Raw genomic sequence first — 288358 nt, forward strand, 5'->3', positions numbered from 1 at the left:
TTGGGCAACTGATTAGGATGCCTCCTGGGTGAGGTGTTCCGGGCATGTCCTACCGGGAGGAGCCCCCGAGGCAGACCCAGGACACACTGGAGAGATTATATCTCTCGGCTGGCCTGGGAACACCTTGGGGAAAGACCCCAAGGTGGATGAGCTGGTGGAGGTGGCTGGGGAGAGGGAAGCCTGGGCTTCTCTGCTTGGGCTGCTGCCCCCACGACCTGGCCCCGGATAAGTGGAAGAGAATGGATGGATGGATGGATGGATGTAATTTGTAGATTTGTTTATTTTGTTTATTGCAAACAGTGATAGATAGCTAGCTAGAATACTTTATTCATCCCCAAAGGGGAAATTTCTGTATTGCAGCAGCAGTACTACACATCATAAAAAACACAGATAAAAATACAATAGAAAATATGTACATATATGCAAATTCAATTCAATTCGGTTTTATTTATATAGCGCCAAATCACAACAAACAGTCGCCTCAAGGTGCTTTGTATTGTGTACAATACAAATATACACACAATCATGTCAGTAGAAGTTATACAATGTGCAGTGGGCCCATTTTGTAATAGGTGTGTGAACCTCTTTATCGGGACAAGGATGAGTCATGACATAAAGTTACTGCAGTGGTCAGGAATGATTTCCTGTAACGGTCCTTATTACAACGCAGCTGCAAAAACCTCTTACTGACCAGTAGATTGTGCAGGGGTGCGTTGTATAGTCCCTTATTTTGTTCACTTTGTGTAGCATCCTTCTCCCAACAGTCATCTCCAGGGGTTCCAGAGTAATTCCAAGCCTTCCTCAAGAGTTTGTTTTACCTCTTTAGGTCACTGGATCTGATACCACTTCCCCAACAGATCACTGCAAAGAAAACTGCACTTTCAACAACAGACTTGTCCTTTGGTGTGTGCAACAAGATGTTGCACACACCAAAGGACCTAAGCTTCCTCAAAAAGTAGAGTCTACTCTGTCCCTTCCTGTATACAGCTTCAGTGTGCCATCTCCAGTCCAGTCTGTTGTCCAGGTGAACTCCTAAGTAACTGTCCAACACCTCGACCTCTTCTCCCAGGATGGATACAGTCTTTGGTGCAGTAGTAGTCTTCCTGAAATCCACTACCATCTCCTTTGTCTTATTTACATTCAGAAGGAGATGGTTGTAATCACACCACTCTACAAAGAGGATGATGGCACTGATAACCTTTGTGTTTAACTTGTGCTGCTGACTCACAATAAAATTGCATTGCTGATGCAGGCTGAGCTCGCTCTTAAACGTTGGCAGATAAATTTCATTTCACCGACTGAATCAATGCGTTTTTTCATTTGTTGGTCTTTTATCTGCACTGCACGGCCCCGAATAGATTTGACCTTTCTTTAATGTTGTCTTCTTCAAAGTTTCTCCCAACTTTGAAGAAAAAAAAAAATCATGCCAATGGATTTCTTGCAGTTTTAATGAAAAAGTCTGCACCAGAGCGTGTCCCAAGAAGACCATCTGTGATCAGCTTCTTTAGCTCCTCATTAGTCCTCAGTTCAGTTGGAGCCATAAGAAGCATCGGGGCACGGTGCCATGATGCTTTAACCCAAAACAGCCTCTCAGTCATTGATTTAGCCAAAACTCTCTATTCAGTTAATAAAAATTCAGTGGCACAAAATGCATGCACTCTATTTGTCAGCAAAGATATTTATCAGTGATTCTGTCACCCTGTCTGTCCATAAGAGCTTTCTCGCCACTTTCCACCATCCATGCTGTCTCTCAGTGGCATTAAATTTTTATCTCAGCCCATTACTTTGAGCTTCCAGACTCAAACTGGTATTACTTCCCTGGATTTTTAGGTTAAGTTGAAGAGTATTTGCAGAAAGTTTGTGAATGTGGCCCCAGGTGGATCCTGAGATAGCTTTTCAGTAAAAGGACATCTCAGGTTTTGCAGCCCCATTTGATCTTTTTGACATCACTCTGTGGTCTCTGCTTCTTGCATGTAATAATTCTGTTAGAGGTCATGTCAAAAAGTAAACGGTGTGAAGTTTGACCTTTCACCTGCAGAGGGGAGATCGGTAGCCGTGTTTGGGCTCCGCGTATGGGGGAAATATGTCCTGTGTAAACTGAAGGCTCTGTTGGTGCCGCTCCCATGTGTAGGTATCTATTTCAAACACAGCTTTGAACTTCCCGTAGCCTGAAAGCAGCGTTTATCACAGGATAAACTCCCGGGGAGGTCTGGCAGATGTCGATGTTTTCCTGGCTGTTGGGAGGTCGGCTGTTTTGATCCAGGAGTTTTGGGGAACTCAGCTTCATATTAGTGAAGTTAAATTGAACAGACACAGAATTTGTTTTCTCTCTTTTTAAACTTCAGATAAAGTCTGAATCTTTGCTTCATTCCTGATATTGACCAGAACAATGCTGCAAGATCAATATCTGGAAAAATAGGGAGCTTCTTAATCTGCACAGCTCAGCCGCCTGGGACAGTCTTCAAAGTAGGAGCAGAAAGCTCACGCTGATGTTTTCATGCAAACGTGGAAATAAAGTTTGAGATTTACAAATCCTCAAACTTTGTCATATGAAGCCAGATGACGCACATCAATTAGTTAAACTGCAGGAATGTCTTAAAGACATTAAGGCCTGGATGACCTCTAATTTCCTGCTTCTAAATTCAGATCAAACTGAAGTTCTTGGCCCCACGAATCTTAGAAACATGGTGTCAAACCAGATACTTACTCTGGATGGCATTACTTTGGCCTCCAGTAACACTGTGAGAAATCTTGGAGTCATTTTTGACCAGGATATGTCTTTCAATGCACATATTAAACAAATATGCAGGACCGCTTTTTTGCATTTGCGCAATATTTCTAAAATTATAAAAGTAGAATGGGAGGCAGCACCTTCTTCTGTTTGGATTCGGGAGACGGACTCTCTCCACCTCAACGCAAGTCGTTTGGGAGAAATGTTCAATGACTGTATCGCAGATTGCACGACAGAAAAACCCTCAGAACAAAATTAAATATAGCAGTTTGTCAGACTGGAGAAAGATATGAAATGGAAGTAAACATGAAATAAATTCCATACCCCCCTCTGCAGCAGCCCAATTTTCATTACCTCAGAGAAACAAACAGTTTAAGTCCATTTAATTAACATTTGCTCGTCTGGGCACAATGCCAGCCTGCAAATAAAGGAAGGAAGAAGAAATCTTTCATCTCCTTCTTGCTGTTTCTTTATCTTTTCCCTCCATGCCTTCATAAATACACACTCCTTTCTGTGTGTGACTTACTCAGATTACAAACATATATTATCAAATATGTCTCATTATCATTTCAAAAACAGGAAAAAAGGAAATTGAGAAGTAAAATGATATTAAACGAGTTTTTTACAACCCTGTCCCAGGAAATGATGGACACTGAGAAAGGTCATGGAAACACTGCAGCAGCTGTTTATTCAGCAGTACAGAAAGCACAGCATTTCTTTACACAAACTCATCAGTTCTCCGGCTCCTGATAAACTAAGAGAGAACATTTTGTCGCCTTCTGTAAATCCAGCTCACTACATGCCCCTCACACACCAAAATGCCAGCTCCACCTTCTCCCCTGAGATAACAGTTTTAGTCACTTTCCCTTGAAAGTTGTGGAAAGAAGTTTCATAAATCACTCCAAAGGTGGGAATGCTCCTCAGGAATCCTTTATCCTCAGAAAGTGTGTGGCTCCAGCCTGAGGTGGAGCTTTTTAGTAAAGGTCATTTCAGGAGATACAACGAGAACACACAGAACCTCCTCGGGACGCCGCTCTGCCGTCTCGCTCTTTATACTGTCATTTTCTCCAGAGCTTATTTGCATTTAACAATTGTGCCTCACAGGAATTAAACATAATTCATGGTGTGGATGAAAATTAAAAACTCCTTCCTTCGTTTCTGCCTCTCTCTGCAGGGCTGCCGTCCGAAGGCCTCTGAGCTTTCTGGTGAAATTACCAGAGTAGGTGAGAGGGTTGATCTTTAACCCACAGGAAACCTGGGCACTGCTGTTTTTTCCCCGTACTCTCCTGTAAAGACACTACTTCAAACAAAACTCTGAAATATTAACTGCACGTTACTTAAAAGCAACGATTATAAAGCAGATAGACTCCTGAGGGGTTTCTGTCCAAGGTTATTAGAGTTAACTGAAACTACAAACTGAAGCTAGATGGGAAAAAACCCTCAAAACATTTCACACTGCACACGTATGGAGAGAACCCAAACACAGGACACACACTCGAGTTTAAGATAAAAGAAAGAAAAACTTCAACAGAATACCAAAAAATAAATAGAAAATGCAGCAAAAACAAAAGATCTCTCTGTACTCTACATCAGCATCATGGATAATAAACAGATCCATAAAGTTGTAAGCTGTTTGATCTTTCTGGATCCTTTGTGTCCAGTGCAGATTAAATAAAGGACACGATAACATCAGAGTTTGGAGGATATGGATCTTGAACATTTCTGAGCCCTTTAGAAGCCCAAACTTTAAATGCAGCATCTGCTCTTCACAGCCTGAAAAACGGATTTTTCCACACTGAGACAAAAATAATTCTCTATAAATACATGGAGACATTTTCCTGCAGAATCATCGCTTTCACTTCAGATACTTCTGAATATTTCGCCATAGATGAGAAAAAGACGGATACCTGAGGTGCTTATGATCACACACCTATCCAAAGAAAAATCTATCAATATCAACTTTATTTCAGTGCTATATTGATACCTATTCTTTGATTATTAACATAACCATTTAACTGAAAACTAAATAATGTTAAATAACCAAATGCACTTTCAGTCATTTGTCTCATGCACGTGAGGCACAACTTCTGCTTTAATCCGTTGGGCTGAAGAGCCTCCATGCTTTTATGCTTCAGGCCTTTTCATACTGTGATGGTTAGTTAAGCTAAGAGCCCTGAAAGATTGAGATTTACATGAAGAGACAGAAGACAGAGACACGATGTCCAAGATGCTTGGAGCAAGCATCAGAATGTTTTATGCAAAGATTGTTTCAAGGCAAGAAGCAAACATTCACAGTTCGAGGCAAATGACACTTAATGAGAAGAAAATCCAGCTGCTAATTAAGCTTAAGTGAAGTCTGTTTTTTCCAAAGTGAGGACTGAGCTCTGAATGTGAAGTCATGCTTATTTTTAGCAGAACTTTGTCAACACATTAGTTTTACATCCTGTGAGTGACAGTGAGATCTAAAAGGAGAAAGGAAGAGCTGCAGATGACTCTCAGTATAATTATGGATGCTCCGAAAACAAACAAATACAATGAATGATGAGCCTACACATGACAGGCCCCAACGATCCGGCTCGAGCACGCTTCTGTTTGTTTCAGCATCCGCTCCTCCATCGTGTTCGCTGTCTGCGGCGTCCTCGCTGTGGAGATGCTGACACGCTGTCAGCGCTTCCACGCTGATTTATTTGCTTAACATGGCGATTATGACAGAAGGAGCCGTCACCGAGGAAGTTCTGCGCCAGGCAGGATGTGCAGAAATCACATGAAGTCAAATCTGGGGGTCAAACGGCCTCGAGCACGGTACTGATCACTGCAGGTGGGCACAGCCTCACTCTCAGTAAAATATCTACAGGATCATAACTGGGACATGAAACTGTCGAGCATGTGGATGACTCTTTTATCAATGTTAAATACAGTTATTGGATCAAGTATGGAAGGTTTGATGTGCCTCATGAATTCATCAGTTTATTTACAGCGCTGTGAAAAAGTATTTCCCCTCTTCTTGATTTCTTTCTTTTTTATAGTTTTGACATGTACATGTTTCAGATAATCAAACAATTTTTAATATTAGACAAAGATACAAAATACAAAATACACTTCATAAATGATGATTTCATTTATTAAGGGAACAAAGCTCCACAAACCTACCTGCTCTTTGTGGAAAAGTAACTGCTCCCCCCTCGTTAAATCATGAACTCTGACTAAACACATTGTTTGGAAAGCTGAGTTCAGCCTCGCTGCCGCACTCAGACCTGATCACTGCAGACCTGCTGAAAGAAGAAATCCCTTAAGTAGAAGCTGTCTGACAAAGTGAAGCTGAAAGATCTCAGAAAGCAGCACATCATCCACAATCTGAAGAAGCGGCAGAGGAACAAAGTCAGTGACATCTATCAGTCTGAAAGGGTCACAGAGATATTTCTGAGGCTTTGGGACTCCAGAGAACCACCGTGAGAGCCGTTATCCACACATGGAGAAAACTTGGAGCAGTGGAACCTTCCCAGGAGCGGCCGGCTACCAAAATTAGTCCAAGAGCATCGAGGACTCATCCAGGAGGTCACAGAAGAACCCAGAACAAACTCTTAAAAACTGCCTTGGACTATGTTTTTTTTGAGACAGTGGACTGATGTCTTAGTCCCTTGTCTCATGTCTTGTGTTCAGTGTGACATCCCAGTGTTTCTCTGTGCGTTGTTCTGTTTAGGTTTCTGTTTTGGTCATGTTTAGGTTCCCTCTGTGTCACGTCTGTGTGTACCTGGTTTGGTTACTTCCTGTTTTATTTTGATAGTCCTTTGTCCTGTGTGCTTATGTTTAGTTTTGCTTCCCCTTGCCTCTCAGTGTAATTATGTTCAGCTGTGCTCCTCACCTGTTTCCACTCCCCTCATTATCCCTTTGTGTATTTATTGTCTGCAGTTTGCCTTGGTCAGTGTTGCGTCATGGTTTGTCTTCCTGCTGTGTGCTTCATGCCACATTCATAGTTATGCTCCAAGTTTATGTTATGTTGCCAAGTTTTGCTATTAAAGCTTTGAGTTATAATTGAGCTCCTCGCCTTATGAGTCCTGCATTGGGCTCCTCTGCTTCACTTGCCACAGCTGCAAACCTGACAGCACTGCACTGATCCATTTATCTGTGCACTGATCCATTTATCTGTGTACCGACATTTCACAGTGGAACTAATAAAAGTACGATTTACAACAATGAACACAGGCTTAACTGATGTCAATAAGATGAAACTGCATGTATTTGGATATGGATATTTGGTTTTATATTCCACCCTTGTTCTAATGAGAACAAGCAAAAATGAGAAGATGAAGATCATCTCAACAGCAGACCAGCAGTGACTGAACAGAAAGGGAGCCTCACTTCGACACGGCTACATAGAGCACAGCAGGTGGGTGATCTGGTCTATGGGTGGGTGTGGTGCTCCAGAGATGAACATACCTGTGGTGGTGATCGATGTGCTTGGAGAGCAGCTTCATCACTTGTTTGAAAAGCCAGATCTGAATGAGGCCCAAGCAACATCTCCTGATGATCTCCAGAAGATCCTTGGACCAGGACTGTAAAATTAAAGACTGGGAGTGAACTGGAACATACTGCAAAAAGAAGGACCCGGAGGCTCAAATACAAAAACGGCATGCTTTTTTTTTCAAGCTCTTAATCATGCCAAAGTAAAAAAAATCTTGATCTTGATTTTAATTAAAGAAAAGTCCAAACTTAGAGAAGCAGAACTGAACACACTGAATGTGTAGAAAAAAAAGTACCAATGCCACGAAGAGTTGAAGTGGTGCTTGAAAGTGAGCTTTTCTCCTGCATAAATATGACCTGTGACATTTTCACACACACAGCAGAAATGGAGAATGCAATTTAAAAAATGAGACATAAATATTATACTTGATCGTGATGTGCTACAGGTACGGTACCTGTAGCAGTACCTTGTTTCTATGATAATTGATATTATAGAAACAATCAATTATCATTATCATTTTTTTTCTGCCTATTTACAACTTTTAATTTGATAGTGTGCAGTAGAGAGAGACAGGCAGGTGGGAGGAGGGAGATGGGTGAAGACACGCAGTAAAGGACGACAGGTCGGGATGCAAACGTCCGCACCGCAGCGTGACGTTCAGCGGCATGCATGGACGCCTGCTCTTCCACTGAGCCACCCCGGCCCCCAATATTCTATCTTAAAGAAATTATCAAAGGACCTACTTGAGTCCCCAAAAATAAAAGAATCCTAATTTAAATGGTATTTACCAATAAAATAGAAACTCACAGAAAAAGTGTTGCTGGACAAAAGAGCTGAAGAGCCTAAAATGTTGTCATTTTGGGAAATGCTGCCTGTCAGAGGAAAAGAATTGCGACTGAACGGTTGAATGTGGATTGTATTGTGACATATTTTGTTCTCCAGGCCACATTGCAAGCGTTCAGTTGGAACTTTGAATTTTGATAATTGGACACTTGGCTAACTCTGCACCTTCTTAAAAAGGATTCACAATGAGCTGCAAACTGCTGGAAATGAGAAAAGCAGAAAGCTTCAGTTCACAGGAGCATTAAAGAAAAAAAAACTGCCTCTATCAAAATGATGGATGGAGGAAAGTGTGGAGGAAATGCTCATCTGTCAGATACGGTGGTGCATCTGTTGAAGTGTGGGTATGTTTGGCTGTGTGCTTATGGAGTAGCTGGCATTTATTAATGATTTCAGGACTGAAAGAAGCATCAGGGTAATGCAGAGGCATCCTCTGTGCTCAAATTCAGCTAAATCCAAAAACTCACTAAAACCACATTTTAGGCATTTTGTTTTGTTAATTCAGTTCAATTTTACTTATATAGCACTGGTTCATAAGAACAATTGTCTCAAGGTGCTTTATATCATAAGGTGGAGATCCTGGATTATTTAAGTGAAAACTCTAATGTTCTCAGAATGTTCTAGGACAATTTGGTGAGGTTAGAGTGGAATTTTGAGAAGGAAGAGACCTCCAACGACACCAGGGTCAGGGAGAGCGCTGTCTGTTGGTGAAGGGTCCTGAGAAGCATCAAGTCCGAATGCTTCTACCACAACATGTTTGTGTTTTATTGTTGATAAAAATCACACATTATTTACTTTATATATTTTATTGCCTCCTCCCTGAATTGCCACCTTATTGTGGTGGAGGGGTTTGTGTGTCCCAGTGATCCCAGGACCTCTGTTGTCCAGGTGTTTATCCCCCTGGTAGGGTCTCCCATGGCAAATTGGGTCCAGACAAAGAGCGGTTCAGAAGACCCCTTATGCAAATACAAACAAGGGATCCGTTTACCCTGCCCGGGATAGGATTACCAGGGCCCCACGCTGGACCCAGGCCTGGGGAGGGAGCTCGAGGGAGAGCGTCTGGTGGCCGGGCATTAGCCCGTGGTGCCTGGCTGGGCACAGCCCGAAGAGATAATATGGGCGTGCCCTCCTGTAGGCTCACAGGAGGCATCATAGGGGTCGGGTGCAGTGTGTGTGGCCAGGGGCAGACGCCCTGGCAGACCGATACCCGGCTATCGAGACTGGCTATTGGGACATGCAATGTCACCTCTCTGGTGGGGAAGGAGCCTGAGCTAGTGCGTGAGGTTGAGAGATACCAGCTAGATATAGTTGGGCTCACCTCAATGCATGGCCTGGGCTCCAGAACCAGTCTCCTGGAGAGGGGCTGGACTCTGTTCCAGTCTGGAGTTGCCCTTGATGAGAGGCGGCCCAGCTGGGGTGGGTATTCTCCTATCCCCCTGCTTGCTGCCTGCACGTCGGAGTTTTCACTGGTGGATGAGAGGGTTGCTTACCTGCGCCTTCTGGCTGGGGAACGGGTCCTGACTGTTGTTTGTGCTTATGCGCCGAATGACAGTTCAGAGTACCCACCCTTTTTGGAGTCACTGGGCAGGATGCTTGAGAGTGCTCCATCCGGTGACCCCATCGTCTTGTTGGGAGACTTCAACACTCACCTTGGCAATGACAGTGAGACCTGGAGGGGCGTGATTGGGAGGAATGGCCTGCCCGATCTGAACCCGAATGGTGTTTTGTTATTGGACTTCTGTGCAAACCACAGTTTGTCCATAATGAACAACATGTTCAAACATAAGGATGTCCATAATTGCACATGGCACCAGGACACCCTAGATCGCAGGTCGATGATCGATTTTGCAATTGTATCACCAGATCTGTGGCCGCATGTTCTGGACACTCGGGTGAAGAGGGGAGCTGAGCTGTCAACTGATCACCACCTGGTGGTGAGTTGGATCAGGTGGTGGGGGAAGATAATGGACAGAGCTGGTACACCTAAACGTATTGTGAGGGTGCGTTTGGAATGCCTGGAAGAAGCCCCAGTCCACAAGATCTTCAACTCCCACCTCCGGCAGAACTTCAACAGCATTCTGAAGAAGGCTGAGGACATTGAGTCTGAATGGACCATGTTCCACACCTCTATTGTCGAGGCTGCTGCTCAGAGCTGTGTCTGCAAGGTGGTTGGGGCTTGTCGTGGCGGTAACCCCTGAACCAGATGGTGGTCACCGGAGTTGAAGGGAGCCATCGTGCTGAAGAAGGAGTCCTATCAGGCTTGGTTAGCCTGTGGGACTCCGGAGGCAGCTGACAGGTATCGGCAGGCCAAGCGGAATGCAGCTCGGGCAGTGGCTGAAGCAAAAACTGGGGTGTGGGAGGAGTTCGGTGAGGCTATGGAAAAAGACTTTCAGGTGGCATCGAAGACATTCTGGCAAACCGTCAGGCAACTTAGGAGGGGAAAGCGGTGCTCCACTCACACTGTCTAAAGTGCAGATGGGGTGCTGCTGACTTCAACTGAGGCTACAGTCGGATGGTGGATGAGATTCGCCCTGAGTTCCTGAAGGCTCTGGATATTGTAGGGCTGTCTTGGTTGACACGCCTCTGCAACATCGCGTGGAGATCTGGGGCAGTGCCATTGGATTGGCAGACCGGGGTGGTGATTCCCATCTTTAAGAAGGGAGACCGGAGGGTGTGCTCCAACTTTCAGGGGATCACAGTCCTCAGCCTCCCCAGAAAGGTCTATGCCAGGGTGCTGGAAAGGAGGGTCCGTCCATTAGTTGAACCTCGGATCGAGGAGGAACAATGCGGTTTTCGTCCTGGTCGTGGAACGCTGGACCAGCTCTTTATCCTCTCAAGGATATTCGAGTGTGCGTGGGAGTTTGCCCAACCAGTTTACATGTGCTTTGTGGACTTGGAGAAGGCATTCGACAGTGTCCCTCGGGGTATCCTGTAGGAGGTCCTGCGGGAGTATGGGGTGTCTGGACCATTGTTAAGGGCCATTCAGTCTCTGTACAACCACAGTGAGAGCTTGGTCCGTATAGCCGTAATAAGTTGGACTCGTTTCCTGTGGGTGTTGGACTCCGCCAGGGCTGCCCTTTGTCACCCATTCTGTTCATAATTTTTATGGACAGAATTTCTAGGCATAGCCAGGTGGCAGAAGGCTTCTTCCTTGGTGGCCTCAGAGTCTCATCTCTGCTCTTTGCAGATGATGCGTTCCTGTTGGCTTCATCCAGCACTGCGAGCATCCAGCTCGCAGTGGAACGGTTCGCAACCGAGTGTGAAGCGGCTGGCAAGAGAATCAGCACCTCTAAGTCTGAGGCCATGGTCGGAAAAGGGTGGAGTGCCCTCTCCAGCTCAGGGATGAGTTCCTGCCCCAGGTGGAGGAGTTCAAGTATCTCGGGGTCCTGTTCACCAGTGACAGGAGAAGGGAACCGGAGATTGACAGACAGATCGGGGCTGCTTCTGCAGTGATGTGAACGATGCACCAGTCTGTCGTTGTGAAGAGGGAGCTGAGTGTAAAAGCAAAGCTGTAGATTTACCGGTCAATCTACGTTCCTACTCTCACCTATGGTCACGAGCTTTGGGTAGTGACTGAAAGAATAAGATCGCGAATACAAGCGGCAGAAATTAGTTTCCTTTGGAGGGTGGCTGGCCTCTCCCTTAGAGATAAGGTGAGGAGTGCAGCCATTCGGGAGGGGCTCAAAGTAGAGCCGCTGCTCCTCCACATCGAAAAGAACCAGTTGAGGTGGCTCAGGCATCTGATTAGGATGCCTCCTGGGTGCCTCTTGGGTGAGGTGTTCTGGGCATGTCCCACTGTGAGGAGGACTGGAGAGATTATATCTCTCGGCTGGCCTGGGAACGCCTTGGGGTCCCCCCAGATGAGCTGTGGAGGTGGCTGGGGAGAGAGAAGCCTGGGCTTCTCTGCTTGGGCTGCAGCCCCAGCGACCCAGTTCTTCGGAAGAGGATGGATGGATGGATATATTATTGCCTTTAGCATTTCAAAATTTGTTTCCATTTCACCTTTCTTTACCCTTACTTGTGTACTTGTGACACTGCGTCTCAGTGAAGAGCTTGATTCGGTGTGTTCTCTGTTGCAGCCAGTGTTAGAACAATGAGGCGTTTTATGTAGTTCTGCTTTTGTACACCACCACAGTGGATTTGAAATCAAGCCACCAAGATGACTTTCAGCTTTAATTCAAAGGGTTTAACAAAAGTACAGAGCTTTTGGAAATGAGGGATTTTGTATAAAAATGGCAGTGATTCCAAAACTAACCAAATTTTAAATACAGGGACAATTTTCAGAACTTGAAAGAAAATCCTTTGCAGTCAATGACTGCCTGAAGTGTAGAGCCATCAACAGCAGCAAATGCTGTGTCTCCTCTCTTACTGTAAGTTTCACAGTTCAAAGTTTCCAAGTTTATTGTCATACACAGAGCAAATAAACACGTTTCCCTATACAATGGAAAAAATACATTTAAAATAGGTAAAGTGAATAAACAATATATAAACACACACACATGCACACATTCGCGCACGCAAAATAATTATAAAAACAACAGATGAAAAATACAATCTGAATAATGAATCTGAACTGCAATAGGCCATGTACATATTTATGCAATTTAGTATGCTATGTCAGTTGTGTGTGCAGTAATCAGCAGTGTGTGTGCAGATTGTGAAATGCAGACACTGAAGTTGCAAACAGAGGTTATAAACTCCGGTCAGGTGTTTAGGGCAGTGTGGAAGAAAGGGTTCTTCCGTCTGCTAGTCCTGGATTTCACACGTCTGCACGTCAGGCCTGAGGGTAGAAGGGTGAACAGACGGTGCTGGGGTGGGTAGAGTCTGGATGGAGGCAGCTGTTCTGTGGACTCTTTCTGCAGCGAGGGCAGTGGAGTCCTACTGATCTTTTCAGCCGTCTTCACCACTGTCTGCATAACCGCTGCTCTGCCCGGTGTTTACTGCAGCCTTCTAGTTTATGAGAGATTTTCTTTCACGTTTTTGGCTGCTAAAATTAACAGAAGTGTTTCTTTTGTCTTCTTTGTCTTACTGCAGAAATAAACAGACAAAAAAACAAATCAACTGTTGGAGATAAAGAGAGACCCACAAACATGTTGCTGCTTGTTTCTCTGGCTTCAGTTTCATTTTTAATAACTGCTTTTTATATTTAATAACTTCAAAGCTGTTCTGTTGAGCTGAGATCAAGCGACCGACTTAGTTGAAGAAAATCCCGTTACTTTGCTTTGTTAAAGTCCAATTAGTTTTGCAGCTTTTGTCTGAATCTGAGTAGAGAGCACAGCCATGAACACTTCATTATGCTTCACAGCATCAATAAACACAGTGACCCCGAGCACTGGATGAATCGGATTTTTTGTTTGGCAGGTAATATGTAAACCACTACACTGTGGAGCCACTATTCAACCTAACAGAATTAATTATGCTAAAATGAAGAAAGCACTGAGGTTTCCTCCTGAAGCTCCACCCCCTGGAAAAGTGTTTTTGCGGGAAAACGACTGCACTGTCCTCCATTTTGTCTCTTGCTTTGGAAACTTTGCGGCACACCTGGAGTTCTTCACTCTGAAGGTAAAGAAGAACTTAAAACTGAAATGAGGAGCAGTGTGGACCCTCTAGACCCTTTATAGGTGTGAACTTTTACTGAGGGAGTGTTTTTGGTGTGTAGGCTGCTTATTAAGGAACACGAAAGGCAGAAATTCACACACTCTCTCTCTCTCACGCACTCACAATCATTCATTTATCTTTTTTTTGCTTTTTCAGGTGCTGTTCAGCTTTTATTTTTAGGGTTTTCGTGGAGGTGCAGCAGTTGATGGACTTTTCCCTTCTTTCCTGTCAGCTCTGCTGTTGCTATGTTACACATGTATGCATGTGAGTAATAATGAAAATGAATGAATAAATAAAAGAGGAACCAATAGAGAGCTGATAGAGTTCATCTTAGAACAGCAAATGTGTTTGGCACAACGGTGCACTCAGATCATAATTCTGACTGCAAACGCTGTCGGCAGGACGGGATCTTTAAAAGATTTCTTTGAACTGTTCTTTTTCCAGGGTGGAATGACTGCACAGCATACATCTTTAATGACCTTCAAAAGCAAGAATTGAGTGCACAAGTTTAAATTTATTTTGGATTTTCTCTAATCCACACAGGGTCAAATCTATACATACACCACCATTAATATTTGGTTAAATGTCCCTAAATGTTGCATTTCAGTCACATGATTTTGGTGGCCATCAAAAAGCTTCTGGCATAATCTTGGCTGGATGTTTGACTGCTCTTCTTGGCAGAATTAATAGAGTTCATTATATTTGGTTGGTTTCCTGGCACAGATCTGGCTTTTAAGTGTAGTCCACAAATTTTCAACGGGGTTGAAGTCACAGCTTTGGGAAAGCCATTCCAGAAGCTTAATGTCATCCTGCTTTATCCGTTCCTAAACCAGTCCTGATGTGAGTTTGGGATCTTTGTCCTGCTGGAACACCCAACTGTGTCCAAGCTTCAACCATCTAGCTGCTGATCTGAGGTGAAAAATTTGGAGGTGGTCCTCCTCCTTCATTCTTCCATCCACTTTGTACAATGTACCAGTACCACTGGCAGCAGAACAGCTCCAGAGTCTGATGCTGCCACCATGGCTGACAGCTGGTACAGGGTTCTTGGGTTTGAAAGCCTCACCTTTGCTCCTCCAAAGATCCCTGTTGTCATTGATGCCAAACATCTGAATCTTTGTCTCGTCTGAGCATCAAATTTTTGGCTCGTCCATGTGAGTAGCTGCAAATGTGAGTCGAGCTTGAAGGTGTCGATTTTGGAGCAGGGGCTTCATTCTTGGTCGGCACCCTATCAGTCCATGGAGAGCTAAATCTGGCCTCACTGTGGACGGTGATGCTGGTGTTCCAGCTGTTTCCAGGAGCTTTTCTGGTTCCTGGGTTGTTCCTGAACATCCTAACCATGCTCCTCTCATCTGAGGGCAACAGTTTGGATCTTCTTCCAGATCTTTGCAAAATTCATCTAAATTGGCTGTTTCTCTGGTACAGGTCTGACTTTTAAGCATAGTCCATGGGACGGGCTGTAGGAGTCCAGTGGAATGTGGACTGAGCAGAGGTTGAAGACGGATGTCTTGGGGGTCTAATCCTTAGTTGCTGAACAACTGGTACAATTTTAAGAAAAAGCATGGTGGTATAGTTAAACGAATTTTTATTCAGAAACAACACAGCAGGCTGGACAAGATGGATTTCAGTTGGGAGACATGGAAGGTGTTGTGGATTCTCATATTCCTGGGCAGTTTAAGGCGTACAGTGATGGGTTGATCAGAAAATCATTTTCAAACGGCCCAATAAAGTTTCAGTCTTTAAAGTCTTTAAAGGAACGTGTTTGATTTCTGACCTGGAGTATAGTCTGGACTCGCTTGGCTGACTGGAGGTAAGCCAGATTCTTGTGGTTGGCCCAAACCACCAGTGATTATTCTGAGCTCTTCCCAAGCCACCTCCATTGCTAACAGCTCCTGGTCACCTACATCATAACTTTGTTCACCAGAGAAGAAAGGACAAGAGAAGAAAGCACACGAGCACATTTTGCCTTCAAACCGCTCCTACCTCAGTGTCGGAAGCTCTCCCCTGCTTATTAGTGTCCGGTTGGATAAGGATTGGAGCTGAGGCAAACAGCTGTTTCAAGGTCCCAAAGGCACATTGGGACCTTGGGTGAACTGAAATTAGTTGGAGGCTATCTGCTGAAGAATTGTTTCCTGATGGTCATACAGATGAGAGCCATGTCACGTTTTCCCTGAAGCGCACTTTGACTGGTGAGAGTCGTCTTTACTGGGTCTATGTCTGCTGCATCCATCTTTGACCAGATTGTTCTGTTAAGCTCCGTCGTTAAACTGGACACAAGTGCAGAGCACGGTGACGAGATTAAATGAATTTTTTGACACTGTGAGGACACAGCTTTCTAGTTTTGGCTCTCACCCTGTTCATAAAGCTGCACATATTCAGTGCTTTAAGCTGCTCCTTCATGAAGATTGTTTTTCTTACTAAATGCACACATTAAACAAATATGTAGGACTGCATTTTTGCACAATATTTCTAAAATTAGAAACATCCTGTCTGACTGATGCTGAAATGCTAATTCATGCATTTATTACTTCTAGGCTGGACTATTGTAATTCATTATTATCAGGCTGTCCTAAAAGCTCCCTGAAAAGCCTTCAGCTGATCCAAAATGCTGCAGCTAGAGTACTGACAGGGACTAGAAAGAGAGAGCAGATTTCTCCCATATTGGCTTCTCTTCATTGGCTCCCTGTTAAATCTAGAATAGAATTTAAAATCCTTCTCCTCACATACAAGGTCTTGAATAATCAGGCACCATCTTATCTCAAAGACCTCATAGTACCATATCACCCCATTTTTTTCATTCACCTCTTTTTACTGTTTATACTCCACTCTGCCTTAAATCACTAGTTATTATTAATCTCTGGCTCTCTTCCACAGTGTGTCTTTTGCTTATCTGTCTTCCCTCAGCCCCAATAAGTCGCGGTAAATGACACGCCTGTGTGTGACCCCTCTGTTGTGTCTGAGAGATCTGCACCCAAACCTGTCCCACAGGTGGGGGTGGCAAAGGTCCATCCAAGACCTCAGCCTCTGGGAGTAGCAGTGGGCCTTACGAAGCAGCTCCTGTCAGACTTCTGAGTCACCCGAACAGCGAGCACCTTCAGTCAGCTGCATCTTCAGAACCACCTGCAGCAGCAGCAGAGCCTTCATGGTCACCTCAGCCATCAGTGTCTGCTGCACCGACTCTTTGGCTGCCAGAGTCTTCCAAGCAACCCGCTGGAACCTTCTGAGGAATCCCCAAAACAGCCCCAGTCGGAGGAGGAGTGCAGGGAGTGCAGTGCAGGGTGCACCCTGCACTGCAACCCCAGCCTACGGAGCTGGAGCTATCTGTGCCACTCAGCTCCAGCTAAAGACAACTGTTTCACCTGCGCCTGCTAACGCCAGGTCTCTGAAACCTCTAGAAAACTATATTACTTTAACATTAGACACTAGAATGGTGTTACAGTAAATGATAAAAATCATGTTCAAACATAAGTATTTCATTCACATCAGATTGTATAAAAATTTAGTATTACTAGCAAAAATTAAGTGAGGGGAAAAAGAGAAAATGTAATTTAGCTGACTACAATCTGATAGTGTGGTACACATTAAAATCAAATAAATTCAGACGTTTTTTCCAGAGGCAAAAATGTTTCACTCTCCAAAAACCATAGAGACCCAACAGTATTTGTGGGCTTTGGGGAGACTCTCCCTCAATAAACCTGTCACGTATTTGCATCAGTGTCTGTTTTCCTGATCTTTTCACTAAGATGCAGCAGAGATGAGTCTGCTTTCTGAGCACATGGAAACATCAGCAGTTAGTAACCTTCACTAGTGCTGTTTCTGTGCTCCAAAAAACTCTAAATCCCTTCAAATAAACCATCTCTTTGCAAATGCTCTCATTCAGATGATGCAGTGGGGTCAGTTTGGGGTTTGGTATCTTTGAGATGCCGACCGGAGGGGTCGGGGATCAGAACTCTGACCTTTAGGTTTGTAGCCAACTGCCTCGTTTTTAAGTCTACTTTTGTTTTAGTACCAGTCTCAGGGAAAATGTTTGTTCAATCTTGACAAAGGAGTGAAATGATGACTGACTGGTGTTTATGTAACACTTGGCTTCCAAAGAAATTTCCTGTTCTTTATTACCTCAGTCACTTTTCCACATGTATCAGAATTCAGTGAAGTCTTCAGTGTTGTGCTGATAAACTTGACTGTCAGTGGATCACAGCACTGACGGGTATCAAACTGTGCAGCTGCTGCAGCGATCAAACACACAACCCTCCAGGAGGGCCGACCTCTCCCTGAGTGTATCCTCCGCAAAAATCCTTCTTTCAAAAATCCACTGCATTGTTTGCGCTGTGAATATTTCAATACACCTTCTGAAGATGTGAAGTTATTTTCTTGATATGAACTGCAGCAGAGCTACAGTCACGTCTGTGTACACTTCACTTGGTTTGCAGAGTGTACACCCTTTATAGCAACACAAAAGTTCTGAAGTTTGTTGTGTCCTTGTAATTGTGTTATCACAGACCAAAAAAAAAAAAAAAAAACTGGCTGCTGTCCTGCAGCAGCTGATTTATTGTTGTAATCTACTTTTCCTGATGAACCCATTTATCCTCAGTCTTTGTCCACATCTTCCCTTAATTGCGTTCATGTTTCCCTCACTTTAGTCAGACCCTGACTGACTATAAGCTAAAGGTTCAAATGAGAAGAATCACAAAGGGAAACATCTCTAATGGCTTTTATGGGCGGATCATGATGTTTGGCACTGAAGAATTTTTTAAATGATGTTTAGTGAGAGTAGGTGCAATAATAAAGGGAAATGGTGGTGTTTATCAACCAGACAAACAGTGGAAGTGATGGATGACAATGAGCAAGACAGAGACAAGAAGCCCAGACTAAACATAACAGAGGAACACTGAGGGACCTGCAACGAAAAGAGAAAAATATTAAACTCAAAACAAGAACTTTAGTTATAATAAAATCAATGAAACCAACATTTAAAGACTATAATAGTCCAACAAACCAAACAGGCACTAAAAACTGAAACTGATGAAACTCAAATCCAAAACTTGAAGCATCAGAACAACAATAAAAACCAAATAGAAACCAGCAATCAAAAACAAGGATTCAACACCACGACACATGGAGACTTTTTTACAACTTACACAACAATGTAAATAAATGGATTAGTACTTAAAATCAAAAGAATTCTTTTTCATGTTATTAAATGTAACAGAACGTAAATGTAACTAATTTAAAAAAGCAGTTTGTACTGTTGTCTGACTTTGAGATGCTCTGTCCTTAAGCAGGCCGTCTGTGCTGGAAAACCCTCCAATGTGGCTGAATTCAATTCTGCAAAGCAGAGCGGGCCACAGTTCCCCCACAGCGATGTGAGACACTCACTGCCAGTTATCACAAACACTTGATTGCAGTTTTTGCTGCAGAGGGTGGCAGGTATGGACAGCTTTGTTCCCTTAATGAATGAAAATCATTTAAAAACTGCATTTTGTATTTACTCGGGTTATCTTTGTGTAATATAAAATGTGTTTGATGACTTGAAACATGCACGTGTGACAAAAAATGAGAAATCAAAAGGGGGCAAACGTGTCTGTGTAGGTTCTCAGTCATCCAGCTCCTGCGCGTCTGTGGAGCTTGAAAAAAGTCGGCTGGACTTCTTTAAAGTTTCTTGAAGACGCTTCACCCACTTTCACCTTAAAGGCTTTTTCAGTTGTGGGTGCTGAGGGGTCTCAGTGGGTGAACAGGTGGTGCAGGTGGCCTGGGTTTGCATCCAACCCTTCGCCCTCCCCCTCCACACTCTCATGTCTCTCTTCACTGTACACCATCTGATAAAAGGCAGAAAAAAATAAATGATGAATAAATAACCTAAATAATAAGGGGACAAATACTTTGTCACTGCTGTGTAAGAGAACATTTTACACACAGTGTATTCTGACACACAGCTAACTTGTCTCCATGACTATTCCAGGCTTAAATCCTGCTGTTAAAAACTAACTAACATGCAAACTGCTGTCATGCTGGTTGATGGCACCTTGATTTAATTCAGATTCCTACAACTGTGCATTGGCACCAACCAAACTTTGGTTGCAAGAATCTGTGAGATTTATTTATAGTGTTTAAAGCAGTGTAATGTGGGTGCCATTCAGTTCAGTTATATTCAAGAGAAGCTTGACATCTCCACAGCTGATATCGCTGAAAGTGTGCAACCCATGCTGAAGCAGTGTGTGGGAGGTAGATGAAGAAGAAAGCACCACAAGAATGCATGTGTTTCCTGTAGTCTAAAGTGCTTTGAGTGTCACTAAGACTAGAAAAGCACGATATAAGGCAACATGACACCCCGGCCTTTTTTTCTTTTATATTTTTAAGGATAGCATTATGTAATCTAAAGGGTAAATCAGGTGCATTTTCTGCAAGTTTTTCAAGTAACTTTTTGGTGCTCTGAGCATCATTTAGTTACTCTGTACTGTAGACAAGCTTGACATCTCTACAGTGATACCTCCAAAACTGCACAGCTCACAAACAGTCCAGCCAGAGAAGCAGCACAACAGGCCAGAGGAAAAATGTGCACATTTGTTTTCCTTGTTCAGTGCACAGCAGGTTTTCTTTGGCTTTCTATTGCAAGGCCACGGGACACTTACCTCCTATGTTTGTCGATTGTTTGTCTCTGTCTTTGGATGGGTGTCTGAAAGGCTGTTATATGATTTGACATGTAACAACAATAATTTTGTTCTTAATTGATTTTTGATTCTAAATTGATGTACAGCACTTTGATCAACTGTTGTTGTTTTAAATGAGTGATATAAATAAACTTGACTTGGAATAATATTTCATATTATGAGCACTGATTTTAATAACTGGTGCTGTGCTCTGAATTTACTGCCACTGTAGGTACACACACACACACACACACACACACACACACACACACACACACACACACACACACACACACACACACACACACACACACACACCTCCCTTGGGCGTACAGCAGGAGGGGACAAACACTTCTGTTTCTTCACAGGAACATCCCTGCTGACCTGCTGCTTCTACAGCTGTCATCACATACAAAAAAAGCTTTATTTATACTGAATATTACATTCAAATTCAATTTCTATAGCGTCAAGTCACAGTCATCTCAAGGCACTTTATATTGTAAAGTAAAAACCATACAATAGATGTTTTGTAGAAAACTGACAAACAAGAATAGTGTTATGAAAACTGTAAATATTGACGTGAACATGAGAACAGGTCACATCCAGTGTGTCAGTGTTAAAGAGATTTCTGAAATTTGAGCAAAAAGAAAAGTGACTGAGTCTTAATAATAAGTTGAGGCAAAATATACTCTGTTTCCATGGGAATTAAAAGGGTAATTAGCAGCCAGGTGCTGCTAATCACATGCGCTACATCAGTTAATCAGCCAGTGTGAACGCCTTTATAAAAGCAGGAATGTTTGCTGTGCCTGGAGCATTCTGGTGTGTGCCAATGTAATGATCAGACTGTGCAACGCTCACAGAAACCTCAGCGCTTCATCTCAGACTCTACAGGCCTCAGTTAGCATGTTACAGGTTAAAGTTCATGGCAGTACAATTAGAAACAGACAACATGTTCTCTTCTCTCTGAAAGAACATGGCAGCACAGCTCAGGTCTGCAAAGCTGCATCTGAACAAACACAAAGACTTCTGGAACAAACAGACCAAAGTGCAGATGTTTGTCCAGAATGCACAGCAGCACGTTTGGAGGAAACATCAGCACCAACACCTCAGAGCAGCTGTCAGCACGGTGGAGGAGGATCTGGGCTCCCTGCAGTCACTGAGTGGACCGTGAACTCCTCTGTAGACCAAAGTATTCTAGAGGCTCACGTGAGGCCGTCTGTTCCACAGCTGAAGCTGGGACCAAACTGGGTCACCAACAGGACGATGATCCAAGAATAAAGGTGCTGCAACGGCCCAGTCAGAGTAACAGGACCCCAATGAAGGTCTCAGAAGAGAGGACTGAACTTAAATGCAGATTTATTGCTGGATAAAATATATTAAACATTCACAGGGATGGACAGGAGCCAGAGATACACCAGCTAGGAGGAAACTTAGAGACAACACGGAGAAACCACAAAACAAGGGAAGAACATAGCATGAGGGAAAGGGAGCCAAAGATGAGAACATGACAGACACACATGAGATAATCAGGGAGAGTTGAGATAGTTGGGAAAACAGGCGAACAAAGTCTAACTAACGAGACAAGGGAAGCAAAACTGAAAACGAATAACTCAGTACAAGGCACTGGTAAAGTAAAACAAGAAGTAGACATGGAAACAGAAAAGCAGACTTGACACTGCACAATGAGACAAGCATATCAACTGAAGCAGGCAAAGAACAAAAGGCAGAAAGAACAGGAGGCATATCTGAAAGGGGAGACAAGACAACTAAAATGGGGAAACCAGACAGCCCTGAAGACAGGACACAGAGATGGAGACAGAAACACAAGGGAGGAAGGAACACACTCAGGAAATATGATACAACAGCACCCATGAAAAGAACGAAACCAAAAACTAGGAATATAAATATAAAGAAACAAACCAGGAACTACAATAAAGATGTTTCCAAACCCCTGAGTCCCAGACCCAGGGACCCTGACATGTCTATGTGTTTTGGTTTAACGGCAGCAGGAATTTGCTTTGTTATCAGCGTTGGATAAACAGTTTAAAAATTTTTAAAATAAGCTGTTAGATTACAAGGTAAATGCCATATTAATTGCCAGATAATCACATTAAAAATGCTCCAAAAAGCTCCAATAGTATAAACACGTTCCAGAGGTCCAGTAAAGATCCACTTTAAGGTATTTAAGGTGCATCAATTAGCATGCACAGCTTTAACACAATTAAAAGATGACTGATTAAATATTTTAAGGTTATTTTCTATTGGATATTAGTGTTGATTTTGATCTCATAGATCATGAGCTATTATTACTGAAACTGACTGCATATGAATTCAAAGTACCAGCCATTAACTGGGTAAAGAGTTACCTATCCCACAGACAGCAGTGTGCTTGATTATGGCTCACCATTGAACTTTAAATCATTACAGTGTGGGATTCCTCAGGGTAGCTGTTTGGGACCTCTGCTGTACTCCATATTTACAAATGACCTAACACACAAATGTGTGTGTTAAAAAATGAATGTGTTGCTATGTATGCAGATGATAGTACAGTCTATGCATCTGTTAACATTTGAAGAGAACTTACAGAAAATACAGAAAGATGAGCTGATATTCATCTCGATGGGTTTCTGAAAACAGGTTAAAGCTGAATGTCTCAAAAACCTAGAGTCTGGTGCTCAGCTCCAGGCAGGCTCTCAGGACAGATACACAACTGCATTGTTCTTTGTAAGGGGAAGCTACTGATGAGGTGAAAGAGGCCAAGTTGTTAGGTGTTACAGTAGACTGTCACACTCAACTCATATTGTCAGTATAGCAGCTAAAATGAGTAGAAAATGTGAATTTTTCTTTTCAGAGACAACAGTTAAACAAGTATTAGAATCTCTGGTTTTGTCCCACATTGATTAGTGCTCGGTTATTTGGTCTGATGCTATAAAACATCTTAGTAGGATCGAGCTTGTTAAAAATAGAGCGGCCTGTCTTGCTCCTCACTGCTCATTGAGGGACAGTGTGAACGGATGTCATGGAGGAGGGTGGAGGATAGGCTGGCATGTAAGCTGGTGTCTTACATAAGAAACATTGATGTCGTCTTAAATCTTGTCTTACTGTCACAGACAGCATTTACTTATTAAAGGCATTTGTAATATTTTTTAGGTGTTTTATGATCTGTGTGACTGTTTAATGTATAAGTTGAAGGAACTAGTTGTTTTTTAATTTGATGTTTCTTTCTTCAGCTTATTGGTTTTTGTGTGTAAGCTTTTTTTTATCTATGGACCCCAGGATTAATAGTTGTTGTTACAGTAACAGATAATGGGGATCTGACTCAAGAATACAGAATACAACTTAAACAGGGAGTCTGTGGGTGCTGCCTATTGGAGCCTCGAGTAGACATTAGAGGAACTGGAGGTTTTGGGACCTCAGTCCCTGAACTGGACCTCTGGACCACGTTTGTGCTGTTGGAGCAGTTTACGATTTTTTATCTCCAAACCACCAACACGGGCCTGCAAAATGTCCAAAACTGAATTGCGGCATCTTTTCTACATCCATCTACAGTACAATAAAAAAGCGTTTGCCCCCTTCCTGTTTTCTCAGTTTTTTGCATATTTGTCACATGATTAAGATCATCAAAAAAATCTAATATTAGACAAAGATAACCTGAGTAAACACCAAATGCAGTTTTTAAATGATGATTTCATTCACTGAAAGAAAAAAATGCTATCCAAACCTACCTGCCCTGTGTGAGAAAGTCACTGCCCCCTAAACCTAATAACTGACCGTGCCACCCTTGGCAGCAAGAACGGCAATCAAGCATTTGTGATAACTGACAGTGAGTCTTGCTCATCGCTGTAAAGGGACTTTGGCCCACTCTTCTTTGCAGGATTGTTTGAATTCAGCCACATTGGAGGGTTCAACATGAACGGCCTGTTTAGGGTCAAAGCATCTCAGTCTGATTTGAGTCCAAACTTTGACTGTTCTGCTCCAAAACCTTCATTGAGTTTGAGCCATGGTGGACCTGCTGCTGTGTTTTGGATCATCATCCTGCTTTAGGCCATGGACTCATGGCCGGACGTTTTTGTGGTGGAGAGCAGAATTCATGGTTCCATCAACTATAAAGCACCAAATCACAAAAAAGTAACCTCAAGGTTCTTCATATTGTAGAACAGGGGTGTCCAGACTTTTTTCAAGAAGGGCCAGATCTGACAATGTGAAAGTGCCCAAGGGCCAACAGTCCCCAATGACACTGCTTTAAAGCAGGGAGCCTCACATCCAGGCCTCAAGAGCCGGTGTCCTGCAGGTTTTAGATGTGTCCCTGCTTCAACACACCTGAGTCAAATATAGAAGTCATTAGCAGGACTCTGGAGAACTTGACTGCATACTGAGGAGGTAATTCAGCCATTTGATTCAGATGTGTTGGATCAGGGACACATCTAAAAGCTGCAGGACAGGGGCTCTTGAGGCCTGGATGTGAGGCTCCCTGCTTTAAAGAATAAAGATGCATATAAATGTTTTTATTTAATAATTTCATTTCCACACAGCAAACAAACATGAAGTAACCAAATGTAGAGGATAAAGCGCTGAATATCCAACTGAAATTTATAACGTACAGAAACTGTAAAATACTGCTTTGTAATTCTGATAACGGAGCAACAGGTGAGCTACTGACACTAATGTGAAGGGCACACAGGTACACAGTGCAGGTCTGGCTGCAGAGCAGCATAAAATGTCACATAGGTGGGAGTTAGTCTGGATCTCAAGTGGTTCTTGTTTAAGTTCAGAACAAAGAAAATCTACACATACAAACATGTGGAGCCAAACAAGCTGAACATTTTCTTTGCATCTCTGGAAACTTCTTCTCTCCAGCTGTCGGCGTTGTTACAAAAAGTGATTTCAAATGTTTTTATGTTTTTGATGTATAATGTCTGTGCTTTTATTGGTAATTAGACTGTCGTCAACAGGATTTATGAAGGCTTCAGCCCTTGGTGCCAGGGTGAAGTGATGAAGGGAGCGCTGTGTGCACACAGAACAGGGCGTCAGTGGAGGATTTCAGTTTTCCGGGCTGCCTCAAAAAGTCTCCAAAAGTCCCCGATGTCACCGGAAAAAGTTGCTAAATTTTTCACTAGTCACTTTTTGGAGAAAAAAGTCAGCAAGTTGGCAACTCTGTGTGTCACCTATGACATCTATTACACGACACTGCCTCCATAAGTTAGAAGGAGGAATTGTATCCTGAGTTGTATTCATTGCTTGGGCTGGCAGGCCAAAAATCAATCAATCAATCAATCAATCAATCAATCAATCAATCAATCAATCAATCAATCAATCAATCAATCAATCAATCAATCATTGTTTTGAACATGAACGTTAATACACATAAAAAAAAATCAAGTCCACATGCAATCAGTGACTTTTTTTTTTTTTGTTCGAAAAGGAGTAGGAGGAAGCAAATGCTTATTAATTCCTACCCCCTAACTTGCTCTACCCACACACACACACACACACACATATAATATATATACACATATATATACATACACAGATACATACATATATATATACATATACACACACACACATATAATATATATATATATATATATATATATATATATATATATATATATATATATATATATATATATATATATATATATATATATACACGGATACATACACACACACACATGCATATACACATACATATAATACACACATATACACATAAAATATATATACACACACACACACATATATATATATATATACACATATACATGTGTACATACATACATACACCTAGTTTTGTTTTGTTTTTTAGAATGTACAGTACATCCATAAAAATATTTAACCTCGTCCATATAATGTTGTATGTTATTTTATATAATTTTTTAAACTAATTTATATTGGTACATGTTTTCAATTTCTCTTCTAAATTATTCCACAAATGTACTCCACAGACTGCTTTGCACATACTTCTCATTGTTGTCCTTACTTTATGCTTTCCTCAGTTCATAACCCCCTTCTCTGAACATTTTTTAATGCTTTCTGGTAACTTATTGTTTCTTGCTTTATATAGTATTTGACCCATTTTAAATTTTACCAGATCCATAAATTTCAACATGTTTGACCTTAAGAATAAAGCGTTTGTATGCTCCAGATATACGACATTGTTAACTATCCTTATTGCTCTTTTCTGTAATGTGCATAGTGGCTGTAGAGTATATTTGTATGTGTTACCCCATATTTCCACACAATAGTTCAAATAAGATAACAGCAATGAGAACATGAGAACATGCTTTGTTTTTCCTAACAAGGGGATGCTCTTTGCTATTTTGGCTTTTACATGCTTAACATGAGGCTTCCAGCAGATTTTGTGATCCAATATTACACCCACAAATTTGTGCTCATACACCCTTTCTATACATACATTATCTACTATTACTTGCCCTTGATCAGTTAGGTGTTGTTTTCCAAACCACATAATTTTTGTTTTACTCAAATTTAATGACAATTTGTTAATATCAAACCATTGTTTCAATTTATTCATTTCTGTTGAAATTGTTTCTGAAAGCTGATGTAAACTGTCACCTGAACAAAAGATATTAGTATCATTTGCAAATAGTACAAATTTCACTATGTTGGAAACTTTACATATGTCATTTATATATAATATGAATACTTTTGGACCCCTGAGGAACTCCACAGTTCATATTCATGCAGGCCGATTTGTATTCACGTATTTCTACAAATTGCTGCCTGTTTCTTAAGTAGCTCTTTACCCAATTTAGTCCCACTCCTCTGATACCACACCTTTCCAATATGTTGTATAGAATGTTGTGGGCAATTGTGTCAAAAGCTTTTATTAAATCTATAAATATTCCTGCTGCATACTTTCTATTGTCTACAGAATTAGAGATTTCTTCAATTAATTCTATTAATGCCAACGATGTTGATCTGTCTTTTCTGAATCCATATTGGCTGTCACTGAGCAGTTTGTGTTTTTCAATTAAGTCGTCTAATCTGTCTGTAAAGATTTTTTCCAGTATCTTGGAGAATTGAGAGAGCAGAGAAACAGGCCTGTAATTTGGAAAAATGGTGTCTGTCACCTGATTTATATAAAGGTGTTACTTTCGCTATTTTCATTTGGGTTGGAAATGTACCAAAAAAGTTACAGATGTGTGTTAGTGGTTTTTCAATTTTTTCAACAGTTCTTTTTACTATTGTCATATCAATATCATTCCAGTCAGTTGATTTTTTTACTCTTGCATGTTTTTTTTTACAGTTTCTATGATTTCTTTTCCTTCTGCTGCTCTAAGAAAGACAGAATGAGGATTTATTTCCCCCAGACTTCCTCCAACACCTTCTGATTCCCAGGTACTTATTTTATTGGCCAACTCTGTTCCCACATTTACAAAAAATGTATTAAAACCACTAACTATATCTTTTATGTCTTTTATGATTCTCTCATTTTCAACAAAATATTCAGGATAAGCTGCATTACTTGATGTATTTCTAATAATACTGTTCAACACATTCCAAATACCTTTAATGTTACTTTTATTCTTCTCTAATAATTCATTATAATATTGTTTTTACAAATCCTCATTATATTAGTTTATTTTTATATATTTTATATTTTCTCTCTTTCTCTACTGTTCTATTTTTTATAAATTACCTTTAAAGAGTATTTTTCTTTTTACAGGCATGTTTTAGACCTTTAGTGATCCATGGACTATCTGTTTGTTTTTGACCAGCACTGCAGTGCCTTATAGGACAATTCTTATCGTATAATGTCTTGAATATCATAAGAAATGTATCATATGCTTTCTTAATATCCCCCTCTTCACAAACCTCAACCCAGTTCTGTTTTAGTAATTCTTTTTTAAATGCATTTATTTTTTCTTCTGTTCTTACTCTTTTAAATTTTAAATAATTAGTTTCTCTCTGTTTCCTATAATTACAGTAGTAGACAATAAAAACATGTAGGTGATCACTTAGAATTCATCACAGTACAGAAACAGCATTAGTGAAGTTTACCAATGATCTTCTTACAGCCTCTGACAGTGGACTCATCTCTGTTCTTGTCCTGTTGGACCTCAGTGCAGCTTTTGATACTGTTGACCAGAACATTTTATTACAGAGATTAGAGCTTGCTATAGGTATTAAAGGTACTGCACTGCAGTGGTTTGAATCATATTTATCTCATAGACTCAAATTTGTTCATGTAAATGGGGAGTCTTCTTCACACACTAAGGTTAATTATGGAGTTCCACAGGGTTCTGTGCTAGGACCAATTCTATTTACATTATACATGCTTCCCTTAGGCAGTATTATTAGAAAGCACTGCATAAATTTTCATTGTTATGCAGATGATACCCATCTTTACCTATCAAGGAAGCTAGATGACACACATCAATTAATTAAACTGCAGGAATGTCTTAAAGACATTAAGGCCTGGATGACCTCTAATTTCCTGCTTCTAAATTCAGATCAAACTGAAGTTCTTGTTCTCGGCCCCACAAATCTTAGAAACGTGGTGTCTAACCAGATACTTACTCTGGATGGCATTACTTTGGCCTCCAGTAACACTGTGAGAAATCTTGGAGTCATTTTTGACCAGGATATGTCCTTCAATGCACATATTAAACAAATATGTAGGACCGCTTTTTTGCATTTGTGCAATATTTCTAAAATTAGAAACATCCTTTCTCAGAGTGATGCTGAAAAGCTAATTGATGCATTTATTACTTCTAGGCTGGACTATTGTAATTCATTATTATCAGGCTGTCCTAAAAGCTCCCTGAAATGCCTTCAGCTGATCCAAAATGCTGCAGCTAGAGTACTGACAGGGACTAGAAAGAGAGAGCAGATTTCTCCCATATTGGCTTCTCTTCATTGGCTCCCTGTTAAATCTAGAAGAGAATTTAAAATCCTTCTCCTCACATACAAGGTCTTGAATAATCAGGCCCCATCTTATCTCAAAGACCTCATAGTACCATATCACCCCAACAGAGCACTTCGCTCTCAGACTGCTGGCTTACTTGTGGTTCCTAGGATACTTAAGAGTAGAATGGGAGGCAGAGCCTTCAGCTTTCAGGCCCCTCTTCTCTGGAACCAGCTTCCAGCTTGGATTCAGGAGACAGATACCCTCTCTATTTTTAAGATTAGGCTTAAAACTTTCCTTTATGATCAAGCATATAGTTAGGGCTGGATCAGGTGACTCTGAACCCTCCCTTAGTTATGCTGCTATAGGCCTAGGCTGCTGGGGGGTTCCCACGATGCACTGTTTCTTTTCATTCACCTTATTTACTTTGTTTATACTCCACTCTGCATTTAATCATTAATTGTTATTAAACTCTGTCTCTCTCCCCTCAGCCCCCCCTCAGCAGATGACCCCCCCCCCCCTCCCTGAGCCTGGTTCTGCTGGAGGTTTCTTCCTGTTAAAAGGGAGTTTTTCCTTCCCACTGTCACCAAGTGCTGCTCATAGGGGGTCATTTTAAATGTTGGGTTTTCTCTGTATTATTGTAGGGTCTTTACCCACAATACAAAGCGCCTTGAGGCGACTGTTTGTTGTGATTTGGTGCTATATAAATAAAATTGAATTGAATTGAATTGAATTATGTCATTATACAATAGCCCACTCACTGTATTATCTTCCATAATGTTTGCAAATATATTATCTATTAATGTAGCACAATGTGAAGTAATTCGACTGAGTCTGGTGATTTTTGGATATAAGCCCATACTGTACATACTGTTAATAAACTCTTCTGTCATTCTATGTTTTTTTGGATTTAGCTGGTCAATGTTGTAGTCCCCACAGATGAACATCGTCTTACTCAAAAATTTTGTAGACATTTTTTCCATCCACTCTTTGAATAAATCAATACTCGATCCCGGAGCCTTATACACACAACTCACAATAATATTTTTTATCTTTTCTGTACAGATCTCTATGGTGATACATTCTAGCAGATCATCGATAGCTTCTGTCATACTCTCCACTATCTTAATATGTTAATTTTTTATCCACATATATTGCCACACCTCCTCCACTCCTGCTCATTCTATTTGTGTAATTTAATTCATATCCATCAATTTCAAAATCCACACCTTTTTCAGGGTTGATCCAAGTTTCTGATATTGCTATTATATTGAATGGTTTACTGAATAGTTTTATATATTCTTTAATGTTATGGAAGTTGGCATAAAGGCTTCTGCTGTTAAAGTGGATAATGGATATGCTTTGCTTTGATGAAAAACTTCCACTGAACTCTTCGTCTGTGTAATAATTGCAGTTATTGTTGATGTTGATATAAAAGTTATTTTCTGGATCTCTGTCACGTTCCATATCTTGTGTCTTATAGTCTGTATATTCAAAGGTTTCCAGTTCAGTTAGAGATGTAAGCATACTATCTGTAAATATTATGGTGAGAGTTGTTTTCTTGGTATATGAGACTGCTGTTACCTTGTTGTAGTTGCCTTAACGATATTTTTCCAGCTCTTCCATGTTCTTGATGACCAGTACCTTGGCCTCGTCTGGTGTCCCAATTAGCTTGATGAAGATTTTGCACTTTGCTGTCCATGTAGTCTGTATTTTTTTCCTGCTTTTTCAAGAGACGAGCTTCTCTGGCAATGTCTGCATTTTTCTTTGTCAGATGTTCCTTCACATAAACATCAGTTCCTTTCAGCAGCTTCACTTGTTTCAGTAGATCTGATTTATGTTTTCTGTTTGCAAAGCGCAGTATTATGGCCGGTCTGTCTGTCTGTTTTCTCCGTGGAAGTGGGTAACAGGCCTCAATGTTGTTTTTGTCCACCACAATCCCCTTAGCCTTAAGAAAGGATATTGCTTGGTGTTCCACAGATTAGAATCTTGTTCATTTGGTTCTTCTCTGGCCATCATCGTTACTGCCCGGGCGTATGTACGTGGTTTTGTCTTTAGACCTGTGACTATGATGTTGTTCATCCGAGAGTATTGTTCCAGCTCCGATTCTTCAGCGACACAATCCTCCTATCCTCCTCTGTGTTTAGAAGCCTCAGGGCTTTAACTTCTTCCACCAAGCTCAGTATTGTTTTCTGCTGTTCTCTGACAGCAGAAACCTCCACTGTCAACATGTCGAGGGATCTTTTAATATCCTCAATCTCTTCTGGAGCTGGAGTAATCTTTTTCGGTGGGATTTTGATTCCTGTACGCACCAACCAGAGACGTGTCAATGCAGCTCCACCGCATCAGGCGCGGGCGCAGAGGCAGGTTCAGGCCGAAGTCCGGCGTCTCCAGAAGGTGGCGCAGAGATACGTTCAGGCCGAGGTCTGGCATCACGAGACGGGCAAAATGGCAAGAAAAGTTATTTTAAAAAATTTTTTCTTGTTAAAAATAACACATGTATGGGTAAGACGCGGGGGCCAACAGTCAAAATGACCCCCTATCAGCACTCAGTGTCAGTGGGAAGGAAAAACTCCCTTTTAACAGGATGAAACCTCCAGCAGAACCAGGCTCAGGGAGGGGCAGTCATCTGCTGTTGTGTTAGTTTCTGCAGGTCAACTTCTGTCTCCTCAGTCCACAGAATATTTTCCCTGAAGTCTAGGGGGTTAATCCAGATGTTTATTGGTAGACGTGAGGTGAGCTTTTGTGTTCTTGTTGGTCAGCAGTGGTTTTCTCCATGGAGGCCATTTTTGCCCAGCCCTTTTCTCTTGTTGAATCATGAACTCTGACCATAGCTGAGCCAAGTGAGGAATTTTGGCAGTTCCAGTCCCTGTTCCTGGGAATGTTCTCCATGTGTGGATAACGGCTCTCACGGTGGTTCTCTGGAGTTCCATGGCCTTAGAAATGGCTCTGTAACCCTTTCAGACTGATAGATGTCAATGACTTTGTTCATCAGCTGCTTCTTTATAGATCGTAGCATGATGTGCTGCTTTCTGAGATATTCTAGCCTGCTTCACTTCGTCAGACAGGCTGTTGATTTAGCAAGCCTGGCAGTAATCAGGGCTGGGTGTGGCAGTGAAACTAAACTTTTTCCCACAGGGCCAGGGAGGTTTGGATAGCTTTTTTTCCTTAATAAATGACATAAATTTAAAAACTGCATTTTGTATTTACTCAGGTTATCTTTGTCTAATATTTAAATTTGTTTAATGATCTGAATCATTTAAGCGTGACAAATAATCAACAAACTAAATGGTAAATGGACTAATTCTTATATAGCACTTTTCTGCTCTAGCTGAGCGCTTATACAGTACAACACCTTTGCATTTACCCATTCATACAAGCACTGCTACAGATAAGTGCTTACTATCCAACATTCACACTTAAACGGTTGCATCAGAGAACAAATTGGGGTTCAGTATCTTGCCCAAGGATACTTTGGCATGCAGATAGGAGCAGCAGGAATCAAACCACCAAACGTCTAATTAGTAGATGACCTGCTCTACCTCCTGAGCCACAGCCACTCCAAAGCTAAGAAAACAGGAAGGGCACACATACGTTTTCATTATACTGTATGTGACAGACCTCAACACACCATCTGAAATGACCCCGACACCAATGACCTCAGCAGGCTTTACCACTGTGAAGCTGGTGTGGTGCATCGTTGTGAAAACATATTCTCTGTTTGTCTCTACGCTTCAGTTGACAAACTTCCTTATTGTTGGTGCAGGAGGACATTTTCTTCCCATGGCAGGTCTGTGTTAATTGATGGGGTCTCATTATTGTTTTGTTTGCATCACGTCTGGCTGAGGTCATGTCCTCTTCAGATGGCTGCACCCTTTCGTCAGATAATTTGTGTGTTAGGTGTGGGTCACTGCTCCATTTCTCTGATGACCTCCAGAGGACAGTAGAGTTAATTTAAAATGAGAATATACAGCCAGAAATATTGTTGCCCTCTATTTTTACATGACACAAATGAAAACAAGGCAAGTAACTCTTGAAAACAAAGCCTGCTGTAAATGAACAGCTCTTTGAGTTCAGTACATGAAAAACAAGATGACTGAACAGCCATCTTGTTTTTCATGTTCTGTTTTCAATGTTTGCTCAAGTTTAGAAGAAGAGACTCCTAAAATTTAATTATTTGATATATTATTCATCTGCATCACCAGTGTCTGAGTTCAGCCTAGAGTGCTGGTGTCTCGAGGTCGCTGAGTTTTCTCGGGCTGAACTTGAGGCCACGTTTTAAACTGTCACAGCTGAGGTTACGGCTGACAGTGACAAATGTGGGCCGACTGAGCCTCAGGAGCCAAAACACGAAGGGAGCGAGAAGATTAGTGGTGTCATTTAAATTTCATGTGTGGTCTCAAAGTAGGGCACGTCTATCAACTTTAGTGGAGCTGTGACTTCGGTTAATAATGCACTTTATATTGAGAGATGGTGAAATTATAAAATATGTCTCACAAATGTCACAGTACATTAGTTTATGGTTCAGTTCTATTCAAACTAATGATTTGTCATTGTTTCATACTGTTCTATTCTTAGTCCACTTATTTGAAATGGAAATGTATTTAATTTGAGACAGACCAGAAAAGCTTCACTGCTTTTGAACAGATTCTAATTTTAGGCCTCAGAACCTCTGAATCACTTTCACAGGTTTTCAGGCTTTAACTTTAAATAAGATGGAGTGGAAACAAATGTCCCTAATGAGTCACACTTTTTTAATTTTAAACTTTTTTTAAATTGTTGGTGAAAAGTACAAAACAAATCTAAATCACGAGTATTTGGTGTATTTGCTCAAGTCACTTAAGTCAAAGACATATACACTTTTTTGACTGTTTGTTGATGCAATTATCTAATCAGCCAATCACATGGAAGTAAGTCAGTGCATTTAGGCATGTAGACACAGTCAAGATGACCTGCTGAAGTTCAAAGTGAGAATCAGATTAGAAAATCAATAAATAATAATAATAAAAAAGAATGGATTAGAAAGGTGATTTATATTACTTTAAACGTGGTATGGTTGTTGGTGTCAAATGAGCTGATATGAGTCTAAGGTTGACAGAGAGTGGTCCCAAAAAGAGGGAAAGTGCAGTGGGTCCCACTTCTGTCAGCTAAGAACAGGCAACTGAGGCTACAGTTCACATGGGCCCACCAAAACTGGACAACAGAAGACTGGAAAAATATTGCCTGATCTGATGAGTCTTGATTTCTGCTGTGAAATTCAGATGTAGGCTCAGAATTTGGTGTAAATAGCATTAAAACGGGATCCATCCTTGCCTCCATTCAAGCTGCTGCTGGTGGTGTAATAGTGCGGGGCAAACTTTAAGCCCTTTCAATTCAATTCAATTCAATTCAATTCAATTCAATTCAATTTATATAGCACCAAATCACGACAAACAGTCGCCTCAAGGCGCTTTGTATTGTGGGTAAAATCCCTACAATAATACAGAGAAAACACAACTGTTAACTTGTGGTTTGTGAGGCTGGTATACCAGCCTCACAAACCACAAGTTAACAGCACTCCTGATAAGAGCCCACCTAAATGCTTCACAGAGGTTAAGTAGAACACACACCAACTCTTCAGCTGTGTGAATCTTGACTTTATGGTTGAATTGCTGCAAAGAAGCCTCTTCTAAGGAAGAACAACAACAGAAAGATAATGGCTTGGGCCAAGGAATGGACATTTGACCAGTGGAAATCTGTCCTTTGGTCTGATGAGTCCAAATTTGAGATTTTTAGTTCCAAAACGTGGATGGTTCCTACATGTGTAGTTCCCACCATGAAGTATGGAGTTTCTCCTACATACTTCATCTGCATAATAATGAAAATTTATGCAATGCTTTCTAATAATACTGCCTAAGGGAAGCATGTATAATGTAAATAGAATTGGTCCTAGCACAGAACCCTGTGGAACTCCATAATTAACCTTAGTGTCTGAAGAAGACTCCCCATTTACATGAACAAATTGGAGTCTATGAGATAAATATGATTCAAACCACTGCAGTGCAGTACCTTTAATACCTATAGCAAGCTCTAATCTCTGTAATAAAATGTTATGGTCAACAGTATCAAAGCTGCACTGAGGTCCAACAGGACAAGCACAGAGATGAGTCCACTGTCAGAGGCTGTAAGAAGATCATTTGTAACCTTCACTAATGCTGTTTCTGTACTGTGATGAATTCTGAAACCTGACTGAAACTCTTAAAGTAAACCGTTCCTCTTTTAAATTTTTATTTATTTATTCATTATTTTACTACTTAATTAATTAATTTTTTATTAATATTGACAGGTAACCTGATCATAGCTGGAACAGGAAGGAAACTGAAATACCATTTGTGCAATCATCTGCAGGTTGAGAGACCTGCTGGCTGGTATTCTTTTAATACATCATAAGCCCCCTTTTGTGTGTGTGTGTGTGTGCATGTGCATACATGCCCTTATCCATGCATATATAAGGACATTTATGTGATCTTTCCCAAATCAAAAGTGGTGAACTTGACTCGTTATGAGAGAATTTTTTTCTTTTAAGAAAAAAGGTACCAGCAAAATGCACTTCAGTGAAAACCAGCCTCCAGATCCCTAAGCATGGATAGAGAGACTAGCAGAAATCAAACCAGGCAGTGTGGTGGGTCCAAACATCACAACACAGGATGGTGATAAAAACTCAAGTGACTGCAACCTACATCAAAGGCCAAGAAGTACTGGACACCTTTGTGCTAAGGCAGAAACTTGCAGGAAGGTGTCCACCAGTGCCCGGGGCCCTCGCCAAGACCCAACAGAGGCCCAGGCAGCACAGGCACCCAGAAAGAACAGCCCACAGCACCGCACAAGCTGCAGGACAGCTAAACCGACCCAAAGGACACCAGTCAGCACAAATGCCCCAGTGGCAGAGGAAGACCAGACCCACAGGACGCCCACCCGAGCCCCCCTATGCCACTGCCTCCACCAACCCCCACCTGAGCTCTCAGAGCCATAAATCTTCAGAGCCAGCAGAGCTAGCTGCACACCATGAGTCTTCTGAATATCGAGAGGGAGTGGCTGCAAGCTCTGTGCAACCCCAGCCTGTATTTCTGGAGTCTGCCTCAGTGTCCTGAGCCCGAGCCAGAGGGTTCAGCTCCGTCTGAAGTAGAGAATCCGGAGCCACAGAGTCCTCCTCCTCCTGAGCCAGAGAGTCTAGAGCTGGAGTCAGAGGGTCCCATTCTGCCTGAACCTAAGCCTGAGCCTGAACCTGAGCCCACGGGCCCTGGGCTGCCTGAGCCTGTGTGAGCCTCCAGAGGTGTCCCATCTCCACTGCTGATGCTGGACCCAGCCAAGCCACTTGAGGTGTCTAGTCTGTTCCTGACACTGGCCTCTGGAGGGTCTCCTTCATTGCTGACCCCCAGAGGGTCTTTGTTGCTGTTGTTCATTGCTGAAATCTTTGGTTGTGGACTCATTTGCTCCCTGTTTTGTTTTGGGTTTTTTCCCCATGTCTTCTTGTATTTCATGAGGAACCATCAATAAAGGTGTGTGGATTTTCAGTCCACCTTCAGACTGAATGTACATGTAGGTCCACATCCTGCCTGCTACAATACCTTAACCCTCTGAATGCAAATTCTGTTTGTAAGTTAATGAAGTCCACATGTAAAAAGTCATGTAAAAAGAAGAAGAAGAAGAAACAGCCTTTATTGTCCCACAGAGGGGAAATTTGGGTGTAACAGCAGCCGCAGTTATTATAAATATAAATATAATAATTTACACTATTAAGAATATATATATATATAAAATCAACAAACAAGATTAACCTTAATAATACTAATAATAACACTATATACAATGTACATGATGTGCCTGTGTGTTGAACCTTAACAGGCCGGACTATTTACAGTATATTATATATTATCCTACATTGTGTAGGTTATTGTGGTTTTTGTTGGGAGCAGTGATGGTTATACAGTCTTACAGCTGCTGGGAGGAAGGATCTACGATAACGCTCCTCTGTGCATTTAGGATGCAGCAGTCTGTCACTGAAGGAGCTCTCCAGCTCGGCAACAGCTTCATGCATGGGGTGGGAGACTTTGTCCATCAGTGATGTTAAAACAAACAAAAGAGAGAAAATTATTTCTTCATTGTCAGAGATCTGTTTTCTGAACCAGCATGCAGATTAATGAAGACCACATGAGAAAATGTCATTTCATTTTCCCCTGTGTGAGGAGCAGCAGGAACTTGATGGGGACATTTCAGTGGGCAGGAGCTGTCTGAGAAAGAGCATTTTCCTTTTGTTTTAAAGGCAGCAGCCTCTAAAGTTTATGAAGGAAGGACAAAGGAGCCTAAAAAATGCATCTCGAATGTAATTAGATTTAACAACAGGGAAAACCTGCTCCTGTGGAAGTTTATAACAGATATTGATCCACTTCAGGGTGACCTAATCTGCATTTCCTCATTTCCAGTCATATATCTCCTGTTCCAGTGATGGATGTCCATATTAAATAATTACCAGCAAAATACTATAATTTATCCTTCTCCCCTTTTTCTAATCTGGATTTGAGTTGTGGGGCAACAGTCTAAGCGGATACCCTAACTTTGGGATGAGGGGGGTACACCATTGGCTTCCCAAGCCAGCTGGGAGGTGTAATCTCTCCACTATGTCCTGCATCTGTCCTGAGCCTTCTCTTTGTAGGACATGTCCGAAACACCTCACCTGGGAGCAGGGTTATAATAGTTTTGGATTTTACATTATAGTTTTAGTTAGTTTTTACTTTTTTTCTCAAATTCAGTTAGTTTTAATTAGTTTTCAGAGTGTTTTTTCTCGTTTTTATCAGTTTTTATTTTTGGTTTCATGCTTAGTTTTAGTTAGTTTCAGTATTAGTTTTAGTATTTTCATACCTAATCAGGTGCAAGATTCAAGGCGCAAAAGTGACTATTGTGTAATGAAAACTTGACAAAAGATACCGTTTAAAGAATTATATTCAACAACCAACTGTTCACAAGACATGCTAAATTTGTGTAATATTAAGGACACACATGAACATCAGCAGGGAGAAACAAAGAAAAACATGAACTCCCAAACTCAATAAATTCTACAATAATCTCCAAAATAAAGTTCAGCATCAGTGCAGCAGATTAATAACACCTACATGTGGTGTTTGACAAAAACAAACTCTTTGAAGGAGTCAAAGCTCAAATCCAGCTGCATCCTGATGTTCTCACCACCTGAAGCTGCTTCTGTTTTGGAGCTAGCTTGGTTAGATGCTCGCTAATTAAACTTGCAGGGTCTTTGCGGCCTCTGTACACAACCTACAGAAGTTGCCGACCTCATGTCCACATTTATACTTGTGCAGCTGGATTGTGTGTGTTAATTACCTTATGGTCGTGTGCAGGTGTTTGTACTCAAAGAACCTCCATACGGGACTCTGCCGCTTTCTCTGCAGACCGCAGCCATTACTTTGCGGACCAGCACATACGCACACACATGCGCACTCACACAGTTGTCCTTAAACAACATGATAACATAACATGGAGCAAATTATGAGAACAGAATAAGAAGCAGGAGTAAGAAGAATAGGCCAGTTAGCATTAAAGGGAGAGAGAGGAAAAGTAATGTGTGTGTGTGTGTGTGTGTGTGTGTGTGTGTGTGTGTGTGTGATTGTACATGTGGATATGCTTAGGTGTGTATGAATTAAAGGGGAAAGTGTGTGAATCCGTGAATGTATGATAATGTGATCTAGGGGGATCAGCAGGAGCAACAATCAACTATAATCTGTTTGAGTTTAAACTTGAAAGCAGTCAGAGGTGTTTAACTTCCAAGTCTGAGGGTTTTTTGTTAAGTATTCCTGTCATTTGCTGCTGCAAAGGAGTTGCAGACAAATAGTATTAGAGGTGTTGGGGTTGGTGAGCTTGATGTTACGTGAATAAGAGATGACAGATAAGGTGGTGTCTGGCCCAGAATTATCTTATACAGTGGGTACAGAAAGTATTCAGACCCCTTTAAAAATTTTCACTCTTTGTTTCATTGCAGCCATTTGCTGTTTTCCAGAACTTCTCTGAGTCAGAGCCACAGGTGGTGACATCTCCTCAAAGTGGGAGATTTTGGCATTCCTGATCACCTGTGTTTTTTTCTACATTGCATGAAGGCAAGCCAGTCAACAGGAGATTGAGAGGAATGGTCTTTTTGCCAAAAGGTGTTCTTTTGATGGATAAGTCCTGCCAAGTCATGGGAGAACCAGAGACTTTAACAATTTTTAATCCTAGATATTTTTCATAGGGGCATGTTTATCAATGATCAGACTGAATATATTCTTAAAATAGGATCAGGCATCATCTAAAGAATGGATAGAACTGATTGTGTTCCAAGGCCTGCATATCAAGTTTCTTCAGATTGGTCACAGGAGCTAGGAGTTCCCTGATGAAATACGTTGTAGCTAGATACCAAGATCAGTGTAACTTTTCTTAAGCCAGGATTCAAGATAGCTAAAGACATCAGGGCAAGAAGTATGTACCAATGTTTTTTCAACACCCAGGATTTGGGTGAACATTACCAGAGATAAATGACATCAATATGATTAATAGGCACCTGAGAGCAATATCAAAACAATACAGTTGATTAGCTTTCATGGAAGGCATGACCACAAGCAAAGAGTGAGATCCAAAGAGCTGCTGCAGTTAAAAAAAAAAAGCCAAGGAGGACTTCAGGAGGAGAATAGAGTCCCATCTGTCCCATCGCTGTAGCTCTCCACTCTGTGTTGAGCCAATTGGAGCAGCAGCAGAGCTACGCTCGCATGCTCTTTGTGGATTACAGCTCAGCGTTCAACACAATCATCCCAGATATTCTCACCACCAAACTGAACACCCTGGGCCTCCCCCTGCTCATGTGTTCCTGGATAAAGGACTTCCTAACCAACCAGACTGTGAGACTTGGCCCCCATCTCTCCTCCACCTGCACACTGAGCACTGGCTCCCCACAGGGCTGTATGCTGCTCCCCCTCCTGTACTGCCTCTACACCCATGACTGCAGTCTGGCCCACAATAACAACCTCATCGTCAAATTTGCTGACGACACCACAGTGGTCAGACTCATCTCAAGGGGAGATGAGGCAGCTTACAGAGAGGAGGTCCTGAAGCTGGTGTTCAGAGAACAACCTGCACTGAACACCATGAAAACCAAAGAGATCATCATCGACTTCAGGAAGCACAGGACTGACCCAGCTCCCCTCTACATCAATGGCGAGCGTGTGGAGAGGGTCCACACCTTCAGGTTTCTTGGTGTCCTCATCTCTGCTGATCTTTCTTGGTCAGATAACATCACAGCTGTTATCAAGAAGGCTCAGCAGTGACTTCACTTCCTGAGGGTCCTCAGGAAGAACAACCTGGACTCAAACCTGCTGCTGACCTTCTACGGCTCATCCATTGAGAGCCTGCTGACGTACTGTGTCACAGTATGGTACGGCAGCTGCACTGAGGCAGACAGGGGGAGGCTTCAGAGGGTAGGCAAGACAGCATATCTACACCTCCCGCTGCATCAGCAGAGCCAGGAACATCATCAAGGACAGCTCCCACCCTGGCTTTGACCTGTTTGACCTGCTGCCCTCTGGCAGGCGCTACAGGAGCATCAAAGCCAGAACAAACTGACTCAAGAACAGTTTCTTCACCAGAGCATTTACCACCCTGAACTCACACACTGTAACTGTGGAACACCCACATCATTGTGCAATATTATATTATCCATACTGAACAATATCTCTCACTCCTATAGTGTGTAAGTGCAATACTCACCATCTTCATTATTCTATGTATACACTTACTTTAATTTTTACAATGTATATATTTTTATACATTCTGTTTCATTTTCTGTAATTTTTATACATTTTATTTTCTGTATATTTTTAGATTATATTAGATTATTATATTTTTATTTTAGAAAGTTTGACTTTCTATTGCATGGCACTGAACAGGAGTGGCCCTCCAATCTCATTGTACATCCTGTATAATGAAAATAAAGGCATTCTATTCTATTCTATTCTATTCTATTCTATTCTACATGAGTGAATGCAATTGAGTAAGATGAGATTCCTGAATGGTAGGAAGTCCAGCAATTTTGGTGATTCAGTAGGATAAGACATCTCTGGGGAGTGGTCAAATGTGCTGCTGGTGTTGAATAAAGTAGCAGCTCCAGACTGAAGCTGACCGAGAGACCCGGGAGCACGGGTCTGAGTGTGTAGTCAAATGAATAGAATAGAATAGAATAGAATAGAATAGAATAGAATAGAATGCCTTTATTGTCATTATACAGGATGTGCAATGAGATTGGAGGGCCACTCCTGTCTAGTACCATGCAATGTACAGAAACCCTGTGGAGTCTTTAATGGGGAAATGCATGTCAGGCTAAGTGTGGCAGCAAGTGTAGTAGACAGGCAATGGTAGGTGGAAGGGCAAGCTGAGGTCCAGGCTGCAGCAGGCCCAGTCAAATGTGTAAATCTGACCTGTTTTCTGATAATTCACTGGAAAAGACTTCCAAAAGTCCATTTTGGGTAAACTTTAAAGCTGCTTATCATCACGTGGGATTGGTAGCTGCTCAAAGAAAAATTGAGCATATGAATCCTTTTTTACATACATACAGATCCCAGGCTCATCTTCATTTGGAAATACTAAAGTTATTGTATATAAAAAAATGCCCAATTCAAGGTTGCAGAAAAAATTGGCCAGATGAATAGAAAGTCAGGGGGTCAGATGGGAAGAACTGGGTGATTTTCCATGGATAGACTCTTTTCCCAAACACTCCAAATCTTGGATGTCTTTGAGAGGTTGGTGAAGCTGCTGAGTTGTAGATAAAAGTGAGGTAATAGATGTAAAGTTAATGAACTCCTTGACTGTGAAATCCTGCCCTCCTGCAGGTTTAAAAGTTGTGTCTGAAAAGTTTTGCTTCTTCATATGTCAGTACGACTGCTGTCAGCTTGGATTTACAGTTACACTTATGACCCAGTTATTTTCACAGCATGAAAACATTCACAGAAGCTTCACTCAGTTTAATCCGCTTCTCCACTGTCCATTTGTATGTTCAGGAAGCAGAAACCCATTTTCTTCCATTCTTTGCTTCCATCTTACTCCCTCTTTTCCTTTCCTCTTTTCATCCTTTTCCCCTGCATTACTCATTTTTGTCTTTTATGTTTTTCCTCTCTGGTGCCTCGCTGTCGAAATGCTTCCATTTCTTTTCACCTCACAGCTCTCTCTCCTTCCTGTTTGCTTGTTTCTTGGGTTGCTGATGTTTGATTGATTGAGCACTAAGGCAGTGTTACAAGTTTTCTCACCTTAAGATCACTTGAAAAATGCTGGCTGACGAAATGTCACACAACCCCAGACAAAACATTTGCAAAATCTCTGCTCAGTGCTGTGGAGACGACCTTTGTTATACTTCGTTTTCTTTTTACCTTCTCCTCGGGGAGGATATTTAGGAAAATAGACTCCAACTGTGACTTTTCTAGAAGACCTGGTGTAACAACAAACTCTTACAGGTGACACTTGCAGCTCTCTGTTGTTGTACAAGGAGAAAATCAACTAAAATCTATGTCCACATAAATGATTACAAGAATGAGTTTCTGTTTTATGGATCAGCTTAATAAGTACAATGAAAGTACAAACATCAGCTTTCATGGTCAGGCCTCAGTTACACAGGCCTAGAGACCAGTTGACAACCCCCTGACAACTTTTGCTTGTTAAGGAAAATGTGTATTGCACAACCGATTGGCAATTCGTTTCCAATTTGCAAAGTTTCACTGTGAAAAGTAAAACTGTGGTGAGTATTTTTCACGTGTTTAAGATAAATTGGTGTCTTCCATGCAAACTGCTGCCAATTCTCAGCAACCTGCTAGCAATTGCAAAACAATTGCAGAGGCTTTCCGTGTAGCACTGTATGCCTCTTTGTGACCAATTTTGCATTAGTAATTGGCAGCAACCTCTGCAGCCACTCACCAACTTTCGCAGTTCATTTCACAGGAACTGCCAGCAACCTCTCGCAAAAGATTGTGGACACACTTTTCCCTTTCCCTCTGTGGTGGTTGCCAGTTGGTCACAGACCACTGGCCTGTGTGATTGGGGTCTAAGATGAAGCATTCAAAACATGAAGCCCAAAGTGTTCGAAACCAGGTAGTGAGGAGTTGTTGGCTCAAGTGAAAAGGTCTGTTTGAGAAGGAGAAAAAACTGAACACAGAGACACGTTTAGTGATTGACCTGCATTCCTCACCTATCATCACAAGTTTCTGGTAGTAACTGAAAGAATAAAATTGCAGTTTTAACAACACTCAGAGATGAGATACAAGCATTCCTGCTTTCAGACATTGCTACATGTGACCTTTCAGGAAATCACTGGAAAATTTAGCTAGCAAGTGAAAGAGAGTTCAGAAACTGCTATCAGTTCCCAGAGTGTTTGTCCTAGTATCTGGTGGCTGCCAGTCTCTCCTGCTATTCTTTATTCTTTCTCTCCCTCTCCTCTGCTCTATATTGCCCTCCTGGCTTTCTCTGCTCTCCTGAGTGTGGTTGGTACCCACCTGCCTTCTGTCACAGGAGCACTTTACCAGCTTACTGCAATTCTGATGGAAGCACCTGCTTCTCATTTGGAGCTCTGTGGATTAACACAGTCCACTTGTCACCAGCTTTCACATTGGTAGCTACTTTAGGCCTTGTGTTTTTTACTTTGTGTGTTTTCACTCGTCATCTTGCTCCAAGTCCCCTGAAGTGATAACCAACTGCACACTCACTGCTCAGGATTCATCTTTTTCTAGCTGAGGATTATGGCTGAGGATTTACATGATCTAATTTTCGTCCCAGCCTCTTCATATTCAGCTGGAAACCACACAGTGTGAGCTGCTGTTTGATGAAGCCAGGAGAACCACATCCTCCACCAAAAACAGAGCCACCAAACCAGAAACTCTCTGCCTGTGCCTAAAATCTTTCCATAAAAATTTTGAACAAATTCAGCGACAAAGGGCAGCATTAGAGAGTCCAACACAAGGAGCACCAGGAACAAGTCTAAATTACTGCCAACTATGCAAACCAAGCAAACCAGGGACTGAATGGCCTTTAACAAGGGGCCAGATACCCCCAAACCCCCTGATGGACGTGGTCAAATGCCTTCTCCAGGTTCACAAAACACACATAACACAAAGTCTCACATGCCCTGAAATATTCTCTTGGGGATATTGTGTCCTTCACAGGAAGTCCACAGAGTTGTTAAGCTACATTAAAGTCTGTTCAGATTCTGGCAAAAAAAAAGAGTATTTAATACATGAAGGCAATGTACATGTTTAATCTAATTACTTTTGACATCTGTCTACTTGTGTTTTTCTGTTGCACATGCATCCATTACTGCAGTATGTCTATTGTTAATAGAAGTAACAGCTCTGTGTAATTCCACTCAGTGTTCCCTGTGGATTTTTATTATTTATTTTTTGCATGCCAATCTTTATCTGCATATTTTTATCCTGCTCATCTCATTTTCACACAACTTTTGTGACAAAGTCCCTGGTGGTTTTACAGCTCTGACAGCAAAATAAGATCTGAAAGCTCTCACAGTGTGGTGCATGTGAGGTACATTGTGGGAGCTGGTCCTCAGGGACGAACAATCAGTTGAGAGGAGATAAAAATAGATGTTCATCAGCTCCTCATCTGTAAGAGGATCTTGTCTCTGCTGAGATCTGTTTGTACCCGCTATACTCTCATTCAGAGGGCCTTCTAAGCTGATGCAACTTCAAACTACAGCTTGTTCTGGACTCATGCTGGAGGTTAACAGTAGTTAAACTACATATCAGGGGGAAAAAAAAGCTGCTGGCAAAGCTTTGAGTAATTTGTCTTGTGGTGCAGCACTACAGGCGGTGTGTAGGTACCTGCTGATCAATGACCAAACAGATGAACACAATGATTCCTGCTAAATGAATCCTGCCTGGCTATGTGTGGAGTCCTCTTGCTCTTTGGAAACTGTTGGATTTGTTACCACAGAGAGTTTGCTGTAAATCATCTTGGCAGGTAATTCCAACATAGAGCCAGTGGCCTGACAAGCACAGGGAATTATTAACAATGACAGCAGCTACATGAAGGGAAGGAATGAGTGAATGATAGAAGGCCAGCTGTGCACTGTTCAAATAAGCAGGACAAAACTGCACAATATTTCTCCTCAACAGGATTCAACTGGCATCATGTATTCAGCCAGCTGTGTATGCATTATAAGGTATATTTTACAGCCTGAATATAAGAGCTATTTTTGTGTAAATTAGTTCTGAATAGTGTAGTCATTGCTCTCTCAGTGCTGAGAGGTAATGGTCCATTTGTAGAGCCACAAACTCTGAATTATCTTTGGTCGTTACTTCACAGAGTCATAAGCAACTGGCCTGTAACCCCTAAAATCAAAGTCCTGTTGGGACCCTTGATTTTGGGGGGTTTACTCAGCAGTTAATTTTAAACATGAAAAAAATCATCATCATCATCATCATCATCATCATCACCACTACCACCACATATATATTTCTTAGTTTTTTGCCCATTTGTCACATTTACACAAGCAGAGCAGGAGTAGCATCTCTGAGCCCCTCTCAAATGTCTGCAATCCTCACCCTCTCTCTAAGGGAGCCACCATTTGGAAGAAGACCGTTTCTGACGCTCGTATCCGCGATCTTGTTCTTTTGGTAACTCCACAAAGCTTGTGACAGCTCAGATCCTCTTCTCACTTGAGTGTCTAGAACAAACAGCTGCAGATCTGACGATACAATTACAAAATCCATCATCGACCTCTGACCTAGGGTGTCCTGGTGCCATGTGCACTTATGGACATCCTTATGCCAGTCCTTCCAGTCATGCCCCTCCAGGTCTCACTGCCATTGCCCAGCTGAATGTTACAGTCTCCCAGTAGGATGATGAAGCCACTGGATGGGTCACCCTTGAGCACCCCACCCTGTGAGATCACTGGGACACACAAATGCCTCAACTATTATAGGGTAGTGATTCATGAAGGAGATGATGATTGAATTCATTAAAGGAAAAAAGCTATTCAAACCTTCCTGGCTCTATAACCCTACAATAACAATTGGGGTGGCTGTAACTCAGGAGGTAGAGCAGGTCACCTACTGATCGGAAGGTCAGCGGTTCGATTCCTGGCTACTCCAGGCTGCATGCCACTGTATCCTTGGGCAAGATACTTAACCCCAAGTTGCTCTCCGACGCAAGCGTTGGAGTGTGAATGTGTGTGAATGTTAGATAACATTCACTTAGCTAAGTTAATCATGGAAGTGCGGGGTGTGAATGGGGTAAATATAAACGTGTTGTATAAGCGCTTTGAGTGCTCAGACAGAGTAGAAAAGCACTATATAAGAACTAGTCCATAATACAGAGAAAACCCAACAGTCAATATGACCCCCTATGAGCAGCACTTGGTGACAGTAGGAAGGAAAAACTCCCTTTTAACAGGAAGAAACCTCCAGCAGAACCAGGCTCAGGGAGGGGCAGTCATCTGCCGCGACCAGTTGGGCTGAGGGGAGAGAAAAGACATGCTGTGGAAGAGAGCCAGAGATTAATATCAATTAATGATTAAATGCAGAGTGGAATATAAACAAAGTAAATAAGGTGAATGAAAAGAAACAGTGCATTATGGGAACCCCCCAGCAGCCTAGGCCTATAGCAGCATAACTAAGGGATGGTTCAGGGTCACCTGATCCAGCCCTAACTATAAGCTTGATCATAAAGGAAAGTTTTAAGCCTAATCTTAAAAATAGAGAGGGTGTCTGTCTCCCGAATCCAAGCTGGGAGCTGGTTCCACAGAAGAGGGGCCTGAAAGCTGAAGGCTCTGCCTCCCATTCTACTCTTAAGTATCCTAGGAACCACAAGTAAGCCAGCAGTCTGAGAGCAAAGTGCTCTGTTGGGGTGATATGGGACTATGAGGTCTTTGAGATAAGATGGTGCCTGATTATTCAAGACCTTGTAGGTGAGGAGAAGGATTTTAAATTCTATTCTAGATTTAACAGGGAGCCAATGAAGAGAAGCCAATATGGGAGAAATCTGCTCTCTCTTTCTAGTCCCTGTCAGTACTCTAGCTGCAGCATTTTGGATCAGCTGAAGGCTTTTCAGGGAGCTTTTAGGACAGCCTGATAATAATGAATTACAGTAGTCCAGCCTAGAAGTAATAAATGCATGAATTAGCTTTTCAGCATCACTCTGAGAAAGGATGTTTCTAATTTTAGAAATATTGCACAAATGCAAAAAAGCAGTCCTACATATTTGTTTAATATGTGCATTGAAGGACATATCCTGGTCAAAAATGACTTCATGATTTCTCACAGTGTTACTGGAGGCCAAAGCAATGCCATCCAGAGTAAGTATCTGGTTAGACACCATGTTTCTAAGATTTGTGGGGCCGAGAACAAGAACTTCAGTTTGATCTGAATTTAGAAGCAGGAAATTAGAGGTCATCCAGGCCTTAATATCTTTAAGACATTCCTGCAGTTTAACTAATTGATGTGTGTCATCTGGATTCATTGATAGATAAAGCTGAGTATCATCTGCATAACAGTGAAAATATATGTAATGCTTTCTAATAATACTGCCTAAGGGAAGCATGTATAATGTAAATAGAATTGGTCCTAGCACAGAACCCTGTGGAACTCCATAATTAACCTTAGTGTGTGAAGAAGACTCCCCATTTACATGAACAAATTGGAGTCTATGAGATAAATATGATTCAAACCACTGCAGTGCAGTACCTTTAATACCTATAGCAAGCTCTAATCTCTGTAATAAAATGTTATGGTCAACAGTATCAAAGCTGCACTGAGGTCCAACAGGACAAGTACAGAGATGAGTCCACTGTCAGAGGCTGTAAGAAGATCATTTGTAACCTTCACTAATGCTGTTTCTGTACTGTGATGAATTCTGAAACCTGACTGAAACTCTTCAAATAAACCGTTCCTCTGCAGATGATCAGTTAGCTGTTTTACAACTACTCTTTCAAGAGTCTTTGAGAGAAAAGGAAGGTTGGAGATTAGCCTATAATTAGTTAAGACAGCTGGGTCAAGTGATGGCTTTTTAAGTAGAGGTTTAATTACAGCCACCTTGAAGGTCTGTGGTACATAGCCAACTAATAAAGACTGATTGATCATTTTAAAATTGAAGCATCAATAATTGGAAAGACTTCTTTGAACAGTCTAGTAGGAATGGGATCTAATAAACATGTTGCTGGTTTGGAGGAAGTAACTATTGAAGTTAACTCCGAAAGATCAACTGGAGCCAAAGAGTCTAAACAAATACCAGCAGTGCTGAAAGCAGCCGAACATGAATATGCTAACACAGGGTTTCATGAAAGAGCATCATAGCAACAGTGAGACATGGTGGTCGTAATGTGATGGTCTGGGGCTGCTTTGCTGCTTCAGAACAACTTGCTGTAATTGGTGGCACCGTGAATTCTGCTCTCTACCAAAAAAAATCCTGATTGAGAACATCTAACCATCAGTTCATGCCCTGAAGCTCACTTGGGTCATGCAGCAGGACAAAGATCAGAAACACAGCAGCAGGTCCACCTCTGAATGGCTAAATGAAGGTTGTGGAGTGGCCGAGTCGAAATGTGGACTTAAATCAGACTGGGATGCTTTGGGATGACCTTACAGGCCATTCATGCTGGAAAACCCTGCAACGTGGCCAAATCCAAACAATCCTCCAACCAGTTATTAGTATTAGGGGACAATGACTTTTTAAACACAGGGCATTTAAGTTTTTATAGCTTTGTTTCCATAATAAACAAAATTATCATTTAAAAACTGCATTTTATTTACTCGGGTTATCTTCATACTAAAACTTGTTTAATGATCTGAAGCATGTAAGTCTGACAAATATGCAAACAAGAAAAAAAAAGAAATCAGAAATATTTTTTCACTGCCCTGTACGGCTTTGTGTTCAGGTTCACACTACTGATTACCAGCCTCTCACCAAACAGTAGCAGAATCCACACTTTTTGATTGGCTGCCAGACGGTTGCCGACAGGTTGCCTGTGGTGAAGCCTGTGTAGCCATCCACCAGTCAAAGAGGCCATGCCCCTAATAGTGCAAAATTCAAGCGCTAGTACAATATAATGGGAAAATTAGAGACAAAAACTGTTTTACTAGCAGGCTGTAAACATGTTTATTTCTGTGGTAAATGTGGGCATTTTAATGTGGGAGTCTATGGGGACCGACTTAGTGCTGAAGCCTGCAGCGGGTGTCAGAGGAACTGCCTGTTTCATATTTGCTCTGTTTTTTAGCCCTGCATGTTGCCGCTTGTAGCTTAAATAAAAAATGTACATCTTAAACAGCAGATTAAAACTAGAGAATTACAAAGTCCAGTGGGCAACAATAATAATTTAAAAAAGGGCTCTGAGAAGCATACCTCCAGAGGGGAAGAAATGGAGATGAACAAATAAACTAACACGAGGGAGACGGAGCTATTTACAGCCAGCTGAGACACAGGTGGGAACAACCAGACAGTTTCTTGTGAAACTGTCCAAAGTTCATGTCTAAAAATGGCTAAAAAGGGAATTCACACATAGTAGATGTGATAATTTACTGACACTCGATAAGAAATTAATATTTAATCTGCCTTTGTTCTTGGATATATCATGAACAGTAGAACTATTTTTGTTTGTAGTGTTTGAAAAACATCCATCCATTCATTTTATTATATTAATCCTTTTCAGGGTCATGCGGGATGGGGGTGGGGAGCCTATCCTATCTGCCATAGGGTGAGAGGCAGGGCACACCTGGACAGGTCACCAGTTTGTCTCAGGGTTAACACAGAGAGACAACCATTCGTGCTCACATTTACACCTGTGGACAATTTAGAATCATCAGTGAACCTAACTCCACTATCTGCATGTCTTTGGACTGTGGGAGGAAACTGGAGAACCTGGAGAGAACCCATGCGAACACGGGGTGGGGGGTGCATGCAAACTCCACACAGAAAGGCTCAAGCTAGATAGTGGATTCAAACCCACTGCTGCTGTGAGGCAACAGTGCTAACCGCTGTTCCACTGTGCTCTCTGTTTGAAAAACAAAAAACCAAAAGGACAGAAAAGCAGCTGGAGTGAGCCGGACGCCTCTGTGCAGTGTCAGTGTTATCATGATACTCTGTTTTAATGCGGCTGAACTTGGCTTTTACTCGTCCCTGTTAGCGTACGCTTCTATTGTCAGATAATGGAATGAAAGGGAATATTGCTCAAGGGTCATAAACGCGTTCCTGTTCACAATCACTCCCGACCTGCTGCAATATGTTAAAATCATAATGTTATCAGACAAAATAAACACAAATCTGAGTTAATGATGGCAGCTGTGCAGACAGCTATAATGTCATTAAAAATAAGTGATCATAAACCTTTGTTAGTCCATGGAATATCAAACACTGCACCTTTCTCCGGTCATTAGTGAAATTTCTTTCAGTGGGCCGGTTTGGAAAACAAGCTTGACTCTGAAAACATCATTTTCAGAGTGAAGATTAAATATTCAAGACAGATGAAAAGATTTTTAACAGTGTGAAATTTTAAGCATTACTTCCTTCATTTGCTGTCTGCTCTGGTCAGCATGTGTTACATAATGATCTGCATAATTCTGTTATAAAATGTCCTGGGACATTAGAAAATGTCATCTTATCAGATTGCATCTACATCTCATCACTGTACACAAGGTGATCAGCAAGGAGGCAAATCAGCTGTGGTTTGTGTCCCGTTTGAACTTTTATGGTTGTGCTGCTTAAGAATAAAACTGATTAATTTTGTTAGGAAAAGATCATGATTTGGATTAAATTAGGACCCTTGGTAGACAAATGAGCTGGAAGTGACAGCCCAATGCAACAACCAGAGGACACAAAGGACACACAGTGTTTAACTTGTAACACACCAGGGACTTTGACAAAAACACATTTGACAGTCCAGTAAGAACTGGACTTCTCTTGAAACCTGAAGGTGGTGTTTTGAGTAAGAGAGGGTTCCAACTGAGAAACACTGGGGAGCTGCACCTCTGCTTTATCCTCCTCTTTGACTCCAATGGGTCCATAATTTCCTAAATGAACATCATGTTATATTTAATAAGGCTGGAAACTAGCAACTGAGGCCATAAACCCACGAGGAACGTGTTTACTGGCCTGTAGAAGGAATGCAGATTTAAGGCCTTCCACACTGGCTTCAGCCTTTGGACTCAGAAGCTACAGTTGTGGCTAGAATTTAATTTCCTTCGGGATCAATAAAGTATCTATCGTTCTCTAGAAGTTTCCTTCTACTCAGCATAGGTGAAGTCAAAGAGTTTGGAGGTGTTCCTCCTCCTTCATTCTTCCATCCACTTTGTACAATGTACCAGTACCACTGGCAGCAGAACAGCCCCAGAGCCTGATGCTGCCACCATCATGCCTAACAGCTGGTACACTGTTCTTAGGCCTGAAGGCCTCACCTTTACTCCTACAAACATCCCTCTTTTCATTGAGGCCAAACAGCTCCATCTTTGTCTTGTCTGACCATCAAACTTTTCTCCTGAAGGCATTTGGCTCGTCCATGTGTGCAGCTGCAAATTCCAGTCGAGCTTGAAGGTGTTAATTTTGGAGCAGGAGCTTCATTCTTGGTCAGCACCCTCTCAGTCCATGGAGATGTAAAAGTGGCTTCACTGTGGACGGTGATGCTGGTGTTTCAGCAGTTTCCAGTTCATGGCAGGCTTGAGCCTTGCTGGTTGTTCCTGAACATCCTGACCAGTTTCCTCTCATCTGAGGTGACAGTTTGAGTCATCTTCCAGACCTCGACAAACTGCTGACACATCTGAATAATTTGTAATCACGTACAGTTGTTTGAACTGATAATCTTGGAATCTGCAGTTGTTTAGGAATGGTCCATTAAGCGTCTGGAATATCCTTCCCAAAGCCCTAACCCTACTGAAAATTTGTGGACTACACTTAAAAACCAGGTGTGTGCCAGGAAACCAACCAATTTAGATGAACTCTACAATTTCTGCCTAGAAGAGCGGTCAAATATCCAGCCAGAATTATGGCAGAAGCTTGTTGATGGCTACCAAAAGCCATTGAGGGTGAGGTGCCACTTCTGAAAGGACATTTAACCAAATATTAGTGGGATGTATGTATGTATTTGAGCCTGTATCTATACTTTGGACTCTGTTTGAGTTAGAGAAAATCCAAAATAAATTCAAATTAGTGCAGTTCTTGTTTTTTAAAGTTATTACAGATGTATGCTGTACAGTCATTTCACACTGGAAAAAGAACAGCTCAAAGAAAAACATTAAAAGCCTCAAATTACCATAACATTCATGCCCATGATGAGTGAATGGAACCAATATATCAAAGTTCTCCATGAAATTAGTTTTAAAAATGGAATTCCTTTCAAATTTGTTTCATCGGCTTTACTCTAGAGTGAGCAAGTTTGACAATCTCTAAGAAAAGATGTTTGTAAAGCAGTTTTGGCAGAACATTCTGGTGACACCTGCATCGGGCTAGACACATCCTAGTATGGGTCACATTGGTGAGTGTTCACCAAAGCAAGTTAGTCCAAAAACAAATAGAACCAAAAAAGAAGAAATTTCAAACACAGGGAGCCAACACAGGACACACGATGCTCGAACAGGAGGAAGGAGGGACTTCATCAGGGGGAGGGGCAACCAAGCGCAGGTGAAATCATTTGAGACCGCAACAGGAACAGGAAAAAGAAGAAAAGATGATCGTGTAAGAATCGACATTCAAAATACAAAGAATGAGAAAAACTCATGAATCCATAGATACGTACTTCAGATGGTCCAGCTCGTGTGAAGTGACCGCAGCAGTGGAGACAGCTGCATTAAGATTGTGTGTGATGTTTTAATATGATGACTATGGTTTTACAGATGTTCGTACAGAGAGGGAATTCGTTCATCTACTATGCTGCACAAGCTTTCCAGAGGAATCGTCAGCTTTGATTAAAGACTCAAGTCCAAGGAATTCAATCGCTCCCATGTGAGGCTGCTTTGAATTTCTTCTGACAGGAAATGACCTGTTTGCTGCCATCCAATCACTTTACCGCAGAGCCCATAAATAAGCGATCATTCTCTGTGTAAAATAAAATTGAATTGAACTGTGGAGACTGACCCTTTCTCCCCTGCTGGGCTTCTGAAGATGCCAGTCGGGCTGCTGGGGCTGTGGATGCTCTCATCCTCTAAGGCTTTCTCCACAGATTAAACAGCAGAAAGCCCCAGAGTCCTTTATAACTGTGCCAGCTAGAAACATCCCAGAATATTACTGCAGTGCATTATGTAAATATTATTATACAATATGCACCACAGATGAAAATCCTGTTTTGAAACCCTTCACTGGAAGAATGCAGCAACTCTCTCAACAGCTGCTAATCTCTGCTAATGATTATTCCCTGCTTCATCTTAGTATTCATCCCATTTCCAGAACCAAACCTCCAGAGTGAAATCTGCCGAGAAAAACATTTCCAAACAGGATTCGGAAACATTCCCCACATGGCTGCTTACATACAAATACCTCCATTAGAATTTCACGCTTTACATGAAAAAATTCTGTTTTATTCTCAAAATGACAAAAATACATAATCTGCATGTATAAAGAAACAAACAATCAACTCTAATACAGTCACGGTAAAAGGAAAGTACGCCCAGTTTCAGTTCTAGGTTTTATCCATCAGGACATTATTTTAAAAAATTGTCTGATCCTTTGCTGCTTCTATTTATTTAAATACAAACTCAGATGACCAACAAAAATGTGCCATTATTTATTTTTATCAAAAAATAAGACAAAAAAAAAAACAACCTCCTGTTAAAACTGAGTCCAATCATGATTCAGCATCATGTAGAACCTCCGTCAGCAGCAATAAGCTGCAGTGATGTTTCCTGTGTGGCTTCATCAGTCTGTCTAATCACTGTGGAGGAGTTTGGTCCACTCTCCTTCACAGCGTAGCTTCAGCTCAGTGAGGTTTGCAGCATTCATTCATGCTCAGCTCTCTGAAGGCCCCCCCACAGCATTCAGCAGGCTGAGGTCTGGACTCTGACTGGGCCGTTGCAGCACCTTCATTCTTGGATCATCGTCCTGTTGGTGACCCAGTTTGGTCCCAGCTTCAGCTGTGGGACAGACGGCCTCACGTGAGCCTCTAGAATACTTTGGTCTACAGAGGAGCTCACGGTCCACTCAGTGACTGCAGGGAGCCCAGATCCTCCTCCACCGTGCTGACAGCTGCTCTGAGGTGTTGGTGCTGATGTTTCCTCCAAACGTGCTGCTGTGCATTCTGGACAAACATCTGCACTTTGGTCTGTTTGTTCCAGAAGTCTTTGTGTTTTGTTCAGATGTGCTGCCATGTTCTTCCAGAGAGGAGGCTTTCTCCTGCAGCATTCCAAACAGGCCATACATGTTCAGTCTGTTTCTAATGAACTTTAACCTTTAACCTTTAACATGCTAACTGAGGCCTGTAAAGTCTGAGGTGGAGATCTGAGGTTTATTGCAATTTCTCTGAGTGCTGCACGATCTGACCTTGGGTTAAATTTGCAGGGACTTCCACTCCTGATGTTTCCCACTTTCTCACTGTAGCACGATGAACTCGGAATTGTTTCAAAATGGCTTTGCAACCCTTCCCAGATTGATGAGCATCAACAACTGCTCCTCTGACATCATTGCCGATGTCTTTTCTCCTCATTAACACACACCTGAATACACCAGACCAGCAAACTGCCAAAACTTTTATACAGGCAGTCAAACTTGCTGATGATCAGTTAATAATGTGCATTTGATTAGCAGCACCTGGCTGCTTCTTACCCTTAATACTCTTAATTCCTCTGGAAGCAGACAGACAAACATTCAGACTGTTGGGAATTAGTGTTGTAAAAGGCCAAAAATATGCCACTACTCAAGCTTCATATTAGATTTGCTGTAAATGTGCTGTCACTGCTGAGCACCTTGCCTTGAAGGGAGACTGTGGCATTTTTCAACCTGGTGTTATGCTCATGCTTTTTAAATGTGGAAACTCTGTCAGCAGTCAATTTGGGATAAGGAATATGGAAATGTGATAACAATACCCAATTTCCCCTAACCTTTGATAAATGAAAACTGTGCGAGTCAGACTCGTTTCCTTATCTTTTCAATGACAGCGCTTCACACTGCACTCACTTTCTGCTCTCAAAGGGAACGTAAACGTGTGAAACACTCTCACTCATGCACATTGTCACATCAACACAAAGAATGTGATTTGAGTTGGCAGTTTAATTTAGGCCTTGTTGGCTCACCATGTTTAGAGAGTTCCTGTTTCCTGAGGTCCTCTCTCCACCATACAGACTGAAATAAATGATAAACGAAGCTTTGTTTACATTCAGTGCTGCAGTTTACTGTGCCAGTCAGCGTTTTCACTGTCACGAAGGTGGCTTCCTTTTTACCTGTTAGGATTACCACAACATATTGATACATACTGATGTGTGTGTACATACTGATATAAAATAACCTGAAAATTATTTGAGAATAAAAACAAGTCCATATCTCTTACATTTTTAAAAAATATCTGACATTAAGTTACTGAACTCAAACAAAGTGCTATTTTAACATCAATACTCCAACAAGGCTGTCTTACATGGATTTGTTAGAAGATAAATAAAAAATACATTTTACACATAACTTTAAACAGGAATGATTCATTTCTGTGTTTTTCTTTTGGTTTCCTGCAGAAACTGTGTGTGTGTGTGTGTGGGGGGGGGGGGGGGGGGGGGGGGGGCAGTCGTGCAGGTTTTTTAGCACTTGATGTTTCCAACTACAAAAGTCAGAATGTAGGAAGTGAGACTGTGAACATGCAAACATGCCAAAGATTTAGCAGTGACAGCTTTTGTGTTTCTGACACTTTACCTCTTCAGTTTTATTTTGATTATTTTGGGCATGTTTTTATGATGAGCATTTTGTGAAGAGCAAACTGAAGCATTTCACAGGTTTCAAAGACTCGTTGGCATCTAAATCAAATATCAGAGTCAGTATTTACAGTGTTCACCTTTTTTTTCAGTTATCTGTGACATGTTGAATATCAGCGTCTCGGCCAAATCATGATTGATGGTGACCCATTTCTGCCCTTCAGCACTCCAAGCTGGTCACAGTTTCTGTGTATCCACCTACTTTTTAAGGACTGATCATAGATTCTTGACTGGACTGAGATCTTGGGTTTCCTGGCCAACCTGTGGCTGTGAGGAAATCTTCATACCATTCTTTGCTGATGGTAATGTTTCTGAAACCCACCAAACCACTGGTGGGTTTAGATCCTTTTTGGGGTCTGGAGCAGCACAGTGGTGTGGTAGTTAGCACTGTTTCCTCACAGCTAGTAGGACCAGGTTCGGCTTCACCTTGGCTCCGGTCTTTCTGTGTGGAGTTTGTACGTTCTCCCACGTGGGTTTACTCCGGTTTCCTCCCACAGTTAGTGGGGTTTGGTTAATTGGTGATTCTAAATTGCCCGTGAGTGTGAATGGTTGTCTGTCTGTCTGTCTGTGTTAGCCCTGTGACCCTGAACAGGACAAGTGGATTTGGACATATGCAAATAGGTTTATATAGATTATTATTAAAAAAGATGTTATGAATGATGACAGTATTTGGTTATTGATTGATCATCTGGGCAGCAGAGGTGGGAAGTAATGAAGCACAAATACTTTGTTACTGAACTTTCAGGTAGCAGCTGTGGTGTTCATGGTCACAGTTAGGGTACAGCAAGTGTAGCAGCGTGGAGTTTGAATTTAAGCTGATGATTCATTCACTGAATTCAACCTTTATACCAACTGTATGCTGTCTGGTATAAAGACAGTGTAAGCAGTATACTGTCAGTGTCGCGTCCTGTCTCTCTCCGCTCAGCCCCAGCCGGTCGCAGCAGATGACCCCCCCTCCCTGAGCCTGGTTCTGCTGGAGGTTTCTTCCTGTTAAAAGGGAGTTTTTCCTTTCCACTGTCACTGCTCGTAGGGGGTCATTTTGATTGTTGGGTTTTGTCTGTAATTATTGTAGGGTCTTTACCCACAATATAAAGCACCTTGAGACAACTATTTGCTGTGATTTGATTCTATGTAGCTGATAAAGTAATGTCCAGCCAGCTAATTATATCCAGATAGTTTGCATGAAGAAGGCAGTATTTTTGGTGCATAAAAGAGTTGTTATTTGTCTGCATTTTAGTCAAAATGTGTTAGAGTGATACTGTATGTGAAAATGATGCATAGAGCACATCTGAATACCTCTTCCACCAGTGAGGTAGGCACTGTGAAGCATATTGAGTGACAACCGATAAAGACAAAGTATCAGTTATGGTAAATGGACCAGTTCTTATATAGCATTTTTCTAGTCTGTCCGAGCGCTTATACAACACGTTTACATTTACCCATTCACACAAGCACTTCTAGTAAGCTAAGTGCTCACTGTCTAACATTCATACACATTCATACTCCAACGCTTGCGTCGGAGAGCAACTTGGGGTTCAGAATCTTGCCCAAGGATACTTTGGCATGCAGCCCGGAATCAAACCACTGACCTTTCGATCGGTAGGTGACGTGCTCTACCTTCTGAGCTACAGCCACCCTGAGTTATAATCTCTTCTTGTGCAGCTTTGTTTCTCTCTTCATCTCCCTTCTTGCTTTGTTTCCTTGGTTTTAAACATCACTGTTATGGATCAGTAAAGGATTTCTCCCACCAACTCCACCTCTCAGCACAGCTCTGTGGATCATAGTGAGTACTGGATATCTTGTTCTGCAGATCAATGTGTCTTTTTGAAGTGAGACCTGATTAACCTCCATCAGTATTAAGTTTGGTGTCTCAGGGGAAAGGCAGTGCAGTTTTTACTCTAAATCCTAAGTGGTGCTGAAAGTGTTTGCCCTCAGGTGCATGTTCACTGCACTCAAAAAGTCCTAGCCTGCAGAAAAATGTGCTCCATGGAAGTCGTTCAGCTACAGTATCATTAGCTAAAGAACCGACATACCCCGCCCCGCTTCCTCCTCCTCCTCTTCCTCATTTCACCACAGATTTCAGGTGAATATCTGAATAATGTATCCGTAGTCTGACAACAGTTCATCTCTTAGTTCTGTATCTTATCCCAGTTTGTGTTGCTGTAATTACTATATCTGCCTTTCAGTCTACAACAAACACATCACAACCTTAAAAACCATTAAAATACACATAAAAGTGCTCATAAGATCCATAAAACACATAAAACATCTCCTGTGCCAGCTGTGATAATCTGCCAGTAATTTTACAGATCTTTCTTAGAGTGTAAGCTGACAGGTTACTTTGATATATTGCAGCAGCATTTCTGCCGCTGTTTGTTGGTTTTATAACTGGATGCTTTATTAAATGTGAAGTTTTCAGAATGTATTCAAACTTTTCTTTCAATTTTTTGTCATGTTGGAGATGATTATGAGGTGTTTCTCTTTTAGGTTAAGCAATACTTTCAGATCAAACTGGGCTGTGTGTGGCACGCACGGCTGCCTTTAAGGCCTCTCTTCAACCTGATAGAAAGTTGTATTTTTTTCTGACTCCATGTGGAGAGGAGAGACAAGGTCAGATCAGGAACTCTGAAGCTGAAAATCATACATTTTTCTGGAGTCTTGGGGTTTTATTCTCTTTACACAATGTCAGTGATGTACGTGGACTCCCTCTGGTCTAAATGGCTGACCTTCAAGTTTGTAAAGGAAAGCAATATTTAAGTCTGACATGTCCTCCAGTGTTATGATGTGGTGGACAGAAGCTGTGAGCAGCAAATCTCAATCTAAACAGTTTTTTTGTGGTTTCAAATCTAAAAATTTACTTTTTTCACCCAACCAGACAGGCCTGTTTGACGTCAGCATCTTCCCCTTTATTAAGCACACCTCTGAGGCACGATTTGCTCACAGTCTAAGGTGGATTTAGTTTCCTTTGGATTGACCCATGCTCTCAGTTTTCCTTAGCTTACCTCAAAAGTTTTTTTTCTTTCAAAAGGTGGTACTTACACCAGGGGACCCTTACCCACCGTGCCCTGACCTGCTTGAAGGGGTGGGCGTGGGTACGGTTCAGATGAACTAAAGTCAAGGACGCAGGTTTGGACTCAAAACCCCCTACATCATCTGCCTCCACACAGCTGTGGTAGCTATGCTGATTTATTCAGTCAAATCTGTGACTCTGAAGCAGACCTCTCACCACGGTGTGCAGTTTTTAAAAGTTTATTTTACAAGTCAGCAGTGAATGAGTCTGAATCTAAGAGAATCAGAGATGAGCACCAATTCACTGGACGGGGGTGGCTTTCTGCCAGAGAAGAGAAATCGATAAGTTTCATTGCCAGAGTTTTGTGGAAGAAAATTATTATTGTGCAGTTAATTAGCCTTTTATTCCAGAGCAAGCAGAGGAGAGGGTGGCAGGCAGAGGTTTGCCAGAAGGTAAGGCAACAGTAGAGGGTGGTCAGGAAGGTGAGTAACTGGTGAGTCCAGCTAAGAATGGCTGTTGGAGTTTTCTTCAGCCAATTTTGGGCCACTCAACCAAACAACAACAACAATCTGGCTAGGAGAGTGGGCATGAGCTGGTCCTTAAGTACAAGGAGATACTGAGTTGACAGCACACAGATGTGTCAGCTGAAGAGCAGGAACTTAGCAAGGTCCACCAGCAGGTGAAATCCAAGGTGGGCCTACACAAACTCTACCTGAGAACAGAGGAAATGGGAAGAGTAGAGCGGACAAAGAGAGAAAGTCAGGAGAAAAACCCTAACTACTGTAGCTCTGGACCATGACACCATTCTGGTCATGAGGCATCCCAGATACATCCATGATGAGACAGGATGTGAGTTAGAATAACTGACTGCTGTTCAAATCCTTCTATCAAAAGAGATGCTTGAGTTTTGTTATGGTTTGTGTAAGGGATGAGACCCAAGCACAGACTGGGAAAAGGTTAACAGGTTTATTTACAAGAGGATTTAGACAATGTTGACAGTGAGACAAGGACAGGAGGCTGAGTGGTGGTGAAGCTGATGATGTTCCCATTTTCATTGGGAATGACCAGGTGGACAGGAATAGAAATTAGTCCATCACAGACAGCTCAAGTTGAACGGTTTGGAGACAAAGTTGGAGAGGCAAAGCTGAGATGGTTTGGACATGTGCAGAGGAGGGAAAGTAGATATATTGGTCAAAAGATGTTGAAGATGGAGCTGCCAGGCAGGAAGAAAAGAAAATGACCTCAGAGAAGATTCATGGATGTAGTGAAGGAGGAAATGCAGAGGGCTGGTTCTGACAGACAAGGATGCTGGGAAATAGTGAGATGGAGGAGATGATGTGCTGCAGTGACCCCTAAAAGGAGCAATTGAAAGAAGATACTGAATGTCAGATTAGGCAGAAGTTCTAATGTTGTTCTGATGATGAATGCTCATATTAAATAATGACTAAAGTTTCTAAATTTGAGGTCCCTGTGGATACAAGTAGTCCCTGTGAACCAAAAGCTCAGGCTGCAGACTACCCTAAACAACCAGTTTATCAGTTTTTTCTGCTTGTAACCCACGTTGTTTTTTTGCCATTGTATAGGTCTTTCCGGTGAATGTATCATTACTCACAAAGTTCTGTTTTTCCCATGTTCGATGAATGCACCATTTCGTTGCACACGGTACCTCTTGTCTACAGAGGGAGAAAACTTTTTTTCCACGGTTGGTAGAGTAGAGCGGCTGTGAAACTTAGTGGTTTGAGAAATTTAGTCGTCATTTTGTAAGCACAGAAACCATATAGTTGGTCCAGTGATGTGTAAATGCCACTAAAGGTGGATTAAGTTAAAAAGAATTTTCTGGTAAGTCAGTATATTTATTTGCAATGTGCATTTGTGTTTTTTTTTTCTGTGTGAACATGGTGCAGATTGGAGTTCATTATTAGGAAAAAGAGAAAAAACAGTCAGGATATGCTGTGAAATGTGGAAGCTATGAGCTGTGTTAGCCCTGTGCAATGTACGGTAGCGCAGCCACATGGTTGTAACTTTTTTCAGGTATCACTGTGAGCTATGAGCTCAACAGGTGCTTAGCTTCCATGGTTGATTTGATTGTGCTCTAGGTTTCTGTTGTTACTATTAATACTATTTTTTTGACAAGATTATATTGTTGACTAGCTAGTAACAATATGTGGAAGTAGAAAGGACATTTTCTAAGAGATCATTTACTAAATTATTTTTATTTAAGGAATTAAGAGTTGCTTGCACGTTGTGTGCAGGCTGTTTTTTTTGGGGGGTTTTTTTTATAGAATCTGCTTCTAAGGACTTAGCTGGGAGGCCTGAGGACTGGATGCCGGAGATATTTACCCAGGATATCTCATACCAAGACCACCTGTTCTCAGGAGGGTGGTAGGACCTGAAAGGATTTCCTTTTTTTCCCTTCTTCAGAGGATTTGTTTATTTTCCCTTATTTTACTTGAGATCTGAGATATTTTATTTGCTACTTTTCTTTGGGTCAGGACTGATTCCATAAACAACTGATTCCATAAAATACCTGATGCATCAAAATTGGGAGTAGCTGAACACTTGTGTGTAGAGTATTTAGAGTAGAGAACTTTAAGTGCGTAAATTGGTATGGACAGTGGACATTATAGAATGGTATCGAGCTCAATGAGTGTGGGAAACTGAAAGAACTGAATTATTGTTTTGTTGTTCTGTCAATGCATATCTTATTTAAAGGTCAATTAATCAATGACCCTTCTTAAAGGTATGACATGTTGATGTTAAATTCCTGAAAATACACTGCATTCTTAACTAAGAACATTGAGGGTTTGTTGTGGTTAGAGGGTTTTCCTTTGAAATTTACACAGTTGCCATCGCCAATCTCCTACGAAGCTAAGAGAAGTGACCCTAAGTGTGTATACTTTGGCTATTCCAGTGAATCAGACCAATAGATTCTTGCATTCTGGACTGCTACATTCTCAAAGGGCTACGGCAAGGGGGAGCCAGGACGGCAGGAAAGGGGGGAGATTTCATCATCCCCACACTCGGAGATTGGGTACCAAGTCCCAATAATAACAACAAGTACACTGAATACCAGAGCAGCTGACCTGAAAGATAAGATCATGGCTAAGAAGGCAAACTGGACCCCTCTGGTCGTCTCTAGTCGTCGCTGACTACCAAGACTATGTGAAGTACTCTCTGAAGACCTACTAGAAGATGCAAATGCAGCACTACGGACAATCCCTACCAGCACCATCACTGAAACCAATCAGTTGATGTATAACACGGCAGCAGTGATCCTTGAGATGCTTGGCTATAAGATGAACAGCAATAAAGAGCAGTATCCTCCATGGAAATGACGACTAGAGGCTAAGATCAAGGCAGCACAGAGGGAAGTTAGCCAGCTCTCAGAGTTGCAGAAAGGTGGGATGTAGAAGAAAGGGGTGTCTAAGAAGTACAACAGGCTGTCCATACCTGAGGACTTAGAGACTGCCAAGCAAAGACTCACAGCCTTGGCTAGCCCCCTGAAGAGGTATACCAGAGAAATGGAAACCAGGAAAATAAACTGGATGTTCTCCACCGAACCATCAGTGGCAGGGGAACAATATGAGAACAGCACCCCCACCAAGGCTGGAGATGGAGCAATACTGGAAGAGCATATGGGAGAAGGATGCGTCACACAACACCTCAGCTCGGTGGCTAGTGGATCTAAGAGCAGACCACAGCACCCTCCTTGAACAGGCCCCAGTAACCATCACAGTGGCAGACATCCAAGAAAGAGTCTCACACATGAAGAGCTGGACAGCACCAGGCCCTGATATGATTCACACCTACTGGCTAAAAAAGCTAACTGCACTCCGTGAACGCCTGGCAGCACAAATGAAAAAGCTGCTAGAGGCTAAGACACACCCAGAATGGCTGACTGAGGGTCAGACGGTCCTGATCCCCAAGGACCCCCAGAAGGGACCAGTCCCATCCAACTACCGGCCCATAACCTGCCTCAGTACAACATGGAAACTCCTGTCAGGCATCATAGCAGCTAAGATGAGTAGGCATGTGGCACAATACATGACAGGCAGAGAGACCAGGGGAGCAAAACACCATCTACTAGTAGATCGAGCAGTCATTCGAGACTGTAAGACCCGACTGACCAACCTGTGCACTATGACTTGATGCCACACACATGGATCCTGGAATGCCTAGAACTGTATAAAATCAACAGGACCCTAAGAGCCTTCATAAAGAATTCAATGTGTATGTGGAGAACAACACTAGAGGCCAACTTCAAGCCCATTGCACAAGTCAACATCAAGTGTGGGATTTACCAAGAGATGCTCTGTCCCCACTGCTGTTCTGCATAGGCCTGAATCCCCTCAGCCAGATGGAGCAAGCATCAGCCACCTTCTGTACAAGGATGACATCAAGCTGTATGCTAAGAGTGAACGAGATATCTATTCACTGATCTACACCACCAGGATCTACAGCAATGATATTGGAATGTCATTCGGACTGGAGAAGTGTAGTCGGATGGTAACTAAGAGAGGAAAAGTAGTCAGAACTGAGGGGATTACACTACCAGAAGGCAACATTGCAGACACTGAGGACAGCTACAAGTACCTTGGAATCCCACAGGCAAATGGGAACCATGAAGAGGCTGCTAGGAAAGCTGCAACCTCCAAGTACCTGCAGAGAGTAAGGCAAGTCCTGAAGAGTCAGCTGAATGGGAAGAACAAGATCCGGGCTATCAACACCTACACCCTGCCAGTTGTCAGATACCCTGCTGGGATAATAAGCTGACGAAAGGAGGAGATGGAAGACAAGAAAGCTCCTTCCCATGCATGGAGGGTAAGGAGGGTAAGGTGAAACCCTCCATGCATGGAGGGTTTCTCCCTAAATCAGGCACCCTGACACTTTACGCTAAGCAGAAGGAAGGTGGCCGAGGACTAGTGAGTGTCAGAACCACTGTCCTAGATGAAACAACAGAGATCCATGAATACATCAGGAAGATGGCCACAAAGGATCATGTGCTTAGTGAGTACCTCAGGCAGCAGAAACCCGAGAAAGAAGAGGACGAAGAACAGGAACCATCATGAAAGACAGGCCTCTGCACGGCACGTACCACCAGCAGATAGAAGAAGTGGCTGACATAGAGAAATCCTACCAATGGCTGGACAAGGCTGGACTGATAGACAGCACAGAGGCACTAATCATGGCAGCACAAGAGCAAGCTCTGAGTGCAGGATTATAGAGGCTGGGGTCTACCACACCAGGCAAGACCCCAGGTGCAGGCTGAGCAGAGATGCCCCTGAGACAATCCAACACATAACAGCAGGGTGCAAGATGCTAGCAGGCAGGGCATACATGGAACACCATAACCAAATGGCCGGCATAGTATACAGGAACATCTGTGCCGAGTATGACCTGGAAGTCCCGAAGTCAAAATGAGACACGCCCCCAAGGGTGGCTGAGAACAACAGAGCTAAGATCCCATGGGACTTCCAGATACAGACAGACAAACTTGTGATGGCTAACCAACTGGACATCATAATGGTGGACAAACAAAGGAGAAAAGTCGTGGTGATAGATGTTGCAATACCAAGTGATGGGAACATCAAGAAGAAGGAACACAAGAAGCTTGATAAATACCAAAGGCTCAGAGAGGAGCCTTTGGTATTTTTCATTCCCTCATATCCATTCCGATAGTTTCAGCAGTCTCCCTTCAGGAATTTGCTGACATTTGTAAGTCCTTATGCTTTGATTATTATTCCTATTTATTCTCTGACTGATAAATTCAAACACTGCAGCGAAAAGTAGCTGGAAAAGCACAAGGACTGAACAGGTTAATCACAACGTTGTGGGCTGTGTCGACCCGACCTGTAGTTCGATTTCTCCTGAGGCGCACGTCAGGTTACGTTGTATGATCAGAGCAGTTTCTGTAGCCGTTGTGCGCTTCTCAGGTGGACTTTGATGTTGATGGTTTTCCGCTTGAGAACTGTTCCACACATGTTTTCATCATCCACAACAAGAAACTCACTTCTATCTGTCTGGCTATCATCCTCAAAGAAACCCCTTTATGGGATTATGTCGCTTTCTCCGCAGACCGCTGCCATTACTTTGCGGACCAGCACAGTGAACACGCACACAGCTGCGTGCGTGTTCACTGTGCACAGTGCACAGTTAGTTTTAGTTAGTTTTGTAAACTCACAATACAGTTTCAGTTAGTCATTGTTTTTTGCTTTTAATTATAGTTTAATTACTTCAGTTAATGAAAATGTTTTTTTCAGTTTCAGTTTTTATTATTTAGTTAGTTATTGTTAACTATAATAACCCTGTTTGTTACAAAGTTTACCGGCAGGCAGGAACCAGCTTGGTGGTATCACATGGTATGGCCAATCTTGCATGCAATTGGTCAGTGGGTTTCCTTGGACGCTTCATCACGGTAAACAAGATTTTAAGTGGTTATTTCTGTTTTGGTATTAGGTTCGGGGCCACATGAGACATCATTTTCTTCCAGATACGGATCGAGGTCCGCCTATTGGTGACCTCTGTCATAGAGAGTGGACATACCTAATATGTCATCTCAATCAAAGGAACCCCACCCTGTCCTGAAGAAAGAGTCCTAAAGGAGGGTGAGCTAAAAGAGCTTATTTCAAACAGAGCATGAACTGAGGGTCTGCAACAAGGCCCACTATACAAGAGAGAAGGATTATTCTGAAGTGTTCAAAGCTACTCTAGGAAAGTTGAAGAATAAAAATACTGAGCTGAAAATTTTCACTTGAACTTGTTTAATTCAATTCAATTTTATATATATAGCACCAAATCACAACAAACGCCCCAAATGAGAATCACAACAAACAGGTGCTTTATATTGTAGGTAAAGACCCTACAGAGAAAACCCCAAACAGTCAAACACTTGGTTACAGTGGGAAGGAAAAACTCCCTTTTAACAGGAAGAAACCTCCAGCAGAACCAGACTCAGGGAGGGGCAGTCATCTGCTGTGAGGGGGAGAGAGCCAGAGATTATTAATAACTAATGATTAAATGCAGAGTGGAGAATAACAGAGTGAAAGGCGGTGAATAAAAAGAAACAGTGCATCGTGGGAACCCTCCCAGCAGCCTAGGCCTATAGCAGCATAACTAAGGGAGGGTTCAGGGTCACCTGATCCAGCCCTAACTATAAGCTTGATCAAAAAGGAAAGTTTTAAGCCTAATCTTAAAATAGAGAGGGTGTCTGTCTCCCAAATCCAAGCTGGAAGCTGGTTCCACAGAAGGGGCGCCTGAGAGCGAAGTGTTCTGTTGGAGTGATATGGTACTATGAGGTCTTTGAGATAAGAGGGGGCCTGATTATTCAAGACCTTGTAGGTGAGGAGAAGAATTTAAATTCTACTCTAGATTTAACAGGGAGCCAATGAAGAGAAGCCAATATGGGAGACATCTGCTCTCTCTTTCTAGTCCCTGTCAGTACTCTAGCTGCAGCATTTTGGATCAGCTGAAGGCTTTTCAGGCAGCTTTTAGGACAGCCTGATAATAATGAATTACAATAGTCCAGCCTAGAAGTAATAAATGCATGAATTAGCTTTTCAGCATCACTCTGAGAAAGGATGTTTCTAATTTTAGAAATATAAATTTAGAAATATACTGCACAAATGGAAAAATAATGTGCATTGAGGGACATATCCTGGTCAGAAATGACTCCAAGATTTCTCACAGTGTTACTGGAGGCCAAAGTAATGCCATCCAGAGTAAGTATCTGGTTAGACACCATGTTTCTAAGATTTGTGGGGCCGAGTACAAGAACTTCAGTTCGATCTGAACTTAGAAACAGGAAATTAGAGGTCATCCAGGCCTTAATGTCTTTAAGACATTCCTGCAGTTTAAGTGCTTTAGTTGAAGGTTCTTTTAGGAGCAAAAAGAGAGACGACTGCTACTTGGACAGAAACCAGAGCCAAAGCTGAGCGAGGTTAACTTGGGTTAAACCTTTTTGTCATGCAGCACACAACATATTTATTTACAAGAGGCACAATTTGGAGTTAGCTTGGGGGCCAAAACCCTCTCACTGAGTTAAAAACAAAAAAAAAACAAAAACCCAGCTTGAAGTGAACCATCCAGCTGCACACAAACAAAAGCGGTGATTGTATATCCTCCGGAGATTTAGCTCTGACTGTGCTGGATGTGCTGGACAAACAATGGTGCTGGAGATTCAGGCCAGATTTTAATCATCTTCCACTGAAAACAGGTGTGAGCTTATTACACATACCGACCAATGTGTCCAAGATTCACAGCAGATGTGTGAAGATCAACGACAGCAGCAATAAAGACCAGGGATTTATGTTTTAATCATGGTATGATGATGGTGATGATGATGTCTTTGTGTGTGTGAAGTCTTTCTGAAAGATGTTAGAGAATCAGAAAATCAGGAGTGTTCCTGAAAGTATGGCACAAATAATATGAAGTATATGCGTGAAGATGACCTTGACACTCATCCTGTACTGCTGTATTGCACAGTTACCTCCAGGTTCTTCTTCAGACATCTGTCACCTATGGTTATGTCATGAATCTGCTTCATCATGTCTCCAAGAAAGACAGCTGGGCTCATTATCTCATGTCGCTCGAGTCCTTCTGCAGTTTTAGCTCTAATTCAAGCAGTCATCTCATCGCTGTAGAAGATGGGCTGACACAGTGGATTGAAAATCTTCATTAAGATTCTGAGATAAAAACTACACCAGCTGCTTTCACTGATTAAAATCATTTGGCCTGGTCTGTATTCTGGTCAGGACTGGTGCTGTCTCAATGAAAACCTGCAGTGCAATTTCTGATATTAAAAATGAGAACCTTCTTAAAACGTTTTAATGTTTGTACACTGAAAGTCAAAGAAATAGAGTAAACTTCAGATTAAAAGCACCAAGGGGGACAGTTATGGCCCAGCAAACAGAGCAGGACAGCTACCATTCCGACGGTCAGTGGCTCAATCCCTGGTCTACATGTCAAGGTGTCCTTGGGCACTTAGTTACTGAACCCCGATGCCTTTGAGACATCTATTAGTGTGTGTATGTGTGTGTATGTATGTGTCCCACAATCACATAAACCTGATTTACTTAAGTTTGTGGCATGTAGTTTACTGCTAACTGTGCCAATATTTAATGCCAGAAAAGTCTTATTTTGAGCCTGGTATGTGTGTGCTAGCTGTTGGAAGCAGTTTTAATTTATACCAGAGGGAGGTGTTAACCAAATGAATGTTACTGATATGAGTCCATGACTCAGAGCTGTGAGCAAGGTAGCAAAACTTTAGCCCCGTCATGTACACTTCACTCTGCACGTCTCAGGCCATCAATAATCCTGCTATTTTAATGTAACAGAGCTTAATGTGGAGGACAAAGAGAGGAGGATAATCGCTGACTCTGTGTTTGCAGGCCGTGGATGGAGAGAGGGCCTTAAGTTGTGCACAGGTTGTGTTACACATCTGTGGTGAAAATCACATCTACAGTAGACATCAGTACACCAGATACACTATTGTACGGTCTTTACCTTACAATATAAAGCATCATCATGATTCTGTGCAGTTTTATATAAATAAAACTGAATGGAACTGTTGCTAAAAGTATTTGTGTCATGGCCGGGGAGGAAACAGGCGAGGAATGGCTGACACGAAGGACTCCAGAAGTCAGCGTAACTTAAAAGGGATTTATTTAAGCAGGGGAAAAACAAATACAAAAATCTTGGAAGGGAGACGACGGGCAAACACAGGGAACACACGGGCACACAACATCAATGACGTGACAAGGAACACATGGAAACTGAGGGCTTAAATACACACTGGGTAATCAGGGCAAGAGGAAACAGCAGGGAACAACAGGTGAGGCAAATGAACTAATTACCCAGGGGAAGCAAAGCTGAACACAAGCACAGGAAAACCAGACTGTCAAGATAAACAGGAAGTGACAAACCAAGGAACATACTGACTAAACACGGGGAACAGGCACAGACTCAGGACAGAGATGCAGACATATCACAACACTAGGAAACACAAGACATCAACCTACTGGGAGGACACACTCAGGAAATAAACTAACACAAAACGCTGGGCCAACGGCCCAGGACATGACAGTACCCCCCCCTCAAAGGCCGGCTCCCGACGGCCACAAAACAAGAAACAAAACCAGACCAGGGCGGGAGGCGGGGGACCAGGAAGGAGGGCCCGAAACAAAAACAGACAGGGAGCAAACAAAGTCAGGAACAAACCCAAAAACACAAGGAAGCACTGGAGCAAGGGTAGAGCACAAGGGCAAAAAACAATAAGCAAAAGGAACAGAACAAAGAAAAGCAATGGCACAAGCTGAATAACAGTCCAAAAACCAGAGCAAAACATGGGGATGAGAAACAAAAAACAACCAGACGAAATAAAAGCGACAGCACAAGGCCGGAGAGCTCCAATGTCCAAAACAGGGGGTCAAAACAAGGAACAGTTCAGGAGCTATGACAAAACAAAAACAGCAGGGGAAAAAACAGTCCACAGTTCAGGGGAGTCAGTGGGGAATCCAAAACAAAAAACACACAGTTCAGGAGGCCGCAGGGGCCAAGGGGCCACAAAGCAAAGTCCCAACGAGGGAGGCCGACCGCGCTCCCAGCGGCGGCGGCGACGAGGACGAGGAGGAATCACTGGACGCCGACCGCGCTCCCAGCGGCGGCGGCGACGAGGACGAGGAGGAATCACTGGACGCCGACCGCGCTCCCAGCGGCGGCGGCGACGACGAGGGGGAAGTCACTGGAGGCCGACCGCGCTCCCAGCGGCGGGCGGCGACGACGAGGGGGAGTCACTGGAGGCCCGACCGCGCTCCCAGCGGCGGCGGCGACGACGAGGGGAGTCACTGGAGGCCGACCGCGCTCCCAGCGGCGGCGGCGACGGGAGCAGGCACCGGAGGCCGACCGCGCTCCCAGCGGCGGCGGCGACGGGGAGCAGGCACCGGAGGCCGACCGTGCTCCCAGCGGCGGCGGCGGAGACGAGGAGAAGACACCGGAGGCCGACCGTGCTCCCAGCGGCGGCGGCGGAGACGAGGAGAAGACACTGGAGGCCGACCGTGCTCCCAGCGGCGGCGGCGGAGACGAGGAGAAGACACTGGAGGCCAACCGCGCTCCCAGCGGCGGCGGCGACGACGAAGACAACCAGAGCCGCAACATGCCCGGACTCCCCCTGAGCCCAGGGCGGTCAAGGACACAGGAAACTCGGAAGGTCCGAACCGAGCGGGACCCCCTGGCGGCTCGGACGAGCGGAACACTCGAAGACTCCGGCGGCTCGGACTGAGCGGAACACTCCGAAGACTCCGGCGGCTCGGACTGAGCGGGACCCCCAGGCGGCTCGGACTGAGCGGGACCCCCTGCGGCTCGGACTGAGCGGACCCCCTGGCGGCTCGGACTGAGCGGACTCTCCGGATGCTCGAACCCTGGATGCGCAGGCTGGGGCTGCTTTTGCAAGGCATAGTGCGGGTGAGTCTGATGGTGAGGATGATGGCGACATGGGAGTTAACTGGACTCTGACTCAGAGGCCAGAGACTCAACAGCAGTCGACGGGAGAGACCGGGGCTGAGACAAAGAAGCTGAGTGCGTGGGAGCTGACCCTGGGGAAGCTGAGTGCGTGGGAGCTGACCCTGGGAAGCTGAGTGCGTGGGAGCTGACCTGGGAAGCTGAGTGCGTGGAAGCAGGCCGGGAGACGACTGGCTGCGTGGAAGCAGGCCGGGAGACGACTGGCTGCGTGGAAGCAGGCCGGGAGACGACTGGCTGCGTGGAAGCAGGCCGGGAGACGACTGGCTGCGTGGAAGCAGGCCGGGAGACGACTGGCTGCGTGGAAGCAGGCCGGGAGACAGAAAGAGCAGACTGCGAGCTAGAGAGGGCAGACTGCGTGGGAGTAGGCTGCGAGCTAGAGAGGGCAGGAGCTGAGGGAACTGACTGAGAGGGCACTGAAACTGCTGACACTGGGGACCAAGGAAGAGCGACTGGAGCTAGAGCTGACTGAGGGCGAGGGGGAGCGACTGGAGCTAGAGCTGACTGAGGGCGAGGGGAGCGACTGGAGCTAGAGCTGACTGAGGGCGAGGGAGAGCGACTGGAGCTAGAGCTGACTGAGGGCGAGGGAGAGCGACTGGAGCTAGAGCTGACTGAGGGCGAGGGAGAGCTGCTGGCTGCGTGGGAGCAGACTGAGGGAGAGCCGACTGCGTGGAGGACTGACTGAGAGCTAGAGAGAGCTGACTGCGTGGAAACTGACTGAAAGCTAGGGAGAGCCGACTGCGTGGAAACTGACTGAAAGCTAGGGAGAGCCGACTGCGTGGAAACTGACTGAGAGCTAGGGAGAGCTGAGGGAGCTGATGCGGGGAGAGCTGGCACTGGGGAAGGTGAAGCGGGGAGAGCTACAGAGGCTGACTGAGACTGGGAGGTGGCTGGAGCTACAGCTGACTGAGACTGGGAGGTGGCTGGAGCTACAGCTGACTGGGAGACAGGCTGAAGAGGCACTGTGGACGACACTGAAACTGCTGTGAAGGCTTGGACCTGGCTGCCCCCACCCACGGAACAGGTACGGGTGCAGAGGTCAGCCCGTCCGTGGCTGCCCCCACCCGCGGAACAGGTACGGGTGCAGAGGTCAGCCCGTCCGTGCTGCCCCCACCCGCGGAACAGGTACGGGTGCAGGGGAAGCTGGAGCTAAGGGAGCTGGAGCTAACTGAGGGGTCTGGGACTGCGACTGAGGGGGAGCTGGAGCTACAGCTGACTGGGAACACTGCGACTGAGGGGGAGCTGGAGCTACAGCTGGACTGGAATACTGGGAAGAAGCTAAGGGAACTGACAGGAGTGGCTGAGAGGCTGCAGCAGTGGTCTGTGGTGCTGGCTGTAGGTGAAGGGTGGTGATTACAAAGTCTTTCACTAACCCGTGCAAGGAGTCCAACAGCCAAGGGAAACTGGCAATCAGGTCTTGAAGCCTGGTGGTGATGACTTCCTGTTCCTCCTTACACGGGTCAGATAACAAGTCCAAGCATAATCGGTCACCCTTCGGATCAGAATTTTCCTGCTCTCCTCTGAGAGGGAGGAAGCAGCAGAGTACATGACGGGCTGAAGTTGCTCTTTCTGCTGCTGAGAGCTAAACTTCACGCCACGGAAGCGGGGCTGTAGACTCGGCTGTGCAGACGGCTGGGATAGCCGCGGCGTTTATACCCACGCGGCGCCGGAAAAAACTCCTCCCGCAGCTGCCGGGAATCCCTCCCCCTCCTTGCTGCTCCGTCTGTGAGAGGGAAGAGGGCGAGCGAACGGAGAGAGGCAGGTGAGGGAGCGGCCGGCGCCAAAAACAGTCCACCCACTGCGGCAGACCTGGGTTTTAGGCGGGGGCGGTGAGCGGCGTCGCCGGGAACCGTTCAAAAAAGCTGGTCCCCCCAGCGCCAGGCGAGTGCCGTTTGTAGCGGCCGGAGCTTGCAGGGTCTTTAGTATGGTCGCGTCGTTCTGTCATGGCGGGGAGGAGGAGGAAACAGGCCGAGGATGGCTGACACGAAGGACTCCAGAAGTCAGCGTAACTTAAAAGGGATTTATTTAAGCAGGGGAAAAAACAAATACAAAAATCTTGAAGGGAGACGACGGGGCAAACACAGGGAACACACGGGCACACAACATCAACGACGCGACAAGGAACACATGGAAACTGAGGGCTTAAATACACACTGGGTAATCAGGGCAAGAGGAAACAGCAGGGAACAACAGGTGAGGCAAATGAAACTAATTACACCAGGGGAAGCAAAGCTGAACACAAAGCACAGGAAAACCAGACTGTCAAGATAAACAGGAAGTGACAACCAAGGACATACTGACTAAACACGGGGAACAGGCACAGACTCAGGACAGAGACGCAGACATATCACAACACTAGGAAACACAAGACATCAACCTACTGGGAGGACACACTCAGGAAATAAACTAACACAAACCGCTGGGCCAACGGCCCAGGACATGACAATTTGCTTGTCTGCCTTCACACACATATGAACTTGAGTGACATCCCATTCTTAATCCAAAGAGTTTAATATGATGTGCTTTATGTTGTGCGTGGTGATGTAAGGCTAGGATGAAGCTGCTCAGCCATGGAAACCCATTCATCAAGCTCTATGCACTGTTGAGCTAATCTGAAGGCCACATGAAGTTTGGAGGTCTATTACTTTGTTATAATACCACTAACAGCTGACTGTGGAATTTTTAGTAGTAACTGGACTTGTTGCACAGGTATCCTATCACGGTACCACACTGGAATTCACTGAGCTCCTGAGAGCGACCCATTCTTTCACTAATGTTTGTAGAAGCAGTCTGCATGCCTAGGTGCTGGTTTATACACCTGTGGCCATGGAAGTGATTGGAGTGATTTGTCCTCGATGGCCAAAAGGAGAGCCAGACAGTAAAGGTGGGGCTACTTGTTCTCCTCCAGGTCAAAAGGTTTTAGCTGCTGCCAGCTTTGAATGCCCTGACCTTTTCTGCTGTTCCTCCTGAGTACCACAATCTGGGGGAGGTTTTCCACAAAGATTTGGCAGTCTTATGTCTCCCCCACTGGCCATATGCCTGTGGGGGAGACATCCTTCCTGGTGCTCCATTACCCACCAGTCACCTCTATAACCTCTTCAAACCTGAGAGTGAGGCCGTGGAGAAGTACGTTTGAGATTCGCAGGTTTGAATGAAATCTTAATCAAAAACAAACATCCTTTGGCTCTCTTGTCCTCTGCTTCCAAGTTGCTACAGGGTGCCACCATCTTCACAAAGCTAGATTGAATACCTCATTAGTCCTGTTATGGTCTCAAGCTATCCATAAATATGAGGATTCAAAACTCTTTCCACATCTTCAAGTCAGAGTCCACTTAGTCCAGTCAGCTGTTGAGTGCTGAAGTAACAAGCCCTTTTTTATGGGTCCAAGCATCTCCTGTGTTGAATGAGACTCTAATCTTTTTCATGTGGAGCATCTCTTTGAGTTAAGTTTGAAGAAACTCATGGTGTAATTGCAGCCATGGGCTCACAGTGTCCTGAACACCAAATATGTCAGAAAAGACATTAAACTTAGGATCGAGACTTTTTCACAGTGAGTAACAAACAGACGGCAACATATTAATGACTAACCTCGCGTTGTGGATGGGCATAAAATAATGTGACAAATACTTTTAAAATCATGGTTCACAATATTTCAGAACTTTTCTTCTTTTCTCTGAGTGTCTTGTTGGTGAAGAGCAGCTGATTGTGTTGTGCTTTCTTACAGCTGTTAAACCCTCCAGCTTTGGAAAGGTCATCACTTTATAATAAGGCTGGGACAAGAAAAGCACTGAGCACCAACTTTAGAATGAGATTTAATTGACACTAGATTGTGAAGAGGCTCTCTGTTTTGAACTGGTTTCTTTAAAGGTTAAAGATCTCAAACATCCACAAAGACCTGTGGCACTTTCTGTAATTTCAGCTCAGAGAGAATTTTACTTATGACAATTCAAAAGGCGTCCTTTCATGTGTAAAAAGAAAGTTCTATCAGATGTTGGAGGGTGACTGTCGTCAATCCATTTCTTCCCACCGCGGGGTGCCTGTCAGCAGCTGGTGCTGCTGGCTCGATGTGCTACACATTCAGCTTTCTGGAGAGCTAATAGGAGTGAGGCGGATAATCCCTGACAAGGAGAGGCATTTGATCCGTATTCACCATTACATCAAGCCTGCTGCACAACATGACTCTGATTATTGATGCTTCTGCATCAGAAGGTGCGCGTGATGAAGGTGATGATGCTCTGTGAGACTCTTCATCCAGCTGTTTCCTTGATCTTTGTCAGGCCTGTGAAGGATTCTTTTGTTTCTCCTGCTTAAACGTTTCCAACTAAGCATCATTTTTTTTTTTACATTTCCTTCTTTTTTTCCCTCAGTTTTTGTTACTCTGCCTCATCCTTTTTTTTCATCTTCTCATTTCATCCTTTACTTAATTAAAGCTTCAATTTTAAATGAAATAAATCTATATTATCACTGGGCCACATACCAAATACTTTTAATGTGGCTGTAATTAAACAGCCATCACTGACCCAGCTGTCTTAGCTAATTATAGGCCAATCTCCAACCTTCCTTTTCTCTCAAAGATTCTTGAAAGAGTAGTTGTAAAACAGCTAACTGATCATCTGCAGAGGAACGGTTTATTTGAAGAGTTTCAGTCAGGTTTCAGAATTCATCACAGTACAGAAAACAGCATTAGTGAAGGTTACAAATGATCTTCTTACAGCCTCTGACAGTGGACTCATCTCTGTTCTTGTCCTGTTGGACCTCAGTGCAGCTTTGATACTGTTGACCATAACATTTATTACAGAGATTAGAGCATACTATAGGTATTAAAGGTATATCATGGTCCACCAGGCAATCGGGATGGTGTATTTTTTCTTTCTCCCTCTCTCTCTCTGGGTGTGTGTGTGGTGTGTGTGTGTGTGTGTGTGTGGTTAACCATGCCTTGTGTTTCAGTGGACGGGTCTTCCTGGGTTCCCACTCTCCTGCTCAGCTCACCTGGAGGTGATGAGCACAGCTATGTGCCATCAGCTCATTTTGGCTGCTGCTACTTAAATGGAAGGGTGACCTTTTTTCTTTTTCTTTTATTTTGGAAAGCATAGCCTGCATTGTCCTTTTACATACTCCTGTACAGTAGGTGGCGGTATGCACTAATGAGTTGTCATCCGCCAATAATCAACAACAAGAACAAGTCATTGCTTGATTGTTGTGCTAACCACGTTAGTGACACTGGCTGAATCACTTCTTGGCAAAAATCCTTCTGACCTGTGTGTCTGATCTGTGAACACTTCCCTGGCATTCCCAGAGAGAGGCGTCTGTATTTGAGAGAGAGCGTGACGTTTGTTTGGGACTTACCTGTTCTGTGGATTTGGACCTCGTCATCTGGGAAACTCACCTTGTTTCATTATTGATTATCAGTGGTGTAAATAAACCTGTGAACTTTTTGTTAAGAGTCCTGCCTTTGACTCCACCAGCTAGCTGAGTCATGAACAGGTACTGCGCATCAGTGGTTTGAGTCAGACACCAAGGCCTGGATGACCTCTAATTTCCTGCTTCTAAATTCAGATCAAACTGAAGTTCCTGTACTCAGCCCCACAAATCTTAGAAACATGGTGTCAAACCAGATACTTACTCTGGATGGCATTACTTTGGCCTTCAGTAACACTGTGAGAAATCTTGGAGTCATTTCTGACCAGGATATATCCTTCGATTTAAAGACCCAACAGTCAAAATGACCCCCTATGGGCAGCACTTGGCGACAGTGGGAAGGAAAAACTCCCTTTTAACAGGAAGTTTAACAGGGGGTCACGAGTGTTTCTTCTTACTTCTTTTCACTCTGTTTATACACCACTCTGCATTTAATCATTAGTGAACCAACTACCATGGATCCCACTCCTCAGCCTAAGGTCTATGTCAGGGTGCTCGAAAGATGAGTTCGTCCATTAGTTGAACCTCAGATTCAGGAGCAACAGTTTTTGTTCAGGTCATGGAACATTGGACTAGCTCTTTAGCCTCTCAAGGATATTGAATATGCATGGGAATTTCTTCATCCAGTCTACATGCGTTTGTGTGAACTTGGAGAAAGCATTCGACCCGCAACCCTTCAGGGTATCTTGTGGAAGGTGCTGTGGGAATATAGGGTGTCTGGCCCACTGCCACGGCCCACTGAGTCCCTGTACAACTGCAGTGAGGGCTTGGTATGCTGGCAACAAGCGGACTCATTTCCAGTGGGTGTTGGACTCTGCCAGCACTGCCCTTTGTAACCAGTTCTCTTCATAATTGTTATAGACAGAATTTCTAGGCGGTCTGGTGGCCTCAGAATCTCATCTCTGCTTAATAGATTATCTCTCAGCTGGCCTGGGAGTGCTGTTCACAGGTCTTTCTTTAAACCCATACAGCTAACACTGATGATGTCCAGACTTTGTTGTTTTAGCCAGTCTTTTATTAAGCATATTATCCTAGAACTACTAAGAGAGACATTTTTTTTTTAAAATACAAAAATCACAATAAAAGTAGAAAGCTCTGAGTCTCATAACTAATTTTCAGACAGGAAATTTAAAATATTCAGACTGTCTAGACAAAAATCCTTGTGAGGTCAATTCAAATAATGAATGATGTCCAGAATGAGTCGGAGCTGCCTCTGCTGACATTTGGATGGCATCTTATGAACGGCGAGATAAAAAGCTAGAACGGGCATGACGGCCATCACTTTAATCTCCAAAAAACAGACTCAACAGACTGTCCCATGAAATAAAAAGTAAAATATCTTAAAATTCACACAACAGCTACAAAATAGATCAAGAGGAAGAGAATCTGATTTTCTCAACAGCATGAGTGTGAAGGTGGAAAAATTTCCCTTTTAATGATTAATTAAGCTTCACGAGTTATTCATGCTTATGTCTATTTATCATTTCTAAAATGGGCCTTCTTGGACTGGCCTAACAGTGCTGTCCAGCTCTGTGGCTTGATCCACAGATTGTAGATTTAAGGTGGCAGTAGCTTCTGGGTCTAAAAAACACTGCCTATGGCACTTTATGAAACAGTAAAGGTACATTCATCCGTCACAAACCGAGACTGCAGTTCATATGCCACACGGTGCAGGTCACTTTCTCCCTGTCCCTCACCATTAGTCAGTTTTAGACAATAAAACTTCTTGATTTGGTTTAAGCATAAAAAACTACTCTGTGGGGTTTGGGCAATAAAAAATATTCAGGTGCCCCCCTAAATATTGGACTGCTGTGTCTATGTGTTCACAGAGACGTGGCTGTCTGGCAATTAGCTGACCAGAATAACTTCACAGAGTGGATGGAGTAACATCTACATCAGATAAACTCCTGGGAGGTGCTGTTACCCGAGTTCTGCCAACATGTGAAACATGACAATCAGGAACTAATATCCTGGATCCCTGCATACAGAAACATTAGGAATCTTAACAAAGAGTGAAACGAAAGCCACCGGTGTTGAAGGACATCAGAGGATGGCCTGAGGAAGCCATTCCCTCCCTGCAGGGCTGCTTTGAATGAACACAGTGGGATAGTCTCAATGATGCAGCCAAACGTGAGAACTGTATAAATTCACAGGAATACACAGAGACTGCGTTGGGGCTCATAAAAGGGCATAGATGATGTGACTGGAGAGTTCACTCACTGATAAGAATCTTTGATGCCCTCTTTAAATTTAGAGGCATTGCAGCATAAAGCACTGGGAGGAATAACCTGAAAGGCATCAGGGAGGCTTTAATGGCACCAAAGCCACACGGTGCCCCTGGGAGGAATTCAACACAGTAACGGGCTACAAGCTCAATGTTTCAGACACACCCCAACAGAGCACTTCTCTCTCAGACTGCTGGCTTACTTGTGGTTCCTAGGATACTTAAGAGTAGAATGGGAGGCAGAGCCTTCAGCGTTCAGGCGCCTCTTCTGTGGAACCAGCTCCCAGCTTGGATTCGGGAGACAGACACCCTCTCTATTTTTAAGATTAGGCTTAAAACTTTCCTTTATGATCAAGCTTATAGTTAGGGCTGGATCAGGTGACCCTGAACCCTCCCATTAGTTATGCTGCTATTCACACCTCTTTTCACTCTCTCTGTTTATACCCCACTCTGCATTTGATCATTAGTTAATATAATCTCTGGCTCTCTTCCACAGCATGCCTTTTGTCCTGGCTCCCTCCCCTCAAACCCAGCTGGTCACAGCAGATGACTGCCCCTCCGCGATCCTGATTCTGGTGGAGGTTTCTTCCTGTTTAAAGGGAGTTTCCCTTTAAACAGGTGTGTTTGATTGTTGGAATTTTCTCTGTATTATTGTAGGTCTTTTCTTACAATATAAAGCACATTGAGGCAACTGTTGCTGTATTTGGTGGTATATAAATAAAAATTTAATTGAATTGAACTGAACTGAATTATGACCCCACCCTACCCGATAACCTCAGTAACTTTCACAGTTTGAGGCTACCAACAGCGGAGGGCACAAAACTCCCATCGTCATCCACCATCCAGGCTCTTCAGCTGTCACCCAACAGCATCAACAGGATATTTTTTAACCTCAAAATGTTTTCAGACCAGATGACATCATGTTCCGAAGGAAATTGCAGAACAACTGCAGACATTTTCAACATCACCTTCAGCCAAGTCAAACTTCCCACCTGTCTCAGGAGTGCAATTATAATTCCTGTGTGCAAGAAAGCTAACCCAGTTTGTCTGAAGGGCTATCTTCCTGTAGCCCTCAGTCCAATACCTGTGAAATGATTTGAACAGCATGTCTTGCAGCATATTAAAATCCCAGCTCCCAGCTCACCTGGATCCCCTGCAATCTGCATATAGAGCAAACTGATCTGCAGAGGACTTTATAGCCACCCTACACCACCTTATTCTGACTCATTTGGAAAGCAAAACTCACATGCCACGATTCTGATAATTGACTTCAGCTCTGCATTTAACACAATGTTGCTGCAGCAGCTGGTGGAGAAGTTGCAGTTGCTGAATGTGGACCCTGGAACCTGCTGCTGGATCTTGTACTGTCTTACACAGAGACAGAAGGTGGTCAGAGCAGGAAGAAAAACATCCAAAACCATTACTGAGCACTGAGCTAATTATTCACTGTGCTGACACATGACTGCTCTGCTAGTTTTAATGCCAATCAAGTTTGCTGACGATGCCTGCTGTTGTAGGCCCCATGAGAAATGGAACCTGGTGTTAAACACGCAACCTCACCCTCAACACAGGAAAAAAACAGGACATGATTACAGGCTTCAGGTGTGTTGCTCAAGACCCTCCACAGTCACTTTCAATTGCACTAGTTATTCCACTGATTTCTATGGTATTGGTAGATAAGCTACTCCACCTAAGCAGCTTTTAAAGGATGATTTCAAGGAAAAAATGTACCCAAACCTACCTGGCCCTGTGTGAAAGTAACTGATCAGGGTTATAATTCAATTCAATTCAGTTTTATTTATATAGTGCCAAATGACAACAAACAGTCGCCTCAAGGCGCTTTGTATTGCTGGTAAAGACCCTACAACAATACAGAGAAAACCCAACAGTTAAAACGGCCCCTATGAGCAGCACTTGGTGACAGTGGGAAGGAAAAACCCTTTAACAGGAAGAAACTCCAGCAGAACCAGGCTCAGGGAGGGGGTGGGGGTGGGGTGGGGGGGGGGGGGGTCATATGCTGAGGGGGCAGAGCCAGAGATTATTAATAACTAATGATTAAAGGAGTATAAACAAAGAAATAAGGTGAATAAAAAAAAACAGTGCATCGTGGGCAACCCCCCCCCCCCCCCCCCCCCCCCCCCCCCCCCCCCCCCCCCCCCCCCCCCCCCCCCCCCCCCCCCCCCAGCAGCCTAGGCCTATAGCAGCATAACTAAGGGATGGTTCAGGGTCACCTGATCCAGCCCTAACTATAAGCTTGATCAAAAAGGAAAGTTTTAAGCCTAATCTTAAAAATAGAGAGGGTGTCTCTCTCCTGAATCCAAGCTGGAAGCTGGTTCCACAGAAGAGGGGCCTGAAAGCTGAAGGCTCTGCCTCCCATTCTACTCTTAAGTATCCTAGGAACCACAAGTAAGCCAGCAGTCTGAGAGTGAAGTGCTCTGTTGGGGTGATATGGTACTATGAGGTCTTTGAGATAAGATTGTGCCTGATTATTCAAGACCTTGTAGGTGAGGAGAAGGATTTTAAATTCTATTCTAGATTTAACAGGGAGCCAATGAAGAGAAGCCAATATGGGAGAAATCTGCTCTCTCTTTCTAATCCCTGTCAGTACTCTAGCTGCAGCATTTTGGATCAGCTGAAGGCTTTTCAGGGAGCTTTTAGGACAGCCTGATAATAATGAATTACAATAGTCCAGCCTAGAAGTAATAAATGCATGAATGAGCTTTTCAGCATCACTCTGAGAAAGGATGTTTCTAATTTTAGAAATATTGCACAAATGCAAAAAAGCGGTCCTACATATTTGTTTAATATGTGCATTGAAGGACATATCCTGGTCAAAAATGACTCCAAGATTTCTCACAGTGTTACTGGAGGCCAAAGTAATGCCATCCAGAGTAAGTATCTGGTTTGACACCATGTTTCTAAGATTTGTGGGGCCGAGTACAAGAATTTCAGTTTGATCTGAATTTAGGCCTTAATGTCTTTAAGACATTCCTGCAGTTTAACTAATTGATGTGTGTCATCTGGCTTCATTGATAGGTAAAGCTGAGTATCGTCTGCATAACAATGAAAATTGATGCAATACTTTCTAATAATACTGCCTAAGGGAAGCAGGTATAATGTAAATAAAATTGGTCCTAGCACAGAACCCTGTGGAACTCCATAACTAACATTAGTTTGTGAAGAAGACTCCCCATTTACATGAACAAATTGGAGTCTATGAGATAAATATGATTCAAACCACTGCAGTGCAGTACCTTTAATACCTATAGTATGCTCTAATCTCTGTAATAAAATGTTATGGTCAACGTTATCAAAGCTGCACTGAGGTCCAACAGGACAAGTACAGAGATGAGTCCACTGTCAGAGGCTGTAAGAAGATCATTTGTAACCTTCACTAATGCTGTTTCTGTACTGTGATGAATTCTGAAACCTGACTGAAACTCTTCAAATAAACCGTTCCTCTGCAGATGATCAGTTAGCTGTTTTACAACTACTCTTTCAAGAATCTTTGAGAGAAAAGGAAGGTTGGAGATTGGCCTATAATTAGCTAAGACAGCTGGGTCAAGTGATGGCTTTTTAAGTAGCGGTTTAATTACAGCCACCTTGAAGGTCTGTGGTACACAGCCAACTAATAAAGACAGATTGATCATTTTTAAGATAGAAGCATCAATAATTGGAAAGACTTCTTTGAACAGTCTAGTAGGAATGGGATCTAATAAACATGTTGCTGGTTTGGAGGAAGTAACTATTGAAGTTAACTCTGAAAAATCAACTGGAGCCAAAGAGTCTAAACAAATACCAGCAGTGCTGAAAGCAGCCGAACATGAAGAATAATCTTTGAGATGGTTATGAAATTTTTTCTCTGTCTAAAATTTTATTTGTAAAGAAATCCATGAAGTCACTACTAGTTAATAGTTTTGGATTTTACATTATCGTTTAGTTTTAGTTAGTTTTTTACTTTTTTCTCTAATTCAGTTCATTTTAATTAGTTTTCAGAGTAGTTTTGCTTGTTTTTATCAGTTTTTACTTTAGGTTTAATGCTTAATTTTAGTTTAGTTTCGTTAGTTTCAGTATTAGTTTTAGTTTTTCATACTTTGTCAGGTGCAGGATTCAAGGCACAAGAGTGACTATTGTGTAATAAAAACTCAACAAAAAATACTGTCTAAAGAAATATATTCAACAACTAACGGTTCAGAAGACAGCAGCACTACGTGCTAAATGTGTGTAATATTAAGGACACACATGAACATCAACAGGGAGAAAGAAAGAACATGAACTTGCAAACTCAATAAATTATACAATAAACTCACAATAAAGTTCAGCGTCAGTGCAGCAGATTAACAACACCTACATGTGGTGTTTGACAAAAAAAACTCTTTGGAGTCAAAGCTCAAATCCAGCTGCATCCTGATGTTCTCACCACCTGATGCTGCTTCTGTTTTGGAGCTAGCTTGGTTAGATGCCCCAAGTAGACTAACCCTCTGTACACAACCTACGGAAGTGGCCGACCTCATGTCCACATTTATGCTTGTGTAGCTGGATTGTGTGTGTTAATTACCTTGTGGTCGTGTGCAGGTGTTTTATATGCGGTGCCGGCTGGGACTTTGTTTGGTCCTCGCTCTTGGTGCTCAGTTTTTTGGCTGTAAACATATTTGTCCCTTTTTTCTGACTTTCTTCATTCTCTCATGTCCATCCCGATAGTTCCAGCAGTCTCCCTCCAGGAATTTGCTGACAGTTGTGAGTCCTTATATTGATGCTTTGGTTATTATTCCTGATTGTTATTCTCTCACTGATAAAGTAGCCAGAAACGCACAAGGACTGAACAGGTTAATCACAACGTTGCGGCTGGGAGGACACATTTCTCCAGAGATGAACATCAGATTACGTCGTTCAGAGCGACTCTGCTGCTTTCTCATGCACACGCATGCACACAGCTGCCCGACGGCGCTCCCAGCTTAAACTCAGAGCGGAAAAATGATCAATCCACAAGGCTTTTATTTATTTATTTTTTTTTTAGCCTGTCATGTCTGGCAGTTTTCGCACTCAGAATATGATCCGAATACGCTGGTGTACCAAACATATTTGCTTTTCCAAGAATAGCTCTTTAAGTTTTCCAATAGGCTACTCTTGTTAGCATGTATTTAGTTTGTATTTTAATTTTATTTTATTTATTTATACCAGGAATGACAGGCAGAAAGGAAAGGGTATGAAAAGGAGTGAGAAAGAAAAACAAAAACAAAACAAAGGTGAGAAAAGAATAATCAAAGAATGATATCCACATATCTACACATGCACATACATACGCATACACACATACACACACACAATCCTGCTGTTGCTTGCAAGTAATGTGTGTACAGTATGTGCCTCTGTCATGGAACGTACTCACCAATGGAGGCAAGAAACTGCAATCATGCCCCCTGTGATCCAGAGGCGAACGGGAAAGGACCCAGGGGACGCGGCCTATCCACGGCCCACCAGGACATCAGAAGACGAGAGGCCACACATCCCGATGGCAACTGCGCACACACCCCAGAGGAGGAAGGAGGGAGACCCCAGACGGACCCCCCCACGGCCAAACGGCAAGAGTCCAGACAGCCAGAGGCACCGAGCAGCCACCCCCCGCCGCGGGCCGGCATCCCCCGCACGAGCCGCGAATGCGGCCCCAGGGCCCCAGGCGCCCGAGAACCGCCCGACACCCAGCAGAGCCCCCCCCACGCCAAAGAGGCCCGAGCCACCCCCAGGTCACAACCGCCAAGGGAGCGGGCCAAGAACCACGCCAAGACATCCGGCCGCGAACCCCGGGACCCACGGGCACCCGACACTCCGGGGCAGCAGTGGCAACCAGCAGGAAGCAGCAGGAAGCGATAGGGAGTGATAGGGAGGGGTGACTCCCACCCCCCTCAACCATGTCCCACAGGTGCCAAGGCTCAGCAAACCACAGGCCCAGGCCCTGCTGTCCACACACTCACACACATGTACACACACGCACACACATGTACCACACACATACACACGCACACACATGCACCACACACACACACAAATCATATATTCATACTCACACAAATGACTGTCACACATTCATGCGCACACACACAGAACTTACATGGACACCAAGTGTGGGTGAGAGGGTACCAGCACAGAGCCAGTGGCACCCCGGCGAAGCAGCCACCCGGCCCCAAACCACTGGCCAGTCCCTACCCCAGGCGGGGTGCATGAAACTGGGGTGTGGAGGACCCGCCCTCCCCTCCTCCCACTCAGCGTGTTTGGAGTGATATGTTGGGTGTATGTGAGTGTATGGAGTGGGAAGAATATGTATGTGTGTGTGTGAAAGTTACAGTGCTATTAAAATTGGAGGGACAAATGTGATGAGCACTGTACAACAGCACCCATCCACACCACCCCCCAAGGCCCTCAATGTCTAAGATGTAATTAAAATTGAGGAGCAGGCAGCAGTGAACAGAAGTGGGGCCACCTCAGCAGTTCCACACACTGACCACTGTATGACACACCTGCCCCCCAAAGCCCTATGTGTACTATGACGTGTTGTGAGCTATATAATGTAATTAAAAAGGGAGAGTGGGACATCACGCAACATAGTGAGCAGAGCCAAAGAAGTGGCTCTACTCACCGCAGCGCAAGTCCCCCTCACCCAAGACCCCCTCACCCAAGACCCTACATGTGTGTGATGTAATGTTTGACTGAGTGGGAGGAGGAGAAGGGCCAGGATATGTAAGACCGGGGGTAGAGAACTACCCCCAGAAGAAGAAGGCCAGCAAACTGCTGGCTCAATAAGCACCCCAGTTCCCTACACCCAACCACAGTGCAGGGAAGGCAGGTCCAGGGCCTGAAGTGGCCACACCCCCAGGGCACCACCGTGCCCAAGGCCAGCACCCACATTCCACACCACAGACAAGCACAACACAAAACACCCCCCCACACACATACACATACAAAAGACAACATATCACATACACACCCACCACATACATACAAATATCTCTTTCTCACATACATACACACACACACACAAATGTCTCTCACACAGACACCGACACACACAGACACACACACGCATGCACACAAACACACACACACACACACACAGTTGTCCTGAGCCCGGAAACAACGACCCCCTGTGGGAAACTACTGCTCCCCCGCCTGCGTGCCCCTCCACCCCAAAGGATGCGTGGGCACCCCAGAATCCCGGAATGATGGCCAGACATCCCGACGCAGTCCCACCCACGCCACTCGACGCGCGCCCAAGGGGGCACAGACCCCCCCAACGCAGGGAGGAGCCCAACCGGGAAACGGGCGACCCCGGGCACCAGGGCCCCAGACCCCACACCCCGACCCCCGCGGAGAAAGCCGGCCACCCGGCCCGGAGCCAGCACCCACCACCACGGACACCCCAGTCCCACGCCCCAAGACCATAAGAGCGCCCGTCCAAGCCCCCACCACCAACATCCAGGGCCCGTACACAGAAACCACAAAACGGCAAGAGTTTTAAATAAAATGACAAACAAGAAAAGGAAGGTCATTTTATCTATAATTTTAGTTAGTTTTAGTTAGTTTTTAAACTCACAATACAGGTTTAGTTAGTTATCGTTTCTTCCTTTTAATTTTAGTTTTTATTTATTTCAGTTAACGAAAATGTTCTTTAATTTCAGTTTTGTTATTTCGTTAACTATAATAACCCTGTAACAGATCTATCAGTCTGGAAAGGGTTAAAAGCCATCATTAAGGCTTTGGGACTGCATAGAACCAACAGTCATTATCCACACATGAAGAAAACTTGGAAAAGTGGGAACCTTCCCAGAAGCGGCCGGCTACCAAAATTACTCCAAGAGCATCAAGGACTCATCCAGGAGGTCACAGAAGAACCCAGAACAACATCTAAAGAACTGCAGGCCTCACTTGGCTCAGCTAAGGTCAGAGTTCATGATTCAACAACCAGAAAGAGACTGGGCAAAAATGGCCTCCATGGGAGAGCTCCAAGGAGAAAACCACTGCTGACCAACAAGAACACAAAGGCTCGAGGTCTTGAATAATCAGGCCCCATCTTAGAGACCTCATCTGCCTGTGGCAGCTGGGACAGGCTCCAGTTCTGTCTGGATAAGTGGGAACGGATGGATAGATGGATGGATGGATAGATGGATGGATGGATGGAGGGATGGATGGATGGATGGAGGGATGGATGGATGGATGGATGGATGGATGGAGGGATGGATGGATGGATGGAGGGATGGGAAACTCTTGACATCCAGATCAAAGTCATGAAGCTGAACAGCTGCCGTTGAATACCAAGAAATTTTAGGAAATTCTTGCATTAGGTCAGTGCTTCTCAATTATTTTCTGTTACGCCCCCCCTAGCAAGAAGAAACTATTCGCGCCCCCCACTCCCCACTGTGACTATCCATCTCTGCATAACATTTTATCCTTATTAAAATTAAAGAAAAAAAGAAAGACATATGGTCAAACTTACAAAGAATAACTTTATTAAATCGTGTTTTAAGTCTGCAACAGAAAAGATTTTAAGTGAATCATTGCCTGAAATTAAAAATAAATAAATCCTTGTTTAAACTGTAAACATGTTTGACCAACTAGACACAGCAAACACACCGGTTCCTCTTCTCCAACTGTAGTGACAGTGAAGCCAAGCGCTAAATACGCTTCGTCGTATTTCCTCGTCTTAGCTTTCGGGTGACTTTCTTTTGTCTCATTATCTTTGTCTCTCTCCGCTTTTCTTTTCATCCCTGTTAAAAACTTTTTCATGTTGGGGGTTGTTATGTTGAATAACGGAGGCTATAGGCAGAACGCAGTCGGAGCTTTCTGTTGACTCAACACTGCTAACCAAGGCAAACCTGTTGTCTTGTAAGTCGTAAAATGTTGCACTGTCGCAAACGTGACAGAAGTAACAATGACAGCGCCACTGCCGCCTACTGTAGTGGATGCGCAATTACACTTTATACTAGTACGGCCCCCAAAAAAAGCCTGTTCCCAGGTCACACGCGCCCCCAGCCCCAGGTTCGCCGCCGCCCCCCCAAAGGGGGCGCGCCCCACTATTTGAGAACCACTGCATTAGGTCAACAAAATAAAATAAAATAAAAATTTAAAAAAATCTCTAAAGTAAAGCTTTAAACTAATCTTTTTCAGTTTTACATATTTTTTTGTGTAAATCTGTATATGTAAGATATCTTTTTTTTTTAAGAAGACTAAGAAATTATTTAAACAAATTGGGAAGTTTATCCAATTGGTTATCCACCCGTAGAAAGAGCAGTTCATCCACTAGTCCACCCAGACTGCACAGAACACACTGTGGATGAAAGGAAAACACACCAGTGAAAAAGCTCCACTCCAGCTGCCTGTCGGGAGCCACTGATAGAAGTCAGAATCTCTGCAGTAATTAGTCCGAGTATCTGAGCTCTGAGTTGTCTGATACTCGACTCTTTCTATACAGATTTTCAGGTCATTAGATACAGAGAGCTCGAGGCTCATTGCTGCTGAGATCAACTTTTACTTGTACTTCAGCCAAAAGAAAAAAAAATCAGTCCTATTTGTTCTATTCTCTTGTGTTTTAAAAGTTTAAGGGGATAGCTGGTGGAGATTATGGACAGCCAACAGAAATCCTCATTAATGACGCAATAAAATTTGGCCAATTAATCTGAATTGAGATGTTATACACTGATGGGTAATATTGTAATAATTTATCGTTTGAGAACAAATTAAGGTGGTCTCTGATAAACACACAAACCACAAATATTAAATTTTCTCTCAAAATAAGAAAAGCAAATGGAATTAGCCTGCAGGTTTAAGCCCTCGTGATCCACATGCAGCACCGACAGCAGTGACTCAAGAGCTAAAAAGCAGCGAAGTCTTTGCTCGGTTTCTGCTTTGGGGATGTTTCAGTGTGTACTGTGCAACTTTTCATGCCTGTGATATTTTTTATTTGCAATATCTGAACAGACTGTAATGCAGCTGCCTGTGGAGTGATTTGTATATGAAGGACTCAGGATTTTCACAAAAAGCTAATATGATGAGATGCAACTATTGCATTTCAATAGGGTGTCCATCCATGCAGGTAAAATGAAGCTTTGAAAAGGCTAATAAAGGTATTTCAACACCAACAGCAGATCACTTCTTTCACCTAAACATAACTGAGTAGTTTTTGGTGCCTGCCAACCAACATGTTAATATGCAACTCAAGTGTAAAAGTAATATCAAAGAAAATGTAAAAATGACCTGAGCCTCCACCAACCCTTCTAGCCACCAAATCATAGCCAGTCAAAAAGATGGATGTAACTGCCATGATAGCACCCAGTGCTTTGTCAAGTCCTTTTATGAAGCCTCAATCTGAGTGTTTTCATCAACTTGGTTGATGAAAACACTGGCTGTGACATGTGAGTGATGACTGAGAAACCTCCTGTGTCATCACAAGTCATTGGCTTATGACCATACCATCCTGAACACTCCTGAAGCTAAGCAGGGTCATGCCTGGCTAAGTAGATGGGAGTCCCCCTGGGAACATGAGGTGCTGAAAGCTTTAAACGCCTTGAGGCGACTGTTCGTTAAACACTTAAAGGACCTTTTATGGTCACCACATTAGTTGTTGCAAATGCCATGAGTGACATCATCACAGGCGTGTAAGCATTTATACGGGCGATTGAGGTGCGCCAGACTCGGTGCCATCTTCTACTAAAAGATAGGTGTTGCTATTCAGAAAAAAAACCTGTGTATCAGCTCCCATACAGGAATCTAAGAAGTCAAAAAAGGAAGCAAAGCAATTATGTCTTTTTCTCCTCTCTATAATGTGAGTGTCTTAATAAATCAATTTTGTAGTGTCCGAAGAAGTTCTAGGTTCTGGCAAATGTTTAAAGTAGTTGTTACAAAGTAGTTCTTACAAAGAATGAGTTCAGTATTTAACACAGAGGAAAGATGGGAACTCTCTGAGTGACCAGGAGAGCAAAGAGCTGGGAGACAGTGGAGAGACAGCAGGAGGGTATGTGTGTGTGTGTGTGTGTGTGTGTGTGTGTGCGTGTGTGTGTGTACTGCAAACAACAGAATCCAAGGGAAGATCCAAGAGGCTCAAACGTCAGAAGCAACCAAGAAAAAACTAGGAGAGGAGACAAAAGAGCGAGGAAAGTACAGAAATCAATTTTGCACAAGTAAATCAGTCGTTACCACTGCAGTTGCTATATGATCTTATGGTGGATGAACAGGTCCATAAACTTGATGAGGTAATGGTAAATAGGTTTACAGCAGGAGACTCAACCAGAGACTGACTGAGAAACCTGCCTGTAGGCTGGCCTCAGAGAAGTGGGAGGACTCTGAGAAAAGTAAGAACAGAGACAGAGAGGGAGAGAGCCCAAGCAGGAGTAAAGGAGGAAGGCCGAACACTGGCAGGGCCATGACAGTGGGTCTGTCTGCCTCCTGCACTTATAGGTGAGTGATAAAGAGAATGAATGCATGGACAAAAATTTGTTCGCAGTGGGCAGAAGGCCATTTTCACCCAGACTCGAAGTGTTTTTGCAAGCACAGCCCCTGGTGCCCGTTAAAAAGAATGCAGGATTAAGGCACTTTTGCACTGCTTCACTTTTCAGACTCAGAGCCTGCATTCATCTTTTATACTGTTTGATCTCCAAATGTGGATTTTTCAGCCTTTAAACCTGTAAAAACTTCACAGTTGTGGTGAGTACTTCACAAACTGCTCTAAGACTATGTTGTGAGTTCATCCAGTCAATTATAGGCTGAATATTAAAATAACAGCCATCTCACATGGAGCATTCAGCAGTCTATAGTCAGTCCTTCAGTTCAAACTTACTGCTTCATGCTTACCTCCACAGACAGTTGAACACTGATATTTTCCTGAAATCACTGGTTTTACTTCTTTCACACACCATCATCAGCAGACAGGCTCTGAAGCCACATTGTGTTGAGCAGCTTTAAGTCACCAATAAATCAGAATGACTAACAATTAGGAAGCTAATTCCCCCTGCTCACTGGTGTGTGAACCTCGATTGTACCTGTCAGTGTGCTGCTGGATGAGAGACATCCTGTGGGACTATTCTGAGCTCTAATAAGGTCAGCTCTGTGATTTAAGAGGCACAGAGATGCTGATAAGCTGGAGGCGAGATGACAGTGATGACATCTGACCTCATTCTTAATGTCTTCTGACAGCTGGCAAATTGTTTCAGGATTTCCTCACCTCTTACTGGCTGACAGGCAAGGCTTGATAACCATGTGACAGGAAGATTGCTGGTAACTCCGTGGGTGTCACCTGCTTTGCCACCAGGCCCAAGGCCCACAGGGGGGCCAAAGGCTGACAAACTTGAAACTACAGCAGCAGCAATGTGCAACGTTTGCAGTGACAGTCTAAGAGACTTGTGCTCCCTAAGGGGGCCCCACCTGACTCCACTCACTCCTGTTGCAAGAGGCATTTATGATTCAGTTTCATCAAACCTAATGACTAATACCAGTCAATGAAGATGAAGAGGATTTTTCCATCTTGGACTATAAAAAGAATCAAATGAGCAAGAAAGCAAGATGGTGGTGAGAGGAGCAGATAATAAACCTGCTCTCTGCTTTTTCTAGAGTAACTTTTGTATCACCCAGTAATGGAGGGATTTACAGGCTGAAATCTGCTGTCTCAGACAATGAAAGCTGTGTGTGACAGCGCTAACTGTCAGTGCTCAGTTGTGACATTTTGATGCAATGAAATTTGGACATGCACTCTAAGTTACTCTAAGGTGCATTGGTGGAAATGATTGCATCATATGTGCAGTGTGCATTTATTGAATTTTCCATAACTGCCTGTGTAACATGAGAAACCATCTGTATTTAAAGTACTGGTAATAGTACTTATATAGTGCCTTTCTACTCTGTTTGAACACAAAGTGCTTTCTTACTACAAGCCTCATTCACCTATTCAAACACTTTTTTCTATGCCTAAGTGCAACATTCACACACTCACACTCAAATGGATGCATCAGAGGCAACTCAGGGTTCAGTATCTTGCCCAAGGGTACTTCAGCATGCAGGCTAGAGAAGGCAGGGATCAAACCACCGACCTTCTGATTTGTGGACGCCCTGCTCTATCTCCTGAGCCACAGCTAGACCAATTACATGGTTTCTATCAATGAAAAGGAGAAGTGAAACATTGTATAGTGAATGCTGATAATGAAGGCTGCAGGTTTAGAGTTCAGTTGATTGTACTGTGTGTGCATTGGAGTCTAAAGGGTCCTTGTTACATGATATTCCACATTCTTTTTTTTGTCTTTTCAGTTCAGTCAACTTAATTGAAATTATTTATTCATGATTTATAAGATGAACTCAGGTTGGAGAGGACCTAGGTGAGTGTGCTGCATTTGAGTAATGCTCCAGCTGCACCGTCCTCCTCCAATGGGAATTTTGTTGCTTCTTAGACTTTTTAAACCTCTAGAGCAGCAAGCTTCAACGAGACATGAGATCAAAGGAAGAATCTACAAAGTGCTGCAGCTCAATAAGACTGCCTAGAAGTTGAAGTAATTTAAAGATTAATCACAATTGATTTTGTTATTCTTATGGGTGAATTGGTGGCACTTTATTATTGTATCTCATATAAATGATCATTTGGTGACCCTTAAACCTGACAGATGGTGAGTGGGCCAAGAGGTGCGTGAACATTGCGTGGTCTGGGACGTGCACTCCTGTGCATTTAATGCTCTGTGTGCCAGCAAACAGTGGCACACATCAAAGTTAGGTTACTAATTTTCTTCCCTCAAATTAAACAGGGCAAGCCTGGTCATACTCGAGACCTTATGGGCTTTCCCACTGAAGACTGCTGTTTGGTCCATGGGTAATAACCAGAGGCTCATCTCCAACACGGATTATCAACACGAAAGTCAGACCCTCTCTGACAGCTTTGAGTCCACGGTGAAGTCACAAATGCACAAGAACAGCACATCAAGAGGTGCAGGAGGACACAACCTTGAAGGGAAGATCAGCTAAATTGAAATCAGGTTTGGGTTTCGACCTTCAACGTGACTGCATCGTGTTGTTTAAGAAATCATTAGCAGCTGACCCACTCTGTACTTCAGATATGGAGATGTACAGAAACAACGCTGCCTGCTAAACTTAGAGGATCTAAACTCTCATTTTACAGGTGGCCAACTGAAGTAGAAGCTGGAGCTCAGAAACAGCTGCACATTCACCTACGGCTCACTGTGGTGAAAATAAATACTTCTGTTCTGGTATATGTCAGTGAAAAGTACATTTAAAAAGTACAGCAGCACTCAGCGTGAATACGAGGTGAGCAGACTGACAGCGTGTGTGGAGCAGGTGGAGTTCTGTCTGCTTCCAGCATTTTTCCTGAATACCCGTCAGCTTCACGAGCCTGTTTACACGTAGTTACTGACGTGAAGTCTGTGAAAGGTTGACATGATGTTTATGCTTCATGCCTGTGAGATCAGCTCTGTCAACAGTCTGTGTGAATGAATTCTTCAGCAGTGATCCAAAGAACTCTCTGGACAGGAAGCCTTCGTTTCCTCTGGCAGGCTTAAAGTAATTACCTGGCTCCGAGTGTCGCGTGGACATGATGTGATTTCAGTAATTTAGTTTTTTTTTTTTTTAGCCTTACAATATTTTTATCTCAAGAGGTGGAGCCAAGGGAGGAGATTTGTGCAGGCCTGTCAGTCCTCGGTTTGAATTTTCCCCAGAATGATGTGAAATGGACATAATCTTCTCCAAAAGATGAAACTTTAAATTTTATCCAGTAAGCTGCATCTCCTGAATAAACCACATGTAAGACATAGATACATAACTTGTTGCTAACTCTTAAATATGCTACATGGACTACATGTGTGTGTAACCCCTACTGGGACATCCAGCCTTGAGACCAAATCAAGGATGTTATTGCCAGTGTGAAAGAATATCATACAGCTCAATATCATATATCATCTGAATTATGTCTTCAGAGCAAGAATGATGAGGGTTCGGGGAAAGGTCCAGATCCTCGGGCTCGGGTTTTGCTGTTTGCTCAGAAAGATCTCAGAAAACACAGCGGCTCAGGCTGCTCGCCTTTTCCCAGCTTAAAGAATTTATTCTGATTAAATTATTGTGATTGATCAAACCTTTTTTGCAGCATGATCCAAAGGCCATTGTGCTGGTTTGTGTGATGTGTTGCAGAGCTGGACGATGTCACAGTGATTCTTTCTGATTACTGACCGTGCAGCATGTAAACAGGACACATTATCCCCTCATCTGATTTACAGCTCGTATAAATACTTTCATGGGAATTGTTCAGTGTACAGATTACATTGGAAAGAAGAAAGAACGGGCTGATGTGACTCGTCAGCACCACGTTCGTTCTCCACTCAGGCTCCTTTTCCTCACATCTCTGCTTGGCAGATGGTATTAACACGGTTTTACTGTCCTCAGCTGTCACTTCCATTTCCAGCCTGCATCTGAGCACCTTAAATCCATCCTGCAAACAAATGTCAGCCACCAACACGGGCACGTACTGCCACGACAGTAGCATGTGCCATTACTGTAGCCATCCAAATTTAGACATCACATCACAGCAGGACAGAGGCAGCACAGTTACATAATAAACAAAACCTAATGTGGTTTCCGCCTCCGAAATAGATTCACCGAATGAGCTGTTTACAAGTGGAAGCTGGTGCAGGACGTCCTGTGTCTGTTTTCCACAAACACAAGCATGAGCTAAAAACACACAGAGGACCAGCAGACCACAGACAGTCTGTGGAAATTCAGTGAGCAACTGAAGCAAATACCACAGTGAGTGAAGAATACTGCTGACTGACATGACAGAACCACCACGGCTGTCTCAGTGGTGTTTGCAGGGTCGTGCTGACAGAAAGCTTCAAAGCAGATTAATGGTAGATAATAAGCTGTTCTGCATGGATAATACAGTAACTGTCGAGGGATATGTTCTTTAAATTATGGAAAAACTCAGTGATCACTTTTATGGACAGGAAACTGATGATTGACTTTAATCTCACTGTGCATGCTACTTAAAAACGTCGCATTTCCAAATCTTTTTAATTAAACTTTTGTGTTTTCTAAGCTCAGAGAACCTTGCTTTGTGAGCGTTCCTCATTTTGTCAGTTTAGATCTTTAAAGGTGATCCTTTCCATACTTTCAGCTTTTTTTAAGGTTTCTAACTCACCCTTTAAGCCGGCTTCTGTCACACAGCTCATCCTATAGAAAAGCTTCCACACACAGATGGAGCATTTAGAGCCAAATCTGCTGCAGCTTCAGGACCACAGAAACAAGGAAAATCAAAGTGTGGACACATCAAACAGAAAGATTAGTTCTCCTGTAATGCTGCATGTTCAGTTCTTAGCCCTGCACTTGTCCGCTAAAGGCACATCCGCACAGACTCATATATAGCTGAGGTTATGAAACTGCTGGACAGCTGCTAACAGGGAACGTTTAAGAAAAAGAGATCAATTCGATTTTTCAAAATAAGTTATAGGCTCCATTTTTGATTTCATTTTAGGACAAAGCTTCACACGTCTTTCAAATTCACACCATCTCAGACAGTTTATTATTCACAGCTGGATTTTAAAGCATGCTGTATGGTCATTTGTATGGTCCCCAGATAATGAAGATTAATAATAATCAATGATGATAAATTATTAAAGCTATAGAGATTATGATAGAAACATGGGGGGAGATGTGTGGGGATGATGTGCAGCCACAGACAGTATAAAGATGGACGAAGCCTCGAGCTTTTTCAGCGTTGCCATCTTGGTTTCAAACACCCAGAAGAAGAGACAAGAAGAGGCGGGTCTCACTGCCCCCAAAAACTCATCGCAAACGTCTTTACGAAGATGCAACCACAGCTATCGCCATCTGCTGGTATTCAGATGCAGGTGTAAAGAATCCTACACTGGTTTAATTTTCCCAACCCTGAATCTACGTCCCTGTTTTATACCGTCTCAGCTTGGTGTATGTGGCTCAGTAGTAAAAAAAATCCAGAAGATATTTCTTTACACTTTAATCAAAATGTGACAGCTTGTCAGTGCACCACAGAGGATTTCACTATTAGTATGAATGACTATCAGTTTTCATAGTGAGCTGACTCAATCATGAAGTTGTCACAGAAGCTGTTTGCAGTTGCGTGCTGATGACGGAGGTTGTGCTGTCAGCTCAGCTCTGATTCACAGCGTGTCACTTCCCCATCAAAAACACATTCATATCTACACAAACAAGCTAACTGGCATAAATAACACACCGCTGAGCTCTTTTGCACTGCTTGTTTTGTGCAGACCGTTCATGCTGGAAAACCCTCCAATGTGCCTGAATTCAGATAATTCTGCAGAGAAGAGTGGGCCGAGATTCCTCCACAGCAATGTGAAAGACTCACTGCCAGTTATCACAGATGCTTGACTGCAGTTCGTGCTGCCAATGGTGGCTCAGCCAGGTATCAGGCTTCAGGGCCAATTAGTCTTTCACAGGTTCGCAGGTTTAGGTTGGGTCAGGTAGGTTTGGATATCTTTTTTCACTTAATAAATGAAATCATCATTTATTTACTCAGGTTATCCTCGTCTAATTTTTCTCTTTCTGTTTTGTTTATTTATGTTTGAGTATATGAAACTTGTAGGTGTGACAGCTCTGTATGAGAGACATATGGAAGGCATGGGAAAGCAGATTAGACCCACTTTAAGTCTCCTCTTTGGTTTAGTGATTCCCAGTATCTGGATTTTGTCCCAGGTATTTTTCCTCACTGGATGACAGACTTGTACCATCTCTGGTTAAAAATGCCAGTAAATTCTGTTATTCTGGTTGGTGATGAGTCACCACAGGATGAGGACGCAGCAGCTCCAATCTGCTTCAACAGATTCACCTTTGATCTTTCAGCAGAGCAATGTGAGGAAATTTCTTCTGAAATGTATGATTTTATTTTTTTCATTTACTCTGTGCTGCAGCCATGTAACCCAGCTTTGATCTTTTCTCCATAATCATCACATTCTTCTTATTTTCCAACCTGCCTTTTCTTCTGCAGTTTGTGTGTGGATGACGCACAAAACCCACATTGCCTGAATCCATCTCTCCCCCTAAATAAAGCTCTGTCTCAAAGGAACAAACAGAGGAGCAGGTTTTACAGAGGGAGCGTGCTGCAAACAGGTGTGGCTCACCCCACTGATTACCCTCCGATCAGCACCACTGCACCATCCAGTCCCATGAGCTGAATATAATGAGCCATTGTTATAACAAAAACTACATGACCTCTGACCTTCCCGTCTATAATGCTTGTTTATATAAAGCGCTGAAGCTCACCCAGAGTCTGGCTATGAGCTGTATGATTAAAATGTAAAGTGAAAGGAATACAAACAAGGTGTTTTCTCACTTTGGTTAATTATTCCTTTCCTCCCACAGGCCTCATCAACAGCATTTATTCTTCAGCACAACAGACTCATAATTAACAGGAGACTAAATAAAGAGTCATTAGCCTTCAAAGGTAAGACTTTGCAGCCTCCACATTTCATTAGCACTGCCAAGAGGATAAGCTGAAAAAATAATCTCTTCTTCCTTTCTGCAGCCTGTTCTCAAAGACAAAAGACTACATTCACGTGCTGCATGCAGAAACTCTGTTCTTGGTGCAGTCAGTAATATTTTCATGACCATATCCTCCAGTTTCAGTGATTTCACTTTGATATGCATTCATGAAGCATTCAAAAATGTTCACAGTGGTAAAAGAAAATGAAAGAAAAATCCTTCCAAAAATTCCTGGAGTCATCAGGATACACTTTGATCATATTGTATTGTTTGGTACTGATCACAGACAATATTTAATGTATATAATTCACACAGCACAACCTTTGGTTGTGCTATTACAAACGTGGCTGGTCAGGAAATGTGATCCTCCGCTTCAGGTAAAATCTTCATCCAGATCTGCTCAGAAGAATCCGACTAATCCTGCTAACAGAGACAAACCAAACCAGTCACAACCAAGTCTGTCGAGTCTGTCCTCTCCTCGGATGTTTTACTGTTAACCCGGAAAAGGAAGAGGAAAGTCTTCATAGGTCTTTTAGAGGAAATGCTCCTCTTTGTTTCTGACTGCAGGGCCAACGATCAGTTCTTCAAACCTGTTTTCTGGGATTTTTAGTTCTTAGTTTTGAGTCAGGATGGTGTTTTTTTAACTAAGTAAAATGCGATGCAAGTCCATCCTGACAGCAGATTTTCATCAAAATTCTTCTTGTTTCATCCCAGTTTAACAGTCTAAGCTTTTATTCTTTATTCCTTCATCTGTCAGAAATTATAAGAGAACAAGAAGAATCAAGAACACCTGGTTCGCCAAATAAACCTGCAGAATATCAGAATTTTGTCTCAGTTATTCAAATCTGAGTGTTTTATTCTGGTATCCTCAGACACCAAGCAGGCTAATTTTATTTCTCCTAAAGGGCTGGTTAGACAGAGAAAAGAACAGATCAGAAGTCATTAAACTGTGTGCAGCATCGAGGCTGCTCTGCATTACTGCAGAAACAAACCTCAGGTTTCCCGTCATCAGTCAGCAGAGAGGACGATCCTAATCAGGGCTTTCATGTTGTCATCAATTCACAGATGAGATGAACTTGATTAGGCTCTCTGTGCCACTGGGAAGCAGAGGGATTCTGTTAGTCCACTGAGACATGTGAAAGAAAAATAAGAGGACTGCTTAACAGGAGTATGCAGACAAGTTTGGAGCCAGGGGGCTTCTGGGGTTCCTTGTACTTTTTATTACTTTCTTGCTTATTAATTCTCTGAAATAGAATTAAGAAGAGAAGAGTTTTTACCCACAAGCCATCCGTCTACTCAACTCTGAGCCCTAACTGGACCATTATTGCACAGTGTAAATATCATAATTTAAAAAGTGTGTATAGTGTATAGTATATAGAGTATAGTGTATAGTGTGAATTACTTTTTTTTAATTTTTATTCTTATTATATGTGTGTGTATATAAGGTTGCAGGTACAAAATACATTTCACTGTGCATTGTACTGTGTATAACTGTGCATGTGACAAATAAACACTATCTTATCTTATCTTATCTTATCTTATCTAAATATGTTGCATTTATTGATGTATAGCCACAGGACAGAAATGATCTCAGCAAAGAGAACATTTCATTGATTCAAAAGCGAGCATGCATGATCTATGAATGTGATCACCAGCAATTCTAACCACCCAGGTTTGGCTTTAAATGAAATGACTGATTTAAATCCATGATCATTATACTTTCAAAGACAGTTCAGGGACACCAGGTAGCTGAGTTGAAACTTAGCAGACAGCTAGCAGCTACAGCCTCCTGTGTCACCTGTCACTCAAAGACTGATGTGAGCAGCAGTTACTGAGTGAGAAGAAAATTTTCCTGTGTTGCTTTGAAAAGAATTATAATCAAAATTAATGGTTTGAACATCAGTTTCAAAGCGTCAGATGGCTGCAGTCAGCTGTGGGCAAAAATTAGGTTGTTGGTAAATAATAAACATCTGCTGCAGCTACAGCTTAAATTGGAATATAATTTCTATAAACAACAAGCTGCTCTGTTTACCAAAGACAGGTGTATAAGCTGTGCAGGCTTAATGTTCGAGCTGAATTTACCATGAAAATGTCCTGCAGCGAGGTACCGAGTATAGAGGAAAAAATAGATCCGGCACAAAGGTAATGACATGCAGGGAGAGGAAAAGAGGAAAGTAGAGCAGAGGTGCTTAGTGCATCATGGGGTGAGCACTTCAGGGCTAAAGGTCAAACTTTAGTGTCAGCCCAGCGTCAGGATAGAGAAGAAGCTTAGACTTAATTCAGGTTTTATTTTTATCAGGATCAAGCGCTAAAAAAGGTCATGCTGGGATTTTTGAGGGCAACACGAAGAAAAGTTTATTCAGAGTGGAAGGAACTTTTTCACAGGTTTAAACAGCTTCTGCCTCACTGAAATCTGTGTAATGCTGCCTTTTATAACTCTGATGATTCAGAGATGTAAATTATTATTATTATTTTTAGCCCTCAAGAGTCCAGAACAAAGAGACGGCCTTGGATATTAATGTTTGTTTTGCAGCTGACACATTCATGTTCCTCCTTGATGGACAGTTTTCATCCAAAATGCATATTTTCAGCTAAAGACAGCAGTCAGGTCTCAGTGCAGAGTTTGGACCTGTAAGGAGGCAGACAGCAGCCTAAATCTTCTAAAATGCTTCCAGCAAAATGAGGAATCATAAAAAAACAAAACAAAATGCAAACTATGCTACAACTAAATCTGTAATCCCTAATTTTGGTGCATTTCCCAAATCTAGCCCCTTCAAGATATGATTATTAAGCACAATATTAATGGCTGGAAAAGAGGGCTGTCTTCATGTTTCTCTTAGACAACTTCCTCTTATGCAGGCCGACCATTCAGTAGTGCAAGAGAGTCTAATTTAACGTATTTCTCATCTTCAGTGTGACAGTTGGGTTTCACACCATGAAACAGAATGTGAAAAGGCCCAGGGAGTTCTAGGAAAACCACCAAATTACACAATGATCACAAACATATTTCCAAGCAAAGCTGTCTCATGAATTGTCCCTTTGGTGGCATTTAAAGAGAATTATGTCACAACAGAAAGCTGAAATTTCAAAAGAAAGCTTTTGCAAAACTACCAGAAACTTTTACTAAGAGCAATGATAATGAAAGGATATGACTAATAATTTTCCCGCTCTAAGGAAACATGGACACTTCACTCTGTCTGTTGCTGTCACCCTGCTGGGATGGTTTTGGGGAGTGTGGACCGCGGGGATTAGACTGGGCCTTAAATACAGCGTTGATTGCTACCTGACAAGAATCAGGTGTGCAGGGCTGCCCGGCTCTGCCCTCCGGTCCCTCCTCAGAATGGTGGAGAAACTCTAAGAGAGAAAGAAAATCCACCACAGCAGCAACAACGCCGCATCCTGACATGAATGTTTCTGTTTTTCATTTTTGTAGCAAATTTCCCATTTTTTCTTGTACACTTGCTAGTTTTTATTCATGAATTGTTTGTCAATTTTTCCCTCATGATTTTCTTTTTTCATGAATTTTGCTACCAGAAATTTCCCAGAATTTTTTATAACTTTGCATTTTCTTACTAATATGCCTGCCCAGAGTGTACCCTGTACTTCGCCCTATGAGAGGTGTGATAGGCTCCAGTCCCCTACAGCCTGCACTGGATAAGCGGATGGATGGATGGATGGATGGATGGATGGCCCTAATACACTGTCATAAGAAAAAAAAGAGTACTCCAGTCTCTCCTTTTCCTCTGCTTACAGAAGCATGCGCCCCCTATCAGTCACATGTATAGACCTGGATGTGCCACTCACCTTTATCTAGTTTAATGCATCTGTCTGTGAATGTGTGTCACGTGTGAATGTATGACAGTAATATGATAACAAAGAAGGCAAATATACTCTGTTCAGGGTTAATTCAGAAAGCACGACTCAAAAATGTTACAGGAAAAAGTAGCAAAAAGAAAAAACAAACATTTGTGGGACCAATGACAACATGGCACCTAACAGTCACCGTGGAAACAAGAGAGAAAAAAGGTGTCTGTTCACTGAGGAGTTAAAGGCAGAAACACGTCCTGTGAGGCTGCATTTCTTTAAAGGTCATTTCATGCCCGAGGCAGATAGAACTGCAACGTGAAACCAGTCAAAATGATGATGATGTCGTGATTCTGTCAGCATTGCAATCAACATTTACTTGATGACAGGTTCCAGCAAAATGCTGCTCCATTACCCATTTAAACGCTCGTTCTCCTGTTTCCTCATGTCCTTTGTTTCCTTCTAAATTTCCCCTTGAAAAAAACCAACATGGATACAACTTCTAGCAACACACACACACACACACGCACACACGCAGACACACACACACACGCACGCACACACACACACGCACACACACATACAGACACACACACACACACACGCACGCACGCACACACACACGCACGCACGCACACACGCACACACACACACACACACACACACACACACACGCACGCACGCACACACACACGCACGCACACACACACGCACGCACGCATGCACACACACACACACACACACGCACACGCACACGCACACACACACACACACACACGCACGCACACATGCATGCACGCACACACACACGCACGCACACACGCACACACACACACACACACACACACGCACACGCACACGCACACGCACACACACACACACAGACACACACACACACACACACGCACGCACACGCACACACACCACACACGCACGCACACATGCATGCACGCACAAATGAAAATGCTTGGAGTGTAAACATGTTTTTGAACCTGTGGACTTCTTCCATTTGAGTTCAGTTCTTGTGTTTAGCTGGAGAGCAGACATCAAATTAAAAATCCAATAATGCTCTCTCCCTTTGCTCCTTCCCAGAGCATTAATGTCACCCTCTGGCAACAGTAACAGACCAACTTTCAGCTCCGAATCAGAGTGGCCACCCAAATAATGAAATCAGCCAGTTTCCCATTCTCTTTTATTCAGCACAAATTTTTCCCTGAGTCAAATTAAATAAACTTCATTAAAGTTTTTACTTACGTTGTTTTAACAAACTTGTTTCCACTAATGTTTTAGCACCAGAGATGCTCCATGCTTCTCTCACACACACACACACACACACACACACACACATACATACATATGTATATATAGAACCAAATGCCATTGGCCAAAGTGCTGTACGAGCAAACAAAATACATATATAAAAAAGTAAAACCACAATGAAAACAATAAACAATAAGAACCAACATGTCAGACAGAGTTAAAAGCCAAAGAGAAGAAATGTGTTTTAGGAGAACATTTAAAAGCAGAGAGTGAGTCAGCCTGCCTGAAATGCAAAAGGAGATCATTTCACAGTTTTGGGGCAGTGAATAAGTGGGGACACCACCACCTTCTTAAAGCTGGCAGGCACTGTACCTGTATATCTGTATATCTATCTATCTATCTATCTAGATATATATATATGGATGACAATATTATGATATGGTGCTCCAAGTATCCTGAGTACAAAGATGGCAGTCGATTCAACCCTACAACCTGAGAGCCAATCAGCAGGCAAAACAGGAAATGAGAGTCTGTGGTGGAGGTTCTCAGCTGTTTCAGAAGCTGATGTGAACCTCTGGATGTGGAGGATTTACATGAACTTAAATTTGTCATGATTTTCTCACCTCTTATTTGGACAGGAGCCTCAAAAATATCTGAGTGGATTTGAATCAAGATGGCTGCCAAGCTGTGAGACTTGCTTCTAGAAAGATTTTGGTAACTTCACCCTAAATCCTCCCCTGGTTCATGGTCCTCTCTGGCTCTAATAACACTGTCATTTACAAAATGAACTTCATGTTGTATTCAGTAAGACTTTACTTACATGTTTTCATTTATGACTCAGTGCATCATATTTACCATCCTGAGGCTTTCAGCCCTGCATGGTGCATAGTAGTGGGGAAGTAGAGCAACCTGCACCAGCTTTAATTGGTGTGTGTGTGTGTGTGTGTGTGTGTGTGTGTGCGTGTGTGTGTGTGTGTGCGTGTGTGTGTGGAGCAGTGATGCCTGAAGGAAAAGGAGGTTTATTATTATAAATCTAAAAAATTAGGAAGAAATGAAATGGAAATGAATCTAAATCATTTTGTGGTCACCTCCCATTGGGGTTGTATGAAGCAGCAGCCTAAAGGGCTGAAAAATGAAGCCACCATGATTAAATCCCTAAAACCAAATATTTTCTCATCCCAGGGAAGCACGTAATGCTTTTCATTCAGAGCCTGCCTGTCTAACCCGTCCAGATATGGCTCCTTTTTGTTCTCATTGCCCTGCCTAAGGAAATATTGACTATCAAGAGATAATGGCTCAGTTTTAGAGACCAACAAAGTCCATATTAGAAGGCTGGATGGGTGGCTGTGAAGTCACAGCTTCATCAGGCAGGAGAGTAAAAATTTGTGTCCCATTAGTAAAACTGTGCTGTAGGGCCACCGAAGGTTAAAAAAAATAGGGGCTGGATGAAAAGGAGCAAAACTCAGATTGTTCAAGACTAATCTTGAAAAATCAAAGTTTTGTAACGTCCTAAATTTGGAGAAAAAAAAAATACTTGGAAAGAAGTATTCAGATCCTTCACTTCAGGGGTGGCAAACTCCGGGCCTTAAGAGCCGGTGTCCTGCAGGTTTTAGATGTGTCTCTGCTTCAACACACCTGAGTCAAATATAGAAGTCATTAGCAGGACTCTGGAGAACCTGACTGCATACTGAGGAGGTAATTCAGCCATTTGATTCAGGTGTGTTGGATCGGGGACACATCTAAAACCTGCAGGACACCGGGCCTCGAGGCCTGGAGTTTGCCACCCCTGCTTTACTTAGTACTGAGTTGAAGCATCTTTGGCAGCAATTACAGCTTTGAGTCTTTTCAGGCATGATGTAAAAAGCTTTGCAGTCCTGAATTGGTGGTCTGTCATTTGTATTTACAAATCCTCTCAAGCTCGATGTGGTTGGATGGGGACTAAAGCGGACAGCTATTTTCAGATCTCTCCAGAGATGTTTGATAAGGTTCAAGTCAGCACTCTAGGACATTCACAGAGTCGTTCATCAGCCACTTCTGTGTTGTCATTTCGTGTGCTTAGGCTTGTGGTCATGTTGGAAGGCAAACCTTTGGCTCAGTCTGAGGTTCTGAGCACTGTGGGACAGGTTTTCATTGAGGATATCTCTGTACTCTCTGCCATTCAGCTCTCCATTAATCCTGACCAGTCTCCCAGTCCCTGCTGCTGAAAAACACCCCCACAGCACGAGGCTTCCACCCCCATGCTTCACAGTTAGGATGGTATTGGGTAGGTCAGGGGTCGGCAACCTGCGGCTCATTCAGGCTTAATCTGCGGCTCGTGGAAGTAAATTGTAAGTATCCAATTGAAGTGCATTTTATTTTTGTCAGTTCGGTTTTTGTTGTAGTTTTAAATTGGAACGTTATTGTGATCTTGAAATATTTAAATAAAATCATTTTATTTATCTATTTATTTATTTTCGTTTCTCAATATATGCGTCACTCGCGGTAGCTGCTACCGGCTTCCGCTAGTATTTGCGGCTCTCACTGTTTTGTTTTCTGTGGAAACCGCGTTCAAATGGCTCTTTCCGGATTACAGGTTGCCGACCCCTGGGGTAGGTGAGGAGCAATTTCCTCCAGACAAAATGTTTAGCACTGAGGCCAAACAGTTCATTGTTTCATCAGACCAGAGAATCTTGGAAACTCCAAGTGGGCTTCCTCATGTTTTCCACTGAGCAGAGGCTTTGGTTCTAGCCCCCCTGGCAGAAAGCCCAGATTGGTGGAGGCTGCAGTGATGTTGCCCTTCTGGAACAGTCCAATCACCACACAGGATCTCTGGAGCTCGGTCAGAATGACCATCAGGGTCTCAGTCACCTCCCTCATTAAGGCCTTTCTCCTTTGATGGTTCCATTTGTCCAGGCGACCAGCTCTTGGAACACTGAGCAACAATCAAGATGAATGAAAGGCACCTGAGATAAATTCCAAGTATTTTTTTTGCTAATGGTCTGAATACTATATAAATGTGATAATTCAGTGTTTCTTTTTTTCTTTTGGGGTAAATTTACAAAAATCATAAAAAATAAAATAAAACAAGTAAAGGGGGTTAGAATAGTTTCTGAAACCACTGAAAATAAAATAATTCTTTAAAAACTGCCTTTTATATTTTCTCAGGTTGTCTTTGTCTAATATAAAAGTTTGTTTGATGATCTGAAACATGTAAGTGTGATAAATATGCAACAAAATAAGAACTGAGGACGGGGACAAACACTTTCTCACAGCTTTGTAAAATGGGCCTTTTCACATCAAGAAACAGTTCCTATTAAAAAGTAATGAGCTGGCCAGCCAATGACAGCCACATGTTGCACACATGCTGAGGCTTCAAAATGAGACTGAGACTAGAAGATGTTAGTTTTGTTGCTGCTCTGAAACAGAACCAGCTCCAGTGAAGTGATAACTGAATGCTGAGATTAAAGATGTGACGTTGAACTTCCTGATTCAAGGTTCTGCGTCTCCTCTCCCACTCAGCAGGAGGCTCGCAGTGAAGAATCCGACTGATGTTCAGAAGATCCTGCATGTTTCACTGTCTGATATCAAGAACTTCACTCCTGATAGTTTTAATTCTACAGGGAAAACTTTCTTTGGCTTTTATTTTCTTCTGACTAAATCTGCATAAGCATCTTCCCATAAGCAGAAATCCGATTTTTAATCGTTTAACCAAAGTCAGGCATCGTGATGTTTTCATAAGCTTGAAAGCAAATCAAAATATGATTGATGAAAGTCAGTATTTGGTGTGACCTCCTTTATTCTGAAATCTGAGGCAGCTTCCTGTCATTGCTTTAAGCCAGGGCTCTTCAACTCCAGGCCTCGAGGGCCGGTGTCCTGCAGCTTTTAGATGTGTCCCTGATCCAACACACCTGAATCAAATGGCTGAATTACCTCCTCAGTATGCAGTCAAGTTCTCCAGAGTCCTGCTAATGACTTCTATATTTGACTCAGGTGTGTTGAAGCAGAGACACATCTAAAACCTGCAGGACACCGGCCCTCGAGGCCTGGAGTTGAAGAGCCGTGCTTTAAGCACTGTGCAGGAACAGTTCTCCAGGCTTCTTGAAGGACATTCAAAGTTCTTCTTTGGATATTTCTGCCTTTGGTTCTGTTCTCTATCAGGATGATCCCACACTGCTTCAATAACAGGTCTGGTTTCTGGGAAGGACCTGATAGTGTTCCACTGTGTGCTTTTCTATCCAGGGATGCTTTTACTGTGTTGGCAGCGTGTTTGGGATCATCGTCAAGCTGAAAAATGAAGCTGTTGCCAATCAGATGGTTTCCAGATGGTGCTGCATGGTGGATCAAATTCTGATGGTACTTTTCTGTGTTCATAATTCCATCAGGTTTGACAAGATCTCCATCACCACCCAAACCATGACAGAGCCTCCACCGTGTTTCACAGATGGCTGCAGACACTCAGTCTTGGACATCTGCTGACCTCCTCTGTGCATACTGATGATGATTTCATCCAAATATTTCAAATGTGGATCCATCACTCCATCAGACCTGCTCCACTGATGTTCAGTCCAGTTCTTGTGTAACGTGGCAGACCTCAGCCTTTCCTCCCTGTTTCCCTTCTCGAAGAATGGCTTCCTGACAGCCACCCTTCCACTGAGACCATCTCTGATGAGGCTTCGGTGAACAGGAGATGGATCAGCTGAAGGTCCAGATGCAGCTCTCATGTCTTGTGTCTGGACCTTCAGCTGGATTTGTTCCTGTTTCTTACGGATGTGACTTCAGATTCTGATAGTAGATAGTTTTATGCCTCGCACTTCTTCTTCTGTCCTCCACGTGTCCAGTTTTCTCAAAATTTTAAGGACACTCTGACCACCATGCTGAGATGTGCTGAGCCTGCAGCTAACAGCTCTTTGGGAATCAGATTGTTGGAGCTATTTTATGCTGTCAGACTTTTCTCTCTGGCATTTTTCATAGATTCAACTAAAGAAATGGGAACAACTGATGTGTTTTGTGACAGGCTGCTGGTAACAAAGAACCTAAAGATACAATTTTAAACTGGTTCTTTGCTCAGTTGTCTGTAATGTGTTGACCCAACACTGGTTCAGCTTTTGAATTAGGAATATTTTTATACTTGAATGATTCATACGTCAGCGTTAGATGGCTTAAACAAAGACAAAAACAAACAAACAAAAATGTCATTCCTCTGAAAATGCTCAGATACAAGGACGTGACTGAAAATGAGTGAAAAATCAGCCAAAGAAGACCTTTGAAAACCTTTCAGAAAATTGAGAAAGCTGAAGACCACTTAGAAAATACAAAAAAAAAGATGCAAAATACAAAGAAATAAGAGGTGGTGTAAGACTTTTCACAGTCCTGTAAACCTCCCATCACTTTGGTTTTAGTCTAGCACAGTCATGGTGCAACAAATCCCTGCAGTATGCAAGCTCTTAATTTAGTGTTGCAGAGAGTGTGGCTGATAAGACACATTAATCAGGAGAGGAGTCGCCGCACTACAGCATATTATCAGCCTGCCAGCTCATCATCAGCCAGGCTTGTTAAGATAAAACCTCTGTGAACATTTGTATTTTGATCTGTTCTTCATGTCTTGTTGAGTGAAGGAGGAAGAGGATTTACAGAGGAGATGCAGTGATGCTCTGTGAGCCTTCTGAAGCAGCATTTGAGTTGTCACAGCACACTGAGACGCTCTGTTAAAGCCCTAAGCAGGACAACAAAGAAGGAATTCTGACTTCTTGCACTTTGATCCTGAAATTTTCCATCACTGTGGGAAAACATGCTTGCTCAGTCTGATTTCATTAACCACTTTCAGGTCTAAATGCTCCTTCAGTTCCCAAAATCAAACTCTGAGGCACTGCTGAGATTGAAAATGGTGCAGTTTTTTCAGCTACAATAAAATGTGGCCATTCTCCCAGGAGGTACAATAATGTTTAATATCCAGGTGTTCATAAAAAAGAGGCTCTAAGAGAATTAGCAGAGATAGTCAAAAAAAAAAAAAGAACACCTGGATTTAACTAAGCAAATAGTAAGAGTGTTTCATTGGATAATTACTGCAATGATTGGTTATTTAACCCTGACTGATACAGTGTGTCATGGTCTGTCAGTCAGCCAGGCTGGTTTATTCTTTCTTTCTACTGGTGCCTCCCTCTCTTTCTCCTCTCTGTGTCAGTGTGTGTGTGTGTGTGTGTGTAGATAACCCCTCCTGTGTGTTACAGTGGGTGGGTCTTCCTTGGTTTCCTGCACTCCTGCTCGGCACACCTGGAGGTGATGAGCACACCTGTGTGCCATCATCTCATCTCATTTGGCTGCAGCTACTTAAGCTGAGGTGTTCTTCTGTCTGTGCAGATATCTCTAAGAGAGGAATTACTGTTGTTTCTGGACTTACCTGCTCTGTGGACCCGGGGGGGCTGGAGCCTATTCTAGAGGCAGATATGGAGATGTAATATACAGTGAACATGCTGAAAGAATTAAAAAAATAAAATTTTAAAAGTCTAAATTGTGAGATGTTTCTTTTACTCCAACGTTGTAGGAAATGAAAAAGGATAAAAGCCCCCCCCCCCCCCCCCCCCCCCCCAATGAAAACAGATGGATGTTGATCTTAAATTGATTTTTTTTTTTTTTTTTTATGTCAAAAAGGGAGGGTCCAACTGGTTCCTGTATAAAATGACACACTTTTTTTTTTTTTTTTGCTGATTTTCGATATTAAAAATTAGGCAATAGGAGAAAATATTTCACTGGTGATGGATTTTTCTCTCCTTTCCTTCTTACTTCTTATCATCAGGAGATCCATGTGTGACCTGCTGAATAATCTGGATTAAGAAAAGGTTCATATTTAAGTTCACATGGCAAACTAATTAACTATCCTGCCCAAGACTGATATCAGTTATTGCAAATATAGGAGAAATAAAACCAAGAAAAACTATTATTAAAAAATGAAATTATTATTTTACTGACATTTCTCACCGTGATGCATAATAATTAGAAACAATGTAATGCAAAATGCTAATGGAGAACAGGCTGACAAGTGCAGCCCATTATTAAGACTAATAAAGACACCTTTTCTGATTCATGCCAAGTATTATGCAGACCCAAATGCAAAATACAAGGAGGTGCACAGACAGGGAGCAATGAGAGAGTTTTTAATGGACTCACAGAAAGAATTAACATGCTGCAGGATGCTCTGACTCGACTCAAGATATGCAGGGTATGATAAAAAAAGATATGTCCTATCTCCTTTTCCTAACCACTTTTCCTTGATCCCAAGGAAAAACATGTAGGAAAATTGGTAAGGAATTTGCAGACAAGAGAACTTCTTAATGCTCCCAATTCCATCCAGTTATATTTATCATCTTAAACCATAGTTAGTGTATTTGAAAATAGTTGTTAGAGGGATGCATCGTTATCCCACCGTCATGAATCGGCTAACTCGGAGTTGTTAACTCAGGTGCAGAAGCCGAACAAGGAACCCCAGAGAATAAATTGACCAAAAGACTAAAAAAGTCTTTTATTTACACACTGAAGGATTAACACAGGGACTGAGAGGGTTTGGGGGATCGAGGAGTCAAGTATGTCTGGTTGGGGAGCAGTCTGAGAGGGGAGGGAGTAGTTAGTCCAAGAGAAAACTTTTCAAAATGTTAAGATATTTTCCAGGCTGTTGTGTGAGGAGACTGAATGCTTTCTTGATGTTTTCTGACCTGGAGTCCTGAGAGGGCGTACTTCATGTCCACTGGCCTTCGTCTTTTGCCAAGAAGAAGCCTCATGAGGGTTAGCAAGCAGGTAAGTAGCAGGTGAGAGTTTGCAGTTATTGTCCTGTGAAGCAGTGACCAGCTCTTGTAGAGATGGTGGGTTGTGAGGAAGAGGAGTTCACTTCTATGGCTGACGGAGGAATGCACACTGAGAACACAAGGAAATACAATATCAGCTTATGTGTGAGACGAGATCACAACAAAACCGAGCCTGTTTAATGCTCCGAAGAGGCAGATAATCTGTTCAGCTGGCCCATGAAGACTACAGGTGATGAGGCTTCATGAAACACACGTGCTTGGCTGAGTGAAAGGCTCTGGGGTCCATCCAAGGAGGTTGGGAAACCTGCGGGACTTTTCCTGGACTCTATTCAATTCAATTCCATTTTATTTATACAGCGCCAAATCACAACAACAGTTGCTTCAAAGCACTTTATGTTTTAAGGTAAAGACCCTACAATAATACAGAGAAAACTCCAGCAGTCAAAACGACCCCCTATGAGCAAACACTTGGTGACAGTGGAAGGAAAAACTCCCTTTGAACAAGAAGAAACCTCCAACAGAACCAGGCTCAGGGAGGTCTTACATATTTAATTTGTGCATTGAAGGTCGTTTTGACTGTTGGGTTTGCTCTGTAGGGTCTTTGAATTGAAGGACATATCCTGGTCAAATATGACTCCAAGTTTCCTGTCAATGTTAATGGAGGCCAAGGTAATGCCTCCCAGAGTAAGTATCTGGTTAGACACCATATCTCTAAGGTTTGTGGGGCCGAGTACAAGAACTTCAGTTTTATCCAAATTTAGAAGCAGGTCCCCCTCTGTGTCAAAATGAGGTCCAGGAAGAGCAGCAGTCAGTGATGGTGGAGAGTTTGCTAGTTGCTGCGCTAGTGTACCTGCTAACATTTCTGATGTTCAACATTTGTTCTGAATTACTTTTCTCCGAGGTTGATCGTGCCCCACCTGTCCCCACCAGTTGCACCCCACAGTTTGAGAGCCACTGGCCTAAGGGAAGCATGTATAATGTAAATAGAATTGGTCCTAGCACAGAACCCTGTGGAACTCCATAATTAACCTTAGTGTGTGAAGAAGACTCCCCATTTACATGAACAAATTGGAGTCTATGAGATAAATATGATTCAAACCACTGCAGTGCAGTACCTTTAATACCTATAGTATGCTCTAATCTCTGTAATAAAATGTTATGGTCAACAGTATCAAAGCTGCACTGAGGTCCAACAGGACAAGAACAGAGATGAGTCCACTGTCAGCGGCTCTAAGAAGATCATTGGTAACCTTCACTAATGCTGTTTCTGTACTGTGATGAATTCTGAAACCTGACTGAAACTCTTCAAATAAACCGTTCCTCTGCAGATGATCAGTTAGCTGTTTTACAACTACTCTTTCAAGAATCTTTGAGAGAAAAGGAAGGTTGGAGATTGGCCTATAATTAGCTAAGACAGCTGGGTCACTGATGGCTTTTTAAGTAGAGGTTTAATTATAGCCACCTTAAAAGTATTTAGTATATAGCCCGTTAATAAATATAGATTATAGGTCTAATAGACACGTTCATGGTTTGGACGAAGTAACTATTGAAATTAACTCAAAGATCAATTGGAGAGAGTGTCTAAATATCATCAGTACTTATGTATCAGTACTTATGTATCATTATGTACAGCTGCTTTCAGCTGTACATAATGATACATCTGTGAGATGGTTATGAATATTTTTGCTTTAATAATTAAAATTGTATTTGTGAAGAAATTCATGAAGTCATTAAGGCTGAAGGAATACTCGGCTCAAAAGAGCTCTGACTCTTAGTCAGCCTGGCTACAGCGCTGACACTCAGGTGTTAAACATACAGACCAGTGCCAGACCATGAAACTCACATATCTACAACTACATATCATTCCAAAGTTTCAGCCATGCTTAATTAAAACCATGCTAAGATATCTCCTGCCCCTTCAGTCTGTTAATGTGTAATGTATTACTATAACTGATTACCATTACATCAGATAATAAAGGGCTCAACATTGATTAGTTTGCTGTAAACGGTTTACCGTGAAGACATCATGGAGCTTGCTGTTATATGATTCATCTTACAACAAACCCAAAGAAATATTTACAGGACTGTGGAGGCTCATGGCATCGTGCTCAGAAATGGTAAGAAAATGCTGAGATGGATTTTATTACAGTTTAAAGCATAACTAAAAGTTGTCCTGCATTCCGAATTCTTACTCAGAATTTAGTTACTGTCTCAAGAACATATAAGATTTAAATATCAACGCAAAACAAGAGGAAATAAAAACGTATTTATACTCTATTTAAATTTGGTCTTTTCCAAATATACAGCTGTGGTCAGAAGTTTCCATCCTCTCATGGACATGAACGTCATGGTAATTTGGGCTTTTAATGATGTCTGTGAACTCTTCTTTTTCCAGGGTCGAATGATTATACAGCCGGCATCTGTAATGACTTTAAAACACAAACTGGCTTCACAGGTTTGAATTTATTTGGGAATTTTCTCTTGTCTGTTATTTATGGCCTACACATCACCTCCAAGTTTCCTTTTGTTGATTTCACAGAAGTGGTCCAGTCATGTGTATTCAGGTTCTTCTGCGTTTCCATCATGAAGTTGAGAACTTTCATACAGCATTATATATGCAGCAGAAACTGCATGTGTTGACATCAGCTCTTGAAATAGGGGCTTGAGCAGTGCTCCACTCTGACGGGTGGGCTAGTTTTGGTAGATTTCAGCAATGTCTCACTATTCAACCCACTAAAGACCTTTGGGTCTTTAAACAAGGCTTCTATTACAGATTTCCTCATTTTTTGCATGAGGTCTGCAAATAAGTTGAGAAACTTTTCATTTTGCTCATATAGAGCTGCATCTCACACGTTTTCCTTCTCAACCTGGCTTTTTAGGAAAGCCAACATGCCCCCACCCATCTTTGGTCTTTTAGTAGGCAGCTGGGTGGAGACAGATGGTGTGGGTGGTCCTCACTATCTGAGGTGAACTCCTCATGGGGAGGAGATGAGGCTTCAGCAGCCTCACCATAGTTAGGCCACAGGGGTGGGAGCTGAATGGTTGCCATTTCTCCCAGCACCTCATGCAGGGCATTAAACCTCGGCCAGATGGCTGCTATCAGTTTCTGTTCAAAACAACAGAAACTGAAGAATTTCAAACTTTAAAGAAATAAAATTTAAAATTTTCAAAACTTTACATTTTATATGAACTTTGTGGAGTCTGCAAACACTAACCAGCATGGTTTACATTACCTTGATCTTAGTTTCTAAGTCCAACAGGATTATAAAAAGATTCAAAACTCAATTACACGCAGAGCAGGAAAGCTCAAGAATCAATGCAACGGACACGGAAGGGAAAACAGAAGATCCAGACAGCCTCATCTCCTCAGTCCTCAATCTCAGTGCTCCACGCTGAAGGATGTCGACATTCTTGAAATCCATCCATCAGGAGGAGAGATGAGGCTGCAGGAGAGCTGTAATGGAGGACGTGCAGCAGATATCAGCTGGCTGACTGTGCTGTGTCAAACAGGAACAAGTTGCAAGGCTGAATTGATCTTCCAGAGAGCGAGATGGAAGAGTAATAATCAGTAGACAGATGGCAGCAGGCCTCTCTACCTGTCCCTGTTCAGCATGAGAGAGAAAAATGTACAAATGAACAGCGTAATTGATTCATGACTCATGGCTTTTTGCTCAAAGTAATAAACAAAAGAAAGGTGAATTTAAAAATATAATTTAATACAGGAAGGAGGATTAACTTTTTCACTACATTGTACCTCAGCTACAGATGCACAGGTGTTTTTTTTTTTTAAAGGCGTGGCCACATCTGGAATATACAAACAATGGATGACACTTTTTTTTTTAAATTTGTCACACTGATCCACGTTGTGAGTTTAATTAAAAGTGGAAATAAATCTGGAACATCTCATGAGTGCTGTCACACCTGAGCCCATGAAATACAGCTGTAGCTGTTACAATGCAGCTGTTCAAAACCTCAGGTTTAATTAACATAACTCTAAACTAAGGCTCAAAACTGAGGCTGTCTCATGGTTTTAAACACTTGTACTATTCGTACACAAAGGGCTGATTACAGAATGACAAACAGGAGTGGGATGAGACACGGTCGAAGACCAGAAGCAACACAGGATTGTGTATTTGTACAAAACTAATTAAAGGTAAGCCTGCACAGGTAAAGATATCAGCAGTGTCCACAGAGCTTAAGTCCAAGGGAAGTGATTTCCACAACTTGGGAGCTACAGTCTCAAAAGCACAGTCTCCTTTTTGTCTTTAACATGGACTGAGGTGCAACAAGCATTGACCAGCTGATCTCATTACCTAGAAGTTATATTTGGATGAAGTAGTTCACTAATTCAGGGAGGCATCTGACCATGAAGAGCTCTGAAAGTTACCGAAGTCTTAAACTGGACCCCAAACTTTAAAGGTTAGCGAGTGTAAAGAAGACAGAATCAGTGTCACACGGGACCTTTTAGAGGACCCGCTGAGCAGCATTCAGGGCTGTTTGCAGGCAATACAGGGAGGATTTGCTCACAAAGCAATAATGAATAAGGAATAGGAATAATGAATTACAATAATTGAGGTGTGATGAAATACAAGCACGAATGATCATTTCCATTTCACACTGAGGCACAATATATTTGAGATGGGCACAGACAATAAAAACACATTTGTACAGGAGTGCTTATCAAAACTGAATGCCTGATAAAAGTAACACCCAGATTTCTCACTATGAGGAGAACTTCATTTTTTCATATTAAAAGATAATAAAATATTATCCAATTCTTTATCACACAAATTCAGTCCTGAAGGACAGATAGTTTGACTACATTCTGGGGCTTGAATGACATGCACACATGGATATCACCATGTATAACTGTATGAAATGTCTTCAAAATCATTCAGGCATCCAAGTGGAAGCATGTACAGGTCAAACAGCATAGGCCCCAGGACCGAACCTTGAGGCACACCAGAAGAGAAAGTGGCTGGAGAGGACATGAAATTAGCAGAAGCACCTGAAAAGCTGCTGTTAAAGAGACGGGAAAAACAAAAAGAATCCAGAGCTGACCCAGAGATGCCCACCCACAACTGAAGTCTCAGGAAACCATGAACAACTGTGCCAAAGGCAGCAGAAATATCCAACAGCACACAACTAAATATTCACCTGCATCAAGATATCATTTGAAATGTTAGGAAGAGTCATTTCAGTTAATTGCATCTGATGGAAATGAGATTAAAACTTGTTATAAGCAGTTAAACTTTCTGCAAGCTGGTTGGCCACCACCTTTTTAAAAAAAAAAAAAATGGAAATAAAAGGTAATTTTGAAATTAGTCTAAAATTCTGAGGGAGAGAGACGAGTCGGCATTGGGCTATTTTAAAGAAGGTGAGTAACAGCTTGTTTATTATCCAGAGAACACACGGCTCAATGGTGTGAATGATCTTTTTGAACAGTGAGGTTGGTAAATTGCCAAGACGGCACGAGGAAGGCTTCATTTTATCAGCCAAAGTGATGGGAGCATTCAGAGATATCGTTTCGAAGCTCTCTAAGACTGACAGCCATTGAGGGCACGGGGTCGGAGGGGAAGGAGGAGGGGTAATATTTGCTCTGAAATGATGGCTCGTATTAATAAAAATATAAAGCTTTCACACTCTTTGTTTGAGTGAATAGTTGGAGCAGGAGATACAAGTTTAAGAATGTTTCTGATAGCGTTATGGATTAAGTTTAAGGGAGAAACAGACGGGAACAACTGAGGGAACTAAAACTACTACTGATAGAAACTAAGATGGGAACCAAAATAGAGGCTGTAAAAATGAAAATGCTCACAAGAATAAGCACAAGTTAAAAAGACAGTTAAAGATGTCATAAGAGGACATAAAGCTCACAGTCTGCTACAATAAAGAAACCAAACACTTGGAATAATAATAAAAAGTGAGCAGAAGTTCAGACTCAACAATATTCACTTGGTACTCAAAACCCAAACATAACAAATACCACAGACAATGTGTACAAAGAAAACTGCTCTGTTAAATGTGTGCAACTGGTAACAATAGGTTATTGATAAAAGCCTGAATTTAATACACAATTTCACATTGTTCAGTCCTACTGAGGACTTAAAGAAAATTAATTTTGATTTCTAAAACAGTGCAGGAACCCTGTAATCTCCTTCATATGTAATTTTTTAGCAATTTCAAAACAAACTATCATTTCAGAGTCTGTTTTCTTGGCTGATTATGATGATAACCACCACACTAATTTGTGAGTGGTTGTGGTCAGCGCTGCCAGTATTACACAAACAGCTGAAAAACAAAGTGAAAGTTTTTGCAGGTTTTGTGCTGCTTTAATGAAGTCACGCACACCTCCTCTCCTCCGTATGTTTGCTCCCACCTGTTACAGTCCTGAAGGGAGGCTCCACAAAATCATAATGACTGGAGGAAGTTAAGAAAAACACAACTGCCTCAGCAACTGGAGCAAACCTGACAAGCTTATGAAAAGAGAAGAAACACAAAAATCCTCAAAGCAAAGGGGATGAAAATGAAAAAGTTTAAACACACATTTGCCACGCTGAGAGTCTTCAAACAGGCTGTGTGTGAAACTGAAGATGAACCTCACTGTACTGTAATTAATTTCCTGTGAGGGACGAGGAATGCAGGCAGATACGAGGGGAAAACAATAATGAGGTGCACTCAGATCTTATACGATGTTAGTCCTCGAGATGGCTCAAACAGCATTATGACCAGAACACAAGCAAACAGGCACTACAAGAGTCAACAGATGGTGATAAGCAAAGCAATTTACAGACCTCTTCCTGATAGCTCAGAGTATCCATGCACTCATTCATTTTATTTATTTTTTGTTGTTTTATCTCCGGGCAGCGCTGAGTGTCCCTGACGGGGTTAATTAACCAATGCAGATAAGGAGAACAGCTGGCAAGCCATCACCTGCCACTGCTGCAGTCACCAGGGTGAGTCACAGATAACCTCTGAGCCGAGGAAAGTGGACGACAGATAAGAGGAGTTAAACCAGTCGAGTCTATAAAAAAAAAAACCTTGCAACCAAAACACAATATGGAGCAATAAAGTAATTTCCAATCTAATTACTAACAGCTGGAGGGTGTCACGAGTTTGTGGGATATTTAGGGTTTCTCCAGGTTTGCATCTTTGCTTTGTTATTTGGCATGTTGTGCGTTAGTCCGTGGCTCAGCTTTGTTCATTATTGGTTACTTTGTTCCCTTTGTAGTTCCTTCCTGTTCCCTCGGTCTCTGTCAAATTTACGGTCAGCTGTCACTTCCTGTTTTACTTTGGTGGTCTTTTGTTTCTTGAGTTCTGTATCTTGTTTTACTTCCCTTATCTCATCCACTGTGATTTGTTCCAGCTGTGCTCCCACCTGTTTACCCTCATTACCTCATGTGTTTACATCCTCTCACTGTTTTCTTGTGGGTTGTTGTGTGTTCTGCTGCTCCCTGGTTTCCTGGAGATTCTTGTTTTTTTTTGGAGACTTTGCTCTCGTTCTGTTTCCCAGGGTACTTTGTGAAAGAACTCAGCATTAAAGCTGCTTAAGTATATCTGTCTCCAGAGTCCGGCATTTTGGATCCATCTCCTGCCACACAGCCCTGTGCTGACAGAGTGAAATATTTTATTATTTATTCAATTACTCAGTATGAGTCATCTTCTGTCTCACAGCAGTGCCATTTGCACCTTTTTGAAAACAGATGAATGGGTCCGCGAAACATATTATTTCTCTTATGCAGTTTCATTTGTTCCATTTCCATTTTTGCCTCTGTGCATTCACTTAATATGACAGAATAAAATCAAACCAGAAACTATTAAAATCCAGTTTGGCTGAGCTGGGAGAAAAAGATCTTTGTTTTACTAACAAATTATGCTTGTGAGTTGTCAGGAGATGTGGCACGTAGGGGGACTGTGAGATCAGGTTTAGCAGTGATTATCAGACCTCTGCTGCAACCTGTGTTTTATTTATTATTTTTTTAGTGATCTCCTCAGAACTGAAATTTCTGTTTGTGTATTGAGTTCTCCAACTTCAACATCTTATTTCTAGAGAGAGCTTTGGCTGTCAGTGATAAGAGGACACAAAAGCAGAATAATTTAAAATTCCACAAAGTCAAACATGAATCCAAAATATCACCACAAGAAGCCAGAACAGAACAGAAAGTAAATCCAGGCAATCAGCTGAGAATTAAAAATAGATGACTTAGTAAAGCAGAACACAGGACTGATTACTCAATGAGAAACAGAAGGTATATAATAAAAACAGCAACAAAGTAATGCAAGACAGGAAGAAACCTTAGAATTGATGGCAAAGACGAGAAGGAGGGAAGTTCAACACAGCCAAAACAAACCAAAAACCCCGGTCTGAGGCTCTGAGCACGCTCACAAAAAAGGCATGTTTCATGTCTCATGTGACTCTTCCTCCACATTAAATGATCCCTGTGAGTACCGCCTGCAACAATCAGAGACATCATCATGTGATGATTAAAATAGTGACAAAAAGTTAGCAGTTACATGCAAAACTACTGCAGAAAATGGTGATTTAGGTATGAGGGGACTTTCACAAAAGTTGTGAAAGAAGCTCATGACCAGCACAGCAGCTGATCCAGTGCCAACTTTGGTTGAACAAAGAGTCGGCATCTCATTCCCACTTTCCATCAGTAGATAGTTCAATGGTGGCAGATCTTGGTTACCCTGCAGCTTTAATCTGCTCTACTGGATATGCAATCTACCTCCATCTGCAGGTGTGGACACCTGTATGAGTGAGAGCAGCGAAATTCAACCAAAAAGCCCAGTTTGAGATTCATAAGTTTTAAAGACTAGAAAAAATATTAAATGCAGTGCTGAATATCTAAAAAACAAACAAACAAACAAAAAAGCAACATTTACATAAAACTTCTGGAAAAGTAAGAAATGCCAGTTTTGGTCTGGAGGTGTAATTTTAAGTGTCCCTAATCAAAGCAAATGCTTCATTTTCACCTTTTGGGTATTCAGCATCGGAGCCGGGAACCTCTCCAAAGATTAATTAATCAAAATAATAATTCCCCGTGTGTTGGGACAGGAAGAAGGCAAGGAGTTTTTATAGTAGAGAAATTTTTCTCTTTAACTTTTTTATTTATTGTAAACTTGGCTTTGGTCCCGCATTGATGTTCACATCCTGCTGTGTGTGTTTGTTTCTGACCAGACTTCTCAGAACCAGCGGATCCCTGTGGAGACCCGCTGCCTGAGTTTTAAACAGACTCAATGCGATTTCAGGTTGGAGTCCAGACTTTCGATCAGAATAATGAAAAACCATATGGTATACATATGTATATGGTTTATTTACAGTTGGTTTTAAAGTGAAATTGAGCAGGAAAAACTCATAAATATTTCAAATCTCTTTATCTCCCTGAGCCCCCGTGGGATGGTGCATTTTCTCTGAAACTTCAGTAAAATGCATCAATATTTGAGCAGTGCATTTTCTACTGTGTAGGCTTTGGTATTGAGGTATTCTGATTGACAGTCCAGCCTGCTTTGTAGAAGTCCCACTGAGTCCCATTAAAGAAGAGTGATCACATCCACAGATTGTTTCTCTTTTTGGTTTCTGTTGGCCTATTTTTCCTGAAGGGAAAAGTTTTATTGAGACTGTTCTGGGCAGATAGAAGTCATTAGCATTGACTGGGCTGCCATCCTATCACTTTGTTAGCGGTGCTATTGAAAATAAAAATGATCAATCTGATGACGAACTTGTTCTGATGGCATAGATTTATCACGTCTCCTGTGGTGTGAACAGCTCAAAGCTCAAAGAAGTGAAAAGTGGAAAGTGGAGCACTGAGGCAGCTTAACCTCAAGCTGTATTCACACAGGAGGAGCATTACAGGAGGAACTTACTGTTCTGTGGAAGTCATGTGATTTTTATCCTGTGCAAATCTCCCAATGTCTGCATTATATAAAGTAAAAATTCCTCCACAAATTGTCAAGTGCTGTTTTATTGACATGAAGACCCCAAAGCAGGAATAATTAACACCAACTAAAGGGACTCATTAATTAAAGGAATCCATAGGAGCTTTAGAGTGGGGGGGGGGGGGGGGGGGGGGGGGGGGGGGTCAAGTCTGTTAGGATACGTCTGTTAAAAACCTCTGAGATTTGCTTTTATTTTCATATTTTCTGACTCTTGCTGAGAGAAAACCTGCTGCTTTGTGTATGTTGTGTAACTTTTTCCCCTCATGCATTAGTCAGAAACAGTTGGACACAGCAAAATTATCAAGAGAGCAATCAAACTGCAATAAGACAGTCTGCTATCAGTCTGCAACTGAATGGGTCAAGTTGGCAGTGAAAGGCGATCTGTGATCATCAAAAACTGCAGATCTGTTGTTGTGTACATTCACATTAACTCCATTCAGAGTCCAGCCAGAACCTCAAAGATCTGAAACAGAAATTCATCCACAAATATTGATCGTTTAGGTTTCCTCAGCTGTGATTATACATAGTTGTGTTTGTTTTCGGTATTTTTTGTGTGTGTGTTTTTGTGTGACTCTGTGTGTTAATATTCTGTGCAACCATCCTTGATTATACTGCCATCTGCCTCGGCCAGGACACGCTTGCAAAACACATTTTTTTTTTCTTTATCTCAGGATATTATCCCAAGTAAATAAACCTTAAATACATAAATAAAACATGCAAGACTCATAAATTATAATAATAAATGCACATTTTTGAGCATGTTTATCCCATCAAAAATGGTTTTAATGTGCATAAATAATATATAAGCAAGTGCCTTTGCACATTCCATACTCTAAAACTAATAAAGGATTACATTGCATCCGACATTGCTAACAAGATCAAACATGTGTTTTTCCCTCTCATGAAAATAAGTTTGAATTGAGAAACTCTGTGGCTGAGGGTTCTCAGGAGATTCACAGCACGCCACCTTGAGTTGTCATGATTTGATGAACTGCAAACAGCCCCAAGGGAGAAGATTCATGAAGGTTTCCACAGGTCCAGCTGCCTGGATAAGCTCCAAACTGGCAGCCTGACAGCAAGCACAGGCCATTCATCCTGCACAGCAGTCCCCCCCCCCCCCCCCCACCCCCCCCCAACCCCCAGGCTGGGCTCCAACCTGGCAACTCGACAGCAAGCAGATGGATGGATGGAGGCAGGCTGTAGCAAACTGCCTTCAGTTACAAACCCCCCCCCCCCCCCCCCCCCCCCCCACCCCCCACCCTCACACTGAAACCAGCCACCTGCAGGAGTGATTTCTCATCTCGCTAACTGGAAGCTGAGAGTGGATGAACGCAATGCATGATGATGTTGTTGCACATGTCCGCCTCTGCAACTGTATCAGCACTCTGGGAGACTAGCACAGATTATGCAACACATAATACACAAGCAGTGAGACGTCAAGCCCAAACCAGCTGTTGCTGAATGTGGCAGAGCCACTTTGAAGATAAAGTAAAAAGGCAGGTTTAGAAACTGTGAAACAGCATCTCCAGCCCACATGATATCTGTAGGTGCATAAAGAGGCTTTTATATCATTTAAGACATACAGGTTCTTTTTATTCTGACTTTTTTCACATCAGAGTGTCTGCTGAACCAAGCCCAAAAGCTCGAGCTGTGAAATAAACACATTGCTTTTGATACTGAGGAGTGAAAAACATGTCGATTCATCCCTCTAACACAAACAGGTTTTAGCAATGTAGGAGAGGACATTCACTAAGGAATGCTTTCTCTATGCTGCAGTCACACTAAAGAAAAAGGGGTTGGGGACCAGAGCAGAACCAACACTGCCAACAGTATTGGCCCATCTGCCTTCACACACATATGAGTGACATCCCACTCTTAACCCATAAGGTTTAATGTGATGTGGGCCCACTCTTTGTAGCTATAACAGCTTCAACTCTTCTGGGAAGGCTTTCCACAGGTTTAGGAGTGTTTATGGGAATTTTTCTTCCAGAAGCACATCTGTGAGGTCAGACACTGATGTTGGAGAGAAGGCCTGGCTCACAGTCTCCACTCTAATTCATCCCAAAGGTGTTCTATCAGGCTGAGGTCAGGACTCTGTGTGAGAGGTTAAAGTAACAAACTCCGTGTTTGTGAACACTAAAGTTCTGTGATTGGTTCAAAGCGATCATAAAGTTGAGTCATAGCTTATCAGGTTAAAAATTGTTTCAAAACAGTAAAAACCCATCGTGTTAAAATAGGGTGGGAGGAGGGGGCGGGCGGACCTTCTCACACCCCAGTTCCATGCACCCCGCCTGGGCTGGGGACTGGCTCATTGTTCGGGGCTGGGTTGGCTGCTTCCCTGGGTTGCCGCTGGCTTGGTGCTGGTACCCGCTCTCCCACATTAGGTGTCCATGTATGTCACATGTGCGTATGCATGAGTGTGTGACTGGTGCATGCGAATGTGCGTGCGTGTGTATGTGCGTGTGTGTACATGAGGGAATGACTGGTACGTGTGTGTGTGTGTGTGTGAGTGTGTATGCATGAGTGTGTGACTGGTGCATACGAATGTGCGTGCGTGTGTATGTGCGTGTGTGTACATGAGGGAATGACTGGTACGTGTGTGTGTGTGTGTGTACGTGCGTGCTTGTGAGAGTGTGTGTGTGTGGACAGCTGGGCCTGGGTTGGTGGCTTGCCAAGCCTTGGCACCTGTGGGACACGGAGGGTGGGAGTTACCCCTCCCTACCACTCCACGCTGCTCCCCACTGGTCGTCACTGCCGCCCCTGGGGTGTGGGTGCCCGTGGGTCCCGGGGTGTGTGGCCGGATGTCTCGGCATGGTTTTTGGCCTGCTCCCTTGGCGGCCGTGGCCTGGGGGTGGCTTGGGCCTCTTTGGCGCGTGGGGGGGCTCTGCCGGGTGTCGGGCTGCTCTCGGGCGCTTGGGGCCTCGGGGGCCGCATGCCTGGCTCGTGCTGGGGGTGCCGGCCTGCCGGGGGGGGGGTGGGCTGCCCGTCACCTCTGGCTCTCTGGACTCTAGCCCCTGGATTGTGGGGGTTCCGTCTGTAGCCTCCCTCCTTCCTCTTCTGGGGAGTGTACGCGGTTGCCATCGGGATGTGTGGCCCCAAGTCTTCTGAGCTCCTGTGCTGTGGATGGCCTGGGTCCCCTGGGTCCTTCCTTATCTGCCTCTGGATCGCGGGGGGCATGGTTGCAGTTTCTCGCCCTCATTATCGAATACATTGCATGACAAAGGCGCATACACACACATTACTACAAACAATAAACTTGTGTGTGTGTGTGTGTATATGTAGGTGCATATGGGTGTGTGTATGGATGTGTGTGTGTGTGTGTGTGTGTGAGTATATCAACCCCTTTTTATTTATTTATTTTATTTATTTATTTATTTATTTTTTATCTATCTCCTTTCTTCCTTTTCTCTCCCCCCCCCCCTTTTCTCCCCCCCACCTCTTGGTCTTGCCCCTTCCTTGTTGCCTGTCAGACTTGGCATGAATAACTAAATAAAAAGATAAATAAATAAAAATAAAATTGCAAACATTAACAAGAAGAGCCTATAGGAAACATATAGAGCTGTTCTTGTCAAAGCAAATATGTTTGGTACATCAGTGCATTCGGATCATCATTCCGATTGTGAAAGATGCCAGACATGACAGGCTAAAAAAAAAATAAAAAAAAAAAATAGGGGGGTTGAACTTAAAAAGTTTGTAATTGACATGTTTATTTCATTATTTATTGTTAAGAACTAAGTTTAGAAATCATTATCAGTTATCTACAAAAGTGGTCTGAATCCAGTCATCTAAGATCGATTACTTTTGTCTCCGCCCACTAGCCTAGAGGAACTTATAGTGTTCTCCTCATTCGAGTAAAAGTTCTCAGCGATCTTCAGCTCAGCACTTTATTGATTATTTATCCCCATCAGGTATGCAGCTACTAAGATAAGTTATAAAAACAAGTATTCCCAAATGTCTTGGTCTGCTGAAGCATTAAGAGTTCCTTTCACTGGAACTAAGGGGCCGAGCCCAACTCCTGAAAACACCCCCACACCATAACCCCCCCCTCCACCAAGCTCCAGAGTCCAGTGGCGGCGTGCTTTACACCACTGCATCAACACTTTGCATTGAGCTTGGTGATGGAAGGCTTGGCTGCAGCTGCCATGGAAACCCATTCATGAAGCTCTCACTGTTCTTGAGCTGATCTGAAGGCCACATGAAGTTTGGAGGTCTGTAGTGATTGACTCTGCAGAAAGTTGCTGACCTCTGTGCACTATGACCCTCAGCATCCACTGACCCCACTCTGTGATTTTATGTGGCCTACCACTTCATGGCTGAGTTGATGTCATTCCCAATCACTTCCACTTTGTTATAATCCCACTAACAGCTGACTGTGGAAATTTAATGACTGGACGTGTTGCACAGGTATCTTCCTATCACAATGCCAGACTGGAACTCACTGAGCTCCTGAGAGCGACCCATTCTTTCACTAATGTTTGTAGAAGCAGTCTGCATGCCTAGATGCTGGTTTATACACCTGTGGCTGTGGAAGTGACTGGAACACCTGGATTCAATGATCTGGATGGTGAGTGAAAACTTTTGGCAGTTTAGTGTGAATGTGTGCAATGAGCTTGCAGTCTTGTTGCCTTTGAAATGGTTGCTTTGAAAATGGAGATCAGGTCTGTAACCAATCACAGTCAGGTTCCACCTTCAAAGTAACTTTTTTTTGTATCAAAATGGTGATAAGACAGTTGGCTATCAGTTTGCAATTGAATGGGATTAAATTTACAATATGCAGTCTGTCTCATATGGAACTGTGTGGTGAACAAGGTTAAATGTCATGAAACAGCTGCGGCAAGGAGGCAAAGGACCCGAATACAAGACTCAAGAGACAAAGGCTTAACTTAAACTTCAGCTTTTATTAGCTGGAAATGGAGGACTAAACAGAGCTGGATGGGAGCCAGCAGACAAATTACAAAACTCATTAGAACAGGAGCATACATGAACAGAAGAGTGCACAGCAGGAAGGAATCCAACGATGAGGACGTGACTACAAACAGAGGAAACTCAGGACTTAAATATCAACACAATAATGAGAGGATTGGGAACAGGTGGAAACACAACTGGGAATAATTACACAAGACAAAAGGAAGTAAAGCTGGACATAAAGCACATGAGATGAGGAACAAGTAAAGTAATAGAGTAAGAAAGAACACGCACATCTGGAAAAAAAAAAAGGTCAAAAAGGGTGCAGGAACAAAAGCATGAAACTGAGCAAAAAGAAAGTCCACACACCAGAGGAGCTCCTTTGCATTAAATGATTCCTTCAGGAGCTCTTCTGGTGTGCGGACTGTCCTTTTTGCTCAACAAGCAAAGCAAAACAGGAAACTGGTAGGTACGAAACAGTGACACAGACTTGGCATAAAACAGGAAGGCAAGAAGAAAAAGAATCTAACTAAAGCAACGGAAATAAAAAACAAGGTATACTAAAGAACACATGGAATAAATTAAACATTATATAAAGGAATAAACAGAACTAGGAAAACTAAAACTGTAAACATATGGTTGAGGACCCAGGACCATAACATTAGGACCCAAATGCAGAACATGGGAGATGAGCGTGAACTCAAAAAACTCCGCTTTAATTGCTGCTAACTTGCAGAACAAACCTACATATTAACAGATCCAACTGAAAACACAGAGCAGGGAAACACACAACCATCAGGGAGGACACAACAAAGGACCGGTAACGAGGGGAGAGGAAACAGCTGGGAGCACAGCTGGGACTGAGCAGGAACAACGAGACAGGGGGCAGTAAAACTGACCACAGAACACACGAGACAACGGCTACCAAAATAAAACATGAAATAACAAAAGCAGGGAACATGGCAGACAGAGACTGGAAAACACACGGGGAGATTAAGGGAAGCAGAAACCTGTAACTAAGGTCACCTAAAGACTAAACTAAGAGTACAAACAACAACAGAGACAGAGTAAATACAAAGGAAGAACACAAAGGGGACAACTAAACTGTAAGCAAACTAGGAGTCAAACTAAATATGATACACAGCATTCAGAAGTCCAAAAACAAAGTGCTGGGTCAAAGACCCAGAACCATGACAGTCTGTTTGTGATAATACAGTAATTAGCTGTGATAAATTGCTAAAATTAACAGATTAATTGCCATCTGCATACACAAATACTCACATTTACTTTTTCCATTCAGAGTCCACCCAGAACCCCACAGATCTGTTATAGAAAATCTTCACAAAAAGTGTTGCAGTTGCTGCAGGATGGCAATTTAACTCAAAATGATACAGACACTCAGCAACTTTGCTTTTATATAGGAATATAACCAGAAGACAATCCGGTCCCCTTTGCAGAGATGCACAGCAGACAAATTGCACACATCTGTGGCTACTGGCAAAGTGAAGCCATTCCTCTGTTTCAGAGACTTTGAGAGGACTGTCCTGCTTTCACGTCATTTCGACTTGACTATTGTAATAGCCTTTATTCAGGTGTCAGTCTGTCACTGCTCTGCCGACTGCAGCTGGTCCAAAATGCTGCAGCACTACTAAGAAGAAGAAGAAGAAGAAGAAAGAGCTTTATTTGTCACATACATATACATGCAGTGAGATTCATTCTCTGCATTTAACCCATCACACACATGAGTATGTAGTACACACAGCATGGAGCAGGGGGCAGCCAAAGGGCACCCGGGGAGCAACCTGGGGGGGTGGGCTTGCTCAGGGACCCACAGTGATACCAGCCCGAGGATTTGAACCAGGGTCCTCTCAGTGATGAACCCTCTTCTTCTCCCCCAGGCCACCACTCCAGCTAACAAGTGAGCCCACATATCCCCCATATTAGCTTCCCCACACTGGCTGCCAGTCAGTTTTCAAGTTGACATTAAGGTTTAATTATTTCTTTTTAAGGCATTGCATGGGTCAGCACCTTCTTACCTCTCTGATCTTTTACACTTTCAAATTCCCTCTGAATCACTGAGTTCTGCTGAGCAAATCCTCCTAGCTCTCCAGATTAGAGGAGATCAGGCCTTTGCAGTTGTTACTCCGAAACTCTGGAACAAACTGCTGCTTCACATCAGGACCTCTCCAAATGCAGACACTTTTAAAACCCGTTTGAAAACATATTTTTATTCTCTGGAATTTAAACCAGACTGCGTTCCGGTTCTTGTCTTAGCGCTATCATTTTATCTAATGTTTTATGTTGATTATTTTAGGCGTTCACCACTTTGGTCAACAGTTTTTAAATGTGCCATAAAAATAACCTTGACTTGATCTATCTGCATTTATAGATGGCAATTGCTTGCAAACCTTTACTTATCGGTCTAAGAGCGACTGCAGTCAGTCTGAGTCAGACTTCAATTGTGTGGAGACAGGTTTCCTCCTGCCTCGCAGTCAGAGGTGGTCACCCAGTTGCTCAACCTCTGGGCATCCAGCTGGTCACCAGCCAAACCGATTTAAATGACTGATATAAATCGAGCAGATACTTGAGGTTTACACATATTCTCGCCTGAAAACATCTTAAAAGTTTATTTTGTGTCACAGAAACAGTCATATTTCAAACTTTTTGACCGCTCTCTTCCACCATTGCTGCATTTGAGTTTTGATGCGCAATGAATCATGGGATACGGTAGGCCATGAACGATACACCGGACCCATCCTCCAAATTTGGGAAAATAAAGATGCATTTGTCGACTGCATTTGTTGACTGCAGACTTCGAATTTGAACAGCCTTCGTCACCTCGCTGTGATGTAATTGGCCTACAAATGTGGCCTTCGAAGGATGCAGCCCCTGAATTTGGACACAGCTTACAGCATTTTCTGAGTCTTCCTCAAGGCCTCTTCTCATTAAGACGTGCCTGAAATGAAACACCTCACCTACGACGAGCACAAGAAGCATCCTCCTCAGACACCCCAACTGGCTCCTCTCTCTATCTCTGGGGCTGATCCCACACACCTTTTAGAGGAAGCTCATTTCCACCATTTTTATCCTCAGTCACGACCCACAGCTTGTGATTATAGGTGAGGGCATAAACATAGATTAGCCAGTGAACTGCCAGCTTCATTTTCCTGCTCACACGTCTCTTCATTATGACAGACCAGCGCACCATCCCAGTCAATGCAAATGCTGCACCAGCCTGGTCTCTCCTCACGCTTGAGCAAGATCCTGACACACCTGAACTCCTTCACTTGAGGCAGAGTCCTGGAAACAACCCTGAGCTGCAGATCATCACTTGATAAAGCTTTCCTTTCACCCTAATCCAGAACCTTCACCATAACTGCCTAACTTCAACCCTTTCCTCTGCTGCTTCCCATCTGTATGTATCTTCTTCTACAGAAATCATCACCACAGGTGGGCTCATGTACAGAGATTCACTGACTTTGTAAAGAAAAGAAAAAACACATTTTGATTGTACTTCACATTGTGATGATAGTCACATCCCCACCAGCAGTTTCATTGTTGAGAGACAGAATTACAACATGTTTGGGAGTGAAAAAAGCCCTGTTGGTATTTTTCTGACTCACTATTCATTCTCCTGTTTTGCTGTAAAAATAACAAGTAAATCCAAAATGACAGATGACAAGGAGTTCTCTCTCCAGCTTTGTAATTTTGATACACACCCTGACCTGATCTGACTCCCATATTTACAAACCAAAAAAAACCAAAAAAGAAAGAAGCAGAAACTTTTTACTGGTGTTGCTACAGGACATCTTCACAGCTTTATGAGGCAGACTATTGTATGACTCAGGGCTCGGTGGAGTCAGCAGGGTCATACTGAACAGTCCACGTGGGGATGTTTGTCCTGCAGAGCAACAAAAACCTGACCAGTGTGGTAGTTCTGCTGCAGACAGGATGACCGATGTGTGGAGTGAGGTCATAACCAATCTTGGGAGGCCGTTCTTCCCCCAGCACTGCCTACCCTTTGGCAGGTTTTCACACAGACTGAACAAACCACGAAGGAGTTGACCCAACAGGCTGCAGGCAGGTAGGACAGAGCTCCTCTTCATATTATCGCAGTATACACACAATGCATTCAGTTCAGTTATTAATAAAACACCCCTGTGCACATTTAGAAAGCAGACCCGGAGATGCAGTGACAGAGAAAGAGACGTCGCTTTCAAAAAACACGATGGAAAAAATGGTGGTTATCCCCATCCTCTTTGTCCCCACATACGCTCGTCCCACCGCTGTTAAACTATCCATGTTTTTAAACTTAGATTAATCCTCATCATTGAAGACCTCTATCTCAAAACCTGTGCTGTGGAAGTATGGGGTGTCTGGCCTCTTGTTGCCAGCCTCAGTCCCTGTACAACTGAAGCGAGAGCGTGGTACGCATCGCCGGCTATATGTTGAGCTCTTTTCTGGCGGGTGCTGGAATCCTCCCAGGCTGCCGTTTGTCACAGATTCTGTTCAATATTTTCTTTGTTTTATGCAGAAGCTGCTGGCTTCATCAGGTGGTGGCCTCCAGCTCACACTGGAGTGGTTCGTAGGTGAGTGTGAAGCAGCAGATATGAGAATTAGCCCCTCTAAGTCTGAGGCCGTGGTCCTCAGCCAGAAAAGGGTGGAGTGCCCACTTCGGGTCAGGGAAGAGTTCCTGCCCCAAGTGGAGGAGTTCAAGTATCTCGGGCTCTTGTTCATGAGTGAGGGAAGAGGGGAGCGGGAGATTGACAGACACATAGGGGCTGCAGCTGCAGTGATGCAGACACTACACCGGTCATGAGCTTTTGGTAGTGATTGAAAGAACGTGATCACAGATAGAAGTGGTGGAAATTCTCTGAAGGGTGGCTCGCCTGTCCCTCAGAGATAGGGTGAAGAGTGCAGTCATTCAAGAGGGGCTCAGAGTTTAGCCACTACTCCTTCACATCAAAAGGAACCGGTTGAGGTGGATCAGGCATCTGCATAGGATGCCTCCTGGGCACATTCCTGATGAGGTGTTCCAGGCATGTCCTAGCTGGCCTGGAAATACCTCGGTGTTCCCCTGGATAAACTAGAGGAGGTGGCTGGTGAGCGACAGGGTTTCTCAGGCTGCTGCCCTGCAACCCAGACCGAGATATGCGGAAGAAGATGGATAGATGGATGGATTGCTGGTATTACAGTCTGATCTGAAGGACCACTCTAATCCAAGTGGGGCTACCCCCACCACCTGCAGTTCATTTCAGCGGCATTGAGAGACTTATTTATCTGTTCTTCAATGAATTAGTGCTTCAGTCTCCAGTGCCATAGCTAAAATCTAAATCTGTGAGAAACACTGAAAGAAATCACTTTCATATGTTTTCATACTGGTTGTATTCTATGCTAGACAGTCAGAAATTAGACCGAGAAAACCTGACTTTAGAAGATCATTGATGTTACCTGCATTTTCTGCTCAAAGGAACTTCAACAGCTGTCAAGATCTGTCAGTGTGAGGGTCTAATCCAGAGCACTTGAACAGCATAGCTCAGCCTTCATGGTGATTGTGTGTGCAGAGTTCTGCTTGGCTGCACGACTGCTCTGCCTCAGGGGTTAAAGCACAAAGTCAAAGAGCTGAACTCAACAATTATTTCTGATTGGCTCAGAGGCGATCAAATGGAGGAGCCAATAAACATTTGAAGGGCTTCAAATAAATTAAAAATGAGCAGAAGATGCTTGATTAAACACTCAGTGAAACTATAAGCCAGTAAATGTGATTGTTTTTGCCTGATTTCTAAAAGCTGATTACTAATCACAGAAGGGCACAAAGCAGTCACCTTTTTCTGACTTCGTTCAAAGCGCTGACTGACAATCAGAAAACGACCTTTTTCACAGATCAGTTTATGCCCCAAAGCACTTCAAGGTTTTTCTCTCTATTTCGTTGTATTTGCCTCCAGTTTCCCTGTATTCTTTGGGTTCTTACAGCTGCTGTATCAATACGAAGCTCTTGTGTTGGAGTCGGTGTTGTGCTGGGAGCGTAGCCTTAAAGAACTCGGAGTGTAGGCCTCACATCCTTTGGACTTTAGCTGAAAATGCCTTCTGATGTCTTCATATAGAAACCGGTCCACCTGCAACCTGAGAGTCGAGGAAGTTCTCAGTGTTTAAGTTACATTAAAATATGTTCATACATTAGCAATGAAAAGCATTTCATTTGTATATATATATAAAAAAAGTTGCATAAAACGAGGTATTTTCTGACTGACATTAATTACAAATGTCATATTTATTTCTTATGCTATGTGACATTGTTTACAATATAAACACATATTATGATGTGTGGAAGTTGGACACACAATGATAAAAACTAGAAAGACCCAACGAGATTGAGATTCAAAGGACAAAAGGGGAAAAAATTACACATATTGCATCACAATGATTGGACACCAAGTTTGTCACACTTACATGTTTCAGGTCATCAAATTAATTTTGATATTAGACTAAGATAGTGTGAGTAAAAACAAAATGCAGTTTAAATGATGATTTCATTTATTAAGGGAAAAAAGCTTTTATCCATCCATTCGCTTCTGCTTATCCTGCTCAGGGTCACGGGGGGGGCTGGAGCCCCCAGCTGTCATAGGGCAAGAGGCAGGGTACACTGTGAACAGGTCGCCAGCCAGTCGCAGGGCCAACACAGAGAGACAGACAACCTTTCACTGTCACACCTATGGGTAATTTAGAGTAGCCAACTAACCTAACCCCAGTAAGTGCATGTCTTTGGAATGTGGGAGGAAACCGGAGTACCCGGAGAAAACCCACGCAAGCACGGGGAGAACATGCAAACTCCACACAGAGAGAGGGAGAGGCCTGGGCCAAGGTGGAATCAAACCCAGACCTTTCAGATGTTATGCTAGCTGTGAGGCAGTAGTGTTGTAGTCAAGACCACCTAACCCGAGACCGAGACAAGACCAAGACCAGAGGGTATCGAGACCGAGACAAGACCAAGACTTTTAGGGTCCGAGACCAGTCGAGACCAAGACCGAGGGGGGGCGAGACCGAGACAAGACCAAGACCAGTGCCTGACACTACATGACACAATAAAATGTGAAACATGATCAAAATCACTTCTCAAATTGATCTGAAAGATCCGCATTCCCATAAAATCATCCTGATATTAAACACTCACAGCTCAAATAAATATAACCATCTTTATTTAATACTCCTGGGTGACTTCCATCATTTATCACAGAATGTAAAACAATTATTCATAGTTCATCACAATAGTCTTAACTTTTCTCTGCCTTTCATAAACAATACATAAAGTTGTGTTGTTTTTAAACCAACAACCTTTGTAAAAATGGGTGCTTTTTCAAAACCACATAGCTAAATGTGTAAAACTGAAAAAATGGCAAACACTCATCAACAGTAAGAACTAAAGCCTTTAATCTTATACAGATTAAAGCTGCAGGATGTAACTTTTATAAAAAATCTGGTTTTTACATATTTGTTAAAACTGTCACCATGTCAGACAGTATGAGACCGATAATCTGCGAAAAAAATGGAGCTCCTCCACCTCCTCCCTGAACCGCTCCCAGTCAAAAACAACCAGTCAGAGCCAGGAGGAGGGTCTTAGCACTGTCAATCACTCCTGGTGTATGCTGCTCAATGTAGTTGTGTGCAACACTTCATAATTTGGTATCGATCCTATGCCAAGTAAACACAGGGCCATTATCACCGATACTGATACCAATACTTTTTAATAATTATGAAGAATTTCCATGAAGTTTAACTGGTTTGAGATTTTTTTCCTTTGGATCATTAATTAGTTAAAACCCAGGATATAATTGGGCAAAGTTTATATGTAAGTAGAAAATACTTTATCAAAATAAAAGTTATTGTTCTGAAACAATAGAACAAAACAATTTTCCCCATACATTGATGTCTGGAATTTTTTTTCATAAATTAAGTGTACAAAATCATCACTCAAGAACAAATGCAAACTTTTTTCCAGGTAGATTTTTCAGAAAGTATAATAAAAAAATTTAATAAAAAATGTTCCTTCATTCACTAATTTTCTACAAATTTAAATTTAAATTTGATTTAAATGTTTCATAGCAAAATCCTTTTTTTTCCCAAATAAAATATGTTATGCATCACATGACAGTATAACAAAACACTGTGGGGAGGGGAGGAGCAAAGTGCTCTGTGCTGTGACAGGAGCGACACTTAGACAGTCAGCTCGCATCTTTGATGAAACCTCAGCACTGCATACAGGAGAGAAACTGAAGCCAAAGTATCGATCTCATTAGACTGATATTGATCAATACCAATACAACGTTGGCATCCATATTATCGATATTAGGATCAATCTGCCCACCACTAGCTCAATGTACTGATGGCGGAGAAACAACTTACTTCTCTGCTGTTACCATTGGTGGTGGCCATGGTAACTTCCGGGTTCTAGCAAGAAATATTCCTCACCCCAGCACTAATGCTAATGCTAATTAGTAAGCTAATACTAACCACCAAATGCCGCTCCCACTTGTTAATTGAGTGATGGGGCCTAAGACATAACCAGAAAGCAGTAATCAGTTTTTTTGGACGTGTAGTTACATTTCTCGAGGTGCATGTCAGGTTTGCTTCAGAGAGGATTTTCAGTTATACACAAAGGATCAATGCAGAACTCTAAATCAGGCCTTATTAGATCGATAGAATGATCATTTTTGCATATAATCCAGAAAAGTTACATTTATACATCAAGCATTTAATGTGTCCCAGAGTGCCGTTTCCTTCCACTGTGTTTGCAGAAATCACATAAAAAAATACACAACAAAAACATAATCCAGATTCCTCGGCTGCTAATAGCATTTCCTACATTTGAATATCAGCCACCATATTGTGAGCATAAACTATCACGTTTTTAATGCAACAATAGGAAGTGACATCATCTTGCTGGGAACTGTAGTATTTTATTCTTGAAGGCCTCTCATAGCTCTACTGGTGCTGAAAACTAATGTTTGACTATGGCTTTCTGAATACAAGTAGGGCTGCAACTATCAATTATTTTAGTAATCAAGTATTTAATTGATTACTCCGTCAATTAATCAAGTAATTGGATAAGAAATAATTTTTCATTTTAACAATTCATCAGCATATTTTAACTTCCGTACTGCAGATGTTTCTCTGTGTGAAACAAACAGGGTGGATGGAGCAGCTACAAAGTTCTCTGTTCTTCATGTTGCTGATCAGGTGGTTGATAAAAACATTTTGAAGGAGCCCCTCTGTACTGACGGGGGTGGGGGGGCACCGAACGATTGCTAGTGCTAATGGCAGCCCCCCTTTCCCCAGTACACTGTGGTTATAGATCAGTTCTGGTGGCTACAGCTGATGTAAAGAAAAAAATAACAGCTGACATCCTCTGCACAACACGCGCGCACATTCAAACATGCGCACTCACAGCACAGAGAAGTAGGGGCGTGAAAAAACATCTCAGCGATCCACTCGTGTTAAAGGGTCGTTTTTGTTTTTTTTGGAAATGCTCCGCTTACACGGAGACACCTGAGCTGCAGAGCTGAAACCAAACATCAAAGCAACAAATTTGTGTCGAGGATTTTTAATAATCGAATTGCGTTATTCCAAGAATCGTTGCAGCCCTAAAACTTGCATTAAATTTTTAGTTTGTGTATCAAAATACATGAAGGTTGGTATTTACCTTTCATGCTGGGATTTTTTTGTTGAATCGGAAGCCTGAAATTTTCCTTTGATCTTCATTTTCCCTCTTACTTCTCCTCATGTTCATGCCGTTATTTCGATTTATGCAGCACACACGTGACCATAGTGAGATCAAACGTACACACTGTGAATGAAACTGTCCGTGCTCTGTGGTAGATTGCAAACTGCAGTGAAATGATACAGGCGTAAGCAGCGATAATAGCAGCGACCTAGCCGGGGCGGAGTCTGTGAGGTGCGCTCCTTTGAGAGGCAGAGGAGCGCAATCTTTGTGGGATTTGAATCAGTACGTTTTGCATCCAATAAAAGCAAAGATGTTAACAAATAAATTGGACAGTATTCTGGCAATTTAGTGATATTTCCACAGCTGTGGTCTTGACTGGTCTTGAAATAAAATCCCGAGTCCGCAAGGTCCGAGTCCATGACAAGACCGAGACCAAATGCGGTCGAGTCCATGACAAGCCCGAGACCATCAAAAAGCGGTCTCGAGACCGGTCTCGAGACCAAGACCGATCTCGAGTACTACAACACTATGAGGCAGCAGTGCTAACCACTGTGCCACTGTGCTGCTTTCCAAACCTTTTCTCTTGGGACTCCAGAGAACCACGATGAGAGCTGTTATCCACACATGGAGAAAACTTGGAACAGCGGGAACCTTCTCAGGAGCAGCCAACCTACCAAAATTACTCCAAGATTCAACAATCAGAATAAGACTGGGAAAAAATGGCCTTCATGGGAGAGCGCTAAGGAGAAAACCACTGCTGACCAACAAGAACACAAACGCTCGTCTCACATCTCCCAACAAACATCTGGATGATCAGATACACAGCGGCAGGTCCACTTCTGACCGGCTAAAATAAAGGGAAGGCCTAATCAAAGTCTGGACTTAAACCAGATTGAGATGTTTTGGCCTGACCTTAGACAGGCCGTTCATGAGGAAAACCCTCCAATGTAGTTGAATTCAATCTATTCTGCAAAGAAGAGCGAACCAAAGTTCCTCCACAGCGATGTGAAAGAATCACTACCAGCTATCACAAACACTCGACTGCAGTTCTTGCTGCCAAGAGCTCTCACACAGGGCAGGCAGGTTAGGGTAGATTTGTTCCCTTAATTAATTAAATCATCATTTAAAAACTGTATTTTCTATTTACTTGGGCTATCTTTGTCTAATATTAATTTCTTTTTGGTCTGAAACATGTAAGTGTGACAAATATTGTAGCTCAGTAGGTAGAGCAGGTCACCTACTGATCAGAAGGTCAGCGGTTCGATTCCTGGCTACTCCAGGCTACATGCCAATGTATCCTTGGGCAAGATACTTAACCCCAAGTTGCTCTCCGACCGTCCCGTCGGAGTATGAATGTGTGTGAATGATAGTTAATTAAAAAGCACTTAGCTTAGCAAACATGGAAGTGCTTGTATGAATGGGAGTGGATGGGTGAATGTAAACATGTTGTAATAGCGCTTTGAGTGCTCATACTGAGTAGAAAAGCGCTATATAAGAACTAGTCCATATTCAACAAACTAAGAAATCAGGAAGGGAGAAAATACTTTTTCACAGCGCTCTGTTATCAGTTCAGTTTTATTTATGTGGCACCAAATCCCAGCGACAGTCACCTTTATATTGTAAGGTAAAGGTGCTACAATAATAAATACATTGCAAGTACATGTTTGCAGCATATTTTCTGTGTTAACTTTGCAGGTATGTTCATGTGCCTGTGAGCTCATCGTAATATTCTCTGATGCTCCTGTCTACATGTTCAGCTCATTTGGTACCAGCACAAACATTTAGAAAAGAGACTTCAAACCTCACAACACAGTAACCATTACAACTGCTGTCAACCACGGGCTGAATTTAAAGATAAACACAGTTTGTAAGCTTGTATCAAAAGGTCATCACCATTTCTCCAGGAGAACTTACATCTGGAGAGCTGGCGTCATTTTTCAGGCTCTGAGTTTGGGCTTGTTATTCTGTTTGAAGTTGTACTGTCATAAAAAAAACAAAAAAACAGAGCAATTTGTGTCAACGTCTATGAAAAAAGAGATGGCTTTTCTTGACTTATTTCGTGTTTTGAGACGAGGCCGGCTCGACAGAATGTGTTTTTGTGAAGCTTCAGTAAAAAAGAAAAACCTTGCTCACTGCTGAAATACCAGCTGCTCTCTGTTCCAAATAAAAAAATAAATGGAAGCTCAGCTGCTCTAATTATATCATTTTGTTTCCTCCCTTCAGCTCCTGTTATTATCTTCCTGCTTTGGATTTAGTCAGAAAATTGAACCGTTTTGTGTCTTTTTTGCAACACAAACAAGCACTGCTGTCTGTCTGCATCAGATATCTGAATGCATCGAACAGCTTTGTCATTGTTTCCTGTACTGGATGATAAAGAGAAAAACACATCAAATTACAAAAGCCGTATAAATACAAAGCAAGCGGATGGTTAATTCACTGAACCTAAATTTAAGTCTGATTTTAACGGTGAAAATAAAATAACATAAAATAACTTATCTCTCAGACACACAGGGTGGAGACAGGATGGTGCTGGAACGCATGCAGTGCAGATGCTTGGTGGAGGTGATGTTGATGTGTTTACTTTGTTTTGAACTCACAAGGTCACCAGCCTCCCTGGACACACAAACAACACTGATTTAAGTTAAAAGCACACTTGATGATCTGTGGCAGGGGGGGGAAACAAGATCCAGATTAGGAACAGGGATAAACTCTCAGGAGAAAATTACTGCAATTTCAGTGCCCTCGCTGGTGTCCAGACCAGATTGTTTGGATTCTGCTCAGCACTCTTAGCTTAATTCAGTGTAGGACATCAAGCTGGCAAAACAACAGTAATGATTCAGCATTGCAGGAGGTGATGGAGAGGAAGTTATGACTATGCAGATCATGTGACCTGGGGATTAATAATAATTGAACTGGAGGAGAACTGAGACAGAGGGGAGTTTTCAAAATTTGGCACGGGTGCCGGCGACCCGGAGGGTCCTCTGCCGCACAGACAGCTCACAGTTTGCAAAGTAATTTATTCACACACACACACACACACACACACACACACACACACACACACACACACACACACACACACACACACACACACACACACACACACACAGTTCCTGATCTTCTCATGTAAGTATGTTTCCACTAGAATGCTAAATAAGCTTTATTAAAACAGTGTTTTTTTTCTGCCATGGTCATAAAGTGTCATTAGTTTGCATAGTTGAACTAACCAGGTTGCTTCCAGTCAAACCTGGTCATCTGCCTTCTATTAAAAACAATGTTAAAGTTATGATGGGTAGTTTGCGTGTTCTCCCCGTGTCTGTGTGGGTTCTCGATCTAGTGGAAGGAAATGTATTGATGTTATGATAATGTTGATATTTTTACTTCCAGGTTGCTGGTCATAATAAAGAATATCCTAACGTCTCGTTAGATTATATTTTTATAATCTGCCTAAGCCCGAGCTTCATGCTGTGAGGCAACAGTGCTAACCACTGCTCCTCCGTGCTGCCCAGCCTTATAATAAATAATGAGTATGAGGAAAACAGAGCAGACGGTGCTCCTGTGTGTGCTCAAAGAGTTACGCTCCACCTAGTTCTGCATCTCTCTGTTTATAGCACTGATGAATTGAAGTCAACAGAAGTCAGCAGTTGACTGAGATTTAGCGATAGTCAAAGCAATTTTATGGGTAATGTTCAAAGGTACCCAAAACGTGTTTTACTCAGCTCTCAATCTTTGTTGCTTGCAACATTGTCAGTTAAGAATTTCCAGATGATTGCAACCTCTAACTCTACCAATCAATAATGGAGGGAAGCGTTTGCTTTGTTAGTTGAAGTTAGATATTTTCTAATCAAAAGCCTGAGTCAAATATCTGCATTCATAGTACACATTAAAGTGGGTTAGCACTGGCATTGTGGTATGCAATAAGACTCAGAGCGTAATTCTCTCTTTCTGGGGCTGAGTGAGGTTGTGAATTCATTAACACACTCAGCCCGAGTGCGCAGAGAGCAGAGTCCAAGGATCCCAGCCCGAGGAAAGAGGTTTTATCTGGTGATACAGCAGCAGATCTTTCGTTATCACTGTCCAGCTGGGTGCACAGGCTGTGGCTGTGGCTGGCGTGGGTTTTGTCCTTAGGGCTGATTCTTGGTATCATCATTGTTCTGGACTGATTTTAATCTCCCAGTGCAGATCCTCTGAGTCCTAGTTGGAACTGAGTCCACCTTCCAAGGCAGTCCCAGAGGCTCAGTGCCAGGATTGTGCTGATGAGTGTCCCGATGAGAAGAGCTGATTCTGAATAAAAAATTGTCTTGCCTTTAAAACTTATAATAACCATAGATTTTTGACTTTTAGCTAAAACAACAAGAAAAATGGTTATTAGTGTGCAATTTAAGGCAAACCAAAGAAACAAACTGATTCTTCCAATTATTCTTATTTCCAACTTTATCTTTTAACTGTTGTGGTGTGGCTCTGCAAGATTCACAGTTTAAAATAATACTTATTTATTTTTCTCGATGCAGCCCTCTGTATGAAAAAAGACATTTTCAGCTCTTCCCCCATTTAGGCCACCTGTCAGTGTCTACAGCTCCAAATTAAACTATCCAGATTGCATTTAGTGGTAACAGGAGGAATTATTGATGAGCCTCAATAATCTCTGTTAATATTAGCTGTTTGGTGTAATGACCATTTCAGTCAGCACGAATATGACATGTTGGGCAAAGGCAAACTTCAGCATTCATTAAAGGTATTTTTCTTAAAGAGAAGTCTATCAGTCAGAGCCAGAAAGCTCTTTAGTGCTCAGTTTGTGTCTGAATACTGTTGCTGAAATGTGCTCTTCACAGCTGACCAGCAGCAATTTAGTTTTCATTGACAGAAAGTGTGGTTTATGACTGTAAATGAGTAACTTATTTCACTAGTAAGAATAACAATTTTAGATATGAAAAAAGAACAGTGTTGACTGGTGGCTTATTCTAGATCAGAGAGGTCAAAGTTCAGTTGTTCATAAGCCCCATAAAGTGGGCTAAACCAAAAAGTTTTGACTTTCTTTTATGGTGTGTTCACAGCAAATACTGTCATGGTCCCTGGGTCCAGGAACAAGGGTTTTGAAATATCTTCACATAATTCCTGATCTGTTTCTCAAAATCTCTACTCCTGGGGTTTTGGTTCTTCTTTCTGTTCTTGGGTTGCTGAGTGTTTGGCCTCCATCTCTGTGTCCCCGTGTCCAGCTACTGCTCCTCCGGTGTCGATGTTCCCTTCCCTCTCTGTGTTGTTTCTGCTGTTCTGTGCTGTAATTCCTGAGTGTGCCTGCCTCCCTGTTGTGTCAAGTCTGCGTTTCTGTTTCCATGTCTACTTCCTGTTTACTTTGGCAGTCCCTTGTATCATGTGCTTTGTATCAGTTTTGTTTCCCCCTGTCTCGTTAGCCAGGGAGGACAGGTGAACTGACACTCTGTTTCCACTCTCCTCTCATTACCATCCGTGTATATATTGTCTGTTTTTTGTTTTTTGTTGTTGTCAGTTGTCTCCCGTTTCATGATCCGTTGTGCCATGTTTCCAAGTTATTTCCTAGTTTGTGTATTCCTGGCTCCTGACCAGCCTTGTATATTTTCCCTGAGTTATCCAGCAGCAAATAAAGCTATGTTTTCCTAAGCTCAGGCTTGTTTCTGTCCTGCACTGCGGTCCCATTCCTGCCTGACACACAGTGTTTCATGACAAATCCAAGTTCCATACAAAGTCTATCCAAAGAGGCAAACTGACCTGACAGATGAAACAAATGGAGGCAAATCTGATTCACAAGTTAAAAAAGTATTAAATTTGTTGTTGCTGGGTCCCAACAGAGAAGAGGTCTGACGATTGAGGTGGTGTGTGTGTGTGTGTGTGTGTGTGTGTGTGTGTGTGTGTGTGTGTGTGTGTGTGTGCCTCTGTGTGTGTGTGTTACGTGACATTTTGGAGGGGGAATGATAAGCAGTGCTCAATTTGGACATTTACGGGTGTAGTCTCTTAGGGGTGTACTCACTCTTGTTGCTGCTGGTTTAGACATTAATGGCTGTATATTGAGTTATTTTGAGGGAAGAATAAATTTACACTGTTATATAAGCTGCACACAGACTACTTTTTTTCATTGTGTCAAAGTGTCATTTTGCCAGTGTTGTCCCATAAAAAGATATACTTAAATATCTGCAGAAATGTTAGGAGTGTACTCACTTTTATGATACACTGTATGTCCTCTTTCTTACATCTTTCTCTCTGAGTGAGCTTCTCTCTTATTCTGGGAAATACAGCATCTGGACCTTTAGCTAGCAGACATGCCGCATGACAAACTGCACACAAACAGTTTGTGCGTTTGCTGATATTTCTTGAGCATTTTGAAACATTACATTTGACATTACCTGCAACACGTTACTCCAATATTTTCACTCCACTTCAGTAGCGCTAGGTAGATGCTGATGTGACCACAACCTGCGAACATCTGCACCCTGTAACCCCTGAGTACAGTGCTATAAATGATGCATTAATTACATGGTTTTATCATTTCATATATGCAATAATCCCCAGTGAAGGAGGCTACTCCAGCAGGACTGGCTTTTGTGTGTTATTGTTCCTCTGTTTAGGATCAGATTGTTTGATGTTTGAAGGCGCAGTGACTGGAAATAAAAACTTAAACCTAGAAACCTAGAAAGTACAAATATTTGTGTAAAAATGTCAGGAATTAAAGTAAAAAGTTGTCAGAAAAATAAATACTAAAGTAAAGTACAAATACCTGAATAATCTACTTAAGTGTCATTGCTCCAACCTGACAGACCCGCGACACAGATGAGTGTAATTAGTGATGCTCAGAGTGCTTTTATTTACAGTGAAAATGAGGTAATGGGACAGCTACTGCGTGAGAAGGTGCACTGAGAACAGAAGTGGTGTCTGCGGAGCGAGAGTAGACAGTTACTACGGAGCCAGGTAGAGGTGAAAACGGGTAAGCATCGTGAATATTAGTGACATTAGAGTGCGACCGAGCTGAGCTTAGTCCAGAAGGCAGGTGGTGGGCACTGATGGAGAGTGGGCAGGCAGGAGAAGGCATCGGGGTGGCAAGAGGTTAGGGCCAGTGAGAGAGAGAGATGGTGGTGAATCCTGGGAATGGTGCGGCGAGATCCTCCAATGGACACCTGGGAAAGAAGGAAAACTCAGATCCGACACACTAAGGACGAGAGCAGAGAACAGAACGAGGCCGAGCTTCACCACGGAGGACGAGCAGACTACTCACAGGTGTGACTCTGGCTGCCCCGGAGGAGGAGACCAGTCCTGCCCATCCCATCACCTGAAAGTGCAGCACACGACTAAAAGCCCACGCAAGCCCAACACTGACAAACTTTAGGTAACTTTTAAGTGTCCAACCATCTCCACTACTGTGTAGTAATCGTTTTGAATGATTAATATAAATATAATTGATATAAATATTAATTAAAGATAACCAGTGGACTGGATTGGACTCTGCCATGTGCTTGATAGCACTGGTCAAGAACAGGGGAGAACAAATCGAGCTATGTGTGCACGTGAACTAAAGTGAGTTTGACACTTCCTGTTCTCGATGCTCTAAAGTTTGTTCAGTCGGGGAGCATCATGAAGATGTCTGACAGGCAGGCTGTCTTACAAGCGTGAGAACAAAGTCTGCTGTCAAACTGTCGGCTGTGAGTGCTTTCAGATTTAGAAGACTGCATAAAATCTCTCAGAAATAGAGAGATTTATTGATGAAGATTGCAGACAAAGTAAATACAGCATCTTTCAGGAGTCGTGTTGGCTGAATCGATGGACTAACAGAGAGTTTAAAGGATTAAAGGTGTTAAATAAAATATTTGATTGTGCAGCGCTGACTGTTTTCACATCAGGCTTTGTTCTGCTTCCTGTCAATCACTGTGCACCTCCACGAAGAACTAAAATAATCCATCAACAACATGTTACCCCTCAGGCTTTATTCTGACTGGGAGGTCACGCTAAAGGTAGGAGCAACATTTAAAGAAGTCTTACACTGAACCTGCAGCTCAGTATAAGAGCCCGTCTCAGCATAGTGAATCACTGGCAGTCTGTTTCAGTGAGGACCGTCCAGGTCAATTATTTAATTATGTGGGTGAAAGAATGTAGAGGATAGACTCATCGACCAAATCGTGTGTTACAACGTGCCTGCATGTGCCAATCGCAGCTGTTTCCCGGACAAGTAACGAGTATCCAGTTTCCAATACTGTTCTCCAGTTTGTGGCTCACTGAGCATCTCTGTCCTCCCACCCCCTCTCTACCTCTTTCAAGCATTTAAGCATTTTTCAGGATTATGCAGCAGGTAGATTTAGCCTTGAAGCTGGAAAGGTGAGGTTCACTTTAAATGAGAAACTCTGCACAGCCTCAGTTCTTCTTCTGTTTGTAAGATGTCTGCTTGTATCTTAAATCCACAGCATGTAGAAAAACTTCAGTGTTTTTCCTTCTCAGAGTTGCAGCTGTAGACATCGGCCTCTCTCAGCTGCTCCGGTTCTTTGAAACACAACCTTGTGGCTCTGGGCTGAACTTTACATTTCCTGCACGTCTTGGCTCGTCTTTTTCTCTGTAGTATTTGCTTCATCCTGCTTTGCTTCCTTAGCTTCAAGCTCAGCTGAACACACCTGGCTTTCAGCTAAATGCTCCTTTGAGATCATCTGCATCTCTTCCAGTTTCGGTAAGAGACGGAGATGCAGGAAAGAGCCTCAGCAGTCTCAACAGCTTCGAGCTTCCTTTTGTCACCCCAGGGCTCTCAGGACCTTCCTTCTCCTATGCTGCCTTCCAGATACTGCAGCTTCTGGACCTTTGTTGGGAAGTAACGGTATGATTCATGGGTTTGCAGAGATGTAGTTCTTAAAGGCCAATAAAAAACATTTGGTTCAAATATAGAACCCAAAATAAGTCACCAAGGAGAATCAAGTGCAGCATGGGAAATCAAGGGGGAGTGGAGAAGCTGCACAGGTCTCAGGGAGGCAAACAGAGAGAAGAGACGAGTTAGTCCAGGTGAGCATTTCCAAAGGGGGTCATAGAGAATTTTCACTGAGGAGACAGCAGCTGTTGATCCTAAGTCCTTACTTATTTGTTTCCAGGAGCTGTCCGGAGAGGAGGGGGATGAAAGCCCGCTGTTTTGTCCTTTCCAAGGAAGGAGTTGCTGCTGGAGCGGGATCAGCTGATGATTGGAGGCGGAGAAGGAAGGAGCTGTCAGAGGGTGAGCTGACAGGGAAGCTGAAGAGATAAGGTTCCAGTTTGTCTGAGAGAGGTGATGACCTGCTCTTCTGGAAGTGGGGAGTAGTTGGAGGTTGGGTGTCCACTCCTGAAGCTGACAAGGAGCTCTAGGAGTATAGGAAAGGAGACTATATATAAAAATTAAATAACTTGCATGTATGAGTATTAATTCTGCTGGAAACAGGTCTCTCTTGCAAATGAGACACTGAGTCTCAGTGGGATTACCTTTATAAATAAAGGTTAAATAAAAAAATAAAAATAAAATCTGTCATTTTTGTGCAGCTCATTGATTAAAAATATATTGTACAACTTATTTATTTTTTGGGGGGGGAAATGCAGAGAAAACGGAACAGCAAGCCTGAGAAATGATGAGCGATCATCATCCACACATCTTCAGTCTGGTTTTGTGCCTCGCAGTAACTGCATCATTCTCAGCTGTCAAATCGTTTTCAGCGCCCTGCGGCTCGATGGATCCACTGTGACGCTCGTAGTGATGCTGACGGACGGCTGCGGACTTTCTGCTTTTAATACACCACGAGCTGCATGTTGTCCAGTTTTTCTCTCCTCCTGCCAACATTCACAGATTTCACATGAAAGTGAAGCTGCTGAATTTTATACATACATACAAACACACACACACACAATAAACTGTATATTATATATATATATATATTTTTTGTGCAATTTACAAAAAAATGTATTTACAATTTACAAAAATCCTACAGAACTAACACAAACCTTTAAGACAGATACATGTGCACAACACCACACCTGTAAGATTTGTAAAAAGGGGGAAACTCCCAAGAAGCTGCTTTAGGTTTAGCCTTTTAATAAACTGTATATTTTTTAATAAACTTTATTTTTTTAATAAAATGTATATATTTTTTTAATAAACTGTATATTGCACTTTACAGACTGCTGTGTCACCGGCTGCTGATTTTGATGAAAACTTGGTTGTGAGTCACTGTTTGCTGTCACACGGTTTAAAGGGGGCACAGCTGGTGTTTTTACACTTTTGCTTATCAGTGTATTATTTTCCAACTTTACTTTCCAAAGTCGTCAACTCGCTGTCACGCACATCTGATGACTCATACAGATGGCTCAACTCATTATTTGCAACAGTGGCTTCGAGACTCGGCTGCAAATCTGAGATCTCAGGCTCCCATTGAGCCGGAGAGATCAGCCAAAAACCTCTTTTTACACTTGTGTGTACACTTTGTGATCTTTCTCTTGAAATGTGTTATATAAATAAAGTTTTACTTTATTTATTCTGGTTCATTTTAAAGTTTTGCTCCGTACGGTTCCCTTGCAGAGAGGAGTGTGAAGTGGTGAGGCAGCAGCTGAGGCAGTGAGCTAACTCTGCTGTGCGTTGTGTGTTACCAGGCTCGGTGTCAGGACTGGACATGAAGAGAAAGTGTTTTTCTGTGAAATGTCACAGAGTTCGTGGTAGTGGCCTCATTGTTCCTCTTTGTACATGAGGTGCTGATATCCAACATCATCAATACTGCAGTAAATTTTCAGTGATTAGAGAGAAGAGCGCTGCAGGGACAGAAACAGATGAGCTGCCACTCGCGCTCTTTATCCCATGCCTGTGTAATTAACTGCAATCTGAGCAGAAAATACACCCATCACTGCAGGATGAAGCCGAGCTCTGCATTTTAGCACTTGTGCTAATGGCTGCTGCTTTTTAAAACTGAGTGACAGCCGGTGATTTCCACTAGCTTCATTTCAGGAGCTGATCGTCTGTTGATGGGGGAATCAAAGCAGTGGCAATCGCATTCGCAATCTTGTTGTATAATATCCCATTCTCCTTAGAAGGCCAGGGTCTAAATTTACTGCTGTCACTCTGCTCCTCTCTCTCCAAGCTCCCTGCTGCCTCATGACTTATTTCTCCTCTATTTCAGATTCATCAGGGAAGAAAACCTTTTTTTTTTAAACTCCATTTTTTACCCTCATTAGACGGGCCAGCACAGAGGTGGACAGGAAACAAGGAAGAAGAAAGGAGAGGACAATCCAGTCCAGTCCGGATCCACGGCTGGAATTCAGATGTGGGCTTTGCAGGCATGTGGAGTGCATCTTAAGTATGCAGCCATCAGGAAGCCTCTGGGGTGCTGTTACTTTAAAATATTATTCCACTCAAAAACTGAAAATTGCCACCCATCTTCTGTTGGCTGAAACGGGTTTGGAAGGTTTGAAGTGTTTTTATGAAGGGCAGAAAATCCATAAAAACAAAATCAATGCCACCGTCAAACCAGAGAACATTTAGCTTCAGTCTCATTTTAATTCTGACTGAGCGATTTATATTCAAGTTTATGTTATGAAAATGTGCTCTCATCACATCACTCAACACTCGACACAAATCAAGTGAGTCCTACCGCCGATCAATTAATGTGAGTGAATATTATTGGTGATGAATGTCTAACAGAACATGGATCGAGGAAAAATGATCAATTAGCTGCAATTCAGCAGTGCAAAACAGAGCAGGCAGCAGATTAGGACCAAACACATGACATATTAAACAGTCTGCGGCCTGTGGCTGGGCTTCGCTGTTAAACTGTGACAGTAATCTGCTCCAGACCAGGTTACATGTTCAGCATGTTACTATGGTGATCTAGCCAGGTAAAAAGAGGGCCACCTCCCCCTCGCTGAACACTCTGAGCACAATAAATCTCAATGATCCATTAAGCACACTTCATAGTAAACCCCTCGGGTCTGAAAACTTTAAAGAGTTTTTAAGGAAAGGAACAGCTGTGACTTAAAAAGAAAGCAGGTTTGGAGAAAACTGAGAGTTTAAGCCTGCGATGAGGGAAACTCTGCATTTCTGTTATCTGTCAGACTTTGTGCACTTAACCTGCTCAATGGCAGGTTTTTATTTTCAGTTGCTGTTTTCTTTATTTCGTCGCGGTCAGATCAGAACTGAATCATCTGATTTAATGATCAAATGTAAAATCTGGGAGGATACAAGCTTCATCTGTCACGGTTCATCTTTGATTTTGGTTCCTTGTGTCTTGCAAACGAGGTTGTCTTTGGTTTGGGCTTCTGCAGAGGTGGTAAAAGTACAGACAGTCTTTACTCAAGCAGAAGTACAGATACATGCGTTAAAAATTTTTTTATTCATGTGAAAGTGAAAAAGTACAGGCTCTGAATCTACTCAGTAAGAAAGGAAAAATAGCTCTATGGAGGACATTTCTTTCTATTTTTATGCAAAGCTAATTGAACCTCATGCTATATTAATAAAATAATATTATTGCATGGGAATACAAATGCTATTCCAGTTTCATTTCTAATTCTAATGTAGGAAAGCGAATTTAAAAATAGTTCTTTGTTCTGTCGCCTGCATTGTAGAGGGTGACTCTGCCGCCACTCCTGAACACAAACATGAGAATAATCAAGGGTTAAAGTGCAAGTGGGAGAACATTAAGATCGGTTAAAGTGGCTTTGTGTGGGGGAAAAGAATCACAGTCATTTCTATTGTGAGCTCCAGTTAATTTACTTTGCACACAGGCTGTGATCAGCTGACCTGCTCTGAGGTTTACTGCTCCGTGTGGATGAACTGAATTCAATAAGATGTACGCAGCTATCTCAGCTGATTTCAATGCCCAGCACTGACTGTGTACTGTTTAAACTGTCTTTATACTGACAGCATACAGCTGGTATAAAGGTTGAATTCAGTGAATGACTCTCAGCTTCATCAGCTTAAATTCACGCTCATCTGTGCTGCACTGATGTAACCTGTAACTGTGACCATGAACAGCTTCACTGTAAACTCACCACAGTACAGCAAACTGACCTGTTTATCCTGCATTAAGCATAACACAAATTTAAATAACACAAAGTTAGTGTACCTCTGTTTGGTTTTGCAGGATGTTTCACCTAATATGAAAATACATAACTTCACATCACATACAGATCCATAATCTGCTTTTAAAAAGAGGACATTACACGTAAGCTTTAAATTTCCAGTTGATCAGATGTCACTGAGCAGTCCTCGCCTTTAAATCTAACCTCCATGCTTCCTCTCCTGTCCTCTTTCTCTCTGAGTGAACTTCTCTCTCATTCTGGGAAACAACAGCTGGACCTTTAGCTCGCAGACACACTGTGTGACAAACTGCACACAAACAGTTTGTGTGTTTGCTGATATTTGTTGGGCTGATGGAAATGTTGCATTTGAGATTACCCGTCACAAGCTACTCCCTATATGCTCCTCTTCAGTAGAGCTAGCTAGATGCTGAAGTACTGCGACCACAACTTATGGACATCTGCCCACTGTGACCCCTGAGTACAGCGCTATAAATGATGCATGAATTATTTGGTTTTGCCTGTTTCATATCTTTGTATGCGATAAGCCCCGTTGATGGAGGATACACCAGTAAGACTGCTTTCATGTGTTATTGTTCCTCAGACGTGTTAAACCTAAAGTAACGAGTCTGTTTAAAAATGTAAAGAGTAGAAAGTACAGATATTTGCACTTAAAATGTAGGAAGTAAAAAATAAAAAGTCAGAAAAATTAATACTCAAGGACAGATACCTGAAAATGAAGTAATTAAAGTACAGTAATGATTGTACTTCCCACCTCTGGGGTTCTGTATGAAGTTTGCCTTTCATTCGGTTCCCTCAGTGTTCTCCCATGTTTAGTTCATGCATGTATCTGTGTTCCCCATTTAGTCACAGTTTTCTCTTCCTGTTTTATTTTGATAGTCTTTTGTCTCTGGTGCTTTGTGTTTAGTTTTACTTCCCTTGTCTTGTCATCCCAGACTAGATTCAGCTATGTTCTCCACCCATTACCTCTCCCCTCGTTATTAGGGTTTAATCCCGGGATCGGGATTCCCGGGAAATGCGATCAGAACCATTTCCCGTTTCCCGGGAAACGTTAGACGGGAAACCGGGAAAAAAGTCGCGCGCGTCGATTTGACTTTCAGAAAGAAAAGAAAGCTTCAGATTGTTAAATTTAAGGAAATATTGAGAGAAGGGTTCGTTTAATGCGAAAAGCATTACTCTTCATTTCAGGCACGTTCAGCCTCCGTTTAAGGCTTCAGCCTTCATCTCAAGCGTTTTAATAGAGGTATTACACAGTTGTACTTTTTTCCTCTTTAATTTGTTGAAATCGTAGGCAATGTGTTTACCCTAAGGTATTTTGTATTCTATAATTTTATATTATTATATATTGTTATATTGCATTATATAGCCTATAAAATATGCCTGCCCTGAACAATAAAGAAATATCTGTTTAACTTCGAGTGTTTCTTTTCCTCGTTTGCAGCTGCTTACTAACAATCATGAATTAGGATACGGGCCTAATGGGTGAAGAAATTATCATGAAATAGATTGCTTTAACATATTTCGCTTTTAAAATGGAGTTGAGTAAAATGTATATTTTTTAGGCTATAAGGATTGGCCAGTTTTTCAAAAGGCGATTCACAGCGAACCTACTTTAACCCTCAGACATGGTGTTATAAATTTGCTGTTGCCAGAATGGCAATGACCAAGTCGTAGTGCATTACTCAAGGCCCTGTGTTGTGCCATATTATAGTGTAGTACGGTAGTTAACTTTTCAATGACTATTACAGCGTTCCACTGGTGGAGATATAGCGCAACAGATGTCGCCACGACAGCGTGGCTGAGTCTTTATCAATGCTGTGTGGAGATGAACCGTATTGTTTTGCACCAGCAGTTGTAAAATATCTTGGTATAATTCCATGTACAATGGAGGAATATTCTAATTATATTTGTTAAGGGAGTGTTGAGGAACGATACAACACCGCATAGCTCGAGCACTCGAATGTCCAGATGTAGGTTTTATTGCGTTAATCAAGCCGACGTTACCCCCTACTGGGCATAACAGGACATAGCTGGAAAGCTACCTCTACAATATCACAGTAGGTTAAGGCCGACACAGGCTACAGAAGGCCTAATTAAAATAAAAAAATAAATAAACTTTTTCCCGGGATTCCCGGGAAATGGCTCGTCATTTCCCGGGATTTGATTCATGTCATTTTCGGGAAAAATATTAAACCCTACTCGTTATCTTGTTCATATATTGTCTGACGCCTTTTATTACATTTTGTCCACATTGTTGTGTGTCCCCTCACACTGCATACCCATATCTGGATTTCTGGTCCTGTTCTGTAAATGTTTCTGGATTATCATGACTTTATTTCATTGAACTTACAGCATTAAAAGCTGATTTTTGAGTGATTTCCTGAGTCCAGCATTCCAGTCTGCAGAGCTTTCTCCAAGCTCATTGTACATCCTGTATAATGACAATAAAGGCATTCTATTCTATTCTATTCTATTCTATTCTGTTCTATTCTTTCAGACAGCGGTTCCTGACATTATCCATTAAGGAGAATTCAGGTTGGGTAAATGACGACTGGAAGATGCTGATTAAAATAATTCTCCTGATTTTTCAGTGATCAAGTCAATTTAAACCAGAGAGTGCAGCACAACAAAGAGACCACTCACAAACACAGCCTCGCACAATTCAGCACCACAACATTAAATACACAAATGAATTAAATGAGCATCCTGGTCCACACTGACACATATTCATATTCCTCTGCTCTGTTTGACCTTTGCTCCCACATATTTTTGTATGATCCTACTGAATGTTTCTAAGCATCCTGCTCCTTTGCACTTTATATTCAAGTTTATGTAATAAAAATATTCTTCGGTCAACTGTATTAAAAAGGAGGCTCTGCTCTTTATTTACTCTGTGCCACAGAGAAGCACCACTGAAAATGGCAGCTACAAAATGACAACAGGAAAAATAAAATACAGAATAATTCACCTGAATCAAACCTTAAACAGAGTAGAAAATTAGTGTTGAATGCAGTGATTTATTTACATGAATCTAATACATACTAGATGTGCAGGAGCACAGTTCACCACACGAAATGTTTTCCTTCAGGCCAAAGTCCTCCTTTAAAATATTGCTGCTCAGGACTTTGTGACCAAATACTACAAAGCTGAAAAGGTAATAAATGTTAATCCCAAGAATTAAGGAGTCAAAACAGTGAAATATATGTTTTCCTCTAAATGTTACAGCTTAATTCATCATCATCCCCTCACCTCAGTGGTAATCTATGGATATCTGAGACCTTGTGGATGAGAAGCCAGCGTTATCTCATCCCAAACGGTCATTGTGGAGGACATTTTAAGCACGATGACAAAAGAAAATAATGAGTGCTTTTGGTTTTTTACTCTGTGTTTTAATTTCTTTTATCCAGCATGTTTTAATCGGGCACAGCTCTAGAAAAAGAGCTGAACTCTGCTGAGTAACAGGGTTAATGCTTTGGAGAAGATTATGGAATCAAAGACAACCAGAAAGGAGGTCACATACACTACACTGCCAGAAGTATTCACTTATTTGCATTCGCACACATATGAACCTGAGTGACATCCCATTCTAAATCCACAGGGTTTAATGTGATGTTGGCCCACCCTTTGCAGCTTTGACACTATAACAGAAGGCAAGGGGCCGTGAGCGCAACACGAATAAGAGAACACCATTGGGCCCCAAGGCCCAAGCAGCCACACAACAACCGTCTTGTAAAAAAAAATACCAGCAATGATTTATTTGTTCACACAGACACAAACACACAGAGCGCTTCACATCAGGGTGAGCCAAGGCCAAAACAATAAACAAAACAGGAATTAAAATCTACCATGATCCAGCGTCTGACCTAAAGCAAAAAGAAACAAAAGAAATGACACAGTCTCACCTCCCTACCTATAACCAACACAGGAGAAAGCTGAGTTAACAAACTGCAGCTCACCCCTACTCACTCTGGATCAGAACATATTTACAATTGTGGCTGGTTGGACGATTGGGACACAAATGATGCTCTCTAAATAGGGCGTGACCCTCAACCGCAGCCAATCAGCCGCAGGCGGGAGCACACTGCACCGATCGAAACCAGGCATCTGCACAGACAAATTAGCATATTACAACAGACAGACACACACACTCACTCCCTTACAGATGTAACACTCCCAGTCTCCACTCCTATTCACCCCAAAGGTGTTCTATCAGGCTGAGGTCAGGACTCTGTGCAGGTCAGTCATGTTCTTCCACACCAAACTGGGTCATCCACGTCTTCATGGAGCTGCTTTGTATACTGGTGCGCAGTCATGTTGGAACAGGAAGGGGCCATCCCCAAACTGGTCTAACAAAGTTGGAGCATCAAATTGTCAAATTGTCCCTATATATATATATATATATATATATATATATATATATATATATATATACAGTCCAAGAGCCATCAGACACCCAAATCCCTGGCTCATCCCCAGACTGTGGAATATTTGATAGTGAGGAAATTTCATGACTGGACTTGTTGAGCAGGTATCATCCTATCACAGTACCATGCTGGCTTTCACTGAGGCCCTGTGGCCATCAATGTGATTGGAACGCTTGAATTCAATGATTTGTATGGGTGAGTGAATACTTTTGGAAAGATAGTATATTTAAACACAATAATCCATCCATCCATCCATCCATCCTTCCTTCCTTCCTTCCTTCCTTCCTTCCTTCCTTCCTTCCTTCCTTCCTTCCTTCCTTCCTTCCTTCCTTCCTTCCTTCCTTCCTTCCTTCCTTCCTCCATCTTCTGCTGATCTGGGGTGGGGTTGCGGGAGAAACAGCCTAAGCAGCGAACCCTGACCTCCCTCTCAAGGTGATCCCAGCCCAGCTAAGAAATGCAGTGTGTCCTGGGTCTGCCCCGGGGCCTCTTTCCGGCAGGATATGCCTGGAACTCATCACCCAAGAGTTGCCCAGGAGTCATCCTAGTCAGATAATCGAACCACCTCAACTGGTTCCTTTCGATGTGGATGAGTAGCGGCTCTACTTTGAGCCCCTCTTGAATGATTGTGTTCTTCACCCTTAGAGAGACTAAGGGAGAGGCCAGCAACCCTTTGGAGGAAGCTCATTTCTACCGCTTGATTTCTCAATATCGTTCTTTCAATCACTACCACCTGGAGCCCGGCTGGGTGCAGCCTGATGAGGAGAAATGGGCCCACCCTCCTGAAGGGATCATAGGGGTCTGTCTGCTGGGTGGCGGCCAAGATCAGAGGCCCTGGCAGACAGATTCCTGGATGTTGAGGTAGAGATGCATTAAAAACACACTAAATGTGCTGATGAGTGTTTCAGAATCTTTTCATCTGCTTGTTATTGAACTTCACATTGCACACGGACAATGTGAGAAGAGGAAAAAGCTTTTTAAAGGTTTCATTGTGAGTCCCTGGAAGCTCATGGCTGCAGCTACTTCTTAAATCAACAGCCCAACCCTGAACACAAGCTTCACATACCTGTACCTGTGTTACTCAGAACTGTAAAACATCTGACCTCCCCATATCTGACCATAAGCTCCTGTCATTTAATGTCAATTTAATATTATCTAAATCCTTTTTCATTTATTCACACTGTTTCACATCACAGCACTGATACAACTGCCTTCTCCAGTGGAGTTGACAACCTGTCCTGTAGAGACAATTTATCTTCTCCTGATAAACTGTAATCCTTCTATAATGGACTACACAGTCTTCTGGATACTTTTACTCCTTTTAAAACTTGGACTGACGCTTTTATCCACTCTGCTGCCTGGTTCACCCCATGCACCTGCACAAAGACTCGTCTCGCTGTTCATAAGCATCTGTATCATGAACACACGTGCCACTGTAAGGATGCTCTGTCTACAGCCAGATGTGAATATTATACAACACTAGGTCTGATGAAGGGAATCTTAGAGCTGTTTTTGCTACTGTAAACAACTGGCAATTTTCCACCTCAGCTCAGTGCAGTGAGCGATAGTTTTATGGCCTTTTGTGATATTAAGAGTAGTAATATTCATCAGCACCTGCTTTGGGTAATTCCACATACAGTGCAACATACGCCCCACTCCCTCTTTTCTTTCTTGTTTCAAACTCCCAACTTTTGAGAAAATATCGGATTTATTAAGAAATATAAACCCTCTTCTTCATCTTGACCCACTTCCCACTCAAGTAGCTAAATTCTGTTTCTGTTTATATTCTCTTAAATACCATCATTATTCACTCTTCCATAATCTCTAGCTTTGTTGCTCTATCTCAGCTGTGATAAGTCCAACTCTGGTGCAGACCCTTTTCAACCTAAATAATTACCTTCCCTTTGCTAATTTACTTTTTTCTTTCAATTTTTTTTTTTTTTTTTTTGTGAAATTTGTTGTGCAGATTTACTCTCAGCTTACTAACAATCATATATTTGAACAATTTCACTCTGGTTTTCAGGAAACTGATGGCAGCTGGCTGTTAACCATAATTCTGAGCTCTGCCTTGGATATAATTACTCATGATATCCTTTAAAAGAAACTGTTGGTATAATTGGCACTTCACAAGCTCGGTTTACTCTGTAATCACTATGTACAGTTAAAAACTTCAGATCATAAGCTTGCAGTTTCACTCTCCCTCCTTCTTCCCTCACTGACTGTTTACATGAGATTAAATCACAGTTTTCTGATAATTTTCTTAAATTAAATTGTGACAAATCAGAGATTGTTCTGGTAGGAACTGAAACTGTTTTGGTTAAAGGTGATAAATTCTCTCTGAGTGTTGCACCTTAAATTATAATATCAATAACTCAGTCTGCATATTTCCACTTATATAATATTAGTTGGCCACACCCATCTAATACAGCTAACAGTACTGCTAATCTTGCACATGCCTCTATCACATCTCGGACTGAATATTGTAACTCAAACCTTTCCATAAAAATCAGATGGTTCAAAACTCAGCTGCTTGAGTCATTACGAGAACTTCCTCCACAGAAAACATTACTCCTGTCCTCCCACTGCTTCACTGGCTTCCTGTAAAATATCACATTAATTTTAAGATTCTGCTTCTTACTTTCAGGTCCCTCCATAACCTCCTATTTCCACATCTCTCTGATCTTCAGCACAACACTGCTCCTTCTCATCCTCTGACATCCTCCTCTGTTACTCTGGTTATCCCATCTGCTCACCTGACCTCCGTGGGCTTCGGAGCTTTCAGCCCCTCATCTCTGGAACTCTCTCCCAGCTGCCATATTGGTTCCTTCCCTATCTTTAAAGCCAGCCTTAAAACATATCTTTTTAAGACTGCCCATTCTGTTGACCTTTAAATTCTATGATATACTGACTTTTATTTGGATGTTTTCTAATTGTCATTTGATGCATAATGTGATTTTGATAACTTGCTTGTCCAGCAGACTTTAGGAGCATTAGGAAATGCTTCCATTGCAGAAGCAGGTGATGCTGTGAGGAGGCTGCTGCTGCTGCTGCTTGTTTCCACACCTCCCATCAAAATGGAGGATATCATAAAGCAGCTAGTGGTGCTGTGACCTCCCTAATACTCACAGAAAGGTGTTTTACTGCAATAGCAACCTGCCAAAATCAAAAAAAATGTTTTCCCCACGAAATTTACGCTTTTACGCTAAGCTTCATAGAGCCCCATTCATTCTGGGCAAACTTGAGAGCGCCCCCCATGAAGCAGGCACTCCACTGAGCATTAGACAAAGCCAACACAGGAAAAAAAGCATTTCTTTTTCAAGCAGCCTTGAGAGCTGCAAAATTAAATACCAAAAACTGCAGTTCCTCTGCAGACCAGTAGAGGCTCCAGTAGAGTCAGGCCCCATAGACTCCCCTCTCTGCAGCTAATCCCCCTTCATAACAACTCAAAAGTCACCTGTTTGAATTTGATTATGCTTAGAGTTTGCATTATTAGGGGCGTGGCCTCTTTGACTGGCAGGTAGATGGCGATAGCTGCAGCTCCATGCTGCCTGCGAGGCTTCACCTCATCTAGTTCAGCCGCCCAGTGCGTGGAACAGTGGGTAGGTGCTCGCCTCGCAACCGGAGGGTCGCTGGCTCGAGTTCCTATCTGATCACATGCTGTCATTGTGTCCCTGGGCAACACACTTAACCCACACTGCTTAAATGTGAATGTGTTTGGTGGTGGTCGGAGGGGCTGTAGGTGCGACTTGGCAGCCACACTTCTGTCAGACTGCCCCAGGGCGGCTGTGACTTACCACCACCAAGTATGATTGAGGTGTGAATGAATAGTGCATGAAACTGTAAAGTGTTTTTGAGTGTCTTGAAAAGTGCTATGTAAGTCTAAGGCATTATTATTAACATGGATTTTAAATAATCCTTAATAATTATATTTAACTGTATTTTTTCCCAGCTTCTATCACCCAAGGATGCTGTGACGCGCAGGCTGGTGGGTGACGTTGCTGCTCCTTCTCTGTAGGTTATGGTAGTCTTCACTATATGTTCAGAAAGCACAACCAAATGGTGAACCCACAGTGGCCTTGCTGGAGGGGGTGGTGGTGGTGTTCCCCACATCAATCAGTTCCCTGGAGAGTTCAGCTGAGGTCCAGGAAGTTTTAATGGCTCATTCCAAAACCATGAAGCTGATTTAAATGTGAATATTTATGGAAAATCCAGCATTACATATTGAGTTTATTAAATTTGCTTGACCTGGTTTTGAATCCTAAGCACACGTCTGCCAATTGTTTGCAGTTTGTTGGTGATGTGCCTGAGCTCTTTTACATTTGCATGCTTTATTCTGTTTTTCAAATGAAAGCCACTTTCAAATATATACCGAACTTCAATCAGGCTGCCAAGATCTTAATGTCTGTGGTGTTCTAGCAGTGCCAGCAGGAATGCCACCTCACAGAAACAGTTTTTCTGGCAGAACAGATCAGGTCTGAGTAACACTGAGGTTTTGTTGTTTTTAAGTGACACGACAGAAATAGCTTCCTTTCAACAAGCCTTACTTTTCCTGTAGCCGCTTCACACATCTGCTCTTTTCTATGAGCCACATGCGACTGATGGTGAGTCCACAGATCGCCCTAACATGGCACAGATGTCAGGTGTTTTCTGACTTTTTGGGAAAATCTGGTCCACACAGCATGTGACAGTGTCATAACTAAACACCTCAGATTAGGCCCAAACATGTATGCTATCTCCAGGAGCTCAGAGACCAGACGGTGCAATACTGCTTTGCAGTCACTGAGTGGACCCTGAACTCCTCTGTACACCAAAGTATTCACGAATTATGAAATTTTTTTTCTCCGAGTGTTTTTATTCCTCTTTAGATATAAAAAACAAACAAACAGTGCAGTTGAACTTTTGCTAATGAACCTATTTTTCACGGAGTTAGAAACATGTCCACTCAGCTGGACACCATGTGTTTGACTTCACCCAGTATGTCACCTGCCACACCAGGAATACCAACACACTGGATCTACTGTATGCCAACATCAAGGAGGCATACAGCTCATCACCTCTGCCTCCCCTGGGGGGCTCAGATCACAACCTGGTTCATCTCCAGCCTGTGTACAAACCCTTGGTACACAGAGAACCAGTTGTGACACACACAGTGAAGAAATGGTCTGAGGAGACTGAAGAAGCTCTGAGAGACTGCTTTAGCTCCACTGTGTGGGAAGAGCTTTGTGCCCCTCATGGGGAGGACATCGACAGCATCACGGACTGCATCACTGAGTACATAAATTTCTGCGTGGAAAACACTGTGCCCACCAGGAGGGTACGGTGTTTTTCAAACAACAAACCCTGGATCAACTCCGAAATAAAGGCTCTCCTGAAGGAGAAGAAGAGAGCCTTTAGATCAGGAAATAAGGAGGAGCTGAGAGCCGTGCAGAAGGATCTGAGAAGGAAAATCAGGGATGGAAAAAACATCTACAGGAAGAAGATGGAGGACCAGCTACAGCAGAGCAACATCAGTGGGGTTTGGAGGAGTTTGAACTCAATTTCAGGCCACAAACCAAGCCCTAGGATTGTGGGAGACTTAGAGTGGGTTAACAACCTGAACCAGTTCTTTAACAGGTTTGACCAGCCACCCACCCCTCCCCCAGCCCAGTCCCCCCTGCTGTCAGCCCCACCATCTTTAATGACTGCCAACCTTTCTTCTTCTTGGGACCTCACACCTCTCAGCTCTCAGCCATCACCCACCCCCTTCACTTCTGAGGACTCCATCTCACAACCCCCACCCCCCACCTCCATCTTGTCCCTCTCAACTCATCATGTGAGGAAGGAGCTACGTAAGATCAAGGTGCGAAAGGCTGCTGGTCCAGACGGCATCAGCTCCAGGCTCCTGAGGTGCTGCGCAGATCAGCTGTGTGGCATCATGGGATACATGTTCAACCTGAGCTTGAAGCTGGGGAAAGTACCACAACTGTGGCAGACCTCCTGTGTGGTACCGGTACCAAAGACCAAACATCCAAAGGATCTTAGCAGCTACAGGCCGGTAGCCCTGACATCGCATCTAATGAAGACCCTCGAGAGGCTGGTCCTCAACCATCTACGCCTCATGGTGTCGTCTTCGTTGGACCCGCTGCAGTTCGCCTACCGGCCTGGCATCGGGGTGGATGACGCCATCATCTACCTCCTGCACCGAGCTCTGACCCACCTGGAGAAGCCTGGAAGCACTGTGAGGATCATTTTCTTTGATTTCTCCAGTGCTTTTAACACCATCCAGCCAGGACTTCTGAGAGACAAGCTGGAACTGTCAGGAGTGGACCACCACATCTCCGAGTGGATACTGGACTACCTCACTGACCGCCCACAGTATGTGAGGACACAGGGCTGTGTCTCTGACAGGCTGGTCTGCAGTACGGGGGCCCCACAGGGAACTGTGCTGGCACCGTTCCTCTTCACCCTCTACACTGCAGACTTCTCCATCAACTCCCCACGCTGCCATCTGCAGAAGTTCTCTGACGACTCTGCCATAGTTGGCCTCATCACAGGTGAGGATGACTCAGAGTACAGACAGTGGACTCAGGACTTTGTGGACTGGTGCCAGCGGAACCACCTCCTGATCAACGCCGCTAAAACCAAGGAGCTGGTGGTGGATTTCCGCAGGCGCAGACCCACCACACGGACACCGGTGAACATCCAGGGAGTGGACATTGAGATAGTGGACTCTTATAAGTACCTGGGTGTTCACCTAAACAATAAACTGGACTGGACTCATAACACTGATGCGCTCTACAGGAAGGGTCAGAGCAGACTCTACCTGCTGAGAAGGCTGAGGTCTTTTGGAGTGCAGGGGACACTCCTGAAGACCTTCTATGACTCTGTGGTGGCATCAGCCATCTTCTATGCAGCAGTATGTTGGAGCAGCAGCTTATCTACAGCTGAGAGGAAGAAGATAGACAAGCTCATCAGGAAAGCCAGCTCTGTCCTAGGATGTCCTCTTGACTCAGTGCAGGTGGTGGGAGACAGAAGGACTCTGACCAAAATAACATCACTGATGGACAAGGTCTCCCATCCCATGCATGAAACTGTTGCTGAGCTGGAGAGCTCCTTCAGTGACAGACTGCTGCATCCTAAATGCACAAAGGAGCGTTACCGCAGATCCTTCCTCCCAGCAGCTGTAAGACTTTATAACCATCACTGCTCCCAACAAAAACCACAATAACCTACACAATGTAGGATAATATATAATATACTGTAAATAGTCCGGCCTGTTAAGGTTCAACACACAGGCACATCATGTACATTGTATATAGTGTTATTATTAGTAGTATTAAGGTTAATATTGTTTGTTGATTTTATATATATTTATATTCTTTTCTTAGTGTGAATTATTATATTTTTACTTATATTTATAATAACTGCGGCTGCTGTTACACCCAAATTTCCCCTCTGTGGGACAATAAAGGCTGTTTCTTCTTCTTCTTCTTCTTCTTCTTCTGAACCAAATAAATATGTATTTAACAAACCAATGACAGAAAATGACTGAAAATTATGAAATAACATTTTTAATGTTGCTAATCTGATGTTTTCGCACATTTTAACATGTTCTGATACTTCTCAAAACAATGCAAAAATGCTGGACCGAGCTCCTGACCCATGAACTGTGGAGAAAGCGGCGGTCTTCAGCATTGCTGCCAGTTACAGTAGTTCAGTTCAGTCTGATGTCAAGGAAATTTGGCTAAACATTCAGCACACCAAAAATTATATCAGGTGCCTTAGAAAAAGTTCCCACTGTAGTTTATGGAGCTAAAATAATGAAAATAAATATTGTCTGTGGGTGTACAAATGTTTCTTCTCCCCTCTGATTTGCCCTCACCCCCCTCTCATCTCTACTTCCCATCTATCTTGTATGGAAATTGGCCAAGCATCCAGGGCACACTGCCACAACACGCTGCATACAGACGTACTTTGTTTTTTGTGTGCATGCAGCATCATGGCAGTATGGCAGAGGCCGGTGGTTTCCAGGTTTCCAAACCTGATCTCAGGCGGTGGCCTGGACACTGCTCTGCCTTTCACTGGAACTGGAGTGCCACTCAGTCTTCCTCTGGTGCGTGTCTTGATGGGACCTGCATTTATTAGTGCACAGATGCCTTGAAATGAAGGAGATCCCTCTTTTCCAGCTCAGACATCCTGTAAAGGTGCCAGGCATTCACAGTAATCTGTCCCTGAGCTCAGTCTGGCGGTACATCCTCAGCTCCCTCAGCATCCTCAGATCCACTGTCACCACTGCTAGCACTGAATATCTGCAAATTTTAACAGTTATAACAATCTTAAGATATAACTTGATGCTAGCATATTTTTTAATACCTGGAAGGGTGTCTTACCATAGAAGGAGTTTCAGATGTTTCAGATGGAGAATGGACTTTTGGAGGTGCTGCAGTCAGTCCAGACCTCAGCCTGACTGAAATGCTGTGGTGGGACTGTCAGAGAGATTTGCATGCTGCAAACTTCAATTATGCTACGCTGTGAAGAAGAGTGGACCAAAACAGCGAGGAGACAGGAAACCATCACTGCAACTTATTGCTGTTAAAGGAGGTTCTAGGAGCTGCTGACCCAGGGGGTGGACCCAGTCACACAAAAAAGAGAGTCTGCAAAGGACTCTAAATTCTCTGCTGTCACAAGTTATTTCATCTGTTAATATTATACCTTAATCAGGTTGTTTGAATCAGAAGAACAGATGCTGCAGACAGTACATCTACATGTAGGGCAACCAAATCTGACAGGTTTATTAGGAGTACTGTGAGTTTTAGGAACATCACCGCATCATGAGCACCTTTAGGGAATCCTCCGTTTTGATTTGAGGCATGAAGCGAGCAGCTGCAGAGACTTTGTAGCAGCTGCCTCTTGATGGCATCACCTTCAGCCACCACAGCCAGCTACTTCTGAGTTTTAATTACACTCCTAACATGTGCTGAGCACCATCGAGGGAGGGCATCCTGTTCTTCATCCTTAACTGATGAATCAGCACACATTAGCAGGATGTCTGTTTTATGTTTCATTGTGAGAAAATTTTAAGGACTGAGAGTCATTTTATTTCATTTCGGACGCACTATCAACACTGGATTTGTGAAACTTAAAATATAATGTGGACTTTTTTTTCCAGTAATTTCAGGCATTTAGCTCAGTTTATTAATGAAGATGCTTTCACAAGTGCTGCCTGCTGCAGTCCCAGCTGAACTGCAGCCAATCTCTGTACAGGATTCACAGGAAGTGGACAGACTTCAGTAGATCAGCTCTGACATGACTTCAGATTATTTTCCTGGAAAGGAAACACCTTTTTTTTTTTTGTTTTTTTGATGAAATCTTGCGTATTGTGAAAGACAGCAAGCAGAGAGCAACGTGCAGTCTGTCCTGTGCCAGATCAGTTGATCAGAGAGTCATATATGTCTTGACTTTTCATGACTATTGTGATATCAGTAGTCCCTTCAATTCCTATTTGTCCACATGGGAAGCCTGGATTTCACCAAGGATGGCAGCCTATCCTCTTTCTCCTCAGCTACTGGATAAAAGCCACAATTTAGAAAGCATCAAACTGCTGGACATGGTCTGAATATGTGGCACAAAGTCTAAAAATGCTCACATAAGGCTCCTGTTTATGTGACAGCCAGGTGGATAAAAATCCAGATTTAGCTAAACTACAACACTATAACTGTATGTTTCACTATTTAGAAAGAATGTGACAATAACTCATAACTGCTCTCATTTTATTTCTGTGAGGGAAATGAGAAACCTAGAGTCAATTTAACTGTGACATTGAATCCCTCAGTGGAAATGAGAGCCTGGGGCAAAGCTACCAAACAAACAGTGGCAGGATTTGTGCAGCTTTCTGCTGAGCTGTGTGTGAGCTGAGCATTTCACTCACACTCAGCTCTGCTGCTGCTGCCTCTGCATTTGTACAAAATCTCCAGGTTTGATCTCCACTGCAGTTTGGAGACCTCATTATATGATGTACTGCTGCTATCGCATTCACTCTGGTCTTGAACTAAACATCATTAAAGCCAAAGCTGAGAGCTGAAGGGGGAAAAGTCAGTGAAAAAGCAAAACTCATCATGTTAGCACTCCTCGTGCTTGACGATACACTCTGCATGTGCATATCTTGTTTTGCATAGTTCAGTATTCCCAGTCTGATCCACTATATTTGCAAGCACATCTGTTTTTTTGTCTCAGACAAGGTCAGAGATGTAGGAGCACACTGAATGCATAAACCTGTTTTCTCTAATACAGAGGCATTATTAGGATGTTACCATTTGCAAGGGCATTCATAATACCTGAGTGAGCAGCAACTGAGTAAAAAAATGCTTTTCATAATAAGTTTACCTAAACAAGAAAAAGAGGAACACAACAGCACTGCTGTACCCATAGACTGTATATAAGAGATGGATGCAGCCACTGGCTTGTGAACTCTGCATTTTTGAAGCATCAAAATTACTGGCTAGAAACAATAAACAGCTATACTGGAGCTGGACGAGTGCCAGAACTAAATACAAAACAACAGAGCTGACACACAGCTGACAATGATGCAACAAAGAACAGACACACACCAAGGGCTCAAATACAGACACAGGATAACAAGAGGACTGGGAACAGGTGGAGACACAGCTGGGAATAATTAAACGGGACAAAACCAGGAAGTAAACTAAACACAAGGCAGACGAGAGTAAGACTGTCAAAGTAAAAGAGGAAACAAGCGAGTGAGGGACAGACTTGTAACAACACTGGGAATAAATACTAAATACAAAACACATGAGGCCCGGGACCTGACACTGAGCGACAAAACAGATACTAGAACACAGAGACTAAAGCTTCATGCAAATAAATAAATTGTCAGTGTGGCAGGCAGGATGTGGACACACACATGCAGGACACTGGACACTAAAATTGAATTGAATTCAATTGAATTGAATTCATGTAAACTTGAGGAGAGCTTTGTTGCTAGAACCCAACAGACTGCGACACTGTTCTCCCTGTTCTCTGGGAACCCCAGAGAACAGGGATCTAAGAGGGAGGACATGACAAGGAACTGAGGAAAAATGAGAGTTTAAAACACACAAGATAATTCAGTTCATTTCAATTCAGTTCAATTTTATTTATATATCGCCAAATCACAACAAACAGTCGCCTCAAGGTGCTTTATATTGTAAGGTAAAGACCCTACAATAATACAGAGAAAACCCAACAATCAAAATGACCCCCTATGAGCAGCACTTGGTGACAGTGGGAAGGAAAAACTCCCTTTTAACAGGAAGAAACCTCCAGCAGAACCAGGCTCAGGGAGGGGGGGTCATCTGCTGTGAGGGGGGAGAGAGAGACAGGACAGAAGACATGCTGTGGAAGAGACACAGAGATTAATAATAACTAATGATTAAATGCAGAGTGGGGTGAAAGGGGTGAATGAAGAAGAAACACATCATGGGAACCCCCAGCAGCCTAGGTCTATAGCAGCATAACTAAGGGAGGGTTCAGGGTCACCTGATCCAGCTCTAACTATAAGCTTGATCATAAAGGAAAGTTTTAAGCCTAATCTTAAAAATAGAGAGGGTGTCTGTCTCCTGAATCCAAGCTGGAAGCTGGTTCCACAGAAGAGGCGCCTGAAAGCTGAAGGCTTTAATAAACAGAACAGAACTCAGATAACTAAACTAAGAAAGCCTGAAGATGCAAATAAAGAAACCAGCCCCGATCTTTAAAAAGGTAAAATAAATAAATTAATTTAAAAAATGCAAACCTACAAAGAACTATGAATCACACGAAGATGTTAAATAACAGAATTTGAAAACACCGGGTCACAGACACAGGATCACAACATAACTGTTACCTGTCCTTCTACATCCTTGGTATACGATATGTTGTCATTCCTGTGCATCCAATATTGCAGTTTCATCAAAGCTGCTGACACTTCACAGATACACTCGGGGTGTGCTTTGGCATGTGCAGCCTGACCCGCTGGGTTTCAGCAGTGGTGGGACAGGTCTGTCCATCACAACTTATCACCTACAGGTGCTTGCTGTCACATTTTTCTAATGTGCAGGATCAAGGCCAAAACACAACTAAGTATATTTGGGTGCTTAAACCTAATCAAGTAGTTTTCTTGCCAGTACTGGGTGTAGTAATTGGATGCTGTGGGATAAATGTATCAGCCTTGGAACAGAGCAGTGGTTCTCAAATAGTGGGGCGCGCCCCCTTTGGGGGGCGCGGTGCAATACCTGGGGGGGCGCGTGTGACCCTGGGGAACAGGCTTTTTTTTGGGGGGCCGTACTAGTATAAAGTGTAATTGCGCATCCACTACAGTAGGCGGCAGTGGCGCTGTCATTGTTACTTCTGTCACGTTTGCGACAGTGCAACATTTTACGACTTACAAGACAACAGGTTTGCCTTGGTTAGCAGTGTTGAGTCAACAGAAAGCTCCGACTGCGTTCTGCCTATAGCCTCCGTTATTCAACATAACAACCCCCAACATGAAAAAGTTTTTAACAGGGATGAAAAGAAAAGCGGAGAGAGACAAAGATAATGAGACAAAAGAAAGTCACCCGAAAGCTAAGACGAGGAAATACGACGAAGCGTATTTAGCGCTTGGCTTCACTGTCACTACAGTTGGAGAAGAGGAAAGACCGGTGTGTTTGCTGTGTCTAGTTGGTCAAACATGTTTACAGTTTAAACAAGGATTTATTTATTTTTAATTTCAGGCAATGATGCACTTAAAATCTTTTCTGTTGCAGACTTAAAACACGATTTAATAAAGTTATTCTTTGTAAGTTTGACCATATGTCTTTCTTTTTTTCTTTAATGTTAATAAGGATAAAATGTTATGCAGAGATGGATAGTCACAGTGGGGAGTGGGGGGCGCGAATAGTTTTCTTCTTGCTAGGGGGGGCGTAACAGAAAATAATTGAGAAGCACTGGAACAGAGGAACAGAAAGATTATTATGCATCTCACAGTAGCATCATCGAGGTTAGTAATTGGGCCCCAAATCATTTTTTAGAATCACAATAACAAAAGCATACAGAAGGTGATAAAGAGGAAAGTTCTGCATGTTGCATACTAAAGAATGATTTCAATTAACACTAAAAATTGCTTTTCAGTGTTAATTGAAATCACTGTAATCTACAGCTGTGCTCCCTGTGTTATTAGTAGCACTGACAGTTTAACTGCAGCCATACACTGGACCATAAATTAGAAGGCACTGGCTGACTGTCACCTGTGTTATCCTCTTTAAGCCTTTGATGTGGAGCTTGGCACCTTAAATCTGGCTGTGAAAACCCTAAAGTGACTGTCATTATCAGGTTAAATAGCCAAAAATGATGGTTGTGGCCTGGTGGAAATTTGGCAGGATCCAAAGTTGGTGATTTCAGTCTTACACCTGTTTCGCTTATGTAACAAGGAATGATAAGAGTATACAGAGCTGGTTGGCACAGTTTGGAGGAGCTCAGGCCGAATACCAAATTGAATTCTTTGTTAGATTCGAACAAAGGACGCATCAGTCTGAGGAGAAACAGTCAGGGCTATAATTTCACACCATTGAGTAAAGTCCATTAGTAGCTGCATGATGATTCATGCAGTGGAATAGATTGATTATGAATGTTTCATAATTACTGACACATAATTGGCTTGAAACAAGAAGACACTGTCCTGTAATGCAGGGTCCATTAAAAGTTCATGACCCAACTCTTTGAATCAATAATCTTCTGGTAGTTTATTTTAATGGTAAATGGTAAATGGACTAGCTCTTATATAGCGCTTTTCTACTCAGTCAGAGCACTCAAAGCGCTTATACAACATGTTTACATTTACCCATGCACTCACATTCATACAAGCACTTCCATGTTTATACTAAGCTAAGTGCTTTTAATTAACTATCATTCACACACATTCATACTCCGACAGGATGATCGGAGAGCAACTTGGGGTTAAGTATCTTGCCCAAGGATACATTGGCATGTAGCCTGGAGTAGCCAGGAATCGAACCGCTGACCTTCCGATCAGTAGGTGACCTGCTCTACCTACTGAGCTACAGCCACCCCCTGTTATCTGTTATCCTTTTGAAGAAATCCAAAGATTAAAACATAACAGTCCACATTCAGAGCTGATATTTACCATATTCTTCTGCAAAGACTAACAAACCACATATGGGTAGATGGTTCATGGTCTTTGCTTACTGTGCTGTTTAACTTTTCACCCATTCAGCCACTCACCTGACACCACTCCCTCCCATCGCTCACTCTGACCTCCTCCTCCTTCAGCTGAGCCCCAAACCACGCCCCACTCTGACACATGGCTGTATGGATGGCATGAACATTGGAGGAACAGCAGCTCCAGAGCCTTCCTCTTGTTTTAGACATATTAAATGCTGACCTAAGGACTGAGCTGCATGAAAAGTCAGAGTATCACCACAATTATGATTAAACAAGCAGTATCAGGTGTGGTGATTTGATGCTGTAGGGGGTTATACTTCCTGTGAGGGACTCCAACACAGCTTCTCCTGTGCTGTCTTTTGGTTTGTTTGTTGGTGTCCAGACTTGTATCTTATTTACTCTATGAAAAATTAACATTCCTGGTTAATATTTCTCATGTGGATCTTACTGTGCAGTTTTCATGTCCACAGACTTTATTTGGAACCAGCTGAATCAGTCATCCTCAAACGTCAAAGATTCATCTGTTTACGGGGTCACTTCCTGGCGGACTCTCACATCCTGATGAACAACAGCCACAAGCAGTATTAACAGTACAAAAACAATACAGTCAACAAGTAATGCAGAGGCATACAGCTGTGATCAGAAGTTTCCTTCCTTTCATCATGAGCATGAATGTCAGGGTCATTTTGGGCTTTTAATTATTTCTTTGAGATGTGCAATGATTGGAAAGCAAACATCTTTAATAACTTTAAAAAGCAAGACTTGGGTGTATGAGTTTAAATTTATTTTGGATTTTCTCTGATCCACAAAGGGTCAAAAGTGCACATATACATACACCAGGTAAAAAGTCACAGCTGACACAAATTACAGGAAACAAGACAAGGGAAGTAAACTAAATGCAAAACCCAAGAGCCGAGGGACCAGCAAAGTAAAACAGGAAACAACTGAACATGGAGACAGAAACGTAGATACGACACCCATACAGGAAGGCAGACACACAGAGGGAATCTACACAACACTGACACAAGAAAGAAGATAACATAGGTAACAAGACACAAGAACACAGATGGAAAACTTAAACTGCAGCACAAGGAGCAGAAACCAAGACTACATATACTTAACAGAAGAATATACAAGAAACAATAAAATACCAAGCTGAGATGGAGACTTGACATGGCACAGGGAAAGCCTGAGAACCAAAACAAGGATTTAATACAGCGTAAACAGCACCCAAGAACAGAACTCGGCTAACTAAACTTTGAAGCCTGGAGATAGAAATAAAGAAACCTATCAGGAATTACCAGAAAGGGGCACAAAATTCAGAACTGCAAAAAACACAAACTAAGAACCAAACAGTAACATTAAACAACAGAAAATTGAAAGTCCAAAAACTGAAAATGCAGGGTCATAAACCCAGGATCGTGACAAAAGCAAGCTAACATTAAGAGACCAACCAATTTAATTTAACTCCACCAATTCTGCCAAGAGGAGCGGTCAATTATCCAGCCAGAATGATGCCAGAAGCTCGATGATGGCTACTCAAAGCATCTGGTCGGGGTGCAACTCACTGAGAGATATTTGACCAAATATTAGTGGGGATGTAAGTATACATTTAAGCCTGTATACTTTTGACCTTGACAATCATTCCCATGATGAGTGGATGGAAACTTCTGACCACAGCTGCATATCTCGGCACCGTTTTCAGATGCTGTGTCCTTGTGTTGTGTGGATTATTAAACATTAGGTCTCTCTCTTCCAAGTCCCTATTAGTAAATGATTTAATAATTGATCAACGTATTGATTTATTCTGCCTTACAGAAACCTGGTTACAGCAGGATGAATATGTTTGTTTAAATGAATCAACACCCCCGAGTCACAGTAACTGTCAGAATGCTCGAAGCACAGGTCGAGGAGGAGGAGTAGCTGCAATCTTCAATTCCAGCTTATTAATTAATCAAAGACCCAGACAAAGTTTTCATTCTTTTGAAAGCCTGACTCGTAGGCTTGTCCATCCTAATTGGGAAAATCAAAAACCTGTTTTATTTGTTATTATCTATCGTCCACCTGGTCCTTACTCAGAGTTTCTGTCTGATTTCTCAGACTTTTTATCTGATTTAGTGCTCAGTTCAGATAAAATAATTATAGTTGGTGATTTTAACATCCATGTAGATGTTGAAAATGACAGCCTCAACACTGCATTTAATCTATTGTTAGATTCAATTGGCTTCTCTCAAAATGTAAAGGAGCCCACCCACCACTTTAATCACACTCTTCTGGATCTTGTCCTGACATATAACATAGAAACTGAAGACTTAACAATATTCCCTGAAAGCCCCCTCCTGTCTGATCATTTCTTAGTAACATTTACATTTACTTTAATGGATTACACAGCAGTGGGGAATAAGTTTTATTACAGTAGAAGTCTTTCTGAAAGTGCTGTAACTAAGTTTAAGGATCTAATTCCTTCATTATTATGCTCTTCAGTGCCAACACAGTACAGAGCAGCTACCTAAACTCTGCTCCCAGTGAGGTCGATTATCTCGTCAATAGTTTTACATCCTCACTGCGTATAACTTTGGATACTGTGGCTCCTCTGAAAAGGAAAGCTTCAAATCAGAAGTGCCTGACTCTGTGGTATAATTCACAAACTCACAGCTTAAAGCAGACAACCCGAAAGCCGGAGAGGGAATGGCGTCTCACTAAATTAGAAGATGCTCATTTAGCCTGGAAAAAGAGTTTGTTGCTCTATAAAAAAGCCCTCCGTAAAGCCAGGACATCTTACTACTCATCATTAATTGAAGAACATAAGAACAACCCTAGGTTTGCTTTCAGCACTGTAGCCAGGCTGACAAAGAGTCAGAGCTCTGTAGAGCCGAGTATTCCTTTCACGTTAACTAGTAGTGACTTCATGGATTTCTTTACAAATAAAATTTTAGACATTAGAGAAAAAATTATTCATAACCATCTCAAAGATTATTCTTCATGTTCGGCTGCTTTCAGCACTGCTGGTATTTGTTTAGACTCTTTGGCTCCAGTTGGTCTTTCAGAGTTAACTTCAATAGTTACTTCCTCCAAACCAGCAACATGTTTATTAGATCCCATTCCTACTAGACTGTTCAAAGAAGTCTTTCCAATTATTGATGCTTCAATCTTAAAAATGATCAATCAGTCTTTATTAGTTGGCTATGTACCACAGGCCTTCAAGGTGGCTGTAATTAAACCTCTACTTAAAAAGCCATCAGTGACCCAGCTGTCTTAGCTAATTATAGGCCAATCTCCAACCTTCCTTTTCTCTCAAAGATTCTTGAAAGAGTAGTTGTAAAACAGCTAACTGATCATCTGCAGAGGAACGGTTTATTTGAAGAGTTTCAGTCAGGTTTCAGAATTCATCACAGTACAGAAACAGCATTAGTGAAGGTTACCAATGATCTTCTTACAGCCTCTGACAGTGGACTCATCTCTGTTCTTGTCCTGTTGGACCTCAGTGCAGCTTTTGATACTGTTGACCATAACTTTTTATTACAGAGATTAGAGCTTGCTATAGGTATTAAAGGTACTGCACTGCAGTGGTTTGAATCATATTTATCTCATAGACTCCAATTTGTTCATGTAAATGGGGAGTCTTCTTCACACACTAAGGTTAATTATGGAGTTCCACAGGGTTCTGTGCTAGGAGCAATTCTATTTACATTATACATGCTTCCCTTAGGCAGTATTATTAGAAAGCACTGCATCAATTTTCATTGTTAAGCAGATGATACTCAGCTTTACCTATCAATGAAGCCAGATGACACACATCAATTAGTTAAACTGCAGGAATGTCTTAAAGACATTAAGGCCTGGATGACCTCTAATTTCCTGCTTCTAAATTCAGATCAAACTGAAGTTCTTGTACTCGGACCCACAAATCTTAGAAACATGGTGTCAAACCAGATACTTACTCTGGATGGCATTACTTTGGCCTCCAGTAACACTGTGAGAAATCTTGGAGTCATTTTTGACCAGGATATGTCCTTCAATGCACATATTAAACAAATATGCAGGACTGCTTTTTTGCATTTGTGCAATATTTCTAAAATTAGAAACAAGACTGATGCTGAAAAGCTAATTCATGCATTTATTACTTCTAGGGTGGACTATTGTAATTCATTATTATCAGGCTGTCCTAAAAGCTCCCTGAAAAGCCTTCAGCTGATCCAAAATGCTGCAGCTAGAGTACTGACAGGGACTAGAAAGAGAGAGCAGATTTCTCCCATATTGGCTTCTCTTCATTGGCTCCCTGTTAAATCTAGAATAGAATTTAAAATCCTTCTCCTCACATACAAGGTCTTGAATAATCAGGCACCATCTTATCTCAAAGACCTTTTAGTCCCATATCACGCCAACAGAGCACTTCTCTCTCAGACTGCTGACTTACTTGTGGTTCCTAGGATACTTAAGAGTAGAATGGGAGGCAGAGCCTTCAGCTTTCAGGCCCCTCTTCTGTGGAACCAGCTTCCAGCTTGGATTCAGGAGACAGACACCCTCTCTATTTTTAAGATTAGGCTTAAAACTTTCCTTTATGATCAAGCTTATAGTTAGGGCTGGATCAGGTGACCCTGAACCCTCCCTTAGTTATGCTGCTATAGGCCTAGTCTGCTGGGGGGTTCACATAATGCACTGTTTCTTCTCATTCACCTTATTTACTTTGTTTATACTCCACTCTGCATTTAATAATTAATTGATATTAATCTCTGGCTCTCTTCCACAGCATGTCTTTTCTCTCCCCTCAGCCCAACCGGTCGCGGCAGATGACCCCCCTCCCTGCGCCTGGTTCTGCTGGAGGTTTCTTCCTGTTAAAAGGGAGTTTTTCCTTCCCACTGTCACCAAGTGCTGCTCATAGGGGGTCGTTTTGACTGTTGGGTTTTCTCTGTATTATTGTAGGGTCTTTACCCGCAATGCTGTTTACGCTGTATTAAATCCTTGAGGCGACTGTTTGTTGTGATTTGGCGCTATATAAAGAAAATTGAATTGAAATTGAATTGTGTTATTATTGATTTTTTTTGTTTTGTTTTTTTTTACTCTAATACCATTTGTGGCTGTTATTCACTGTTTCTCATAAGAGCTGTGTCAGAGATAAATTTCTGTTTCTTTGTGACAAAGTTGTTCTGTTCTGTTCTTATTCTGTTGTGAAAATGAATAAATTTTTCAAAGTAATTTGTGCACTGGAACTGTTGACACATAGTCTGCACCAAATTGGTGCATTTGTTAATATTTGTTGTTTTCTTTTTCAGATCTCATTTATTAATTTCATCATTATTTGCATGCCTCTGCTGCACAGAGAAATAATTAGAATGTCAGAAACACAGATTGCACTGCAGTTAATGTATTTAACTTTAGTATGAGACCAATGTACTTTTCCACTTTGTCTGATCTTGAGTAATTTGACTTCATTAAGTTGTTAATTAATGTTAAGTTAATTTTAAAGTTCAAATTGAATGTTTTTTAAGCAGAAAGCACATCTGACTTTGCACAATCATATCTACTCTAGACAGTATGCATTATTGATTGTGTATGATGTGACTCATCCATAAACAATATGAATCTAATGAGCTGGCGAGCTGAACTTTAAGTCATCCCTGTGGGAAAAACAGGTTAACGGCACTGATAAGAGGCCATGGTTAGAAACCTGACAATATTACAAGCTGATTGGAGTGATTAAACTCCCTGCTTCAGTCCAAAATGTCAGCATGTCTAAGGTCATAATGGCAGACCTGCCATTGGAGGGCCACAGTCTTTTAAACCCTATATTCATTAGTTAAAAATGACAACAGACCTGCTGATAAGGTCACAGATTATAGAGTTTGTCTTCTCTTAATTTTATTTTTTCCCATTAGTAAACACTTTCTGCACACATAGTGTCCTCCAACAGAATAATGAAGCCTTAAAAGAAATCATCATCATTACTGTATATCACTTTTTTTCATGAGCTTTCATCTCTTCTTCTTGTTCCCTGCGGTCAGCTGCATCCATTATTCATCCAGTTTCTTAAGTGCTGATCTAAATAAGGTCACAGCAAATGAAATAAAATAAAGAATAAAGTTTCACTCAACACAGAAAGCTACAACTCACCCAACTTTTACAAATACGTCTCAGCTTCCAACACTTTCCTGCTTCGATCGGTATTGGCTTGTCATGCAGCTCCCTGCCTGCCCTGCATTATCTATCCTGGGCTTGATGGGCTTCACTGATTTTTTTTTTCTTTTGTATTCAGGGGAAAACGACAGAAAAAAGTCTGCAAGAGGATAACCGTAGCACTACCACAGCTGAAATGGAGTTTAATAGCAGAGGGCCTGGACAAGTCTAAAGAAGAGCGAACAGCACGGTCACTTCTCCCCAGAATTAAGTGTAAGTTTTGGAACTCTGTCATCGTTCTCAGTGCTCTGACAATTTGTTCTTGATCAGAAATGAAGCTTAGATGTAAGCTCAGTAAGGAAGATCTGAAATCACTCATCCTCATTCTTTCCCAGAGTTTGGTCATTTCTCTATTTGACATCACCTCCACATTCCCACGCTGTCAAACTCAATGCTGACCTCATCTCTTCTAGTCCAATGATCTTTCTGTTTCCTTGATCCAATCAGCCTCCACTCAGCATGCTTTAAATATCACTGCTTATCTGTCATTCTCTCTTCCAGATTAATTTGTGCAATGGTCTTGTTCTTTTCATTTCTGATGCTAATAGTTACCTGCTCAATCATGTCCATCTCCAGAATGCCGCTCCAGGACACAGAGCTCCCGTATTGCATCCTGTCCACTTTGCAAGAGCTCGCTGCAGCAGCTGATACTGTATGTCTCAGTCCAAGAGTCAAGTCTTTCCGTCTCCTCAAGATCCCATTCCTGCTCTTTCTGCTCCTTCCAAAACAAGTACTCGCAGCTGCAAAAGAACCAAGAAGTCTGCAGGTTCAGCTTCCCTCCCTCAAGAAAAGTGCAAAGATGTGTGCAATCCGTGTTCCCCTTGACTGTCTACCAGAAACATGGATGTGGTGCAGTCTCTCGAGGCTGTCATGTCTTCCCCTCATGCCATCGATGCTTGCTTGCAAGCGCTGGACAATGCTAACAGCACACACTCGTCCATGATCTCTCCTGCTCAGGTGATGCCCCCCTGGGCCTCCTGGTTTTGGCCTCCTCATCCTCGCAGCAGTTCCCTCTGGTATCCACTTCTTCCACCTCTTTTCAGGCCACCCCTACATTCCTTAAGCTGGCAATGTCTCTCCTAGCCTGCACTCTAAGGTTCTTCAAGGTAAAGATATTATTTTAATTTGTCTTCTGCTGCCTTCCCCTGAATGTGCTTTCAGAGGTGCATCTAAAGACAGTTTTTTCTCACATTCCATCCAGGCATTCAGAAGTTCAACAAAGCTGGTTCCAAAAACTTTTGAATAATCATCCTTCCACTCCTGTCAATGAGCGCAAGTGTAACCCAGGTTGTTTTTTTGCCATTGTATAGGTCAGGGCTCTTCAACTCCAGGCCTCGAGAGCCCCTGTCCTGCAGGTTTTAGATGTGTCTCTGCTTCAACACACCTGAGTCAAATATAGAAGTCATTAGCAGGACTCTGGAGAACTTGATTGCATACTGAGGAGGTAATTCAGCCATTTGATTCAGGTGTGTTGGATCAGGGACACATCTAAAACCTGCAGGACAGGGGCTCTCGAGGCCTGGAGTTGAAGAGCCCTGGTATAGGTCTTTCCAGTGAATATATCATTGCTCGATAAGTTTTGTTTTCCCATGTTCCATGAATGCACAATTTTCATTGCCAGGGTACCTCTCGTCAACAGAGGGAAAAAAGTATTTTTTTTCTCACAGTAGGGAGAGCAGAACGGCTGTGAAACTTAGTGATTTAAGGAATTTAGTCAGCATTTTGTAAGCACAGATACCATATAGTTGGTCCAGTGACGTGTAAATGCCACCAAGGGTGGATTAAGTTACAAAGAATTTCCTGGTAAGTCAGTACCTTTATTTGCAACGTGCATTTGTGTTTTTTCCTTTGTGAACATGGTGCAGATTGGAGTTCGTCATTAGTTTAAAAGAGAAAAAATAGTCAGGATATGTTTTGTGTGAAATGTGGAAACTATGAGCTACTAATGAGTTGTGAGGTGTGTTAGCCCTGTGGAATGTAAGCTAGCACAGCCACATGGTTGTAACTTTTTTTCCAGGTATCACTGTGAGCTAGATATGAGCTCAACAGGTGCCTAGCTTCCATGGGAATTTGATTGTGCTCTGGATTTCTATTGTTCTTTTTGTTACTGTTATTACTATTTCTTTGACAAAATTATTTTGTTAACTGGCTAGTAACAATATGTGGAAGTAGAAAGGACATTTTCTAAGAGGTGGTTCAATTATTTCATTCAAGAGTTGCTTGCACGTTGTGTGCAGGCTGTTTTTATTTGCTACTTTTCTTTGGGTCAGTACTGATACCATAAACAGTTGATTCCATAACGAACTGATTCCACAAAAAACTGAAAGAATTTAATTATTGTTTTGTTGTTCTAAAAATACACTGTTTTCTTATCTACGAAAGTTGAGTGTGGTTTATTGTGGTTAAAGGGTTTTCCTTTGAAATTTATACAACTGCCATCACCAATCTCCTACGGATCTTAGAGAAGTAACCCCAGATTGTGTATGCTTTGGCTATTCCAACAAATCAGACCAATAGATTCTTGCAGCCTGGACTACTGCATCCTCGAAGGGTTACACAAGCCTTTGCAAATGAACTGGCTCGAGATCCACGAGATCAGGGTGATAGATCGTTTAATAACTGGTATATCTCAAGGCTTTTATATGTGTTTTTTTTTTCTCATTTAAAGTGGTCCTTTAATTGCACTTGGCAATTAAAGAGCCAGCACAGGAAAGTGTGAAAAAATGTTACAACATAGGTCCTTGCACTTCTTCTCCTTTCCAGTTATTCCGTACAAGCACAATTGGTATTGTGACTCCATTGCGGGGATGGAGGAAAGAAAAGTTTAATATTCGCCTTATTCGGGCCGAGTTGCTGGCGTTAACAGCTTGATTCCAATCAAGCCATTTTCACTCCACAGCGCTTCTGTCGACAATGCCGTTAGGCTGATTAAGAGCCTTTGTCCCAGCGCTTATCTCTGACGCATTGAAAATTGCCCCCATTCATCCATCTGAGTGGCATCTTTTTGATATCAATTGGGATTCTAAGTTTTACTTTACGGTTAAATTAATGTTCAGGTGCAAAAGCAGCCCAGTCATTTTCAACTTAAAGCTCTGCCGGGTTCTGTTTAATAATGTTAAGCCTCCAGCCGTCCTTCATCTCTTGGACGGTTTTCTTCTCATCAATCCTCAGTGCAACAGTTCCGGCTCCCCTCTCTCCAAGCTAAAATCCTTGTTTTATCACTTGGGTATCTCCTTATCTGAATAGAAAACTTGAATCGGCACCTTGTTTGGAGTTTTTAGGTATTACTCTCAACAGCTGCAAGATGAAAGCTTCACTCCCCCAGATTTACATTTCTGTTCCTGGATGCTGGATAACTGGATCAGGGTTGTTTTTTCCTCTGACTCTTCAGTTCTTCACTGATGCAGCTCCTTCCACAGGTTTTGGGGGGTATTATGAGGGTAACTGGTTCGCAGTCAGCTGGCCTTCTGAGTTTTCATTTTTGTCTTGTAGTATCTGGTGTTCTGCATTGCCTAATGTTCCATATGACTTTTACAACGCCTGAGAAGGGACATGAGATGTACAGCCCTTCCTGAGGAGAGAGCCTTAAGGTCAGAGGAGGAGGCCTGAAATTCCATAGAAGAAAAAATAGATGTAAGGCCCTTTCCAGGGTCGAAAGGCCCAGGCCCAGAGACCTCCTCTTTCCAAATATATCAGTTTTAGAATGGCAAGAATAAATGTACAAAGGCTATGTCACATTCTGTGAGTGGCTTTAGCCAACCCTAAAAGGTAAAGTCACAATAATAGATGTTGGGGGTAGAACTCTAAGGTATATAAGCTGACACTTTCTGTAAGTCGAGAGAGAAAATTCAGCTGATCTCTCCCAGCACATCCGGGCCGCTTGGTACAACACTGTTCTTTTTTTAATAAACTATGTTATTCAAAGAGACTGTGTTGGCGCAGGATTTTTTCAGATACAGTACATCTACACAGCAACGATCGCAGAAACAACAGTCTCAATCGTCTACCCTTTCTGAAATCTATCCAGTGGTTGTGGCATGCTACATTTGGGGACAGATTCGGCAGTGAAAACGTATCTCTGTGTTGCCTGACAGTTAGGCTGCTCTTAGCATCATTAATAAAGGCTGCTCTTCTTTTGCCATCATTATGCCTCTCATAAGACGCCTCACTTGGTTTCTCATAACTTCACTCTCGGTGCTTGGCACATGCCAGGTCACAAGAATCCCGTGGCCGATTCACTGTCTCATTTCAGCTTTCAGGACCCTGTGCCCAGATGCCAGTCCAACTCCTTCAGTCATTCCTCCTTCCTCAGCTCTAGACATGCCCTAACAGAATCTCCCTTAACCAGTCTGCTTCATTCTGCAAGTTATTATATGAGGAAAGGTCCTTCCACTCTCGATACCTGTGACTTTGTATGGAGAACCTTTGCCTCTTTCTGTCTCTCCCTTAGTATGCATCATCCCATCCTTGTTATTACTGTTTGTGCATTTACTTGTCACTGCAAGGATGTAAAAAATTTGAAGCCTCTTTGTATTCGGAGCTTAATTGCTGGAATTCAATCTGATGCTATATGTCATGATCCTGGGTCTCCGAGTCTGTTTTCTAATCCTTCTATTAAACTCCTGCTTAAAGTTATAGCAAGGATCTCTCCCTCAGTTCCTGATGGCAGACAACCAGTAACTTCGTTCTTCACAAAATGTTATCTTGCCTTTGCAAAGGCATGTTTAGCCCCTACGTTGATTCTCTGTTGGGCTGCATTCTCTTATTAGCTTTTAATGGATTTTTAAGGTGCAGTGAATTCACTACCACTTCTAATCTTTTTAATCCAGAGTATGACATTATCTTTTCTGATTTGTCGTTCCACCCTCAGTTTGTTACTAAAACATTCCAAGCATAAAGGGGCCTGTTCTATTGTTATAGCTCGTCTAGACCATTCTGTCCTTTTGTTTCCATGCTGGAATTTTTAAAGCTTAGGTCAGTTACTTCTCTCCGCTCTCACCTCTCTTTCTAACCCCTGACAGCCTCCCCATGTCCAAATTCTGGTTCATAAAGTGCTTTAATCAAGTTCTTCTCAGGTAGCCCTACTGTAAGTCATCCTCAGTCCTTTCTTTTAGAATAGGTGCTACAACTTCAGTGGCTATGCAAGGTATTCCTTCACCCTGCCTTCAACAACTGGGTCATCTTCAGCCTTCTTGTCATAATTCATACCTAGTAATGATGCCATCTTCTTCGGCTCAAAAATTACTCAAGGCCTAAAGTCCTGGTAAGTCTGCTTATAGCTAGTGGTGTCTCCAAGTGTTTCCTGCTTGTGCCTTTTCCAGGTTCTGTTTTTCCAGCCTTCATTGGCCCAGAGTCTCATTGCAGGCTTCTTCTACCATCTCCAGGTCTCCAATAGCCATCCGGCCTTATCACAAGCTCCCTTTCCCTTGCCTGTCTTCACTTTAGCATTTAGGTTTTAAGGTTCAGACCCTCTGCACCCTTGCAGCTTTCAGCAGCCCTGGAGCCTTAATGCATCCTCTGCATTTTTCTTCCTTCTTCTGTGTCAGCTCTCTGCCTCATCACAGTCTCATTCTTGGTTCTGCTGCTCCTTCTTCCTGCAACCAGGATTCTTCCCTAGCTCGCCTGTTTCCATCACTAATCTCACTTGGTATGCTATTTTATTGTCTATTCTTGGTGCTGGGTCATGCCTCAATTTTTGATGTGTTTTATTCCTTAGAGTTGAACTTCCCCACCATGGTTCAATAGCTCTTACTCTTTTGGGACCTTATCTCCCTACTCTGCTTACTTTAAATCTGAAAGTCTGTATATAGCTGGTGGTGGATTCAAATCTTCCTTCTCACTGTCATACTTGCTCTTGCCCTATTTAGACACTCCCTTGGCCATGTTGGCCCTCAGACTTTTTATAGGTTTCCTTATCTCAGTTATGTTAGCCAACCTCAGCTTATTGCAGGCTCTGCTCACTCTCTCAGCCTCTGTCAGCCCTCAAGATTATTTTTGGTTTTCCCTCTTCTCTCTTGCCCTTTGTCTACCTCAGCCTTTTGTAGGCTCTGTACACTCACCCAGCCTGTATCAGCCCCCAAGCATTCAATAACTTTTCCCTCTCCTCAGTTATCTTAGCCAACCTCAGCCTAAGGCAGGCTCTGCACACACTCCCAGCCTCTCTTGGTCCACAAGTTTATTATGGGTTTCCCACTTCTCTCTCTTGTTCTTTGCCTGCTTCTGGTTTGGGGTTCTATGTAGGCTCATCCTGAGGTCACTGTGACCTCTCTGCTTACACAGGTTCTGCCCCTCTCTCTCACCTCTGATGGCCCTCGAACCTCAGCGCAGTCTCACTCTATTCTCTGTGAATAGAGAGAGACACCCCCCAGCTAACTGACCCTTCTGTTAGTTTCCTCTTCCCCTATGCATTCATTCATCATACCTATCCCATGCCTTGCTTTTGCTGCTGTTTTATATTCTATAGATCAGAACTTCTGTCCCATGGTAAGACTGCTTTCATTTTCTTTTCTTCTCCTCTTTTGGGGGTCCTGCCCTAATTCCTGTCTCACCTCAGATTCCCTTCAGCTTCCATGGGCCATCAGAGTCTAATCAGCAAACAGCTATTTGTATCAATAAATCTTTCTCCTAATGATCTCTCCTTATTGAACTTCACTGAGATCCCTCACTAACAGACTCATCAGTGCACAAGAGAGGTGAAGAAGAGAGTGCAGGCAGGGTGGAGACACGTGAAAGGAGAGCAGCCAGAGTGAAATTGAACGTTTACAGGATGGTAGTGAGACCTGCTATGATAGATGGCTTGGAGACAGTGGCACTGACACAAAGACAGGAGGCTGAGCTGGAGGTGGCAGAGCTGAAGATGCTCAGATTTTCATTAGAGTGACCAGAATGGACAGGATTAGAAATGAGTCCATCAGAGAGACAGCTCAGGTTGAGCAGTTTGGAGACAAGATGGTTTGAACATGTGCAGAAGAAGGAGAGTGGAGATACTGGACAAAAGATGTTGAAGCTGAAGCTCCCGGGCATGAATAAAAGAGGAAAACTACAGAGAGGATTCATGGATATAGTGAATGTTGGATGTGCAGCACGTTGGTGTGACAGAGAAGGATGCTGGGATGGCGTGAGATGGAGGCAGATGGTCCGCTGTAGCGACCCCTAAAGAGAGCAACTGAAAGAAATAAAGCTGTGGAGACATCTGTTCCTTTTTTATCTCAAGCCCCCCCGTGTGGTCTGCTCCATGTGCTTCCTGAGACAGGAAACAAAACTTTAAAGAATGTGTTTTTAAGTGTTAATCACACTGTGCATGTGAGAGAGCAATCAGGTATGATTTGAAGTGGATATGTGCGCTCTGGGTTCTACATTTCTGTCTCAATGCCAAGTGTTAAAGCAGCAGCCCCTGGGTGAGCACGCAGATGGCCACAGCGGGGTCTCTGCCTTTGATGCAAGCAATCAAATTCATGATTGCTGCTGTATATAACACATGAGCCTATAATAGAGCCAGAGAACATAATGTCACTAATCTGCAGCTTTCCCTTCACATCAAAGGAAATCTAAAGGAAATGGGCAGCAGTAGATGCTCAGATGTCAAAGGCAGTGCTGTCTCATCACACAGTGTTACAAATACGGGTTTTAGTTTGTAGAAATGAGCAGAAGTGTTGTATTTAGTGGATTTGAACTTTCATTTGCTTTCTCTTACTATGAAGGATTTGAACTACTTTGCATAAATATATATTTTTTACCACATTCCTATTTTGTGAATCATGTTGTATGATCTCCAAATGTGGACTTTCTTCCCTTAAAAATGAAAAAAAAAAATTTTTTTTGTGTACTGCACATGGACACAAACTGTCCAGAAACATGAGTCTGCACATCAAAGATTGTGATGATTTCACAGACTGCGCTGGTTAGAAAGACTCTTTAGAGGAGAGCGTCCCCCTTTAGCAGTTTTTTTTAAAATAAATATATCCCATTTAGTGACAGCAGAATGTCAACATATGAGCAGAGCACCACCTCAGTCATGTTCTGTAAACACTCGTCTCTTTGTTGTGTCACCGCTCCGCCATCTTTCTCTCCTCTATTGTTTTCTCTAAAGCAGATTCACCTGTAGGAGGAGGCTGCATTTCTCTTGACAGCTTTTAACTTGCAGCTCCAGGATTTTCCTCTCTGTACTGACTCACTTCAGTACACTCAGTTCCACACGAGCACATTTTCCTCTCTTGATGTCTCTGAGAGAGCCAGCGAGTGATGAAATAAACAGAAATGTCCTGTCTGATTTTTAAACGGACTCTGGGCACATTACAGTGATGATTACAGATTTTTTCTAAGGTCTTCTCTATCTGCTCTATCTGGTCAAAGCATCTCTCAAGTTACCCAAGATTTACTTGAAGTTTTAAATAAGTAATAAATATACGTAGAAGTCTGAACATTCAAGCCTCTAAAATGTAAGCCTAAATTTTCATAATCATAATGTGAACAAGTCGAGCAAGTTGCAACCTGAAAAATTAATCCAGGGTCACAAACCTTCAGTTACTCTATTGTCCACCAGAGGCAGTGTGTCAGTCGCATGTTAAAACTTTCCAGCAGAAATAAACATGTTTGCAGCCAGATTAAAAAAAAACTGCTTCAGTCTCTGTAGATAATTTCCCTACTTCATAACAGCTGTATAGGGAAGGATATTTTTAAAACTCACCTGCTTAAATTGGAGGGTGTCAAACTCCCGGCCCACTGGAGCTTCCGGCCCCGCCCCCTAGTTCCGGTCTCGCGAGTTGGTGTCAAAAACAACCTACAATTTGGCCCTTTAAGTTACTTTTTTAACATTTCACGTGACCCTCTTAATTGGAGGGGAAGTTTTAAGCCTAATCTTAAAAATAGAGAGGGTGTCTGTCTCCTGAATCCAAGCTGGGAGCTGGTTCCACAGAAGAGGCGCCTGAAAGCTGAAAACTCTGCCTCCCATTCTACTCTTAAGTATCCTAGGAACCACAAGTAAGCCAGCAGTCTGAGAGTGAAGTGATCTGTTGGGGTGATATGGGACTAAAAGGTCTTTAAGATAAGATGGGGCCTGATTATTCAAGACCTTGTAGGTGAGGAGAAGGATTTTAAATTCTATTCTAGATTTAACAGGGAGCCAATGAAGAGAAGCCAATATGGGAGAAATCTGCTCTCTCTTTCTAGTCCCTGTCAGTACTCTAGCTGCAGCATTTTGGATCAGCTGAAGGCTTTTCAGGGAGCTTTTAGGACAGCCTGATAATAATGAATTACAATAGTCCACCCTAGAAGTAATAAATGCATGAATTAGCTTTTCAGCATCAGTCTGAGAAAGGATGTTTCTAATTTTAGAAATATTGCGCAAATGCAAAAAAGCGGTCCTACATATTTGTTTAATATGTGCATTGAAGGACATATCCTGGTCAAAAATGACTCCAAGATTTCTCACAGTGTTACTGGAGGCCAAAGTAATGCTATCCAGAGTAAGTATCTGGTTAGACACCATGTTTCTAAGATTTGTGGGGCCGAGTACAAGAACTTCAGTTTGATCTGAATATAGAAGCAGGAAATTAGAGGTCATCCAGGCCTTAATGTCTTTAAGACATTCCTGCAGCTTAACTAATTGATGTGTGTCATCTGGCTTCAGTGATAGATAAAGCTACCAATCTGGAAAGGGTTATTCACACATGGAGAAAACTTGGAACAGTGGGGAACCTTCCCAGGAGCGGCCAGCCTATCAAAATTACTCCAAGTGTGCATTACCGGCTCCTCCAGGAGGTCACGGAAGAACCCAGAACTGCAGGCCTCACTTGGCTCAGTTCAGGTCAGAGTTCATGATTCAACAATCAGAAAGAGACTGGGCAAAAATGGCCTCCATGAGAGAGCTCCAAGGAGAAACCCGCTGCTGACCAACAAGAACACCAAGGCTCGTCTCACATCTGCCAACAAACATCGGGATGATCTTGAGACTTCTGGGAAAATGTTCTGTGGATTGAAGAGACAGAAGCTAAACTTTCTGTAAGGTTTGAGTCCCATTAAATCTGCATAAACTAACAAAGCAACCGTCAGACATGGTGGGTGTGATGGGCTGGGGTTGCTTCAGGACAACTTGCTGTAATTGATGGAACCATGAATACTGCTGTAACCCACATACTACTGGTCGGTATGAATGGGCTACACTGCTCTCTACCAGAAGATCCTGAAGGAGAATTTCTGCCCATCAATTGGTTCCCTGAAGCTCACTTGGGTTATGCAGCAGGACGATGATCAGACACACAGCAGCAGGTCCATTTCTGAATGGCTCAAACTAAATGAAGGTTAGCCGAGTCAAAATGTGGACTGAGACTGAGATGAGATGCTTTGACCCTAAACAGGCCGTTCATGCTGGAAAACCCTCCAATGAGGCTGAATTCAAACAATCCTGCACAGAAAAGTTGGCCAGAATTCTTCCAAAGTAATGTGTAAGACTGACAGGGCAGGTGGGTTTGGATACCTTTGATCCCTTAATGAATGAAATCATCATTTAAAAACATAAACTAAAATAACTCCCATAAAAATAAAATTAAATTTGGCCGATCTCCCCTTTAAAGCAGTCTTCTTGGCATGCAGTTTTGTCATTGTTCTGACAAACTGCACATCATGGCTCTCCTCCACTGCATCGAAACACCGACTTTAACTTGAATTTCATTTTGATGAAGCGGATGAAGTTACAGGGAGCCAAATCTAGTGAGTCGAGTGGCCACAAAGCTCTTTGCTTTTCAGAGCGTCATCTGCTGGGACTGGTTCAGAGGCGTTGCCATTGTTCAATTCTTAATTTGAAAGTTTTGAAAGGTTAAAGCTTTTAAAGGATATCAGCTGAGACCCCTGAGACAGTCTCAATAAAAACAAGAGTCTTTAGTTCCCAATAAAATCCAATTAACATTGCCTTTCTTTGGGTTTCACAGCATTTGGTGTGGCATTCCCATGTTCCATAATGGTGAAGATGAGATCTCAGGGGCACATTAGTCTCATAAAAAGACCTTTCATGGATTTCTGAGACAGAACAAAACAAAAGAGCCTGCCAGAATTCTGAAATTCATTTGCATGATTTTATTTATTTAGTGTGTTCACTTCCCCAAAAAGTTTTTAATCCAACACAACTGCTCTCTGTGCCTTGTTAGTCCATCATTAGGATGTACATATTGTGCTAAGATGTGACATTTCAGTATTAGGTGTTGCTCTTTTAAAGATGTTGTGCAGAATAAGAAATAATGATGAAAAATGTGTGATATGCACGTGCACGCATGTGGGATCAGCTTTATTTTTCTGCATGTTTAATAGAAAATCTTGAGCTGTGTGGACTAACGGTAAGTCGAAAAGCTAACAGCGTACATTTTGTTTAGTCATTGTGTTCGGGTTTTGGGGGTATGATTTTTCATTAGATGTTTTCATTGTTATCCTAGTTTTTTAGTTTGAACATGAGCTGGTCACAGAATTTTGGAGGACGTAATGCATCGACAAAGCAGCTCTGTTCTCCCTGATGCCCTCTGATAGCAAATATAAGATTCACAAATCACACAGCAGCAGACTAAGGAATTGTTTTCCCCCACAGGCCACAAAGGCTACTGGATAAATAACAAAGAATCGAGTAATACACTGCAAGTGCAATGTCATTGCTACACTGCATTCTAGACTGTTTTATACCATTTATTTTTTTGCCCCTTTATGTATTGGTATTATTTTATTTTTCTACAGTCCTTCCAGTACTACAGTCCTCAGCAGACTTTTCAGCCAGCCTGAACCGTTCCATCTCGTTTCCATGGCTAAATGTTTTGACCTTAACCCTGAGCTTCAGATTCACTGTTCTCTCATCTGCTCCATCTTCCAGCGCCTCACCTGCCACAATCACAGTCTTTGTGAGGTCCAGCTGCCATCAACTTCCCTCTGCTGTTCCAGCTTCACCTTCTTCTTCCTTATTCCTGAATTGGGTTTCACCCAATTGATTGAAGGAGCCATATCATTTATATTTATATTTGTTCACTTAGTATTTCCCCAATCTAAAGCAGACAACAGTTCATTAAGTTCATTTTTTCCTTCTTTTTTCAGCTTTTAATCAACTCTGTTCATGTGCAGCACAACTTCAAGCTCAGCTTTTAACTACAGCCCATGGGCCCACAATACATGAATGCTGCAAAATAAATCCCTCTCAGTGTGGAAATTAAGCTTAGGATCAGGACTTTTTTACAGCAAGCAATCCAAAGCACATGGCTACATATTAATGTTAACCTTGTGTTGCAGATGGATCCTCTCAAATGTTCCTTTGGCTGAAATTTTGTCTGTTTTTGCCATTTTGCCATAATGATGCCATTTGTTTTTGCCAATTAAGGACCTTCAACATGAACTTTTATTGAGAACAGTTGAACTCCCGTCCTCCATCTTCCCTGTGTTCATGTAACCATACCACTGTAGCTATGCACCAAGTAGCTCATCATAATCCATAGTATTCCTGCTTCGCCCATTACCCATAATTCATAGTGGAAGCCTGTATTTTACTTCCGTTTGCGCTGTTGTTCACGGTTGCAGGCTTACACACTTGCCGTTCATTTAAACATTTTGACACTGCAGTTTCTTTTACCTGGCCTAAGTGGTACCACATCGGAGGTGGAGACATTGCAAGGATGTTATAGCCCCTTAACTGGCCAGGGCCCAGGGACAGCCGTTTGTAGTCCCTTTTACATGGCAGGCTAGACCCTCCCATTTTTATTGACACCTCATTCGGCCAATCGTGTAACTGGCTGCACCAAATCACCTGATAAAGCTACGTGACGCCCTCTGAGTATCACTGGCTCTAGTAAACCCATTTCTTAACATGATTGACCGAATGAGGTGTCAATCAAAATGGGAGGGTCTAGCCTGCCATATAAAATGCACTTCATTCGGCCGGTGGACCAGACGCACCCAGTTAATAGGCTATGAAATGGGTTTTTCAGAGCCAATAATAACCAGAAGGTGTTATGTAGTTTTTTCAGGTGATTTTTTTGCTGCCAGTTAAGAGGTTAAAAAGCAGCGAGGTAACAGTGCCTCACCCGTCACTTCTCACTGACTGGGTAGATGACATGAAATTATGGCCCGAAGTCAGCTACAGCGACATTACCTTGTTTTTTCCAAAGGTGTTGATGGCGAGGAATCATGTAATTATAAGAGCAGCAGATTACCTTCAAAGCAATAAAATCTATAAAGTAATGCTGAACAAACAAGGCAACGTTGTTTTCCTTAAAGCAGCTGTAGAGCCGAGCTGAGCCAGAGCATCGGCCAAGCTAAGCGCTTAGCATGGGTCATGGTAAGGGAAAGTGGAGCGGTGGAGACAGTCAACTGTTCCCGTATCGCTGATTAGGGAAATCATGTAGTGATGCTGCAGCTATTCTGTGGAAGGTAAATCACTGATCTGGATATCAGAGTGTTCAGATCACTGAAACAGAAACACTGGACTGGCCGAAGGCTGTGATCGAGGAGACACGCAGCTGTCATCCTGCTAACTGCTACGTGTTTACATAAAGGCAGGCATTGTTTAAGCTGTGTGTAGGCTGTATGCTGTAGTGTCACACTATAAATAAAATAACGTAAAAAAATAAGAGGAAAACTTAAAAACTTAGGAAAACTTAAAACATAAGGAAAAAATACGGTAATATGATGTGCAACTGGGTAGTATAATTTGGGGGAAAAAGAACAAATTTACAGAATAAAATAATTTGAAAAAATGTACAGACTAATTTAGTGACAAGTTTAATTCGAACTCATGTTCCAACTAATAAAGCCGCCCGTTACAGCACAAAGTAACTGAATTTTGTCATTAACTCTGTCTCTGACTTTGGGTAACCTGAAGTATAAAACCGTACAGCGGAAGTAACAGTCTGTCATGGCAGCCTACGTATGCTCTTACAGAAACCTGTGGATATGCCTAGCCCAGGGGTCGGCAACCTTTAATACGGAAAGAGCCATTTGAACCCGGTTTCAAAGAAAACACTGAGAGCCGCAAATGCTAGCGGAAGCCGGTAGCCGCTACCACGAGTGACGCATATATTGAGAAGCGAAAATAAATAAATAAAATGATTTTATTTTAATATTTCAAGATCACAATAATATTCCAATTTAGAACTACAACAAAAACTGAACTGACAAAAATAAAATGCACTTCAATTGGATACTTATAATTTACTTCTGCAAGCTGCACAGAGCTGCAGTTCAGGCCTGAAAGAGCTGCGGCTCCAGAGCCGCGGGTTGCCAAACCCTGGCCTAGCCCACCTCAGAACATAGTTTATCATGCGTTTTCATAATGTCAGGATGTTAAACTTGGGGAGAACAGTTACGCTGATCATTTTAATGGAGCTGAATTTGGACCGTTTTTAACCCTGAGCAGTGCCGCAAGGTTTGTTTATTTGTTTGTTTGGAGCTGAAGGAGCGTATGGACCTAGAAATTAATTAATAATAACTTTTCAAATGGCATATTTTTGGAAGGTACAGAGCTTATAGTTGGCCATGTTTCAACATGCACATTTTGAATTGGCTGCATAATAGAAGCAATGAAGAAAAGGCATTAGTATCATTGCATGTGGTGAGAAGAAATATGAAATAAAAACCAAGTAAATGGAAAAACGGTGAACAACAGCTTGTGCCTGTAATGCTTTCTAAAATATTTATCACATTTATTCTTTTAATTTATTGAGATTTATGTAAATTTGCTGATTTGTCCTTTTCAGCATGTTAACCGTTCATGTATTTCTGCAGACAGGATGATTTTTTTTTCTACTACAGCTGACCTGAGGAAACTCTAAGAGAAAGCAAAAGGTATTTCATGTTCATGTGCTCATATTTTTGCTGCAAGGCACATCGTTCCTGACATCAAAGCTGTTCTACATGAATAAAAGATCATTTTTCCCCTCGTGATTTCCCTTTGATCAAATATTTGGGGACATTCTCTGCAAGTTCCCACTATGACACTTAATTTGTGAGATTATCACTAAGATGATCTGGAGCAGTATCATAAAAAGATAATAATACTGTATATCTTCCAGGATTCTGACACACAGGATCAAATTCAGTCTGAGTTTGTTGTTGGGAAATGTTTGTAATTAAAAAAAAAAAAAAGTGTCTTCCAAAAAGTAATTAAGCTTTTGCTTCATGGAGGAATGAACTTCTGGCTCTGATAATATGTACACAGTATATTGCAAGCATTTGTGTTGCCGTCAAACTTCATCACCTTTCATGCAGGTTTCTAATGATAATGAGAGCCTAAATAAAATTACCCTGCCTCTCTCCCTATGACAGCGGGGATAGGCTCTGCACTCACTACAGATGAACAACGAGGTGGCTTGTGGGTAAAAATATAAAATACCTCAAACATTTTATTGACACGAATCCATTTTTTCCTATCCATCCATTTTCTTCTGTTTATCATTTTTTATTCCTGATTATTTTAAAAGTGTTTCAAAGGGCAGAGCTTGGTTTAAAGTTTGATGGATCTGCAGGGTCAAGATTTGTTTTCTTGATGAGAGGATGTATAATGGCATGTTTAAAATAGTCTTGCACTGTCCCTGAGACTAAACTAGCATTTGCAGTTGTTAAAATTGATGACCAAATTTAATGAAAAACTCATTTGAACAGACTAGAGGGCATAATTTCTGATTTTCATGTAGTGGGTTTCAACCATTCAACAATATTAGTTAGGGCACAAAGTGAAATGGGCTCAAGGTTATCAAATACAGTGGTGAAGGTAAAAGAACCGGATGGATCATTATTGTACAATGTAGCATTAGGTGTGAGAAGTGAAATCTTGCAAACAAAACATTTTAGGAAGCTGTCACAGTGCATGAGACACACGTGGAAAGATGGTAGTAGGGTTAAGGATAGAACTGACTGTACTGAAGAGGATTCTTGGTCTATTGGAGTGAGTAGAAATTAAGTTGGAAAAGTATTTGTTTCTTGAGGCCTTGACATTCTTCTGATACACTAAACTGCCAAAACTATTCATTCATCTGCCTTCACACACATTTGAACTTACACCTCATCCATGGGTTTAATATGATGTCAGCCCACACTTTGCAGCTATAACAGCTTTAACTATTCTGAGAAGGCTTTCGACAAGATTTTGGAGTGTGTTTATGGACATTTTTGGCCAGTCTTCCAGAAGCCTCTTCTGTGAATTGCCACCTTATCATGGTAGAGGTGTTTGTGTGTCCCAGTGATCCCAGGAGCTATGTTGTCCAGGGACTTTGGCCCTGGTAGGGTCTCCCATGGCAAATTGGTCCTGGGTGAGGGGCCAGACAAAGAGAGATTCCAAAGGCCCCTGGGGAACATGCGTCAAGGGAACAGTTTACTCTGTCCCGGATAGGATTACTGGGGCCCCATCCTGAAGCCAGGTCTGGGGAGGGAGCTTGAGGGAGAGTGTCTGGTGGCTGGACATTAGCCCTTGGTGCTTGGCCAGATTCAGACTGAAGAGGAAACATAGTCCTGCCGTCCTGTAGGATCTGTACTGTAGGCCCATCACCTGCACTAGGTGTCATAGTAGAGTGCAATGCGTGTTGAGTGGCGGCCAAGGGCGGAGGCCCTGGTGGACTGATTTTCTGGCTATTGGGGTTGGCTTTCAGGACATGAAATGTCACCTCTCTGATGGGGAAGGAACCTGTAAGTTGGAGTTTTCACTGGTTGATGAGATGGTTGCCTCTCTGAGTCGTTGGGCCAAGGGCCTCACTATTGTTTGCAATTTGTGCACCAAATGACAGTTCAGAGTACCCAGCCTTCTTGAAGTCACTGAGCAAGGGTGCTCCATCCAATGACACCATCATTCTACTGGGAGACTTCAACGCTCATGTGGGTGATGACAGTGAGACCTGGAGGGGCGTGATTGGGAGGAACGGCATGCCTGATCTAAACCTGAGTCATAGACGTGGCAACAGGACACCCTAGGTCGGAGGTCAAGGATCGATTTTGCAATCGTATTATCAGATCTACAGCCATATTTTCTGGAGACTCAGGTGAAGAGGCCGAAGCAGAGGCCCCAGTCTGCGAGATCCTCAACTCCCACCTCTGACAGAACTTCAACAGCATTCTGAGGGAAGCTGAGGACATTGAGTCAGAATGGACCATGTTCTGCACCTCCATTGTTGAGGCTGCTGCCCAGAGCTGCTGCAAGGTGGCTGGTGCCTGTCGTGGTGGTAATCCCTGAACCAGATGGTGGACATTGAAGATGATGGTAGCCATCAAGCTGAAGAAGGTGTCCTATTGGGCTTGGTTAGTCTGTGGGACTTCGGAGGCAGCTGACGTGTACTGGCAGATCAAGCGGAGCGTGGCTCGGGTGGCGGGAGAAGCAAAAACTCAAGTGTGGGAGGAGTTTGGTGAGAACGTGGAAAAAGACTTTAAGATGGCCTCAAAGTGATTCTGAGAAACCGTCAGGCGACTCAGGAGAGAAGAAGAAATAGAAGAAAGCTCTGCAAACGGTGGTGAAGGCTGCACATAAGTGTTTAAATCACCTTCTCCACCAACTAATTCCTTAGAAAAGAGGAAAAATTAGAATTTGTCCATCTGATTTCCCAAAACATTTTCCCATCATTAAAAATACAGGATTTATTTATTTATTTGAGTTCTCTACTAATTTTGACAATGCTCTGGAGAATTGAACTGCTACGGTTAAATAATATTTAGACTGAGTAAACCACACAAGTAACATCTGTCATTTTATTCTGCTGTTAATGATGTTCAGTTCTATCACTAAGTTTTCCAATCAGTCTCTGTAAGATTAATCAGCATTCCTGATTTAATATTATAATTAACCCAATCTAAGTTTTGTTTAACTTTGACCCAAAGGCATACAGTGACACAAACTCTGCTGCTGTACCTTAAATTTGTTAAGAACCCCACCAGGAACTCTTAGGCATAAAGAAGCCTTTCGGGCTGATTGTTTTATTACAACCTGGACTAATTCAGACACCATCCCATTTTCCCAAGGCTCCCATCCTCCACACGTCAGTCCTCTGTTTGGCAAACCAGGGACTTTTAATTCCATTTTATACTCGGATAACAGGCCATCACACTGAGATGTTCCCATCCAGTGTGGCAGACAGGTGTTCTAGTCCGAGGCAAAACATTCCCTGTAAAAGGCACATTTCCTTACCAGTGGGGAGCAGTTACTGGTATCTATGAAAACTAGTCCAGCTGTATTGTACTGATTTTTCTTACTGTCTTTAGTTTGAAAAATTGAGTCTTGAACTGCAGGCCTTTGGGGTCAATGTTTAAATTTGAAAAGAACCTGTGGTCTGATCAGGTCTAACTATTCAACATGACTTTATTTATTAATTTTACCCACTAAATATAACACCCTGACTCAAAGACTATCAACTTAAAGTCTACACACTACAATTTGCCAAGACACATATTTAACAGCAGAAGTGTATGTTTGAAAGATCTATTATTCAGTGTCTTCATATTAAACATCTCTTGATTAGTTTAACCCAGTCTAAATTTTTCTACTAAAAGTGAACCTGTTTTTATACACCTGAAAAATTATTTGCAGCAGTTGTTTATAAACAATACGTCATTCAAAATTTAGTTATGTTTATGTGTAACCATGTTTTCATTGTTTATGTATTGTAGAATTCACAGACTCTTCTGTGGAACCAGCTCCCAGCTTGGATTCAGGAGACAGACACCCTCTCTATTTTTAAGATTAGGCTTAAAACTTTCCTTTATGATAAAGCTTATAGTTAGGGCTGGATCAGGTGACCCTGAACCATCCCTTAGTTATGCTGCTATAGGCCTAGGCTGCTGGGGGGTTCCCATAATGCACTGTTTCTTCTCATTCACCTTATTTACTTTGTTTATACTCCACTCTGCATTTAATCATTAATTGTTATTAATCTCTGGCTCTCTTCCACAGCATGTCTTTTCTCTCCCCTCAGCCCAACCGGTCGCGGCAATTGACTGCCCCTCCCTGAGCCTGGTTCTGCTGGAGGTTTCTTCCTGTTAAAAGGGAGTTTTTCCTTTCCACTGTCGCCAAGTGCTGCTCATAGGGGGTCGTTTTTGACTGTTGGGTTTTCTCTGTATTATTGTAGGGTCTTTACCCACAATACAAAGCGCCTTGAGGCGACAGTTTGTTGTGATTTGGCGCTATATAAATAAAATTGAATTGAATTGAATTGAATTATTTTTCCTGCAGTTCCTTGACCTTTGACCACTAATGTGTTTTGGTTCTTCACTGAGAGCCTGTGACTGAGCGTGCTTAAGGCCTAACGCTCCCCACGTCGACGAGATCTCCTGTTGATGACCCTCCTCCTGGGCTCAGACTTTACACAGAGGTCAAGGGTCAAGAAACCTACAGTTTACCTGTTTGTCAGATGTTGGGCCTTCTGAATGAGGTTGTGTGGAACCAGGAGCCTTTTTCCTGAGTCTTTAGAGCTGTCAGTCTGTTCAGGAGAGCTTGGTATGATCTTGAACCCCTCGATCTGCACCAGTTTCTTTATTGATAATCGATTCAGTCTCCTGCAGCCCCAGTGATGTTGTTCAGGCTCCTGTTACAATGAAACTGAGAAATCTTTATTAGTTAAATCTTTACTTTTCTCCTAGTCTATATCCCTCTTTTTGAGACATAAACTCTGTTTTTGTCTCAATGATTTACCTTAATTTACCTTATTTATCTAAAGGGTATATTGATTTTTGTATTATTAGCTTTTTGGATTTTTTCCTTTGATGCTTGATTTAATATCAAATTGTTCAGACATTCAAAATTCAAAATGATCTCTGCTCTTTTCTAAATCTTAGCTTTAAGCAAATCTACCAAATAAATAAATGTAAATGCACGAAAGTGTAAATCGGGTGATTTTATTTTATTCTCCATTTTCATAAATAGGTTTTTTTAGTACTCTATGTTTTGCTTTGTAGCAGAGCAGCAGCTCAAGGTTTGGCACATTGTTTTGCTTTTCCAATTCAGCTGTCACAAAATATTCACACAGACTGTTTTGTTTAACCTTTCTTCTTAAGGTTTCATTAAAACTGTGTTCCTCATGTCGTTAAATGTTAAATTGTTGTTAAATTTCCTTGAAATGACAGTGTAAATTTATTCTTCCCTCAAAATAACTCAATATACAGCCATTAATGTCTAAACCAGCAGCAACAAAAGTGAAGACACCACTAAGAGACTACACCTGTAAATGTCCAAATTGAGCACTGCTTGTCATTTCCCCTCCAAAATGTCATGTGACTCGTTAATGTTACTAGGTCTCAGGTGTGCACAGGGAGCAGGTGTGTTCAGTTTTGTAGTACAGCTCTCACACTCTCTCATACTGGTCACTGAAAGTTCCAACATGGCAAAGAACTCTGTGAGGATCTTAAAAGACGAATTGTTGCTCTACATGAAGACTGTTACATAAGCTGCACACAGACTACTGTTCATTGTGTCAAAGTGTAATTTTGTCAGTGTTGTCCCATGAAAAGATATACTTAAATATCTGCAGACATGTGAAGGGTGTACTCACTTTTGTGATACACTGTATAACTATTACCTGTGCACTGATCCAGTGATCATTTCTTTATGTTTGCATTAAGATTTTCATCGACTGGAACTGGATTTGACCCTGAAGGGATGCAAACCACATTTTCAATGAATTTGAGGAAAATTATTAGATAGTACAGATGAAGCCACTCAAAATGGTCGGCCGATCCATGATGGGACCTTGGCCGGTCCGTGGCCGACTCGGGGCCGGAACGTGGCCGAAATGAAATCCCCCGCTCATGACGTAGCAGTTCAGCCACGGGTGGGAACGCCTCTAAGCAGCATTTAGGAAAACTTGTGGTAATGTCTTGTGTATCCGCCGACCCCCATCTCTGTGTCTGTAGAAATTTCTGAGCGAACACAACTGATAAAAGTCGGTCATTAAACTTTTGGATGCATTCAGGAAAACTCCGACACTTTGACACTCAGACCATTCTTGTTAACTTGGGGCAGTAATGAGAGCACGGACTCTACTCGGGAGAAACTCGCGGTTTCAACACCAAAAAAATAAACCACCAAAAACTGAATGTCAACTTGGAAAACCTTAAATTTACGGAATTCATAAAGTGTTCTAAGCTGGCTTTTATTGGTGGTCTTTGAATGTCCCGTTTTCCGGAAAGCACCATGAGCTTTGCTCTCAGTCACATCACCCAGACCGTTTCCCTTCCCCCACGTCCATAAAGTTAGCACGGGTCTAATTCACTTTAATTTGGTGGCGCAGTACTCCAAAATCTCTAATTTCTTTATATTTTACAGGAAACAGGTGCAGCCATTTATTGAAACATCCATGAATGCATGTTATAAGGTTAAAAATGGAGCCTGAAAGTCAGTATTTGGTATGACCTTCTTGAGGGTCATCCAAAACTCTTCTTTGGATGTTTCTGCCTTTTGTTGTGTTCACTGTCAGGACACTCCCACACTGCTTCAGTAATGTTGAAGTCTGGGCTCTGGGGAGGCCAATCCATGACTGACAGTTTTCCAATGTGTGTTTTTCTATCAGGCATGCTTTTACTGCAGTGCCAGCGTGCTTGAGACTTTTCTGTGCTGATAAAAGATTTTTGACAAGATCTCAGCACCAGTGGATGAAATGCAGCCCCAAACCATGACAGAACCTCCTCTGATGCTCACTGTTGCACCTCACTCCTGATCTCCTCCATACATATCGATTATAATTTGAACAAAAATTTCCAACTTGTGCTCATCACTCTATAAAACCCATTTTTACGTGCCATTTTTGAGTAATTCATAGTTTATTTTTAAGAGCCTTTTAAAAAAATTCCAAAAAACAGGATTTGTGAGAATCAATCAGTTTCTCTTCAGTACACGTTTCTGAGAAGGCACATCTGTCTGATGGTGGAAGGACAGTTAGGACAATACTGTCATGCAAATCAGGTTTGACACCAGGGAGCAGAAGTGGGAGGAGGCGGTGGGTGTTCATATTAATGCCCATGGCACATTATAAGCTACCATTAGCAGGTAGCTTATAAAATAATTTTATAATTGATAAAAGTGGAACTTCATGCAGAACTTCTAACAGGAGACTGAAAAGGGAGAAAGCTTAGATTGCTCAGTGCAGCGCTACTTAAACAAAACTATTTATTCATTTACTTATTTATTAGATTCACAAAAATAAATTGATCAAAAGAATGTCTGGTGATCTGCAGTGGAAAATGTGTCAAAGGTCATACTGTCTAAAAATGTATCTATTTTTTCCAAACTTGTTCCACCACTGGTTGCAGCTTTGTTTTAGACAGTGAAAATACTTCAGCATGAAATGTTAACAAAACATTTTTGAATCACAGAAGTCAAAGTTTTTGTGAAGAAAGCGCCATCTCTTGGTGACACTCTGCAATTGAGGGAAAGGGGTGTGGTCATGCTGGGAAGTAGATACGCCCAGAAGAAGGAGGGGGACTTCCAGCCAGCTGGCAACTGGTTGTCAGCCGGCTGGGAGCAGCAACTTTGAGTGGCTTCTACTGTAACTGTTTTATGTCACTGTTTGTCACGTGGGCCAATTTATATGCAGAATTTACTTTGGACTGATTAAATTTAAATGTCCACTTCACTAAAGAACACTGACATACAAAAGACTAATGCTTGTTTTCTTTTCTTTTTTCAGGCCATAAGAAAGTATAGAAAGTACACCCATTATAAATGTGACATTATTAAACCCTGTCTAAATTTGTTGCTAATTGGACAATCACAATGTTATAAGATCAGTTTTCATAAATGAGCCTGCTGGTGAAGTTGCTTTAAATATAATCATGATATGCATTTGATTTTATTAGTTTTACATTTATTTGCCTGAGAAATTTGTCTTAGACTGAAAAATCAACATAACTGATTAATGACACAGAAGCTCATAATGTTTGGTGTGAGCCAAGAACAGTGTGTTCGTTCTGGGTATGTCTCTATCCCTAACAGATTATCAATATCAGACACAAGTACTCAGTCTCGGCAACGGTCAGCCACTGACGGAGACCAAACAAACGATAAAGAAAGACTCTGAGGTCATCTGAGGAAGTGGCTGCTGAAGTTCTCTGTTTTCCACATTTTGTTTTGTATAATAATGTAACCAAGATTGATAAGCTGTGACTATATGAAACTCTGAGCTGAAGAAGAGTGTGTGAGTTCTTCATGTCATATCCAGTACCACACTTGCCATGGTATGCAGTTCTGACCCAGATTAATCTGTAAACTGTGACAAATGGCTAATTAAATTTAATAATTGGACTCCTTATTACGTTGTTTTGTGTCATTCCTGTTCGATAAACGAACACGCAGAAACCAAGTAAAAATGATCAGTTCTTAGTTTTCAACAAGCACAAACCTCAATTCTTAAACTCCATAGACTTGACTTGGATATGGACATAAGACATGAAGTGCACAGCAGGAACAGCAGCCATCAAAACAACCTGACAAAGAACTAACAAGAACACAGACAATATATACACACTATGTAATGAGGGGCGTGGCAACAGGTGAGGTCACAGGTAAAATAACTTCAAAGATGAAACAAGGGGAAGCAAAACTAAACATTAAGTACAGGGAACACAAGACTTTCACAATAAAACAGGAACTAACTAAACATGGTATACATAGCCTGGCACAGGAAAGCTAAACACGAGCCCAACTGAAACACAACACACAGGGAAACAAGTCAAATTAAATGTAAGACATGAGACAAGGGACTAAGACATGAGAACTTGTCTTGCCCAGTCTCTTTATGACTGCTTTAGGCCTGCAGTTCTGTAGATGTTGTTCTGGGTTCTTCTGTGACCTCCTGGATGAGCCCTCGATGGAATAATTTTGGTAGGCTGGCTGCTCCTGGGAAGGTTTCCCATTGGTCCAAGTTTTCTCCATGTGTGGATAACGGCAAACACCCAAAGCCTCAGAAATGGCTCTGTAACCCATTCAGACTGATAGATGTCACTGACTTTGTTCCTCAGCTGCTTCTTCAGATCGTGGATGATGTGCTGCTGTCTGAGATCTTTTAGCTTCACTTTGTCAGACAGCTTCTATTTAAGGGATTCAGCAGGTCTGCAGTGATCAGGCCTGAGTGTGGCAGTGAGGCTGAATGTGGTTAATCAGAATTAATTCATGATTTATTAACGGGGGGGGCAATGACTTTTTATTTTTTTTACACAGGGCCACGTGAGTTTGGACAGCTTTTCTCTCTCAATAATTGAAATCATCATTTAAAAACTGCATTTTGTAGTTATTCAGGTTATCATGTTCGTTAATAACACTTTTCAAATTCCAACTTTATACTGGCATTATGCATGGGCATATCGTTTAGAGAATGTAGTTGGCCAAATCCTAAAAGAGCAGGGAAAAAAATATTCTTAAACTAACAACAAAAATTATTATGCAACTTATTTCTAAGCAGCTCATTTCCACTACACCTGATCTTAGGGTTTCCCTACCTGCCAAATCCCACTTTAACCCCTGCAGCTTATCAATATTACAATAAAAGTGCATTATATAAACACACACGCACCCTTTCAGGAATGACACTGTTCCTCTGTGTCTCTTCAAACATTTATTTCTGCATGAGGGCAACCATGGTCTCATAATTTCCATATCAGAAGCAGCATGTGCAAACCAATTTGAAAAAGGTCAGAGCAGGAGGTGAATCCTGTATTAAAGCTCCCAATCTGAGGTTAAAACACCACGGCTTGTCATTATTTCATCCAAGGACAAAGCATCTTTATTCAACATCATTATCCACAAACCTAATGCACCATCATTCCCCACGAGAAAGGAGGTTATCCGAAACTGAGATTTTCTGGAGAGGTTTCCGATTAAATGGGAACAAAATGACCTAAAACAGTCAAACAAAAAAACAAATGTTATTTTCTCCCCCCAAAATATTTCTGCCAGACAGTTTCATGTACACTTGAAGAATAGCATCATTACATGGGAAATAATTGTCTTTTTCATCTCTTCCATAAAAATGAAACCCATTAGTTTTGTCCTTTGAGAAGCAGGATGCTGATGTCTATACAGCCCAGAAAGTCTATGTGGCTTAAGAGAGGGAATCGAGGTCAGGACTCCTGTGAAGTTTTGATGGTTAGACACAAAACGTCTTCATTGCAGTCTAAGCTGTCAAGGTTCTGAGTTGAGGTTTGAGCTGAAAGTCACAAAAAACAGATCAAAAGGACAGATTGACTTAAAAGTTCCTCACAGAAACTCTGAACTGTGACACCTCAATGCTGGAAAGTGCTGCAATACAACTTAAAGTAATACTCATTCCACTTAAAACCTTCTAGGATTATTTGTCACTGTTTTGTATTTGCATGGTTGTGTTTAATTGGAGGAGGCCAATAGATTGCAGTGTTCTAGCTAGCGGTTGATCGCCAGGCGCCACGCCTAGCGCCGGGCTGAGGATTTCACCGGTTCGCTTTCGGAGCTCTGCTGTCACTGCTAGCAAACAGGCGCGCACTCCGCAAACTCCGCCCCAGCTAGATCGCTGCTGATAGCGCCGCTTGCACCTGTATCATTTAACCGCAATTTGGAATCTACCACAGGGCACGGGCAGTTTCGGTCACAATGTGTGATCTCACTATGGTCGTGTGTGTGCTTGATTTCGCGGGCTGCAGAAATCAAAATGATGACTGGCATGAACCCGAGGGGAAGAAAGAGAACAATTGAACATCAAATGAAGATTTCAGGCTTCATAGTGAACCGAAAATCACAGAGTGAAAGGTAAATACCAACCTTCATGTACTTTGATACACAAATTGAAAAATTAGTGCAAATTTACATCTCCTCAGTTTGGGAGAAAACCTGCTCAGGCTGCCTATGATCTCAGCATTATATGAAAACAAGCCTTGTTGTGTGCATTTCATAATATGACGAATTATCTTCCACACTTAGACGTTATATTATTTATTCTTTTCCAGCACATTTTATGAATGTTCAACAAAACATGGTCACAAGGAAGACTTTAAAACTTCTGCACAAGGTCCCCATGACCGAGAGAAACACGCTGTTACTGCCCCTCGGTATGAATACTCATTTTAAATGAATGTTATTGTTAACAGCATTTGACATATATGTTTACATTTTATTTTAAATTATAAAATGTCAGTTTATTTATCATAAATATATTTTAACAACTTCTTTCTTCAATATTCTTTCAATTTTGCAATGCTTATAAAAGCTCATTGGTGAAACAGAAATTACATTCATATTTTCTTTTTTTCAGGTTAGCATCTGTTTCCCGAAAAAGGTCAGAGAAACTGCATGGCCTTCGGTATGGACAGACTAATATTTATGTAGTTAGGATGATACATAAAGCAAGTTTAAAACTTCCAGGTGACTATGGGGTGGCTGTGAATAAGAAGGTAGAGCAGTTAGTAGGGTATGATTTCAGAGTTTTTATATTGTGTATTTTCAGAGAAGCCAAATCAGGCCATGCGGTTGGCTGGTCTCCAGAATGGACAAAGACATTCACATGGGTGAGACCATCTCACAATGAGGACGGAGAAGTGGTAGGGATGCTGTGTGATATATGCATGCGGCACAATATCAGAAATGAAAGGAATGGCTGTACAGTGTGATCCCTTGCTGTACACTCAGGCAAGACGTCATTCTTGTCCACAGTAAAGCTGCAGCACACGTTAGGTCGCTGTTGCTTGAAGAGGAAAGAGCACTAGCTCAAGTTGGTGGTGGCATACAGTACGGATATTACTAAAATATCACTGTTCTGAAAACTGGTGAGGACAAATCTCCTGCAGCAAGATAAGCAGAGCACACACATTGGCCTCTTAGCTGATGAAACGACAGATGTCAGCAACTTCAAAGAGCTGGCGGCGGTATTAAGGTATGATTCACCAAACCATGTGCCATTTACTGAGCAATAATGTCTTTTGTAATGTACTGTTATGGATAATTTTGAAGTTATGTAGGATGTAGGAAAATGGGAAGTTTATTTACATTCAGGTTGTGCTTTGTTAAATTTCACCATTTTCATGCCTTCATTTGTTATTAAGTTTAAGATAAGCATTCACTACCCACCTGACATGCCCTCATAGAAGTTGTTACTATTAAAATTATTCCTTGTTTTATGAAAGTAAAATATAATTTCAGGTATGTGGACAGCAGAGGCAAGGCTCGGGTCGCACTTTCAGGCCTGCAAGAAATTCCAGATGGGAAAGCTCAGACTATCACAAATGAACTCATCAGCATGGTGCCCGATGCAGACATCAGCTTGAAGAGTATAACAGGATTTGGATCGGATGGGGAAGCCACATTCACAGGTACTACCCTTTGTGGGGAGTTTATTGGTTCCCAGTGTGTTTTTGTTATATCGTCTGTTTTATTGTGCTCCTAATTCACTTTCTTGGTGATTTCAGGGTCAAAAACAGGAGTGACTACACGCCTGAAACAACTTTGCAAGAAGCTGGTTGAGATTCACTGCGTGGCCCACCGCGAGGCACTCGGTGTTGCTGATGCAGCTAAAGAAGTGCCCTACATCCACAACACTGTCAAGCCAAACATCTGTGCGATCTACAGATACTACAGCACACGGGAGGCAGCTCTTCACTCACTGCAGGTTCGTCTTGACCGATGCACTTGTTCTTGTTCTATTTTTTGGTTTTGTATGGATTTAAAATAATTTGTCAGCTTATATGATTTGCCATTATTAGACTTTATTAAAGTTTTTTAACTTTCATATTTGTTTTGAAATAACCCATTTTTCTTTATAACAGGAGCTCATGGATGATCCAGTGTTGAAGTTGAAGGATGCTGTTGACACTCGATGGCTTTCCACAAATGAATCTTGCCAAGTACTGTGGAGGTCAATCAAGTCGGTTCTTGTCACACTGAACCGTTTTGTGCTGCAGGCTCTTCCGATGCTGCAGCAATGGGCTTGAAAACCATAACGAGCAAGTACAAGTTTGTTGCAACTATCTGCTCTGTGATGTTCTTCCGCCTTTGGCTGTTCTCAGCAAACTCTTTCAGGCCACAAACCTGGACCTAACACAGGTGCGTCCCCTGTTGGGGTCCACCATTGCACGAGTGGAAGAGTTGATGGATCAGCCTGGCAGACGAGAGCGTGAATTGCAGGACCAACTGGACGAGCCAGACAGTGAGATGGCCAAGTTTCTAACACATGTAGATATGCAGCGCAACACATTTCAACAAGAGGTATGATAAAACAATTTAATACATGTACCAGTAATATAATTGAATTCAATTTGTAGAGTAGTCCCTTAGAAGTTTAAATCATTTCCATTGATAAGCAGCATGTGAATGTTTATTTCAATAGGGAATTTAGTTTTACTTTAAGTAAAAATCTGTCACATTCACATAAGATGCAGGTTGTTATTGAAGTTTCAAACACAGACATTGATAAAATTTATATCCTATAATTTTCTGTAGGTTCGACAGCCATTTCTTGAGGCACTGGTCCGATGCCTATGGTGGCGATTTCCCCAGGTTGGGATCATCGAAGCCTTCAGCCTTTTTAATCCAAGGCATCAGGATGATGGTGTCCATGTAGAACAATGGCTTCAGGCTCTTCTCAAGTTCTATGGCAGTGAAGATTGCCTGGTTGATGAGACGACAGAGGCTGAGTGGGACACCCTCCATCAACACATCATCCAAAACATGAACAACATGACAACTGCAGAAGTGATGGGAGGTCTAGCAAAAGATGACACGCTGAAAGGATTGTTCCCTAACATGTCAAGGCTTGCCACTATTGCCCTCACCCTACCTGTACACACAGCTGACATTGTGCGTGTGTTCAGCACTATGAAACGAATAAAAACTGCACTGCGCAGCCACGCGAAAAGATCCACACCGAATGATCTCATGATGCTGTCGGTTGAGGGGCCGCCACCGTTGGACTTTGACTTTGACACTGCAGTGACCTGTTGGGGTGCACTGAGGAATCGGTGAATCATCGTGTGAAGTTTAAAAAAAACACAACAAACTAGTAAGTTGTTAGCCTAATTATTAAGGTTTCAGTAAACACAGTACTGGTAAATGTTTGTCCTAAATGTTATGCAGCCATCTGCCACCAGATGGGGCTGCAGCCTTGACATCGTTTTAGAAAAAAATAACGTACAGATGAAACCACTCAAAATGGTCGGCCGATCCGTGACGGGACCTTGGCCGGTCCGTGGCCGACTCGGGGCCGGAACGTGGCCGAAATGAAATCCCCTGCTCGTGACGTAGCAGTTCAGCCACGGGTGGGAACGCCCCCAAGTAGCATTTGGGAAAACTGGTGGTAATGTCTTGTGTATCCACCAGGAGGAGCAGTGATAGTGGAAGCGCTTTCACTTACAGCCCGCTATGCTGTATTTAATTCATACATATTATATTTACTGACGGGTTCTATGATTCTAACAGAATCATAATGTTGAACCTTTCTGTAAAACACTGATATAAATATTTGCTTGCTGCCAGTAAAGTAGACGATGTAGGCACTGTACAAGCTGAGTAATGAACATGTAAGCATGAGACGATTATTTAACCGTACTGCTAAAAAGAAAATCTGTAAACATGAATTGATTATTGCTGAGTTCTGTCAGTGAACGGCACATTTATACGACAGCGGGATTGCGCAACAATGACGTATGTCAGTGTGTAGTCTGCTCTGAAGAAATATGGCAGAAATATGTGGAGATCTGTTCTAAACATTAAGGGTGAAGATTTTGTGAAAAGCTACTTTAGGGGAGGGACCCAAAGATTTGACTCTTACATTTATGGGAATAATTGCTGGTGACGGGCTAGTATTCTGCCAAAAAGTGATCGTCTGCCAAAAAGCTATTTCAGGTATTTGCCAGAAAATTATTGCCTGTATTTAAACGGCTGTAAATGACTTGTTGATCTATAATCTGCTTTCCAAATTAACAGTCACAGCGGCAACGATCACAGCCATGCCACTGTAAAAGCGACCAAATGCAACAACAGTCACGTTCCGCAACAGTGTCCAGCCGAAAACTGCAGTATTTATTTATAGGTACAAAAACTGCATATGCTGACAGGTAGGAGAGAGTGAACAGGGCGTTAATGTTCGGTCTGAATAAACCTAATCTGATGAATAAGTAAATAAGCACACTAATTACATGATTTTCTATCACCAGTTTTACAAATAATTTATAGACTGCATAACTTTAAAATGTAGTAGACTGTCTGCTACAAACTACTTTGTCTTTCTCTGTAAATTAAAATTGCGCTCTGAAAGCGGCGCTCAAAAGAGTGTCCGCACCTTTGGATAAAATAAATTAATACTGTGTATCTCTGGTAAATCGCTACAGTGGTTTTAAGGGCAGAAACTACCTTTGCAGACAGTAAGCGAGCCCAGACTATCATTAGCATTACAGAGGATTCTTCTGTGGAAGGAGCTCTCCCTCTCTCCCACCCCCACCGTGGAGCTGCGGCCGGCTCACCAGCTGAGTGCGGCAATTTTAAGAGACGGCATCTCTATGTTGAAATAGACATAAAGTTTAAGTATGCCTATTAAGACAGTGATAAGACTGTGTACCCTCTTCAGAGGAAACAACAGAAAGTATTTATAACAGTAAAAACAGTCCAGTTTGTATTTAACTGACCACGTGACACTCTGCAATTGAGGGAAAGGGGTGTGGTCATGCTGGGGAGTAGATACGCCCAGAAGAAGGAGGGGGACTTCCAGCCGGCTGGCAACCGGCTGTCAGCCGGCTGGGAGCAGTAAGTTTGAGTGGCTTCTACTGTAACTGTTTTATGTCACTGTTTGTTATGTGGGCCAATTTATATGCAGAATTTACTTTGGACTGATTAAATTTAAATGTCCACTTCACTAAAGAACACTGACATACAAAAGACTAATGCTTGTTTTCCTTTTTGTTTTTCCGGCCATAAGAAAGTATAGAAAGTACACCCATTATAAATGTGACATTATTAAACCCTGTCTAAATTTGCTGCTAATTGGACAATCACAATGTTATAAGATCAGTTTTCATAAACGGGCCTGCTGGTGAAGTTGACCTCAGAAATGTCTGAGGTCAAAAGGAAATGAGCTTTTATGAAGCTTTAAATATAATCATGATATGCATTTGATTTTATTAGTTTTACATTTATTTACATTATATGTGTCAAAGGTCATACTGACTAAAAATGTATCAAATTATTTTAGATTTTCCAAACTTGTTCCACCACTGGTTGCAGCTTTGTTTTAGACAGTGAAAATACTTCAGCATGAAATGTTACATTTGAAACATTTGTGAATCACAGAAGTCAAAGTTTTTGTGAAGAAAGCGCCATCTCTTGGTGACACTCTGCAATTGAGGGAAAGGGGTGTGGTCATGCTGGGAAGTAGATACGCCCAGAAGAAGGAGGGGGACTTCCAGCCGGCTGGGAGCAGCAACTTTGAGCGGCTTCTACTGTAAGCGCACCTCCAAAGAAGCACCCTTCCTTCCCTGCATTTCCAGTTTGTACAAAGAAGCGAGAAAACTAGCGGGACAAATGTGTTTGCGCCTTAAAAACACAGAGTAGGTGGGAAAGGAGGGAAAAAAGTGCCAGCATTTTATGTTTCTGTCGGCCTACACCACATGTAAAACACCGGGATACGACTGGAAGTTAATTAAGACACCCAATGCACCTGTACAGGTATAAGCGCAGCAACAACATGGACCACTTGCATCATAGAAGCTGAAGCCTGAATCAGGGGTAAGCTGAGGTCAGGGCTCCACTGATGCTGCCCCGGACAGGAGGAAGAAAATGTGTCTTGTATTGTTTTGATATGTGTCACGAATTGTAGAGCAACGAACATCGTTGATAATGAGCGACACAATGCGTCACTTTTAAGTCGCAATTTATTGTATTGTGTTTCGGATGTTATTTTCTCATATTTAATGTTTTGCAGTAATGCATTTTCATATATTTATATCGATTGATGTCATGTTTTTATTCTTCGTTGTTTAGCGCGCCAGAGGTAATGCTCCATGCTCCATTTAATGAAGCCATTGACATGTGGTCTCTGGGCCTGATAGCTGCAGAGCTGGCCATAGGGCGGCCACTCTACCCTGGTAGAACAGAGATTGATGTGTTCAGATTTATAACACTCACTCAGGGCCAGCCACCAGACCACGTTCTAGATCACGGTTTTAGTACAGACCCTGGAAATCGGCGCTGGAGATTTAAGTCTATAGAAGAATTTCGATTGGAGACAGGATACCAAGTACAAGAAACCCGATGTGTTAAACAGATGCTGCATTTGGATTCCCTTAAGCGCATCACACCCTTGGAGGTTCTCAAGCATCCCTTCTTTGACCTCTCCCAGAGTTCCTCCAGAGACCCTCGTACTGACATGGAGAACCCAGAAAAGCAAAGCTGTGTTCTCTCTCAGCAGCCTTCCTAATGGCAATCATTAAGCCCACACAGCATTGGCTGCAGTGTTTTCTTCCTGGTAGCCTATCCATTCTCATCAAATTGGGCCATATTGCCCACACCGGAAACCCCAGTACTCATTCAGTTATGATTACACCAGCCCATTATTAAGTTACTCCAAAAAATATCATTTTGGCTTTTTTTTCTCTCTCATTTTCACTTTCCCCCTCACCCAACAAGCGGTCGCGGCAGATGGCCGTCCCTCCCTGAGCCTGGTTCTGCCGGAGGTTTCTTCCTGTCAACAGGGAGTTTTTCCTCCCCACTGTCACCACGAGCTTGCTCACAGGGAATCATCTGATTCTTGGGGTGGGGGGGGGTGGGGTTCTTGTGGAAATTGAAAGAAAAAAAAGCCTATTAAAGAACAAATATAATCTTGACCTTGAACAAGTAACCATCAAATTCATACACTTGAATTTGATGGTTACTTGTTCAAGCTATTTGATGGAAAATTGGCTATACTAAAAATTTGATCTTAAAATTTGATTTTTCTATCTGAGTGGTTGATTCTTAAAATAGTGTTACTGTTTTAACATGCTGTTGTAACTGTTTTAAGTCATATTAAATTAAAAAAAAAAACTAACATCAAGTGTTATTTTGTAATTCTTGTATTATATTGTATAATTACCTTGACAACTGGCCTCAGGAAACAACTGTCATGTCAATATTTAGTACACAAAACATCTTACAGGGTCATCCACATATCACACTCTGCACACGAATGTCAAAAATGAAATGAAACTGAAATACAAGACATTTCACTGTCTGGTCTGATAAAATGAGGAAGCAGGTTTGACCTTTGACCTGGGGGTCGAGCAATCCTTTGAACAACCAAGTGCAAGCTGCTGGCAGGATTAATATCATTCATGTCGGTCTTTAAATTGAAATAACTTTATTAATAAAAATATGTGCATGTGTATGAATATGTAAAGAAGTATATTTGGTTGTTTAAAGACAGATTTTGAATTCATGTATTTACTTTCGTTGGCCTAGCCGACATGAAATGGATTCAATCCTGTTAATGCTCCGTTAAACCCCAAGCTTCCAAAAAATCCCCGGGATGAGCAGGATCCGATGCAGGCCGTTTATTAGACATACTGGTTACACAACATACAGGCAGCAAAAAGCTCAGACCATTTGCCACGGCACACATTAAACAAGGAATCACACACATACAAAGGCCAGGACACAGACAATAGCACAAGTAAGACAAGGATACACACATAGAGAAGAAAAGAAAAGGAAAAAGAAACAGAGAGAGGGACAGATGCAGAGACAGGAAGAGAAACGAGAAGAAGAGCAACTGAAGACACTAACTCTGCCCACTTGCCCTTTGACCCCTCTCAATTTGCGTAGTGTTGTCCTCTGAAACCTGATTACAGACCAATAACTTTCGAGCAAAGTGCCAACCACGTTCTTGCGTGTGCTAAAAATACGTTGGAGTACCCCATGCTTTGTGACAAATCTGACAGGCACAGTAAATAATGGACCCCCCTCCAATTAAGAGTTTGTTATTCCACCACTTTTAGACAGAAGCCACTTAGTTAGAATTCATTCCCATAATAATTCATATTATCCAAACACAAGTTGGTCTGCTGAGTCATGCTTCAGGGAGCACACAGTCATAAATTTAAATAAAACATAATATAAGGTGATACAATGTCATGTGAACCAAAATGTGTGCCTATGTGAGATTGAGGCCTCATTGATAATATGAGAGTAAAAATAACAGACCTCAAAGTCTGTGTAGGTTCTCAGTCATCCAGGTCAGGTTAGCAGTCTCTGGAGCTTGGTGCATGTGATTATGCACGTGATAGCGTTCTAGCGGTGCATCGCCAGGCGCTGCGCCGGGCTGAGACGCCCTCACGCGGACTGCTGAGGACTTCACCGCTTCACTTTCGGAGCTCTGCTGTCACTGCATTCAGCAAACAGGAGCGCACCCGCGGACTTCGCACCGGCTAGGTCGCTGCTATTATCGTGGCTTGCACCTGTATCATTTCACCGCACCACGAAGCACGGGCAGTTTCATTCACTATGTGCGCGTTTGATATCTAGGGAACGGGAGGAGAAGTAAGAGGAAAAATGAAGATAAAAAATAAAATACCAGCATGAAAGGTAAATAAGAACCTTCATGTATTTTGATACATGAACTGAAATTTTAAAGGAGACATATCATGCAAAATCTACTTTTTAGCCCTTAAATACATTTTGTTGTTCAATGTCATTCTCTAACAAATAAAACAAATATGTAAGGAGGGTTTAATATGACTAACCTCATGTTGTGGATGGATCATCTCAGATGTTCTCTTGGATGAAGTTTGGTACATTTTTTTTTTTTTGTATCTTCTTCTTGTCAGATGATGGTTTTTGCCTCTGCTCATCAGAAACTCTCAAGACCAACTTTTGCTGAACAGTTTAGTCCTCATCCTCATCCTCACCCTCATATCTCATGTCCTGTCCACAGAGGATGTGAGATATGAGGGTGAGGATGAGCTTCATTGAAATCTAACATCACATTCTGAGAAAACTGTTGAAAGGAGATTTGATCTACAGTGTAAGGACAAACGTATAAGGCCAGAAGGAAAAGGGAAAGACGGAAGCCGAGGCTTTTGAGCGAATCAAATCCTCATGAGTTTGTAGTTTTGCTGCTCAGTGGGTGGCAGAGTGTCAGGTCGATGGTTTCACAGTCCCTCTGGAAATTCCTTGTGTGTGGCTGACTGACTGAAATAACCCTTTTACTGGAGGGAAATTGCCTCGCTGAGCTTCCCTGATAATACGAATGCCAACCACAGCCAGATTTAGTCTTCCTTCTTTCCGCTGCCGGCATCTACACAGGAAAAATCCACCTTGGTGCCAAATTTAGACTTCTTTACCCTTGAGCGGTGTCAGTAATGGAGCTGCAATCATAGTTTAAAAGATACAGATGCAGACAGGTGGGTGTGAGATATCACCGTATCCATTAGTTAAACAGGATGCAGAATGTGTCAGTGAGGTAAAAGGTGTCAGAGCCTGAAGATTGAGCCTGTTGTGCGCTAATGAGGCATGACGAGTCACATCTGCTGCACGGAGGAAACGGCAGCGAGACGCTCAGGAACAGATGTGGCACCGAGAGCGTGGAGGAACGCTCGCGTCTAATGGTTCCACACATCCTACCTGTCATGGCTTGAGTGTGTGTGGCGGGCAGGATAGGACCCCAGAATGCAGACTCAGACAAAAATTAGAACTTAACGGTGGATTTATTGTGTCAACAGAAGAAACCAAAACTCAGCTACACTGGAGCTGGACAGGTGTGCGCACACACACACACACACACACACACACACACACACACACACACACAGCAAGGGAACACTGAAGACGACACGACAAAGAACAGATGAAAACTAAGGGCTTGAATACACAACAGGTGATCAGGGCCAGAGGAAACAGCAGGGCACAACAGGTGAAGCAAATAAAACTAATAACAGGGGAAGCAAAACTAAACACAAATCACAGGGAAAACAAGACTGGCAAAATAAAACAGGAAGTGACTAACCAAGGTCCACGCAGACTAAACACGGGGGACTGGCACACCGACACGGGACAGAGACGCAGACTATTCACAACACTAGGAATAAAACTCAATATGAAAACACAGGAGGTCAGGGTCAAGACAGAATGACAAAACAGACACAAGACCAGAGATGCAGGGGAGACAGGGACGAAGGGGACAAGAACATCAAAACAAACTGGGAAATAAAACTAAACACAAAACGCTGGGCAGACGGCCCAGGACATGACACTACCCAGAGAAGCTCAGATTGTTTTGGTCATATTCAATAAATGACGGCACTGTGTGAGGAGACTATTGAGAGCAGAGGTTTGCAAGGTTAGGGTGCCGCCATATGATCGGGTATGTCTTTGGAATATGGGAGTAATCTAGAGTTTTCAGGAGGAACATGCAGATTCCCCACAGAAAAGCCCCAGCTGATGAGCAGATTCAAACCAGAAACCTTCTTGCTGTGAGGAAAAAGCGGTAACCACTGCACCACCACGGCACTTAAAGTTACACAGGGCCTCACTTTAAGAACCGTGGATCTAGAGCAGTGATTCCCAGGGGATGTTAGGTTTGTGTGAATGTGCCACAGAAGCTTTCCAGATTTCAAACTGTGTCACCCACATCTTAAAACCAGAGCTCGGGCTGATCCACCTTTTGGCCTGTTGCTGTTGGGAGCTTATCCCCACGACCCCCCACAGTTTTGACATCCTTTAGAAACCATTTCACTCATTAAACCCCCACAAAGACCTGTTCAAACAATTATAAATGAGTATGTTGGATATCTTCATTGACCTGTTCTTGTCTTGTCTGTGTGCACACTGAAGAGTGAGGAGGTCTGAGAACACAGCCATCCCAGCAAAGGAAAATTACTACAGCTGGAAATAATATTTTGGCTGTCGTTGTGCTGACAGAAATTTGTAAAAAATAAAAAGAGGAATGGGTGTGAGCTGCAGCTCAGCTGGTTGGTGGAGTCGGGTTATCTGTGGAGCCCTGACTTTGCTGGGTTGAGCTCTTGATTGTCAGAAGCAGCATGTGAGAAAGTGTGCTGAGTTTAAATGAAGGAAAACTCTTGGCCGTGTCTTCGTCTCTGCTTCCTCCAACTTATTAATCGTGGGAAACAATTTATGATAAGAAAGAGGCAACAGTGAGGCATGGAGAGTCTACTGGGAACTTTCATGCAGCCATAATTTCCCTGTAAAGCGCACTCATGGGAGCTTTCTCCTGCACAGCCTCCTTGCTGGGTGTGAACAGCCTGTGTCTAATTAAAAGGTGTTTGTAACCGCTGTAGGGAGGAGAAATCACCGAGCTGCTTTCTGCTCGGCCCAAAAAGCACCAAAGCCAAACAGATGGAGCTGAAGCTTTTCCTGTTGTAAAGCCTGGAGTCAGTTTAGCTTAATGACTGCTGTGCTGTTCATCTGCGCTGCTTTGACCCCAATTTAGTTTTCTAATTACGCTGGTTGGGTTTTGTACAAGAAGTGAATCTAAAGAAGGAAACTGTTGGTGTTTTCCAGAAAGCGTCTCAGCTGTGGGGTGTTGTGCTACTTTCTGCGCCATTACTGAAATATAAAGTCATTAAAAACTGAGCATTAGAGAGAAAACAGGTCACCCAAACTGCAGTCCACCTTCTCAGACGTGCTGACTTGTTAGATGTCGCCGGATTCTTTGTGTACACAGTGTGGCTTCATAGGAAAGGAGCACCAAACTAATGAGATGTTAAGCTCTCAGCCTAATGAGTGCAAAGAGTGTGGCAGCATCACATCATCCCAAACAATCCTTCAAACTTGCATCAAACCTGACGTGTAATCATCTTAAACACGCTTGGTTGCAGATTTAAAGCCTGAAATTTGCAATTTACCCATAACTGTATTCAAAGATTAATAGTGGAGTAAGAACTGCAGTATTTCATGTTCCTCTGCTGTACTCGTATCTGTTTATAAATGAATCATAACAAAAATCTCACCAAACAGCCCATGAAACAAGCAATGGCAGTTCTACATTATTCATATGCAAGCCAGCCATTTTTCTTCCACTTATCCAAGTTGTGGGTGCAGCAGGCCAAACAGATCTGCCAGACCTCCATCTGCCCAGCCACGTCCTCCAGCTGTTCTCAGGGGGACGCGGAGATGTTCCTAAACCAGCCGAGAGACCCGATCTCTCCACTGGGTCTCCTCCAGATCAGACAGATAGCTGTAATTCATATGTATGTGTGTTTATATTTAATGTTAATCCTTGTGACTATTCCATTCAACAGGGGTGGGAATGGTGGTGTTGTTTTTCCTTAGTATCTATTTTCAGTTTCCTTATTTAGGTCACGATGCCTCAGTGTTTAATCTGTTAGCATTTATGTTCTCAGGCCTGCTCGGTTTTGCTTTTTGCTGTTCTCTTGTTTAGTGTGATTCATTTGTTCATGCATTCATTTAATTACAGAGCCAGGAAGCTCTGCTCCCACCCCGACTCCACCATGTGGGGCGCTTGCAGATGTCTTTTGGCCTGAGACATCTGTTCTCTCTGAGGGACTGTGGGCCAAAGGGAGCTGTTTTACAAACCGGTGAGCAAGAGGTGTCAGCTGAGCCTGATGATGCAGGCAGGTTACAGCTAACAGCTGTTTCAGAGGTCATCAAACTAACTTCAAAATAAATTCCTAATGAGATTATTCAGACACTGCCATGAAATCTGTGGAGCGTGTGAGACCTCACATTCTTGTCAGATATCTTTATTTATTTAGATATTTTGATGAAATGCACAGTATGAACAGGTTAAGCTTAGACTGATGAAGATGACTTCACTGTCTGACCCAGTCTGACGTCATGTTTATCATCTTTCTCAGTGCTGTGATGAAGCAGGGATTAAGATTATTCTGCATTATGTGTAGTTTTTATGCACAATCAACACCCCCACCCCCCTTTTTTAAATCATTTGGTATTTTAGTGCAAAAAGGGGGATGAGAACACCTTCATTTTCAAATGTCTCAATCATAGTAAACAAAATTGTTGTCATGTTTTGTCTCAGATTCTTGATGAGAAACTGAGTCTGATAACTGGGGAAAGGAAACGGGTTCAAAATCCCCAAAGGTGGCAAAAACCAGCAGATGAACAGAGATTAGAATTAGATTATCTCAGTTTTCAAACCTGCTAAGAAGGAAGTCCCAAAATTTCTGTTTTTTTTAAAGATGCTTCCGGACTTTTTTTAGGACTGGGACTTAAAATGGAGATCACAAGGATCCTAAACAAAAAAACTTTGGCTTTTGTTGTTTTTTTTCTTTTGCTTTTTTAAATGAAGGAAAAATATTCTGCAGAACCAACCATTTGAGTAAGTAAGATTTAAATATCTCTAATCATACCTGGAGCTCAGCTGTCCTGCATCCTTTCCTGGCAGCCCTACAAAATGTTCAAACAGGTGCAGCCAAGAAAAATCAAAATTACAGACATTGCAATCTGACCTGTTTCTGTTCTTTGTGTCATTTGAATCTGAAAGTTGGGCGACTGGTTCCTCGGCCCGCCGGCTGCCATCAGGGTGCATCCACACTGAACAATGGCCTTCGCAGCAGTGCCTCAACACGAGGGGATGGGCTGGGAATTATGAATGGGGTACTCAATAAAGGCCTGAAGATTTTTCACGCCATTAAAAAAGATTTTTCAATTACAAACAAAAGCATTTCAATCTGAAAAGGGGATCACTGATGCTTAAAGCTTCAAACTTTAGGGCGCCCAAAGGCAAACAATATTTGAAAAGAAAATTTTTAGTGGTGTTTATCTTTATTCATGAGTCTTTGCAGACAAATATTTGCAGTAAAATGGGCAAAATTATGTTCTCAAAGTGATTCAAATTATCCATTCATGAAACTTTCTCCTTCCTTTCTCTGTTTGTTCCACAGATTTATTTGCAGCTCTTTACAGTTTTCATTAGCGGACAGGTGCAGTTATACACACCCCACTTTAGGTTTAAGGCTGAGAGCATGTTTCATGTCACAGATGTTAATAAAGCACTACAGGAAACACACACTGTTTCTGTGCAGTTTGGACTGCAGTGTGTCTGCAGGTACAGTCGCTCGAGTTCACAGGGAGCCAAAAAAGTTTGGTTTTTTTAAAGCGTGTCTTGTCTGGATCATGATCCGAATGCACTGCTGTGCCAAACAGATTTGTTTTTATAAGAAGAGCTCTATACATTTTCCACAAGCTCTGCTTGTTAATGTTTTTCTTTCTCTTTTATTCATTTGTTTATTTCTATTACATTAATATGACGCTGCCAGGTAAAAAAGAAAAAACAAAACATCCGACACCATCAGCGATGAAGATGAGATTATTTTCAAAGGTAAGAACAGCAGGTGGTGTTTGATAAACTGGAAATTTAAAACTTAATTTCCTAATTTATTTTCAATCACTGTCTTATACTGAAGTATTATAGTTTTGTGTTCAAAGGTTGCATGAAAATACATGGGAGTTCAGAGCAGGTTAAACTTGCAGCGCTGTGGGGAGGTGTACAGTGATGTTGATGGTGCAGAGCAGGTCACATGAGTATAAATTTAAGCTGATAATGTTTAGATTGACAAGTACAGGTTTTAGAGTGTCTGCAGGTCAGAAATCAGCAGCTCGTGTAACGTCTGTAACATCGAATAAAAGAGCAGCAGCACGGGTCAGCTGATCGCAGCCTGTACACAAACATCTGAAGCTCACATGACAAATTATCATGTGACCTCTACATGCTGCAACGCTACACCTGATCTTAGGGTTCCTCCACTTTATTGTCTGATTACAGCCTTCCAGCACCTTCATTTACAGATTATTAAATCAGATTTTTAAAACAGAATATCATCAAATTCTGGTTTCAGGTGCTGCAGCCTGGCGTTGCTTCCTGCCGTCACGCTTTTTCTCCCTTCTCTTCCTGCTGTGTTCGTGCTTGCAGATGTCAATAAATTTGCTTCAGTGTACTTTAGCTTCTGCTCGGCTCTGCTGAAGGGGAGCGAGCATAAACCGAGTAACTTTTAAGTATCAGATCATTTCAGGCACTGAACAAATATGAACAACGAGCCAGACTTTTTCTGGAACTGTTAGAGAAAGGACACCGAGACTCAATGTTGATGTTTTTCTCCATCTCAGAGTGAACTTAAGAGAGGACAGGAGAGGAGGATGAGAGATTATTTTTGAAGATCAGGACTGTCCTGTTTGGGGATTTTAAAATATGGTTAATTCACAAAAAGAGGCTCTGTTGGCTTGAAAGCTTGATTTGACGAGCAGTGTGTAATACGGTGGGAGTGAGAGTGCTGGCTTTGAGTTATGGAGATGGTTTTGAAACACGCTGTTTGTCTGCTGGATATTTTATGTTTCTCAGGATCAGCTGAACTGATTTTGGCTTCAGCATGTATAATGATGAATCACGGTGACTCAAGAGACCCGAATTTGTACTTCAAGTGCTCCAAACTTTCATTTATAATTGCCAAAACAGCCTCCAAAGTCCATAAGGGCAGAGGCAGAAGATGACCAAAATACTGACTCATACAGGATGAATGTGATCACAGTACTTGATGTTATGGTGGATTATTTTCATTTTTTTCCAAGGATGAAGCAGAAAGAAAATCAGGAAGGCAGTCCCTATCAAAGCAACTCCTTTTAGAAAAAGGTGCAGGAGAAGAAATGATTTTGGTCATTCAAAATGTAAAATAAAGCAAACCTCGCATGCTTGCAGCAATCATTTATTCAGACTGATTTTCTGTCAGCCACCAGGTAACAGGACCGGCCGTCCTGTGTGAGTGGGGCTTTAGATAAGCTCTTGGCAGCAGTTTGGTCCATTTCTAGTGTCTTCACTGCCATTTGATGGCACTTTTCTGCTCTCACAGGAACTGGCAGACCCTCAATGTGCACCTTACTGATAACACCTAAGGGTGCTTTCAGATAAGTGAGGCAGCCTCCCACCACGCCTCTCAGGAGACGTGGACACAGCATGGCACAGACATGTACTAATTGGAAAAGCATTTTACACCAGGTCAGGGGAAGAGCTTCTCGTGGGGCTGGGAGGACGGCACACCCCCGGCTCGGGCTTAGATGGGCCCGGATGGGAAAGAGGTCGTCAGGTAGATTTCAGGTAGTCAGGCCTCTATCACGATGAAGACAGCTGGAGAAGGCGGACCCTCTCCTGAGTGTACCCAGATGAGCACGGCATACGATCAAATGTACAGCCTACTTTACATCAGCCGTCAGTCATGTTGTACTGGGGGGTTTTACAGGCTGTCAGGACTGAGTCATGGTTGCTAGAAACTTTACAAGACCGACTGACGTTAGTGATGTAGTAGGTGTAAAATATTGAATAAAAGTTGTGCTGCATGACTGGCTTTATTTTCGCTCTTACATTTAACTTTATGACAGGCAAATTTTCAAGTGGATCGCCGATATTTTCTCCAAGTGTATTGTGGGTAAAACTTGTCACCAACCGTCCACCATCGCTATTGTGGGCATGTGTATGTTGTAAAACGATGTTATGATGAGCTTTATTATTTGGGTATAAAGGGCCCGGTCATTTGCCCCGCCCCCGGCTTGGCTCTGATTTGTTCACCAGGTTATACTCAGCTTTTATTTTAATTTGACATTTTATGGAAAAAATATCACATGAGATTTTTTTTTTTAACTTTTGTAAAGAAAGATTTGTCAAACATGCAGAATATAAGTGTGTACACTAACCAGAGTTTAAAGCAGCCAGAGCGGTGTGTGTGTGTGCGTGCATGAGTGCGTGCGTGCGTGTGTGTGCGTGCATGAGTGCGTGCGTGTGTGTGTGTGTGTGTGCATGCGTGTATACACTTACACACTGCAAAAAATGACTGTCTAAGTCTTATAATCTTATATGCAGCCAAAAAAGTATTTTTGATCTTGTTTTGAGAGTGATATACTAAGTAAGAGCTGAATGTGTGAGATTATTATTATTTAGTTTGTCTAAAAACTAGATATTTATACTTGATTATAGTCTGATTGCTTATAGTCTGAATCTTCCCAAAGTAAGTGAAATAATGCCAGTGCAGTAAGATAATTACACTTGGTAAGATTTCCTGAAATAAGACAAAATATCTGCTCATTCTAAAGACTAGATATTTTGTCTTATTTCAATAATCATACGCAGTGCACGCTAACAGTGAAGCGATCTTTGTTCCCCGTGTGATCAGAGCGATTGGTAACGGGATCCTTTGGCAGTCTGAACCAGCTTCAACAATCATCCATTTGTAGGAAATTAAAACCGATGTGGCTTCCAATCAAGTTACAGTATTTAGAATGATTATTACGGGCTGAAATCATCTACTCTTTATTAAATGAATCCATGAAAATCAATACTGATCACACATACTGTATCACACTTTCAGTACCAGAGTGTCATGGAGAAGAGAGAGCTGAGCTAAAAGGCAAAGCTTTCAATTTACGCGTCCATCTGCGTCCCAAACCTCACCTATGGTCATGACCAAGAGAGTGAGGTCACAAATACAAGCAGCCTGCAGCGTTTCCTCTGCAGGGTGACTGGGCTCAGCCTCACGGACAGGATGAGGAATCAGAGGAATCTTGAAGTAGAGTCGTTACTCCTGTCCTGTCAACGGGTTGAGGTGGTTCAGGCATCTGGCTACGATGCTTTCTGGGCACCTCCAAAGCCTGGGTGTACCCTGGGAAGAGAGTCAGGGTACACCCAGACCTTGCTGGACAGATCCTATTTCTTGTCTGGCTGGGGACATGTCTGGAATACCCTGTAACCCGACTTTGGATAAGTGGAAGATGATGGATTTTCAGCACTGACTAAAGACCAGTTATTTTGTCTCATTTGCCATCATACAGCAGCAATTCTCTTACATTATGGTTACTGTAGGGAGGAGTTTCAGCTCTGTACTCTGGGATCTGTCTGTTCTTCCTTGGTCTCATCTTCCTGTGTTTCTTTGTCCTTATTATTTGTCTGTATCAGTCCCTCTGTGTGTGTATACAGTCCTGTCTTACACCAGTCTCATTAAATGATGTAAAAATCACTGATTATTGAACACTGACATTCAAACCTTCTGTTTCCTTTTCTTTTTTAAATGTGTAATTCAGACTTACTGAACTGTCTGGATGTGGATCTCATGTAAGAAGAGCAAAAAAGGCCACAGCTGTAAGGATTACTTTAATAGGTCAGGTAGAAATGATTGTAAGAAAACAGAAGGAAAGAAAACAGAAGAAAAAAACTTCAAATTAAATCTATTCTGATCACTTAGAAACATTTGAGCTCCTTCTGTTTTTAAACTCTCCTCTGTGGTCTGACCTACGCAGGCCCTGTTTGGGAGGCAGAGACACTTTGTCCCTCTATGAACTGGAGCACTAAAGTTAGCCATCGTAGTGAAGACACTTGGAAAGTTGTGATTGGGCTGTTGGACAAAAACAACCCTCTGAACCCATCTACACAAAGCTGTTGTAACAGACTGCTGTTCTTTTCACCTCTGTGTGGGTTTTTATTGTTCTGTGCTGCTTTCTCAGCAAAGCCGAGCTGCCTTCAGCTGCAGGAACGCTCTTCCTCCATCGCGCTGCACACCAAGCTTTGTTAGTGAGAAAAAAAAATCCTTTGATTTTAGAATTCAGTTTTTATAAATGGCAGCAGCCAATATCCAGATTTTTATATTTTAAAAAATGTGTGTATTTTTTGCCATTTCCTTTATACTGTAAGTGTGTCCACACAGGAAGAAAAGAAAAATCAATTTCCTCAATCAATCTAGGGGAAGGAGATGTGTAGGTCTATCATGGCCCTCTCCAGATGCTCAAAGGACTCTGCATGAATCTGGGAGAGACTCCCTCACATGGAACATCCAGCAGGAAATGATCTACTCCAGCTATATTGCTGGAAATACTTGGAATTGGTTCAGGTGTGCTGGCCAGCCACATGCTGACTACTCACTGTGAATTCACCACTTCCTGCTCTAGTCTCACACAAGTGCAAATCACAGTACTGGAGAGCTGGCAGTTTAAAGTGTTGGAAATTCATATTGTCACATCCATTCGATATCTGATGTTTGGAGAAGTTCTGAGCTGCAGGTCATTCATGCAAACACACATTACAATGGCTTTACTGACGGTCACTGCACTAGAAAACATTCCAGCAGGCGGTTCCTGCTAATTCTTCATCGTACACTCGCTGCTGATGAAAAAAAAAATCAAGAGTGATCGTCATCAAAGATCACTTAAATGTAGGTGAAATTAAATCTTAAAATTCAACAGCAAAACTCACACTTGTGTGTTAAAAAGCATTTCCACATGCAGAATCCGAATATTCTCACTGGTGTGTGTGTTTCAGTTTTATATACCTCTAATTACTGGCTTGTTGGGTATTTATGTTTTATGCTGTTGTTTAAATGTTATCTAACAAGAGTCACAAGCTCTCGTCCAGCTGTGCTCTGTGGAGCAGCTGGTGGTGGGCTGATCAAACCAGGAAATGCAGGTTTTTATTTCAGGTCACAGCACGGTGCTGTTTAAATCGATATGTTCTGAGGAGAAAATCTGTCTGCTTCATGCGCAGGTCAGAAATCGATTTCCGAGATAAGACAACAGCTGCCAGATATTCCATACGGGCATCGTCATCGAGCATTTACCATACCATGATCAAAATGAAGCCAAGTGAACCCAGCCGTATCACAGTAGGTTTTATTAAAGCCTAAACGTAACAAGGCATTTAAATGAGAGGAAGAAGAGGGGGGAATAAAAACATTAACTGTTTTGATCTCTGAACTCTGTGCTTGCAACCATATTGCTGCGACCTGATTACAAAGAAGTAATGAATGAATGAACTGAGTTCCTAAAACCCACTAAAACAGTAATTCTGCCAAAGCCGCCACTTTTTTCCCTGACCGATCTACCACTCCGTGTTCCTGCCAGTGCCAAAGAAAGGTCATCCTCTGACTCCTTTTAAAGAGGGGCGCTGACCTGGGTTGGTTTGTTTTGTCAGTCAGGTGAAATGTATGGAAGAAGCAAAACTACCTACAAACATGAAAAACCAGTGATTTTCAAAATAAGAGCACAGTTTAATAATTACTTCCTCCCATATTAAAATGCTGGCAGTCACAGTCACAGTTCCCATTTTGCATAACCTGTAGTGCGTTATCAACAGTCTGCTCTAATGCAGTGCTTCAAGCTGTCACTCTTAACTCATCCAAAAGCAAAGGTACAGCAGTCAGGTGGGTGTTCCTTAACCTTCAGGAACATCCAATGATTGCTGCTTCCATCTGGGAACTGCCACAGTCCTGCCAAGCTTAGCTTCAGGGATGAGCCATTTAAACTCTTGAGACAGCAACATTTGCATTTCTGTCTTTCCATTGGTTGGGTTCATACCCTGAACCCAACCAAGTAGCTTTTATAACCTAAAACCGAACCAAGTAGACTTTAGTGCCTACACCTACGAAGTGTGTGAAATGAGAGAGTGGGGGGGACATAAATGAAAATTCAAAATATAAAGGTCCAAATAGGCCTGCAGTTTCCTTGGGAATAGCCCTGCAACTAATACTACCACCACCCTCCGACCTTTTAACGTGGACTTTGTAGGTCTCTGAAATGGGACCATTATTTCTTGGTGGCCTGTAAAGCTGAGGCAACCAAAGTGACAGATGTCTCCATGGTTGGATCTTACAAAACAGTAGCTAGGACATTTTGACTTTAGACAAATCAACAAAAACAAATCCAATGCTAATCAAAAACACTGATCATGAGCTATGACTCATACCGCAGATAGACTGCAGATAGTGACTGTGCAGCTGAGCGGACAGAGACTGTTAGCACTCTTTCTATCTGCTCTCATTTGGCTCTGGAGTGATAATTGGTCTTTCCTCATCCATCAGAGCAGTGAACTGTTTCCAAGCGAAGCAATTTGGTGAAGCCCAACAAACGTGTTGTGCTCCTATTAAATGGGAGCAGGATGGCAGTGGTACTGACAAAAATACAGGAGGCAGAGCTGGAAGTGGCAGAGCTGAAGATCACCAGGAGGGAGAGGATACGAAATGAGGAAGAGCTCAGGCTGAGCAGTTCGGACAGTTATAGGCGAGGCTGAGATGTTTTTGTTTTTTTTTTTAAAGCCTGTCATGTCTGGCACTGTTTGCAAGCAGAATTGTGATCTGAATGCATTGTTGTGCCAAACATATTTATTCTTCCAAGATAAGCTCTATAGAGTTTCTTGTTAATGTTTGTGTTTTTGTTTTGTTTTGTTTGTTTGTTTTATTTTATTTATTTATTTATTTGTGTACATATACATTTAATTCCAGTTGACAGGCTGAGGAAAAAGAAAACAGAAAAAGAGGACAGAGCACCACTAAACTAACCAAAACAATTCAAATGCTGCAACTGCAAAAAAAGAAAAAAGAAAAAAGACAACATACCAAAATAGAACAAGCAATACCTGGAAAAATAACTATGTGGAAAAGGCACAACAAAATGAAGCATGGTTGTATAAGAACAACAATTTTGTTATGCTGTGATTGCATTAGTGTCTGTGTCATGGAATGCACTTACCAACGAGGGCAGAAAGCCGCCGCTCTGCCCACAAGGAGCCAGAGGCAGGCAGAGAAGGACCCAGGAAATCCGAGCCATCCGCAGCCCATCAAGAGCCACGAAAACCCACGGCCGCACATTCCAGCGACAACCGCATACCCACCCCAGCAGAGGGGAGAGGGAGGTCCCAGATGGAACCCCCCCAGTCGAGGGGCAAGGGCCTCAGGGAATTCGAGGCATCAGGAAACCGGCCCCCCCAGAGGCCAGCCCCCCGTGCAGGCTGGCGGCAGGGCCCCAGGGCCCAGGTGCCCAAGAACCGCCCGACATACCGCAGAGCCCCCCCCACACACACACACACACACACACACCGGAGAAGCCCAAGCCGCCCCGGCCCACAGCCCCCAGGAGAGCAGGTCGACACCTACGCCAGAACATCCAGCCCGGCCCAGGAACCCCAAGGCACCCACACCCCGGGGAAGCGGGGGACGCAGGAGCGACCACCGAGAAGCAGCCGGGAGGCAAGGCACAAGAAGGCCCAGATTCAGGTCCAGCCATGCACACACGTATGCACAGACACCCACCCACATATGCTCATGCGCACACACACTCACCCACATATGCTCATGCGCACACATACTCACCCACATATGCTCACGTGCACACACACCCACACACATATGTTCATGCTCACACACACCCACCCACATATGCTCATGCTCACACACACCCACCCACATATGCTCATGCGCACACATACACATATACACACACACACACACACACACACACACACACACACACACACACACACACACACTTCCCTACCCACATGCATTCACCCACCCAAATACACCCACGAGGTCTGTGACAAATGCACAAAGATACACATTCATCCACATCTATCCACCCTCTGAGGCCAGGGCAAGTAGACACCCCACCCGGGCCAAAAGCGACCCCACTATGCTGCCAGCCCGGCACCCGAAGCACCACCCGACTCCCACCCCGGGCGAGGTGCAGGAAATCCGGGTGTGGGATGGCCCACCCCACCCCCCACCCAAATTATAAATGTTTAAGTGTTTGTGAATGCATGAAGTGTCTAAGATGCAGTTAAAATTGAGGGGACAGCTGTGCCTCAAGCATCCATCAGTGCTCGACCACACCACCCCCTCAAAGCCCTTAATGTCTAAAGTGCCATTAAAATTGGGGGGCTGACGGTAGACTAGACCAGAGTGGGGCCATCTCAGTAGCCCCCTTTCATCATCCCCATGCCTGCCCCCCAAGGTCCTATGTGTATCAGAGTGTATTGTCACTTCACACAACATGAAGTTTGTATATGTGTGTATATGTGCGTGCGTGTGTGTGTGTGTGTGTGTGTGTGTGTGGGGGGGGGGCTTATGACCAGGAAACCTGGAGTAAGAGAGCCAGCTGTCCGCTGGCTCAGTAGGCACCCTGATTCCCCACACCCCAGCACAGGGCAGGTGCAGGTGGACCCGGGGCCCCGGTGACAGCACCATGGAGCACCGCAGCGCCCGAGATCGGCACCACAGCCCCCGCCACAGAGGGCAGCATGCTCCACTCCAGATACTCATTCATTCAACGAGGGACACAAACAAGAGACAAGACAAACTGCCCTGAATTGGGAAAACGGTGCCCCGTCCACCCCAGCCACTCCACGACGGCCGCCCCCACCACCCCCACCACCCCACGATGCAGGCACCCCAGAGCCCCAGAAGCGCGGACCGAACATCCCGACCCACCCCACCCGGTGGCGCGCCGGCACGATCCCAGAGCCCCAGGCCCCAGACCCTACACCCGAGCCCCACAGAGAAGACCGGCCAATCACCCCAAGCACCCCGGCCACCCCCAAGACCGTAAGGCAGCACCCACCCAAGCCCCCCACCACCATCAACCAGGACAAGCACACGGATGCCACAAGAAGGCAGCAGCAGGATTCCAGTCCCAGGGGCTATCGGACACACACGGGCCCCGGGAGTCCGCCCCAGACCGCCCACAAAGCACACCAGGAGCAGAGCCCTCAGCCAACCACCCCTGCTAAGTAATGGAGCTGATCAGTGGGAACCAGAGAGAGTCAAATTCATCCAATTGGTTTTTAGCAGAAGCAGACATTCTCTCTAAGCTAGCATGATCTAATAGTAGATTTCTGTATTGAGTAATGCACAGTTTAGTTTTTGATTTCCAATTCATGAGGATAGTTTTCTTAGCGATGCACAAGGCGGTAAGAACTATGTGTGATATATATGACTCCATCACTAATTCACTGACGTCACCTAAAATACACAGTCTGGGGGAAGTTGGAACACGACAGCTAAACCTGAGCTAAGGGTAAGGCTGAGATGTTTTTGACATGTGCAGGATGTTGAAGATGGAGCTGCCAGGCCTGCCGATGGTGGGTGTAGGATGATGTTTGATTTTCATGGGTTAAATTTGTACTTTTTATTACCTTTATTAGTGACCATTGTGGGTTTGTTTTTTCTTTAACACTCACCCTACTGGCCCATCTCTGAAGCAGCAGGAAATGGCAAGTTTAAGCTGTACTTTTATCAACACACAGCAAAATTCAAAACACCTCGTCGTCTCATTTTTTCAATGAATATCCAACTTTTTCCTTTGCTTCTTAATGATCACTCACCTTTTACTTTACACAAACCATTTTGTGCAGCATCTTCAAATGTAAATGAGATTTCATTAATACACAAAAAACAAGGAAATATTGGACATCCATCCATCATCTTCCACTTATACAAATCAAGGTCTTGGTGCAGCTGGAGTCTATCCCAGCTGCTACCTGCTGTTACTTACACCTTCCTCGTTTTTTCCATTTCTTTAGCTAATTACCTGCCGCCATCAGATCATCCTACCAGCAGAGCTGCTGTGCTGAATGCAGTTTATCAGGCCAATCACCTGTGGCAGTTTTCTAAATGCTGATACTATGCTCTGCTATGATTAGCTCTTAAGATAAGGGGAGGTTGGTCAGACAGAGATTTGGGGTTATTGAAAAAAAATATCTGGAGCTTGGTGTTGAGGGCTGAAACACCTATTATATTTAATGCAATATATTCAATTATATTCTGAAAGCAGCATTATTACAATGCAGTTCTGAGTTTAGCAGCCTTTTAGTTACAGGTCAGACACATTCAGAGGGAGCTTTTAGGACTGTGGTCTCAGTTCATCTGTAGTGATGAACTACAGCTGCAAGTTAACAAAGGTGGGTTAGTTTGTGTTGAAGAGCAGGCTCGATAATTTGAGACACCAGCAGTGTTTTAGCTGCAGGCTGATGGCTAACAGTAAACTAGCAGAGTGAGCGAGGGTCGGTGGAGCTGTTGGTTTGCAGTCGTTGCCTCTGGGGCTGAATATGGATGTAATGAAAACACTGTAAATATATTGTTTAGATTGTTATTTTTATCTTGCCTTATAATATAAAATTACTATATAACAAAGCACTGGTAATTAAAAACACTTTACAGGTGCTTCTTGTGGTGTTAGAACATGTGCCCCAAATGAATGCGTATTCCACCATTCCAAGAAAATAACACGAACAAGCAAAAATAAAGCTGCATGCCAAAAATTGGGAGCCTGAACAGTTTGGTCGTGCATTGGTTGATCTCTAGTTAATTGGTGTAGAATAAAATATTTGTAGCACCCCACCGCTTTATATTGTGTTCTGACCGGGAACCCCAGGATTGACCAAACTAGGTGGGGTGTGGGTCCGATGCAAAGTGGATACCACGAAGGTTCACTTGTGGACAATGATGTGATGACTAATAAGAAACTTAAATCACACACTATTTAAAATAACACTGACTCAGATGACTCTTTAACTCCAAAACTGAACATTTACTGAACGTGAACGCAAGATAGAAAACCACACTTTTAATTGCAAAATGTAAGACACAAATGAAACACTAAAACACTTGTATTCTTATAATACCAGTAAAAATATTGAACTCAACCTTAGCTTTTCCCAATCAGTCCGAATGGATTAGGCTTATAAGGGTTAATTCTGACTACTCCGTCATTCAAATATACACAGTCACTTAACAGTACTCATACATGGGCCCCACACACACGCTCGCATTCACACAAACGTTGCAGGCCTGATTGTTGTGTGCTGCAGCACAGTGGCGAAACTCCTCTTCACTCACCGATAGCTGCACCAGAAACGTCTGACTTACAGTTCCGCGTTGCGAACCAGCTCACCCTCTCGTCCCCTCCGGACGACAGTCAACCAGTTCTCGTCTGCAGTCTGTTTCCGCTCACCACTCGCCACCGACAGGGCAAAGAAGATGGCGCTCGTCACCACGACGAGCTCCTGCTAGCCGTTCGCTGCTAGCCGCCGATGCTGATGCCTCGCTCTGAATCACCGTCGTCTGCGGCTGCACAGCTGTCGGGCAGGCGGTTTCCCAACGCCTCCTACTAACAGTCACTGGATAGTATTTACTAGTCAGTTCTCTTCTGTTAGTTTATCGTGTGCTAGCGCGCTCCGAGCCAACACTGCTGCGTCCGTTCTCCGTTTCTCTCTCTTCTCCTCTCCCTCCTCTCTCATCACACCCAGCCAAATACAACAGGTAGACATGCACAGACCACCTTCACTGACCACTCAGAAAATACGAACTAAGAGTGTTAGCTCTGTTACATTCAGCAACTTTGTAAGAAAACATTATATTTACATAACATTATTCCTCTTCCATTACACAATACACATTATATGCAAAGTACATTACACTCCTGTTAACTTTGCTTTTATGTCCAAAAGAATTAAGCTTATTTAACCCCCATTTTTCCATCCGGGCTACACCCTCCCCCTTCTAGAATGTTTTGATGTCCCCATCAAACCAACAGCTTAGCTAATTTGAATCTCCATGCACTGTCTAATGAGATTCAATTTAACGCAGGAAGGGCATAAGGCCATAGGGTGACACCAGAGGGTCTGGCAGGGGTGGCATCGTGAATCTCTGTACGTGCCGCTTCCAACCAGCACTCCCTGGCTCAATACAGTTAAGGGCTGATCAGATGGTCTTCCCAGTTCATCATAACTCAGTCTGACAACTGGCTTCTTGACTCTCTTTGTGCGTTCCGTTGGAGGGTCCCTGTCTTCCAGTAGCACCTCCCTCTCCACTGCTACTGCCTGTAAGTCAGTCACTGTACCTTCCTCAGAGTTGTGAAGCAGATTTGGGGAGTCGAGAGCTTCTGGAGTTGAGTCACCCTCCTCCAGTTCAGGGGATGAAACTTCTAGAGGAACTACGCTTGGGGCTTGACCTTGGCCTCGGTCTCTCAACAACAGACCTGGCCGTGTCAGAAGTTTCTCACAGTCCATATGTAATGATCGTGATGGGCCTGCATATTCACATTCAGACTCTGATGAGAACATGGCATATTCCTGATCTACAGTTTGTTTGGTCGCTGCGAGTCTCCTTTGGGATCTTGTGACCGGTGTCTGAAATGATTCAGGCTCAGTGTCGTTTGGCAGTCTCACTAGATAGCCAATCGGTAGTAAGTGGTTGCGGTGTACTGTCTTTTCTACCCCCAGACCCTTCTCAGGTTTTACTCTGTAGACTGGTAGGTTGGGAAATTTCTCCACCACGACATATGGTGTAGGTCGCCACTTACTTTTCAACTTGTGTTTGCCGGTAACACCCAAGTTTCTCAGTAGTACTCGGTCTCCTTTTCCCAGAGTCTGCTCTTTCACATGTTTATCATGAGCTTTCTTGTTTCTCTGATGACTCTTGTCAGATGCTTGTGTTGCAAGGTGGTATGCTTGACGCAGATCAGCTTTCAGCTTAGCCACGTACTTGTGATGTGACAAACTCTTTTGATCCTCATCCAGTGCACCAAAACAGATGTCCACAGGTAGACGCGCCTCCCTGCCAAACATGAGCAGGTAGGGCGAGTACCCTGTTGCTTCGTTCTGAGTGCAATTGTAAGCATGCACCAAATGACTGAGACTCTGACTCCATTTCTGCTTTTGCTTCGGATCTAGGGTTCCGAGCATAGACAGCAGCGTACGGTTAAATCTCTCTGGTTGCGGATCTCCTTGAGGATGGTAGGGCGTTGTCCTAGACTTCCAAATCCCCAACATTTTGAGAAGATCTTGAATGAGTTTGCTCTCAAAATCCCGACCTTGATCAGAATGTATCCGTGCCGGAAGTCCATAGTGCACAAAGTATTTCTCACAGAGAATCTTGGCAACTGTGGACGCCCGTTGATCTTTGGCCGGAAAAGCTTGGGCATATCTGGTAAAATGATCGGTTACTACAAGGATGTTGGCATACCCCTGGGAATCTGGTTCCAAGGACAGAAAGTCTATGCCTACCAGATCAAGTGGTCCGCTACTGGTAATCTGGTTTAATGGTGCAGCTCTTTGGGGCTGAGCTTTACGCGTGATACATCTACCACAATTTCTTATGTACTGCTCTACTTCTGCACACAATTTGGGCCAGTAGAATCGATCCCGTATGAGTTTAACAGTCTTGTCCAATCCTAGATGACCGGACTCATCGTGCAGCGACTTCAGAACCATGGCAACCAGCTCCCTTGGTAACACTAGCTGATATACCTCATTACCAGATTGCCTCTGCACTTTTCTGTAAAGCAGATCATCTCGGATCACCAACTTATTGGCTTCTCTCTGAAGCAGTACGGCTTCTGAGTTGGCTTCCTTGTCTGGTGAAAACAGGAATTCTCCATTCACAGATTTCTTGACTGGAGCAATCACTGGATCATTATCTTGCGCTTTAATAAGTTCTGCCTTACTTATCTGGGTCAAAGCACTGTGGTCCAATCGAGTGGGGAAAACAAAACACTCTGGGAGCACCTCAGGGGAAACCCCTAATGACTCGGCATATCCCATGTTCCCTCCTGCCGACTTTCTGCAGGAGATTTGCTTGCAGAGGGCTTTGACACTGTCGAGGGGCATTGTTTTCCACTCGGGGCTCTCTGATGGCAGAGGATTGCGTGACAGTGAGTCAGCATCAATATTGGTGCTTCCAGGTCGGTACTGTAAAGTGAAATCGTAAGTTGAGAGGGCAGCCAGCCAACGATGACCAGTGGCATTGAGCTTGGCTGTGGTCAGAATATACGTGAGGGGATTATTATCGGTCCTCACCGTGAACTGAGCACCATACAAGTAATCGTGAAACTTGTCCACTACTGCCCATTTCAATGCCAGGAATTCAAGTTGGTGCACCGGGTAGTTCTTTTCCGAGGAACTGAGCTTTCGGCTAGCAAACGCCACAGGTCGCAAACCTTCAGGATGTTCTTGATTGAGTACTGCGCCCAAACCATGAAGGCTGGCATCTATGTGTACGCATAGGGCTTGGATGGATCGGCGAATGCCAGAACGGGTGCATTTGTGAGACAGTGTTTAATCTTTTGAAAAGCCTCTGTGCAAGCAGGACCCCACCTATCTCCAAAGGGTTCATTTACACTGTAATAGGTCTTTTCTGGGACTTTAGCAGTTTTCTTCTTTCTCTGAGTTGGTGGGTAACCTTTGCAGAGCTCCGTGAGTGGTCTGACTTGAATAGAGTAGTTTTTTATAAAGCGACGGTAGTACCCACAAAACCCCAAGAATGACTGCAGTGATGGAAGGTCAGTGGGTTGCTTCCAGCGAGTTACTGCTTCCACTTTGCTTGGGTCGGTGGCAATACCATTTTCAGACACTATGTGTCCTACATATGTCATTTGAGGTCTGCAGAACTGACATTTGTCTATTGCCAACTTCAGTCCAGTCTCTTCCAGTCTGTCAAGGACCTTGAACAGTCTTTGTTCATGTTCTTCCAAGGTTTTTCCAAACACTATTAAATCATCCAAATACACTATGACCTCAAGCATGTGCATGTCCCCAACCGCTTTTTCCATTACTCTCTGGAAGGTTGCTGGGGCTCCTGTTATCCCTTGGGGCATCCTTTCGAATTGGTAAAATCCCAAAGGGCATATGAAAGCGGTTTTTTCCTTGTCGTCTTCTGCCATTGGGATTTGATAATACCCGCTGCGCAGATCCAGGACTGAAAACCATCTGCTTCCAGACAAACAGTCCAAGGCCTCGTCAATTCGAGGAATGGTGTACTGATCAGGAATAGTTCTGCGGTTCAGTGTTCGATAGTCCACGCACATCCGCAACTTCCCCGTTTTCTTTCGTGCCAATACGATGGGTGAAGCATAGGAACTCCTTGATTCCTTTATTACTCCTGCAGCCAGTAGTCCTTGAAGGTGACGGCGCAAATCATCCAGATCAGCAGGGGCCACACGGCGAGACCGTTCTCTGAAGGGGGTGTCGTCATTTAGTCGTATTTGATGGTGCACTCCTTTAGCCAATCCAACGTCCCACTCGTCGGTTGAAAACACATTACTTCTCTCTGCAAGTTTCTGTTTCAGCCTCTCTTTCCATTCAGCTGGTACAGGGGAATCCCCAAAGTCGAACAGTGATGGGTCCAGCTGAGATGAAGCTCTTGTGTGTGTGCCAGGGATGTCAGTCACTATATCCACCACATGCAAGTGTGCAACCACAGTACCCATTGGAATGGCAGTGGCTTTGAGGGACTCATTGCGCATAAGAACCAAGAACTTGTCTTTGTCAAGGGTCTTGGAGAACAACACCGTTGGCTGCACTAACACACTTGGGGGAAGAGCATGTGAAGGTGCACGTTCTGTGATCAGGATACTGTCTCCGATCGTGTGTGTTTCTTTGACTTTACAGATGGCTATATGGTTTTTCCCAGCCGGAATAACCAGTGGTCCAGGACCCGTCCACTTTACTTCGGCTACAGGAAAGTCATCATCTGTAGGCAACTCGGACTTAATGGTAGGTAAGGGCTGAGACTGCGAAACGTTCACCTTGCTGGTGCGAACAGTTTTTGGGCTCCCCTCTTTCTGACTTGAAGACAGAGGTCTAATTTTGTGAACATTGGTGCCAACTAGAACAGGTATGGTATCTGAGCAACGAGGATCTGGGCACACTAAAGCAAGAACTGGGACAGCCTCCACATTCCCTTGGGTCTTTCCAGGCAACTCCAACTCAATTTGGATGTAGCCTCGGTAGGGGTAGCTGGTCTCTGACTCACTTAGGCCCCAAATATCTAAACCAGTGACAGGTTGGAGAGGCACATGAGGCAAGTACCTTGAATACCAACTGTCGAAAACTATCGTTACCTGAGACCCGCTGTCTAATAGGGCAGTGCAGGTTATGCCATCCACCTTCACACAGGCAGTGGAGGGTGGCCCTACGAGTCCTTCTGGGACACCAGCTGTGTGTACACTCACAGCGCTCCGGTTGACCCCTACATTTGTGGTAGTTTGTTCTTTTGCACTACCAGGAGCTTTCTGGCTTGCTTTCAGTTTCCGTTGGGCATGAAGGAGTTTCTGTATCACTTTTGGGTAGTTCTCTGGGGATTTACATTTGGTGGAAATGTGCCCATCTTCGCCACAGCGATAACAGAAAAAGTCACTGGGATCTCTGAGTGCCGTAGCTCTTTGATGCATGCACACGGGAGAAGTCTGGTTACTGAGCGGTGATACTACAGGCTCTTTGCTGGGTTTAACAGACATAACTGAGATCTGCTTTCTTAGTTTCACCACTTCTTTCTTTAAAGCTTGAATGTTGTTGTTCTCTTCCAAGCTGTTGGTCTCTGCCTCATCCATGGGTGGAAACTCAAGGGAAAGGACACATGGAGCCCCTGACGCAGCCGTGAGCCCACTGACTTGGGTTTTGAGGTCTTGGAGCTCAGCTCTAAGATCCTGGACATATGCCCCTGTGGGTACAGTAGCACTTTTGACATGCACAGCTTTTGTGGGGTTAAGTCTACGGCGGGAGGCTTCATACTCTTCTTCAATGCGCACCTCATTCAGCAGCTGCAAGAAAGTAGGTGGATTATCTCTTCGCTCCCTCAAACGCAAACTTAATAACATCATGTCAGACCTTGTGGCTCCTTTAATGAGTTGATCAAGGCGGGCTTTGTCTATGGAAGTCGGGGACAGACCTCCTTTTTTCACTACTTTGTTCAGGGATCTTTCCATCCTTCGCAGAAACTCAGAAAGTTTTTCACCGGGATGCTGGCATAGCATTCTGTATGAGAAGTACAGTTCTTCTCCTGTCTCTGGTGTGTCAAATGTGTTCTCAATCACATCCACGTACCCTTGGGGTGTGGCCTCTGGGTTATTAAAGCGGACGGCCTGCAATATTTCCAGAGCAGGACCTTTTACACTTTCCATTATTCTCATTTTCTTTTCTTTGTCAGGCCGATCATATTCCTCTATCATCAAACGAGCTTGCAATATCCAGTTCTCCAATGGCTCCTCTCCTGGGGGAGTAGGGACAATCCCTGAGAAGGTTCGTAGCCTCCGGTAGTTGCTATTATCACTTACCGGCTTGGCTGTGCTTTGCAGAAGGTCTCCCACAGCTCTGATGATAGCTTCCGGAGTAGAGGCCTGAAGTGGTGGAACAGGGCCTAACTCTGTTGGTGGCAACTGCAAGTCCTCTGCGAGCACTTGGTCAGCTGGCCCTTCCTCCTCTTCTGAATATCCAACAATTCTCCATGGTGCATTACTACCTTCCGGCAGGAGGGTGTCTAAGGGAATAGCTTTGGGATTTACTTTCTCTCTGCATTCACACAGTACAGTCAAACATTGACTCTGAGGATCGTACATGCGTCCTCTGACTTTAACACGTCCAAGAACTTTAATGGATTGCAGAGTTCCTTCTATGCGTTCAATCTCAGTGTCTTCGGGAACATCTTTGAGCAGAATGGCATGGGTAGGGTTAATGCCCTCTCCTTTACACCAATGCCGTAACCTTGCCATCCCTCTGGTGTACCAATTTCCCTTCTATTACACAGAGTCTGCTTACTGGTTTCCTCCGAGTATACCTATAGCTTATTTTTATTTCAGATTAGCTCTACTTAAAGGGTTGTCTGAGCCAGTAACAAGGGTAGACTAATATTAGCATTTATCCCAGCGGTGCCTCCATTTTATGTAGCACCCCACCGCTTTATATTGTGTTCTGACCGGGAACCCCAGGATTGACCAAACTAGGTGGGGTGTGGGTCCGATGCAAAGTGGATACCACGAAGGTTCACTTGTGGACAATGATGTGATGACTAATAAGAAACTTAAATCACACACTATTTAAAATAACACTGACTCAGATGACTCTTTAACTCCAAAACTGAACATTTACTGAACGTGAACGCAAGATAGAAAACCACACTTTTAAATGCAAAATGTAAGACACAAATGAAACACTAAAACACTTGTATTCTTATAATACCAGTAAAAATATTGAACTCAACCTTAGCTTTTCCCAATCAGTCCGAATGGATTAGGCTTATAAGGGTTAATTCTGACTACTCCGTCATTCAAATATACACAGTCACTTAACAGTACTCATACATGGGCCCCACACACACGCTCGCATTCACACAAACGTTGCAGGCCTGATTGTTGTGTGCTGCAGCACAGTGGCGAAACTCCTCTTCACTCACCGATAGCTGCACCAGAAACGTCTGACTTACAGTTCCGCGTTGCGAACCAGCTCATCCTCTCGTCCCCTCCGGACGACAGTCAACCAGTTCTCGTCTGCAGTCTGTTTCCGCTCAACACTCGCCACCGACAGGGCAAAGAAGATGGCGCTCGTCACCACGACAAGCTCCTGCTAGCCGTTCGCTGCTAGCCGCCGATGCTGATGCCTCGCTCTGAATCACCGTCGTCTGCGGCTGCACAGCTGTCGGGCAGGCGGTTTCCCAACGCCTCCTACTAACAGTCACTGGATAGTATTTACTAGTCAGTTCTCTTTTGTTAGTTTATCGTGTGCTAGCGCGCTCCGAGCCAACACTGCTGCGTCCGTTCTCCGTTTCTCTCTCTTCTCCTCTCCCTCCTCTCTCATCACACCCAGCCAAATACAACAGGTAGACATGCACAGACCACCTTCACTGACCACTCAGAAAATACGAACTAAGAGTGTTAGCTCTGTTACATTCAGCAACTTTGTAAGAAAACATTATATTTACATAACATTATTCCTCTTCCATTACACAATACACATTATATGCAAAGTACATTACACTCCTGTTAACTTTGCTTTTATGTCCAAAAGAATTAAGCTTATTTAACCCCCATTTTTCCATCCGGGCTACACCCTCCCCCTTCTAGAATGTTTTGATGTCCCCATCAAACCAACAGCTTAGCTAATTTGAATCTCCATGCACTGTCTAATGAGATTCAATTTAACGCAGGAAGGGCATAAGGCCATAGGGTGACACCAGAGGGTCTGGCAGGGGTGGCATCGTGAATCTCTGTACGTGCCGCTTCCAACCAGCACTCCCTGGCTCAATACAGTTAAGGGCTGATCAGATGGTCTTCCCAGTTCATCATAACTCAGTCTGACAACTGGCTTCTTGACTCTCTTTGTGCGTTCCGTTGGAGGGTCCCTGTCTTCCAGTAGCACCTCCCTCTCCACTGCTACTGCCTGTAAGTCAGTCACTGTACCTTCCTCAGAGTTGTGAAGCAGATTTGGGGAGTCGAGAGCTTCTGGAGTTGAGTCACCCTCCTCCAGTTCAGGGGATGAAACTTCTAGAGGAACTACGCTTGGGGCTTGACCTTGGCCTCGGTCTCTCAACAACAGACCTGGCCGTGTCAGAAGTTTCTCACAGTCCATATGTAATGATCGTGATGGGCCTGCATATTCACATTCAGACTCTGATGAGAACATGGCATATTCCTGATCTACAGTTTGTTTGGTCGCTGCGAGTCTCCTTTGGGATCTTGTGACCGGTGTCTGAAATGATTCAGGCTCAGTGTCGTTTGGCAGTCTCACTAGATAGCCAATCGGTAGTAAGTGGTTGCGGTGTACTGTCTTTTCTACCCCCAGACCCTTCTCAGGTTTTACTCTGTAGACTGGTAGGTTGGGAAATTTCTCCACCACGACATATGGTGTAGGTCGCCACTTACTTTTCAACTTGTGTTTGCCGGTAACACCCAAGTTTCTCAGTAGTACTCGGTCTCCTTTTCCCAGAGTCTGCTCTTTCACATGTTTATCATGAGCTTTCTTGTTTCTCTGATGACTCTTGTCAGATGCTTGTGTTGCAAGGTGGTATGCTTGACGCAGATCAGCTTTCAGCTTAGCCACGTACTTGTGATGTGACAAACTCTTTTGATCCTCATCCAGTGCACCAAAACAGATGTCCACAGGTAGACGCGCCTCCCTGCCAAACATGAGCAGGTAGGGCGAGTACCCTGTTGCTTCGTTCTGAGTGCAATTGTAAGCATGCACCAAATGACTGAGACTCTGACTCCATTTCTGCTTTTGCTTCGGATCTAGGGTTCCGAGCATAGACAGCAGCGTACGGTTAAATCTCTCTGGTTGCGGATCTCCTTGAGGATGGTAGGGCGTTGTCCTAGACTTCCAAATCCCCAACATTTTGAGAAGATCTTGAATGAGTTTGCTCTCAAAATCCCGACCTTGATCAGAATGTATCCGTGCCGGAAGTCCATAGTGCACAAAGTATTTCTCACAGAGAATCTTGGCAACTGTGGACGCCCGTTGATCTTTGGCCGGAAAAGCTTGGGCATATCTGGTAAAATGATCGGTTACTACAAGGATGTTGGCATACCCCTGGGAATCTGGTTCCAAGGACAGAAAGTCTATGCCTACCAGATCAAGTGGTCCGCTACTGGTAATCTGGTTTAATGGTGCAGCTCTTTGGGGCTGAGCTTTACGCGTGATACATCTACCACAATTTCTTATGTACTGCTCTACTTCTGCACACAATTTGGGCCAGTAGAATCGATCCCGTATGAGTTTAACAGTCTTGTCCAATCCTAGATGACCGGACTCATCGTGCAGCGACTTCAGAACCATGGCAACCAGCTCCCTTGGTAACACTAGCTGATATACCTCATTACCAGATTGCCTCTGCACTTTTCTGTAAAGCAGATCATCTCGGATCACCAACTTATTGGCTTCTCTCTGAAGCAGTACGGCTTCTGAGTTGGCTTCCTTGTCTGGTGAAAACAGGAATTCTCCATTCACAGATTTCTTGACTGGAGCAATCACTGGATCATTATCTTGCGCTTTAATAAGTTCTGCCTTACTTATCTGGGTCAAAGCACTGTGGTCCAATCGAGTGGGGAAAACAAAACACTCTGGGAGCACCTCAGGGGAAACCCCTAATGACTCGGCATATCCCATGTTCCCTCCTGCCGACTTTCTGCAGGAGATTTGCTTGCAGAGGGCTTTGACACTGTCGAGGGGCATTGTTTTCCACTCGGGGCTCTCTGATGGCAGAGGATTGCGTGACAGTGAGTCAGCATCAATATTGGTGCTTCCAGGTCGGTACTGTAAAGTGAAATCGTAAGTTGAGAGGGCAGCCAGCCAACGATGACCAGTGGCATTGAGCTTGGCTGTGGTCAGAATATACGTGAGGGGATTATTATCGGTCCTCACCGTGAACTGAGCACCATACAAGTAATCGTGAAACTTGTCCACTACTGCCCATTTCAATGCCAGGAATTCAAGTTGGTGCACCGGGTAGTTCTTTTCCGAGGAACTGAGCTTTCGGCTAGCAAACGCCACAGGTCGCAAACCTTCAGGATGTTCTTGATTGAGTACTGCGCCCAAACCATGAAGGCTGGCATCTATGTGTACGCATAGGGCTTGGATGGATCGGCGAATGCCAGAACGGGTGCATTTGTGAGACAGTGTTTAATCTTTTGAAAAGCCTCTGTGCAAGCAGGACCCCACCTATCTCCAAAGGGTTCATTTACACTGTAATAGGTCTTTTCTGGGACTTTAGCAGTTTTCTTCTTTCTCTGAGTTGGTGGGTAACCTTTGCAGAGCTCCGTGAGTGGTCTGACTTGAATAGAGTAGTTTTTTATAAAGCGACGGTAGTACCCACAAAACCCCAAGAATGACTGCAGTGATGGAAGGTCAGTGGGTTGCTTCCAGCGAGTTACTGCTTCCACTTTGCTTGGGTCGGTGGCAATACCATTTTCAGACACTATGTGTCCTACATATGTCATTTGAGGTCTGCAGAACTGACATTTGTCTATTGCCAACTTCAGTCCAGTCTCTTCCAGTCTGTCAAGGACCTTGAACAGTCTTTGTTCATGTTCTTCCAAGGTTTTTCCAAACACTATTAAATCATCCAAATACACTATGACCTCAAGCATGTGCATGTCCCCAACCGCTTTTTCCATTACTCTCTGGAAGGTTGCTGGGGCTCCTGTTATCCCTTGGGGCATCCTTTCGAATTGGTAAAATCCCAAAGGGCATATGAAAGCGGTTTTTTCCTTGTCGTCTTCTGCCATTGGGATTTGATAATACCCGCTGCGCAGATCCAGGACTGAAAACCATCTGCTTCCAGACAAACAGTCCAAGGCCTCGTCAATTCGAGGAATGGTGTACTGATCAGGAATAGTTCTGCGGTTCAGTGTTCGATAGTCCACGCACATCCGCAACTTCCCCGTTTTCTTTCGTGCCAATACGATGGGTGAAGCATAGGAACTCCTTGATTCCTTTATTACTCCTGCAGCCAGTAGTCCTTGAAGGTGACGGCGCAAATCATCCAGATCAGCAGGGGCCACACGGCGAGACCGTTCTCTGAAGGGGGTGTCGTCATTTAGTCGTATTTGATGGTGCACTCCTTTAGCCAATCCAACGTCCCACTCGTCGGTTGAAAACACATTACTTCTCTCTGCAAGTTTCTGTTTCAGCCTCTCTTTCCATTCAGCTGGTACAGGGGAATCCCCAAAGTCGAACAGTGATGGGTCCAGCTGAGATGAAGCTCTTGTGTGTGTGCCAGGGATGTCAGTCACTATATCCACCACATGCAAGTGTGCAACCACAGTACCCATTGGAATGGCAGTGGCTTTGAGGGACTCATTGCGCATAAGAACCAAGAACTTGTCTTTGTCAAGGGTCTTGGAGAACAACACCGTTGGCTGCACTAACACACTTGGGGGAAGAGCATGTGAAGGTGCACGTTCTGTGATCAGGATACTGTCTCCGATCGTGTGTGTTTCTTTGACTTTACAGATGGCTATATGGTTTTTCCCAGCCGGAATAACCAGTGGTCCAGGACCCGTCCACTTTACTTCGGCTACAGGAAAGTCATCATCTGTAGGCAACTCGGACTTAATGGTAGGTAAGGGCTGAGACTGCGAAACGTTCACCTTGCTGGTGCGAACAGTTTTTGGGCTCCCCTCTTTCTGACTTGAAGACAGAGGTCTAATTTTGTGAACATTGGTGCCAACTAGAACAGGTATGGTATCTGAGCAACGAGGATCTGGGCACACTAAAGCAAGAACTGGGACAGCCTCCACATTCCCTTGGGTCTTTCCAGGCAACTCCAACTCAATTTGGATGTAGCCTCGGTAGGGGTAGCTGGTCTCTGACTCACTTAGGCCCCAAATATCTAAACCAGTGACAGGTTGGAGAGGCACATGAGGCAAGTACCTTGAATACCAACTGTCGAAAACTATCGTTACCTGAGACCCGCTGTCTAATAGGGCAGTGCAGGTTATGCCATCCACCTTCACACAGGCAGTGGAGGGTGGCCCTACGAGTCCTTCTGGGACACCAGCTGTGTGTACACTCACAGCGCTCCGGTTGACCCCTACATTTGTGGTAGTTTGTTCTTTTGCACTACCAGGAGCTTTCTGGCTTGCTTTCAGTTTCCGTTGGGCATGAAGGAGTTTCTGTATCACTTTTGGGTAGTTCTCTGGGGATTTACATTTGGTGGAAATGTGCCCATCTTCGCCACAGCGATAACAGAAAAAGTCACTGGGATCTCTGAGTGCCGTAGCTCTTTGATGCATGCACACGGGAGAAGTCTGGTTACTGAGCGGTGATACTACAGGCTCTTTGCTGGGTTTAACAGACATAACTGAGATCTGCTTTCTTAGTTTCACCACTTCTTTCTTTAAAGCTTGAATGTTGTTGTTCTCTTCCAAGCTGTTGGTCTCTGCCTCATCCATGGGTGGAAACTCAAGGGAAAGGACACATGGAGCCCCTGACGCAGCCGTGAGCCCACTGACTTGGGTTTTGAGGTCTTGGAGCTCAGCTCTAAGATCCTGGACATATGCCCCTGTGGGTACAGTAGCACTTTTGACATGCACAGCTTTTGTGGGGTTAAGTCTACGGCGGGAGGCTTCATACTCTTCTTCAATGCGCACCTCATTCAGCAGCTGCAAGAAAGTAGGTGGATTATCTCTTCGCTCCCTCAAACGCAAACTTAATAACATCATGTCAGACCTTGTGGCTCCTTTAATGAGTTGATCAAGGCGGGCTTTGTCTATGGAAGTCGGGGACAGACCTCCTTTTTTCACTACTTTGTTCAGGGATCTTTCCATCCTTCGCAGAAACTCAGAAAGTTTTTCACCGGGATGCTGGCATAGCATTCTGTATGAGAAGTACAGTTCTTCTCCTGTCTCTGGTGTGTCAAATGTGTTCTCAATCACATCCACGTACCCTTGGGGTGTGGCCTCTGGGTTATTAAAGCGGACGGCCTGCAATATTTCCAAAGCAGGACCTTTTACACTTTCCATTATTCTCATTTTCTTTTCTTTGTCAGGCCAATCATATTCCTCTATCATCAAACGAGCTTGCAATATCCAGTTCTCCAATGGCTCCTCTCCTGGGGGAGTAGGGACAATCCCTGAGAAGGTTCGTAGCCTCCGGTAGTTGCTATTATCACTTACCGGCTTGGCTGTGCTTTGCAGAAGGTCTCCCACAGCTCTGATGATAGCTTCCGGAGTAGAGGCCTGAAGTGGTGGAACAGGGCCTAACTCTGTTGGTGGCAACTGCAAGTCCTCTGCGAGCACTTGGTCAGCTGACCCTTCCTCCTCCTCTGAATATCCAACAATTCTCCATGGTGCATTACTACCTTCCGGCAGGAGGGTGTCTAAGGGAATAGCTTTGGGATTTACTTTCTCTCTGCATTCACACAGTACAGTCAAACATTGACTCTGAGGATCGTACATGCGTCCTCTGACTTTAACACGTCCAAGAACTTTAATGGATTGCAGAGTTCCTTCTATGCGTTCAATCTCAGTGTCTTCGGGAACATCTTTGAGCAGAATGGCATGGGTAGGGTTAATGCCCTCTCCTTTACACCAATGCCGTAACCTTGCCATCCCTCTGGTGTACCAATTTCCCTTCTATTACACAGAGTCTGCTTACTGGTTTCCTCCGAGTATACCTATAGCTTATTTTTATTTCAGATTAGCTCTACTTAAAGGGTTGTCTGAGCCAGTAACAAGGGTAGACTAATATTAGCATTTATCCCAGCGGTGCCTCCATTTTATGTAGCACCCCACCGCTTTATATTGTGTTCTGACCGGGAACCCCAGGATTGACCAAACTAGGTGGGGTGTGGGTCCGATGCAAAGTGGATACCACGAAGGTTCACTTGTGGACAATGATGTGATGACTAATAAGAAACTTAAATCACACACTATTTAAAATAACACTGACTCAGATGACTCTTTAACTCCAAAACTGAACATTTACTGAACGTGAACGCAAGATAGAAAACCACACTTTTAAATGCAAAATGTAAGACACAAATGAAACACTAAAACACTTGTATTCTTATAATACCAGTAAAAATATTGAACTCAACCTTAGCTTTTCCCAATCAGTCCGAATGGATTAGGCTTATAAGGGTTAATTCTGACTACTCCGTCATTCAAATATACACAGTCACTTAACAGTACTCATACATGGGCCCCACACACACGCTCGCATTCACACAAACGTTGCAGGCCTGATTGTTGTGTGCTGCAGCACAGTGGCGAAACTCCTCTTCACTCACCGATAGCTGCACCAGAAACGTCTGACTTACAGTTCCGCGTTGCGAACCAGCTCACCCTCTCGTCCCCTCCGGACGACAGTCAACCAGTTCTCGTCTGCAGTCTGTTTCCGCTCAACACTCGCCACCGACAGGGCAAAGAAGATGGCGCTCGTCACCACGACAAGCTCCTGCTAGCCGTTAGCTGCTAGCCGCCGATGCTGATGCCTCGCTCTGAATCACCGTCGTCTGCGGCTGCACAGCTGTCGGGCAGGCGGTTTCCCAACGCCTCCTACTAACAGTCACTGGATAGTATTTACTAGTCAGTTCTCTTCTGTTAGTTTATCGTGTGCTAGCGCGCTCCGAGCCAACACTGCTGCGTCCGTTCTCCGTTTCTCTCTCTTCTCCTCTCCTTCCTCTCTCACACACCCAGCCAAATACAACAGGTAGACATGCACAGACCACCTTCACTGACCACTCAGAAAATACGAACTAAGAGTGTTAGCTCTGTTACATTCAGCAACTTTGTAAGAAAACATTATATTTACATAACATTATTCCTCTTCCATTACACAATACACATTATATGCAAAGTACATTACACTCCTGTTAACTTTGCTTTTATGTCCAAAAGAATTAAGCTTATTTAACCCCCATTTTTCCATCCGGGCTACATATTTAATCTGCTGCTGTGTGGTTTGGATTACTTGCTGTGAAAAAGTCCTGATCCTGAGCTTCATGTCCACACAGAAAGGGATTCTTTTCTGAAGGCTTCAAATATTTGGACCAGAAACAGTCAAAACGTGAACACTTACATGGAATAAAACTACACACCTGCTAATTCATATAGTGTGGAGAGCAAGAGTGGGAAATGCAGTCTCAGGAGCAAAAACATTCCTGGATTTGTATACAAGGACTAACAGCTGGAACAGGAAGTCCTTGTGTCGACCCCCCCACACACTCTGGTTTGGGATTTCCAGCTTGCAGCTACAGGTGTCTGAGTCAGCATCCACCTGTCAAAGAGGCCATGTCCCTATTAATGCACACTTTAAGCCTTAATCCAGTTTAAACAGGTGATTTTTAAACCATCCTTCCCCCGTACAGCTGTTATTTATTTTTATTTTTTTGCGTTTCTGGCCACAGCGGCTTTTGTTAGCAGTGGAGACAGACAGGAAATGACGTGCAAATTGGCGACAGGCCAGGACACGAACCCGCGCTGCGTTTGTATGTGGTCGCCGGCTTCACCACTAAGCCACCCAGGCGCCCGCGTACAGCTGTTATGAAGGGGGAAATTATCCACAGAGACCAAAGCAGTTTCTGCGTGAGGCTGTAAACATGTTTATTTCTGCTGGAAAGTTTTAACTTGGGAGTCTGTGGGAACTGCTGGAGCCTCAGCTGGACTGCAGAGGAACTGCAGCAGGTTTTAGCACTTGTGTTTTAGCACACGGCATTTGTCGCTGTGGCAAAAAAAAAAAAAAATCAAAGAAAAAAATGTGCAAATGTAGCTAAAATTATGCATTTTAAAACCATAATTAACCAGGACATGAAACCTGGTTCTGTTGCAGAAGTAAACATGCAACATGTTCAGTTTTCCTGATCAGAATTGGACCTAGAGGTTGTAATATAATTGGTCAGAATTTCTAAAAATCTGCGTGTCATGTTTCAGAACTACAGGATGTCGTTCTCTCCTGAGCAAAGAGAGAAATCTCAGCTCGTCACACCTCGAGTTTCCTCCAGGCTGTTATGATGCTCAGCCTCACCACGGACCACCTGCAGCGTGCACTTCACCTCCCTCTCAATCCAGAACAGCAGGAACTGTTTTCATGATGTTAATGAAAAGGTGTACGACTGCCAGCACCCCCCCCCCCCCCCCCCTCCCACACACACACACACACACACACACACACTCTTCTGCTTCCCTTGATGCAATGCAGGGACTCTGGTGATACCGATGCTGCTCGAGGGACGACTTTGCTGAATATATATATATATATATATATATATATATATATAGCATTTACTGTAGGGTCATGGATGTTGGGACATTGGAGGCATTGCAGGTGGGGATGTTCTGCACCTAAAGAGTATATTTGAAAAAAAGAGAAGAAGTGGGGTGGTGAAGCAATCTTACCTGCACAGTACTATGAGCCAATGAAGAGAAGCCAATATGGGAGAAATCTGCTCTCTCTTTCTAGTCCCTGTCAGTACTCTAGCTGCAGCATTTTGGATCAGCTGAAGGCTTTTCAGGGAGCTTTTAGGACAGCCTGATAATAATGAATTACAATAATCCAGCCTAGAAGTAATAAATGCATGAATTAGCTTTTCAGCGTCAGACTGAGACAGAAATATTAGTTTAGCCTACTCATTAAATTAGTGTTGCTACAAGTGTACAAATCTGGACAGTTAGAATAGTCTCTTCTTTCTTTCTTTTAGGAAATTGGTATTTGTAAAAAATTAAAACAAACCAAAAAAGTTTCATGGCAAATGTGGGTGAGCTTGGGGCCCCCTGGTGGTCATGGGGCCCTATGCAGCTGCATATGTTGCCTATGCCTCGGGCTGGCTCTGGGTCAACCATCCAAAGCAATGGACAGTGCACGAAAGAGGTGAAGAAGAGAGCGCATGCAGGGTGGAGTGGGTGGGGATGAGTGTCAGGGGTGATCTGTGACAGAATGAGAGCAGCCAGACTGAGAGGGAACGTTTACAGGATGGTAGTGAGACCAGCTATGATGATGCTTTATCGATATAGAAGCTCTGGATATACTGGACAAAGGATGTTGAAGATGGAGCTGCCAGGCATGAAAAAAGGAAGACTGCAAAGAAGATTCATGGATTTAGTGGAGGAGGACATGCAGAGGGTGGGTGTAACGGAGGATGCTGGGATAGGGGGAGATGGAGGCAGGTGATCTACTCCGGTAATCTCTAAAGACGACAACAACTATGACAACAAATAGACTACAAAACCTTCTGGGTTCTGTTGGGCACTTTGTTAGCTTCGGGCTCTCTCGCAACATATTATTTTAACATAAATCACAGATGGAACTAATGTTACATACGAGCTGTATCCTGTTCAGTATCACTTATAAAGCACATCTCCTGTGTTGGTTTAGCACACCAGAGACCGATTCCAGAAAGCATGTTTAGCTAAAAATGCAGGGTTACCCCGGTAACAGACTCTGTGACCCTAACCTGGCAGGTTTTATCCAACAAACTCTGAGTGTTTCTTTGACTCCTCCCCTCCTGCCGCACCTTCATAAAGTGGCTGTCAGAGGAGCGAATTCATCTGCAGACGTTTATGTTTCTACAAGAACTGAAATCCCAGTTAGACGTTAGTTTGTTATTTTTTGTACGTAACATGAAGCTTTTACACTCATTCACTCGTCAACAGGCTGTAAGGGCGGAGACAGCGATGATGTCACGGATTTATAATGAGGCAGCTGCAGCTGTCAGACTGTCAGTCAGTTCCTCTGAAACATTTACTGTAGTTACTGTAGTTACTGTAGCATCACTGTTACATCACACTGATCTGGATGAAGCTTTAGACACAGAACACACTGATCAGTGATAGATCATTGGTCGTGTTGGAAAAACTCACTGATGGAAAAATGTCTGGATCTTAGAGATGATGGGAATGGGAATGGGACCCTAACCTGTTCCCAAACCCAATCCTGTTCTGTGTCTGTAATCCTAATCCTAACCTGATCTGTGGTCATAACCCTAAGTCTATCCTGTTTTCTGACCGTAACCCTAACCCTATCCTTTTCTGTCACTGTAACCCTAACCCTAACCTGATCTGTGGTCATAATCTTTAACCTGGCCTGTTCTGTAACCCCAACCCTATGCTATTATAGGTTGGAAGCCCTAAACCTACGTGTAAACTTCTATGTGATGATCAGAGGTGGGAAGTAACGAAGTACAAAAACTTCGTTACTGTACTTAAGTAGATTTTTCAGGTATCTGTACTTTACTTAAGTATTTATTTTTCTGACTACTTTTTACTTTTACTCCCTACATTTTTACACAAGTATCTGTACTTTCTACTTCTTACATTTTCAAACAGACTCGTTACTTTTTAACACGTCAGAGAGAAGTTTGCATTTCCGGTCAGTGCGCCGTCAGTCATCAAGCGATCTGAGCCTAAACGGAGGAATAATAACACATAAGAGACCATCGTACTGCCGTATCCTCCATCATCGGGGCTTATCTCGTACAAAGGGATTAAATACGCAAACCCATATAATTAATGTATCATTTATAGCGCTATAATCAGGGGTTACAGCGGGCCGGACCAAGTCCGTAAGTTGCGCTGCGGCACATAAACAGCTTAGCTAGCGCTACTGAAGAGGAGCGAGCATGAAGGGAGTAACGTGTGGCAGGTAAATGCAACGTTTGTAAATGCTCAACAAATATCAGCAAACACACAAAGTGTGTGCAGTTTGTTACACAGCTAGCTAAAAGAAGAGCTGCTGTATTTCAGGGAGAGCAAAGAGAGAGAAGTTCACTCAGAGATGGAGAAAGAGGACAGGAGAAGAAGAAGACAGGTTAGATTTAAAAGTAAGGACTGGAAAATAAACTGAAGTATGCTGACTTTGTGTAATTCAAAGATTCTATGAAAATACTGCAGTTTAGGTTAGCTTGTTGTACTGTATTTACAGTAAAGCTCTGTGTTGGACTGGAGCACAGTGTTTGTGTTCATGGTCAGAGTTACAGGTTACATCAGTGCAGCAGAGATGAGTTTGAATCAAAGCTGCTGATGCTGAGATTCATTCACTGAATCCAACATTTCTACAGCCTGTATGCTGTCAGTGTAGGGGATGGAGATCAGCTCAGAGAGCTGTGAAATACTGGGTTACATCTTTGTGAGTTCAGTTCATCCACACAGAGCAGTAAACCTCAGAGCAGCAGCAGCAGGTCAGCTGATCACAGCCTGCACACCAACATCATTTACTGGAGCTCACAATAGAAAGTTGTGATTCTTCTCCCCATGCAGAGCCACTACAGCTGATCTTAGGGTTCCTCCACCTTCTGAATCCCACTGTAACCCCTGAGTATCCTCATGTTGGTGTTTAGGTGGAGGCACAGTCACCCTCTACTATGGAGGACACAGAGAACAGAGCTGTGTTTAAATTCCCTCTAAAAGTTTATGTCCTACAGAACAGTTTCAAGCTGAGTGCATTCATTAGGATTAAAATTTAGATTGGAATAACGTTTGTATTCTCATGTAATATTATTTTATATTATTACAATAATATATAATGAGGTTTGGTTAGTTTTACACAAAAATAGCAGGTAGAAACGTCCTCCAAAGAACTACTTTTACTTTCTTACTTTGAGTACATTTCAGAGCCTGTACTTTTTTACTTTTACTTAAGTAGAGAAGTTAAACCAGTACTTCGACTTTTACTAAAGTATTTTTTAACATAAGTACTTGTACTTCTACTTAAGTACAGAATGTCAGTACTGTACACTGGTGATGATAACCCTAAACCCTATCCTACTATGTGATGGACACCCTAATCCTACCTTACTGTGTGACTGTAACCCTAACCCTAACCTGATCTGTGGTCATAACCCTTAGTCTAGCTTGTTTTCTGACCATAACCCTAGCCTTATTCTTTTCTGTAACGGTAACCCTAACCCTATCCTGTTCTGTGACTCTAACATTAACCCTAACCTGATCTGTGGCCATAAACCTAAGGCTATCCTGTTTTCTGACCATAACCCTAACCCTATCCTTTTCTATGACTGTAACCCTAACCCTAACCTGATCTGTGGTCATAACCCTAAGTCTATCCTTTTCTGTGACTGTAACCCTAACCCTATCCTTTTCTGTCACTGTAACCCTAACCCTAACCTGATCTATGGTCATAAGCCGAATCCTATCTAGTTCTGTGACTGTAACCCTAACCCTATCATGTTGTGTGTCTGTAACCCTAACCCTAACCTGATCTGTGGTCATAATCTTTAAACTGGCCTGTTCTCTAACCCCAACCCTATGCTATTATAGGTTGGAAGCCCTAAAACCTACGTGTAAACTTCTATGTGATGATAACCCTAACCTCTATCCTACTATGTGATGGACACCCTAATCCCTACCTTACTGTGACTGTAACCCTAACCGTAACCTGATCTGTGGTCATAACCCTAAGTCTATCCTTTTCTGTAACCCTAACCCTAACCTGTTCTGTGACTCTAACGTTAACCCCAACCTGATCTGTGGCCATAAACCAAAGTCTATCTTGTTTTCTGACCGTAACCCTAACCCTATCCTTTTCTGTCACTGCAACCCTAACCCTAACCTGATCTGTGGTCATAATCTTTAACCTGGCCTGTTCTGTAACCCCAACCCTATGCTATTATAGGTTGGAAGCCCTAAACCTACGTGTAAACTTCTATGTGACGACAAACCGAACCCCTATCCTTTTCTATGACTGTAACCTGTCCTTTTCTGTAACTGTAACCCTAATCCTATTCTTTTCTGTAACTGTAACCCTAACCTTTTCTGTAATTGAAACCCTAACCCTAACCTGATGTGTGGTCATAACCCTAAGTCCAACCTGTTTTCTGACCATTCTAATGGGAATTTGAGTGAAGATTAGGCTGAAATTATTTGAAGATTTGAAAACTGAACTAAATGGATTTAAAGTGACTTAAATCAACATTTTGAAAGTTCTGCTGTCTGAAATGAGTATGAATCTCCACATATTTTCACTGAAAATCACCTAAAACTGTCATCATTGACTCTATAACGGATCAGAAACTGTGTCTGAGTCCACCTGCAGAGCAGGAGGATCCAAACGGATCAGGGATTCAGACTGGATAAGGTCCAGACCCAGTTCAGGCTCCAGTCATTTTGCAGCTCATCCAGTCCGGATCCATTCATAATGAATTCATTTTCCCAACACGATCTGCATTCTTTAATTAAAATGTCTCATCCTCCCAAACCGTACTGAGACAAAATCACGTCAATGCCGTCTGAAAGTCTTTCCATAGCCTCACCGAACTCCTCCCACACCCGGGTTTTTGCTTTGGCCACTGCTTGAGCTGCGTTCCACTTGGCCTGCTGATACCTGTCAGCTGCCTCCAGAGTCCCACAGGCTAACACCCGAAGAAAACACATGTTTTCTTCGGGTGGCGCTGTCACTTGGTGTTGGCTCTCACTGCGGTATTGTATCACTTCCTGTTCCTGTTTCGGAGCACAGTGTTTTGCTGTCTGTTAGCTGTTATATCTGTATAACTCGATTTATCTGGATAATAACATATTTTAGTGTAACCTACTTTAAATAGCATACTCTTTGCTGAATCACCTGTATTCACATTACTCACTTTATTTGTTTTTAGAAATTCGCTAGCTTAGCTCAGCTAGTAGCTTAGCCCTTAGCCGACTCACTACCAGCATGGCTTCTTCTCCTGTCTCTCCTGCACTTTCCTGCTCTGGGTGTCACATGTTTAGTTACTCCTCGGCCTCCTTTAGCAGTAACGGTACTTGTAATAAATGTAGTCTGTTTGTAGCTCTGGAGGCCAGGCTTTCTGAACTGGAGACTCGGCTCCGCACCCTGGAAAATCCTGCATCTAGCCAGGCCCCTGTAGCGGGTGCGGACCATGGTAGCTTAGCCGCCGTTAGCTCCCCCCCAGCAGATCCCGAGCAGCAGGGAAAACAGGCCAGCTGGGTGACGGTGAGGAGGAAGCGTAGTCCTAAGCAGAAGCCCCGGGTACACCACCAACCTGTTCACGTCTCTAACCGTTTTTCTCCACTCGGCGACACACCCGCCGAGGAACAAACTCTGGTTATTGGCGACTCTGTTTTGAGAAACGTGAAGCTAGAGACACCGGCGACCATAGTCAAATGTCTTCCAGGGGCCAGAGCAGGCGACATTCATGGAAATTTGAAACTGCTGGCTAAGGCTAATCGTAGATTTGGTAAGATCGTTATTCACGTCGGCAGTAATGACACCCGGTTACGCCAATCGGAGGTCACTAAAATTAATATTGACTCGGTGTGTAACTTTGCAAAAACGATGTCGGACTCTGTAGTTTTCTCTGGGCCCCTCCCCAATCAGACCAGGAGCGACATGTTTAGCCGCATGTTCTCCTTGAATCGCTGGCTGTCTGAGTGGTGTCCAAAAAATGACGTGGGCTTCATAGATAACTGGCAAAGTTTCTGGGGAAAACCTGGTCTTGTTAGGAGAGACGGCATCCATCCCACTTTGGATGGAGCAGCTCTCATTTCTAGAAATCTGGCCAAATTTATTAACCCTCCTAAAAACTGACTACCCAGGGTTGAGACCAGGAAGCAGAGTTGCAGTCTTACACGCCTCTCTGCAGCTTCTCTCCTCCTGCCATCCCCCCAAAACCCCATCCCCATAGAGTCGGTGCCTGCTCCCAGACCACCAAAAACCAAAGCTAAAATCAGCAAAAAGCTATTTAAGCATAAAAATTCAAAAACAATAAATAATACAGCTTCATCAACTGCACCAAAAAAATAAAACAATTAAATGTGGATTGTTAAACATTAGGTCTCTCTCTTCCAAGTCCCTATTAGTAAATGATTTAATAATTGATCAACATATTGATTTATTCTGCCTTACAGAAACCTGGTTACAGCAGGATGAATATGTTAGTTTAAATGAATCAACACCCCCGAGTCACAGTAACTGTCAGAATGCTCGAAGCACAGGTCGAGGAGGAGGATTAGCTGCAATCTTCAATTCCAGCTTATTAATTAATCAAAGACCCAGACAAAGTTTTCATTCTTTTGAAAGCCTGACTCTTAGTCTTGTCCATCCTAATTGGGAAAATCAAAAACCTGTTTTATTTGTTATTATCTATCGTCCACCTGGTCCCTACTCAGAGTTTCTGTCTGATTTCTCAGACTTTTTATCTGATTTAGTGCTCAGTTCAGATAAAATAATTATAGTGGGTGATTTTAACATCCATGTAGATGCTGAGAATGACAGCCTCAACACTGCATTTAATCTATTGTTAGATTCAATTGGCTTCTCTCAAAATGTAAAGGAGCCCACCCACCACTTTAATCATACTCTGGATCTTGTCCTGACATATGGCATAGAAACTGAAGACTTAACAGTATTCCCTGAAAGCCCCCTCCTGTCTGATCATTTCTTAGTAACATTTACATTTACTTTAATGGATTACACAGCAGTGGGGAATAAGTTTTATTACAGTAGAAGTCTTTCTGAAAGTGCTGTAACTAAGTTTAAGGATCTAATTCCTTCATTGTTATGCTCTTCAGTGCCAACACAGTGCAGAGCAGCTACCTAAACTCTGCTCCCAGTGAGGTCGATTATCTCGTCAATAGTTTTACATCCTCACTGCGTATAACTTTGGATACTGTGGCTCCTCTGAAAAGGAAAGCTTCAAATCAGAAGTGCCTGACTCCGTGGTATAATTCACAAACGCACAGCTTAAAGCAGATAACCCGAAAGCTGGAGAGGGAATGGCGTCTCACTAAATTAGAAGATGCTCATTTAGCCTGGAAAAAGAGTTTGTTGCTCTATAAAAAAGCCCTCCATAAAGCTAGGACATCTTACTATTCATCATTAATTGAAGAAAATAAGAACAACCCCAGGTTTGTTTTCAGCACTGTAGCCAGGCTGACAAAGAGTCAGAGCTCTGTAGAGCCGAGTATTCCTTTCACGTTAACTAGTAGTGACTTCATGGATTTCTTTACAAATAAAATTTTAGACATTAGAGAAAAAATTATTCATAACCATCTCAAAGATTATTCTTCATGTTCGGCTGCTTTCAGCACTGCTGGTATTTGTTTAGACTCTTTTGCTCCAGTTGATCTTTCAGAGTTAACTTCAATAGTTACTTCCTCCAAACCAGCAACATGTTTGTTAGATCCCATTCCTACTAGACTGTTCAAAGAAGTCTTTCCAATTATTGATGCTTCAATCTTAAAAATGATCAATCAGTCTTTATTAGTTGGCTATGTACCACAGACCTTCAAGGTGGCTGTAATTAAACCTCTACTTAAAAAGCCATCACTTGACCCAGCTGTCTTAGCTAATTATAGGCCAATCTCCAACCTTCCTTTTCTCTCAAAGATTCTTGAAAGAGTAGTTGTAAAACAGCTAACTGATCATCTGCAGAGGAACGGTTTATTTGAAGAGTTTCAGTCAGGTTTCAGAATTCATCACAGTACAGAAACAGCATTAGTGAAGGTTACAAATGATCTTCTTACAGCCTCTGACAGTGGACTCATCTCTGTTCTTGTCCTGTTGGACCTCAGTGCAGCTTTTGATACTGTTGACCATAACATTTTATTACAGAGATTAGAGCTTGCTATAGGTATTAAAGGTACTGCACTGCAGTGGTTTGAATCATATTTATCTCATAGACTCCAATTTGTTCATGTAAATGGGGAGTCTTCTTCAGACAGTAAGGTTAATTATGGAGTTCCACAGGGTTCTGTGCTAGGACCAATTTTATTTACATTATACATGCTTCCCTTAGGCAGTATTATTAGAAAGCACTGCATCAATTTTCATTGTTATGCAGATGATACTCAGCTTTACCTATCAATGAAGCCAGATGACACACATCAATTAGTTAAACTGCAGGAATGTCTTAAAGATATTAAGGCCTGGATGACCTCTAATTTCCTGCTTCTGAATTCAGATAAAACTGAAATTCTTGTTCTCGGCCCCACGAATCTTAGAAACATGGTGTCTAACCAGATACTTACTCTGGATGGCATTACTTTGGCCTCCAGTAACACTGTGAGAAATCTTGGAGTCATTTTTGACCAGGATATGTCCTTCAATGCACATATTAAACAAATATGTAGACCGCTTTTTTGCATTTGCGCAATATTTCTAAAATTAGAAACATCCTTTCTCAGAGTGATGCTGAAAAGCTAATTCATGCATTTATTACTTCTAGGCTGGATTATTGTAATTCATTATTATCAGGCTGTCCTAAAAGCTCCCTGAAAAGCCTTCAGCTGATCCAAAATGCTGCAGCTAGAGTACTGACAGGGACTAGAAAGAGAGAGCAGATTTCTCCCATATTGGCTTCTCTTCATTGGCTCCCTGTTAAATCTAGAATAGAATTTAAAATTATTCTCCTCACATACATGGTCTTGAATAATCAGGCACCATCTTATCTCAAAGACCTCATAGTACCATATCACCCCAACAGAGCACTTCGCTCTCAGACTGCTGGCTTACTTGTGGTTCCCAGGATACTTAAGAGTAGAATGGGAGGCAGAGCCTTCAGCTTTCAGGCGCCTCTTCTGTGGAACCAGCTTCCAGCTTGGATTCGGGAGACAGACACCCTCTCTATTTTTAAGATTAGGCTTAAAACTTTCCTTTATGATAAAGCTTATAGTTAGGGCTGGATCAGGTGACCCTGAACCATCCCTTAGTTATGCTGCTATAGGCCTAGTCTGCTGGGGGGTTCACATAATGCACTGTTTCTCATTCACCTTATTTATTTTGTTTATACTCCACTCTGCATTTAATCATTTAATCAAGATGGCGCCGGTGAGGTCAGCAGCCGTCGTACCTGCTCCTACGCTTTGTTTGTATATATTAGGTTTAGCTCTAATTTTGGACTTTATAATTCCGCCTGCTCTGTGTCATATCACGTATGACAGACAGACTCTTTTTAATATCAGAATACAGCACTCTGGCTGTATTCTGACACCTTTTTCTCCCGACCCGACTTGGCCTCGGGAGATACTGCGTTTCCAGTGGGCCAGCTCAAACAAAGGACCCAGGTCACGGACAAGGCCCCGAGGGAAAAGAGCCGGCGTAAGAGAGAGGCTGAGGCGCAGAGCGCACCAAACGCCACTGCCGAGCATCCTGTTGGCTAATGTCCAGTCACTGGATAACAAGCTGGACGAACTCAGGGCCAGGATACAGTTTCAGAGGGACATAAGGGACTGCAACATCATCTGTCTCACGGAGACATGGCTGACTCCCCTCATACCGGACCACGCCGTACAGCCGTCGGAGTTCTTCAGTGTTCATCGCACGGACAGAACGAGTGAGTCTGGAAAATCAAGAGGAGGAGGTGTGTGCCTAATGATTAATAACAACTGGTGTGACAGTAGGAATGTTGTCCTTCTGAAACAATCATGTTCGCCTAACCTGGAGCTCCTAACCCTGAAATGCCGTCCCCACTACCTGCCCCGCGAGTTTACGTCGGTCATCTTCAGCGCCGTCTATATTCCACCTCAGGCGGACACAAACACTGCACTATCCGAGCTACATGAGGCTATTTCCACCTATCAGGCTAACCAGCGTGATGCGGCTCTCATCGTAGCCGGGGACTTTAACAGTGCAAACAGTGCCCCACCAGAGGAGAGAGGACCCTAGACCACTGCTATTCTCCATTCAAAGATGGCTACAAAGCAAAGCCTCTTCCGCCTTTTGGGAAGTCTGCCCACACCTCTGTACTTCTCATGCCGAAATACAAACAACGGCTCAGGCAGGAACCCCCTGCTGTGAGAGAAGTGACACGGTGGTCTGATCAAACAGAGGCCGCTCTGCAGGGTGCGTTGGATTCAACCGACTGGGACATGTTTCGCAGCAGCGCGGGCGGAGACATCGAGGAGTTTACGGAAACTGTTGTGGGATTTATTGGGAAAGTTGTTGAAGACACTTCACTTAGGAGGACCATCAGGACTTTTCCCAACCAGAAGCCGTGGGTGGATAAATCTGTCCGCGACGCCCTGAGGTCCCGCACCGTTGCCTACAACTCCGGCCTCGCCTCTGGGAACATGGAGGACTACAAGGTTGCATCATACAACGTCCGCAGAGCGGTGAAAGAGGCAAAACATCGCTACGGCCGCAGACTGGAACAGCAACTACAACAGTCTGACCCCAGGGGACTGTGGCAGGGACTACGCACCATCACGGACTACAAAGCACCACACACACACCCGGTGAGTGCCGACGCTTCTCTGGCTGATGAACTCAATATCTTCTTTGCGCGCTTTGAGTCGGGAAGCCGACAGCCCGCTGCGCTCCCGGCCGGAGGGGCGGAGACACTCACTGTGACGGAGCGCGACGTGAGGAGGGCGTTTAGACGTGTAAACACCAGGAAAGCGGCTGGACCAGACGGTATTAGTGGACGTGTCCTTAAGACCTGCGCTGATCAGCTGGCACCTGTGTTTACAGTGATATTCAACCTCTCACTGAAACTGTGTGTGATTCCCACCTGCTTTAAAAAGTCCATCATAGTCCCTGTCCCAAAGAAACCACACCCCAGCAGCCCCAATGACTTCAGGCCCATAGCACTCACCTCTGTGGTGATGAAGTGTTTTGAGAGACTCATCAAGACATTCATCACCTCCTCACTGCCCACCACCCTCGACCCACTACAGTTTGCATACCGGCCAGACAGATCCACAGACGACGCCATATCCTTCCTCCTCCACAAGACCCTTTCACACATAGACACTGGTAAGGGGAACTATGTGAGAGTGCTGTTTGTAGATTACAGCTCAGCATTCAACACCATAGTTCCCTCCAGGCTGGTCTCTAAGCGGCTGGACCTGGGCCTGGGCCCATCCCTGTGCAGGTGGGTTCACAGCTTCCTGACCAGCAGACCACAGGTGGTACGAGTGGGTCACCTCACCTCATCCTCCCTCACCCTCAACACTGGATCCCCCCAAGGCTGTGTGCTCAGCCCTCTGCTGTACTCACTGTACACCCATGACTGCGAGGCCACGTCAGAGTCCAACGTCATCATCAAGTTTGCTGACGACACTGCTGTTGTGGGACTAATCTCTCACAATGAGGAGACAGCCTACAGGAGAGAGGTCTCCCGCCTGGAGAACTGGTGCCAGGAGAACCACCTCCTGCTCAACGTCAGCAAAACAAAGGAACTGATCGTGGACTTCAGCAGGAAGCAGCAGAGGGACTACCATCCACTTGTCATCAGTGGTGCTGAGGTGGAAAAGGTGGACACTTTCAAATACCTGGGAGTGACCATCTCACAGGACCTGTCCTGGACTCATCACATAAACATCACTGTGAAGAAGGCCAGACAGCGTCTCTACCTCCTCAGGCGGCTGAGAGACTTCAAGCTCCCACTCAAGGTGCTCAGGAACTTTTACACCTGCACCATCGAGAGCATCATGCGTGGGAGCATCACCACCTGGATGGGAAACTGCACCAAGCAGGACTTCATGGCCCTAAAAAGGGTGGTTCGTTCAGCTGAACGGACCATCAGAACCACCCTCCCCAACCTGCAGGACATTTACACCAAGCAGTGCAGGCTGAGGGCCATGAAGATCCTAAAACAGCCCAGCCACCCTGGACACTCTCTCTTCTCCCTGCTCCCATCAGGCCGGCGTTACCGCTGCCTGAGGGCTAAGACTGAAAGGTTGAAGAAGAGTTTTTACCCACAAGCCATCCGTCTGCTCAACTCTGAGCCCTAACTGGACCATTATTGCACAGTGTAAATATTATAATTTAAAAAGTGTGTATAGTGTATAGTATATAGAGTATAGTGTATAGTGTGAATTACTTTTTTTTATTTTTATTCTTCTTATTTATATGTGTGTGTATATAAGGTTGCAGGTACAAAATACATTTCACTGTGCATTGTACTGTGTATATCTGTGCATGTGACAAATAAACACTATCTTATCTTATCTTATTAATTGATATTAATCTCTGGCTCTCTTCCACAGCATGTCTTTCTCTCCCCTCAGCCCAACCGGTCGCGGCAGATGACTGCCCCTCCCTGAGCCTGGTTCTGCTGGATGTTTCTTCCTGTTAAAAGGGAGTTTTTCCTTTCCACTGTCGCCAAGTGCTTGCTCATAGGGGGTCGTTTTGACTGTTGGGTTTTCTCTGTATTATTGTAGGGTCTTTACCCACAATACAAAGCGCCTTGAGGTGACAGTTTGTTGTGATTTGGCGCTATATAAATAAAATTGAATTGAATTGAATTGAATTAACCAAGCCTGATAAGACTTCTTTTTCAGCACGATGGCTCGTCTCACCTCTGGTGACCACCATCTGGTTCGGGGGTTACCACCACGACAAGCATCAACCACCTTGCAGCCACAGTTTTGAGCAGCAGCCTCAACAATGGAGGTGTGAAACATGGTCCATTCAGACTGACTGTTCTCAGCCTCCCTCGGAATGCTGTCGAAGTTCTGCCGGAGGTGGGAGTTGAAGATCTTGTGTACTGGGGCTTCTGCCAGGCGTTCCCAGCGCACCCTCACAATATGTTTAGGTGCGCCAGGTCTATCCAGCATCTTCCCCTGCTACCTGATCCAACTCACCACCAGGTGGTGATCAGCTGACAGCTCAGCTCCTCTCTTCACTTGAGTGTCCAGAACATACAGCCGCAGATCTGGTGATACAATTACTAAAATCAAAAGACTTTCAGATCGCATCAAAGTGATTCTGGCAAGCTGTCAGGTGACTCAGGAGGGGAAAGCGGTCCTCCACTCACACGTTTTATAGTGCGGGTGGGGTGCTGCTGACTTCAACTGAGGCTATAGTCGGACGGTGGAAGGAATACATCGAGGACCTCCTGAATCCCACTGACACACCTTCTCTAGTGGAAGCAGAGTCTGGGGATGAGGGGGATGACTTGCCCATCACCAGGGGTGAGGTCACTGAGGTGGTTAAACAGCTCCTTGGTGGCAGGGTCCCTGGGGTGGACAAGATTCACCCTGAGTTCCTGAAGGCTCTGGATGTTGTAGGGCTGTCTTGGCTGGCACGTCTCTGCAACAGTGTGTGGAGATCTGGGGCAGTGCCATTAGATTGTCAGACCGGGGTGGTGGTCCCCATCTTTAAGAAGAGAGACCGGAGGGTGTGCTCCAACTTTTGGGGGATCACACTCCTCAGCCTCCCCGGTAAGGTCTATGCCAGGGTGCTGGAAAGGAGGGTCCACCTGTTAGTTGAACCTCGGATCCAGGAGGAACAACGTGGTTTTCATCCTGGTCGTGGAACGCTGGACCAGCTCTTTATCCTCTCAAGGATATTCGAGTGTGCGTGGGAGTTTGCCCAACCAGTCTACATGTGCTTTGTGGACTTGGAGAAGGCATTCGACCGTGTTCCTCGGGGTGTTCTTTGGGAGGTTCTGCGGGAGTATGGGGTGTCTGGCCCATTGTTGCGGGCCATTCAGTCCTTGTACAACCACAGTGAGAGCTTGGTCCGTATAGCCGGTAATAAGTTGGATTTCCTGTGGGTGTTGGACTCGGTCAGGGCTGCCCTTTGTCACCGATTGTGTTCATAATTTTTATGGACAGAATTTCTAGGCGTAGCCAGGCGGCGGAAGGCTTCCTCCTTGGTGGCCTCAGAGTCTCTGCTCTTTGCAGATGATATGGTCCTGTTGGCTTCATCAGGGGGTGGCCTCCAGCTCACAGTGGAACGGTTCGCAGCTGAGTGTGAAGCAGATGGCATGAGAATCAGAACCTCTAAGTCTGAGGCCATGGTCCTCAGCCGGAAAAGGGTGGAGTGCCCTCTCTGGCTCAGGGATGAGTTCCTGCCCCAGGTGGAGGAGTTCAAGTATATCTGGGTCTTGTTCACGAGTGATGGGAGAAGGGAGCGGGAGATCGACAGACGAATCGGGGGTTCCTTCTGCAGTGATGCGGACGCTGCACTGGTCTGTCAAGGTGAAGAGGGAGCTGAGTGTAAAGGCGAAGCTGTCGATTTACCCGTTGATCTATGTTCCTACCCTCACCTATGGTCACGAGCTTTGGGTAGGGTAGTGACTGAAAGAATAAGATCGCGGATACAAGCGGCAGAAATGAGTTTCCTTTGAAGGGTGGCTGGCCTCTCCCTTAGAGAAAAGGTGAGGAGTGCGGCCATCCGGCAGGGGCTCAGAGTAGAGCCACTGCTCCTCCACATTGAAAGGAGCCAGTTGAGGTGGCTCGGGCATCTGATTAGGATGCCTCCTGGCCGCGGTGTTCCGGGCATGTCCCACTGGGAGGAGGCCCTGTGCTAGACCCAGGACACGCTGGGGAGATTATATCTCTCGGCTGGCCTGGGAACGCCTTGGGGTCCCTCCGGATGAGTTGGCGGAGGTGGCTGGGGAGAGGGAAGCCTGGGCTTCTCTGCTTAGGCTCCTGCCCCTGCGACTTGGCCCTGGATAAGTGGAAGAGAATGGAGGGATGGATGGATGGATATAAAGCTGAGACATTTCTGAGAACATGAAACTGACTGACCTCTGACCTTTAACAGTAACTCAGTGAAACGTCTCTGCTGTGGCTGTCAGAGAGCCGTCAGTGAAGCTGAACTCAGATCAGATTAGAAACAAACTGGAAACATTAAAACAGTTTTTATCTGAATCTCATTTTTATCCAGTAATGGCGGAAATAATGAAATTCTCCATTAAAAATGAATACAGTGAGGGTGCTATTCCATCAATAGGTTCAATTTTTATTGATTATTGAAACAATTAAATGGGCATAAATGGAATTGTCATAAACTGCAGCAAAAACAGCTTTTATTAAGTAACAAACTGACCTGAGGTCAGCTCCCCCAGGGTCTGCTGCTGTCTCAGTCTCTAACACACAGGTCGGTCAGTAAACTCACTCTGAACTGTTTCCCCACAGTTTTATCTTCACTTTGTCTCCTGCAGTTTGTCCGTCAGGCTGAATAATTCGATTTTATAAATCAAATGTGAAATTAGGATTCAGCTTCATCTGATGGAGATTCAAGTTGTGTAAATGATGACAGCAGACAAAAGAAATTATACATTTTATAACAAACTTTTATTCTGTCTATGATGTCAGAGTGGGTCAGGCTGATTAAAGTGATTCGTCATGCTCCACACTGACACGTGCGATCCTCCATCATCGGATTAAAATGGAGGCTCCGCCCTTGATTTACCTGTTGCCTTGGTGACTTCTGGTGTTGGTGGTCCATTGATGATTGCTTTCTTGCCTTACTCACACACGCGCGCTAACTCAGGGTGATCATACTCAGAGTTGAACTAACTCTGATCAGCTGTTCTGGAATGGGGATCTCAGAGTTGGTCAACTCAGTTTGGTGAACATCCTGTAATAGAGCCCAGAAGATATGAATCATTGATTTTAGTGCCACTTCTTCTGTTCCTGCATCTCTGTACAACAAGTATACTGAAATATATAAACTTTCCAGCAGTACAGAGTGATGAGACACAGACTGCACAATACAGAAAGCATCAATCTAGCACACATTGAAGAAAGTAGACAAACGCAGCAGTAAAGAATACAAAGCAGTTAATTCTGAACACTTGTGTTAATGAAAACTGAGGCAATGAGAAAGAAAAGTCTGGAGCAGCAAAGTCTGATTGGCATGCCTTTCTGCTCCAAGTATTGAACTGTGATTATTTCTAAGCCAGTCTTTGACTGTGCTCACTCGGTTGATTCCTTCTGCATTTTCCTGAGAATTTCACCAAAAATCAGCCAATGACCTCCCCATCAGTGTTCACTGGAAAAATCATTCAGTAGTGGTCAAAGCTGTCACACATTTAGTAAGCAGCAAGAAGACATTCTGTCATGGCTGTCATATCTGAGTGGTGTGAATCCAAATGCCCAACTCCACAGAACTGACTGCCAATGAAGGTTTATTTACAGAGTAATCCAAAATACACAAAACTGAGGTTGACGAAAAGACAGCAAAAAAACAGGAACAAAACCACACCTCCATGAGGGAGGACGTGCCAGAACAGAACAAACACAGGGGCTTAAATACTCACAGAAGGTAATGATGGGAGACAAACAGCTGGGGAACACAGGGCACAGGTGAACAGAATCTAACAAATTAAACAGGGGAAGCAAAATTAAACGTGACACACAGGGAGCACCGGACTGTCAAATTAAAACAGGAATTAACCAAACCAGACAAGACAACACAGAAGACTAGACAGAATGATCATAAAGGGAATCTAATCATATGATAACATGGGGAAGACAAGAACAGGAAACAAACCAAGCTAAACTATGGCAAACTAAAAACCTACACAAAAAGGAAATAAACATAAAAATATAACAAAACATAACCAAAAAGAACACGACACTGGCCCATCGGCCCAGGATCGTGACAAAGGCAGCTAGAATTTGGACCCGAGTGCTGGATTACAGAGACAAATATTACTGCGAGGTTTCCTTGAAGAGTCTTTTCCCAAAATGCAAAATTCCAGGGAGCAGAACAGGAAGACTTGATCCTGACTAAACTAACAAAACACAGAGCAGGCAGACACACACACACACACACACACACACACACACACACACACACACACACACACACACACACACACACACACACACACACACACACACACACACACACACACAAGCTACTGATGACAACATAACAAAGGACTAGAGAAAACACAGACAATATATACATGCGCGAGGTAATGAGAGGAGCATGGAAACATCTGGGGAGAGCAGGTGGATGGAATTACACTAATGAGACAAAGGAAGCAAAACTAAAAACACACACGGAACCAGCAAAATAAAACAGGAAGTGAACAAACGGACACAGAAACACAGACATCACACGAGGAGACAGACACACTGAGGAAAACAGACAAAAAAGGAACACTAAGGGACAGAACACAGACTCTAAACTCTAAAGACACAGGGGGAAAGAGAACACACAAAATATAATTACACACACACCAAGGATGAACCAGGAAGAAAAACATGCAGGAAGGAATACAACATAAAATGAACCAGTGACCACGAAGATAAAAGTCTTTTAAGAAACACAACTGAAGAAATTAAATAACAAAAACCCAAAACACTGGGTAACAGGCCCAGGACCGTGACACATTCCACCTTAAAACATGGCACAGGAAATTTCACATTTTTCCTCTTAATAAGCCTCCTCAACCTAAGAACTGCAATCAAGCGTTTGTAATAACTAACAGTGACTCTTTCTCATGGCTGTGGAGGAACTTTGGCCCACTCTTCTTTGCATAATTATTTGAATTCAGCCACATTGGAGGGTTTTCCAGCATGAACGACCTGTGAGGTCATGCCAAAGCATCTCAGTCTGATTAAAGTCCTACTGTGACTCGGCCACTCCACAACGAGTCCACTCCACAGGTGGACTTGTTGCTGTGTTTCTGATCATCAACCTGCTGCATAAAAAAAGTGAGCTTTAGGGCACAAACTGATGGGCGTTCTCCTTCAGGATCTTCTGGTAGAGAGCAGAATTCACGGTTCCATCAATGACAGCAAAGCAGCCCCAGATGGTTGGTATGATGCTCTTTTATGAAATGCTATGTTAGTTTATGCGGATGTAACGGGACTCAGACCTTCCAGAAAGTTCAGCTTCTGTCTCGTCAGTCCACAGAACATTTCTAAAGCTCTGTGACCCTCTCCTGACTGACAGATGTGGATGATGTGCTGCTCTTTTAGATCTTTAAGCCTGCTTCACTTTGTCAGACAGCATTCAGCAGGTCTGCAGTGATCAGGCCTGAGTGTGGCAGTGAGGCTGAACTCAGCTGTCCAAAACATGTGGTTACACAGATAACCATGAGGGGAGCAGTTACTTTTCACACTTTTTACTTATTTAAAAACTGCATTTTGTATTTACTCAGATTATATTTGTCTAATATTAAATTTAGTTTAATAATCGAAACATGTGTGACAAATATGCAAAAACTAAGGTACAGTGTGGTTAAAAGTATTTGCCTCCATCCCGAGATGACAGGCAGCAGCATCACAGCTGAAACAAAACTACAAACTGTGCTTCTGTTTTCTCCTCCATATAAACTGACCTTTATTGACCTCTTGGAGATAGCTGGCCTTTTCATTTATTCTCTTTGATGAATATAATTGGTCACATTTTTAGTACCTTAACGAAGTGGGAGCAGCTCTAAAGAAACTTCATTACACTTTATACAAACTCAACACATCACATTTCAGATTAAAAGCTCTCAGTAGATAGAATACAGAGGAGTGTGGCCAGACTTCCAAAAGCTTTAATAGCTGTTATAAAAAAATAAAAGGCTGCACTAAAGGGAACACAAACAAAAGGACTCAAAAACAAAGCTCAGGTACCATGACAAAAACTGAGGGTGTAGCTGTAGTGGCCAGTGAGGCCTCCGTCACAGTAAGTGCTGGTCCAAACCAAGTAACCTAAAATGGTTTATAAAGCTCTGCAGCAGAGTCTGCACCCATGTAGGCTTACCAACCACCTTTAATGATTGCAGCGTGTGATCAGCACATCCATCTGATAAGCTTACACATAGCTGCAGACTCCAGGCTCGCAATTCTGATTTTATTGATTTAGGATATGTCCTTCAATGCACATATTAAACAAATATGTAGGACCGCTTTTTTGCATTTGCGCAATATTTCTAAAATTAGAAACATCCTTTCTCAGAGTGATGCTGAAAAGCTAATTCATGCATTTATTACTTCTAGGCTGGATTATTGTAATTCATTATTATCAGGCTGTCCTAAAAGCTCCCTGAAAAGCCTTCAGCTGATCCAAAATGCTGCAGCTAGAGTACTGACAGGGACTAGAAAGAGAGAGCAGATTTCTCCCATATTGGCTTCTCTTCATTGGCTCCCTGTTAAATCTAGAATAGAATTTAAAATTCTTCTCCTCACCTACAAGGTCTTGAATAATCAGGCCCCATCTTATCTCAACGACCTCATAGTCCCATATCACCCCAACAGAGCACTTCGCTCTCAGACTGCTGGTTACTTGTGGTTCCTAGGATACTTAAGAGTAGAATGGGAGGCAGAGCCTTCAGCTTTCAGGCCCCTCTTCTGTGGAACCAGCTCCCAGCTTGGATTCAGGAGACAGACACCCTCTCTATTTTTAAGATTAGGATTAAAACTTTCCTTTATGATCAAGCTTATAGTTAGGGCTGGATCAGGTGACCCTGAACCATCCCTTAGTTATGCTGCTATAGGCCTAGGCTGCTGGGGGGTTCCCATAATGCACTGTTTCATTTCATTCACCTTATTTACTTTGTTTATACTCCACTCTGTATTTAATAATTAATTGTTATTAATCTCTGGCTCACTTCCACAGCATGTCTTTTCTCTCCCCTCAGCCCCCCCTCAGCAGATGACCCCCCCCTCCCTGAGCCTGGTTCTGCTGGAGGTTTCTTCCTGTTAAAACTGAGTTTTTCCTTCCCACTGTCACCAAGTGCTGCTCATAGGGGGTCGTTTTTGACTGTTGGGTTTTCTCTGTATTATTGTAGGGTCTTTACCCACAATACAAAGCGCCTTGAGGTGACTGTTGTGATTTGGGGCTATATAAATAAAATTGAATTGAATTGAATTGAAATGAGTCAAACACCTTCCCTTCAGCCATGACAGTTAGTAATGCTGCAATAGGCCTAGGCTGCTGGGGGCTTCCCATGATGTGTGTTTCTTCTTCACTCACCTCTTTTCATGCTCTCTGTGTGTATACACTCAGACCCAGCTCAGAGGGCGCCCTGCTGAACTGCAGTCAGTTTGTGTACAATGGGAGGCGCAAGAAGTGGAATGGAGGTCCTTGATTGGCTCCACACTCATCTACACAATGGTGGTCATGTGCTGGAATAATACAGCCATTTTTAATTATTTATAAAAATATAGAATTGAACTTGAAAAAAATTAAATGATTGAATACAACATTTTCATTAGAAGACTAAAACCAGAAAAAGAGTCAGAGGCCAAAAATATAAGTAAATGTGACTATTTTATTGGGTTGTTTTGTGTCTTCTGATTTCTTTGTTTAGGTGCTCTGAAAATGCTGCTCTCAGATTTCAGTGAATTTCGTCTGAAAATGTCTCCCATCCTAAGAACAAAAACACATTTCTCCAAGCTCAAGTGGAAAACATAATGAGTTCTGAGGGCTGAATAATGAAGCATTTACCCATCTGCTACTATACGTGCTTATTGAACATTGAAGTTGGTGCTACTTTTACTCCAGCACAAAGAAAATTAGCTGAAAACTAGAACAACTGGCAGGAATTTGATTTAATTTTATGGCGTTTAATAAAGTCTCCTGAAAGTATTTTCTGCCCTTTTCTTTTCAAGTTGCACAGTCTTCACATTTTATTCAACAGAGCCTCAATAAATAGGCTCCCCTTTTGTTTAAATTGGCCTGCATCCTGTGTCTGCGCTTGGGTCCTCAATCTGCACTTCATTACATTACACTCTGACCACACTATGGACCCAGCCACGAGCAGATTTGTACACTGTAGATCTCTGCTTTATTAACACATATTTCAAACATAATGAGGGTTTCAACAGATAAAAGCATAGATATGCCACAGGCTCTGCAGCATCACACATTGCAGCCAACCTTTATGTGGAGTAAATAGAAAGTAAAGCTCTTGGTTCCTTCACAGAGGTAGCACCTAACCACCGGTACAGATATGTGGATGATACCTGGGTCAAAATCCAAACCCAAGAAGAAGAAATCTTCACTGAGCACATCAACTCAGTGGGTTTAAAAAAAACATAATAGGTTACCATTCGCGCGCGCGCGCACACACACACACACACACACACACACACACACACACACACACACACACACACACACACACGTGCACGCACGCACGACACCAGGCAGAAAACGTTCCCTCTAAGGCAGAGGGGAAAGAAAAAAGGATCTATCTGCTATCCCAGCAGGTCAGCCTGAAACAACATCATCATCCCTTATGTAGCAGTTTTTTCAGAGAAACTCAGGAGAATTTTATCCAATCATGACATCCCAGTGTACTCCAGGCTCTGTGGCCCCGACTAGGGTTTAAATAAAAGTCCAGTTACCTTTTTTCAAGTTCTTGAGAATTCCAGGAACGACACTTTGCCCATCAACAGCAAATAGTAGCTATCAATGATCAAAAAGCATCCAATTTCATTAAGTTATAGTAGCTTGCAAAAGTATTCATACCCCTTGAACCTTAAAATTTGAAAACAGTGAATCATTTTCATTCCACTTCACAATTATGTGATCCTTTGTGTTGGTCTATCACTTAAAATCTCAATAAAATACATTTAAGTTTGTGGTTATAAGGTGACAAAATGTGAAAAAGTTCAAGGGCTGTGAATACTTTTGTATGCTGTATATGCATATGGTCAATATTACTGCTATAACCATGGCCGATGCTATCTTTAGTTGATTGGAAATGTTACAGATCCATGTATTCTTTGATTTTTTACTTTTTACAAATTATATTTATACATATATTTATTAGTTATAAATTTATGTATAATACTATGTAATGAATTGTGGTCAGAATGACCGCCTAAGGGAGCTCTAGGCAGAAACATAATAACTCTCTTTTAATAAAATGTCAATGTTTGAATACAATATACACAAAGTCAGGGTCCTATAGTTACATGGGGTTTATAGCGACAAAGATTGCTTATTAAAAATTCAAGATTAAAGATTATAACACTGCAAAATTTAAAAAAGGTCAAAATGACCTCCTTGGGAGTTCTAGTGCTAGAATACTTTGAAGGAAACCAAACTCAGCCTATCAGCTGTCACCTCAGGCCAGCTGTCAGCCCAGTGGTGGGGGGCTGAGGATTTGGGTACCCTGCAGTCACTGAGTGGACCCTGATCTCCTCTGTATTCAGATGTGCTAGTGCATTAACATCTCCAGTCTGGTCATGTGGGCGATGTGCTTTTTGCTGTTTTTTTCATTTAAAAAACAGATATTTAAAAAAGAAACGGTTGTTCATTTTCAGTTTTCAAAATGGATATTTCAAAAAAATGAAACAGATGTTTTAATTTTCATTTCATATTCCAAATCCATACAAGGTAAAACAAACTATTTTCCTTTATTATTTTTCCCTTTGACATCAAAACATGAAATTCACAAAGAATATGAAACAGAAAAACTGTCCGACTTATTTTCAAACCGGAACGACTTTTTTTTTCTGGCATCAGAGAAACGTTCCCATCGTCCACGTAACGTTACTGCACGATGGAGCCGTAGTTGTTTTGTTTTTTTGTGAACAGCAAATGCTTTTGACACCTCCACCTGCAGATGTGCATCAGAGAGTTCACTCAAACCATTTTCTGTGCAAAATCTCCTGATGCTCCTCAGGGAGAAACCCCCTTTCTCCTCCATAACAGTGTGAAATAACCACAGGGATTGCTGTAGCAGACAGCCCCCTTCTTGCCATGTCTACAATGCTTCACAAAGTAGTTCTAAAGCCATCCTAACAGCTCTGAAAAACTGTACACTGACAAGAGCACGCGTCATAGACACGCCTTTAGTTCCCTTGATGATGGTGTTAAACTTTCAGTTTGAGAAAAATAAAAAGAAGCACCGTTTTTCTGTTTCCTCTTCTTTGCAAATTAATGTTTTGATTTCAAAGGAAAACAATAAAGAATTTGTTTTACATGATCTGGATTTGGAGTCTGAAATTAAAAAACAAAACATCTGTTTTGAAAATGAAAATCAAATGACCAAAAAGTGCACAGATCATCTTGTCTGTCTAAGGAACATTGTTCCAGAAGTCTTGTGGTTTGTTCAGATGCAGCTTCGCTAACCTAAGCAATGCTGCCATGAGGCTTCCTCCTGGCAAACCTTCCAAACAAGCTGAACTTGTTCAGTCTATTTCTAATTGTACTGTCATGAATTTTAATATTTAACACGCTGACTGAGGCCTGTAGAGTCTGAGCTGTATCTCTTGGGTTTTTTGCAGTTTCTCTGAGCACTGCACGATCTGACCTTGGGGTGAATTTACTGGGATGTCTGCTGCTGGGAAAATTGGCAGCTGTGCTGAATGTTTTCCACTTGTGGAATGATGGACTTCAAATTGTTTTGGAATGGCCTTTTAACCCTTCCCAGATTGATGGGTAGCAACAATTGCTTCTCTAAAGGTCACTGCTGATGGCTTTACTCCTTGATATGAACTAGAAAAACATGACCTGTTGTGAAATTTATCGAAATGTAACACTTGCAGAACCCCATAAAATTGACAGGGATTGGTGGGGTTGATTAGTGAGAACAATGAGGCCTTGTACAGAGAGGCGGCATCACAGCTCAGCAGCTGGTGTGCTGGAAACAACCTGCCCCTCAGTGTGGACAAAACAAAGGACCTAATCATTGATTTCAGGCGACCTCCAGGAAAACACACCCGACTGATCATTAACGACCTCCCAGTTGAGACTGACCAGAGCACTAAGTTTCTGGGCGTCCAAATCACAGACAACCTTTCATGGACTACAAATACCACAAACATCACTAAGAAAGCCCAGCAAAGACTCTACTTCCTGTGTAAGGTCCGGAAAGCCCACCTCCCCTCCCCCATCCTGACAACCTTCAGAGGGACTATTGAGAGTATCCTCACAGTGCCATCACAGTATGGTTTGGAAACTGGAGCACTGCTGAAAGGAAGGCCCCCCCAGCAGATTGTGAGAACGGCCGAAATCATCACCGGGACCTCATCAATAAAACCCGATGTCTGCGTAAAGCCACAAGCATTGTTAAGGATACAACACGCCCGTCCCATGGACTCTTTTCCCTGCTGCCATCAGGAAACAGGTATGCCAGTATAGCGGGCTGCACCTCCAGAATGGTGAAAAGTTTCTTCCCCCAAGCAGTCAGACTGCTGCAGTGTTAATTTCGTTGACGAAATATTTTTGTCATAGTTTTTGTCGACAAACATTTTTCACGACGATAACGAGACGATAACTAAATTAAAACTACCTAAAATGATAAAAACGATAATGAAATTAATTGACACTTTCGTCAACAAATGAAAACGAGACGAAAATGCTTGGCGGGGACAAAATCCAATCAGAACTGATGTAATTTTGTGATAGGGCGGGACAAGTTAGGAAATTATCCAATCAAATGCACAGTTGCACAAATTTGCTCTAAACCCGGGAAGACCAAACTAGTCTGTGATTGGTCGTTACTTCCGATAGAACTAAGTTATGTAAAAAATGTCAGCAGGGAGAAAAAGAGCCGATGTATGGACACATTTGTCCTTTGATGCCGTGACAAACAAAACGATGTGTAAACCATGTGGGGCGACTATCTCGGGTAAAAACACGACAAATCTTAAACGACATCTGCAAACCAGTCCCCCAGATCTCCATGCAAAGGTCAGCATTTTAATGTCATGCAGGGTAAAGTGTTTTTCCCAGTTTGTGTTTAGAGAAAATCTCCACACCGCGGTGGATTAGCCTTTATAATCTTAGTCCTGAACACTGCCCTGTACCTTTCAGAGCGTGTCCTGCTGTAAAACGCTCGTATTGTCAGGGGCGCAGCGAAGGAGGACCCAATTGCAGACACAGACGGAGGCAGGACTATAGTGGATTATGCAATTTATTATCACCAGGAACACCATAAACAAGGAGATGGCTCTCAGAGATTCCCTTAACACTGAACTTGAACTCTTAAACTGTGGGAAGGGGTGCAACCACCGAGGGGTTGGTCTAGACGGAGGAAGAGGGAGAGATACGTTAGGGACTGTAGTTAGCATAACATAAATGGACATGGGGGGGTAAAGGTAGCAGAGGAGTAGGCTTATGTGGGGAGCAATATGACAGAGTCCTGAGGGGAGGCAGATGGCTGGAGCGGTGTGCTGTTTTCTTCAGGAGGGCAGGCAGGCAGGCAGACTAGGGGACGAGATGACTTCTGTAGAGAAACAATAAACAACACTGCCTGGTTAAGCACAGAGCGTCCAGTACCAAAGCTCGGGCACAAAAACACGCGAGAGTCCACACGAAAACTGTTGCTGTTAGAGGATGACGAAGACGTTTTACCCCAAGCATTAGCAGACACTAATCTGCTCTGGTCTCCTGTCCTTGCCAGGAGACCAGAGCAGATCCTTAAATAGTGCCCCGATGAAAGAATTCACAACAGGTGTGCAGAGCCTCCGCACGGCAGCCTCCAGCCCCGCCCAAATCTAAAAGTGTACTTATAGATATATTATTTGTTAAAATAGTGAATGAACATCAAATCTTTACACTTTGGGGATCGTTAACAATTATCTGCAAACATATTTGGTATGTGATTATTTAAAAACTGAAATCGAAACAACTGAAAGATGAAGTGGTGTTTACATTGTTTGTAATGATATAAGGTAAACTCCAAGAAAATGAGTCAGTGGAGCCAACTGGAAATATCACAACCACAACTTAAAATACTCAACAAATTTAAGTGCACTCAAAACAGCTGAGTTACAACTTCAACAATTCCTTTTTTTATTCCATTTAATTTATGGGAACGAGTGGCTCCAACGTTTTCAGCAGACTAAGTTAAATGAACTTATTTCTTTTATTAAGATATACTGTTAGGTTTTACAGTGTATCACACCCTTGTTTGTCTTAAAGGCTCTACCTTAAGTAGAAACTGCACTTGATGATTACCTCTAATACGTGTGCACTAAATGTAAGTTGTGTTTTGATATACTTTATATGTAACACAGCTGGATCCACGGTGAAACATTGTTTTGTCACACTTTATACAGTGTATATTGTTGAACTGGCAAATCAACTCACTTGACACACACACACACACACACACACACACACACACACACACACACACACACACACACACACACACACACACACACACATTGTTCAGCAAGATTTGAAACCAGCAAGGGAGACCATAAACCTATCAGGAGACAGTTTATTCAGCTCAAATACCAAGTAAGCAGTAGTTTCATTTTCTCAAACTTCTGTATAATGTATTTGCCCAGTGCCAGTCATTAGAAGAACTGCCTTAAACATGCATTCAATCACGGGCTTGAGTTTCTGAGCATGGCTGCTGGCTCTGGGAGAAACACAAGAAACATTTGTACAGATTAAAATGGGACAAGAAAAAAAAATGTGGCGGAAGGAAATTAAAAAGAATGAGAGGGGAAAAAGGGAATGAAGAAAAATGCAATGGTTAAAACTCAGATTCTGTGTTCAGCTGGCCTCTCAGCCATCATAAGACCCCTTTTTTTTCTCTCCCTCATAATAATGTAAAGAATGTGGGCAAGTGCCCTGATATGTAGTGTGTTTAGTATGCACTATCAATAAGTTGTTCCCGGTTCATTCCTGTCACGACATAGCCACGCAGCACTGTTGCCTTTTGCACAAAGCCCCAAATGTAGTCAAACAGCATCTTCCACTTGTATGTAAAGAGAGCAATTATTTTATTGCTTCAAGCAGTAATGGCCATCTTATAAAAGAAATTTCCCTTTTAAAAACAGATTCTACATGACCTGCTCAGAACATGAAATATTCATCTTGGGTTCTCATCATTTATTCAGCCATCGGCGCCCAGTTACTGAGCATTATTTTAACAGCTGAGGTTTGACTTCATCTACTTCATATTCTTTAGACCCTTATATTCTCATGCACCAAGAAACTTATTTGGCATGATTAAGTTTTAACTGTGACTTCTTCCAACAAGTTGCGCACAAGTTCCCTTTTTGGATCTCAGTCACCACCAAATGTTTCTTCATATCAGGGACACTGCACAAAACCTTCTCACAATAAATGAGAACAGCTTTTTGCAGGACTTGTACCCAGATACCAAAGTGCTTTCAAAGTCAGGTATTCCCAATCTACAATGCTTGGTATTTTAAACAAAAATCCATCTGGCTCAGTGTAGAATGTCCCATCATGAATATTCAATTTTCAATTTTATTTATATAGTGTGAAATCACAGCAACAGCTGCCTCAAGGCACTTTATATTGTAAGGTACAATAATACAGAGAAAACCCAGCAAAAAAAGACCTCTGATTGTTAGTCATTGAGGCAGGCCGAGTAACTTTAGCAAATATTACATAGAAACTGAAGCACACAGAAGTCAGTTTGTGTCATTTTGATTGCGGAGTTTGCTCTGCAATTATTGTAGAGTCTTTACCTTACAATAAAGAGCAGTTGGGATTTGGCTCTATAATATCCTAGGAACCACAAGTAGACTGATTCAGCTGGCCAGCATCAACAGTTGCACCCTATATATGCACAGTAGTGCACCAGGATAGCGCTGGTGCTAATGGTGCTAAAAGCACTGACGGCACAGTCGACAGAATGTGCGCAGAGCCCACCAGAGGAGAACGCTCCCTCACCATCACAGAAGAAGATGTGAGGAGAGAAGGTGAACCCTCCCAGCCTGCGTGGACTAGCTGGCTCCAGTATTCACAGACATCTTTACCCTCTCCCTGACCCATGGCATCATCCCATCGTGTTTCCAGAAATCCACCATAAATCCTGTCCCGAAGAAACCTCAGCCAACCTGCCTCAATGACCATCCCCCTGTTGCCCTCACATCAGTGTTGATGAAGGGCTTTGAAAAGCTGGTCAGACACTTCATCACTTTTTCATTGCCAGACACCTTGGACACAATGCAGTTTGCATATCATCACAACCCCTCCACTGACAACGCAAATATACATCTGCTTCACACCACACTTACCCACCTGGTCATTAGGAGGGGTAATTATGTTAAAATGCTGTTTGACTACCGTTCAGCATTTAAACACAATTATCCATCCATCCATCCATCCATCCATCCATTCCTGTGTGACTGGATCTCCAACTTCCTTACAGACAGCCCACAAATAGTGTGTGTGGACAATCATGTCTCATCCACCCTCACTCTCAGCACTGGTATCCTCCAGGGCAGCGTCCTGAGCCCCCTGCTTTACTCACTATATACCCATGACTGCGTGGCCACTTCCAGCTTTACCACCATTGTGACGTTTGCTGACAACAGCGTAGTGGTGGACCTGATCTCAGACAATGGTGAGGGGGGCCTCCCTCGAGGACATTAAACACTTGGAGAACTGCAAGACAAAAGGGGCTGATTGTGGACTGCAGTAAGAAGCAGTGCTATCAGCCTGTCCAGATCAATGGAGCCCCAGTAGAAAAATAGATAGTGTTGGGGTTTTATTTTTTACCCAAAGAATAAAATGACAAATGGACAAATGGTTAAAAGTAAACAAGCAAACAGACAATTTAATACATAAATAGATACATTAAACATTAGAAAGTGCCAGACTAACTTCTCAGTCTCAGTGTATCTTATCTTGGAGGTTTGTCCACAGTACAATCCACATCACCATGTTCTGTTATTAATCTGGATAAGATTGTTCTGTATTGATTAAATTGAAACATCAGGGCAGAAGATGCACTTTATGGCTTTATCGCTGATGAGAGGAATCTGAGTCATGAAAACCAGCTTTGACAAAGCCAAATGACGAAGGCCAACTCGCAGCACCCAGAATCTGTTTATGTGTAGATAGTGGCAGTATAAAAATGTTATGGTTAGAGAGGAACATGGGCTCAGAGGGGAGGGAGACAGAGCACGCACAGGCCTGTGTCTTCCCACATGCGCATGTGTTATATCTTCTGATTCTTTAATATATTAAATGTCTTACTTTTTAATTGTCTTCTTTCAGAAATAAATGAACACATTATCAATAGCTTCAAGTACACATCTCACAGGACCTGCTGTGGTCTTGCCACACTAGCTCCACAACAAAAGTTGGTTCGCCGGCATCTCATCCACCTCAGACATCTTCAGACTGCCCTCCAAGGTTCTCCCACCCACCCACCCAGTCAGATAAAACGTCTGAGAAACCAGACAGAAACTGAGTAAAAGCCAGGTGGACAATATAACACATAAAAAAGTTGTAGAATTTTTCAGTTGGAGGGGAGGCGATGACAAATTCATCTCTGACACAGCTCATCTGCCATTTGTTTGAGACTTGTAAAGCCTGATGGCTGCGGGTACAAATGATTTTCTCTCTGTTGCAAAACAGAGGGGGGAGTCTTCCAGTACTGATGTTTTTGTCCCATAAAGACGTTCTAAAGTGGGCGATCAGAGCTGTTCAGGATGGCATCTGTGGTGGTAAGACAGTAGCTCTGCAAGCTTCTTTGACAATGACATACAGCAGATCAAGGGTTTTAGTTACACACACACACACACACACACACACACACACACACACACACACACACACACACACACACATCAGGACAAGTGCCTCTGGATGTTTAGTCTGGCCTAGCCAGTTTTATGGGGAACTTAATGTGGAAGCCTTGGGTGGAATGTACACATGTATTGTTATGACTGAATTCGCTTGGTACATAATTTGGTCGCATACCAACTGCCAACAAGTCTATCATGACAACACATCTTCTCCTTGATGGTGATATGTGTGGAATTACTCCATCTCTGGCCCTTATCACATTTTCAGAATAACTAGGATGCCTCAGAATGAAGCTGCATGAGTTGTGGTCAGAACAAGGGACAGCACATAGTTTTACTAAACCAAACTAAAATATGAGCATCAGTAGGCTAAAAAAACCCACCCAAAAAAATCTTGCTTATAGCTTTCAAGTCTATCATATTTACACAGACACAATCCAGGTGCTGACATAAACTTAAGATTTATGTGGGAAGGGACAAATAAAAGGATGTCAGCACAGAGGTTACAGAAACTCAAACTAATACCTTAAATGAAAGGAACACACCAGTAAAGGGACCCAGCAGGAACAGCAACCTGCTGAAGACTGAGGCTGAAAATGCAGACTAAATACACCCACACCAGGGGGAGGGATAACAAGGCAAGGGTGATCACAACCAGAACATTAAAGAGTGGGAAATAGAACAAAAGAGGGAAGTAAAAATACAGAGCCACATGAGGAACTGACTTAAAGAAAAAAGGTTAAACTCGAAAGAAATGGGACAAAGAACAATTCCTACAAGAAAATCTGGGCGGCAGTTCGACATCTGCAGAGGCTGCCGACCCAGGTGGATGGGCTGTCCAGGGCCGTACAAACTCAGACTCAAAGCCTGTTGGACCTGAGCCGTAAACCTGGTGAGTAGCCCAGCTGAGAACGTGCTCGCAGGCGAGAGGGGTTCGATCTGGAAATAAAGTTCGGTTCTGCACGGTGAGGACGGTAACTAACGAATTTGGAACATTGGATTACTGAATGGGTTCCCCAGTGAGACTGAAGGCTGTTGGACAAAAAAAACAAGCAGCCTGTTCCAAAAACAACATCTGCATTATCAGGAATTCGGCTCCCTAGCCGGCCTTGGGCTGGCAATCATATCTCTCCAGGGCTATGTGTGACGGTCGCTCTCCGCCTCGGCCCTCTCTGTGATTTGTGAAGCTGGATCTGGTGTACCTCGGCCGCTGATGAACTTCCATCACTATCAGCGAACTGTTTTGGCTAGGAGCTGGCATCTGGCTCCACAATGCCCTGACCCTTTTGTCTCCGTCTGCATCCCCTCCTGCCCCCTCCCTTACCCGACCATATTGCTATCCTAGCTTTAAATGTGCAAATATGCTTTGCTAAGGTGGTTTTTTTGGACCCTGGTATGGTGCTCATGTCGAGCACCGTACCAGATGACTCTTTTTTTAACCTAACTACCCCATGATCTGTGTTGTTTCCTTTTCTGGGACTGATAAAGGTAGCGCCGGCAACGGCTGCATGACCTCAGACACCTGTCCCCCCTGTTTGCTTCTGTTTTTTGTATTTCTCTTGGATGGGTGTTCTGGAACGCAAATTTCATTATATGTTTTCATTATATGGTTACGTATATATGACAATAAAGTCTTCTTGAATCAGGAAGATGGAGACAGGGGAAACACTCATTTATTGGTGATCACCTTACATTACAACATAAATCCAAACTGTATTTTAGAGAGAAATAATGATCCACAAGTCATCATGCAAGACACAGGTGGACACAACCAGGCCAATAATGTGAGCGGGAAAATAGCAAAGGCATGAAGTAAAAGCACAAAAAGGCACTTCAGGTTAAAACGTTCAAAATGAATAAAAGCTGGGAAAAAAGGAGGAAAGAAGAAGTCAAATAAGTGCAGTGTAGCAGCAGATGCAGAGCTCAGAATGAAGTCAGATATGAGAAATATTGCCTCTACAAGAACCTCCCCTGATACATTTGATTGCCCTCAAACCAACATCCAGCCTATTAAGTTAGTTCATATTTCCCCAAGGTACTGTTGTATCTTCTTTAACCGGTAGAGAAAAAAATTAATCAGCTTTCTTGCTGTGTGGATTTGAAAACCGAGTGCACAGTTAGTGTTTGTTTCTCTTCATGCCCTCCAAATGTATGTGCATGTTAGTTATGAGCTGCTGAGCTGGTTTCGAAATTTGGCAAATTAAAAATCATTCAAAAGGACAAACAAAGAGTCTACTGTAACCTCTGAAATAACTTTCAGTTTTTCTTTTTGGGCCATTTTGTATTAGCCAGCCAAAATCTGAGAACTGAAAGTGAATTGTGGCCAGATTTTGTCATAGTCCTTGTAATGGTTTTGTATTTTTCTAACTATCCCATTTTTTTTCTTTTAGCTACTTCCATCTTTTTAATTAAGTTTTCTCATGTGTCTTACTGCGTTTTTACTTGTTGCCTTTTTTCTTTTCCCTCATTGGTGATTGGGCGCCCCATCCTCATTAGAGTTGCCTGTGTTTGATTGTGTTCACCTGTTCCCAGCTGGTTTCCTGTGTGTTTACAGGCCTATCCATTAGCAGGGTTTCAGTCTGTCCTCCCCATGCTCCCCCTGAATCAGCTCCACAAACCTCTTTCTTTTAAACCTTCAGAATACCTTTATGGCAAGAGCTGCCTTTGTGGCCCATCACAGCGCTCGGCATTCATAAAATTTCAAAGGAACTGTATTTACCTGCAGTGCTGAAAGTCTAATAGGATATAAATGATGTGGTGTGTTGTATGGTTCATGTAACATGATTGTACCTATGCTTACAAAAATAAAAAAGTAAACACCTGATATTTGGAGATGCTGACTTGCCTTGCCCTATTGAGCATCAAATGACAGAGCTGCCCTGCAGTGTCTCCAGGAGCTCATCAGCCTGAAGCCGTAAATATCAGCAAAATGTTTAAAAGACGGCCGAATCTTTAAAGCCGAACACCCCAACAGAAAGCTGATGAGTGTGAGCAGCATCATAAGATGAACTTAAGACTCCTGTGATACAGAATCTGTGAGAAGGGGAGAAAAGTATATTCAACAAGAAATTACACTCAGTGCAATACCAACACAAAAGTGGAGCACTCATAATGTGAGCACAGTGATGACAGTCACATTTATTTTAGCATCACTCTGACTATATTTAGTCTGTGATTGACTTGGTTTAAGTTGGTGATTACATACAGTGTGTTTTATATTAATAACGTGGTAAACTGTGACAAATCAGTGAAAACAAATCTGCTGCCATATTTACACACTCAGAAATTCACCTGAACTACTTCCATTCAGTCTAGGGAGAACCTCATAGATTTGAAACAAATTTCTCCATAAATAGTGACATAGTTGCTGTAAGATGAAACAGGCAACACAATCAGTGGACAGCCAGTTGAGTAAGCCCTCTGTTGCAAAGAGACGCATTGCAGATGAATCGCACTGACTGGCATAGACTGACTCAGATCAGTTGTACCGTGTGAGCAATCTGTTCATAAATTAGACAGAAGTTATTTGCAAACCTTTTTCAATCTTTCAGTATTTGCAGTGAGTCCAAGTTAAACTGTGATAGTCTGCGGAGTTGGAGAACTGACACCGCCTGTCCAAAAGTGAGGAAAGGAGTCAATCCCAGCTGGCATAGGGTGAGAGGCAGAGTACACCCTGTACAGGTAGCCAGCCTAACACAGAGAGACCCAGAGAAAACCCACGCAGACACAGGTAGAACATGCAAACTCCACACAGAAAGACCCCGGCCAAGGTGGATTCAAACCCAGACCTTCTGGCTGTGAGGGAACAGTGCTAACCACCACACCACCATGCTGCCCAGCTTAAGAGTGCAGAATTGAATAAAATTTAATGCATTGTTTTACATGTATAAAAGCCATCCAGATGGCAGAAAGTTAGAATTAAAAAGCTAATTTTATGTAAAATAGTTCATGGTCTCGACTAAAGTTGCTCTGGACACATAGGGGTCAGATCTATCAATAAATATCTGTGCTGGCCTTTGGTAGCATCTTCAAAATTCTATGAAAAAATTTTTGTCAAGGGAAAATTTGATGACCTGATGGATTCATCTGTAATTCATGGCAATGACTTTTAAACACTATGTAAGTACTGTTCAGGCTGACGGTTTTTGCAGGGCAAACATGTCTTCTGGGTCGGCACCTTGACACTCATATCGATGATGTCTGTATTAAATGGGTGATTCAAGGCTTGAAAAATGATACCGTCAAAAATAAGTGATTATTCTCATCTCTATAAAATAAGTAAGTGAGTAAGTAAAATTTATCTATATAGCACTTATCACAGATAAAAACAAAGTGCTTCACAACAAAGGACAAAAAATAAAAGTATAACAATATAAAACAATAGAATACAGCATAACAAGTTAATTAAAAGCTTGTCTATATAAAAATGTCTTCAGCTGCTTTTTAAAAGAGTCAGTGGAGTCTGTACAGCGTAAAGACAGTGGAAGAGAAAATATGCAATCTTACATTCTAAAAGTCTTTCAAATTTATGATTTTAATCCGAACCTTTGCTGGATTTGTCTTTGTAGCACCTCTGCTCAACAATAAATCAACTAGATTTATGCCAAAACATGGATGATTGTTATGAAAATGCCTTGTTCAGTTCCACCACCTCCACCTCAGCGCCCACAGCAGCCATTTACTGCTGCCACTAGGAGCCGGTGCAATCTGCAATTTCCCATCACACATTTGGACTGAACAGCTCAGAGGAATTCTCACCACCCCCTCAAACTTTAGTCAGGAACATTTTTAGAAAGCAGAACATTCAAAACTTCACATTATCACATTATTGAATTTACTTTATGAAACTATAGTAGGCTGCAATTAATCTTTATTTTGCTGTGCATTTGTGCATTTCCACCATGCTGTAATGATCTTACATTGTTTGTTTGCTACACCTGTGGATGTGGAGGGTAAAGAAATGTCGTGATCAGGCGTATTTTTATCTAAACAGTCTGATATATTCTGCCAAGTGTGTCCGCGTACTGAACACATTTAGACAGGCTTTAAAGAACATCTTGTCGCTCAGGACTTCGAAAAGATTCATTTCATTTAGTTTATTTCATTTTGTGGAGAAAAGCATTATTTTGAGGAAATGAGAAATTTTAAACCTCATTAGCAAAATGTCTGTTCCAACATGGCTAATTCAGCGATAGCCTCATTCAGGTCTGTCAGCATGAGGCTGCTTGTTGTTCTGAAGCACGTCTTGCCACTCAATGATTAAAAAAAACTCTCAAACTTTTATAAAAACACACATGAATATTTTATTTTACTAAGGCCATTATCTTTTTGCTTTCACTACCATCGTTGTTAAACTGCTGAAGTCAGACATTGTGTAAATTACTGGAACACATTTAAAAACCTTGCCATCCAACTACCCTGTAGGACCTGGACCATTTATCCATGCAGTTTTTAATTATAGTATGAGGCACAGTCATTAGTCAAGGTTATACAGGCCTTATATCTCTCTGTAAGTTCTGCGATTTCTTGAAAATGTGATCTATGCAACATTCTCATTATTTTATCTGAGACATGTGGTAGTGTGGATAGTGTCTGTATTAGAAGTATGTATGTCTACTAACTGGACACCGAGCTCTCATACTGCCAAAATCAAGCTGTGTCAGCCTGTTGTTACGCGTACTTTCAGAAATCAAATCTTGAGGGGTGCCAGGTCGTCTCTAACCACCAGGTGTGCTCGTCCACTCACCCAATTCACTGTTGTTTAAATCTACATAGCATCTTCTACAATAGCCACAGCTATGATAAATTTATGGATCAGCCCCATTGGATCTCTCAATCTCCTACGTGCCTTCTTCCATCACTCGTGAACAAGACCCTGAGATGCTTGAACGTCTCCATCTGGGGCAGCAACTCAACCCTGAGCCGGAGAGGGCACTCCACCCTTTTCTGGCTGAGGACCATGGCTTCAGACTTAGAGGTGCAAATTCTCTTGCCAGCTGCTTCACACTCGGCTGCGAACCATTCCACTCTGAGCTGGAGACCACCACCTGATGAAGCCAACAGGACCGCATCATCCACAAAGATTCTGAGGCCACCAAGGAGGAAGCCTTCCGCCACATGGCTACGCCTAGAAACCGTGATAAAGGTCAGTCCTGGCGAAGTCCAGCACCCCCATGAAATGAGTACGACTTATTGACGGCAATACGGACCAAGCTCTCACTGTGGTTGTACAGAGACTGAATGGCCAACAACAACATACTCCTGCAGCACCCCCAGTGTTGTTTCCCGAGGGAAACAACACTTGTAGACTTGATAGGCAAACTCCCTTGCACACTTTCGCTTTGAGGCCATCTGAAAGTCTTTTTCTATGGCCTCACCAAACTCCTCTCACACCTGAATTTTTGCTTCAGTCACTGCCTGAGCCACATTCCGCTTGGCCTGTTGGTACCCATCAGCTGCCTCCGGAGTTCCACAGGATAGCCAAGCCTGATCGGACTTCTTCAGCTTCATGGTTCCCGTCACCAACCACCATCTGGTTCAGGGATTACCACCATGACAGGCACCAACCATCTTGCAGCCACAGCTCTGAGCAGAAGCCTCAACAATGGAGGTGCGGAACATGGTCCATTTGGACTCAATGTCCTCAGACTCTCTTGGAATGCTGTCAAAGTTCTGCTGGAGGTAGGAATTGAAGATCTTGCGGATAGGGCCCTTAGGCTTTCTCAGCACACCCTCACAATACGTTAAGGTGTACCAGGTCTGTCCAGCATCCTCCCCCGTCATCTGATCCAACTCACCACCAGGTGGTGGTCATTTGACAGCTCAGCTCCTCTCTTCACATAGGGCTGAAGATCTGATGATACGATTACAAAATTGATCACTGACCTGCAACCTGTGGTGTCCTGGTGCCACCTGCACTTATGGACATCCTTATGTTTGAACATGGTGTTTGTTATGGGCAAACTGTGGTTTGCACAGAAGTCCAAATTTAGGTTCAGATCGGGCAGGCCATTCCTCCCAATCACGCCCCTCCAGGTCTGACTGTCATTGCCCATGTGAGCGTTGAAAGTCTCCCTGTAGGATGATGGAGTCACTTGGTGGAGCACCCTGCCCAGTGATTCCAAGAAGGGTTGATACCCTGAACTGTCATTTAGCACATAAGTGCAAACAGTCAGGACCCATTACCCAACCAGAAGGTGCAGGGAAGCAACCTTCTCATCCACCGGTGAAAAATTATATAGCTTTAAGCCATTTTTAGATCCACATTGAATTAACAAAAGTTTAAAAAAAGGATGAAATGATTGATAGATATTAGAATTAAACCCTTTTAAACTATTAAGTGAAAAATGGGACAGGGGTTACGTGCACTAACATGCAAATATACCACTATATACCACTATTTTGGGGGCGGGGGTCTGCAGGGGAGTGACTGGAACAGTGTTGACCAAATATGCCATTAATATACTACTGATGTGGCAGCACAGTGGATTTAACAATGCCCAAATTACTTTTCACCTTGTCAAAATGAATAATAAGGCTCACTGTCGGACACCTTGCTGATGGGATTAATCTCATTCAAGGTGCCATTTCACACAACCACAGTATAAACCTCCTGGAAATTCATAACATTTACCGCTGGAAATGTTGATTCCATCCACAAACTATGGACCTGCTCTGTTCGCTGTCTGGGAGCATGTTTGATTACAATGTTGTCTCTGTGGGTTGTCTCTGTTGAAGCCACAGATATTAAAAATCAAAGGCAGCAGCTGTTTTCACCAAGCATATTGACAGAAAACTGAATCAGTTCACCTTGGTTTAAAAAAACTCTTCTATTCATTGATCCCAGCAGTTTAAATGCAGAGAGCAAAGTCCCATCCTGGGGAATCAAAGGATCATACAGAGCAAACAGGGGCAATAAAAACATGGAGAGTAAAGTTCAAAGTGTTAAACAAGAGCTGATTGCCATCAAAACAAGCAAAGGTTAAGTTTCGCTGCACAAATTTTAGAATAAAAAGCCAGAGAAGAGGAAGAGGATAAAAAAAAAGTACTGTTTGGAGTAAATTCAAAAGGTGCTAACCACAGTGCCACTCAAACCAGAGTGTTACAGTCTGTTCAGATGTTGGCAAAAAGAAGCCTTTGATACACTGGGTTGGGGTGGGTGGTGTATCTAATGTAGAAGTCTAATTTGGTTATTTCACCTGTCGTTAAGCTGAACTTTCCTACACTTCTAAACACAAATCTGTATTTCGGTTGGTTTTTAGGATAGTTTTGATTTCATTTGAGAACTTTTCTACAAGTTGCTGTTGAATAATACTACAGGGAGCCCTTCAGAAAAACATCAGCAGCAATGAAGAGTGAAGAGAAGGAGAATTAGAAAATCAATAGGAAGGTGAAGCCCCTCTGCTTTGAACTGTATAGTTTCCTGGAAGTTTCCCTTCCCGCTAGCTGGGGAAAAGAAGACCTATTCTTTGGTATTTCATACTTCTCAAGACATTTATTTTTAACCTAAACTACAAAATCTCTATCTTAGTAGGAAATGATTTGAGTAATTTATAGAGCATTTTAGATACAGAGGTTTATGCAAGTATTCAGTGATACAAAGTTGATTACAAATCCTATACACAATAGAAATAAAGCAGCTGTGAAACTCTGCACCACAACATGGGTGAAACCCTCCCTTTGGTCTTCTTGCAGCTTCAGTTCTTGGTGGCAGAGCTTCAACAAGATACTCGACACCTTCCTCTGAGATGCTGCTCCTTGATTAGATTTCAGATCCACAATCATGCAGCAAACATTTCAACTCCTAGACCATGTTAAAGAAGGACATGGCTACACGGTGTCCTGTTTTGCAACTGCACTCACTGGTTATCGATAACCATGAATAATCCTCCATTCTGCAACCCAGGACCAAGATTTACAAATTACTTAATGTATTATTCAGTGATTGAGTCCATATAATCAGACACACACACACACTTTTTTCTGCAAGACTAGAAATCTGAAGCCACAGTTATGTTTCGTTTTCATGTTTTTGTTTGTAATGCATCAACAAACAGCCTCAACCTGTGCAGCCTGACAGGTCAGTGACCCTTTTCACTCAGGTCATCTGACACAAGCTGCCACTTTATTGTTTTATCACTTTATCACTCACTCATATCAGGATACCTCTGCTTTTCAGTGAATGAACACTTGGGTTTGAGGGGGTTGTGTTCACCACCTTGGAAATGTTTCACCCAGGAGAGCAAACTGACTTAAAAAGCAAGCACTCAAGGCCAAACATAGCTCCCTGCATTGTTGTACTCTAGTATGTACAGAGTGGTTTTCAAAGCGTTTCTCAGGTTACACAGAGCTCCTTTAATATTAGAAGTGGAATTTTAGCAACACTGCCCAATGCTGTAAACTTTCCTCAAATGTATTTATGTTTCACTTCATCATGTTGAGTCATGTTTTCAATTCCAAGGTTTCAGAATATCATATAATCTGGTCTTTAGCAGGTCTTAAAATTGAGTAAATGAAACTTCAGATAGGCCTCAGTGAGCATGTCAAAGTTTAAAGTTGATGACAGTACAATTAAAGGCTGAACAAATGTGGCTTATTTGGAAGGGTTGGCAAAAAGGAAGTCCGCACACCAAAAGAGCTCCTGGATGAAACTTTAATACAAAAAGCTGGAGAAAAGTGACGTTTTGGGCATAGCAGTGTTAATTTTGACAGCAAATTTTGATTTAGTTTTAGTCATAGTCTTTTGACAAAAATGTAATTTAGTTTTAGTCATAATTTAGTATCTGAATAGTTTTAGTTTTAGTCTAGTTTTAGTCGACCAAATTATGGTAAGAATATAGTCGACTAAAATATAAAGGGTGTAAAATGTAAATGCTTTTTCTTCAGTTCCCTTGAATTAGTCATTATACACACTTACACAAAATTAAACATTTATTAAAAGTTATGGAATATTATTAATAATATTAACATTAGTGTTTCACCTGCTTCCCACACACCTGATCATTAACACCACCTCACTGAGATAATCCGAGCGTTTTACAGCAGGACGCTCTGAAAGGTAGAGGGCAGTGTTCAGGACTAAGATTATAAAGGCTAATCCACCGCGGTGTGGAGATTTTCTCTAAACACAAACTGGGAAAAACACTTTACCCTGCATGACATTAAAATGCTGACCTCTGCATGGAGATCTGGGTGCCTGGTTTGCAGATGTCGTTTAAGATTTGTCGTGTTTTTATCCAAGATAGTCGCCCCACATGGTTTACACATCGTTTATTTTGTCACAGTCAAAGGACAAATGTGTCCATACATCGGCTCTTCTCTTTCTCCCTGCTGACATCACCACCACGGTGCTGTGGTTTAATAGCTTCAATGCCGCAGTAATGAAGGCCTCTGTTTTTAATGGTCTCGTAGTTTTACCTACATGAGCTAAACCGCGTGGACATATAAGCAGATAGATAACAATACTGGTCTGGCATATTATGACGCCTCTAATATTGAAGAGTTCACCTAATCGAGGATGGTTGAAAGTTTTAGTTTTATGAATAAAGTTGCACTGTATGCAATAATTACCAGATGGGATCGAGTTTAAGAAGTTAGAAGGTTTAGAAATTGGAAGGCAAGTTTTGCCTAAAATGTTTTTTAAGTTTAGAGGTCTGTTGTAAACAATACGGGGTGGTGTGTTAAAACATTTAAGAGTCGGATCAGAGCCGACAATGTGCCAGTGTTGTCATTTTTTTTAAATAGTTTGTAGATCTCTAGAAAAAGGAAAATATTGGACAATACAATTAATATTGGTATCTGTCTTTTTAGGTTTGTATAGTATAAACAATAAGTTTGTGAGATCCCTGAAAAACATTTATATTGTCGCTCAGTAAACTGATCCTCTAAGTCATCTGATTGTGCTCGAAAATCTTCATTAGAGCTACAAACACATCGTATTCTGTTGAAGTGGGACAACGGTAAGCTCTTTTTAAGAGCTGAGGGATGGAAAGACTGTCCACGAAGGACAGTACTTCTATCCTTGCTCTTACGAAAATGGTCGGTGCCCACTCCTATGGACAGTGATATCTAAAAAAAATGCATTTTATTCATATCATATTCCATGGACTATCAACAAGGCAAAGTTTATCAGTGGAGACAATCATCTCCCTATAAAACCTATGGCATGAACAACAGGTCCAAAAGTTCTCTGAGGAAGAGTCCTCCTAGTTACCACACCAGCAGCTCTTCATCTTCATCTGCCTCTTTTTTTTTTTTTTTTTCTTTTGCGTTTTTGGCCGCAGCGGCTTTTGCTAGCAGTGGAGAGAGACAGGAAATGGGGGAAAGATACAGGGGAAGACACACGGGTAAACTGACGACAGGCCGGGACACGAACCCGCGCCGCCCGCACCGCAATGCGGCATATGTATGTGGTCGCCAGCTTCATCACTAAGCCACCCAGGCACCCCATCTGCCTCTTTTTTACCCAAGGAAACTCTACAAGTTTCTCCTTTACTCAACGCAAAAGGAAATGCAGGAGAGGTAAGTGCACAGAGAGCCACACAGAACTCAGCACACATGGAGAAACAAGAGGTACAAATGTGATTAACCTTTTGAATAAAACTATCTGTGACGTTTGTATTGCGGTTTTGAGCAGAGTCCAAAAGGTTGACTGAAGTTTGGTCTTGATAGGCCAAAGCACTGCAGCGATAAAAGCTCACCTCCTTTTTGGCAGCTTTGCCATCAAATTTGATCAACTGATGCGGGCAAATGCTTCTGCAAACCAAAATGAAATGTGATAACTTTTGTATAAAATCCAATATGGTGGCTCAATCAATTCAATCAACATCCAAACTTGGCACTGATCAGGCTCAGGATGTCGAGGGGCTGCCATAGACTCCAATTGGAGAAGTTGATATTATTATAAGGGGAAAACCTAGAATCACTCTGGGTGCCCACAGCTTCACTGTTTAGCCTCCAATAAATTAGATGTTATACTTTTGCCATGTTTTAATAAAATTCTGACACAATGCTGCAATTGATGCACTTTAAAAGCTTCAAATTACAATTACATACATAATATAACAAGTTCTCAATCAAAGTGCTTCTGCTGTTTTCTTAGCTCCTGTATGGAGACATTGATTTCTGACATGTTCAGGAAAGGCTGTCACACACTCTACCAGTTAGGGGTGGAGGGCATATAACCTGTCACACTTGCTGTCTGTGGTGCCATTTCAATTTAAGTTGGAGCATTCATTTGTGTCCAAATTATATACAGAGAGGCATGATGTCAGGACCGGAAAACTTTATTACAATCTGCTGAAATATAGACAGAAGGGGCCGGCTCGCAGCTCCCTGCGGGGAAGTTATTTCCTCAGCATGATATGCAGCTCACAGCTTCAGATGCTGACTGAGATACAGTAATGTCCCCAGGCAGAGAGGGGAAAACTAAACCTGTCTCAGAAACTCTTCAACCATCCATCCATTTCAAGATGCATCAGTAGAAGTAAAAATGAACTGTCAGATTGAGATGGGTAACCACTGAATATCAAATATATAAACATGAAATTTAAAGTAGAGCACAGTATCAGCCCCTTTAAGGTGGACCTGTTCAAAGTTTCTAATGAGGTCAGGATAAAGTTTTCCCTGTGATCCAAAAGCTCAGCTTCAAACATTTGGTTTCAGCTTTCTCCTTGGATTGGTATGATGTCAGAAGATATCCTTTTATGGTCACCTCATAGCCCCAATTCTCAGTTCATAGGGACAAACTGAGGAAACCTTTATGTTGTGGCTCAATCCAGCTACTGAAACAGTGATGTACTACAGAAGAGACAAAAAGTGTCTTAGTTCTAACCGAAGATCACTGTTCCAGTGTGACGTGGACTGGAGTGGATGTCTGGAGTGGATCTGGATTCCGCTTTAATTAGTGATAACGGCCTACTGAGACGGCTAGCAGGTGCTAATGGGCTAGTCTGAACTACACTTATGGGACTGATAACTGTTAATAAAGTGCATTTAAGGACTGATAACATTCGATCAGCTGAATTAGAGCGGTAGCTGGCTGCTGGGAGGGACTAAATGAATCCAGATCCACTCCAGACACCCACTCCAGTCCACGTCACACTGGAACAGTGTTCCTCGATTAGAACGATGATAACAACCTTTTTGACCACCTAGGAGGTGGAGACGGCCCCTCCTGGCCCTTAACTATGGGTCTGATAACTGTTAATAACGTGCATTTAATGGACTGATAACATTCAAAGCGGGTGATAAGACTGGCAGAATTTTCACCCCCTGTGAAGCCCTGCACAAAAAACAAAGCGGCTGCCCCAGATCAGGGTGTGAGTGGGTCCATGTAGTCAGTTAAATATTGTATTGGGAATATTACACTGTTTAGATTTTGGTGAGACTGAGCTTTGAGGGGTTGGTGGGGCGCAGCAACCCTGCGATCATGGCAAGCACCCACCACCCCTACTCCAAAGGTGTATTCTTGTATATCAATTCGCTGTGTGTATTCCACCCACTCATTCTTTTGGAGTCTGTCACTTTACAGATAATATACTCTGTGTTTCACTTAAAGCGGGGGCTTATGTTGCTTAAGACTTTGCTCAGCACAGGATTTTCCTCAGGCTCAGACTTTGGGTTTCTCAGGTTTTTTAGGGAGAGAGAGTTACTTCTCTGGTTTTAGCATCCTTTTGTTTTTGTAAATTAAAATATTTTTCTAAAAGCATATTATACTTTATCTTTTCCTCTGGCAGTAGTTTCACATTGTGTGGTATTTCCTTCATTTTCCGATCCAAATCCGATTCAGCTTTTTCTCTGCCCTGAATTTAGCTGGATTTCATGCAGATGTTTTATTAACTCCAGCGAGATTAAGTACATTTGCTACATCTTCACAAAAAAGGGTGTGTTATCTTTGAATTCCCCCAGTGATCAGGTCTCCCACAAGGGGTAAAGTTGTTGAGTAGAGGTAGTAGAAAATTGCCTTTTTGAGTCATTAATAGCTCTACTTAAGTCCACAATGATCTCTTTGGGGGCAGTTTCCTCCTTTTCACCCATCAACCTTCATTTCACCAAATTCAAAGTGAATCTTGTGCCGAACCTGCTCCCACTTGGTATTTTGTCAGAGGATGTGTTCATTGTTCATTTGCCCACAGTGTATCTAACTGCATCACCTTTCTCTGGGCATACTGTCATTGAACTTTGTAATTGTCCCTCTTTTGTCATGTGAGCCCAGTTTTGTGGCAACTTTTGTATGTCTGCCCGAAAGCTCTCTACAGAGTGGTGCACTGTTGGCTCTCTTTCATCTCCCCATACTGTTGCTGTTGTTCCTGGTGTAGCCCCACGAGCAGGAGTATTAGGGGGTACAGGCCAAATATCAGAAAAAGGGTGGAGTGCCATCTCCGGCTCAGGAACGAGTTCTTGCCTCAAGTGGAGGAGTTTAAGTATCTCGGGGTCTTGTTCACGAGTGATGGGCGAAGGGAACGGGAGATCGACAGGCGGATCGGGGCTGCTTCTGCAGTGATGCGGACGCTGCACCGGTCCGTCGTGGTGAAGAGGGAGCTTAGCGTAAAAGCGAAGCTCTCGATTTACCGGTCGATCTACGTTCCTACCCTCACCTATGGTCACGAGCTTTGGGTAGTGACCGAAAGAATAAGATCGCGAATACAAGCGGCAGAAATGAGTTTCCTTCGAAGGGTGGCTGGCCTCTCCCTTAGAGATAAGGTGAGGAGTGCGGCCATCCGCGAGGGGCTCAGAGTAGAGCCGCTGCTCCTCCACATCGAAAGGAGCCAGTTGAGGTGGCTCGGGCATCTGATTAGGATGCCTCCTGGCCGCCTCCTGGGTGAGGTGTTCCGGGCATGTCCCACCGGGAAGAGGCCCTGTGGTAGACCCAGGACACGCTGGAGAGATTATGTATCTCGGCTGGCCTGGGAACGCCTTGGGGTCCCTCCGGATGAGCTGGAGGAGGTGGCGGGGGAGAGGGAAGCCTGGGCTTCTCTGCTTAGGCTTCTGCCCCCGCGGCCCGGCCCTGGATAAGTGGAAGAGAATGGATGGATGGATGGATGGATGGAGGCCAAATATCATCAGACTGTTCAAAGCTCATGGTGATAGAAGTCTTACAGGCTGAGAGTATGGTGTGGACTCCCAGGTAGCCCGAGAGTGACTTGGTCCAAGAATGGGTGGCATCATGGGCCCAAGATGAGTGGGTGCATGAGAAAGTTTTGCTGGTGTTCTAGAAGGTCCAGGACAATCTGGCTCCAAACTGGGGATCCATGCTGCGGCCATCCTTCGCTCTGTAGGCTGGACGCGTGAAGGTGAAGAATCTGCACTGGTTAATTGCCTGAACAGGGGATTCATCAGTCTGGGATAAGACTGAACTGCAGCCTGACTGGTTGAGGATGGATCTGTGGGGATCTTGTGTGTGGTTGGCTGGTCCAAGGCTGAATGGGACTGTCTGAGTAATCGATCTTCCACTCTGAGTCTGGCATTACTGCTTATCAACATAATATAACAGACAAGATTATAAATATCCATAACTTAAATATTGCTTTACAATGCAAGAATTCTGTTACTCTGTTACTTAGCTCTTGAAAAAAATATTAGAAACATTGTGTCTAACCAGACACCTATTCTGGATGGCATTACCTTGACCTCTAGTAACATTGTGAGGCCCCAGTCTGTGAGATCTTCAACTCCCACTTGTGGCAGAACTTCAACAGCATTCCGTGGGAGGCTGAGGTCATTGAGTTAAAGTGAACCATGTTTCGTAGCTCCATTACTGAGGCTGCTGCACAGAGCTGTGGCTGCAAGGTGGTTGTTACCTGTCTTGGTGATAATCCCCAAACCAGACGGTGGACAAGAGAGGTGAAGTGAGCCATCAAGCTTAAGGAGGAGTCCTATCGAGCTTGGTTAGCCTGTGGGACTCTGGAGGCAGCTAATGGGTACCAGCAAGCCAAGCAGAATGTGGCTCAGGTGGTGGCTGAAGCAAAAACTCAGGTGTGAGAGGAGTTTGGTGAGGCCAAAAAAGACTTTAAGACAGCCTTGAAGTGATTTTGGTAAACCGTCAGTTGACTCTGGAGGGGAAAGCGGCGCTGTACCCATGCAGTGTATAGTGCGAGTGGGGTGCTGCTGACTTCAACTGAGGCTATAATGGGGTGGTGGAAAGAATACTTTGAGGATCTCATTAATCCCACTGAAATGTCTTTTGTAGAGGAAGCAGAATCTGGGGACAAAGGGCATACTTGGACTTTCACATTGTGCAGTACTGGTTAAACAAATCCTTTTTTTGCTGCACTCGTTACATTGACAGCAAAGAGAAACTACCAGCTGGAGTCAATCATGATCTCTAATAAGAAGTTAAAAAGCCTTGTAAAGTTAAAAGACTTTGTAGAACCTTCAGCACCACTTTTTAAAAAGATTTTAGTGCATGCATATATTTAACCCAGTTTGGAACAGAGAAAATCCAAAATAAATGTAAAATTGTGGACCCAGTTCTTGTTTTTTAAAGGCATTAAATATGTATGTTGTACAATCATTCGACCCTGGAAAAAAGAACTTTGCAAAGAAATCTTTAAAAGCCCAAAATTAGCCTGACATTCATGCCCACGATGAGAGGAAGGAAACTGCTGAACTGTATAACAGTCATCAGCATAGAGATGGAAAGAAATATATCTCCTAATGTTCCCCAGTCAGAGAGAAAAGAATTGGACCCATAACAGATCCTTGCAGGACTTGATAAAGAATCAGAACAGTGGTAGAACAGAACTGATCCAAGGACACAGAAGAGTGAGTTGGTCTTAAGGCTGTAGCTTTCAAATTGTTTGATGCTTAACTCCAATGCAGAACCTCTTTTAACAATGATGAAATGATATGATCTGTCATATCAAATGCAGATCCAATAAAAACAAGATTGCATTATCGGTCCAAAGATGTAAATCATTGGTTAACACTGGGAAATCAGTTTCAGTGCTTTGAAAGGCTTTAAATCCAGACTGAGCAGGTTGCAGGAGGCCAGTAAAATTTAAAAAGGGCAATAGCTGGGAACAAACTACTTTCTCCAAAATGTAAACAATTTACATCTAGCAAATTCTGGATTGGTTTCAATCGATGCATCCTTGGATTAGCACATCTCTTTCTGAACGCCATATTTTTGTGAGACTGACACAATATCACTAAGAAATTCTTTTCACCAGTTTCACTCAGTTATAAGATGTTCCCTTTCTTATTGTAGCTGTAGTCCATTTTCTTTTCAGTAGTTTCCAGTTTTCATTTTCCACTAAAACATTGTATTCTTGGGTGTAGCACAGACCGTAAAAGATGATGACATTATAACCCGCACATGAATCATGATGATGTCAGTCCTTACTTTCTTCACTGCCATTGGGTAAAAAAAGTCATATTGACTTTTAAAAAAATTAAATCCCAGAAATTATGGGTCAGGGCAGAAAACGGGCTTAAAAATGCTGCAGCCCCACTTAAAGAGGGACACTTGGTCACCCCAAATGTGGCACTTGATGGATTAGATGGATTATGGTGGTATGCTGTAACTGAATGGGACTAACTGATAAAATGTATGAATGAATCTGAGAGAGTGGTTATCTGAGGCTTTGGAATGAGAACATTTTTAGTGAGTAGATCTCACTAAACTCCAGAACTGGCATGAAAGAGCCACCAAATCAGAATCTGACCAGCCGGAGAGCTTACACTCAAAATCAACTGTTCGATCCTGCCAAAGCAAGTCTAAGGCATAACAGGCTTAATGACTTCCCCTTTCATGGGGAAATGAAGCTCATCTCTCCAAATTTGAACAACTGGAACTCCTTAAAATGGCCATCAAAGTCCTCTGAATAGAGGTCTTAAGCTGTGCATTCAAGACAGAAAAGTTTCTCAACTAAAAGAGCATCTCGAAAAACATCAAGTACAGACTCATGGCTGGATCCCACAAACATTTATCAGTTACATGGACAAACAAAATGAAAATGGAGCTTTGCCTTAAAGGGACGCATTTAGATTCTGCAGAAGTTTTTCTTCTTAATATTAGAAATCAACAAAGTGTGGCATTTTCCCAAAGCTTTTGCACACAATTGATTTCACTTTAGTTTAACTTTGGTCTTAATTCCCAAAGCTTTACGAGACTTCATGCAGGGAATAGTTTGTTTTTCAGCCACTCTTGCAGAGCTGCACGGCTCAGAGAGCAAATTCAAAAGAGGAAATGTATTCAGGGTCAAAGACAAGAAAGAAATGTGGTAACTGAAGAGGCCAAAAGACTTGTTACAACATGCAGTTTGTTCCATCTAGTTTTCATTCCCATTACCTCAAAGGTTATTTACCATGAATACATGGCTTTAAGTGAGCATGATAGAAGCATTTTAAAGGTTCAAAGGCT

At 42.9% G+C, this 288358-nt stretch overlaps 1 protein-coding gene across 1 annotated transcript; it reads right to left on the reverse strand.

The window, feature by feature from the left end:
• Positions 1 to 236422: 236422 nt before the first annotated feature.
• Positions 236423 to 237492, reverse strand: LOC115781330 (paraneoplastic antigen Ma1 homolog). The gene is made up of 2 exons (XM_030730961.1): positions 236612 to 237492; positions 236423 to 236444 (listed from the first exon to the last, which is right to left on the reverse strand). Exons 1-2 carry the CDS (start codon positions 237490 to 237492, stop codon positions 236423 to 236425), a joined length of 903 nt encoding a protein of 300 aa, XP_030586821.1.
• Between the last annotated feature and the right edge of the window lie 50866 nt (positions 237493 to 288358).

The sequence above is a fragment of the Archocentrus centrarchus genome, chromosome 6 (genome assembly GCF_007364275.1).
Source record: "Archocentrus centrarchus isolate MPI-CPG fArcCen1 chromosome 6, fArcCen1, whole genome shotgun sequence".
NCBI classification, from domain to species: Eukaryota; Metazoa; Chordata; class Actinopteri; order Cichliformes; family Cichlidae; genus Archocentrus; species Archocentrus centrarchus.

Excerpts from the sequence above, each read along its gene's own strand:
- LOC115781330 (XM_030730961.1), bottom strand. The coding sequence starts at position 237,492 with ATGGCAAGGTTACGGCATTGGTGTAAAGGAGAGGGCATTAACCCTACC. Across the intron at positions 236,445-236,611 it reads CTCATTAAAGGAGCCACAAG|GGGCATATGTCCAGGATCTT; the intron begins GTCTGACATGAT and ends CTGTACCCACAG.